The 288,358-nt window shown below is 37.4% G+C and overlaps 11 protein-coding genes across 18 annotated transcripts in view; 7 read left to right on the top strand and 4 right to left on the bottom strand.

The window, feature by feature from the left end:
* Nucleotides 1-1,582: 1,582 nt before the first annotated feature.
* Nucleotides 1,583-133,680, bottom strand: LOC143344622 (uncharacterized). 6 transcript variants are annotated; one of them, XM_076770837.1, is made up of 13 exons: nt 131,667-133,680; nt 41,247-41,549; nt 25,306-26,132; nt 20,670-21,289; nt 18,913-19,093; nt 17,443-17,734; nt 16,182-16,922; nt 6,598-15,880; nt 6,369-6,485; nt 6,010-6,126; nt 4,985-5,743; nt 4,697-4,855; nt 1,583-4,413 (listed from the first exon to the last, which is right to left on the bottom strand). In XM_076770837.1, the coding sequence occupies exons 1-13, from the start codon at nt 131,747-131,749 to the stop codon at nt 4,285-4,287; spliced, it is 13,611 nt and encodes a 4,536-aa protein (XP_076626952.1). In that variant the 5' UTR covers nt 131,750-133,680; the 3' UTR covers nt 1,583-4,284. The 6 variants fall into 6 exon arrangements, with proteins under 6 accessions (XP_076626952.1, XP_076626951.1, XP_076626950.1 ...); XM_076770836.1 differs by having other exon boundaries at nt 16,182-16,910; nt 20,670-21,316; XM_076770835.1 differs by having other exon boundaries at nt 20,670-21,316.
* A 2,201-nt stretch (nt 133,681-135,881) lies between these two features.
* On the top strand, nt 135,882-141,587 carry LOC143344439 (dynein regulatory complex protein 1). The gene is made up of 11 exons (XM_076770495.1): nt 135,882-136,015; nt 137,025-137,133; nt 137,336-137,686; nt 137,773-138,170; nt 138,532-138,748; nt 138,806-138,932; nt 138,989-139,203; nt 140,161-140,306; nt 140,402-140,622; nt 141,007-141,392; nt 141,464-141,587. The coding sequence occupies exons 1-11, from the start codon at nt 135,882-135,884 to the stop codon at nt 141,542-141,544; spliced, it is 2,385 nt and encodes a 794-aa protein (XP_076626610.1). The 3' UTR covers nt 141,545-141,587.
* On the bottom strand, nt 141,547-145,448 carry LOC143344441 (zinc finger protein 346). Its single transcript, XM_076770497.1, has 6 exons — nt 145,223-145,448; nt 144,746-144,942; nt 144,449-144,587; nt 144,289-144,318; nt 142,466-142,605; nt 141,547-142,384 (listed from the first exon to the last, which is right to left on the bottom strand). The coding sequence occupies exons 2-6, from the start codon at nt 144,932-144,934 to the stop codon at nt 142,217-142,219; spliced, it is 666 nt and encodes a 221-aa protein (XP_076626612.1). The 5' UTR covers nt 144,935-144,942; nt 145,223-145,448; the 3' UTR covers nt 141,547-142,216.
* A 115-nt stretch (nt 145,449-145,563) lies between these two features.
* LOC143344440 (uncharacterized) lies at nt 145,564-149,862 on the top strand. The gene is made up of 3 exons (XM_076770496.1): nt 145,564-145,656; nt 146,052-146,387; nt 146,798-149,862. The coding sequence occupies exon 3, from the start codon at nt 146,924-146,926 to the stop codon at nt 147,962-147,964; it is 1,041 nt and encodes a 346-aa protein (XP_076626611.1). The 5' UTR covers nt 145,564-145,656; nt 146,052-146,387; nt 146,798-146,923; the 3' UTR covers nt 147,965-149,862.
* A 19,169-nt stretch (nt 149,863-169,031) lies between these two features.
* Arp5 (Actin-related protein 5) lies at nt 169,032-172,614 on the bottom strand. Of its 2 annotated transcripts, none has more exons than XM_076770883.1 (7): nt 172,281-172,614; nt 171,892-172,206; nt 171,541-171,821; nt 171,249-171,467; nt 170,872-171,173; nt 170,600-170,780; nt 169,032-170,363 (listed from the first exon to the last, which is right to left on the bottom strand). In XM_076770883.1, exons 1-7 carry the CDS (start codon nt 172,381-172,383, stop codon nt 169,740-169,742), a joined length of 2,025 nt encoding a protein of 674 aa, XP_076626998.1. In that variant the 5' UTR covers nt 172,384-172,614; the 3' UTR covers nt 169,032-169,739. The 2 variants fall into 2 exon arrangements, with proteins under 2 accessions (XP_076626998.1, XP_076626999.1); XM_076770884.1 differs by having other exon boundaries at nt 171,892-172,190; nt 172,281-172,613.
* A 9,383-nt stretch (nt 172,615-181,997) lies between these two features.
* Nucleotides 181,998-186,252, top strand: LOC143344438 (protein obstructor-E). The gene is made up of 3 exons (XM_076770494.1): nt 181,998-182,443; nt 185,205-185,622; nt 186,138-186,252. Exons 1-3 carry the CDS (start codon nt 182,197-182,199, stop codon nt 186,163-186,165), a joined length of 693 nt encoding a protein of 230 aa, XP_076626609.1. The 5' UTR covers nt 181,998-182,196; the 3' UTR covers nt 186,166-186,252.
* A 6,793-nt stretch (nt 186,253-193,045) lies between these two features.
* On the top strand, nt 193,046-200,438 carry Cpap3-d (cuticular protein analogous to peritrophins 3-D). Its single transcript, XM_076770770.1, has 5 exons — nt 193,046-193,188; nt 196,672-196,890; nt 198,662-198,929; nt 199,891-200,025; nt 200,096-200,438. Exons 1-5 carry the CDS (start codon nt 193,134-193,136, stop codon nt 200,109-200,111), a joined length of 693 nt encoding a protein of 230 aa, XP_076626885.1. The 5' UTR covers nt 193,046-193,133; the 3' UTR covers nt 200,112-200,438.
* Nucleotides 200,439-200,520: 82 nt separating this feature from the next.
* Nucleotides 200,521-220,427, bottom strand: LOC143344590 (protein obstructor-E). Its single transcript, XM_076770768.1, has 3 exons — nt 220,186-220,427; nt 203,969-204,379; nt 200,521-201,722 (listed from the first exon to the last, which is right to left on the bottom strand). The coding sequence occupies exons 1-3, from the start codon at nt 220,235-220,237 to the stop codon at nt 201,412-201,414; spliced, it is 774 nt and encodes a 257-aa protein (XP_076626883.1). The 5' UTR covers nt 220,238-220,427; the 3' UTR covers nt 200,521-201,411.
* A 20,907-nt stretch (nt 220,428-241,334) lies between these two features.
* LOC143344495 (uncharacterized) lies at nt 241,335-245,878 on the top strand. The gene is made up of 5 exons (XM_076770608.1): nt 241,335-241,467; nt 241,946-242,335; nt 244,302-244,444; nt 245,215-245,759; nt 245,875-245,878. The coding sequence occupies exons 1-5, from the start codon at nt 241,335-241,337 to the stop codon at nt 245,876-245,878; spliced, it is 1,215 nt and encodes a 404-aa protein (XP_076626723.1).
* A 29,768-nt stretch (nt 245,879-275,646) lies between these two features.
* Nucleotides 275,647-276,847, top strand: LOC143344496 (uncharacterized). The gene is made up of 2 exons (XM_076770609.1): nt 275,647-276,112; nt 276,386-276,847. The coding sequence occupies exons 1-2, from the start codon at nt 275,660-275,662 to the stop codon at nt 276,845-276,847; spliced, it is 915 nt and encodes a 304-aa protein (XP_076626724.1). The 5' UTR covers nt 275,647-275,659.
* A 9,704-nt stretch (nt 276,848-286,551) lies between these two features.
* The window catches only part of Gasp (Chitin binding Peritrophin-A domain-containing protein Gasp), a 13,068-nt gene continuing 11,261 nt past the window's right edge, over nt 286,552-288,358 (top strand). The window contains exon 1 of one of the 2 annotated variants that reach the window (XM_076770917.1): nt 286,552-286,833. In XM_076770917.1, coding sequence (XP_076627032.1) covers nt 286,794-286,833 — 40 coding nt within the window. In that variant the 5' untranslated portion in view covers nt 286,552-286,793. The remainder of the gene's footprint in view (nt 286,834-288,358) is intronic. The other variant, XM_076770916.1, reaches the window with a different exon arrangement.

The following is a 288,358-nucleotide window of genomic DNA, read 5'->3' on the forward strand; positions in this document are numbered from 1 at the left end:
AGGAAAAAAGGTTATAACTGGATAAAACAGTTTTATGACATTACCTGCTAACTCAAGTTGGCCAGCAGTAGAGGCATGTGGAGACTAGCAGTGGTCAGCAGAGGCCAGGTGAGGCTGACAGAAGTCAGCAGTAATCGTTATACGTCGTCAGAAATATAAGCGGTGGTCAGCAGAGGCCAGCAGAGGCATACAGAGACTAAAAATGCCTGGGTAGTCCAGATTCCAAATCATATGCAGTTGACGTGGGGTCGTATTTCAGTTGTTCAAGAGTGAGAAGGCAAATGTGAGCCTTTTTCTTTCGACTCCCACGAGACGGTCCGAAATTACTTCGGGCAGCTTCGGAGAATCGAAAAAGAGGGCATGTGTCAGTTTGCCTTTGTCGACTCTCCGAAACTCTACGAGCTCACGTACGTATGGTCTGGCATAGTATAAGAAGTCGAATGTGGTGTCCCCGGTGCACCCAGGGCTCCGTCTGGCATCTCTGGTTCAAACCAAAATAGAAAAGCTAAACAAGTTGAGGTATTCTGTTTTCAAAATTCTCTAACACCAAACGATTGTACAAAGTGTAATAGATTTTCTAATGCAATGAAAATAAAGCAGGAAACTTACCTTTTTATAACGGTCTTCGAAAAGTTGCACTATTCTTGGTTCTGAATTAGTTCTTGTACTTTAAATGAAATGTATGGTGATAATAATTCTCTACAGTAATAATTTATGTGTATTTATAATGATGAATATGCATATGTAAAGTTAATGAGAATTCAAAATTCTATACTTTACAATCATGAAATATTCGGGTAATATACCTTATTTGTCATTTACTATTAAAGTTTAGTTTCAATTGTAAAAATAAGTAACCTAAAATAGTAAGGTGTCCCGGAATTTGTAAAATTTGAAACACGAATTATCAAAAGAAATTCTCAGGGCTCCTAATACACGTTTTAAGACAATCGCTGCAGTGATTTCAAATTTATATTTTATTTATGAATATTATTAGAAGCTTTTATAACCAATTACAAAATATCAATATAAGACAGGAATGCATCTTAATACTGTGGACGTTACGAAGAGGGCGTAAATACTATGGTGTATAGTTACTTTCTCGTATAAATATTTTCGAAATAGCGAATAGACTTAATTTTATTGGCCCTCGTAAAATATGCATTAAATGTATCGAGTTTATTAATTTTTATTAAGGAAAAAGACAAATCATATTCATGTTCGTAACAAATATTTGCAAATGTTCATTCGACGAGTTTTCGATGTGTAAAGCCAGTACAAGCAAAGAGTATAATAATAAACATGTCACAAAAGATGCAAATAAATATGTGTTGTATTATTTCACGTGTTATATTATTTTTACCTCTTGAATGATGCGAAGTCCAGCTTCTAAACTTCTAAATGACGAAATTTATAATGTAAACGCCTATAACGTGCATTTCTTATCTTCCCTTTCTAATCGATGGGTCCGCGAGCAGATCGCGTGAATAACTTCGTACAGCGAGTAATAAAATCATTCCCAGAACCACGCATATAAATGAAACATGACGCCATCAACGGGTTTCAAAAATGACGCGTCGAGCCGTGCTGAAGTTTTTTAATCATAGTTATTATTATCGTTAATATCCATATAATTATCAATAACTACAGTAAAACACAAAACAAAAATGGTGATATCTGTACATTTCTTTCCTTAAGTAAGTAGTAACATAAACGTTTTTGTATACCAGTAGCCTATAATAGGAAGAAACTAAATCATAATATTCACAGATATTTTACAAGATAGATAAGACACGAGGCAGACACGCATGCCGCGGGAATTGAATTCTCTCTCTCTCTCTCTATATATATATATATATCTATATATATAAAATGACCACCACGAAAAAGAGAAAGAGCAGAAGAGAAAAAGGGGGTCGAAATGGGGAAAACACGAAGGGCAGAGAGGAAACAGAATTAACAGTCGTTTTCTGAAAAATGAACGAAAAATACCGCGGCGTGAGCGTCTCGTTCGCGTCCTATTATACTTATCCGTAGCTGTAATATATATAATTTTTTTTTTATACTTATCATCTCGCTCGCTCACTTATACTTCTACACTGTACATATGCACAACGCATCTTTTACACTGTACATGCACACGCTCTCCACGAGTATCAGCGCTGCCTTAAATTAATCGTGGTTTCTTAGGGGTCGTCAGAACAGAAGTATGGTTTTGGACAACGCGCGTTACCGCTTCGCATTGTTCGTACGTCGAGGAAACCAAAGTGTCAATTAGAAAATCGAAGAAAATTAAAAGCTTTAGCGTGTCGTCGACTCTATATCGGTGTAATACATCACGAGCAGCCCCCCCCCCCCCGTTTGTAAAACGGAACGTAGTCGTGCATCATACTCGTTTCCAATATCGGTTGAACGGTAAAGAAAAATGAAAAACAAAAGATGACCATTAATCACGACGATAGCCTTAACAACGATAACAACGAAGGAAAAAATCTACAAGTCCTCTTCCGTCGACTTGGAAAGAACGAATTTCTTTTGGAACCGATTGAACGCGGTATTAAGGAATAAAATATGTTTTGACCATCCCTAATACTTTTACATAAGGTTATTCTCTAGAGGCATGCGCCCTACACGCAGCAGCAATAATATCGTAAATAGGTAAGTTTCTTTATATTACTTAATATGTTTTTCTCACGGCTCCGTGTGATATAGTGTAATTTTCTGGTCTATACACGTAAGCGCATTATTATCTTCGACACGATTGCTAAAGAGTCTATGACACATCGCGCGGAAGGCGACAAGGGGTAAGAGAAATGGGGATGGAAGTGTGTAGAACGGGGCGACGTCAATGGTCAATGAGATCGGTCATACTGTTATCTGTTTCCCAGTATGACATACTTTAAGCCCCTTCTTTCAAATGTGCGGGTTGGTACGTTCTAACTAGCCTGATGTAATAACGTTAATAATAATTGATAGCAGCGATAATAGTAGTAGTAGAGTAGTGGTAATAATAATAGTAGTAGTAGTGATGATAATAGTATAGTAGTATAGTAGTAGTAGCAGTAGTGATAGTAATAATAATAATATTATTAATAATAATAATGATAATAATAATAATAGTAGCCGCACTAATGATGATGATGACCGTAGTAATATTAATAAAATTAAAATTAATAATAATAATAATAATCAAAATAAGAATATTAAAAATTTTTATAATGTACATAGTGCTAAGATGATAATAATGATAATAATATGTTACATCCTGCTATGGAAATTATATTACATTAGGGATAAACGCTATTTAGGTAGTCCTTTCGCTCTTTTTTTTTTTTCACTAGAGGTCTAGATCGTAACTTTTACTTTCTAGTTCGATACGAGCGGCAGCAGCAACAGCGGCGGCAGCAACAGCGGCAGCAGCAACTATTGTTACAGTAATATAATACATAGGTATTTATATAGAGCAGTATTATACAAAAAACACATCACATACCGCGCGGACCGTAATCGATCACCATTTATCTGTTTTTACTTTTTGTTTTCTTCGTCTTTACGCAGACATATATCGTTAAATAATTAAAATCACAGTAGTTATGCCCTCGCTGGCTCGCTTATAATTTACACAGTATCATTAATATCTAAGCCTTACTTAAAATAGCTCGCGTATAGTGGTAGGGGTACGTTAGTTTTTTTTTCCTCTATTTCTTACTTACGAAATCGACTGTCCATCTAGAGCAACGGTAGGTAGTGTTTACTTGTTTACCTAGGAGGGACGAGTGTGAGTTTATTTTTTTTTCCTCGAGGACATCGCGTGGTTTTTAATCGAAGGTCTTCCACTAAGGGCTGGGGTTGCGCCTGACCCGCTTGTCAGAAAGACCAAGAGTGACGTCGGTCGATCTTACAAATAGTTGCCAGTGATGAGCGTACTGCGAGCCATTTTCGATTAAATGGGCCCGCCTTCGCGTAACATTGGAAGAAAGGCACGCACGGTGGATGGTCACGCATCGACCGCGCTAGCCTCTCGTCGTCACACAACCCCGTACCTCGTTTTAGGCCCACGATTTTATAAATCGGCACGAATTCGCCAGAATCCATTTGATTGTCACTGATATTTCTTCAGAGGGGAAAACCGTTTCCATTCGAGAGTACTTCTCTTCTTTTGTTGTACGACTCTGCACCCCATCAGAGGGACACTCCAGGCTTCATGCCACATGCGAAGCGTCCTATAGCGCGTGAAGGCGAGAGACACAGGTAGATTGTAATCCAGTAGACCACCGGTTGGCCTCAAACCGTGGCAATGACGATGAGCAAATGGGCGATCTTCGCGACCCGGTGCAAAAGGTCCGGCGCGATTCGCGCCAAACTCTCATTCGCGAAGTCACACGACGGGAAGATGTGAACTACATACGCAGGCTGTAAACGAAATTCATTACAGTTTTATCTATTGCATCGCACTTCTTTCTTCTTTACTTCACACGTTCATTCGAATACTATCCAGCATTTTTTTTTTCTTTTTTTTTTTTTTTTGCTAATGACTAACGATTATCTGCAATACGAGCAACGGGCGACCGCTAATTGTTGCGGTTGCTTTTCAATTTAATAACCGGATCATTAGAATTCGACAAATGACTCGACGTTGAATTATTCGCACTGAAAATATTAAAAGATGATATTTTCTATTTCGTCTATCACACACCTGTTGTGAACCTGGCGCAGCGATGTTAACAATTCCAGCGGCCTGTTTTTGTTGTAAATACATTATGAATCCAGTTTGAAGGTTCTTGCTCTGTTGCAACACGTCTACCTCGTCCCGACCACATGGAAGCGCGAGTAGCATACAGTGTTCATTATCCATCTGTGAAAGAGAAATTAAACAAATGAATGACTCGTATTTTTGAATAATTTTCTTTCTTTCCATGGCTGATATCGTACGCACGTCAAACGTTGCTACGTTCGAATTAGAATACGACTTTCAGATACGTACTTGCATTTTCCTTGCCACACCTTCGACCTGCGTTTGTTCCAGTCTCATTCTTTGAGCGATTCGCAACGGTGGCGTAGAACCGTCGCTGTTGCAAGGTAGACTATCTCTTGCTACGTTTGGATTACCGAACACGAAATGCATTTGTACTGCTGCTTGGTCGTTCTTAAGTGCCAGCAACCCTTGCCACATGACCGGATAACGTTGAAGCAACATCTGAAACGAGTCAGCTTGCGGTGGTACTTGCGAAGCATGAGGCGGAGTGACGACTTGATGTTTCCTAGGCCTGTCGGGCGTGATGGCTCTATCGCTCGGTGCTTCGCTGGCAGCGATTGGATATTGAGAACGTAAATGCGCGGGCGGAGGTTCGTAGAAACCACCCCTGGCGGCTGCTGGCGCTCCGGTTAAGGTTGGATTCGTTCCTGCGTTATATTGAGGCGGTGGCGGCGGTAATCTAGCTGCGCCGTGCAGCATATAAACTTGAGCTACTTGAGGACTGTCGGTGGTACGATCTTGAGGCGTTCTTGTGCTTCGTCTCAGTTCTAACGGCGGACTGTGACTGTCTTCTATACCAGTCTCAAGTTTCGGATCCAACGGTAGGTGAGGAGATCGAGTTCCTGGAATGTGATACGCTATGCGTGGAGCTGTCAATGCTTCTTGCTGGGCACGTAAATACTGATACTGGAGCACTTGCGGATGCATATAATGCGGTGGTAGTTCTCCGCCTCTTGTCAGCCCTCCATAATGGTTCACAACGTCTCCCTGCAACGAATAAATTCGGTTGGAATTATTTTCAGAGAAACTGGGATGCATATTTTGTAAAATAATACGTATTTTCTGTAGCATATTACACACTAATAACACTGGTCAACCAACGGCAAATATGTATTCTTTAGTTTAGCAATCAATATCTCTGTTACGACTCTAAAAATGCACTGGTATCAACGTAAATACAGACGCAAGTGTATTTAAATGCCTCAATCCGAACATTAATGTATCTTTAATTGAAAGTTAGCATAAGTAAGTACCTGAGAAGCATTAGCATGATGATGGGCAGGTGGGGGCAATGGAGGACTCTGGGAACGATGCGGGGGAACAAGTCCGTACTGGCCCCCTGGTGATGGAGCAGCACCCGCACTCCCATGCTAGCCAAAACCAAGCAAAGTTAGTCTGTGCGTTGTATTTTTTTTAGAAAATGTATATTTCACATAGTTACACACAAAATCTAGTATATTAAATTTCTTGCTACTATACGAGGGTAGATTAATTTCATTTGGACGTAAAATAAGCATGGAAGATGAATAAATATTATATATTTAATTGTACTATCTTTGATACGCGATTCAAAATAACAAATGTCTATACGTTATGCATGTACTCTGCTTACCAATGGTCCATCGTAACTCGATATTGGTACTCCGCGTGACTGAGGGCTCGCTGTTGGCACCATAATGCAACCAGACATAGATACTTCTACTTTTGGTGGTTCCATCGTTCCCGTTACCTGAAATCATGTTCAAAATGAAAGTCAATATTTTCTCTTTGATTTTTATGGACTATGAGTCTGAGCTGGTGGAAAATATATCCAAGTCTGAATGCCAGAAGAACATCCTTACCGGTGGTTTTGGTGCTGGAAGTCTGGAACAGTTCACACCGACAGGTTGCGGGTTCATGAGATGTGGTTGCGTAGGTGGACTCGCCACGGCACCAGCGACTATCGGTGGCACTACTGCTTGCAGCAAATGGGCCTTCGGATTCATAGGATGCGGTTGACCATTGATGCCTTTCAAAGCTGTGGGTTGCGAGACAGGTTGATGTATCCTGGGAGTTGGAGCTGGTGTCACGCTGGCTGGATGAACGTTCATCGGTAGCTTTTGAGGTAGATTGACTATCGTGGAAGCTTGTTGTTTGGCGGCTTGCAATAGATGTTGTTTGGGATTTGGTGGAACGCCAGTGTTGTTGAGAACCGGTGACATGGGTTGACCCTGACTCTTTCCATTCGCTGCACTAATCTGAGGCGCCTGCTTCGTGCGTGGACTGAGGCTGGGAGAAACGACTCTGCCGCTAGGTATCTGTAGATGAAGTCCTTGGACCGCTTGCGTCGGTTTAACGATGTTCTGTACCACCGATTGACTAGGCACGCTGGGAACCGTAGGTTTGGTAATAACGATTTGCTGTTGCACGGGTGGTGTTACCAATTTGCTAGCGTTCAGAACGTGTGCTTTCAGACTCGTAGGCTTTGGCTGCGTCGTGCATATAGGCGGTGCTGTTATTGTCGTTGCCACTGTTGTTGCAGGTATACAGGCGACTGTTGTGGATGTCGTGACCGTCTGAACTATACTGGCCGTAGAAGTGACCTGAACGGCTGGGGACTGTGGTTTCGTGATCACGCTGGTCTGAGGTTGGATCTGTGGCGTCTGAACTGGTTCCACAGTCTGTTCCTTCTTCGATTCTTCAGGTTTCGTTAAGTTCTCGATTTGAGGTGGCTTTGGTCGCAAAGCTTCGGTCGTTGCATTAGCAGTGATCATTCCAGCAGCTCTGGTTGCAGCTTGTATTTGACCCGCAGCCGTAGACACTGGAATGTATTGACCTTCTTCCGACTCTCTCATTGGTATCAGCATTCCAGTCACTGGGTCTATCAGCGTCATCGGTTCGTGAGAAAGTGGCTTCTGCGTGGGCGGTGGATTCGGTTGACTCGTCTCCTCCACTTTCGGTGGTTCATCCCTAACTGGAGCAACTTCCTCTTTGCTTGGAGGTTCCGGAGGCGGTGGTGGTACTTCCTTGACCTTCTCCTCGCTGCTATCGTCATTGTTCTCCGATGTTCGCCTTATCGATTTGCGTCCACCTCTGGTCGACTTTCGAGGTTCCGTCAGTTGCACCGTAGATTGCACGTTGCGTGGGGCGTTGTTATGCCTAGTACTACGCCTGGTAGCGTGAACACCCGTAGTTCCACCTGCCAAACCCTTGTTCGCAGCCGATCCACGCACGACATCCTCAATAACGTCGTCAATGGTGTTTCGACTTCCATCTCTTTCGGCCAATCTCTTGGACTTCCTCGTGTTCGCGGCTGGAGAAACGAACTCTTCCGGTGGGACTTCTTTCACCGCGGCTATAGGTGTTGCTGGCTGCGCGTTGGAACCGACGAGACTCGGTACCGGAGACTTGATCGTGAGAATCAGTCGCGGACGTCCAGCGTTGTCCTCCTCGCTGTCGTCGTGGAACTCGTAAACGTCGGCCGGAAGCTTGTTCTTCTCCACGTGATGTTTACTACCCCTAGAAGCTTTGCTACCGCGTTTATGAGGAAAGGTTGTCGTGTTCCTGACGCTTCGTCTCGTGGTAACTCCACCTCGACTGCTCACTCCTCGTCTGTTTTTCGTTCTGCTGCGACGACTCCTCGTCGACTCGCTCTCACAGGTCTCCACGCCCTCGTCTTGTTCGTCGTTTGTCGAGAAGTTCTTCTTGCTCTCGTTCTCCGTTGGTTCTGTGCCGAACCATTCGGGCTCGTTCTTCGGTTGTTCTTGCGTTTCATTGCTCAAGTTCGGACCATGCTGGGTTTCCTCGTCACCGTCGTTGCCCTCGCCATCGCAGAGGGCGTCCACCTTCTTTATAACGCTTTCGATGTTCACCTCCTTCGCTGACCAGTAATCGCTGTCTTCTTTACTGTCGGCTGGATCCTCCTTGGACACGTCGATGGCCAATGGGTCCGTGCTCGGTTCTTTCAACGGATCTTCCGCAGGCTCCTCTTCTATTTCTGGTTCCTCGTTCTCTTTCGTGATCTCCTCTTCCTTGATCTCGCTGACCGGCTCAGACTTAACAGTCTCGATCTCCACCTTCGGGACGATGTTCTCCGTGGCCTCTACTTTCGGTATGCAAGACGGTTTCTCGACTTTGACCGGGTCCGATTGCTCTATCTTCGGTTTCGTTTCGTTCGCGCACGGTTGTTTCAGCGGAAACTCGGACTCGGTGCTCGGGAACTCCTCCTTGATCGGCGTCTCTTCGTGCTTCACCTCGACAGGCTCGTCTTTCACGATGTCCATCGGCTGCGTAGGCTGTATGGGCGGAGTGAGCTGCATGGGTTGAGCGGTTTGTGTCATCTGAGCATTGGGATCCACTTCCAGTTCTTGTTCGGGAGGCTCCAAGCATTCGATCTTAGTTTGCTCGGTCACTGCTGGCGTCGGTATGGCTGAGACGACAGATGGCGCTGCTCTGGTTATGATGGCTTGAGAAACGGTGGATACAAGAGGAATATGCGGCTTGGGAATTTGATTACCCTGCGAGACAGGCGAGTGCCTCTGAGCGGTACTCAAAGGTAACGTTTGCGAGATGATGCATTTCTCTTCAGGTACCGTTACAGGGACAGTGGGAGCAATCTGTTGCGATACTATCGGCACGACAGTCTTGATCAGCGGCTGGTTGGTCGTAGCGACCGTCGATGCTCCGATACTATGCACCACGGATTTATGAACCAGATGAGATTGTCCATGCGCCACTATCACAGGACTCGGGGTCGAAGAGCGCGGTACGTGCGTCGTGAGAAGTTGAAGACTCGACAGTTCTTGTTTCTGTCTAGGTGACAATAAATTATTATCCGTCGTGATGGAACCAGGCATTTGTTTCTGAGATCTGGATGTGAGCGTGCAGGTGTCAGCGATGGTGGTTGGTTTTCCGAACACGGGGCTGGACGTGCTAGCATTGATCTCGATCTTGGCCGTTTCAGGAATATACGTGGGCGGTTGGTTGGGCGATGGTACTTTGGGCGACGTGGACGCTTTGTTCGTGGGTTCGGGGATCACGGCAGGTGACAATTTAGGCTCTTCTAGGCGTTGCGGAGGTTCGTTAGGATTGACTGGTAGCAACGTTTCTATTACGGATTTACCACCCAGGGCCGAGTCCCTTGAGCTCTTCACTGGCATGTAAGGACGGTGTGGAATATTCAACGTTAACGGTGGTAGGCCACCCCTAGGATAACTGGGCGCTAGAGCTCTCATCCCTGGAGCGTGTTGAATCACCGGCTGCTGGGTAGCCGCGGTGGAATAGATCTGTTGTGAAGGTGTTTCCGGTCTGTGAGAGGACACTGTGGCGCTCACGGCGATTCTCGCCGGCGGAGGTGACGGTTTCCCAACGTTGGGCACGTGAGGACTCAACGACGGGTTCCTCGACCACTGTCCGTTGGGCGACAGAGGCTGCGAGACTCTAGGTGACAGCTGAGAGGGTACCAAAGGCGGTATCCTCGATGGAACTAGAGGTGGTAGAGGTGTCAGATTCGAGGCAGCTGAGGAAGACACCGTGGATATGTTCTGCATCCTGGGTGAAGCCTGACGCATCGGGACCATCTGAGATTGTGGCGACACGGGCAGTTTCTGGTACAATGACTGGACGGTGTTGGGTGGTCTGGGGCTGGCAGCTGCGATTCTGGGCGTCTCGCTGGTGATGGGGACGCTGCACGGCCCCAGAGCTGGCTGTTTGTACTGCGGTGGCGGAGACGTCGAGACACGATGCGCCTGTTGAGTAGTTATTCTCTCTGGACTGGTGCGGCTGATGGTCGTATCCGTGGTTTCTAGCTGCTGCACGGCCTTGACGACTTCGCGAGGCTTCTCGTTCAGGTTCCAAGAATGCGCGATCACGGACGCCGGTGGACTCTGAGGCTTCGCTGGTACAGCGATTCGCGTTTCGACCGGTTTCTCTGCTACAGCTATGGATGGAGGAGCTGCAGCAGCGACGGTGCTGATGGTCTTCGTAGGCGACTTGTAGAACGATGGAATGTCTGGCGTTTTCGGCGGCTGCGTCAGGTCGAAGGTCTCGTAGTTGGGGTCCTCCTCCGTGTCCGTGTCTATCTGCAGATCGTGTTCGCTTTGAGGAGTGTCTGGTTTCAAATCTGTCTCGCCTTCCCCTGCGGAGGCGTTCAAACTCTCGACCGCTTGCTGCATCTCTTCGACGTCTTCCTGAGGCGCCTCCGGCTGCTGTCCTACCGTGTCGTCCACCTCAGCATCCTCCTCCTCGCCCTCGTAGGAGAAGTCCTCCGTAGATCCGCCGAAGGTCTCCTCCAGTAACGCGGCGACAGCGTCCTCCGTCTCTTCCTGAGAAATGGCGACTCGTGGTTTGTCTTCCGTCTGCGCTGGAGGCGTCGTGGGCGCTGCGACGTCGGTCTCCTCTCTGCCACTGCGCGGCTGGCAACTTCCCTCGCGTTCCTCCGGCTCAGAGATACTCTTCACTGCGTTCTCGTGGATGGTTTCGTCGATCTCTATGCCAAATCCGGGTATGAACTTGTCCTTCTTCTTATCTGGTTTCGAGGACTGAATGCCACCGCTGGCGACCGGAGGGGACATCGACGGTACCGTCGCCACGCTGGACGTAACTTTCGGGATGGGACTTAACAAGGTGTCTCTAGGCGATGGCAAGGTGGGCGACATCGTTTTCGTGATCAACGGACTACTGGCTCTGGGAGGACTGGGATCCGCACCCAAGTAGGGCAACTCGCCGCTCTTCTCGTGATGGTGATGGTGGTGGTGGTGATGATGATGGTAATCCTTCCGACTGCGCTCCTCTTTCGACTTCTTCCGCTTCTTCTTCTTCTCCTTGACCTTCTCCGGTACCGTGGACGGCGTGGACGGCTCGACGCTGTCGTTGTCATCGGTAAATCGAAACACGTCGTGATCGTTGTTCTCTGTACACACTATACCAGATTTAGGGGAGTTTGGTAGCCCCAGGAGCTTCGCCTCGATCTCTCGTCCCGCCTCAGCTAGGTCGACGCTGTTCTCGTCCTCGGGTTGATGGCGCCGTTTCTTCTCTGTTTTTCGTCTGACTCTTTCCACGTCCAACACGGGACTGTGTCCACCGTCGCTGTCGGTAGCGTACGCGTTGTTCTCGGGTGCCATGTTACCGAGGTGGTTGAAGAAGGTGTTGGATGGACCGTCGTCGACGTCGTCCGAAAGCGGCCCGAAAATGTCCTCCATTCGCTGCGAGTCTCTAACTTCTTGTCTGTTGAGCCTCTTTCTCCTTGCTTTCGTCTTCTCGTCGCCGTTTCGATCTCGCCTTTTATCCTTCTTGTTCCGTTGCTTCTTCTCCGACCGTATTCTCTCCTCGTTGGTGTTCTCCAAAACCGTCGTTCCCGGCGTGGTGGGAGTGGTAATGACGGCCGGCTCTGACGTGTGATTCGGTCGACACTCCGTGTTCCCTGTCACGATGTTGGACTTGTTCTTGTGCTCGATGCTCTCCGACGACTCGTTCTTCAAACTGTCCTCCGTTGACATGGAGTTCTTCTGTCGTTTCTGCTTCTTCTTATGCGACTTCTTGCGCGAGTCCCTCTCGTGGTTGTTCACCACAATGGCGGGATGGTTTCCGCGGAAAGCAACGGAGATTCTCTCGTCGTCGTCGGATGTGCGCGGCTCCTCCTTCACTGTTGCATGACTCACCACCACGGTCGAGGTCTCCAGAGGGTTGTGTTTCTCCTCGGTATCGGCGAAACCGAGGTCCACGTCGCTCTCCAGGAACCTCTCGGTCTTCACTTTGCGAATCTTGTTGTTGAACGACTCGTCCTCCTCGCTGGTGTCGGAATGAATTCGAGATCGCGAGCCCTTCCTGGAAAGGGACTTCGCTCTGGCAGAATCGGACTCGGACGTCGCCTCGTCCTCCGTCAGAGCCTTGCTGGACACCGAGTCCCCATCCCAGGACGTGCTCTGTTTCTTCTCTTCTCGTCTCGCTCGACTCTGCTTCAGCTGCGAGAACTTATCCTTCAGACGCACCTGACGCTTCTCCTCCTCGAGCTTCTGCATGTTCTTCGTCGAGCGCGCCTTCACCTTGTCGTACATGCTGATGTAAGCAGGCTCGTCGTCTACAATGTCAAAGATGGAGTGTTTCTTCGGCTCGTCACTGTCCGTGTCCGTGGCCAACGGATGCCTGGTGACCTCCATATCGTGGGTGGACAAAGGATCGTCGACGTCGCTGTGCAGGTTCATGGAAGACTGTTGCTGATGATGCTGCTGTATCTCTCGAGAGTGATTGGAACCTACCGACGTCTGCTCGCTGGGCGAGTTGGAGTCGTTGCGCTTGGAGAGCTCCAGTCTGGACAAGAACTCTTTATCAGACTCGTGGGAGACCCTGGGGCTTCGTTCCCTGGACTCCTTCTCCGAGCGATTCTTCTTGCTTCGCTGTTTCTCTTTGCCACTGTCCCGATTGTTCTCTCTGCTTTCTCTGTTGGATTCCCTGTTAAGTTCCCCGTGGCTAGTCTCCCTGCTGTCTTGGGCTTGCGTGGATCCGCTGCTGCTCTCCTTGCTGTCTCGACTCTCTCTGCTGTCGCGACTCGAACGATGAGAGTCGTTGCGATGCTTACGATCCTCCGACCTTCTGTTCTGCCTAGGCCTGTCCCTCCAGTGTTCGGAGATCTTCATGCGTTTCGCCTCGTCCTCCGTTGGTCCGTCCTGCGACGAACATCGTCGCTTGATGGACACGGGCGCGGGTGAGATCTGATTCTGAGACTGAGAGACGGATTGATGAAGATGATTCTCGGTGGGCTGTCGTCTGCTCTCGTCACGATCCCTCTTATCTTTGTCCTTGTCATCTCGATCCCTCCTCTTGTCGCGTTCGGATTTTTCTTTCTCGCGCCTCTCCTGGTCCTCGCGATCCCTCCTCTTCTCGCGATCGTGTTTCTCGCGTTCGAATCTTTCTCTCTCCTCTTTCTCGCGCTTTTCTTTCTCCGCCCGTTCTCGTTCCTCTTTTTCTTTCCGTCGTTCCCGTTCCAATCGTTCCTTCTCCTCCCTCTCGCGTTTCCTCTCTCTATCGAGACGTTCCTTTTCCTCTCGCCTCCTGTCGCGTTCCTCCTTTTCCCGCCTCTCTTGTTCCTCCCTCTCCTTCCTGACGCGTTCCTTTTCTTGCTTCTCCCGCTCCAATCGAAGCTCCCGTTCTTTTCTGTCCCGATCTTCGCGCTCCCTCCTTTCCCGCTCTTCCCGTTCCCTGCGCTCCTGACGTTCCTTCTCCTCCCTCTCTCGTTTCTCGCGTTCCAAACGTTCCTTTTCTCGTCTCTCTTTCTCCTTAGCCTCGCTCTCCTCCCGTTCCTTTCGTTCTCGTTCTCTCTCCTCCCTCTCACGTTTGTCCTTCTCGTGTCGCTCCTTGTCCAACCTTTCGCGTTCCCGCCTCTCTTCGTCCTTCTCTCGCCTCTCCTCGCGTTCCTTGCGCTCCTGTCTGTCGCGATCTTCCTTCTCCCTCCTCTCCTGCCTCTCGCGATCGTCCTTCTCCCGTCTCTCTTTCTCTTTCTCCTCCCTTTCCTTCCTCTCGTAACGCACCTCCTTGTTCTCCTTGAACTCCCTCGCGTGACCGTCCGATTCGACGACATCGTTCACCAACGAGTCCTTCTCCTCGCGATCCTTGCGACTCCTCTCGACGTCCGCGTCCTCTTTCCGCGACTTCCTCTGGCAGTCCTTGTTCTTGCTGTACTTGGAGTCCCTGCCGTCCTTGCTGTCGCGGGAGTCTCTGCTCTCCCGACTGCCGCCGATTTCCTTCCTCAAACGAGACCGAGAGCTGTCCACGGACGAAGACGACGACGACGAGCAGGAAGAGTTCGACGAGGACGTCGTGGAAGACGGTGGCACCGTGGACGCGGCGCTGGACATGGAAGGTTGGTACTGACTGCTAGACGAGGACACCGTGCTGGACGCGGTCGTTGTCGCAGGCGTCGTCGACGTTGTCGTCGTCGTCGTCGCCGCCGTCGCGGTGACCGAGGTCGTCGTCATCGGTGTGGGTGTCGGGAACGCGACGATGGACGCGGTCGTCGCGGTGGGCGTCGACGTAGCGGCGGTGGTCAGTCCTCGACTCGTCGATGCTCCCAAAACGTGAATACTACTTACGCTACCGTTGCTGCTAAGAATACTACTAGCTGACGTTAAACCACTACTGTTGCCGCTACTGGCTGCCGTCCCGCTACCGAGACCGATCGGCAGCGAAACCGGTGGCAATTCGGGACTAACGGTTTTGATTGATGTGCCGGGTGTGATAGGTGTCGCCGGTGTTGGGTGTACGCAGTTGTGCTGCACCGTTGTCCGCGGATCCGTTTTCAGCGCGGAGGACATGGTGGTCGTGAACGTTAACGAGGACAGGGACGCACTCATGCCGATCTGCGCGGAACCGCCGCCGGTCAGCTGCACCGGCGGATGACTAGGAAACGGATACTGCAAGCAGACCTTGCTGGTGCAGCCACCGCTGGACGCGAGGCCGCTCGTACTGCCGATCATCGAACCGACGTTCAGAACGCCGGTGAACTCTCTCGGTTCGTACTTTTCACTAAAGTTCTCTAAACGCTTAGAGTCTTCGTCGAACACACTCCGTTTGGCAAGAACCGACTTGACGATGTCGGACGGTTGCACCTCGTGCAGGTCCAGATCGAGCAGCTTGTGACGAAACCTAAAACGTTCGGACGCGGTGGCGTCGAGCTTGGCCAGCGCGTCGCCGCCAGCCGCGCTCAGCGCCCTCGAACCAGACCATTTCTCGTACTTCTCGTCGAGGGACCGTATCCTCTCCTCAAGGCTAGGCGACTGCGGTGCCGTCTCGCTGTCTGAGCTCGTTGGACTCGGGCTGAGATGACGAGGCGGCGGCGAAGCCGGCGGTTGAGGCGCTGTCCGCGGACTGGGCACCGTCGACAGGTTCGCGCATGGCGGACTGGCCACTTTCGCGAGACTGACGTTGCTCGATCGGTTGCTCCCGCTGCTGTTGTTGTTGCTGCTGCTGGTGTTGTTGTTGTTATTGTTGTTGTTGTTCAGCATCTGGGCGGCGAACCTCGGCAACGGCAACGACAGAGGCCCCTCGTGACTCCTTTCGCGAAACCGCCGCGGCTCACTGGGTACCAAGTTCTCGGGCCTCTCGTCGACCAACGGTGTTCCTGGTCGCGATCCATCGTGGTGCTCGTGATGCCTGCAAGAGATATTATTCGTTGGCTTTCTATTCAGACAGGACCCCATTAGTGTGCAAAAGTAGCAGAGCATGATCACGAGTTCCCGTAAAGAAATCCAAAGTGATACAATAAGAATTCGCTATCAAACAGAGACGATTGTGTAGATCTACCGCTCCCAAACGTAAACCTATTTACATCAGGGAGAAATGGACGTTAGAATTTAAATATTAACTCTAACAATTGGGGAAATATTGTCGGTGATCAAGTTGTATAAGAATGACGTGTCTGCAAATATGATGATTGTATGATTACGATGCATACCTGCTAGTAACGTCGCGTCTGCGCTTGCAAGGTCCAGGACCTCTGCCTTCGCAGCTACCCCTCCTCGTCCCATGATGCACCACGACTTTGCTGTCGCTGACGCGCCGTATGTCCATGCCTTTTCTACTGGAGTGCGAGGTGACGAGCAAGGACGCGATTTCGGGCTCGTCGTCCTCGCACAGTATCGTCGTGGATGCTCCGTCGAGTTTCGCTCGTTTCTTCGGGGCGAAACCCACCTCGTCGCCGCTGCTGTGACACTCCTCGAGCTGCTCCAACAGGTGCACCCGTTCCTTTTGAAGGTGTCTGATGTCCGGCGGCGGTAACAATGGCGGTGGCGGCGCTGGCGGCTCGACGCTGGTCACCACGCTCTGCACGGCGTGACGACGCGACGGCGGCGGGCAGTCGTCGTCGTTGAGCTTACCGTCGCCCAGCACGCTGCTCTGGTAGTCGTCGTGACTGGCCCCGCTGCCCTGACTGAACTCGTCGTAGCTGCGGAACCGACGGGGCGCCGGTTCGCTATAGTCGCCGTCGTAATAGGTATCCTGGTAGGACCTCCTACTGCTACGGGACATCGCGGTGGGATGTGCAGGACTGGCACCAGGCGTACTGCCGCCTCCAGACGTGCGGGAGTAACTCGCCGTTCTCGACCTCGGGGGCGTCTCGTAACGGGTGAACCTGCTACTCGAGTTTGATACCGTCATCCCGGTGTCGAAACTACTACGCTCCCGCCTGGAAGGAATCCTTCAAATAACGAGTGTACTATATTTTCATGTTCTCATGTGTATGACCGTAATGTATCGCGGGGAGAAAGAAAGATCAGACTCGGGTGAAATAGAAAATCGACAGTCGAGCGCTTGCGAGAGAGGCAAGAGCGCAGCCCTCTGGTGGCGAGTACAAAAGGCGACGCCACAAAATGTTCTCTTAAGAACTGATCTTTATTATTCCCTGCAATATACATAAGGTGTCTGGACCCAGACATTCGATCAACAGGTCGTTCGAAACAAATTATCAACCTCTGTGATCGAATAGCTTGCAAGACATCCACAATACGTTATAAATGTTAACCTCTTAACTGGGGAAGCTAACTTATCGATAGTGAGTTCTGTAAAAGTTAATGAGCCCAGAGTTAAGAGATTAATCTTTCATGAGCACACGTTTACGATAAATTAAGAAGTTTCAGTCTTCTAGCGTTATCGTACAGAGACATCCAGAATGTAGTGTTACGAGTAAGACTACATAATGCGCTAAAAAGTATACATACGAGACATCGAAGGTCGTCGCTGGGGAAGGCCTCGTGTCCCAAGGTTTTTCACCAGCGATGCCCTGCCGCTCAAGGTGCTCGTAAAACGTTTCCTGACACTCTCTGGAAGCAAAGTCCACTTGAAGCCGGCGTCCGCGAAGCGCTGCTCCCCTCATCTCCTTCACGGCGGCCTGCGCGCAACTGATTTGCTCGAAGAAGACCAGAGCGTGCCCACGCTCACGATCCACTACGACCTGAGATATCGGCCCGAACTGATTGAACTGCATGTTCAGGTACTTTTCCGACATACAATCTAAAAGAACGTTCGAGAAATTGTAAATTTATACGGCTCGACTGCGCTCATTTATCGTGCAACATAATTACTATAACCAGGGCCTCTGAGAGGAATTTTATCAGGGGGTACAAAGTTTCTTATGGGCCCCTTCCATTAGTCGATCCGTTTATTATCCGCTACGGTCCAATGACACGCGCACAGACGCCGAAAACATTTTTCAGAGCTCGCAGGAAATTTTCCGTACCCCCTACACACCCCCTCTCATGGACCCCGAGACTAATATTGACGCTATTGGCAACTCTCTCATCGAACCAGCTTCGCGTTAATTTCTATCGCCGATAAATTATCAGTCTATTTGTACAAGATAGTTGCAAACGCGAATCAGCGTTACGTGGAACAGGACGTTTCGTACAAGAAAATTATGGTAAGCGTAAGCCGCGCCCTTTTGGAACTATGCTCGACGCCAACTTGGTTGGCCGCTCAAGGCCGCGTCTCCACTGTGTGTGACGTCGCCAACTACCTCCCCCCCCTCACACACACGCACACACACAAGGTATTGTTACATACATGTTTCTTGCGTGAACAACACGTTTAGACTTACGAAATAGTATCACTGCGATGCAACCTTCGCCCGTCTTCTTGCTGCCCTCTTCTTGCGCTCTTACATTAACTTACTTCTCCCACGTACGGTCGTCGTCTTAGTCCAGCGTACACGGCTTCGTCCCCCTCTACATTCCGCATTGCACTTATTCGTACGGGCTACTACGCACACGTAACGCGGCATCAGCCAGCGTTTCTGTACCAAACCGACGGAGACAGAGCGGGGGGAAGGACCCTGATTCTTCGGAGCTCACGTCGAACAGAACTCCTGCAACCTGACGTCCCTATTTCTTTCGTTACTGATGTTATGTACTGTCGTGAGACGTGAGATAGAGCGGCAGAGTAGCTAAACGGTACGGTGGGGGTTACCCCTCGATGGCCTTGAGCGGCCAACTAAGTTGGCGTCGAGCATAGTTTCAAGGAAACGAGGACTTATCGATACATTAACGGCTCAAAGTAATCTCGTAATTTGTTCGAACGGAGCAGCTACTATTTCGCTCGGTGTGATAAAAATGAATCGTATGTCGATATAGTTTCTTGAGAAGCCAATTTTGGGCGGGAAAAGGGGTGTTGCAAACACGCTTTATGATAATTACCTCCAATGCCATCGACCCAAACACAGGACGTGGGCATCGACTTTCCAAATCCAAGTTTTATTCGATTTGCACCCAGGTGTTCGCCGTCCATCGATCGCATAGCTTTGACGACGCTACCGATGTCAGAGTATTGGCAGAAAGCATAGCTTGACACCGCGCCCTGTTTCTTAATATCTATTTCCTGTAAGATCAAAGAAACATCGTATTCACTTTCCTGCTTGTACCGCTAACCATTCGATACTCAAATATTGACGCAATTTTTGGTGGTGCAATTTTTGGGTTCGTTGCGCAGGGTGTTCCATAAAAATTTTAATACCTCCGTGAGAACGTTGTTTCAAGAAAAAAAATATATCCAAGTACTCTCATATGAACAAGGTTTCATTAGCCATACTATTTCGAAATTGATACAAGGTGATCTTTGAGAAATGAAACAAACAAATAAAATTTATAATAGTAATGTAGCTAAATAAATTACAATTATTGTTACAGGTAACAGTTATAACTAAGTACTTAGAATGCGAGGTACTTGTTATGGACCACCCTGCGTAGTAAAATTCTACGTTTACTTTCTATTTATGTAGAAGCACGTTGCTCAAAATAATTAAGAGATCGTATTTCTGTTCAATTTTAATTATTCTGACTATCTGGGATTAAGGGCATAGAGTGTTTTCAATATGCCGATATTTCTGTTCAATCTGCGATTTGCACATTATATTTCAGTTTTTTTAATCAGCTAATACACTTTACGCGACAAAGTCGTTGCAGTATATGGATCTTTAATTATTTCGAGCCACGTGTATTACTAAAGTTTTAATTATTGGCAAAATATATATTTCGTGAACGACGTTTAATTTATACCGGTATCGTTCGCAAGCATTATTACTATTACGAAATCATAAATTTAAATCACTAAAACGTATTAATACAGTCATTGAAACTTATATATCGTTTTCGATTGAATTATTTCACATATCTGTCGGTACAGTAACAATCAATTTTATAACGAAACGCGAGATAATCAATTATAACACGATACGCTATCTGGTGGATGAGCCTAAGACAAGGATAGTAAATCGCTAATTGCAAACATAGACAGGATCAACTCTGACAATCTATCGATCCTTTCTCGTTTTCGAATATATTTCCATTATCAAAGCCAATAGTTGGATTTATTTTACGAAATTCAATGTTGGATACAGGCTGCGACCGAAATCGTGATATTATACAGGATTATGTCTTTCCGTTAGTCCCATAATTTTGGGACACATACAACTCGACTTACACAGTATTCAACTTACTCGAAAAACTCTGATACTAATTAACCACCTAATCCAGGACTTGCTGTTTACATAATATTCCATATTATTGATATTATTTGCCTATCGATGCAAAGAATTCTTTTGTCGTTAAAAAAAAAAGAACAAAAAATTTTAATTTCCATTAATAGTAGCTACGCAGATACTCGAGCAGCATCGCTTTAAAGTCCAGCTAGTAAAGGATGGTAGAAAACGGCCATTTTGGTCCCTCCTGGAAATCATTTAGATACGTTCAAATATCACTTTCATATATTTTTAGTTCCTCGGAGTGTCAAGAAACGTTCGTCTCCAAACGGGGCCGAAAGTGGCCATTCTCCACGCGATCAATTTTTCTCAATTGCGTTGCTGAAATTCCGTCTTGAAGCGAGGGATTAGTGTACCGCGCGTTTTCGATCGCATCCCGAGGGAAACGAGGCAGAACCGCGCACACACGCAACTTACTATTATCTCGCCGAAAGGCTCGAAATGCTTCCTAAGCTCGGACGCGGTGACGTCCTTCTCGAGGTTCCCGATGAAGAGCGTGCGCGTAGCTTTCGGATGGTACTCGTCGAGCTCGGCCTCGTAGGGCCGGAACTCGTTGTCCTCGACATCGTAACCCTGATAGGGCGCAACCTCGATCTTACAGCCGAAAAATAATTTGTCGTGCGACACCTCGAGGGCCTTCTCCACGTCCTCGGGCTTCTTGAAGCAGACCAGGGCGTAACGGTCGCCGGCCGCCCCCACGACCTTCACCCACGTCACTTTCCCGTGTTTCTTGTATTCGTGAAAGAGGCCATCCTTGAGGGAGGTGTCGCTGCTGCGCGCCGGTAAATTACGGACGCAGATAGCCAACGGCCTGCGGTCCTCGGTGACGGCGGCATTTCCGGTGCGGTGCGGCGAACTGCCGGGCGACGTGCTGCCCCCGGAAGTGCTGCCGGCGGAACTGCCGCTGCGGCTGCTGCTGCTGCTACAGGAACGGCTACTGCCGCTCGGCGAGCTGCTTCCGCTTCGCGATTTTCTCCGTTGCTTTTTGTGCTGTCGTAGCACGCCGCTGCTACTACTGCCGCCGCCGCCTCCGCCGCCTAGTGGAACAACACGACGAATGTAATCTACGCAGTGATACAATTATCATTATTAATAAACGTGAACATGGTGCTCGTTGGAGTGATTTCGGTAATTATTCGCTTTGAGGTATAGTCCGGGCCATGGTATAGCGAGGTCGTAAACTCGAGTAGGTGTCACAAGTTTACACGTTTCAGCTCCCGGAACAAGTGAATTGACGGAAATACGAGCAGCTGAGGGCCTTGGACCATAGTCGGAAGAAGAAATGTTTTATCCAGCGTCGCCATTTTTAGAGGTATCGTAACAGGTGAAGGTCTTACTCGAGTCTTATATCTGAACACATTACCGACGGGAAACGAGTATTCTCGTTCTTCGACAAATGTGTATTTTTCTAGTAATTCCTCCGACAATACAATAAAACAATTCTATTATCCACGTATAACTTCTGAAAATTTTAATAAACTATATTAATTACTATATTATCACATTTTTAGTATACACATGTTGAAGGAATTCTATGTTATTAAAATCATCCTATAGTAAAGTTTTAATAAAAATGCCCCGTCGGTAATGTGCTAATTTACCTGCTTACGCTATGCTATACTACCTGCAGATAGAAAATGAAAAAAGGTTGTGCAGTTACGGACACAGGAAGACATTCCAAATATTTCAGGCAGTAACTAGAATTTACATGTTTTAATACCATTCATTAATTGAAACACAAAATCATATGTACGCAAAAGGAGTCGGTGTCGACTCTCAAGAGTTTAGTTTACGACCTCGCTATATCTAGCCCGAACTATACATGACATCTTGCTTGAGGGTGCCGTTTTGAATATCTTTCTGTGTCTGTAACTGCACTACCTTTTTCATTTTCTACCTATATTATGACCAGGTAAATTAAGATATCGAAGACTCGAGTGAGTCCTTTTTTTCTTTCTAAGATCTGTAACGGTGCCTCTAAAAATGGCGACACTGGATAAAACATTTCTTTGTAAGGTCCTCATCTGCTCGTATTTCTGTCAATTCGCTTGCCCCGATAGCTGAAACATGTTTATCTTGACGCCTACCCGACTTTACGAGCTCGCTATATCGTGGCCCGAACTATAGACCTCGTCGATTTCGATAACCTTGAACTACGTTGTCAAGGACATTATTTTTAAAAACTGATCGTAAGAGACGAGCCTTATCTATCACTTTTTAATCACTAATCACTATTTTTATGATAAATATAATGCAAATGACTGCAGAAATAATTTATAATGAAAACTGCGTCATTTTTAAAAAATGATTAGACTTCGAAAATATTGTAATTTCAAGTTAAAATTTTGAAAGGTATCACACTTTTAATTTCTCTAATCTCTTACAAATAACTGTAGTATATGTTTACAGAAACAGTATTGAGAAGTTTTTATAATAGATGGCTAATCAGTATTGAATTGAAAATAATAATGACAAATATATTTTGAATGCAATTTATTTAATTATACCTAATCTAACTTAAAGAAACAGTACCCCCCCCCCCCATGAATTGGAATTTTAAATAGATTTTGGCATATACTAACTATATAGAAAAATACATTTCACCCCTCATTTTTAATTATTAGTAGCTGCTTAAACAATAACGAATGACAGCTAAAGCGTCCTGAGGAGAATGTCCTTGGCAACTTATATCAAGGTCAAGGTCATCGAAGCTACCTCCCTTATATTGAATAATTACCAAATTTATATTTACTAACAGAATGTAATCGCATTTCTTAACTTAAATACATTTCTACTATAAATATTTAAAAGATCGAACTCTTTCTCTATCATCAAACGTACACATAATACTTTCGATCGACAGTGTATATAAAAATACTTTCTTACGTTTACTTTCTTAACTCTTAACGCTCAGTGTCTTTGAGAATCAGTCTTATGTTTCTATGAATTTATTAAAAAGTAAAATGTACCAAGCAAGATGAAAAGGCAAAACTTCAGGGGACCATATTCTTTTACAAGCTAACCCAAATTTTGTCAATGTTTTTACTTATGTACAACAAAGTAACAAAAAGCTATATCGTAACCGTGCACAGTGTCTTCCACAAAATGCAATTAAAAGTTTACACAGCATGCTTTGATGCAAGTCTCCAAAAGATACTTTCACATCGAGGCATATTATTGAGGTCGCCGAAGCAATTAAAGAATAAAATGAAGAATGCACAAAAACGATAACGAATTCATTGAAAGCCACCGGAATAACAACGAGTGTGAAATCAGTGGAAATTGGTCAACCGTGCAAAAAAAAATAATACCAACCGCACAGTTGCAGGGAGAACAGGCGTGCATCGAAAAAAAGCCTTACGTGATAGATTTATTTTACAAAAAACATTTAATTGCTTAATAATCACGGAAAATTATTTATTGTTCAATATGTAAATTGTTCCAAGCGTTTTTAACTGTAATAATTTTTGTGCACTATTAGATTCCTCGGTATGTACTATTTTGTAAAAATTTTGAAATTGCATCGAATAGTGCATAAAATTGATCGTATCACTTAATTTTGTTTAAAATTTTTATTTATGATATATTTAATCCCAAATTTAAAAACAAATTAACAACTGGTTATCCAATTAATACCAATCTTCTAGCACATTATCGGTAATAATTAAACGAATAATAAATTTATTGAAATAACGTTTTCAGAATTTGTCAAATTGATCGAAAATATTTTGTACGAAACCCACATCATTCGATGCATTATTGCGAGCGTAATTGCAACAGTCAGCGAAATTCAACGACGAATCAAGCAAGACACCAAGTTTGCGAACTTCATTTGAGGTCGTTATAATTCGTTATCGTTAATTTTCCGTCCCTCTGGTATCGTCATCGCGCGATCGACAATGCTATTGCGACTAATTGACTCATTGTTTCGCGCGTCCGTGCAGCTTCGATGCCTCTGCGCGTTGTTAAATTAATATTCCATATAAAAGCTCGCGGTGTTCAGAAGAAATTAGAATGTTTGTTCGATTCTGACACAAGGAAATTTAAAAAAAAGTAAATTTAATACGAAACTTTTTGTATCGAGTTCGAGAAATCTTCGATCTAACGAAATCGTACGAGCATATTGATTAATTAGTACTTAATGAAGCATCTAAATCAATGTTGAATTAATGTTAAACGCGAGTGGCGTGTTCACCCGTGTTAATAACGCAACGTAACGCGTACGTCAACGAATGTAGTTCATTGCTAGTCAAAATCATGTATCTAGACCGAACGCGTATCTCATTTTTGTCAATAGTTAGCAATGTCCCTCCGTTCACATGATTTCGCGATCTATATCCAATGCGAAGCGTAATGGATCGGGATAACGAATAAACAATTAATGACTGTTTATCCGTTACCCGTTAAACGCGAATAAAAATTCTAAATTAGAATTCTCTGTAAACGATTTAAAATTTTAAATAGATAAAAAAAAATCACACGGTCCAAAGACGGGTTCAAGGTATCGACAATTAAGATGGTGAAGTACAGGTTGTTTTTTCTGTATAATTTAAACAAATATCGAGAATATCCCAGAACTCGTCAAGGATGTTCGACGCGACTAAAATTCCAACGATTACTCGACCCGTTAAAGAGAAGCGCATAAAAAACTACTGTACGATTGCAAAACTATTGAATCTAAACATTAGAGGTTGTTATCTAACGATCGCGAATCGTCAAGTGTTCGAAAAACCTTGATGATCGCGACCACGTGTCAACCGCGACCGGGCGTCGTGCAGCAAACACACGAACCCGCGTATCCCCCGAACGACTCGTTGAACCACACGCGCGCACGTACACACACACACAGACGATACCAAGAGGAGACACGTATGTACGTGGCGAGCAGCCAAAGAAACACGAGAACGTATCCACCTGCGAGATCACACAAGCGGGGTACGTGGACGCAGACGCGGAACGCAGACGCAAAACGGTGGCGTAGAGGAGAGCATGGCTCGCGCGAGCCAAGGATAGCCGAAGCCTGGTGCACCGGATTACGTATAAGGACAATTACCTTGCTCGTCCTGGTAGGCGTCGTTGTTGGCAGGCGAGGGTGGCGGCGGTGCTGTCCCGTATCTCGAGGTCGTCGACTCGTAGGCCGACCAGGAGGACGGTGGCAGGCCACCACGATGACGGTCTAAATGGGGCGGGGGCGGCGGCCCGGAGGCATACGGGCCGGTTCTCGAGTAAAGCCGATCCCTCGCCCTGGTCGATGTCACGTGGTAAGAGCTGGCAGGAGGTGGACGGCCGCGGGGTATGTAGCCGCCAGGATCACCGGGAGAAGGATCAGCCGGATGGCCGCCAACGACGACGCCGCCGCCGCCGCCGACGCCACCGACAACGCCAACACCGCCCCCAGAACCGACCCCTCGACCGCTTCTCTCGCTGCTGTAGAAACTTCCGTGTGAGCCACGTGACTCGAAGCCCTCGCCGGCTCGTTCTCTGTCGCGGTCTCTTTCCCGCTCCCTCTCGCGATCCCTCTCCCTCTCCCGGTCCCTCTCTCTCTCCCTGTCTCTGTCACGGTCCCTGTCCCGATCCCTGTCTCGATCTCTGTCCCTCTCCCTCTCCCTGTCCCTCTCTCTGTCGTTAATGCCGCCGCCGCCACCGCCACCGCCGCCACCGACGCCGACGCCGCCGACGACGACGACGCTGAGTCCACTCCCGACGGCGCTGACTCCGCCGCCTGCGCCTCCGCCGCCGCCAGCGACGCTGCTGCCGCCGCCACCGCTGACTCCGCCACCGACGCTGCCGACGACGATCCCGGAACCGACGACGCCGACTCCTCCGACACCGCTGACTCCTCCCCCGCTAACGACGCCGGATCCGTGATCCTCCGAACTTCTGAAACACCCAAGGATCCGCGTTTAACCCCTTTCCTTGCTTAACGCGATTGCCACCTCTGGGAAAAAATTTCATGTGAGACTCTAGCAGCTAAAATAAGACGAAAATCAAGAATATCAATTTCTTGATCGAGGCTTCGTTAAAAAGTTAGTGACAAAATTAAATTAAAAAATTTCAAATCATTCTGGAAATATTATTTTTAGTTGCGGGGGTCGATTACAAACATTTTTGGTGAATAGTCATACCCCCGAAATCCTACCCACTTTCGAATAGGTGGACAAACTTTTCGACAAAATTAAAAAATTTCATATCGTTCTGGAAAAATTATATTCGGTTGTGGGAGTCAATTATAATCATTTTTGGCAAATACACATACCCCCGAAATCCTACGCACTTCCCAGAAAAAAATCCTTTCCCAAAAATATAATGTGAGGTTAGAAATGTTGCCCCGAAATGTCATGCGTATCTTTAGAACATCATAACTCCTGTACGAATTGGTGGATTTTTATGTTCCAAAAGGCAAACGACGCGTATTTAGGAAAGGAATATTTAGAAATTCCAAGACTATTCGAAATTTATTCCTTAACCACATAAAGTCAGAAAACCCCCCATAAAAAGGGTCCAATTTTCAAACGATCGTAACTCCTATAATAGTAGGTGTATCTCATTGAAATTTAATCCGGAAGTAGAGCTCATGGGTAGCTACACGAAAGTATTAGAAAACTTTTCTGTAGGACGTCAAACAAAATTACTAAAAATGAAAAACGAATTTTTAAGAAAAATCGACAGAAGGTAGGTGTCTAAATCTTTCGACGAAAAAAAAAGTTTCCAATCGTTCTGAAAAAATTATTTTCGGTTGCAAGGGTCCCAAATTCTTACGCTCTTTCGAGAAAAAAATTCTTCAAAAAAAAATCGAAAGATTCGATTATTACACCGAAAGTAACGTTCACGCAGTTTTATACCTCAACCGAAAATTTAATTATTACGCGTAGCTTAAGGGCCATTTACCGCCATCTAAAAATATCTATCCTTATAAATTATGTTCCATATTTTGTGAAAAGATCATTACTTTAGTTTTTATTTCGTCGCTCAACGATCAACAACGAGAAACTTCGTTACATGAGAACCAAAAAAATTTACTTCGCCTTGAGGATAACTTATGTATATTATATGTATATCAATTAAAATTTAAGCATTCATATATAAATATTACAATCATAAAAAGTATGGTACTAAAAATATACTCTGACGGCTGTTCGCGTAATTTTATTATCGATGATTTTACAAGGACTAATAGAAGTCACCGTCAACGTTAAAATTTTTAATATTGTCTAATAAATGCAATACGACAGTCAATTTTCAGTTTTAAATAAATACTATAGCATTTTCGTCCCGCCCAATTAACTTCTTCGAGATAAATATTAGTGTGACACATATGGTTCACGTGATATGGTTATACAACACATACAGGGTGTTCGGACACCCCTGGGAAAAATTTTAATGGGAGATTCTAGAGGCCAAAATAAGACCAAAATCAAGAATACCAATTTGTTGATGAAGGCTTTGTTAAACAGTTATTAACGGTTAAAGTTCCGACAGTACTGAATTTTTTTCTCGAAAATGCGCAAGATTTCGGGGATATGTCTATTCACCAAAAATGATTATAATTGACCACCGCAACCGAAAATAATTTTTCCAGAACGATTTGGAACTTTTTTTTTCCGTCGGAAAATTTAACACCTTCTCGAATTTTTTTCTAGAAAGTGGGTAGGATTTCGGGGGTATGTCTATTCACCAAAAATGATTGTAATTGACCCCAGCAACCGAAAATAATTTTTTCAGAATTAATTAAAAATTTTTTTTTTCGTCGAAAAATTTAGGCACCTACCCCCTGTCGATTTTTCTTAAAAATTCCTTTTTCATTTTTAGTAATTTTGTTTGACGCCCTACAGAAAAGTTATCTAATACTTTTTTATAGGTACCCATGAGCTCTACTTCAGAAAAAAGTTTCATTGAAATATATTCACAATTGTAGGAGTTATGGCTGTTTGAAAATTGGACCATTTTTATGGGGTTTTTCTCATTTTGCGGGGACAGGGACCAACTTTTCGAATATTTTTGCGATTTGTACATATTCTCTATCAAAATACGCGTAGTTTGCTTTTTTAAACATTAAAATCGTCCAATCCGTTCAGAAGTTATGACACTTTAAAGATTCGCATGAAAATTCGGGCAGACATTTCTGGCCAGAAATTACATTTTCGGTAAGGAATTTTTTTCTCGAAACTGAGTAGGATTTCGGGGGTATGTCTATTCACCAAAAATGATTGTAATTGACCCCAGCAACCGAAAATAATTTTTTCAGAATTAATTAAAAATTTTTTTTTTCGTCGAAAAATTTAGGCACCTACCTAAAAATTCCTTTTTCATTTTTAGTAATTTTGTTTGACGCCCTACAGAAAAGTTGTCTAATACTTTTTTGAAGGTACCCATGAGCTCTACTTCAGAAAAAAGTTTCATTGAAATATATTCACAATTGTAGGAGTTATGGCTGCTTGAAAATTGGACCATTTTTATGGGGTTTTTCTCATTTTGCGGGGACAGGGACCAACTTTTCGAATATTTTTGCGATTTGTACATTTTCTCCATCAAAATACGCGTAGTTTGCTTTTTTAAACATTAAAATCGTCCAATCCGTTCAGAAGTTATGACGTTTTAAAGATTCGCATGAAAATTCGGGCAGACATTTCTGGCCAAAAATTATATTTTCGGTAAGGAATTTTTTTCTCGAAAGTATGTAGGATTTCGAGAGTATGTGTAATGACCAAAAATGATTGTAATTGACACCCGCACCCGAAAATAATTTTTTTAGAACGATTCGAAAGTCTTTTTTTTCACCCAAAACTTTCAACACTTACTCGAATTTTTTTCTCGAAAGTGGGTAGGATTTCAGAAATATGTGTATTCACCAAAAATGATTGTAATAGACCCCCGCAACCGAAAATAATTTTTCCAGAACGATTTGAAATTTTTGAATTTAATTGTTAATAACTTTTTAACAAAGCCTCCATCAACAAATTGGTTTTCTTGATTTTCGTCTTATTTTGGCCTCTAGAATCCCCCATTAAAATCTTTCCCAGGGCTGGCCGAACACCCTGTTTATTTTTTTAGCCATCATTAAAGGTATTGAGAATAAAAGAATAAACTGTTTAAAATCAGTGGGTTAAAATTTTCACTCTAATTGAACATGGATGGTTGGCCAAGTTAACACAACCGTTATTCATCTTTTCACGATACTACGCGATTTCCGCATTTGGCATTTGCACATGGCAGTTAGGCTATTTTGCGTGTACCTTATTATTTAATCATAAACTTATTCTGTATTTTATTTTTCAAATTTATGATTTTCATTTTTTAGAAAAGTTTGTTTAATAATATTTGCTCTGTTACAATAAAGACATTGTTTTTATCAACTGATATTGCTCATAAACATTAAGAAGGAAGGAGTAAACATTCCGTTAAAAGAATATTCATTTAATTTTCGAAGTACAATTATAAACATTATTTTGAAAGAAAAACTTGACAGAAAAGGGGTTAATAGTATTATGCACTGCGTGTTATACAAATGTGACCGCAACTTATCGTACAAACACAAATTATTTTATTGTTTTCGTCGTATGTTCGGTCACATAACATGGTTCGATTCTATTGTATTCAGACGCTAATAGAACACGCATTGGATTATACATGTCACGATTTCCTAAAAAGTGCTGCGTATTCAGAAATCACTTTTTGCAAAGTATCATTCACGAAAGTCGACGATAAGATTTTTTCAATATCTGACTTTTTGCCCCACGAACTAATAAATCGTAGGTCATTAGACTGCAGTGTAGTCGATAATGCATCGACAAAACTATGACTTATTTCGTACATACTTAGGTGAAAAGATACAGATTTTCCATTTATTTTATTTAACATCTTTATTACGCAAACACAAGGGTACAGATGATACAAAAACGAATGAAATAAAAAGTACACAACTTGCGTGCAAGACGAGATGCAGCTAAAATGTTATTGAAACATAACCTCAATAACCTCAGATAACTCTTCTTTTTCAACGGACGAAAAAATGAAGTACAAGCAGTCGCGAATATATCACGGCCTCGTAATTCTACGCTACCAGCGGCTGGTAAAATTTGTAATAAAACTTCGTTTAGATTTTTCACGGTAAAGACATCAATCATTCCTCTGACGTCACTAGCGCCAGCTAGGTGAATGTTATTTCAAGTTCTTGCGACCGTTGGTCGACGTGCTTCTCAAATGTTAAATCGACTAATCCTTGGAACCTGAACGTCAACCTTGCATCATTAAATTCAAGAGGAATGTGCAGGCAGGACATTGCGTCGATGTCGTTTATTTTATTTCCAGGTGACTGTCTATGGTTTCTACAGCTTATCCTTGAAAACAGTCAGCGTCACTTAATGCTTGGTGTTCCGCAACGGGCAATTTTAAAATCAATATTCTCAAGAACGAAGTCTCGGGGAAAAGATTATAAGAAAACAAACTATTAATTTTGATTATTTCTATTAGTAGCAGTAATAACATTAAATTTAAATTATACAGCTCCCTTGCTGAATTTCTAGACACGTCACACTGTTACCAACAGTTTTTCAGTGGAGAAAAATATACCTAGATATATGCCGGCTTGTACCTAACAAGCGTATCGCTTAGCATGTATGTACTCGAGTGCGTCTCGAGTAGATCGCTATATTCGTTTCACGATACGTGGAATTATCGTAATAACGACTAATTCGTCAAAAGTATGGATTTAAGCGTTTCTGAACGAGGCTACGACCGGTCTCCACGTCGGTTAATCTCCGTACCAAGATGATACGATTTCCCCTCGTCGTCTAACGCTAACCGCTCTTCCTGCTTACGTCTTTATCGGGACGGTCGTACCCGTCGGGGTCAAAGTTCGAAAACGTGGCTCGTTATCATGATGCTGCGTCGAAGTTCGCCGTGTATCTTACCACTCTTTCCTGAATGTATTTATGCGCGTGAATAGGTTAGGTTTCCCCTCTGTGTGTTCGATGCAACGACATGCACGAGCGTGTAATCGAGTCGAAGAATCAGCGGCCTTTCACCCGACGCCTCCTCGTGTTCATTCCGTTACCATACGGTCACCGTGCTTATCTCTCACCTTCGCGAGAAACTTCGACCTGAATTTCTTTAAAGGCTTGGATTACGCGCGGCCGTTTCTCGTTTCTCGAACGATCTTGTTTGCCTGCGCGAAAAACCGGGACGTTGCCATGCGAGCGCCAACTTTTACACACGTCGCGCGGAGAAATTTTCCGTTAACCAGACGTCACCCTTTTTATTGGAATCGGCTTTGTCTGGCCGGAAACACCTTCCGTTTCCACTACCCGCCATTTGCATAATCGAATTTCGCGTCGATGCGATTTACAAACATTTCCAGAATGTTTTTGCCCACGACGTTAATACCGTTCCTACCGCGGCTTTACGTATACAGTTTTGTCGTGAACATTTTTATTTTTTCCATTATTGAAAATTTTTTGCTTCAATAACTATATAGTTATAATTGTTACTAATGTATAGACTGTTCAGCCACACCTGGGAAAAATTTTAATGGGAGATTCTAGCGACTAAAATAAGACGATAAATCAAGAATATCAATTTCTTGACTGAGGCTTCATTAAATAGTTACTAAAAAATTAAATTAAAAAAATTCAAATCATTCTAAAAAAATTAGTTTTGGTTGCGACGGGCAATTACAATCAATTTTTGTGAATAGACATAACATCTAAATCCTACGCACTTTTGAGAAAAAAATTCGAGTAGGTGGAGAAATTTGTCGAAAAAATTGAAAAATTTCAAATTGTCCTGAAAAAATTATTTTCGGTCTCGGGGTTCAATTACAATCAATTTTGGTGAATAGACATACCCTCGAAATCCTACGCACTTTCCAGAAAAAAATTCGAGTAAGTGAATAAATTTTTCAACAAAATTAAAAACTTTCTTATCGTTCGGGAAAAATTATTTTCGATTCCGGGGTTCAATTACAATCAATTTTGGTGAATAGACATACCCTCGAAATCCTAAATATTGTCGAGAAAAAAATTCATTACCGAAAATATAATTTCGGACCGGAAATGTCACTCGAAAATATCTGGCGTATCTTTAAAATGTCATAACTTCTGAACGGATTGAAGGATTTTAATGTTTCAAACGACAACCAACGCGTATTTTAGTGAAGAATATGTAGACACTGCAAAAATATTCGAAAAGTTGATCCTTGATCCCGCAAAATGAGAAAAACTCCATAAAAATGGTCCATTTTTCAAACAGCCATAACTCCTGCAATAGTGAATATACTTCATTGAAACTTTTTTCTGAAATAGAGCTCATGGGTACCTACAAAAAAGTATTAGACAACTTTTTTGTAGGGCGTCAAACAAAATTACTAAAAATGAAAAAGGAATTTTTAAGAAAAATTGACAGGGGGTAGCTGCCTAAATTTTTCGACGAAAAAAAAATTTTTAATTAATTCTGAAAAAATTATTTTTGGTTGCGGGGGTCAATTACAATCATTTTTGGTGAATACACATACCCTCGAAATCCTAATCATTGTCGAGAAAAAAATTCATTACCGAAAATATAATTTCGGACCGGAAATGTCACTCGAAAATATCTGGCGTATCTTTAAAATGTCATAACTTCTGAACGGATTGAAGGATTTTAATGTTTCAAACGACAATCAACGCGTATTTTAGTGGAGAATATGTAGACACTGCAAAAATATTCGAAAAGTTGATCCTTGATCCCGCAAAATGAGAAAAACTCCATAAAAATGGTTCAATTTTCAAACAGCCATAACTTCTACAATAGTGAACATATTTCATTGAAATTTTGGGGGGAAGTAGAGTTCATGGATACCTATAAAAAAGTATTAGACAACTTTACTGTAGGGCGTCAAACAAATTTAATAAAAATGGAAAACTAATTATTAAGAAAAATTAACGAGGGGTAGGGTATCTAAATTTTTCGGCGATAAAAAAAAATTTCAAATTGTTCTAAAAAAATTATTTTCGATTGTAGAGGACAATTATAATCATTTTTTATCAATAGGCATACCCTCGAAATCCTACCTGCTTTCGAGAAAAAAATTCGAGGTGTGAAATTTTTCGACAAAATTAAAAAATTTCAAATCGTTCTAAAAAAATTATTTTCGATTGTAGAAGACAATTAGAATCATTTTTTATCAATAGACACCCTCAAAATCCTACCTGCTTTCGGGAAAAAAATTCGAGGTGTGAAATTTTTCGACAAAATTAAAAAATTTCAAATCGTTCTGGAAGAATTATTTTCGGTTGCGGGGGTCAATTGCAATAATTTTTGGTGAATAGACCTATCCTCGAAATCCTGCCCACTTTTGAGAATAAAATTCAATACGGGTGGAACTTTAAACGTTAATAACTTTTTAACGAAACCTCCATCAACAAATTAGTATTCTTGATTTTCGTCTTATTTTGGTCTCTAGAATCTCCCATTAAAATTTTTCCCATGAGTGACCGAACACCTTGTATAGTTGTAATTGTTACTAATGTATATATTTTACGTAATTATTTTGGTTACGCAATCACGTAATTTTTACGTGATAATTTACGTAATATTTATTTTCTGTGATTAATAATTTTTTACTTAAATTTTTATAATAGAAAAATATCATAGTCGTTACGATCGTACCGATAAATGGCAATAAAAAAAGAATTGTACACAAATAAACAAGGCATCCAGTTTACCTTGAACAACATAATCCTAAATGAATTTCACAATATTTCTTGCGAAATGTGTCAATACGATAGTGACACGCCGTGATGAAATTTCATAAGATTTGAATCATAACGTGCAACAAAGTTTATAAAGTTAATGTTAAAATAAAACTTAATATATTGTCCCCAAAATGAATATAATATAATTTGCTTTCCTATTTATTATAGGTTTTACAACTGCTAATAATTTATGTTGAAATAAAAATTGTGAAATTTAAAAGGAAATTTATATAATGCATGACATGTATGTTGCGCACAAAATTCATTAATTGGTTAGTAAAAACTTACTAATCTATTAGTATACATTTCAGTCCAACTTTTGTAATATCCTTCCATGGAAACCGAAGGCATTTATTTCTATTTATTTCAGATACGTTAAAACGCGTTAAAAATAAAATAAGTTTTATTTCAATACTTAAGATAAAAGCAGGTAAGTAGTTCTGATAAGATTCCTTATCGACCGATATATACTTCACATAAAATTCCAACAACGCTTCATCAAGGTGTAATACAATAAACATTTCATCGCTATTAATTTTATCGACTAGCATTATGCAAAAGTGATAAAGACTCGAGAAAGAACGGAACATTCTTTTTCATTAATTGCATTATTACGATATAACAGTTTGCGTCAAACCGTCTCGTAAGCATTCTATTGCGTGTGGAAATTGCAAATGAAACGCAGTCGGTAAGAAAGAGGTCGATCTGTACCTTGCAAGAAAATAAATTCGCAATAGTTGTTTTCGGAGCGGGAAGATAAGGTTAAGCCGGTGACAATCGTTTAATTATCGTATGATCTTACGGGTCCAAGATAATAAAACATTTAGAGACACGTAAACAAGCGAGGCCGAACGTAGGAGCGTTTAATGTCAGTTTCGTGCCACGAAGATCGCGGATAAAAAAGTTCAACTTCGAAGGAGCGTATCCTGTCGGTACGGTCTCGCGCGGGAAATACGATAACTTTTTTTGTCCACGAGTACGAACGAAAAAAAACATGCCACCGAGTCGTCCAGTCATGCGTTCGAATATGAAGGACAAAACGATATACGGTATCAGTCACGCGACCGATGGTAATTCGATATCGTCGACGCGAATTCGGGGAAACGCGTCTTCGAAAAATCTACTTCGAGACGATTTGACCGTTGCCCCGGATCGCATTAATTTATCGATTCGACCTGTTATTTAGAAGCCTCTGTACGTACCTACTTGAAAAAATTCCAGATATCAAACGCGACGACTCATTCCGTCATAAATATACCGGCATTAACTTATCGAACGTGATAATTTTATTGGTATCGATCCTAAGTAACACTTATCAGAGACAACGATTCTAAAAGAATTTGCAAGCAGCGGTTTCCATTCGTTTTTATTATACCGTCGCAACTAATACAGAATGAACGGTTAAAAGTATATTTTTATTTTACTCGAAAGGGGGGACCGCGAAGTGTATATAGAAACTGTGTCATAAATCTATGTGTCGTTTACGTTCTGTCTGCTGGTCGCATGTGTTGGAACATTCTGCACGTCGATGTTTACCTTGGAAAAGTGCAATACTGTTCCTTTGTTATGACGGGCGACGTGCACAATTTCCTAGAATCTCGGATTTAAGTTTGCCATAAAACACTAGTTGCCATGGCCGCCGATAAGATATTTTCAGGGTCGTATTAATGCGTGTTGCGTATACGTGCTGATAGCGAACGACGTGAAACTATTAATTTCCTTTTAGACTTTGAGTAGCTACGCGTTACCTGTTACTAAATTTACATTATCGCTATGGCAAAATTATTTCCTTAAATAGAATTACGCACGAGACTGAAATTATTAGTACAAACAGGGATATCGTTGTATAATACACATTTCCGTCTCATGATCGCCTTAACAGAGTAACAGAAGTAAAAAAGAAGTTAAGTCAACTACGTATTTTATGCTGGTGTATAGTCCATCCATATAGATGATTCATATGCAAATCGTAAACCTTGTTATCAATTCGTAAACCGTAAACAATGATGTCACTGTCGGAACGATGCTACGTACACCTTTATTTGTTCAATAATCGTGATGATCAGCTGACTAAATATCTATTCGATAAACTCGAAAGGAAGAGCTATTCTAGATTGATAAATTTCGACATTCGTTTGATCGACGAAAATAAAGGAACGTGGATATTAACATTTATAAAATGCCACGTTTTTCGATTATAACTCGTGGATACTTCCCAACTGTCACAGTGTAGAGATTCTTTGGCTTATTAAAATCACTTCGTATTAAATGTAATTGCGTGGGGCGTACTTCCTACACGACTGTAAGGTAAAGGAAAGGTAATAAATAATTTTAACTCGATACATGAATTTTCGTTCGATGGGTACGGGTTCGAAACGTTTTAAGCACGTTACTGCAGTTGGAACAGCCTCTTTTACCCCTCCGACGCGGTTCACAGCCGCCAACGTCTTACTGCGCACGCGTATAACCGTACAGCATGGCAACATCGCGAATGACCACGTCGTCACGGTCACCTGATTTTTCGTGGAAACGCGACGCTACCGCGCGCGCGGATAAGGTATGCGAGACAAATACTGATAGAATATTGGCTTTAATGCCAGTCGAGTCCCGACGTATCTTTGAATTCGAAAAAAAAAGTTCCCGATGGCGGGGTTGCGCAGACATAACCTCCCTTCTCGTACGACGAACGGAGAAATTACGAGGCATTTTCTAAAATCGTACGCGGCAAGGTGATTCGGACCAACGCGCACGGAGACGGGAATAGCCAGGGCAGTGAACAGTCGACATACGTGTAACGTGTATCACGTGGTCTGGTAAAACGAGTGCGTGGCAGAAACGTTTTCGTCGTTCGAAGAGGTGCCACGACATACGCGGATTCCGTTTGCAACGATACTGTGCTCGAGCAACGACACGATAGCAAGCCTCTACCTGATCGATTATCCGGCCTGTTTATTTCTGCGAATACGATTTCGTGTCTACATGGCTCGTGACCGCGAATGACAGTATAATTCTATTACAATAGCATCGTACGATCGCTGAGAAACGCGGACGTAATCGTTACAGAAAAAGAGGAAACTATGGCTTCGCCGGGTATTATGGCGCGACGTTAATTAGGTTGCGTTTACAGTGGCGATAAATTTCTTTCTTCGTCCGGCAACGAAAATTGTTGAAACGAGCACGTTGCACTATTTCGTAGTTGAACGACAAATTTATCGGGGTAAAGAGGTCGTTCTAGGGATCTCGCTGATTTATGAAACTCATTATTAAGCGGTACCGTTCGAACGAGGGAATAAATTTTATTGCAATATTCCGTTGTGCATTGCGTTTAATGTGTTGTCTGCGACGGATCGCTTCATTCCGTTTAAACGTGTTTGGCGAGCGGAAATATATCTTCCGAGCAGCATTGAAATTGGTGATATACTTTGCTGAATTATTAAAACGTTCGGTTCGTACGAATCGTTCTACGGTGAACGTTAGAAAAATGCACGAGTCGTGTAAGAAATTAAGGCTCTTATCGATCGTAGACGTTTAGTGGCTCTTGCGTTCTCGGCCGTGAACATATTTTGCTAATTTAAAGGTCTTCGTTTTGTTAAACGCTTTTCTTTTATAAAATTGTAACTTTTTGATAAACATATATTCATCTCACCTGCGTATTCTTTAGGTGCTATAACCCTTCGTCTTAATTCCTTATAGTAAATTGTGTTTCTCTTATTTTATATCTGGCAATATTGATAATATATGTAACGTGAAATTTCATCCAACTATAAAATGTCTTCTTTATTTCGTCTCTCTATTCTCCTCTATAAAAATATGTAAGAATAAATCTCCTGGTCGTAAACCTTTGGTGACGCCGCAAGGAAGGTGTAAGAAACGATTTTTACGATGTCGCGAAATGTTTTTGATCGTTTGAAAAATTTTCAGCTTGGAATGAAACAGCGCATTATAAAATACAACGTCGAATCAACCGTAATGCTGAAGCACAGGGTTAACGAACGCGATATGATCTTAGTTTTAAATCGACGCCATTTTTACTTTCGTATCTAGTTCTTAAAATAAAACTGTACGCGTATACGTTGCAGAGCGGTCGAGTGAAATGTGTACGATTTGTACATGAAAAGAAAGTCGACTTTCAATAAACTCCCCGATATTGCTTCGAATCCGTGTTTGATACGATCGATACACTTGCCGACAATAGAGATACTTTTCGATAGCACTTTCTGTAATCCAAAATCACTGCAATCCAATACTGCAACTACCAAGATGATAGAAACGATGAAAGCGCATCTTTCTCACATGTTGGTCGACGCACTCGCAAAGAAATACATTATTCCTATCCATTAGACCAATATTTTGGTACGCCATTTTTAAACTATTTTTCCCAGATACTTCGTTCTCTTCAAGTTCTTTTTTTTATTAATGTAATTTAAATCTCAAGAAAAAGATTGTTTTGCAGTGCTGTACAAACGTTTCAATACATTGTAATACTTCACATAATACAATAAAAATTTAAACATTAAATTCTTTAAACAAATATATTCAGTAGTATTTATACTTGCAGACAAGGTTTTCAATAAAAAGAATATGAATAAAGCCAAACCCGGAAATCAATTGAAGGATGAAAATCTGAATAATGTTGTGTAACTTCCTACAATTTGTATCATTATATACACTTTGAACTGAAAGTGGCCAATAGAAGGTAAGGTATTCTAATAAACTATTAAATATATAGATACGATTTTAAATAAATTTGAGTTTATGTGATATTGAAATATACAGGGTGTTCGGCCATCCGCGGGAAAAATTTTAATGGTAGATTCTAGAGGCCAAAATAAGACGAAAATCAAGAATATCAATTTCTTGATTGAGGCTTCATTAAAAAGTTATTAACAAATTAAATTAAAAAATTTCAAATAGTTCTGGAAAAATTATTTTTGATTGCAGGGGTCAATTATAAGCATTTTTGGTGAATAGACATATCCCTGAAATCCTACCCACTTTCGAGAAAAAAATTCAAGTAGGTATTGAAATTTTTGGACGAAATTAAAAAATTTCAAATCATACTAAAAAAATTATTTTTAGTTATAGGGATCAATTACAAGCACTTTTGGTGAATAAACGTTCCCCGAAATCCTATCCACTTTCGAGAAAAAAATTCGAGTAGGTATTGAAATTTTTGGACGAAATTAAAAAATTTCAAATCATACTAAAAAAATTATTTTTAGTTAAAAGGGTTAATTACAAGCATTTTTGGTGAATACGCATACCCCTGAAATCCTACGTACTTTCAAGAAAAAAAATTCTTAACCGAAAATGGTCGAACACCCTCTATAGTTGTCTTTACATAATATTTGATCTGTAAAAAATAATACTTTATTTTATTTGGCCCACTGAGGAAGAAGGTTATGCGCACCACTGTTATACAGGGTACTTCGCGCAATTAGGATGAATTTCTAAATTTACTTCCCTGTAAACTTTAATTTTTATTTATTTAATGATTTTATGCACTAAATAGAAACAAAATGTGCCTAAATTAGAATCGTGACTGTATATTCTTAAATCTTAGTTTCGTAAGAAGCATAGTATAACAACAAATTCCTATCGCCTGCTTCTTGTGATATAACAGATTATCTCGTAAGTCTTGCATTTTGTCGCGTGACGTAAAACAGTATTGCAATTATATAAAAGACGATCGTTCGTATTGACACATCCGTGACACAACAGTCCATAAATCCAACAATAGATTCGAGCCAGAACGCGTGGAGATATTCCAGACAGTACGTGAATTTTATTTGGAAGATAGACGGGGTTGAGTTTTATTTGGAAACAGATAATTAGCTGTTCATCAATAACAACATTTCAATGTCGGCGTTACCTGCTTCTGTGGCGTGTAATTTAATTAATTCTCCCTACGTGATTCGTCGCAAAACCTGCATTCATATATGTCGTTTCCGTGACCAAAATATCTTACTGCCTTGACTTTGAACCGCGCTACGTTTGTAATAATAATTATAATTTCACAGAGTTGTTAAATCCTTCGTCGTCATTCTCGCATGTGTTACCAAACTGATAAAAAAATTATTTGAATAGTGCTAGTATTATAATACAGTGTTTCTCAAACTTCATTTAACTGTAGACACCCTCAATAAAAGAAAAATAATCAGAACCTCCCTGGAGACACATTTCGTATTCCGTTATATAATTTTTTTTTTCATCAACACGTTTGTGAACTACAGATTGAAAAACACTGGTATTAATTCTTTACATAAAATTTTAACAAAAACAAAATTATTTAACGGGATATGAAAATATAAAATATATGTGTTTTGATATTGCAAGTATGCTTGGATCAAAGGCTCCCTACTCTCATGTCAGTTGATCTCTCTAAACGACAGAGAACATGTGCCTGTATGTTTGCATTAACACTTTGACTGCCACGTCATCCACATATGAGTGACAGGATTTTTAACTAAAGCAATTAATTCTCAGGTTGAAATGTTAAGGAAAATAAATATGAATAGGATTCATGAATTTTAGTTACGAAAATGAGTATTAACACAAATTAAAATTTGTGTGGTTTAGGATTGTATAAAGCCAAAGTTTTGGTCACCCAAAAAATTGCACGGCGTTGGCGTGGCAGTCAACGTGTTGAGAGACGAGAGATGGAACATTGGGGTAACCAACTGGTATGAAGGGAATCAGTCACCTTGAGCGGTCAATTGATTTTGACCTCATAACCTTTTGATTGTCGAGACAATCATTTACCCTTCCATCAAATGTGGTGATAAGTATTGACTAATAATGAGGATGTAAGCTGTCTATAAGACTCAGTTCATTTCTACGTTCTTCCTATACTTGAAACAAAATCACCTGTGCATGTGCTTGGAGACCAGATTTGGGTCAATTTTGTCTACGAATAACAAATACAACAATGTGTTTAAAGAGAAGGATCGTGACGATATAAAAAAGAAATTCGACAATACTAGGAGATATAATGTAAAAATATGGAACACAGAATTATGTGCTAAGTCTCTGAAAGTGTAGAGTATGTACTGATATCAGTAAAGCAAAAATTGGGGCATTTATCCCAGTTTTACCCATTATGATTTTTTTTTATTGGCTGCAAAATATTCCATCGACACTATCTAAACAGCTTCGAGTTAGTTTCCTATAGCGAGAAAGGTTATGGAGTGCAAAGGGCTAGATAAGAAATTTGCCCGTCTCTGCCACTAAGGCTTCGGGAGTATCTGATGCAAAAAAAACTTACCCGTGCGAGGGAAACCTGTGCTGAAGATGCTGTGGCTCGTAGTACTGTGTGGTAAGGGCTCGTTCGTCCAAGGTATGCTCAGTCGCGTGGGCCTTCGCTGCGGACTTGATATCCATGAACGCCACCGTCGCGGAAGCACCCCCGGTGCTGTTCGAGGAACCGCTACCCCCGCCACTGCTACCGTTCCCAGAACTGGAACCGGAACCACCCTCGTTGCCTTCTCCGAGGGAACCACCGGAACCTCCATCCACGGGGCATTCTTCGCCCCGCGGCAGCAGCTTGACGCTCTGCACGCGTCCATACCTGAAACATTCAAAATTTTAGGTTAATTGCTAGGTGAACGTACACTGCTCGAGAAAAAAAAGAAATTATATCCACACGGTCGAGGTAACGTTTTTAAAACGAGAAGGCTGTGCGTTACATTCGGCAAGCTAAGTATTCGGTTAAAAATTCTGCAATATGAAATACAATCTTGAACATATAACACAACAAATATAATATTTATGCGCATTTTTACCTAGATAACAGATAACTTTTATCGGTACCTCGCGTATACAGTTTTATCTGGATAAAAGTTTGTACGTCTGCTCATTTTTGTTCTTGAATTACCAGAAAAAAATTTGAATAAAATTGACAAAATAGCTGAGGTCAACAGTGATTCGAAACTATAAAAAAATATCGAAAAAGAATGCGAGGATTCAAAGAAACATGAATGATTGAAATTTTCTGTACTTTATCAGAATTCAGTGCATATTTGAGAGTAATAGAAGCAATGGTAACTGAACAGAACAATTCTTTGGATCCAGTTACTTTTTACTGTTTGATCAATTAAAAAGAGAAATATCTGCGAACGATTTTTTTCATATGAATTACTTTCTATTTACGCGTCGAAAATCGCACGAACTTTTTGGCTAACCTAATATTTTGCTCGACTGCAACTTGAAATCAGTGTGTTTAAAGAAAGCGCGTCTTGTTTTCACCCTATAGAAAACTGAGATATTGAATTTCGGACGAAATTAAAGAAAACAAAGAGCCAAAGTTGTTTCTGGCACACCCTGTGTACAGAAAGCTCGACAGTAGTAGAAACGGGGCTTACTAGGTGAGGTAGGGTAACGGGCAGGGAGTGGGGAGTCAAGCATCACGATAGGTCGATCGAGAGAAGAATATTACGCGCAAGCGCAAAGACTCCAACGGTTTCGGAGTATCTCGGAGAGTTGTTCTTCTAATCTCGCGTGAGTCGCACGTATTTCCTTGTGCGTTCTTCCGAAGAAATCCTTTGTTTTTTTTTTCTCCCGGATCACATACGCAGCTTCTAATATATCAACGAAAAATGCATTACAATCATCCGTTGTTTGTTCTTCACGCTCACAGGCGTCAGTATAACGCGTTAGAGAATGCACGAGAATTGGGCGGCACCTTGGACTATAGTTCGCTTGGATTTACTGCACAAAGTACTTACTAGGCCGTTACAAAATCAAGGAACGGTGGATTTATTTCGTTAAAACGAAAAACACGGGAGGACGCCAACTTATCACGATACTCGAGCACTTTTTGTATCGTGAAATGTCGGATCGTTTCGAATGGGGCGTGGTCCCTCTTCCATATGCCGTGTGATTCGATGGCGAGAAAGGGGCGCGCGAAGCTTTGTATAACGGGTTTTCATCTTTCTCGTTGCACTTCGTTTCGCTCGAACATTTTGAACATTTATTCGGCGTGTCGGAACAGGTTGGATCATCTGTAACGAGAGATGCCAACCGGTATAACTCAAGAATTATTCTAGAATGGTCTTCGAGTCGACGAGAATTAATTATCGGAGTTATCTCGATTTCGCTGCAAACGGAAAGGTGGAAGAGAAACGAATAAGTTTATAATATTGCAACATACACATCCTCTGGAAGATTGTTCTCACGAAATGGCTGCCGCAGCTGCGATGTGCCGTTTATACGCGACTTCCGTAATCTTTCCCATTCCACATTTCGCGCGTTTATTGTTCGCAAATATGATAGCGACCGATAGTACAAATTTTTCCACGGTTATTAACGTGTGATGTGTGGAGTGCTATTTCGAAATTTCGTTTTCTTCGTTGCAATACCAGACGATGAAATCGTTGTTTATGCGTGACGATGATATTTAAATAAAGTGAAGAAAAAAGAAAAAACACGCAGTGAATACGAGAGGATTGATATTAATTCATAATAGTTATCGTATCGGGCATTTATTCTACGTGACATTTTACGAAAGAGAACCGATCGCGCTCTGTTGCGTTGTGGCCGCAAAAGTTCCCATCCCACCCAGTTCGTTCAGTCTCCCTCTTGTTTTCTTCTCCTACACACATTCTTCCATGGAACATGCGCGCGCGTGTACACACAGACACATCCGAAGCCCTGAAAAGTCTCGCACACCACGGTAAACGTCCTTTTCTGTGGCACACATGAGTGAAAGCGGGTGAGAGGGGAGTGACGAGAGGAGAAGAAATAAGATAGAAGGCCATAGGAGGGGGGTGAGCCAAGTGCCACGGTGGCTGGCTGGCTGGCTGGCTAGCGAGCCACAAACCGTACCCATTCCCCTCCACGGTCCCTGCTTGCCGCTTGTCGAGGAATTTTACTTCGGCAGACTCGCTCCCAGGCTCAATTCCTTCGTTTCTCTCTACGAAGTACAGCGAGTTTTGCTTTATGTGAAAATATTAGCATGACTTTCCATAAATTTCAAGTCTCTAGGTCAGAGTTACGTTTTATCGACAAGAAACGCTGGTATATCAAATCCCGTAACGCGGTCTTTAGACACGGAGGCGTAATCGTCATGTCGAGTATACAATGCTGCAAAACGACACATAATCCACCCGTATCCGACTCGCTTGAAAATGCTCGAGCAAGTTTACGAACTGGATACGTACTTGTTGTGTGGAGAGAATAAACAGTGGTACTTCGATAGAGTACTCGAGAGTGTGTGATGTTCTTCGTTTTTATGTTTCGATCTTTAAGTGCTCAGCTTTTAGGATGGTCGTTTACGTTAATCATTATTTCTAATAGGAGTAACGTTTTACGTTTCCTGTAAAGTAATAGTGAATGCCTCGACATCGATCCCTCTTCTGTCACCAAGTGGAACGAAAATTCTAGGCTTTAACAGTGCTTTTAACGCCGTGCCTGTGGCACGTAACCAGTACGAAGTTCCTTTGAGAGACCGAGTCTCATGACCCACCGTAGTGGCATCCACTTGGACGATCGTTTGTCTTTGCACGTTTGAAATGGGAGACGTACAGGAAATCAATACATCGTCCCACGGTTAAGAGTTCCTAGGCTGTGTGTATGTGTGAGAATGAAAGCGAGAAAGAGAGACGGAGATATCCTCTATTCCTTCAAATCAATTAGCGTGCCACGCGTAATGTACATCAATTTTTATTCTTCAATTATTCACGATATTCTGCATTAAGGGAAACGGGGACGAAGACGTACGATGCTCGTAATTTGCGAAAACATATTGTCAAATCCATTGAATAAGACTTTTGTCGTAGAAATTTAGTGCTAGTGTTCCGCGTTACGTAATATCGAAATTTTTGTGATACTATGGAGTAATTCTACATCCTTTGAGACACATCGAGTAGTGCGTGTCGTATTTATCTACGAGTAACGAACGAGTAACGAACGAGTACTTCGATAAATATACCAACCAATCTAGCGTAGGAAGTTTAAATGCTGTGATAGAAAACCAGGTTTACCGGGTAGGATTCTTTATGTTTCTCCAGATCTCGGAATTCCAAGCCCCCGTGAGTGTGTCGATTTAACCTTAACAATACATGGAGGTTCTACGATTCCGCGAAGAACGGCACGAATAAAAAGGAATACAATGCAGAACGAGCACTACGGGATAACAACAAAGAAAGAAGGCTTTTGTTCCTCGACTTTTTCCCGTTCCCCTCGTGCCCCCTCGTGATTCCGTCATGGCTCTCACGAAATCGAATAAAAAAGCTGTATCGTGCTATGAGGACGTTAGCAATTCAGGAAATCTCCCTGGACGGTTAATAGACATTCGTCTAACGAACGACAAATACGAATTTCTTCCGAATCTTTAATCGTTTTTTTGTTTAGCATTTCTCAAATTTCATCTTCCTGCAGATCCCTCAATAAAGAAAAATGTTTAAAGAATCCTCTAGACTAGATTAAAATTATTCTACCTTTGATTTAGCTACAAAATATATCGATATTTTAACAATTTTTAATTAATTTAAATAGTTTCATTTTTTTGAAACTAATTTCTTCAATTTTATTCATTCTTCCGTAAGTATTTGCTTCAATTGAATTTTTTCTTGATCTTTCTACCAATTCTGACTAAATAAGTAAGGTTGGTAGTATGTATGCGCCATTATTTAACGATCTAGACCATGTAGTTCTGTTAGTTGTTATTATCTTTTAAAATGTTGAGATAAACATATTTTTTCCATCCTAGTCTCCATAAATACCAGTTTTCCATCGCCAATTCCTACTAAAATATTATTTGATGCGAAAAAACAATTGCTTTTATTTTCATGTTTTTCATTTTCCAAATATTGTGTAAACTAGTATAAAATAATTTTTCTTTCCAACGATGTCATTTTACTGCGTTCGTGTCTCACTTCCAAAATTATCGAAATTTTTTTTCATTTGTTTAATGCATGACAAAGATAATCAGCAATCGTCATATCGGGGATTTCCCATTCCGTTATTTCATAATTATGCCGTAAGAGAATATAATATTTCAACATAGTGCTTGAGATTTACCAATACTTGATATGTCCGGCTGGATAATTATAAGTCATATTTATAAGTACTCATGGCTTTATTTATTCTAAATAATTAAACGATTTTTATAACTGGTTTGTACCCCGTCGTCCTACAAAGTCAAATTGTACAGTTAATCATAGGATTTGAATTTTTTTCTGTACTTATACAAAATTTTTATCTTTTGTACCGCGTTGTAATGGAAATGTAATACGTTATATACATTCACCATCAGGGTAGACGTTCAGGAATGGGCCTACCTTCTTTTTCATCGCGTGTTTCTTCATGAAGGTGTCTTTCAGAGCACAATAGCATTATAAAGCTTTTGTTCCTTTATGATATTTAATCCTACAACTATTGCATAAACTTTCCTACATTCTTTCTCCCGGAAGAAAGACTTTATTCATATTCTTTGTCTTCGCTTCGTTAATCATTTATGAAAATTATGTTCGTTCGAAAATAAACAATAATAAGTATCTAAAAAACATCATTATTTTAATTTCAATCATTTTTATACATTAAATAGTGTTTAATGTAACAAATATGGCAAAATCAGTAGGCAGATATCGTTCATTCTAGTATAAATTCTTCGAAATCGAGGAGTGTCATGTCTGTCGCGGATATACAGCTAGTTGCAAAATTGAGCGTGCATGCACATTAGAAATATATTTACTTGAACATAACTTTTTTTCCAACGTACATTCGTATCTAAATCTATTTATTATTTTATGTACCGTACAGTGGATTCTACCAACTATGCTACTGATTTCTCGTAAACTTTCCTTTACAACGTATATTTACTACACGTTGAAGAGAAATATCTGTTTCCTTTCTTCGCGAAGTCATTGTTAAAACTGATGCACAATAACAAATGAAAACCAAAACAACTAGACGCTACGAATCTCATAATTTGATGCGATATAGGTCCGCTGTAATAAATAGTATACATTCTTAGATTTCCACATTGTACGTTGAATTCTGCGACTAGCTGTATGTAAAAGGTACGAAAAATCTCTTTGGAACAGTACCATTCTAGGCAGACGACACTGACACAAGCCGCAAACGTCGCAAGCAGCAACGTTGGGGACGCCTCAACGAGGCCGGCGAGGACGTGGCAACAGCGCTATGACTCAGCTCTCCTCGTTCCAACCGCTTCCCTCGCCCCCTAACCCCGCCACAGGCTACCTCTACGCAGCTGACGCCCTTCTCCTCCTGCCGGGAACTCCACCGCGGCACGACTCGATTCTATCCTTCCTCGTGTCGTGTCCGAGACTCCCCCCCTACCCTGGCCTCGTCTACCCGCTCCGTTCCGCTCCCCCTACCCGGCTTACCACTCCACGCTTTTTCCCTCCACCGCGACCCCAACTCTCTCGGGGTACTGACAACTCGTTTGTCCCCCTCTCTCGAAGCGTGCGCGGGCCGATTCCTACACGGCGTCGTCGTGCCACTGCCAAGACGAGCGTGCAAAGTCCCCTTTGGAAGAAAAACACCTACCTCTCTAGTTCCCCCCACGGTGCTCTTTCTGCTTTTTCTCTCTTTCCTGTCTGTCTTTGTCCTTACTCTCCCCCTACCTCCCTCTTTACGCGGCTACCCTACCCCCACTCTTCCTTTTTCTTCGTCCAACGGCTTCCTCCTTCTTGTTCCTTTTCTTCTGGATCTTCTCTCTTTCGGGGTTCTCTCCTCCCGCCATTTCGCTTCTGTATATCCGCTGCCCGAGCGAACAATGCAACGTGATCCAGGTGCAGGAAAAAAAAAAAAAAGAAGAAGCAGCAGAAGAAGAAGGACGGAGAAGCCCGCGAGCAGACGAAACAGAAGAGGGGACAGAACCGAAAGGCCAGCGGATGCGAGAAGACTGGAACGAAATTGCGCGACCGTTGTTTGCTAGCTATCTTTCGATTGTTTTTACTCGAGCCGATACGGCGTGACGTTTGACGGTAGTAACGGAATTATTTTAACGTACGATTAGATAAATAGCGGTAGCTGCGTTATCTAACCGTGATGATCTGTGGACGGTATTTTATGGTAGTCTTTAATTGTGCGTTGACGAAAACATTATTGGATATACGGTACAGACGGATCAGTTTTGAAAAAGAGAAAAGCTTATTCCAATCGTGCCTTCGATGTACAGGGAAATAATTATATACGTACATACGACTGTAGCATTTCGGTGCAAAATTATTTTCTCGCTCGTGTGAAACGTACCAATTAACTGACAGACGTTTTATTTAACGGGATATTTTACTGTAAACCTATCAAAAAATCGATTCGCTTTTACATTTCCTTGAAGAACGGAATTAAAAGTGTTGAAGAATAATATGTACTGAAGTAGTTAGTAATAATACATCAGGTATTGCAAATTACTTATTAGAAAAGGTAATAGAATAATAATCCTAATAATGGATTCTAACTTTGAATGTAAAATATTAAACTACAAACACCCGGTAAATATGAAACCTTTTTATAATTTAACGAATGAATGTAAATATTTATTCGATATAAAAAGAATGTATTAAGAAGTTTAATAATGGATTTTGTATTTACAAATATAAAAAGAATTAAAACATTTAAACACCTATTAATCACAAAACGCTTTCATAAGCTAACCTCAATAAATAAAACGAATATAATAAATATACCTATTCGGTATAAAACATGTGACTATCTTGAAAATATGTTATCGTGAAGTAATTTTCCCAACAATAAAATGCAGTCGCACCACCATTACTCAATGGACACGTCTAGTTAAGATAAGAAACAGCGCAACTTGCAGTTTACAAGTAAAATCAACATCGGCCTTAGAACATATAACATGCACATGACTTTGTTCCTGAAATGTGCTTCCCCGGCGATAATAAATTAAACCTTCTTGCTACGACGCTACGAATGCTTACTTCCTGCATTAATGTAACGAAAACACGGTTGAATAATTGCTCCCGAGCTGCGCGGAGCATGATATATTATTGTAGACGGCAGCCATTTTCCAATATTAGGTTTGGATGGTTCGACTGGTTACACCAATCGTTCAGCGAACGAATTATTTAACTTCGAACACCAATTTTTGTTTTTTCAGGTTTTGACAACTGATATTTTAATGTGTTTTAGTTTCTTTTTTTTTATGCATAGTCGAACGGAATCGCGTTTGTCTAGCTAGCTGATCCATAGGCAGCAGCCATGTTGGAATATTAGATTCAGGGAGAGACTTCGTCTATGGCAGCATTTCTCAAATCTTTTAGTCGAGTAAATAATCACAATCAAAATATACGTGTACGAAACATATACTCTGTTTTATTTATTTAATTACCAATTACTCCATTTAATATTATTTGTTATGTCTGAGTAACATACAGGGTGTTCGGCCATCCCTGGGAAAAATTTTAACGAGGGATTCTAGATGCCAAAATAAGACGAAAATCAAGAATACCAATTTGTCGATGGAGGCTTCGTTAAAAAGTTATTAACAATTAAACTCAAAAATTCCAAATCGTTCTGGAAAAATTATTTTCGGTTAAAGGGGCCAATTACAATCATTTTTGGTGAATAGACATACCTCCGAAATCCTACCCACTTTCTAGAAAAAAATTCGAGAAGGTGTGAAATTTTTCGACGGAAAAAGAAATTTTCAAATCATTCTGAAAAAATTATATTTAATTACAAGGGTCAATTACAAGCATTTTTGGTCATTACACATACCCCCGACATCCTACGCATTTTCGAGAAAAAAATTCGAGAAGGTGTGAAATTTTTCGACAGAAAAAAAAAATTTCAAATCGTTTTGGAAAAATTATATTTAATTACAGGGGTCATTTACAAGCATTTTTGGTCATTACACATACCCCCGAAATCCTACGCATTTCCGAGAAAAAAATTCCTTACCGAAAATCTAATTAGTTGTCTAGATTCTTCGACGAAAAAAAAAAAATTTCATATCGTTCTGGAAAAATTATTTTCGATTGCGGGGGTCAATTCCAATCACTTTCGGTGAATACATATTCCTTCGAAATCCTTCACACTTCCGAGAAAAAAATTCAGAAAGGTGGACAAATTTTTCGACAAAATTCAAAAATTTCAAATCGTTCTGGAAAAATTATTTCCGATTGCGGGGGTCAGTTGCAATCATTTTTGGTGAATAGACATACCCCCGAAATCTTGCGCATTTTCGAGAAAAAAATTCAGTACGGGCGGAACTTTAAACGTTACTAACTTTTTAACGGAGCCTCAATCAAGAAGTTGTTATTCTTGATTTTCGTTTTATTTTGACCTCTACAGTCTCCCATTAAAATTTTTCCCATGGTTGGCCGAACATTCTGTATACATACGTGGTCTAATAAATGAGGAATCTTTCGAAATAGTTCTAGCAATGCGTTTCCACGAAACTCGAAAACTTTCTTACAAAAGGTGAAGATATTTGAGTGTCACCCGGTACAGACGTAGTCTCAGGTTCAAAACCTCGCCTGGCAATGTCAGCAACGGCGATAGCACGCCTCTGTTATTCACGCTCCGTTCCATAGCGAAGGTTATCAACATCGGTTATTACAATGCACACGGTGGGCTATTATTATCGTTCGCAGAACGTCTCCGGCGCCCGTAGAAAGTTCCTTGGCACACTAAGCACGCGAGGAGAGCAAAGGGACGCGAGGAAACGGACGCACACGGAATCTTTTTCACCATCGGCTTTCGGTCATCGGAAGTTCAACAGAGGAGCACGGTGGACGGGGTATGGGAAGGGGAAGGTAAAGAGGACGAGACGAACGAGGATCGATACGAATGCAATCGCTGCAATAATTCATGCGTTATCCGCTCTCCTATTCTAATACTAGCGGGAGAGAAGGCAGACCGTCGACTGCGAGGCCGCGTGGGTTCGAGGTCGAAGCCGTAGAGTCACGTTAGGCGACTGCCGTCTGTGTCGTAGCCGAGGTGCCGTTATTTTAATGCAGATACGCAGCCCGGACGAGAATGAAAGGTTGAAGGAGACATTTGCACGTACAGCGCGCGGCGGCGATGCGTCCAGGCGGCTGACGCTGTGCCAACTTCTGTTCCGTCCAATACCGATCTTCGATTCTTACGACGTTACTGAATCAGCCAAACGACCGCCTCTGCGTTCGCGGGAGACTCGTGCCACGTCGGATTAAGATATTTCAAACAGAGACACGAGGGATTATGCGCGCGCCAATGACAAGTGGCAGGGAGCTTATTTCTTGCAGTAGTTATCAAAACTAAACGAAGATCCAAAGAACTACAATGGCGGACATTGACGAACAATTTATTTTCGATATCGTAACATTAGTTTTAAGATCAAATTGAACCGAATAAAAATTCAAAGAAACAATAAAATCAATGTGCCACGTATACGATAAAGTAATTTTAATTTTAATAAACAATTTACGTATAGTATACTTACTAAAAATTTTGATCACAGTAATAACTGAATACTGTACACATAATAAAGATAAGATAAGTTCTATTTTGAAAAATATTTGTACACCATATTTTTTGTACAGTTTTACTTCCCATTTTATCAGTATGTGTCTTTATATCATCAAATATAATATTGTAACGTCTGCTTACCTCTATAAACGGTTCAAATGACATTAGTGCAGATAACAACATTATATGTTAAATTTATAAGCAGTGTTACAACGTAACCCCATATTGTTGAACACCGTACTGCATAAGGTATTAATGTGTAATTCACGCACGCGCATGTTCGTCGAAACTAATGCATCGGTGTTTCGTTGATATTTTTGCTAGTCGGAATACGAGGCCTGCTTGGATTTTCGTCAGCAATCGGGAGTTTCGAAGAGCATACCTGGCGGTGGGCAAAAAAAGGACGACTGGGAATTCCTAGCGCGTCCTATTCTCTCCAACGTATGGATCGAAGACAAGGGAGACGGTCGAACGTTGCAGAAACGTTCGACGCCAAAGGCGTCGAGCAGGTCATAAAGGAGATCGTTAGGCAGAGGGCAGAGTAGAGGAGAGAAAGGAGCGAGAAGAATAAGAAATAACGGTAGTCGGTATTACAACTCCACCGCGCCTATATTCCTCCTGCGACGTTTGTTGTTCGTGCTTCCTTACGACGCGGAGAAAGCCAAGTCGTGTCGTCGAATCGTGCCCGATACGCGTTAACCACGCGAGAAAAAGAGACGAACAAGAACAGAGAGAAAGACTGTGTTTATTGCAATTTGGAAGCTAAATGGCTTCGAGGCTGAGACATTTCTTATTTTCGCGTACGTCGCGACGGGCATTTTGCACAGACACGACCGTGCATATATATTATTTCCTGGGAAGTTGTCACGATTTTTACGTAAGAACTTATTGCAAAGTTATCCCCACCAATACGTAGAACTGTTGCATTCTGTCGACAACACGTCTCGCTTGCTTTTATTGTTAGATAACTATCAAATTTTATATAACTGTCTCATGAGAATTGTATATACATAAAATGTACATAGAAGTTTGATTTTGTAATAATATTCTGTTATTTAATTTGTTTGTCGATATTATATAATAATAATGTGTAATACACGATGTACGATTATTTATTCTATTTTTGTATACATGGTCTCACTATTTCACTCGTCATATAACCTATACGCATCGACAGGCTACACCAGTCACCTACTGGCAACAGAAGAAAGCAGAATTACTACATTCTTCCTAACAATAAGCTAACCTCAACGATGCGAACGTAAATGTCTCTAGCCATGACACCGTCACAGCAAACCAATCAGAATCCCCATCGCGTAACGAACCCTTTGTTTACATCCACTGTATCTTTATTTCGTACGAAGAATTGTTACATTCTTAGTAATTCCCTAGCACACGAAACTTTTTAATTTCGTATTGGCTGATTAACAAATCTTACGAATGAAATTAACAAAATTAATACGAATTAGAGACAACCTCAACGATGCAAACGTAAATGTCTCTAGCCATCGCGTAACGAACTGTTTGTTTACATCCACTATATCTTTACTTGGCACGAAGAATCGTTACATTCTTAGTAATTCCCTAGCATACGAAACTTTTTAATTTCGTATTGGCTGATTAACAAACATTCTTCCTAACAATAAGCTAACCTTAACGATGCGAACGTAAATGTCTCTAGCCATGACACCGTCACAGCAAACCAATCAGAATCCCCATCGCGTAACGAATCCTTTGTTTACATCCACTATATCTTTACTTGGCACGAAGAATCGTTACATTCTTAGTAATTCCCTAGCATACGAAACTTTTTAATTTCGTATTGGCTGATTAACAAACATTCTTCCTAACAATAAGTTAACCTTAACGATGCGAACGTAAATGTCTCTAGCCATGACACCGTCACAGCAAACCAATCAGAATCCCCATCGCGTAACGAATCCTTTGTTTACATCCACTATATCTTTACTTCGCACGAAGAATCGTTACATTCTTAGTAATTCCCTAGCACGAAACTTTTTACTTTCCTATTGGCTGATTAACAAATCTTACGAATGAAATTAACAAAGTTAATACGAATTAGAGACAACCTCAACGATGTGAACGTAAATGTCTCTAGCCATCACGCGATGAAACGTTTGTTTAAATCCACTATATCTTTACTTCGTACGAAGAATCGTTACATTCTTAGTAATTCCCTAGCACGAAACTTTTTAATTTCGTATTGGCTGATTAATAAACCTTAAAAATGAAATTAGCAAAGTTAATATGAATTAGAGACAACCTTAACAATGTGAACATAAATGTCTCTAGCCATCACGCGACGAAACGTTTGTTTAAATCCACTATATCTTTACTTCGTACAAAGAATCGTTATATTCTTAGTAATTCCCTAGCACGAAACTTTTTACTTTCCTATTGGCTGATTAACAAATCTTACGAATGAAATTAACAAAGTTAATACGAGTTAGAGACAACCTCAACGATGCAAACGTAAATGTCTCTAGCCATCGCGTAACGAACCGTTTGTTTACATCCACTATATCTTTACTTCGCACGAAAAATCGTTACAGCCTTAGTAATTCCCTAGCACACGAAACTTTTTACTTTCGTATCGGGTGATTAACAAATCTTACGAATGAAATTAGCAAAGTTAATACGAATTAAAGACAACCTCAACGATGTAAACGTAAATGTCTCTAGCCATCACGCGATGAAACGTTTGTTTAAATCCACTATATCTTTACTTCGTACAAAAAATCGTTACATTCTTAGTAATTCCCTAGCACACGAAACTTTTTAATTTCGTACTGGCTGATTAATAAATCTTACGAATGAAATTAACAAAGTTAACACGAATTAGAGACAGCGAAGAGACAAAAGCGTGTAATAAAATTGAAAATTGTACGCTCGCTCGTGCAAACCTAGAAGGGACGCCGCAGACGTGTGGGAGAAGAAGAGTGTCGAGAGAAAACCCTATGCGCAAAAATATATTGCACACACCACGGGCATGAGCCTTTGAGCTTCGAGAGTTCTTACTGGCGCTGAAGAAGGGTTCCTTCTTGAACGTAGACGGACCAAGAGGTAGAAGAGGAAGAAGAAGAGGGGGCTAGAAGGAAAGAGAAGCGAGAAATGACAACGTTCTCTCTCTCTCGAAGAGATGGGGAGAAAAATGCGAGGGAAGAAAGAAGACTCGTGCACAGAGAGGTGTGTGCATGGAGGGGAGAGGAGCGGGAACCCACTGGCGTAACCTCCACACGGAACAATCGCAGGTGTAGCTATTTCAAAAGACGCGAGAAGAAACTCCCCCTTTACACATTGTATGAAACATTAACTCTTTGCACCAGAAACTATTGTTCGGTTTATGCATTCCTCTCTTCCTTCTTTTCTGCACCAGTTGTGTGCACGAGTGTTGTTAAAAAACAGTGATATTTGAAAGATACCGAGAAATAATTAATAGTAACAATGTAAACGAAATTTCAACAAAATGTATAATAATGTAATAATAAAAAGCAATATGTTCGAAGCAACTACAACGTGTATTCTTGTACCAACAATTTCTGAAACCTACGATATGTAATTTCAAATCTTTTAACGTCTAACATACGACTTCGATTTTGTTAATCTGCGTGGGTATATTACTCATTGATCTTTACTTCCTTTCTCAGGAAACGAAAAACGAAGAAAATGCAAACGAGTGAAAGGACAAGAAAATATGTCAATGTCTTCCCTGTTGTTTTTGCAGTGTGCATGCACCATACATATAGAAAGTAGCCATAGTTAACGACGCGATTAAAGGCAATATGTAAAATGATTTATGTCGTTTTCAATATTATTATTTTCTGTTATTAATTTACTTTGGGCTTCGTCGTTACGTCCTGCGTGGAAAATTATTATATTAATACTTGTAACATGAACAAGAATAAATAAACAGAAATAAATATAAATTACAATTGATATCCACAAATCGGAAAAACGATCGTTGTTTAAAAATTATTATATAGTTATCTCGTTGAAGTTTCTGATAATTGTGTAGCGGAGATGGAAAAAAAAAATCTACCACTCGAGACGATAGTATCGTAGCGTAATTACAACGACTGGCGTAACAACACAACACTTCAAACGCAGAATTTAATTACACCGTCGGGGGAAATTTTTTCGCGCCGTTACAAGGCGCAAACTTTATTTCGAAACGCCGCGAAACTATCCGCTGCTTGAAACACGGGAAACTAGGAGAGCCGCAATTAAAACGTAAATGTGTAACAGCTGGAATCTCTCCGGTGAATGTAACTAAAGTTAAGACTCGACACCTGTATGGATAGGCCAACAACGTGAAACATGATTTCCAGTCATTCAGCCAACCGGCGGGATTCACCGCCGCTGCGTGACGTCAATACAGAAGAGGAGTGTTTCGTTTGAGCTTTCGTAACTGCAAACCAATATACAGGGTGCTCAACCAACCCAGGGAAAAATTCTAATGGGGGATTCTAGAGGCCAGAATAAGACGAAAATCAAGAATACCAATTTGTTGATGGAGGCTTCGTTAAAAAGTTATTAACGTTTAAAGTTCCGCTTGTACTGAATTTTTTTCTCGAAAATGCGCAAGATTTTGGGGGTATGTCTATTCACAAAAAATGATTGTAATTGACCCCCGCAATCGAAAATAATTTTTTCGAACCAAAACGATTTTAAATTTTTTTCCCCCGTCGAAAAATGTCACACCTCGAATTTTTTTCTCGAAAATGCGTAGGATTTCGGGGGTATGTGTGATAACCAAAAATGAGTGTAATTGACCCCTACAACCGAAAATAATTTTTCCAGAACGATTTGAAATTTTTTTTTTCTGTCAGTCACCTAATTTGATTTTCGGTAAGGAATTTTTTTCTCGAAAATGCGTAGGATTTCAGGGGTATGTGTCATGACCAAAAATGATTGTAATTACCTCCACAACCGAAAATAATTTTTCCAAAACAATTTGAAATTTTTTTTTTCCGTCGAAAAATTTCACACCTCGATTTTTTTTCTCGAAAGTGAGTAGGATTTCGGAGGTATGTGTGATAACCAAAAATGATTGTGATTGACCCCTGCAACCGAAAATAATTTTTCCAGAACGATTTGAAATTTTTTCTTTTTGTCAGTCACCTAATTTGATTTTCGGTAAGGAATTTTTTTCTCGAAAATGCGTAGGATTTCGGGGGTATGTGTCATGACCAAAAATGATTGTAATTACCTCCACAACCGAAAATAATTTTTCCAAAACAATTTGAAATTTTTTTTCCCCGTCGAAAAATTTCACACCTTCTCGATTTTTTTTCTCGAAAGTGGGTAGGATTTCGGAGGTATGTGTATTCACCAAAAATGATTGAATTGACCCCCCCGCAATCGAAAATAATTTTTCCAGAACGATTTGAAATTTTTTAATTTAATTGTTAATAACATTTTAACAAAGCCTCAGTCAAGAAATTGATATTCTTGATTTTCGTCTTATTTTGGCCTCCAGAATCCTCCATTAAAATTTTTCCCAAGGGTGGCTGAACACCTTGTATTTCACCGAGCGATTTTATCAGACTATTTCAGACGTTTATTTTTTAAAGTAAATTTCTTTTAAGAGTCGAGGAAGGTGTGAATGTCTCTTAAAAGGATAGATATCACACAACCCCAGGAGGATACAAAAGAAAATTTGTATTAAATAGCCAATGTTATTGCTAAATAATAAAATTGATATATGTACTAATTTTGCCTATAAAAATGTACGATCACTAAATTAATAATACATTTTTGTTGCGCCAGAACTGCGCAGAGTATTAGTTAAAGGGATTAACGAACTAAACAAATAAGATTAAAAATCAAAGACATACTTGCACAGCAAACATGAGTTACACCCAACGCACCGTTATAAATTTAACCTAGACGTACTTGTAAATATATACACATAATAAAATGTGTACATTAGAAACTAAACTGTTTACTGCCAGATAATAGTCAGACAGTTTGACTGAATCATTGACGGTATGGTATCTGACATCCTCAAAGATAAGTCTGATTTACATTTTACGTATATTTGAACAAATTTAAACAAAAGCTTTATTTTATAAAATTGCATGAAACTTGTAAACTTCTACGAAATTGCATATTGTTTCAATTCCATTATTTTATTATTTAAATACTTATACTGAAGTATACTGCTCATAATGAAAACTATATATTTTAGTATACAGGGTGTTCGGCCATCCCTGGGAAAAAATTTAATGGGATATTCTAGAGGTTAAAATAAGATAAAAATCAAGAATACCAATTTGTTGATTGAGCCTTCGTTAAAAAGTTATTAACGTTTACAGTTTCACCCGTAGAACGGCAATTTCGGGGAAACATTTCTGGCCAAACATATTTTCGTTAAAGAATTTTTTTCTCGAAAGTACGTAGGATTTTGGGGGCATGTGTATTCACCGAAAATTATTGTAATTGACTCTCGCAACCGAAAATAATTTTTCCAGAACGAATTTAAAATTTTTTAATTTTGTCGAAAAATTTCACACCTTCTCGAATTTTTTTCTTGAAAGTGAATAAGATTTTGGGGATATGTCTATTGACCAAAAATGATTGTAATTAACCCCTGCAACTGAAAATAATTTTTTTAGAACGATTTGAAATATTTTAATTTCGCCGAAAAATTTCAGCAGTTACCCCCTGTCGATTTTTCTTAAAAATTCGTTTTTGATTTTTAGTACTTTTGTTTGGCGACCTATAGAAAAGTTGTCTAATACTTTTTTGTAGGCACTCATGAGCTCTACTTCAGAAAAAAGTTTCATTGAAATATATTCACTATTGCGAGAGTTATGGTTGTTTGAAAATTGAACCATTTTTATGGGGTTTTTCTCATTTTGCGGGGTCAAGGATCAACTTTTTGAATATTTTTGGAATTTCTACATATTCTACACTAAAATACGCGTCGTTTGCCTTTTTAAACATTAAAATCGTCCAATCCATTCAGAAGTTATGACGTTTTAAAGATTCGAATTAAATATCAGGGGTACATTTTTTTTTTGGCCATACATTATATTTTCGTTTAGGAATTTTTTTCTCGAAAGTGCGTAGGATTTCGAGGGTATGTCTATTCACCAAAAATGACTGTAATTGACTTCTGCAACCAAAAATAATTTTTCCAGAACGATTTAAAATTTTTTAATTTTGTCGACAAATTTATCCACCTACTCGATTTTTTTTCTCGAAAGTGCGTAGGATTTCGAGGTTATGTCTATTCACCAAAAATGATTATAATTGACCTCTGCAACCAAAAATAATTTTTCCAGAACAATCTAAAATTTTTTAATTTAATTTTCTTAATAACTTTTTAACGGAGGCTCAATCAAGAAATTGATATTCTTGATTTTCGTCTTATTTTGGCTTTCAAAATCTTCCATTAAAATTTTTCCCACGGTTGACCGTACACCCTCTTTATCACATAAAATATACGAAGACTACTTCTTTTTAGAAATCAATAAAAATCACCACGAAGCCTCTCATTGAAAAAATTTTCGCGACTATTTGTTGATATTCCACGAGACGATGTTACGCCATTGGCTGCGTGTGCATCGTGTGCAGCCTCTCGGCGCGGTTCACACCGAGACAGCGCCTTTTTCTAGGGCTCCCTTCTCCGTCCTTTCGACGATTTCACCACGATTATCCAAGCTATGGTTCTCCGCGAACACGGGGCGCTCTCTCGCAGGTGCACAATGCGAGGGTGGGTGTAACTTTCCAAAACCAGACTCACTCGGTTTTCATAGCTTCGCGGAGAGCGCGAAAAATTGGCGGAAAGTAACGATCCGAGGAAGGCGGAACGAAAGCGCCGACGAGAATTCGCACAGTTCATGCGTAACGACGTATAGGTCGTTGCAAAAATCGCATGGAAATACGAGTTTCAGCATGAAAAATTTTAACAAAGAAATTCAAGGCAAAAGGACCAAATTACTGTCATCTGAACTATCCACTATAACTTGTATTTCTTTTATTTATAACTATTCAAAATCTCATACATTTCAAATCTATATTTCAAAATGATTGACCGAATAGATTCTTGTAGTTAAAAGTCCTTGAGAAAATAGAGATAGATAAATTGTATAATCGTTATGTCCTAGAAAATACGTTTAAGGAATGTGTGGGTGGAGATGATTAATGGTAGAAGAAGATTTATAATTATGCCAAATACATGAGTTGTTGCCTGAGGTCTAATACATATGTTGTATGAATTAAACGAATTTGAAAATTTATATAAAATTATAAAATTATATTAAAAATATAGCTAATTATAAAGTATACAGGGTGTTCGGCCAACCCTGGGAAAAATTTTAATGGGAGATTCTAGAGCCAAAATAAGACGAAAATCAAGAATACCAATTTGTTGATGGAGGCTTCGTTGAAAAGTTATTAACGTTAAAAGTTCCGCCTGTACTGAATTTTTATCTCGAAAATGCGTAAGATTTCGGGGGTATGTCTATTCACCAAAAATGATTGTAATTGACCCCCGCAATCGAAAATAATTTTTCCAAAACGATTTGAAATTTTTTTTTTCTGTCGAAAAATTTCACACATTCTCGAATTTTTTTCTAGAAAGTGGGCAGGATTTTGGGGGTATGTGTGATGACAAAAAATGATTATAATTGACTTCTGCAACCGAAAATAATTTTTCCAGAACGATTTGAAATTTTTTTTTTCTTGACAGTCGCCTAATTAGATTTTCGGTAAGGAATTTTTTTCTCGAAAATGCGTAGGATTTCTGGGGTATGTGTAATGACAAAAAATGATTGTAATTGATCCCCGCAACCGAAAATAATTTTTCCAAAACGATTTGAAACTTTTGAATTTAATTATTAATAACTATTTAACGAAGCCTCCATCAACAAATTGGTATTCTTGATTTTCGTTTTATTTTAGCCTCTAGAATCTCCCATTAAAATTTTTCTCAGGGGTGGTCGAACACCCTGTATAAGATTGAGCTCCAACGTAGAAACGCAAAAAAAAAAAAAAAAAAAAAAAAACTCTAATGTAAAATTCCAAAAGACAGAGGGGATCGTCGGGAGACTCCATTTTTAATTTCACGGTGAATAAGTTCTAATCGATATTGCAATGTCATAATATCATGCAAATTACAATGTAAATGTAATTAAATCCCAAATGGAGTGAGTAAAATGAGTATGAGAAATATGTTAAATAAAAACAAATTCGATCAACTTTTTATGTTCCATGATGAAGGTATGTGCATAATGAACAAACATACAGGGTGTCTCGTACTTCACAATTTCAATAGATGCGATTCGTCGCGAAGAAACAAAAGTGAAACTGGAATAAATTTTCCTTTGCGCGAGTCCTCATTTTTCAGAAAATAGCTTCTGAAAATATCCAGAATACGCGAGTGATCTACTAAAATTAGGTTCAATAGATCTTATTACAGTTTATAAACAAATACTCGATACAAGTACAAATGACGAGCAATGGAAAATTTTCGAAACCAATTTCTTCGAAAATAAAGTAATACGACGAAATTTTATCTCACACTTTCATTTCACTTTTTCAGGATGATTGTATTGCTACTTGCACCACCCGATACATAGCAGATGGTCACCCATTCTTAACCTGGGCGAATCAAATGAACGAAATAAAAAACAAAAGTTCCTCGTAACCTAAGCAATTTATAATGCAATCAGTAAGATACTTGAATACGAAGTTATACAGGGCGTGTGGCTACCCCAAGGAAAAATTTTAATGAGAGATTCTAGAGGCCAAAATAAGACGAAAATCAAGAATATAAATTTGTTGATTGAGGCTTCGTTAAAAAGTTATTAACGTTTAAAGTTCCGCCTGTGGAACGGCGATCTGCGAACAGCTGCGTGCTTCGAACTTTAAACGTTAATAACTTTTTAACGAAGCCTCAATCAACAAATTGGTATTCTTCATTTTCGTCTTATTTTGGCCTCTAGAATCTCCCATTAAAATTTTTCCCAGAGGTGGTCGAACACCCTCTATACTGTCCTTTTGTCGAAGAACAAAAAGAAACAAGAGAAGAAGTGAAGTCGATTATATTTGAATGATCGTTAATGGAAGTTGTTAAGTTGAATCGTATCAACAAAAAGCTGCATATTTGTAGGATAACCTAACCGTACCGTTTTTGTTAGCGAGTGATGATAAATACCTGCGATGAGAAATTTTTCTTTCGAAATTAGCTGTGGATTCGTCAATGTTAAGTGTTCGTGACTTACCTGAAACAAAAAAAGAGAAAAGGAGTTATAATACTTTCGTGAATGTGTAACGGGAGAATGTAAAAACTTAATTTTGTATCGGTGGGCACGTATAATTTCTAATTTTTCTAAGTTGGATTTATTTTTATCCGCGTGAGACTTTTACGCGTATAAATTATTCGGGTATCTAAATATTCGAATAATGACTAACGCTGCTTTCACCGCGGGGTCGAACTCGTTCCCGACCAGACAACATCTTGACACGAATTCTGGCAATGGCTGCTTGGGCGAAGGGGACCGAATCGAACGTTTTCGTCGCGCTAGAATTGTCCATGCTCGTTAAATAAACGCGTACAAACACACAACGGCGAGAGACAAGCCCACGCAGGTCGGTTTCCTTTGATCGAGGTCGTCGAACCGCGAACGTGCCGGGCCCACGTTGAACTTTCACGTCAACCGAAGTCGAATTCCGCGTATTAAAAATTGCCACAGGAGGAGGGCACACGTCCCGTGAATTCGTCGTGTGCAGCGAAATTCAATTACCAGAATCGTTGCCACGCGCGTATGTGGAACGCGGAGACAAGTGGGGTTTTTCGCTTTCTATACCCAGAAATCGTGCGTTCCCTATCGAACGTTTATCGATCTATCGAACACCTGCGAAATTCCTGTTATCTTTCGTTTCTTAACGTTTCCATTCCACGACTACAGTGTACATTAGTCTCACTAACAAGCTTCGTTCCAACCATATTAGATTGGTTTTCAAAATTAATTTAGCCCCTGACACTAAATGCCAGTGTGATTAGTCAGAACAAGATCTCAGTTTATATCACTTGTAAATACTAATTAGTTTCTAATCGGTGATATTTAATTCAATATTATGCTACCAAATATTGACCGACTTATATCGTGTTTAGTCTCATTTTAATCAGAAAAATCTCCCCCACATGATAGTTGAATTTTTATTAACAAAAAATAGAAAATAAGAAACTTTCATCTGTGGTCATACTGACAGGCAATAAAGATTTTTAAAGAAAGCCACTACGTCTAAGGTTACACTTCGTCTCACTGGTTCGAGGGGGATCCCCTTAGTGGCGGGGATAAAAATGTATCATTTACGGAACAGCTCTTGAGGACACTTATCGAGTTTTCACTGTAGTTCCGTATAAACGGCGATTTTAACATTATGTAAAGTAAAATGTATCAACACGAATCGATTAGATATCGTTACAGTACGCTAATTGAGTATTACTATAAATATTGCATAAGTTTGGAAAATGACAAGATCCTCGAAATATTTTTTGTGCATTTACGGTCCAAAGGCGAGGAAAAGTGTTTTCAGCGTACATAAAAGTCCTAACAAAAATTATACGTACAAAATCTTTAAGCGTTTTCAAAATGTGCAATTATTTTCCTAAATTGATTATTTGCCGTATAATATGCACGAAAATAATACACAGGGTGTTCGGCCACCTGGGAAAAATTTTAATGGGAGATTCTAGAGGCCAAAATAAGACGAAAATCAAGAATACTATTTTGTTGATGGAGGCTTCGTTAAAAAGTTATTAACGTTTAAAGTTTCGCCCGTTACGAATTTTTTTCTCGAAAATGCGCAGAATTTCGGGGGTATGTTTATTCACCAAAAATGATTGTAATTGACCCCTGTAATTAAATATAATTTTTTTAGAATGATTTGAAAATTTTTTTTTCCGTCGAAAAATTTCACACATTCTCGAATTTTTTTCTAGAAAGTGGGTAGAATTTCGAGGTTATGTCTAATGACGAAAAATGATTGTAATTGACCCCCGTAAACGAAAATAATTTTTCCAGAACGATTTGAAATTCTTTTTTCGTCGAAGTTTTAGACACCAAATTATATTTTCGGTAAGGAATTTTTTTCTCGAAAGTGCGTAGGATTTCGGGGGTGTGTGTAATGACCAAAAATGCTTGTATTTGACCCCTGTAATTAAATATAATTTTTTTAGAATGATTTGAAAATTTTTTTTTCCGTCGAAAAATTTCACACATTCTCGAATTTTTTTTTAGAAAGTGGGTAGAATTTCGAGGTTATGTCTAATGACGAAAAATGATTGTAATTGACCCACGCAACCGAAAATAATTTTTCCAAAACGACTTGAAACTTTTGAATTTAATTGTTAATAACTATTTAACGAAGCTTCCATCAAGAAATTGGTATTCTTGATTTTCGTCTTATTTTGGCCTCTAGACTCCCCCATTAAAATTTTTCCCAGGGGTGGCCGAACACCCTGTATACAATTGTTAATCGTTCATTAGATTTTCTGAATAAAATATGTAATATATAACTCTTTTATTTATGTTACGTTGTTCCAAATTATTCAATAAATTAAATTAGCTGTTGGGTGTCGTATTAAATATTTATTATTGTATGGTACATGGACGAAATGACCGAAGCATTGGATAAAGGAATTCGCAACGGTCACGAAGAAATACATAACCTGAAAATATTTTATCGTTAATAGGTCACGAAAACATTCGATCAAACGAAATGCATTTTGCATAATACTAGAAAGCGTCACCGTCAACACAAAGCAATTAATATTCGTTTTGAAACAGCAGAATGTTAAACAAAATAAACGTTTCAAAGCGTTTTAATTTACACTCGACGCGCTCCTCTTACTATGTATGTTTACTGGTAATATGTAAAACGATTCTGAAACAAACATTTCTGGCATATCCAACGACACAGGCAAAATAAATTATTGTTTTTGCAAAGCTAGACAATTATTCAAATTGTTTTTCTACAATAAACTATGAATTATTAGAATATGTTTGTTTTTTCAAACTATGTAATGGAGGTTATAGGATTACGCAATAAAACGACGCATATATTTTTTAGGTTTTATTTTAACATTGCACGAATCATTGCACACATGGTACTACTCTTCAACTGTTATACTCAAAGAAAAAATGGTGTGCACGTTTGCCAACGAGGAAAAGAGAAATATTTCCAACACGTGCATGTTTGCCAACATGGGAATGAGAAACATCTCCAACAAACTGATTGCTACTTTAATGCAAGTATTAGATTATAAAGTTTTTTGAAATCTTGATAATAATTTTGTTTTCGTTTCAATAAACGCAACAAAGATAATTAAACAAATCTTTTAATTCAAAATATAAATACTAGTAATCTAAATTTAGAAAAATATTGCCGCGACTGAATTCGTCTTTTATGGCGTTAGATCGTACAGAACCTTTTTAATAAAACTTTATTCAATTGTTGCGTATCTACGATCAAATTTACGTTTGACAATTAAACAGTGTGACCAGTCTTATCAACCGCACAATAGATTCAATCATTACACTGATTTATTGCGTTCTCCACTGCGGTGCAGTGATTTTATTGTTGCATATAAAGCGTTGATATTTTACATAGCTGACCTGTTAACCAATCGATCGTCTTCAAGGTTGAGAAATGATTCTAAGTTTTACGTGGCGACTTTAAGGTCAAGGAGGGATTTATTAAACGATTAGAAAATCGTAGAATATCGTCGACTCGTTTTACGCGTTTAACATCGACACAGTAACTCTTCATAGACAAAATCGAACTCCATTTATGATCGAGATCTATTAGAAATTTTCTTTTAAATACTTATTCAACTGAACGTATTAACATGTTGACTGCTATGGTGGTCACTGGTTACACGTAAAACTTCCTACGTATTTTAAATTCGTTACAACGATTTGAGGTTACCGTCAACATAGACAAAATAACGACTATAATGACTCCTTAAGACTTATTTAATTTCCGGGCACAGATCTGGCGTGCAGACTCGCTTTACGTACGTACCGTTCTCTTGGCGTTCGTTCGGTAACTGAGACCGAATTAATTGACGCACGCGGTCACTTCACAAATTTGTGGCGCTAGTAGTGCGCTGGTAGATGTCGCGCGCGATTTGAATGTAATAATTGCTAAAATTGAAATTGCTATGAGAAATAACAGGTATTAACGCGATTCTGTTTTCAGAAAAACAGCTACGATGGTGGGTATCTGAGGTAAAGATGGTGAAACGATAGCAACGAAACACGTAAGCATGTTTAAATGCAATAAATCAGTGGGTCTCAAACTGTGCTCCAGAAACATGTTGGTATGGTTCAGGAAGGTGTCAGAAGAGAAAAGTAGTATATCATATCGTCCCCCTTACGCCAGAACCATGAATGCGAAAACTTTCACTTTCCGAAGTAAAGATCTATTTTGAACTGTCCATCGTCTTTTTGTATTTCTAACTTTATGCCGGAGCCATAAATGGGCACAGAGTAATAATGGCGATTACATTCTAAGCTTGATTCACGAGTGTGAGTTATTGTCCAGTTTAACAATTCCAGAATTTATCGAATTACACATTCGTGGTCTGGCATAAGGGGGGCAATTACTTCTAGCCCATCACCCCGTATATTTATACAATTTTGTTCATTGGTTGTTCGATCAGATATCTAATAAATAATTTGACGACATAGCTGCACAAGAAGCACCGTTCAACTTTGTTCAAATTAACGTAACAGGGTTGAAAATAATTATGTTTTCGAAACAATAAAATAGATGGTAAACTTAATCACGAGTGTTTTTTAATTTATAATTAATTGAGAACTATAGAACACAAATAAAGCAATACTTTCAACAATTTTTTATGAAAATCAATACATATCTTTTCTTTTTTCGAATTCACAATCAATTAACTACTACGATGAATTAGATCGTAAAGCATTTTGGAATTTTAAATTTTTGCATTGCAAAACAAATAATTTTATTCTTAGTTTATTCAGCGGGGTTAGGTTTCCGTCACGAGGCGTGTGACAGGATTTACTAATTAGCTCTTAATTAATTAATGCAGTAGATATATTGTTTGCCTGAGAAACAATTGTATTGAAGTTACTTTGACTGCATATTTACAGGGGAAAAACTAAGATCGTCCACGAAGGGGTTAAATTTGGTAGATATAATTTAAAAATTTTTCACACCGTAAGTTTTCACGTTGACTCCTTAACACTTTGACTGCCATGTCACCCGTATGTGGGTGACAGGATTTAGCATTATGATACTAGAAAAATTAATTCTCAAGTTAAGACGTTGAGGGAAATAAATGTGAATAAAATTTGTAAATTTTAACAAGGTCACGAAAATAAGTACTGAAACAAATTTTAGCTTACAATAGTTTAAGATAAAAATTTTACTTTTGCAGAATATTATACGGTTTTGATCTGCCAGTGAACGTGTTAATGGTGGAGTCGTTGCCTCTCCAGCGAGTAATCGAGGAAACGCGGAATTCGTTGTTCAACTTTCCACGCACGAGTGCCTTATTTTTAATCGAAGTCGGCTGCCATGCCACTGGAAGAGGAAACGTGTTCCGTAGAAAATTAAATTCTATTGCTTCCTGTTGACTGACGAAGCACGGGGCGAGAGTTCGAATGCCATCGACCAAAATAGATCATCATTAAACAGAAGACTGTACAGGTTCCTATCCAGGCAACCGCCACCCACGGCGACTTAAAACGAAACCCGAGTCGGTTTACGGTGCGTTTCGAACGGGCGTTTCCCTCCGCTCCGTTTCATTCTTTTTCCTGCTCCTTTCCCGTGTCCCGTTTTCTTTCAACGACCGGTGGTATCAACAAACTACAACACACGCACGACTACGCGGAAATTAGACCGCGCGTTTACGACGAATCGTAAAATCTGAGCCGCAGACAGACCGGCGTTCGACGAACGGTTCGTTTCCACGAATAATACACGCCCGGCGAACGTGTCTGTCTTTCTACGACAAACGCAACGATACACCGGAAATTCAAAAAATTTGGAAGCTTTCACAGCTTTCGCTGAATTGCAAAATTCATTTAGGATATGTTGTTCAAGGTAAACTGGATGCCTTGTTTATTTGTGTACAATTCTTTTTTTATTGCCATTTATCGGTACGATCGAACGACTATGATATTCCTCTACGCTATTCCAATAATAATCGGATCAAAAATTTAAGTAAAAAATTATTAATCACAGAAAATAAAGATTACGTAAATTATCACGTAAAAATTACGTGATTGCGTAACAAAAATAATTACGTAAAATATATACATTAGTAACAATTATAACTATACAGGGTGTTTGAAAATTAAGAATACCAATTTGTTGATGGAGGCTTCGTTAAAATGTTATTAACAATTAAATTCAAACATTTCAAATCGTTCTGGAAAAATTATTTTCGGTTGCGGGGGTCAATTACAATCATTTTTGGTGAATACACATATCCCTGAAATCCTACCCATTTTCGAGAAAAAAATTCGAGTAGATACTGAAATTTTTAGACGAAATTAAAACATTTCAAATCATACTAAAAAAATTATATTTAGTTACAGGGGTTAATTACAATCATTTTTGGTCATTACCCATACCCCCGAAATCCTACACACTTTCGAGAAAAAAATTCCTTACCGAAAATCCAATCAGGTGCCTAAATTTTTCGATGGAAAAAAAAAATTTCAAATCGTTCTAGAAAAATTATTTTCGGTTGCGGGGATCAATTACAATCATTTTTCGTCATTAGACATAACCTCGAAATTCTATCCACTTTCTAGAAAAAAATTCGAGAATGTGTGAAATTTTTCAACGGAAAAAAAAATTTTCAAATCATTCTAAAAAAATTATATTTAATTACAGGGGTCAATTACAATCATTTTTGGTGAATAGACATACCCCCGAAATCTTGCGCATTTTCGAGAAAAAAATTCAGAACGGTCGGAACTTTAAACGTTAATAACTTTTTAACGAAGCCTTCATCAACAAATTGGTATTCTTGATTTTCGTCTTATTTTGACCTTTAGAATCCCCCATTAAAACTTTTCCCAGGGTATACAGGCTGTACCACGCTATCGAGAAGAGCTATATTCGTAAAACGGTTAAAGATATAAAACAATGTAAGATAAAATGAAACGGAAATAATTTTGTTTTCGTGTGTCTAAAAAATATGATTGCATCCTTTTTTAATACTTTAATGGCCGCACGTATCGCGCGAAGATCGTTGTCCGTCACCATTGATATTGCAGACTAAAGTGAGATACACGAAGATGCTAGGAATATTATTATAAGGAATTATAAATCTAACCTCAACAAACGTAATAAGTTTAACACTAGGTTTACGGACACTCGTTGCGCATATTTTTATTATAATTCGCTACGTTGACAGTTGCATTAAAATGCAGTTTTTTTTTTTAATTAGAGTATACATCCATATCATTACATCAATTCAATTCAACATAAATTGCTAACAAATAATATTTATGAGTCCTATAACGTTAAGTTTAGAATCTGAATGAGTCAAATTGACGCGTACCGTAAACCTAGTGTTAATGTATAATGAAATGGTGACTGATACAGTAGATCACGCAAACGTGACAGTGGCCAACGTCTGTTAGTCGTAAAGTCACGTATACGTGACAGCGGCCGTCAAAGTGTTAAAATGAAACTGTATAAGTTTGATTACACGATTCGATGCAATTCTCTATAACAACTAAGTATTTATACCCTAAACCTAATAGTGCAAGAAGTATACCACGAGGGTCGTTCGATAAGTCCTTAGAAAATCCAAGACCTGGCGCTCGTAGCATCGAAAATGATTTGTTTTTAGTAAGCATCGTGACTCACTAGACAGTTGTCCAAGTCTCAGTTATATCCACCACATGGTTTCATCTTTATTGTCGATTGAAGCAAGAAACTTCCTCTTGTATCAAGACAAAGCACTGATGCACACTTGTGCAGTTTCGATGGCCAAAATCATGGAATTAAAGGTCGAATTATTACAACATCCACCGTATTTGGCCCTCAGTGACTCTTTTTTATTTCCAAACTTAAAAAAATGGCAAACAGATGCCTATTTTGAGGACCGAAATCTTACTTTTTAGATGGCTTAAAAATGTTGGAGATACACTTGGAAAAGTGTATAGAGCTAAAAGGAGATTATGTTGAAAAATAAAAAAAAATCTACCTAAAATAGTTTGTTTTTCTATCTTTTTCTAAGGACTTGTTAAACGACCCTCGTACTTAAAAATTTACTAAACTATCTTGTCTTTTCGATGTCTTGGACGCTAATAATAGTAAGTGATTTCTTTTCTTCAGATTCACGGAATCTATTTAAGCGAGGTGACCTGTATACAATACGAAGCACTTAGCTTGGGAAACATGTTCATAAAAACAATGCCTGTTATTAACAATTTTTCTAATTATGACCATTTTTATATGCTATGAATCATTGTTAAAAGCGCTTAGCTGTACACTTTAAAACGTAAATTATGTAAACTGCTGGGTATTATATTTTCTAATAACCCATAAATGTATATTCTTTTTAATTTTGCAACCTTCGGTAACTTTTTAAAAATGATTTGTTATTTAGAGTGTACGACTTATATAGATGTTTTACTCGTTGCAATTAAACCTTATTCGAAACTGGTCGGTCCAGTATCACAATAAGCGTATGTAACTTATAACCCAGACATGAAATCCAAGATGAAACTCAACTCTTCAAGTCTTACTCTGAAACCAGGTATTCCATTACTCTGATCTTCGTACGCAAGAAGCGAGCAAAGTGCATCTGATTGGTCTGCGTATTGTACATTATTGTCTAATCTGAAATACAGTCTATTAATATATACCACGATTAATTATGAATAATAAACTATCATTCATGTTTTGCGTACTTCAGTACTTAAGTTAATATGAATATTTCATGGTAAATATGTTGTTATGCTAAAATACTAATCTATATATAAATTACCGATAAAAATGACAAAATTAGTGTAATTAAAAATCAGATTATGGAGAATAAAGATTACCTATTGTGATCGCGATAAAAAGGCAACCAAAACATTAATAACAATGCAATTATTTCGTTAAAATAGACCGATTAAAGTGTATACCCGTTTGATTCAAAAGTAATTACAGGATAAATGTGTACTTTGGCGCATCCTGGCTTTGCTTATACGCTGTACTAACTGAATAGTTTGTTTCTCTGCTTTATCCACGAATTGGACTAAACTACAAAAGGGTTAAACGCGCAGTCTACGGAAGTGAACATCCACTTTGCTTTCCTTCACGAGTCTAACCCTTCAGCTACGGAAGGTGTGAACATACATCCTGAGAAAGTAGACACTCATTTGCAAAATATACGAATTCCACTAGGCGAGGACTAGCAATGTTTCCTTTTCGAATATTTTTTTTGTAACATCTTAACAAAATGTTCCCTATCTCCAAATAAAAGATTGTTATTTGGTACTCGGTCTTTTTGATATTTCTACCCTTTAACTGCTAGCACAAATATTACCAAACTTTTATTCTAATATTCTCTTTTGAAGCGCCGGTCACCCGTGACCACCATGTCGGTCGACGCGTTAACGCGAGAAAGTAAAGGATATCTGGATAAAATTATTTATTTTGAACCCTTGCAAGTCCACACATTGCTTCGTTATAATTCAATAAACAAATGCAAGAATTTTCTACGAAATCTAATATTTCTTAAATATTCGTATTTTTCTGTTGAGCCGTTCATAATTTCGCGGCCAAAGTGGCGCCACCTATAATAAGGTTGAAGATCGTGCGGGGATTCCCGTGGCTTTTTGTTCGAGCCACATGATTGGCATCGTAATTATTGCAATCATTTATATTAAACTATGTACACTTAACACTTTGACTGCCACGTCACCTATACATATATGCTTGACAGGATTTACTACTATGATACTAGAAGAATTCATTCTCGAGCTAAGACGTTGAAGGAAATAAATTTGGATAGAATTTGTGAATTCTAACAAGGTTACAAAAATAAGTAGTGAAATAGGGTATGTAGCTTAGAATGGTCTAAAATCAAAATTTTACTTTTGCAGAATATTATACGGTTTTGATCCAGCAGTGAACGTGTTAAAGAATAATTAAATTCGTTGTGTTTAACATTCAAATATTGTCTATACATACATATTTATTTAATCAGTTCCTATGAAGCAACATTTTTGTCATTGTCTATCGAGCGGTAACGAAACGAGATACGTAAATCGCATTCGAAATGATTTTGATCGATGAAAGTCGAAGATCACGTACCTCGCATTATTCTCGCTAAATTAGGCCCTGAATGCCGATTTAATACCACGTCGCGTCGTGTAACAGGTTAGACCTTTATGGACATCGATGACGAACGGTACGGCGACTTATCAAAGATAATCTGAACACACGGAAGGAACGGACGGTAGACGCCATGAAAGAGGAAAAATTACGATGTCGCAATAAAGAGATAATCTTTTATCAAAGAACGATTCTGCTTCGTCGGGCTGCTCCTACTATTTCTATCTTTCAGGGACGATTCCCTGCGATACGCAAACGCATGGTCAAGAATTATCTTCGATTGAAGCACTCGTACGTACTGGGTGTCCCGGGATTAATTCTACGACCAGTAAAAAAAAAAACTATCGTCAAAACGTTCGTTGGAAACGATACGAAATTTTCGAACGACCCCACTCGATTGCGTTTACGCGTAAAAACTTACACGATCGTAGCGAAAGGTTTAGAAAGCAATCTTTTCGTTCGAGGATCGTTCTATCACCTCTCGGATGCCAACGACCATTCGAGCCGAGCAGGAAGCCCGTGTTCCTCTTCCTTCTGGTTTGCTTGGCATCTTCGATGTTACGTAATCGGCGGACCCCTGTCATCTCCGCGTCCTCGGTCACCACCTACGAGTTTCGCCTCTGGAAAGGTACAAATGACGTGCACATGCGCACGCGCCCATACGAAACGACACGAGGCATCGACTTCGCTATTCGTCTCGGCGCTAGTTCGAACTTAGGGGAGAAGAAATCTTCGACTGGGGACTAGATAGACCAAAGGCCGTACCGATCAAAGTTTAACAGAATTTTATTCGATTAATAAATAACCGATAATTCCACGAGTTCCGTACTTTTGATACTTATTCGATGGAATTTGCATCCGTCCCTTTGGTAAAGTTTATTTCTATAACTGGAATTTTTATTTTCATCCGTTACTCGCCATCAGACATTTACGAATTATTTATTCACCGTTTCATTCATTTCTGGACGGTTCTTTAATTTCTTAATATACAGAGTGTTCGGCCACACCCGGGAAAAATTTTTATGGGGGATTTTAGAGGCCAAAATAAGACGAAAATCAAGAATACCAATTTGTTGATGGAGGCTTCGTTGAAAGGTTATCAACGTTTGAAGTTTCACTAGTACTGAATTTTTTTCTCGAAAATGCGCAAGATTTCGAGGGTATGTGTGATGACCAACAATGATTATAATTGACCCCCGGAACTGAAAATAATTTTTTTAGAACGATTTGAAAAATTTTTTTTTCGTCGAATAATTTCAATATCTACTCGATTTTTTTTCTCGGAAGTGAGTAGGATTTCGGAGGTATGTGTATTCACCAAAAATGATTATAATTGACCCCCGCAACCGAAAATAATTTTTCTAAAACGATTTGAAATTTTATTTTTCGTTGAAAAAGGCATCTAACTAGATTTTCGGTAAAGAATTTTTTTCTCGAAAGTGCGTAGGATTTCGAAGGTATGTATAATGACCAAAAATGATTATAATTGACCCCCGCAACCGAAAATAATTTTTCCAGAACGATTTGAAATTTTTGAATTTAATTGTTAATAACTTTTTAACGAGGGCTCAGTCAAGAAATTGATATTCTTGATTTTTGTCTTATTTTGGCCTCTAGAATCTCCCATTAAAATTTTTCCCAGGGGTGGTCGAACATTCTGTATATTAATTCTGCAATTACAAATATTTATCGACAAGACATTATTATATTTTCATTTAGTTCTTTTTGGCCTTGTATATAAAGTTGTTCTTAATTGAACATTTTTTTGATTTGAAATGCTTATTACCTTCGTAACAAAGATGGCCGTAAATGAATGACTGAACGACTGAAACGTTTATGTTCATAATTGACTACGCGAATGTTACAATTAAGTAGCATGTACAATATTAATATCGGTAAGAAATTTATGAAAATCGTTGATTGTAAATTGCGCGATGATTCCTTGTCAGTTTTACCGTTTCAACCTACATTTTCAAATAGATTGAAGAGCGTCAGGTGGGGGGTAGAAGATGATGGATTGAAATATTTTAAATATGTCTACCAGCAGCCTACTCTCAGCTACGAGTGAAACTTATTTCCGTTTCTTCTACTTTTAGGCTGAGATGAGGCCGATTTCGATCCGTGTTCAACCTACTCTGGCCAGGTCCGATAACAAATATAGAGGGCGTCCCACTAATCATAGCACAACCGAGAATGGGACACCAAGTATTAGGTTATGTAATCAGTACTTAACTCTAAATTAGAATTTTGCACATTTCTATCGTGCACCATTTGCCTTACGACATATTCCACTCGATTTTCATTCGTTTTTGCGTCGAACTCGCCTTGTATCCCTTGCGATTCCATGACATACTAATTCCAACGAGTTCTATTTTCCATAAACATCGATGATTACCATTGTACACTTTATTACATATCATTTTACACAGGATCTAGAGCGTTCAGATACAGTAACGTGTGATTCATTCGAGGCCACGCTGATCGACGTGTCACAGTTTATATTATGAATAGTGGCTTTAGATTCGTTACCAACTGTAGCATAAATTACGAGGTTAACGTTTACGCAAATAAATGGCGCGCTACTGCTAGGAGCCATAGAAAATTCTCCTATACTCATGAATTACGTTTTTAATAAAGAAAAAAAATAATTAAATAAATCGCATACCTATAGCAAATTTTTTTAAATATTTTTGTATGTCTAAATATAGCAAAGATATTTCGCAAAGTTTCTTATTCTTAGCGATTGAAACAAAACTTAATTTACATGTAACGAATGAATAGATTGCATGCAGTTGAATATACTGAATACATCCCCCACCCCCTTCCTTCGACACGAAACATGCCAATAGATATCACGCGATGCGTGAATCCTTCCGTGTCGATATATATTTTTTCTTTTTTTTTCGTCAAAGGGCTATTTGTCCGTTCGACACAATTCGATCCTATAACGCGCCATAGAAATCGCGGAATGCCGGATACGTCGACGTTCTGCACCGTGTAACGCTTTCTGCGAATGGGGAACTAAGGGCACGTTCGCAACGTCGCGACATTTTGCTTGAAAACGTATTCGACATCTTCAAAAACTGTCTATTTGAATGATGGCCGTATATAGAGAAACTCTTTACAAAATTGGTCGAAAATGTTCGTCTGTAAAGGGTTAAATTAACCCTTCGGATACGGCAAAAATTATTTATGAAAATAATAGTCGAATCGACGCCAAAAATATTAACAGGGGTTAAGCAGAAAAGCTATTATATGCAGCGCTAAATTTTAATTTACGAAGAGTTATTGATTGTTGTTTTTGTTTTTCTTTACTTAAAATGGTTACTATTAGTAGTCAAACACCTTCTACATATGCCATATATACAGGATGTTCGGCCACCCCTGGGAAAAATTTGAAAGGGAGATTCTAGAGGCCAAAATAAGACGAAAAATCAATTTGTTGATTGAGGTACAGAATATTTTTTCTCGAAAGTTTGTAGGAATTCGGGTGTATGTCTATTCACCAAAAATTATTGTAATGGACTCCTGCAACCAAAAATAATTTCTCCAGAACGACATGAAATTTTTTAATTTTTTCGAAAAATTTGTTCACATACTCAAATTTTTTTCTCGAAAGTGCGTAAGATTTCGGGTGCATGTCTATTCACCAAAAATTATTGTATTTGACCCCCGTAACTGAAAATAATTTTTTTAGAACGATTTGAAATTTTTTAATTTCGCCGAACAATTTCAGCAGCTACCCCCTGTTGATTTTTCTTAAAAATTCGTTTTTGATCTTTAGTAATTTTGTTTAACGCCCTACAGAAAAGTTATCTAATACTTTTTTGTAGGTACCCATGAGCACTATTTCAGAAAAAAGTTTCATTGAAATCTATTCACTATTGTAGAAATTATGGCTATTTGAAAATAGGACCATTTTTATGGGGTTTTTCTAACTTTACGGTGTCAAGGAACAATCTTTCCAATATTTTTACAATTGTTACACATTCTACACTAAAATACGCGGCGTTTGGCTTTTTGAACATTAAAATCGTCCAATCCGATCAGAAGTTATGGCATTTTAAAGATTCGCATGAAATTTTAGGGAAGCATTTCTGGTCTCAGATTAGATTTTCGGTAAAGAATTTTTTTTTTCGAAAATGGTTAGGATTTCGAGGGTATGTCTATTCACCAAAATGGATTGTAATTGAACCCCAGAACCGAAAATAATTTTTCCAGAACGATTTGAAATTTTTTAATTTTTTCGAAAAATTTGTCCACCTACTCGAATTTTTTTCTCGAAAGTGCGTAGGATTTAGATATTATGTCTATTCACAAAAATTGATCGTAATTGACCGCCGCAACGAAAAATAATTTTTCCAGAACGATTTGAGTTTTTCATTTTTTCGAAAAAATTGTCCACCTACTCGAATTTTTTTCTCGAAAGTGCGTAGGATTTAGATGTTATGTCTATTCACCAAAAATATCTGTAATTCACCTGCGCAACCAAAAATAATTTTTTCAGAATGATTTGAAATTTTGTAATTTAATTTTGTTAATATCTTTTTAACGAAGGCTCAATCAACAAATTGATATTCTTGATTTTCGTCTTTTTTTGACCGCTAGAATCTCCCATTAAAATTTTTCCTACGGGGGGCCGAACACCTTGAATATCGACTCAAATAATTAGACCAGTTAGCTATGTGTATAATAAAAAGATTAGAAAGCCAATTGGAATTTGACTCCAGCAATGTCATGCTTACGGTGCAAGAATAGAAAACAATAGTAGTCTCGTGTTTCGATGATTGTAGCAGGAATTAGATCAGCAACAGGCGAATATTAATTGTTAAATTCACTTCCAGTTTCGATGACTCACCTTCGTCGTTCTGAAATAGCGACCAAAAGAATTATTTCACTGAATCATCATTGTTACATCAAGATTCTGATCGCAGCGATTTTCAATTAACTCGTTTCGTGCCATTCGAAATCGCAAGTTGTTTTGTGGAACCTTGAAACCTCGTCCAAAAATTATATTCGAGAATAATAATTACGGTACATTTTTTATGAGATATTTCATCTTCCTTTTCTGTATTTTTACTTCGTTACAGAATAGAAGAGTTGACAGTAGGATCAATTTTGCTTCTGACGAATCTCGTCGTTGGCCGCCATTTTGGCCACGTGGCACGGAACGTGTTAATAAGAACTTGTTACGCGACTTACACTAAATTAGATAATATAATACAGGTTTCACACTCCAAATTAATTAAAAGGGTTAATTTAGAGAGCAAAATCTGTAAATCACGAATGTGATACTAATAGTGAATTGAAATTTGAAAATGTATTACACAATGTGAATTTGAATTTTTTCTCTACTGATTGTCAGTAATTCGTATTTCTATATAAGATATCTATTATTATTATTATTCAATAAAAACATTAGGATTCTAAAATATACAGTTTCTATGGACCAAAGTAGACCAAGAATCAGCGGATGAAAGTACTGAAAGGGTTATATATTTTTAAATATAATAACAAGAATAAATATTTAAAAATTCCCTATACAAGTTCGAGAACACCTACAAAATCTACAGTTTAAACTTTATCACTGCCCTACATTATGCCTAGCACAAATATCAAGTACAATGTACCTACTGCACCCCTATTCATAGACTCTGTTGCTAGACACTTCAAATTCCGTAACACAGTGTGTCTTACTGTCAATTACAGATAGCTTTCTTATATTTTATTCATCATAAACTGTGCCACTTTTCCCTTGACAATAAACAAATTTTCCAACCGAATGTATCGCTAACAGTGGTATCCTCTTCTTTGCCCTATTATTTCCATACGAGCAGACGGTATTGAAAGACGTATGCATGCCTATGGCGGCGTGGCTGGATATAGACGACCGATCGCAGAGCAGACGCCGTGTATCGTTGTATTACGACAGTTAGTGGGATCGAACTATAATAGAATCGAACGACGCCGCTTCTATAGTTTCTGCGCGGGCATACATACTCGTAATATGTACGGCCATAATGCGCCCACGCGGTACAGTCCTTGCGGCAAAACGCAGGTTGTGTCTGTTGGAAAATGTTTTCCACATAGTTTCCTCGGTAGAAACTGGGTCGTGAATACGAACGTGTACGTACTGTTCACAGTATACATACACACCTAACCGACCGCGTTTGCGATATTTCCCAGGTATCTATTTATCGCGGCCGTATCTGCCCTTGCGAACTTCACGGGCAAACGCGGAGGCACCTGCAAGCTACCGCCCGATAAATAAAAATGCACGCCACAGTCCATTTTCTACGCTGACGCGCTCATTCGCACTTGTACAAACTTGTATCGTTGATACGCGAGTCTGACTTCGGGTAAACTGCTACGCATACAGTAGAAGGATTTACCCTAAATTCTAGCAATTTTTCAATAAACGAAATCTGTGGTAGATTACAACTGATCGATCACAAGAGCCACTCTTTGTTATTATTGTAATTATTATCGGGAAGGATGCAAAAAGTAAAGCTGCGTCTCCACTGTACCACTGCTATGCACGTCTACGTGACAAAACTATTTCTTTATCATTCGATTAAGGGAGTATTGCTGTCTAGGCTGTCATTTCTTCGGCCTTTTTTTGTGATTTTTTTTTTAACGACAGGTAGATTGTTTTGTAGTGACATTTTGCAGATATATTTATTCGTCTTATAGGTATGTACAGTATTTTTTTCATCAAAAAATATTAAAAATTGCGAGAGTTATAGCTTCTTGTTTAAAAAAACGCATTTAAACTGGCTTACATGATATTTCAAGATCTAGCAAACCGATTGACTTCAAATTTGGAGAGAATATTCAGCAGACGCGCCTTTATAGCTGGAACTAGAGATTTAAAAAAATATTGAGTTTTACTATTTTTTTTAATACGCTAAAGACAAAAGAACGATTAACAAATAGAAATTCGAAACTTGAAGCGTTGCCATTTCTTTATTTATCAGGATTTTGACTTCCCCCTAGTTCCTGCTATAACTACAACCTTCCTTATGAAGATACTTTAACCCCCTCTGTTTCAAATTATCTGGAATCCTGAAAGCCATTGGAGCACCTTTTCCAAAAGAGCCATTAAATAAGAAGTTATAATTCCCACGATTTTTAATATTTTTCCATGAAAAAAATATTGTACATGCTTATAAGATAAATAAATATATCTACAAAGTCTCAGTACAAAACAGCCTATCTATCATTAAAAAAAAAAATCACAAAAAGGGCCGTGAAATTGACAGTCTAGACAGAGCAATACCTCCTTGATAGTGAAACGCAAAGTCTCTTTCGTAAACGATGTTAATTTTTGTCATTATAACAATTTTTTTATTCAATAAAAAATTAAGATCACCTTGATTTTTTTAGTAAAATTGTATTGTTCGTTTTTTTTCATAAATCGATGCATCTTTGTATCCTTTTGAAAAAAGTATTAGAGGCTTTAGGTCGAAAATTGAATAATTTAAGAGTTATTAGTTTAATCTCGAACTCCCATGTACACGATGTTCGGCCATCCTTGAATGAAATTTTAATGGGAGATTCTAGAGGTCAAAATAAGACGAAAATCGAGAATACCAATTTGTTGATGGAGGCTTCGTTAAAAAGTTATTAACGTTTAAAATTTCGACCGTACTGAATTTTTTTCTCGAAAATGCGCAAGATTTCGAGGGTATGTCTATTCACAAAAAATGATTGTAATTAACCCCTGCAACCGAACATAATTTTTTCAGCACGATTTGAAACTTTTCAATTTCGCCGAAAAATTTAGGCACGTGCCCTTGTTGATTTTTCTTAAAAATTCGTTTTGATTTTTAATAATTTTGTTTGACTCCCTACAGAAAAGTTGTCTAATACTTTTTTGTAGATACCCATGGGCTCTACTTCAGAAAAAAATTTCAATGAAGTATATTCACTATTGTAGGAGTTATGAACATTTGAAAATTGGACCATTTTTATGGGGTTTTTCTCATTTTGCGGAGTTAAAGAACAACTTCTTCAGTATTGTCAGAATTCCTACATATTCTTCACTAAAATACGTGTTGTTTGCTTTTTGAAAAATTAAAATCGTCCAATCTGTTCAGGAGTTATGACGTTCTAAAGACACGCATGAAATTACAGGGAAGCATTTCTGGCTTCACGTTAGATTTTCGGTAAGGAATTTTTTTTCTTGAATATGCGTAGGATTTCGGGGGTATGTGTAATGACCAAAAATGCTTGTAATTGACCCCTGTCATTAAATATAATTTTTTTAGAGTGATTTGAAAATTTTTTTCCCGTCGAAAAATTTCACACCTTCTCGAATTTTTTTCTAGAAAGTGGGTAGGATTTCAGGGGTATGCCTATTCACCAAAAATGATTCTAATTGACCCTCGCAACCGAAAATAATTTTTCCAGAACGATTTGAAATTTTTGAATTTAATTGTTAATAACTGTTTAACGAAGCCTTCATCAACAAATTGGTATTCTTGATTTTCGTCTTATTTTGGCCTATAAAATCCCCCATTAAAATTTTTCCCAGGGGTAGCCGAACACCCTGTACATATAATCCGGGCTACGATATAGCGAGGTCGAAAACTCGAGTAGGTGTCAATGTTTACATGTTTCAGCTTCCGGAACAAGGGAATTGACAGAAATACGAGTAGCTAAGGTCCTTAGACTATGAGCAAGGCTTAATTTGGTCAGGTCAGAAATGAATTTGTTTTTGAATTTAAGCAACTGCTGTGGAGACGCAGCTCAAGAGGTCGAAATGTTCAAAATATAGGTTATTTAAAAATATACTCGTGCCAGATTACGCTATACTTAATTTGGATTCAGATCCTAGAAGTATTTATTATTGAACCGTTAGGTCGCGGAAAGAACGACCGTACACGGGTCATGTATTTATACTTCTCCAATCGCAAATAAACTTTCATTAAAATCGATGCGTGACAGTTGCACGCCAGCCCCCTGTGAGCGATGCCCGAAGTTACTCGACCATCGAACGGCCATTTTTAATCGATCGAATAGAAAAGATCGAGACGCTCGGCGACGAGTATTAGAATCGAGACGACGCGAATATGGTGGCTGCTCGGTCGCGTCACGATTACCGTATAAGCCGAGAGCCCCGTCGCTGGAAAAATCAAACGCGCGTCGTCTATTTTTGTTTCATCAAACCTGGGCGGCGGAAAATTCACGCAATCTCGAGTACCGGTACTCGACTTCGAGCACTCCTCCAACAGCATACATACAAAACCGGAATCCCCGGCTTGTCGGGGGGGCAGAGCGAGCAGAGGAAGCTGCCCGCGATATATTTCGATACGTAAATAAATACAAGGTCGACCGGCAAACGTTTCTGGGATATAAAGGGCTTGGAAACTGCTGTGCATAATTGGCGCTGGACAAGTATTGGCCGCGTCGCTGCGTGACCGGTCGCCAACCAGCGCGCCGAGTCCTGGACAAAAGTTCTACCGTTTGCCAGCGACGCGCGTGCAAGTGCTCCAGGGTTCACGCTCGGCAACGTCGCCATATATCGATCCAGCTGTCGCTGTAGGGAACAAGACTGGGGCACGGGCTCGATATCCACGAAATTTAACTCTTTCGTTACCGTTTCCAGCCCGATGATACTCCCCATTTTCTCATGGAGGGGGGTGCAATTTGCCGTTTAAGGGGCCAAAAATCGTATTCCTGTTAAAAACATGGAAACCGTACACCATCCACGGTTAAGGGGTTAGGTAACTAGCGGTATGGAAAACAAGGCAATTTTTTAAGCTACAACGAAGAAAAAGCAAGCAGTCAATTATCCTGAGACTTTGCACTGTATTTGGGTATAACAAATATTGAAAAAAACCCTTGGCAATGTTTAAAAAATATTTATAATTAAGCCTATACAGCGCCATGTTCCCGAGCCACTTCATTTTTTGATGTCTAACTGGTGTGCAGGATTATGGTAAAATGGTTGTGGTCTACAACGAAAACCGAAATATTCCATTAACACTAGGTTTATGGACACTCGTTGCGCATATTTTTATTGTAATTCGCTTTGTTAACAGTTGCATTAAAATGCAATTTTTCTTTTAATTAGAGTGTATATTCATATCATTACATCAATTAAATATTTATGAGTTCTGTAACGTTAGGTTTAGAATCTTAATGCGTCAAATTGACGTATTTCGTAAACCTAGTGTTAACTATGATAAAAATCCTTTGCATTGACGATGAGACATTTCAATTTGTATAGAAATGAACAATATGGCAGATATTTGAAACCTAAAATCAAATTTTATAAAAAATCGAGTTTTTATTACTAATATTTTGCAGAATTATTAGACAATTTTTAAGAAAACGGATCGTCAATGCTTAATAAATATAATAGTAAAGATAACTGTAAATTTTCAAAGCAATTGATTAATTAGAATTGGAGTAATTCTGCACACCGTTTTGTAGAACATAGTTCCGAGGAAAATGCATTTAAAGTTTGATATAAGCAGATATACGTCATTGTTTGAGGTTCTAAATTTTCAGCAAAAACATTGTTCCGACACTGGGACCTTTCGCATAATGATTTCAAGGCTTCAAACTATTATTTAAGCCAAAAAACAAAATATCGATTTTTTCAAAATTTTAGAGTTACCTAACCCCTTAAGAATACCTCGTAGAGCTACGTTCAGAGTTAGGCAAAATGTAACCTGATTACACTTACTATGACACGATTACATGTAATCACCGTTTAATTGCACAGTAATCCATAGTAATTACACGCTAATTAAACAATCATTACACGCTTTAAAGATTTACGATTATGACTAGACTGCAATTACGTGGATAATTATCGTGGCACGTAATCGGGTTACATCTCGCCCAACTTTCGCTTACAATTCGTTCAAAGGATTCTAACTATAACATCCGTAGATGCCCCGGAAGGCGCAAGCATTCCTATTGGTAGGCTACGCGTTAATCTGGTTCCGCCAATAGGAGGAATTTATTTGTTTTACGTTCATACTTTTCGTAACTGCTGTTCATTAAAATCAGCAAGGACCACATTTGGGGCTTTCCTTGTCAGTCTTCCTAGGGTTAATTTTATCGGGGAATTTCGACGAACGACTCGCGGAACGAGAGAACTTTTCTAATTCCGGACCGTCGTTCGTGTCCATTCGCGACAAATTGTTTCCTCGTTCGAAGCCGAAGGTTTCTTTCTCAGAACGCGATCGATAAGATCGCTGTGCACGATCGCGCGCGCAGTACGTAAACGAAGCGTCCGCGCGCCCGTTTACCTCGCGCACTAACCAGGAATTCGTTCGCCGAAATAAATCACGGGAGAAAAAGGATTTCTGTATTTTTAACGTCGTACGAACGAACCGCCCGCCCGGTCGCGATGATATCGCGTCCGCGTACGTACGAGGAATAATAACCCTCGGCCGTCCTATCGAGCGAAGGAAACGTCGCAAAAGCACAGTTAAAACGCAAACCCAACAGTCGTTTGGAAATTCCAGCCTTCGCATGCATGAAATATTCAATGACTCGGACACCGAGCGTTGTTCTGCGTAGCAAACCGCGGTCCCATGTTGGTAAATAGGCTCACCTGCCATTTTTAAATTTATAACAGAAGCGTGTAACAGTAAAGGGTGTCATATACCGCGCATACGCGTTGTTTACGCAGAGAAATAAGCCGGCTAAATCGACTCTTCTCGAATACAAGTACAAATGTAAGGACGTTTTCTCTTGGGGCTTTCTGAATAGTCTATTTTTTATTTAGCAACTCGCTCAGGGACGAGACACGGTCGATGACACGGACAAACTATGCCACATTATTCGCTTCTTCGAGTCACGTGATGCCCATATTCAATAATGGTTTACAATTCCTCACGGAAGATTTTTGTAAACAGAACTTATAGTGTTTCGCTTTAATAATAATAAGCTATACACAAAAACTAAAGCCAACTGTAAATGTTACCACGGAAAAAGATTGCTCAAAATATCGTTTTCTACAGCATACTTTCAGGGGGCAAATAGTCGAAAACTTGATTAAATTTTGTTCACCTCTGGTCTTTGGTAAAAACAATTTTGCAATTTTGGCCTCGTAGGACATTTCACGGGTTCGGTCTGGCAGTCAACGTGTTAAACGACAAATCGAGAACGATTCTCCGTGTTCTATTTCGACGGATGCCGAGGTGGAACGGTCGAGAAGAGATTCGCGACCCCAACACCTACCACTACCACTACGGGGACTCGACCAACCCTCGACGACGGTTCAACCCAACCCCATCCGAGGCTTCGAACAGTGACGAGCCAGCCTGGGTGCTTGGCGCACGCGGGATTCCCCTTTCCTTCCACCTCTTTCCTCTTCCTTCCGTCATTCCTCATCCCTCATCCCTCATCCCTATCAGCATCCCCACCTCGTGCTTCGCCATTATCTCGCTTTCCAGGCCCTTCCACCGTTCCTATTCCCCTACCGCGCTTTAATCCCCCTCTTCTACCCTCCCCTAACCCCTGTGATTTCCCTCCCGGACCGTCACTAACTCCCCTATCCCTCTACGCCCCTCTTTGCGAACCCTCCTCCCCACTCGACGTGCCAGCAGCAGCGGCACCAGTGCTACTCTTCCTTTCTGGAACCTCCAACGGGGGGTTAGAGAAATTAGTATGCCGACGCATTGTAACGAGAAAATATTTTTTATAGGGACGAGACGCTCGAAATCTAGGAACGCAGAAATTTTGTATAAAATTCCGATATTAGTGCATCGAGGATTAATGATAACGCTTTAGAAAAATAAATCACCCTTCGAAGTAATTAGTTCTCGAGGCTTGACGAGTCTATATCCGCTACCGATGCCCAAGGATAACGAAAGTAAATCGCCACGCGTTTAAATATAAATATTTGATGTTACGGTACACGTCGAAAGAATCGTACGCCGTAAAGCTGCCCATTTTGTATACACAACGCCGTTTCATAAATACGAAATATCGAGAATATTTAATAAATTTTCGAAGGAAAACAAGTCGGTATTCCGACGTTTCATAATATACAATCTTGCGAGAGAACGAAGGCATTCGTTCTTCGAGTGTACGTGCGAAATACAGAGTTTTCCAATGGCACATTTAAGACTTTTTTAAATTAATTTTTGATCAAACCTGAAATTTTACAAATCGAAGTACATTTAACTCACAGAAAAAAAGTATTCTAATAATACTTATTGGATGATCCTGTATTTTTTCTCCCTCCTCCTGCGTCGTTATGATTTCCTTAGTTTTTATGTAACTGTTTCGACAACCGACCACTATCTGTCCAGGAAATGTAACTTGTCAACAAGTGAATTTGCTTATTCATGCAGTCGACAAACAGCGCAAGAAGATCACTATTGTCGACTGGCAGTGATGCACAGTCAAGGCACGGGTCATTCGTGCTGATTTGTAACGGGGGATTACGTAATCAGTTTTAATTTCGCCACAATCTGCTGTCTTCTAGTATTTCGTGTTAACGTAAAACCTTCTTGCTAAACCAACAGGGTCGACTTACACGATATTAGCGTATAACGGCTAGGAGAAGGTGGATAAATGAGCAATTGCCCCCTCCACCCTTTATGTTACAAATTAAAAATTATTTGAATTGCTTCTGACAAGGGACCATCCCGAGGTGTAAATCTCCAATTTTGATGAAACTTCGCGATTATGTAGTTCTCATAAATCTATTAGACACATATTTTTTTGTAGCTGCTAATATTCACTTTAAAAGGTTGAAATCAGCCTTCAAAGTTGGAGGTTTAAAACATACTTTGTTGAATATCTCGGAAACTATTAGAGATAGGAGTGTGCTTCAAATGGATGAAATTTATGTTTATAAACGGCGAATTTGATGGTGTAAAGAGATTTGCAAAACTTTTATTTGTTTAAACAATATGTTAAAAAATAGCACATTTTTTTATTTTTCTCGTTGGATATTAATGATTTTTTTTTCTCCATTTGTACAGAGAAACTACACATCCATGTACAAAATACGGATAAATTGGAATTTTGATTTTTTCACAATAAAGAAAGATTTTATATTTGTAATTTTGTTCGTATTTCGTGTTGTACGAAGTACCAGATCGCATACAGGGTGTTCGGCCACTCCTGAGAAAAATTTTAATGGGAAATTCTAGAGGCCAAAATAAGACGAAAATCAAGAATACCAATTTGTTGATGGAGGCTTCGTTAAAAAGTTATTAACAATTAAATTAAGAAATTTCAAATCGTTTTGGAAAAATTATTTTCGGTTGCGGGGGTCAATTACAATCATTTTTTATGAATACACATATCCTCGAAATCCTACCCAGTTTGGAGAAAAAAATTCGAGAAGGTGTAAAATTTTTCAACAAAATTAAAAAATTTTAAATCGTTCTAAAAAAATTATTTTTGATTGCAGGGACCAATTATAATAATTTTTGGTCAACAGACATACCCCCGAAATCCTACTCAGATTCGAGAAAAAAATTCCTTACCGAAAATGTAATTTCTGGCCAGAAATGTTTGCCCGAATTTTCATGCGAATCTTTAAAACACCATAACTTCTGAACGGATTGGACGATTTTAATGTTCAAAAAGCCAAACGCCGCGTATTTTCGTGTAGAATATGTAGAAATTCTAAAAATATTCGAAAAGTTAGTCCTTGATCTCGCAAAATGAGAAAAACCCCATAAAAACGGTCCAATTTTCAAACAGCCACAACTCCTACAATTGTGAATATATTTCAATGAAACTTTTTTCTGAAGTAGAGCTCATGGGTACCTATAAAAAAGTATTAGACAACTTTTCTGTAGGGCGTCAAACAAAATTACTAAAAATGAAAAAGGAATTTTTAAGAAAAATCGACAGGGGGTAGGTGCCTAAATTTTTCGGCGAAATTGAAAAGTTTCAAATCGTTCTGGAAAAATTATTTTACGTTGCGGGGGTCAATTATAATCATTTTCGGTGAATAGACATACCCCCGAAATCCTACGCACTTTCGAGAAAAAAATTCGAGTAAGTACTGAAAGTTTTGAGTGAAAAAAAGGCTTTCGAATCGTCTTGGAAAAATTATTTTTAGTTGCAGGGGTCAATTGCAAGCATTTTTGGTCAACAGACATACCCCCGAAATCCTAACCATTTTCGAGAAAAAAATTCCTTACCGAAAATATAATTTCTGGCCAGAAATGTCAGCCCGAATTTTCATGCGAATCTTTAAAACACCATAACTTCTGAACGGATTGGACGATTTTAATGTTCAAAAAGCCAAACGCCGCGTATTTTCGTGTAGAATATGTAGAAATTCTAAAAATATTCGAAAAGTTGGTCCTTGTCCTCACAAAATGAGAAAAACCCCATAAAAACGGTCCAATTTTCAAACAGCCACAACTCCTACAATTGTGAATATATTTCAATGAAACTTTTTTCTGAAGTAGAGCTCATGGGTACCTACAAAAAAGTATTAGACAACTTTTCTGTAGGGCGTCAAACAAAATTACTAAAAATGAAAAAAGGAGTTTTAAGAAACATTGTTAGGGGGTAGGTGCCTAAATTTTTCGACGAAAAAAAAATTTTTCAATTCGTTCTAAAAAAATTATTTTCAGTTGCGGGGGTCAATTACAATAATTTTTGGTGAATAGACATACCCCCGAAATCCTATGCACTTTCGAGAAAAAAATTCAGTATTGGCGGAACTTTAAACGTTAATAACTTCTTAACGAAGCCACCATCAACAAATTGGTATTCTTGATTTTCGTCTTATTTTGGCCTCTAGAATCTCCCATTCAAATTTTTCCAGGGATGACCGAACACCCTGTATGCGATCTGGTACTTCGTACAACACGAAATACGAAAAAGATTACAAATATAAAATCTTTCTTTATCGTGAAAAACTCAAAATTCCAATTTGTCCGTATTTTGTACATGGATGTGTAGTTTCTCTGTACGAATGGAGAAAAAAAAATCATTAATATCCAACGAGAAAAATAAAAGAATGTGCAATTTTTGACATATTGTTTAAACTAATAAAAGTTTTGCAAATCTCTTTAAACCATCAAATTCCCCGTTTATAAACATAAATTTCATCCATTTGAAGCACACCCATATCTCTAATAGTTTCCGAGATATTCAAAAAAGTATGTTTTGAACCCCCAACTTTGAGGGCTGATTTCAACCCCTTAAAGTGAATATTAGCAGCTACAAAAAAATACGTGTCTAATAGATTTATGAGAACTACATAATTGCGAAGTTTCATCAAAATTGGAGATTTACACCTCGGGATTCTTCTCTCTTGTGAGAAGAAAAAACACTAGGTAAGTAGTGGTAAATGACGAACACGAGAAAGGGTCTGTAGGCGCTTGTTTTTGACGAATTTGTTACACAACAGCTAAAAAGGGAATTTCTTATTATTTAAAAAAATTTTTTTAAATACGATTGTCCCATCCCTCGAATCGATTTGCATCGTCTGGAGTTCATTTACCAAAATTCGAAATAACATGCAAACGATATGGTTCGAGTGTCGACTACGCGGGAGAGGCAAACGATGTGTGACCAAAGGCGTAATGAGTCACACTCCAACGCGACCGATCGAGCGGGTACCAGGTACCTCGCGGCACGTTCGCCACTTTTATCGCGGAGGCATCGAAGCAATTTTCTTGGTGCGCCATTGCCATTCCCCGCCGCGCCGCGAAACGAGCAAAAATTAGCCGTAATGCGGACGTACCGTGTCCGATCGCAGAAGAAACATGGCTATCTTGGACGAAAACGAAGACAATTCGAGTAATAAAAACTACTCTAGCGCAACGAACGAGAAACTCGTCTGGCTAGATCCCCGCTAGATCAACCCTTTACACTCGATCTTCCTTTTTTACTTTCCCGCCCATGACGGAAGAGGAGTGTTTTGGTAATCTCAGCGGTTCAACGACTCTTCTCGATATTGAATTGTTTATATTATGCTCTGGAAGTAGCGATATTCTAATTATAAATTATTAAAATAAACGCTGTTCGAGAATTTGTAATTCGTAAACATGGAAGATACGTAAATAGGTTTCCGGAATCTGGTCTGAACGAATCGAACGAAAAGAAATAAAGATAGAAGCGATTGGTAACGTAAGCAGTACGAATTTATAATGCAAACAATTAAAGAACTTATGGACACTAGTAGAAGCTGCGGAAAACTGAAGATTATGTTTCTGACTGGTACGTTCATTGTCCATGATCCATATACGGGTCATAGCGCCGTGTTATTGGATAGGCCTTTAAGAGGCCGGACAGTGAACGCGTTGACTTTTAACAAAAATGGTTTATTCCTACCTAAAATACGCAATCGAAATTAATTAAATAATTCTTTGTTAACGATGAGTAATTATGATAAATACCTGTGATGAAAAATTTCTTTGGAAATTAGCTGTGGATTCGTCTATGTTAAGATTTCGTGACTTACCTGAAACAAAAAGGAGAAATCGAGTCAGTGATGGAGAATAACAGATAGACATTGAGAGATTAAAACTATTTCTTCAAATTTTAGATCCCTCTCGTATTTGAAGCGGATGCATTTGTACTATTTATGACGAACAGACGTATGGAAATAATAGAAAACGCACGACTGACCACACAATGAAAGTAATCGTCCATTTCACCTGTCTAATGTCACGTAAAGAGAATGGAAAGTCTTTCTGAGAAACGGACCAAGAATCATAAAATTAATGTGAAATTTATTTTTGCGTCACAGGCATTTTGAAATAGTATTTACCGCAATTGTCCAAACGAGTGTAACCAGCCGGCCAACATCGTTTCGATACAGTTCGTTAGTTCGCTATCGATCAATCAATTTAAAACGCACCATAATAAATTCGAGAACGGAATACGGTAAATGTACCAATTATCGACCGAATTTTTGAAGATCGGTCGACTGACTTCAACTTAAAACACGTTGCAAAATCATTTACGTTGGAGAAATCGTGATACTTTAAAAAAAATGTAAATAATGCTGTTTTCATTTATTAAAATAACAGATACGTCGTCGAGTTATCGAATAGTTCTATTTCCAACAAATGGAGCGACGACGCATGGAACGCGTAACAAGGTTTAAGAATTATGGCGCGAATGGGAAGGTCGTTCAAAATTTGTTTAAATAGCTGATGCAACCTGCCGAGCAAAACGCCGTGTATTTAACGGTGACTCACGGTTGAACGTCTGCATCGCAAATGAGAATTAACTAAGGTGACGTTGCAAAGAGTCATTAAACGATCCTCTCTCATACTCTTCGCGGCGTAAACGTCAAATGATCCATATAAGAAAAAACATTCAGCGTGAATCATCGGTGATCCACTAAACGCCTCGAGCCTACACTCGAATGTCATGGAATACAGAGTGTTCTGTTAAAACTAGAATACCGACTACGTTTAAGCGGAGATTCGAATCATCGAATACTTCTATTTTTAATAATAAAAATTCAATATTATCGAGTACTTCGATCTCTTATTTTTTTGAAATGAGTAAAAATACAAAGTGACACTTCGATCTCTTATAATTGTTCCAGAACGATTTAGAATTTTTTAATTTAGTCTAAAAATTTCAGCAGTTACCCCCTGTCGATTTTTCTTAAAAACTAGTTTTTGATTATTAGTAATTTTATTTGACGCCTTATAGAAAAGTTGTCTAATACTTTTTTGTAGGTACCCACGAGCTCTACTTCAAAGAAAAGTTTCATTGTAAGATATTCACTATTGCAGTAATTATGACTGTTTGAAAATTAGACCATTTTTATGGGGGTTTTCTAACTTTATGGGGTCAAGGAATAACTTTTTCAATATTGTTAGAATTTCTACATATTCTCCACTAAAATACGCGTTGTTTGCCGTTTGAAACATTAAAATCCTTCAATCCGTTCAGAAGTTATGACGTTTTAAAGATTCGAATGAATTATCTGGGTTACGTTTTTGGCCATACATTATATTTTCGTTTAGGAATTTTTTTCTAGAAAGTGGGTAGGATTTCGAGGATAGGTCTATTCATCAAAAATTATTGTAATTGACTTCTGCAACCGAAAATAATTTTTCCAGAACCATTTAGAATTTTTAAATTTTATCTAAAAATTTCAGGACCTACTCGAATTCTTTTCTCGAAGATGGGTAAGATTTCAGGGGTATGTGTATTCACCAAAAATGATTGTAATTGCCCCCCACAATTGAAAATAATTTTTCTAGAACGATTTGAAATTTTTTAAAATTTCAATTGAAAGAAAAATTTCAAATCGTTCTAAAAAAATTATTTTCAGTTACGAGGGTAAAATCAATAATTTTTGAAATGAGTAAATGATTTGTGAATTTTTTTGAAATGAGTAAAAATACAGATGATCCACTAAACGCCTCGAGCCTACACTCGAATGTCATGGAATACAGAGTGACCATTTTCAAATGACCATAACTCCTACAATAGTGAATATATTTCAATGAAACTTTTTTCTGAAGTAGAGCTCATGGGTACTTACAACAAAGTATTAGACAACTTATCCGTAGAGCGTCAATCAAAATGATTAAAAATGAAAAACGAATTTTTGAGAAACATCGATCTCTTATTTTTGAATTGAATTTTTTTGAAATGAGTAAAAATACAAGGTGATAGGTATGAAATTAGTTCTAAATATTTATTCTTGCATACTGTATACGGTCTGTAGCATCGTTCGTGAAATGTGCACCACGGAGAAACATTTCTTCCTTGGACTTAATAATTTGGGTACGAAAGGGTTAAGTGAGAATTTCCTTTTCTGACATCCGTTCCCATCGGACGATGACGCAACGAATAGGCCCGCGGAACGTTATCAATGCAAGATTATTATCCTGGTCGAGCAGTTTGAGGGTTGTGCAACGCGTACCTGGACGCAATTACAGGTATCCGCGTAAAACGTATCCGCGCGTTGCAGGGAAAGGTAAATAAATGTCAACCTCCCATTACGTAACCCATAGAAAATGCCGTTTCATGCGTTCCTAGCGACGTACCGGCCGCACAATTGAGGACAATCGTCGAATGCAAAGAAAACGTGCGAGCAAAGTCGACTAGGTAACTTAGCGTCGGTCGTTCGTTTATGTAACTTTGGCCGGGCGTTATTTCATAAGTGGCAATTGATTCAATTTGGAACGGCCGCGAGAATGAAGCAGCCCGTCGAACACCCATTCAGAGTCCTCTTTCAAAATGTAAACGAGATATCATGCGTCTCTTCGCGGCGACGGGTAAAAAGAGCCACGTCGAGGAGCTCGCCAAGAAACACCTGCACACAGGCATCGAACTTTCCATCGTTACGACCGTTTTCCCCGACCATCTTTCCCTTTTCGATATTCTTTTTACTATGATAATCACAAGAAAGCCAGAATTCGATGGTGATTTCTTTTTATTCGAGGACGATACGTAATATCAGAGATCTGGTCACGTTTGGACCTCTGGTAACTAAATGGGTCTAGGGAGATAAATGTTTCGAGAAGTTATATCGTAGAGTTCTGTGTAATTGGACAAGAGTAAGGATTATGGGAGGTTATTCCCGAACAGGAACTGATAAAGACCTACGCGAAGATATGCTTAGTCAATAGAGGTCGAAACATTCGCCAAGAAACTACTGCACGGAGATCAAACTTTCCATCGTTACGACCGTGCAATTTTCTCCCGACTTTCTTCCCTTTTCGATATTCTTTTCGCTGGAGCGAAATTTCGATGGCGGCTACTTTTCGTTCGGGGACGATATACGATACGAGTACGAGATCTGGTCACGTTTGGGACCCCTACTGACTAAATTTCTAGGTCCCCATAAAAGTGGTTAAAGAAACAAGAAATATATTATAGTAGATGAAACAAGAGATTGTGAGAGAATCTCTGACCATTGTCTGATGGGGATCGAGACATTCGATCGATAGAGGTCGAAAACGTTCGCCAAGAAACTTCTGCACAAAGATCAAACTTTCCATCGTTACAACTAGCAATTTTCTCCAACTCTCTTCTTAGGTCTCCCTGCCAGAAGTCGACATTTTTTAAACATAATAATAATAAAGCTACTACTGGTGGACCTTTCACCATAATAATAGAGGCCAAAATAAGACGAAAATCAAGGATACCAATTTGTTGATGGAGGCTTCGTTAAAAAGTTATTAATGTTCAAAGTTCCGCCCGTACTGAATTTTTTTCTCGAAAATGCGCAAGATTTCGGGGGTATGTCTATTCTCCAAAAATGATTGAAATTGACCCCCACAGCTAACAGTATTTTTTTCAGAACGATTTGAAATATTTTAATTTCGTCGAAAAATTTCACACATTTTCGAATTTTTTTCTAGAAAGTGGGTAGGATTTCGGCGGTATGTCTATTCACCAATAATGATTGTAATAGACCCTTGCAACCAAAAATAATTTTTCCAGAATGATTTGACATTTTTTTAATTTTGTCGAAGAATTTCACACATTCTCGAATTTTTTTCTAGAAAGTGGGTAGGATTTCGGGGGTATGTGTAATGACGAAAAATGCTTGTAATTGATCCCTGTAATTAAATATAATTTTTTTAGAATGATTTGAAAATTTCTTTTGCCGTCGAAAAATTTCACACCTTCTCGAATTTTTTTCTAGAAAGTGGGTAGGATTTCGGGGGTATGTCTATCCACCAATAATGATTGTAATTGACCCTTGCAACCGAAAATAATTTTTCCAGAACGATTTGAAATTTTTTTAATTTAATTTTGTTAATAACCATTTAATGAAGCCTCAGTCAAGAAATTGATATTCTTTATTTTCGTCTTATTTTGGCCTCTAGAATCTCCCATTAAAATTTTTCCCAGAGGTGGTAGAATACCCTGTATAGTTCCAAAACTTAATAGTGACTTGATCTCTATAGAATGTCTAGGTCTCCATTAGGTTGTGATTAAGTAAAGCGTGCTACAAGAAGAAATTATGTATGTTAAAGGATAAAGAATAGGATACCTAGTCACGATCTGATGAGGATCTGGATATTTAATCAATAGAGGTCGAAACGTTCGCCAAGAAACTTCCACGCGGAGATCAATTTCTCCGTAGTTATGGCTGTATAATTTTCTCCAACTCTCTTCCTCCCATTTCGACTTTCTTTTGATCATAGTAATAACGTTAAACTCGAAATTCCGATAGTGGCTTTTCCTTTTCTCTTTTGTTTCAATATTTTAGAGATGACTGAATATTGTTTTGCATTCATGCAGCATTTTAACCGCCATTAATTCCGTTTCGAAAGACAAAGAGGCTGTGTATGCCATTAATCGCCAGCTGCTGCAATTCGCGATAGGAGAACGATATATTCTATCTCGAGTGTTGGGAACACTGACATTTGCCTCGCGGATACGACTCCTAGCATTCCTTTTTATTAGAATTGTGCCAGAGATTTCGAAAGAATTCTGGAAACCAGTAACCTCAAACAATAACTAATAAATAAATAAATAACAAGCAGCTTCAGATAAAAATTTCAAATAAAGAATAAAAAAACAAACTATTTATATATGTTACAAAATATGGTACGAGAACTGATAATAAAAATAAAATATTTAATACATTTTACAGTTAGGAAAATCATCTGCTTTGGATGTATTAGTTGTTTTGTGACATACTAATTTGCTATAATACACTTACGTACATAGTTCTCTTTTACTCATTCCCTTGTATCTTACTTACATCGTTAATCATTTTAACACATATGATTCATGACATCAAACTAATGACTCTGCAAGTATGGTTCGGAGAAAACAGGAATTTTATCGTAATTTATCAATTCAGACGGTCTCTTTACTATCGCATTAATACTGTTTTATTAATTATATACTAATTGCCTGTAAACTGGTAATATTTGCAAAGTTTTGAACGCCTTGATAACACGAAATGAAGCTACTCGACAACTTTTTGCCGCGAAACCATGGTCCCCGATTTTAAGTTGTAATTTGTTTCCAATTACCATGGATGATTCGAACATAATCCATAATGATGATCATAGTCGTCATAAACCAGTTATTGTTTTTCATTTAACGTTCCCGACCGACAGCTTATGGTCATTTTCAAAACTATAAAAAATGAATAATCTACATTGCTAAAGAGAAAAACATCAATTAATCAGAAGCGATAAACGTCAAGTTACTACGCAAATATAGTTATTAATCATTTTTCTCTCGTAACTCTGTTCGTTCTAATAAAGCATTTTATATACACTTTTGTAGCTAACTGAATAATTTGCAACCGAACAAAGCTATAAAGATTACCCTTGGAAGATATTCGCTACGTGAGAGGAATTCGCCTTTCCGTTCATAAAGTGTGTTTTTTATGGTAACCTTAATTAAGCAACTATTAACGTTTCGATTCTGTAGACTTTTCTTCCGCTTTATTCATGTGTAGCAGTCCAATGGAAAAAAAATATAATAACGTAACGTGAAGTGAGCATCAATATTTACAATCTATTATATTTACAATTAATTATGAAAGGTCTTGAATTAAATGTAATAAAAAATGATTTATTTTATTTCAACGTATGTCCAAGTCAATCTTATGGTAAATATAATAAAATCGAAGAAATTACGAGAAAGATCGTGACTCGGTTTCGTATTCGCGGTATTTGAGACGCAAACAAAGAATCCTGAGACGAATTCGCCTTTCCGCCCATAAAGTGTGTTTTTTATGATACTCTTAATTACTCTATTAACGTTTCGATTCTGTAGATTTTTCTTCCTCTTTATTCATGTGTAGCAGTCCAATGGGGGAAAATATAATAACGTAACGTGAAGTGAGCATCAATATTTGCAATTACATTTACAATTAATTATGAAAGGCCTCGAATTAACTCGAATAGAAAATTATTTATTTTATTTCAACCTATAGTAAATACGATAAAATCGAAGAAATTATGATTAAAATCATGACTCCGTATTCATGTATAGCAGTCTAATGGAAAAAAATATAATAACGTAACGTGAAGTGACCATCAATATTTACAATCTATTACACTTACAATTATTTATGAAAAGCCTCCAATTAACTCGAATAAAATATGATTTATTTTATTTCAACGTATGTCCAAGTCAATTCTATAGTAAATACAGGGTGTTCAGCCATCCCGGGGAAAAATTTTAATGAGAGATTCTAGAAGCCAAAATAAGTCGAAAATTAATAATACTAATTTGTTGATGGAGGCTTCGTTAAAAAGTTATTAACGTTTGAAGTTCCGCCCGTACTGAATTTTTTTCTAGAAAGTGGGTAAGATTTCGGGGGTAGGTCTATTCATCAAAAATTATTGTAATTGACTTCTGCAACTGAAAATAATTTTTCCAGAACAATTTGAAATTTTTTAATTTCGCCGAACAATTTCAGCAGCTATGCCCTGTCGATTTTTCTTAAAAATTAGTTTTTGATTTTTAGTAATTTTGTTTGACGCCTTATGGAAAAGTTGTCTAATACTTTTTTGTAGGTACCCATGAGGTCTACCTCAGAAAAAAGTTTCATTGTAATATATTCACTACTGCAGGAATTATGACTGTTTGAAAATTTGACCATTTTTATGAGGTTTTTTTAACTTTATGGGGTCAAGGAATAACTTTTTCAATATTGTTAGAATTCCTACATATTCTTCACTAAAATACGCGTCGTTTACCGTTTGAAACATTAAAATTCTTGAATCCGTTCAGAAGTTATGACGTTTTAAAGATTCGAATGAAATATCTGGGGTACATTTCTGTGGCCATACATTATATTTTCGTTTAGGAATTTTTTTTCTCGAAAGTGCGTAGGATTTCGAGGGTATATCTAATGACCAAAAATGATTGTAATTGGCTCCTACAATGAAAAATAATTTTTCTAGAACGATTTGAAATTTTATTTTTGTCGTCGAAAAATTTCACAACATGAATTTTTTTCTCGAAAGTGGATAGGATTTCGAGGGTATGTCTAATGACCAAAAATGATTGTAATTGGCCGGCACAATTGAAAATAATTTTTCTACAACGATTTGAAATTTTTTTTTTGTCGTCGAAAAATTTAGGCACCTACCCCCTGTCGATTTTTCTTAAAAATTCCTTTTTCATTTTTAGTAATTTTGTTTGACGCCCTACAGAAAAGTTGTCTAATACTTTTTTGTAGGTACCCATGAACTCTACTTCAGAAAAAAGTTTCATTCAAATATATTCACAATTGTAGGGGTTGTGGCTGTTTGAAAATTGGACCATTTTTATGGGGTTTTTCTCATTTTGCGGGGTCAAGGACCAACTTTTCGAATATTTTTAGAATTTCTACATATTCTACACAAAAATACGCGGCGTTTGGCTTTTTGAACATTAAAATCGTCCAATCCGTTCAGAAGTTATGGTGTTTTAAAGATTCGCATGAAAATTCGGGCAGACATTTCTGTGGCCATACATTATATTTTCGTTTAGGAATTTTTTTTCTCGAAAGTGCGTAGGATTTCGGGGTATGTCTATCCACCAAAAATGTTTGTAATTGTCCTCTGTAACTAAATATAATTTTTTCAGAATGATTTGAAATTTTTTAATTTAATTTTGTTAATAACCATTTAATGAAGCCTCAGTCAAGAAATTGATATTCTTGATTTTCGTCTTATTTTGGCCTCTAGAATCTCCTATTAAAATTTTTCCCATGAGTAGCCAAACACCCTGTATAATAAAATCGAAGAAATTATGAGAAAAATCGTGACTGTATTCATGTGTAGCAGTCTAATAGAAAAAAATATAATAACGTAACGTGAAATAAGCATCAATATTTACAATCTATTACATTTGCAATTAATTATGAAAGGTCTTGAATTGAATAGGATAAAAAATGATTTATTTTATTTCAACGTGTGTCCGAGTCAATCGTATAGTAAATATAATAAAATCGTGACTCTGTATTCATGTGTAGCAGTCCAATGAAAAAAAATATAATAACGTAACGTGAAATAAACATCAATATTTACAATCTATTACATTCACAATTAAATCGGATAATAAATGATTTATTTTATTTCAACGTGTGTCCAAGTCAATCCTATAGTAAATATAATAAAATCGTGACTCTGTATTCATGTGTAGCAGTCCAATGAAAAATAATATAATAACGTAACGTGAAATAAACATCAATATTTACAATCTATTACATTTATAATTAAATCGGATAATAAATGATTTATTTTATTTCAACGTGTGTCCAAGTCAATCCTATAGTAAATATAATAAAATCGAAGAAATTACGAGAAAGATCGTGACTCGGTTTCGTATTCGTGGCACTCGAGACGCGTCGCAAACAAGCTCTTCAATTTCGCTTCTGAAGTCGGCGAGGAGCGAGCCGCGACCGGGAAACGATCGGCCTTTTTTCCAGCGCTCGTTTCCTCGAAGCAGGTGATACGCTCCGCGACATCGAGCTTCGCGAAAACGAGGCTGCTTTGCATTCCGTGGCGAGTGAATTATGGGCAACGGGGGTGCCGTGGCGCGTCGAGCGGAAAGAAAACACGATCTCTCGTTACGCGTCGCTAAAGAACAAGAATAAAGAGAGGATCGGAGAAACGGGGGAAAAGACGGAGAAGGAAACGGGGGAGACTGTGGAAAGGACCCGTGGAGCGCGACGAAACAACAAAGAACGGGGCAACGTCGACCACCGCGGCGAAGTAGGATGAGGGGGAGGGAGGGGGCCAAGGAGGAGGGAGAGGAGGAATGATCGAGCGACTTCTGCGCGAAAGAAAAGTGGAATCGCCTAGACTCGATCCTTCCGCGAGCCACGGCTAGGCAACCGACCGGTAGTCGACCCTGTAATAACCACCAATAACCGACCAGTTCTGTAATCATCGTTCTGCTCGATCCATCAATACGTTTTGCTGCTAGCGGCGAAGACGCCTCGCGATCTCCGTGAAAATAGACGAGCATTTTAACTGCTACGGCACTGGGCACGTTTATTACCGATGCACGGGTTGGAACAAATCCCTATGAACCTTTTGGATTCTCAAGACAACTCTAAAATATTTGTCTCCTCTATTTATTGGGAAGAAGTAACAGAGGAACGAAAAAAGCGAACACCACGCCATGGTTGTAACATATTCTCGTGATTTGTCCATAGCTTCCGCGCGAAAAAACAGTACGTGTGCAATTTTCTGGAACGTTCCAGGGAAAAAGAGAAAGTTTTCCTTCAAACGTTCGAAATGACCACGTACTTCAAACAAACTCGAACATTCCGAACAAAACCATCAGCTTAGATCCACTACATATAACAGGATGTATATAGTCTCCAATTAAAATTTTTCCCAAAGATGGCCGAACACCCTTTATTCTACTATTTTTATAACTTTTTTTTTTAAATGGACCGATACATCATTTTATTCACCTAAGAGGCATGAAAGACGAATACAATGACCTACAATTTAAAGTCATTCAGGGTTGTTACAAGGCAGTATGAGGAAAAATATTGTAAGAGATAGGTGTAACCACGTATTTAAAAACGTTCAATTGTATTTGATTATCTGTCGTTGTACTGAAATAAATTCAAGAATGTACGCGCAGGTGCACAGAAGTATCAGACCATCCTGTAATTTCACGATAAAGCATAACGAACTATTTGACGAAGTACTGCGAAACGTAAATTTCGCAGAAAAACGCAAACGTCGTGCCAGTTTCACGGATAACACGTTGAGGAGAAAAGAGACCGTGCTTAGCATGCGAGTAGCGTTGTAATTGGCACGTCTTGCCGAGACACCAAATGCTCTTTCGAGGTTAGAAGTGCAATGCACTGTTGCGTTCACTGTGCACCAGCAGAATGTTTATACCCATATAACGGTCACCAAGGAAATGTCTATGAATAGATATACCGTATTTTTAAATTGCGTTAAATCATCTGTGATCGAAATATCCCGACGTTTCGTGCGTACGCATTTTAAGGTTTAGAAACTACTAATATAGGGGGAAAATATTAAAATGGACTGCCTTGGGCCACTTTCGTAACCGCTGATAAAATTAATGTCTCGCGTCTTGTGAACTATGTTCATCGTTAAATCCGTAGACCAGTATTGTGTATTAAAAACAATTTAAATGAGCTTAGAGTTTTCTGTGGGAAGGAAATGTATCTCACACTATAAACAGTACAATAAAAGACAGCGTCTAAAACCTTTTGAGTCGGTTAAGGTGTCGAATTGTTAATTCAAAATATGATTTTAGCTGTGAACTCGTCGGACCCATAAAAGTAAGCGCACGTTCGACGAAGGAAAATCCGACTTTCTCTTTTGCACACTAATTTCAAATACGTTGCACATTCTGATCGTCAAAAAATTCATCGTGGTCGGATAGTTTACACTTTTCTGAATTACTATGTATGCACGGTTGCAAAGGTAAACTTTATAGAACGGTGTTCTACAAACCAAGGGGTGTAATTCTGAAGAAACGTTGGGGGTGGTAGTAGAACATTTTTAATGTAGAAAAATATGGGCAATTTTAAACGTCTCTTTTTGAATCTAATTTTTAATAAATGCTTCAATTTCTAAATTTTACTTTAAAAAATTATACGAACATGTCACCTAAATATTCATGACTTCTCGATTTGTATCGCATTATTTGTAATGTGGAGTGTGGTAAATATCGTTTATTTATTTATTAATACCAGAATTTTGCACCTATTTAATTTCCCAGGAGGCTTTATTTAAATAATTGTTTATATTCGATTAAATATTTGATCAATCAGAATCAACTTAGAGTAACATCAATAAATCGCAATAAATATGACACATAATATTGAATTTCACGTAAATAATTATTTCTTGAATCTATTATAGTATGTTTCGGTCTTTTAATTTTTTAATTCAAATAATTACTGTAATTTACCACAGATCTTTTAATTGAGGAATATTACGTTCAGTAATCATTCGAAGCAGATATTAACATTTCGTGCGTTAAAACTTCGATTCATAATCTCTTTATATGAATGGAACAAATGCAACCGGTGATCAAATTTACATTTTTGCACAATAATTACGAGAAAAACGTAAATATTTCCCTTTCAAAATTTCCTTCGTTGTTATACAATGTATCTAATGAACGCAGATTTGCATCTTTCACGATTTGCACGGGAAATCTATGTACGTGTCTGTACACTCGGTGGCCCATCAAAAACAGAACAGCTAATTAGTGCCTCTGTCGTTAAAGATGGGAAAAAACTGTTCGAGACAAAAGTTAATTAGCTCCGCAAGGAGAATAAGATGAAAAGATAAAAATCCTTTCCAAAGACTTTTTTTTCCAAAGTAATCGAGAATGCCGAATATCTTCCCACGTGGGCACCTGTTTCTACATAGGTTTAAGACACTATTTGTGCAAGCTTTAATCCCACTTGGTGCACCATGTCTATACTCATTGAAAGACATTTATTTATTAGGTCATCCCATAAATCGTTATTTGATTAATTAATGTTTCTTGAGTAGAATATACAGGGTGTTCGCTGGGAAAAATTTTAATGGGAGATTCTAAAGGCCAAAATAAGACGAAATTCAAGAATACTAATTTGTTGATGAGGGCTTCGTTAAAAAGATATTGACGTTTAAAGTTCCGTTCGTACTGACTTTTTTCCCAGAAAGTGGATGGGATTTCGGGGGTAGGTCTATTCACCAAAAATTATTGTAATTGACTCCTGCAACCGAATATAATTTTTCTAGAACGATTTAAAATTTTTTAATTTTGTCGAAAAATTTAGGCACCTAATTAGATTTTCGGTAAGGAATTTTTTTCTCGAAAATGCGTGGGATTTCGGGGGTATGTATAATGACCAAAAATGATTGTAATCGACTCATGCAATTGAAAATATTTTTTTTAGAATGATTTGAAATTTTTTAATTTCGACGAAAAATTTGTCCACTTCCTGAATTTTTTTCTCGAAAGTGGATAGGATTTCGGAGGTATGTGTATTCACCAAAAATGATTGTAATTGACCTCCGCAACCGAAAATAATTTTTCCAGATCGATTTGAAATTTTTGAATTTAATTGTTAATAACTTTTTAACGAAGCCTCCATCAACAAATTGGTATTCTTGATTTTCGTTTTATTTTGGCATTTAGAATCCCCCATTAAAATTTTTCCCAAGGGTGGCCGAACACCCTGTATTGGATACAATTATTTTAAATAATCAAATTTTATGATAAAAAAAATGAATTTTTATTACAGATAATGGAACATGTTTCTAGTTTTGGCCACGAAATAGTGCTCTCCAGACGACCGTGCTTTGGTCTGTTCTTACCCTATTATTATATTACACTTTTTACCCGACCACTGGACGGATTCAAGCAAAACCACGTACGCACCACATCCGCGCGTATCGTACGGCGAATGCATTCGCACGAAGGGGTCATTCGATACTCGCTTATCTGGATAACCCTCGTCTTGCACAACTGTGTCCTTAATCTTGAGCTCGGTGCAAAGAGAGACTCGGCAAAGCTCGATTTGCATGTACGCGGCGCCCACAAAAAGGCGGGGTGGCCGAGGCGGAACGTTACGCAACCAGACGACGAACGGTTGCGCCAAGTGAATGAAACTGGCTCCTATCCACGAAACGAACCCTAACAAGTGAGCCGCGACAAGCGTCACACACGCACCGATCTTGATAAAATGTTGTAACCGAGGGAATCGGAAAATATTTTACGCTAAAATTAACCCTTTCGACGCCGCAGTCCGGAAAACGGCTTTGCGTGGCCAAATTCCAATTTTTCAACACTCAGAAATAATTTTTCCTCGATACCGAGCCAATAAAACAGTATAAAATGTTTCTCTGTGTAAACAAATCATTTTCACAAAATTATTAACCCCCTGACGTACCGATTTCGAATAATTTTTCAAACGTATACTATTTAATTTTGTTTAAATTTGTTCGTACAATGGCCACGAAAAAGAATAGATTTACTAATTCCTCGTAAATGTAAAAATGTGTTAATTTTAATATGTAAAACCCGATGACAAATGAGTAACCTCATAATTTCAGTAATGTAACTGTCGGGCCAATAAAACAGTATAAAATGTTTCTCTGTGTAAACAAATAATTTTCACAAAATTATTAACCCCCTGACGTACCGATTTAATTTCGAATTATTTTTCAAACGTATTTAATTTTGTTTAAATATGTTCGTACAATGGTCACGAAAAAGAATAGATTTATTAATACCTCGTGAATGTAAAAATGTGTTAATTTTAATATGCAAGACTCGATGACCAATGAGTAGCCTCATGATTGAGAAAGAATTGTAACGAGTCAGACATGTTATTGTACGGCAAGATGTTAAAACAATGTTTTCTAAGGAAGGTTAATTAAGAAATTATGTTCATTCGATACCGTTTAATTGTGCTTTATGGCATGATTTTGTATCTTTATACAGGATGTTCGGCTATCTCCAGGAAAAATTTTAATGGAAGATTCTAGAGACCAAAATAAGACGAAAATCAAGAATATCAATTTGTTGAATGAGGCTTCGTTAAAAAGTTATTAACGTTTAAAGTTCCCTTTGTAAAACGGTAATCTGCGACAATCTACGTGCTACAGCCGGAACTTTATACGTTAATAACTTTTTAACGAAGTCTCAATCAACAAATTCGTATTCTTGATTTTCGTCTTATTTTGGCCTCTAGAATCTCCCATTAAAGTTTTTCCCAGGAGTGGCTGTACACCCTATATAGCTTTTCCCAATTGCGTTAGACATCCTGTACACCGTCCAAGTCTCAGAATTTTTTAATTTCCGGATGGGGTATCGTTCCTTGTTAGTCGCGGACAGGTAATAATGGATTGCACGGGACGTTGGAGGCGTCTTCGGAGAATCGGGACTACGGTTTTCGCAACGAAAGGATATTTCATGGATGCTCGTGTTTCAACGGACACGCTCTCTCCGTGAGAAAATAAGGATACCTGCGAAATCAGCCGCGAGAGAAGGCTTCCTTTTATTCTGAGGCGTAACGGACTGACGGATAGGATTATAGTGCTATTGAATTACCTCGCCCGTTCGGTCGTTGATAGTCGGGTCTCAGATTCGAAACTGTACCTTCCACCAAAAACAAAGGGAATGCGTCGTTATCCAATTAACAACGCGGAGGCGCTGTTAAACCGAATTTTCTCCCTGCAGATTATACGTAATGAGAAACGAGATTTAGGTGTAACCCACGATGCTATAGATTTTAACACTTGGTCGAGTTTAATGACGTTCATTTCACATTTTTATACAAATTCAACACACTTATTCCAAAGAGATAACACTTTGTTATTTGTACCAGTCATTATAAGTCTAAGTAAAAAATTAAAAAAAAAAAAATGAATTTGCCACTTATTCTGTACTGCACAAAAAATCATTAAAAACAATATGCACTGACGATTTTTTCAATGAGAAAACCTATACACATATACATAGGATTGGCAAATGAGTATACAAGGTGTTCAGCTACCCCTGGGAAAAATTTTAATGAGTGATTCTAGAGACCAAAATAAGACGAAAATCAAGAGTACTAATTTGTTGATGGAGGCTTCGTTAAAAAGTTATTAATGTTTAAAGTTCCACTCGAACTGAATTTTTTTCTCAAAAGTGGGTAGGATTTCGTGGGTATGTCTGACCACCAAAAATTATTGTAATTAACCTCCGGAACCGAAAATAATTTTTCCAGACCGATTTAAAATTTTTTAATTTTGTGGAAAATTTCACACATTCTCGAATTTTTTTCTCGAAAGTGGGTAGGATTTCGTGGGTATGTCTATCCACCAAAAATTATTGCAATTAACCCTCGGAACCGAAAATAATTTTTCCAGAACGATTTGAAATTTTTTAATTTTGTCGAAAAATTTCACACATTCTCGAATTTTTTTCTAGAAAGTGGGTAGGATTTCGGGGGTATGTCTATCCACCAAAAATGATTGTAATTGAGTCCTACAACCAAAAATAATTTTTTCAGAATGATTTGAAATTTTTTAATTTAATTTTTTAATAACTTTTTAATGAAGCCTCAGTGAAGAAATTGATATTCTTGATTTTCGTCTTATTTTTACTTGTAGAATCTACCGTTAAAATTTTTCCCAGGGGCGACCGAACATCCTGTATTTGTATTTCTTAAAACAATAAAGGAAGCGACGTAACTATCGTTTCCTCAATTCGTTCGTCAAGGATTGATGACGCTATTGCAGTCAAGTGAGTAGGAAATGACTAATTAGCATTTATTTAAAACCGAAGGTTTCAGAAATTGTTTTATTATCAAATAATTATTCGTTCGAACGAATAGTGTAATATAAACATAAACATGCTTGCATCGACTCCATACAGAGCTACAAAGGGTCACTAAGAATATTTACTTGTTATATGTTATTTTTTTGTTGGAATTCCAACATTTCCCATCCACCCAGGTTACTGCTAATCGGTGAACCAATCGTGGTACACGGACAGGGTACGAGTTAATTGCCCAAAATTATAGCACGAAAACGTCTATAAAACGTCTTGTTTGCTACAACGGTTGCGTGTATTTAGATTTCGCTTACTGTAGCCAGAGGATTGCCTTACGTATCACAGAACTGTAGTCGATACACGGATGTGTAAGCGATAACGAGTACGGCCTTGTATGTGCTCACGCTGGACGATTAAGTCCGAGAACTTGTTACACGAATACGTGCACGATAACGACGTTAGTTTTGTTGTTTATACTTGGTCGCGGACGAGTAACAAAATAATCGACTTTGGTCTACGCAACAAACCCTTTAACACTTTGACTGCCACCTCACCAATTTATGGGTGACAGGATTTACCCATTATGATGCTAGAAAAATGAATTCTCAAGACGTTGAGAGTAATAAATTTGGATAGAATTTCTGAATTTTAACAAGGTTACGAAAATAAGTAAAAACAAATTTTGAGGTTATGTAGCTTACTGCAGAATATTATACGATTTTGATTTGCAAATTATGCAAACCTTCATTTTGAATTTATATTTTTGTAAGTTACTGCTTAATTTATATTAGACTATTGCACGTATCAAGGAACGAAAGATACCCGCGAGGTACACATCGTTTCGCAGGAATCGTACGCACAGTGACCGAAAAGCGCGCGAACGAAAGCAAATGTGCACGCGGCGGCGTTACGTAAGCAGCGAACAGTACGCGTCGCGGCAAATAAAAGAATCATTACGGGGCAGACGTAATTCCCAGAAGCAACAATAATTCGACGTGGCAGCATTCCGTTTCGCGAAATCGGAATCAACTGGACGCGCTACTGGAACACGCCCGCGCGAACGCGATCCGCTAATTTCGAATGTACCGTAACGCGTTGATGGCGAACTTTGAAACGAAAATAAAAATCGCCGATGCAATCGCCTCTGCGCCGCGGCGTTATCGCGAGTCCGTAGCTGCACGATGATGTTTGCCTAAACTATTCGTAGCCCGTGCATTCGCGCGAGAGAAAGAGAGAGAGAGAAGAGGAGTGGGGGGAAAAAGAGACTGGGGAGGGAGGGAGACGCTGTCTCTCGTTCGCTCCTCGTCTCCCATAGCTCGCGGTCGATGATCAAGACGGGAACGTGTATGCGTGTGTAAGTGTGCACGTGCGTGTAATAATGCGCAGCAGGCACAGATGCTGTTGACCTTGCGTTAAAAGCGCTGTCGAATCCGTGTACAGGGATCTTGCAGCTGTCGCGTTTCGCGTTAATGCTAGAATCTCTGCGTTAGCGATACAAGCAAACGGCTATTGCAAGGGCGCACAGCGGGCCAAGAGACCCTCAAAAACTGGTCAAAATTGAGTTTGCGTGTTTTCGCGAACGTTTGTCAAAACATTTTATGTCGAGCTGGACTGGACGCGAGACCAGCTGGAATGAAATACGATGTCCAGCTCGACATAGAATCGTAACGAGGTAGTTACAAAAACATCGAAACAGTTGTTCAATCGGTTGCTATACTACGTGTAACAAGAATGCTGTACCAGTTTTATAAAACAGTAAATATCCTGCAGCGAAAAACATTTATTACGTCCTCCACAGTCAAAGAGTTACAATTAAAACAAACTGCTTGGAATTACATTTCTGTACATTATTTTGTTATATCGAACGAAATCCTTCATTTACCACATTTCGATTATAAAATAGTATGATCCTCTGCAGGAGTGATATTGAAAAAGATTAAAAACGTAGTGTGACTAGAGAAAAAATGGAGAATTACAAAATGGCTTCCCTAGACATGAAGTTTATATTATAGATGTCTCTGCGTTCGGTCTCACCGTCCCCATGCATCAACGTTCTAGACACAAAACCATTATCGTCCTCATCCGTATAATTTGGAAGATTATGATTAATGCGACACTATTATTTCTTGGTTTCCTATATCTTTTATGTTTTACTTAACACGTTATCATAATACAAGTAACCGCGTTTTAGTTTCTTCGATTCTTTTATTATTTTGTATTTATTAGATCTTGTTGGTATACTTTCTACTATTTTTTTAAAGGGTGAATTTAATTTTACTATTCTTCTACAGTTTGTAATATTCTATTATTTTCATCAATTATGCATTAAATAATTTGTCATGACAGTTCATTATAAAGAGTTTTTGTATATACTTTAAACGGTGTGTAAAGATTACAGTGTCTGTGATATGTGGAAAAATATTAGGAATTTGCCAAGGCAGCTTATCGTGTGCTGCATGTTATTTGCGTAAAATACAATGCTATTATTAGGAACGTACTAACGCGCAGTTTTGCTAGCTTCTACGGTCGGTTGATCGATTCTTGGAGAGTATAGCTTCAAAGCGTGTCTCTGCAGTAAGCCTTTAAAGTAAAGGGGAGATACCCTTGAAAACATCCGTCGAAGAATCATCAAAATACGGTCATTTTTTAAATGTATCCTTTGGTAACTAAAATCTAACATGTATGTATTAAAAAATTCTTATTTACATAATTCATCGTTAAAATTAGCATTTCATTCTCAAATTTTGAAAATAATCACATTAGTCACTTTATATCAGAAATAGGAAGAATTCTCTCGCAAATATAATGCTTGAATTTACGTGTTTCAATTTATTTATAGGACAGAATTAGTCAAACACCCAAGGAATGGTGAACTACTGCAAAAATTTTATATTGTTCGCTTTTTAAAGAAAAATTTTACATTGGGTTCCATTAAGGGTACCATTAACAAAATATGGCGCTTCCAAATACTCGTTAACGATGGCACAAAAGAAATTTAATGAACACCGATATTGGTATGATAACAGGCGATTTGTCAAAAAAATAGAAGGAATTGCGATACATTAACAGTGACAAAATGAGAGTCTAACAGTACAATCTCTGTTGCTTAAAGTCTGATGTAATGCCATGTGATATGGGTGAAATGGAGACCTTCTCAATATCCTTGATATTATTGTTCGAACAGTATTGTAATATCCTTCTATAACGCGGATACTAAGTACTCTATTACAGTGTAATGTTCTTAGAATGCGTGCACATTGTTTGTAAACATCGGTCTACGACGTTCAATTCGAGGTTGAGCAAATTTAAATGAAATATAATAATAAATGTATTACCTAATATGGCTAATATGATTTAAAAAACACCACGAAATATAATTATACTAATTTCATGGTTATGAATTTCTTCTGATATCATTCAGTTTATGGCTTGAATATTAATACAGAGTGTTAAGCCACCCCTGGGAAAAATTTTAATGGGGGATTCTAGAGGCCAAAATAAGACGAAAATCAAGAATACTAATTTGTTGATGGAGGCTTTGTTACAAAGTTATTAACGTTTAAAGTTCCGCCTGTACTGAATTTTTTTCTAGAAAGTAGGTAGGTATTTCGGGGGTAGGTCTATTCATAAAAAATTATTGTAATTGACTTCTGCAACTGAAAATAATTTTTCCAGAACAATTTGAAATTTTTTAATTTCGCCGAACAATTTCAGCAGCTACGCCCTGTCGATTTTTCTTAAAAATTAGTTTTTGATTTTTAGTAATTTTGTTTGATGCCTTATGGAAAAGTTGTCTAATACTTTTCTGTAGGTACCCACGAGCTCTACTTCAGAAAAAAGTTTCATTGTAATATATTCAATATTGCATTTGAAATATTTTAATTTCGTCGAAAAATTTCACACCTCGAATTTTGTTTTCGAAAGTGGGTAGGATTTCGGGGGTATGTCTATTCACCAAAAATGATTGTAATTGATCCCTGCAACCGAAAATAATTTTTCTAGGACGATTTGAAATTGTTGAATTTAATTGTTAATAACTTTTTAACGAAGCCCCCATCAACAAATTGGTATTCGTGATTTTCGTCTTATTTTGGCCTGTAGAATCCCCTATTAAAATTTTTCCCAAGTGTGGCCGAACACCCTGTATATTCTTAGTTTAAGGCTATTATTAAATTGAGGGTGTTTATGACTAAGTGGTTAATGAAAATTTAAAGTATAATTATGTCAAATTGCAGACTGCTTCGTAGCCAAGATGAAGAATTAAATTCCCCTTCAACTCGACAAGTTACTAACTATATAATGCTTCAGGGAAAAGAATAAGAACAATAATACGAGTCTTCTGTGTTTCCTTAACGTTTCCCTCGCAAAGGATTAAAAATCAAATAGAAAAAAAGCAAATGTTACTGTAACGTAAACGTATGTACCACGAGCTAAAAATTGTTTATCGATTAAAAATGTTTAGGTCTGGTCTAGTGAACCGAACACACGAGACGTCTCACTGTTATTCGAAAAGATGTCCAGTTGAATTTGAACGTTCCGTCACGTGAATCCCGATTTCGAAAATATTCCACGGGCCTCGGAACAACGACGGTGAACCTGGCCGATTGAAAAACCGTGAGATTTTCACGATGGCTGCCACTTTGCCCTCTTGCCGATGGAATAAGTGTGTCACGGCCAGCCGGTAGTAGGAACGACGCTCGTTCAGTCGAGCCAGGAAAGCTTCTGTGCCGATATACACGACCGAAAGGTGAGTGTACAGCAAAATGCTGCCTTTGTACGTGTACGTAGACATACACGGGGGAACGCGGAGGGAGAAAAAAAAGTACTATTCTATATAGAAGCGATACACAGGCGAACGTCGTTGCAGGTGGAGGAGAGGTTATTACGAGCATCGCCTCTCTCTGTCTCCTTTCCCTTCTCTTGCCAGCGACGTCACCCGCCTTCTCGCTCGCGCTGGTTTTCTAACTCGTTCCCTCGATGTGCCAGACTCGTTTAACCTTTACGAGCCGGGAGTACGACACAACAGAGAAAGAAGAGAGGACTGCACCCGGGGAGCCTAGCGCGAAAGGATCGGTCGTCGCGATGAGCTGACCCTACCCAATAGCGTTAAGCATTTTTAATTTAGCGAATTCGAAATTCCTGTACACCCGTTCATCGAGTCCGTGAAACGTACGTATAGCTCGCGGAACGGGTAAACAAGATGTGTTTGCTCTTGAGAACGGTTCGCGTAGAAAACTGTGTACCTATGTTAGAAGAGTATTTTTTTAAATTATTATTAATATCATTATTATGTATGCACAGAGCTGAATAATAAATGATTGCTGGAAATGTTTCTATTTCCATTTTTTGTTCGAGTATAACAGTTGAGGAGTAGTATCATGTATGCAACGATTCGTGTTGAAATATAACCTAAAAAGTATACGCTTCGTTTTATTGTCTAATCCTATTCCGCTACAATATTCAATAAAAGCAATGTGTAGTAATAAAATTTCTGATCTTTTTCGTCTTTGTTAATTATTCTCTTGTTTCTAATTCAAAAACTATTCCGCCGCTACCGAAGAGGGCGTAACTGTTCTTGTCGTCGACAGTATTGTTTACTATTGCTCCTTCGAATACGAGCAAGGAATTCATATTGCGTTTCTCTCGTTCTGAACGTATTCTGGCGAGCGTAGACCCACGCTGGAGGTTCTTATGAATATTTATTGTTGAAACGCCGTCTTCTTCTACACTTTCTTCCGCATCGCGCAATAGTTTTTAACGGTCGGTCGATCATATACGCGCGCGTCTCGTTCTGTCGTTTGGTTCCTATGCGCGCAAACAGGCCTCCGAACAAGGAGGAGGTGAACGAGGCAACGTGCGGAGGTGGCAGTGCGGAGGCACCGGCGAAAGAGTCGTTGAACTACAAAACAACAGACGTGGACTGGCGGCCTAAAAACCTCGGAGGAAGAAGGCGGCCTCTCGATTTGTCTCGCTCCGTGCCTAGTAATTGCAGCTCGCTTCTTCAACGTTAAATGTCCTTCTTCCTGGCGGTCGATGAAAGGACGGGGACGACAGGAGTATCAGAGTCAATGAGACGTAAACGCGCGGAAATTAATACGAGTATAATGAGGGATGGAATGGAGGGCCCTTCCTCGTCTGCTGCACGCATCAAACGTAACGTTCTTGCATTAAGCTAAGTGCACCTAATTTCGACGCTAACCCAGTCACCGACACTTTCAATCTATCTCATCGATAAACTGAGAAAGTATAATTATTACACTGTGAGAAAGTGTGCTATTATAAAATATATTTCTTATTCTTTTGGTTGCTCTTAAACGGGTATTTTGGTATAGATATTTGAAAAGATCAATTTTTCTCTTTTTTACAATGCTTATTAACCATATGGATTGAAATTTAAAAATAAAGGAAATATAAATATTGTGACACTATGAGAAAGTGTGTTTTTATTATGAAGTATATTTGTTATTTTTTTGGTAGCTCTTAAAGGGGTATTTTGGTCTAGAAATTTGTAAATATCCATTTTTCTTTTTTCTACAATGCTCATCAACCATATGGATTGATATTTAAAAATCAAGGAAGTATAATTATTATAAAATATATTTGTTAAATTTTTGGTTGCTCTTAAAGGGATATTTTGGTCTAGAAATTTGAAAAGATCAATTTTTCTTTTTTTTACAATGCTTATCAACCATATGGATTGAAATTCAAAAATCAAGGAAGTATAATTATTATAAAATATATTTGTAATATTTTTGGTTGCTCTTACAGGGGTATTTTGGTCTAGAAATTTAAAAAAATCAATTTTTCTTTTTTTTACAATGCTTATTAACCATATGGATTGAAATTCAAAAATCAAGAAAGTATAATTATTACACTGTGAGAAAGTGTGTTTCTATTATAAAATATATTTGTTATTTTTTTGTTGCTTTTAAAGGAGTATTTTGGTCTAGAAATTTGAAAAGATCAATTTTTCTTTTTTTTACAATGCTTATCAACCATATGGATTGAAATTCAAAAATCAAGAAAGTATAATTATTACACTGTGAGAAAGTGTGTTTCTATTATAAAATATATTTGTTATATTTTTGTTGGCTTTTAAAGGAGTATTTTGGTCTAGAAATGTGAAAAGATCAATTTTTCTTTTTTTTACAATGCTCATCAACCATATGGATTGAAATTTAAAAATCAAGGAAGTATAATTATTATAAAATATATTTGTTATATTTTTGTTGGCTTTTAAAGGGGTATTTTGGTCTAGAAATTTGTAAATATCCATTTTTCTTTTTTTTACAATGCTCATCAACCATATGGATTGAAATTTAAAAATCAAGGAAGTATAATTATTATAAAATATATTTGTTAAATTTTTGGTTGCTCTTAAAGGGGTATTTTGGTCTAGAAATGTGAAAAGATCAATTTTTCTTTTTTTTACAATACTTATCAACCATATAAATTGAAATTCAAAAATGGGTGACTGGAAATTGCTTCTTAAGTCCGTAATATTTTTATACATTCATTTTTTAAAAAGTAGACATCTTAGAAATGTATATTGGGGCATTTACCTTAGACTTAAGGGGGTATTCTTGTCTAGAATTTAAAAAAATTGATTTTTATTACACTTTTTTAAAATATATGTCGTTGAAAATATGTTTGCAACAGGATTTGTTTTAATTCGTAATATTTATGAAGTTACAGCCGTTTGAAGAGCACAACTCGTTATTGTAAAACGTGTTTTTCTCGAAACCACATTTTTTGGACTGATGTGTACGATATTTTAAGTTCTAAACAAATTTTTTTATTCTTGCATACTTTTTAAATATGTTATAGATTCATAAAATCCAAAAGAAAAGGGAGTATTTTAACTTCAAAGTGCCGTCATTTTTTTAATTATCGAGATTTTTAATTTTTGGCGCTTAACGTTATAGTCATATTCTGATTAATGTTTCAGATTAAAGAAACAGTCGTAATCATGCACACCAGCAAGACACTTTTTCTTTACAATTCTTTTTTTAACTAGACACAGTTTACGTAAATTGTTATTTTTAGTTTACAAAAATAATTTGTATACTTTATAGTATATAAAAAATTTTAGTTTCATTTTTTAAAAATCTCGAAAGAAGCTGAAAATATAATATCACATTCTAGACAAGAATACCCCCTTAAAATGCAGGATATTATAAGATAACTTCTACGTTATTTTTATTATCGTATTTAAAATATCAGTGTGACCCTTCCTATATACGGTGTTCCACATAAACGTCGAACTCGTTTCGGTATATTTGTCTTGAGAATATATTTGGAGGTTGTATAACTCAAGCAAAGGGTCGGGGAGAGAATATTAAAAATAGAACGAAACGAGAATTAGGGTGCCAGTAACATTTGCAAACTGAATACCAAAATATTTGTTTTGATTTAAATGTGTAGAAAATATATTTATTTAGGTTTTCAAATTTCAAATTATAAACTGTGATTTTAACAAAAGATAAATATAAGAGTACAAATTTAAATTACTGTCTGATATAACAAATTTATTACAGTGAATTTATTCAAAAATTTTTAACTTGACAAATATTTTATTTTGCTTCTTTTAGAAAATGATAAAAAAATTAAAAGAACAATGTGACGTAACGAAAGAAAAATTCAGAATTAGTATTTATGTGTGAAACGGCAGTAGTAGAAATTATTATGGAAGTACTAAATCTCTCCTTTCTATAGAAATTATTTTATAAACATGAGATTGAAGATAGATAAAACGGGACTGAAATAAATTCGATGGAACATTGGCACGAGCAGCTGTAGGTCAAGACAGCTGAATTTTACCGTTCCGTTTCGTGAAACCCTCGATCATTATAATGCACTTTTGCGTCAAGTATTCTTATTTATGAATGGCAACTACGAATCACCAGGATGACGCGGTAGCAGCCAACAAAAACACAAATTTCAAATAACGAATAGAGGATAAACTTTGATCCGTAATTTGTTTACTAAAAATCACAATTTGAATTGTAAAATAACGAAATGCTCTAACGAGTGCTTTTAATTATAATAAAAAAATTCATAAACCACAGTTTGAGAAACACTGCATTATTTTAATAAAATTTCGCCGATCTCTGGCAGCCATCTATACGCGCCAAGGTATACGTTGTCTTATTTTGATTTTTCTGAACGCACGAAACACGCTCGTACGTAATTGCAAAACTCCTCAATGAATCTAGATTCCTTGGCGAAATTGTGTAACTCGTAGCACGAAGCCGAGAAAGCAAATCGATCCTCGGACAAAAAGAACGGGAGGTCGTTGAAACGGGATAGCACCAAGCCTTTGAAATGAAATATTATCTCTCGGTATTACATAGATGCTAAATACTAATCGCATATCACGCTTTACGCTAGTTTCGATCATGCTGCAAGGCCAACGTCTATCAACCTGAGATTGTATTTTCTCAAGATTCGTCATTTTTCACGGCGGTTCGACACGAAACTCGAGAATTCTCGAGCACGGTCGTTACTGTCATCTACAATTCATCTTCCGTTCACGTAAACAATAAAAATGTATGAACGATCACGCTTCTAGACAAAGAATATGGACAATGGCACTAGACGTCGTTCATTAATACAGAGAAGAAAAGCGTGACGTAATTCCATATATTCGACGGAAAATCGATGCTTTGAAATCTAACTTTAACCGCGATAATTCCGTCGGTAATTTCGAATGCACCTGCAAACAGCGCTGTTTCCGTTGCATATTTTTAACCTTTAACCGGATGGTGACGTACTTACGATCGCCTGGGCTTTTTGCGTTTCAAATAGAAATGAGAACGCGTTTTCTGGAACCCTTCTTTCTAGGAGTCATCGTCGTTTATTATACAGGATGTTCGGCCAGCCTTGGGAAAAATTTTGATGGGAGATTCTAGAGGCCAAAATAAAACGAAAATCAAGAATACTAATTTGTTGATTCAGACTTTATTAAAAAGTTATTAACCCAGTCCATTTTTCTGGGGCATTAGAGATCCATTAATACTTATTGTTTGAATTTTGAATCATTAAAATCTTTCAATCTGTCCAGAAATTATGATTTTTTGAACATACGCATGAGATGTTGGGGAAACATTTCTGGCCACACAGTACATTTTTGATAAAGAATTTTTTTCTCGAAAGTACGCAGAAATTCGGGGGTGTGTCTATTCACCAAAAATGATTATAATTGACCCCCGCAATCGAAAATAATTTTTCCAGGACGATTTGAAATTTTTTAATTTCACCAAAAAATTTCAGCACTTTCTCGAATTTCTTTCTGGAAACTGAGTAAGATTTTGGGGGTGTGTCTATTCACCAAAAATTATTGTAATTGACCCCAACAGCCGAAAATAATTTTCCCAGAACGATTTGAAAATTTTTTTTTCGTTGAAAAATTTAGGCACCTGTCGATTTTTCTTAAAAATTCCGTTTTCATTTTTAGTAATTTTGTTTGACGTCCTACAGAAAAGTTGTCTAATACTTTTTTGTAGGTACTCATGAGCTCTACTTCAGAAAAAAGTTTCATTGAAATATATTCACTATTGTAGGAGTTATGGCTGTTTGAAAATTGGACCATTTTTGTGGGGTTTTTCTCATTTTGCGGGAACAGGGACCAACTTTTCGAATATTTTTGCGATTTGTACATATTCTCCATTAAAATACGCGTTGTTTGCCTTTTTAAACATTAAAATCCTTCAATCCGTTCAAGAGTTATGACATTTTAAAGATTCGCATGAATTCCCAGGGAAGTATTTCTGGCCTCGCATTAGATATTTTTTTTTTCTTAAAAATGCATAGGATTTCGGGGTATGTTTATTCACCAAAAATGCTTGTAACTGACCCGTGTAACTTAATATAATTTTTTTAGTATGATGTGAATTTTTTTAATTTCGTCTAAAAATTTCAGTATATACTTGAATTTTTTTCTCGAAAATGCGCCGGATTTCGGAGGCATGTCTATTCACCAAAAATTATTGTAATTAAGCCCCGCAACCAAAAATAATTTTTTCAGAATGATTTGAAATTTTTTAATTTAATTTTTTAATAACTTTTTAACGAAGCCTCAGTCAAGAAATTGATATTCTTGATTTTCGTCTTATTTTAAAATTTTTCCCAGAGGTGGCCGAACACCCTGTATAATTATTGAATTGGTATTATATTCTTTTACCTCCCTCCCTCCACAATGTATACGTCTAACTGTTTAACGAACTTCGAAGGATTTATTAGTGACCTTATCTCCACGTATTTATGCGCTTTCTCCGACAGCAGTTTCTTCCACTTCGACGTAAAATCTTTTATTTACACCGGCGGCTTATGCAAAGAACTTTCCAAAGTGCAAAATGCACGCCATTGAAAAAAAAAACCGCAAAATCAACATCCATACTGTTCTTGTCCTATCCCAATAAATCTTCGATTCTACTTGCGTGTGTTGGACGTTATAATAAGCATAGAATCGTAATCTTTCGAAACGAGTCGCGGCAACGCGCGATTTTCTCTGTCCCAGAAATGATTCTGATTAGAATAGTGACGTAACTAACGCGTATGCATAGTAAATGACCCATTAGATTATCTCTATTCTATTCCTCCATCGTCCGTGTCCGTTTTCTCGCGCAACGTAACTACGATTTTCACCGAGGATTTCACCTGTGGACGAATAATTTTTAACCAGAGATGGGCAAAATTTTATTAGTATAAAAACGAAAACTCTGATACTTGTACAATTCTAAATAATACTAATTTAATTAAGACTGCTATAAAATAACAATTACACCATCGAATTATCGAATATTTTTGTGTTTCATATTTTGTTTGTAACTACTATTGCCTGGGGAAATCCTTTTACAAAAGCTACCTAATGAATTGTAAAATAAATCGATGGCAGAACGTTGGATTTCAACAAAATTAATTTAAAGTGAGAAACTGGTTGGAACAAAAAGTGCTACGCAAATGTAAATGTAACAGTAGCGATACAATTAAAGAACAAAACGTTTATTCGAGCAATTCATTGATTTTGCGAAACATGTACATCAATTACAGAAATTCAAACAATTCGACACTTGGACCTTATTTTTAGATTCTTGTTAGACATTCTGACTTAAAAATGTGATCCAAATGTAAAATCCTTTCAATTTTCATGATTAATGTGCTCTGTAATGTCTAATAGAATTATTTAAATACGTAAATATAATATTTACTATATTAATATAATATTATATATTATATTATGTATTATATAATATATAATATTATGTATTTAATAATATATTGCTGACTCATAACAGATCAGTTAATATTTCATTATTATTACTAATTTATCGATAACATTTGAATAGTGTAATAATGAAATTGTTTCAATCTAATATAATATCTTCATAGAGAAATTAGTATATAGTTACAAATGCAAGTTATGCAACCAGCAAACTACGTTTAAAAAATTAATACATCTTTTTCTATTCGCATTACTTCATTCCTAACGTACGAAACTATCAATGTTTATAAAATATTTATGTTTCCAAAGACCATTTTACGAAAGATAATAATAAAATACTAAGAAAGAGATGAAGGTGTTCTTCGCGAAATTGAAAGCTTCAAAAAAAGTCAAGAAAAAATCATCTACAAGGAGACCTGCCAGAAGAAAGGCTCGATTGCATCAGCCATTTTCTTTCCACAGTTCAGAAAAACTACTCCCACTGATGCAAGTATACAAATTGTGTCGGCAAAAACCAAGTTTCTTATATCAAATGTAAACTGTATTTATGCTTATTCAAAAAAGAATTCTAAAAACCATAAACCACGGAAATTGTTCTTTCTACTATTTTTTATCAATTTCTTTCATCTTCATTGAGCTTTGAGATTGATATAACACTTCCGCATTTCTTGGCGAATACTTTATTCTGTATTATTGTACAACACTAAATTATATTACATTAAATAAATTATTATTACACAGCACTAAACTAACAATGTTTCTATATGTATAGTAGTATTTCAATCTTTTGTTCATAAAGTACGTATAACACGCATACACATCTCACATTCACACTCATGTAGAATTTTTTATTGATCATATACAGCGTGTTCGGCCACCCCTGGGAAAAATTTTAATGGGGAATTGTAGAGGCCAAAATAAGAAAATCAAAAATACCAATTTGTTAATTGAGGCTTCGTTAAAAAATTATTAACAATTAAATTCAAATCGTTCTAGAAAAATTATTTTTGACTAAGGGGATCAATTACAATCACTTTTGGTCATTACACATACCTCTGAAATCCTATCCACTTTCGAGAAAAAAAATCAGGTAGGTGTTGAAATTTTTCGGCGAAAAATAAATTTTTCAAATCGTTCTAAAAAAATTATTTTCGATTGTGGGGGTCAATTACAATCATTTTTGATCATTACACATACCCCCGAAATCCGACGCACTTTCGAGAAAATAATTCTTTACCGAAAATCTAATTAGGTGCCTAAATTTTTCGACGAAAAGAAAAAATTTCAAATCGTCCTGGAAAAATTATTTTCGATTGCGGGGGTCAATTACAACCATTTTTGGTCAATAGACATACCCCCGAAATCCTACTCAGTTTCGAGAAAAAAATTCCTTACCGAAAATCTAATTTCTGGCCAGAAAGGTCTGCCCGAATTTTTATGTGAATCTTTAAAACGTCATAACTTCTGAACGGATTGGTCGATTTTAATGTTTAAAAAAGCAAACTACGCGTATTTTGATGGAGAATATGTACAAATCACAAAAATATTCAAAAAGTTGTTCCTTGGACCCGTAAAATGAGAAAAACCCCATAAAAATGGTCCAATTTTCAAACAGCCATAACTCCGACAATTGTACATATATTTCAATGAAACTTTTTTCTGAAGTAGAGCTCATGGGTACCTACAAAAAAGTATTAGACAACTTTTCTGTAGGACGGCAAGCGAAATTATTAAAAATCAAAAACGAATTTTTAAGGAAAATCGACAGGGGGTAGGTGCCTAAATTTTTCGTCGAAAAAAAAAAATTTTAAATCGTTCTGAAAAAATTATTTTCGGTTGCGGGGGTTAATTACAATCATTTTTGGTGAATAGACATACCTTCGAAATCCTACCCACTTTCGAGAAAAAAATTTCAGAAGGTGTGAAATTTTCCGACAAAATTAAAAAATTTTAAATCGTTCTAAAAAAATTATTTTTGATTGCAGGGACCAATTATAATAATTTTTGGTCATTAAACATACCCTTGAAATCCTAACCATTTTCGAGAAAAAAATTCCTTACCGAAAATATAATTTCAGGCCAAAAATGCTTCCCGTAAATTTCATGCGAATCTTTAAAACACCATAACTTCTGAACGAATTGGACGATTTTTATGTTCAAAAAGCCAAACGCCGCATATTTTAGTGTAGAATACGTAACAATTATAAAAATATTGGAAAGGTTGTTCCTTGGACCCGTAAAATGAGAAAAACCCCATAAAACTGGTCCAATTTTCAAACGGCCATAACTCTTACAATAGTGAATAGATTTCAATGAAACTTTTTTCTGAAGTAGAGCCCATAGGTACCTACAAAAAAGTATTAAACAACTTTTCTGTAGGACATCAAGCAAAATTATTAAAAATCAAAAACGAATTTTTAAGGAAAATCGACAGGGGGTAGGTGCCTAAAATTTTCGACGAAAAAAAAAAATTTTAAATCGTTCTGGAAAAATTATTTTCGGTTGCAGGGGTCAATTACAATCATTTTCGGTGAATAGACATACTCCCAAAATCCTAACCATTTTCGAGAAAAAAATTCAGTATTGGCGGAACTTTAAACGTTAATAACTTCTTAACGAAGCCACTATCAACAAATTGGTATTCTTGATTTTCGTCTTATTTTGGCCTCTAGAATCTCCCATTAAAATTTTTCTCAGAGTTGGCCGAATACTCTGTACATATGATCAATAAAAATGTCCATGCTAGACACAAAATACCATTATAGATATAAACAAAGAACCTAACCCATACAAAATATTTAACACACAATTCATATTGTCCTTTACATTCAAGCTGTTTGATATTTTAACAACGTTTAAACACTTTCTAACAATACCCTAATGAACCTGATCCGTGTACATATACTTTTAACAAATTTCTCACGCCGTTTTAATTATAAACTGTTAATATTAAAGTGTTTGATTTGTTATATATTGTTCTATACGTTCTACAGCATTCTGTGTGTGTCTCTTTAATGATAAATTATTCAATGAACCGTAATTTTGTTTTCTACGATGCATTTAGTATATTATATCGTTATGTTGATAACAATACATTTTCCAATCACAAATTTATTACGAAACACGACTTTCAAACTCGTTTACTAAATGCACCAGCGTGTGCAATCGACGATACACACGATTTGAGTGTCTAGTTGCGCGAAAACGGGCGGTACTCGAAGCGTTAAGGGCGACGATTCTTTCTAAAACCAAAACATTCATTTATCCACGCTCGACGCCCCGGATCAATCGAATCTCTTTTTTTCTTTAGTTTACACGGCTCTGCCATTGGCCGTTACGACGAAATCGTTACAATTTACCAAAGGTAACCTTAAACGGGTCCGAAGTCCAATACGACGAAAAAGAAAATTTCGTTATCATTCGCGTCCAACGTACGATATATTTTCGCAAGCAGTCGTTCTTCGAAGCCCCATTTTCGAGGCTTCCCTCGCTATAAGGTGGTTTTCTCGAACGTTATGTATACATAATAAGTATACATGTATGGTATGTATATACATCTAACGTATATACATAGGCATATACGTACGTGTATCCATGCTATATAGACAAGGGGTTACAATGCCTCGTGTGACGCAGCAGCAACCCGAAGGGTGGGGACCCTGCCGCGTATGTGCTCCTTCTCCCTACCGTATATAATGCTCCCTCCCCCTCTACTTCTTGCCCTTCCCTTCGCCCACTCCCCCGACCGCCCACCATTCGACTCTACCCATCGCCCCTATTCTCCCCACCGATGCTCGCTCCCAACGCCCCTCTGTGTATCCCAGCGACGTTGCCGGGTGTTACATAATAGCTGGACGGCGTTGCCAGGTTTCTACGAACGGACACGCGACGTTGCCAACTCTCGAACCGGTGTACCATGTCGCGTTGCCTGTTCGCCTGGCTTGCCTGCCTGCCTACCTTCCTACCCACCAGTCTGGTTAAGCTCAGCCCAGACCCGTATTCAGGATCTTTGGACAGTCTTCGTTGCAATTAGACGGACCTTCGTAAAATTGGCTGGAATAAAATCACGCCGGAATAATTCCCCTCTGTGATATACTTTTTGCCTTAACCCAATTTACACACGTATCTATTTTACCGATTAGTACTGTGTACACTTCGCGCATTAACCCTTTTCACTTGGAATGCCAAGCGTGCTGACAACGAAGAAAATTATGTAGAATCGTATAAATAATATTTTTGAATTTATCTTTAGTTTCTTATATTATACATTTTGTATTATAGTTTCTTATTTCGTTAAGTTCAAGATGGCTTATACTTCGATCGAAACGTTCAAATTGAATTTTAATTTTAAATTAAATTTTCTTAATCCACTTGTGATATTACGTTCAAGAAAACCGACACCATTTATGGTTAGTTTGGTATTTTCCTTTAATCCTCGACTTATGTTATCATCTGTACTAACGATCAAATTGAGAGGGTTTATCCGTAATGGCATCAATTGTAAATTGCTTAACAAGAAGTTATACGATTGTTGAACACCTTCTAAGATCTGAGCAGGTTTTAATGTACGTTCTATTTCGAAATTCTTATGAATTCTAGAGTAATTAATGAAAATATTCAAAAACATGAACAATTTTATGAATTTTTTTGCTCGATTCTACATAGTTATTCAATCAAGTCCCGTTATCTGGAAAACAATGGCACCCAAGAGAAATCAATTTTGCACTAATCTACAACAAATAAGAAAATTAAATAAACAAGATTTGATATTTTAATTGATTAGGAAGTATTTGTCTTCAAATTCGCAAGAGATGTAATTTTAATATAAATTTTTAAGTTAATGAATATATATGTAATATAGTATTTTTCTTCAGCGTACAGTATTTCTTTAATCAATTTTTATATGTGATTGTAAGTACACATGTTAAAAATATAAATTGTAAAATTAATTAAACCTAGAGGCTTCTGCTACCACTGATTAATTCAGCAATGAAGGGATTAATACAGACACAAGATGGTATTAATACTAACCGTACGTTAAAGATATTTCCTATAGAACACAGCATAGAAGTTTAGAAGCTCAGAGAAATTTAGAAATTGAAGAGAGCTCTGTGATTATAGTTAGATTATAGGAATTTTCGCTAAGCAGAGATGCACATCCTACACAATATTGTATATTACATGAAAAAATCTTCGCGTTGTTTCAAAATTGACACTATTGCACTTTAGAATATTATTTGCTACAATACACGTTCAATTGCATTTATTTTAAATTTCTGTTAAGTTATTTCAGCAGAAATATGAGAAAAATAATCTGTAAAATGTACCATAATCTAACTCTCACTCTGTTAATTTTCAACTTTCTTCATTATTTATCTACATACCATACCTATATAATATATTTAGAGGGCTTCAATTTATAACATTTTCATTTCTTTTGAAGAGGGTCCATCTTCTTTTGGTCAAAGTGTGAAGTTATTGCTATTATTATCAGTAACTCTTTGCTTATATAATCGAATAAACTTGGACATAATTTTACCTTCGACTGTAATACACTGAACAAAAGAAATTCGACATCCAATTATTTTAAATTTCGGGTATTTACGCATTGCGAAAAAGTCGACGTTGAGATACGCAATTTTACCACCGATAAAGGGGACGTCTTTATTTGGCCCATCTATTATGGCAATTCCCTTTGTCCCTGAGAACTTGGGCCCTTCCCTAGTCCGGATGTCTCGCGCTGGTTCCGGATCTCAGATTACTGGGCCCCTCGAGGCGTTTCAAACGGAGCCTCGCTCTACTTATTCCATGCTTGAAAAATATCAACTCAATATGGTGAGAATGATTCTTTTGTTCTTTCTCCATATAGTAACCTCGTGGCTCCGTTACGCATTAATTTTTCATTCGATATATCATTAAAAGAAATATAACTTTATAATTTGTAATTCGATAAGATATCGTTATCGATCAAATACAAAATATACAGAGTATTATTAAGTAATATGCTATACAGAGCATTTGTATACCCAGGAAGATAGATTAACTTCAATTACGTTACTATTCTACGATATTATGTAAATTATTCTTCGAAATATATTTCACACATCAAATATACTGATTCATTATCTCTCAAAGAGGACTTACGAAGACATTTGTTCTATTTGGAACAATGAACGTTTCAATAAGAAAAAAAGCAACTGTTGTCGATGATAGATGTATTATTTTTCAATATTACAATCTTATCAGATGTTTTGCTGATGCATGACTAAACACATTTACTAGAGGCCAAAATAAGACGAAAATAAAGAATATCAATTTCTTGACTGAGGCTTCGTTAGTAAGTTAGTAAGTTATTAAAAAATTAAATTCAAAAATTTCAAATAATTCTAAAAAAATTATTTTCGGTTGCAGGAGTCGATTACAATCATTTTTGGTCATCACATATACCCCCGAAATCCTACGCATTTTCAAGAAAAAAATTCGAGTAAATACTGATATTTTTAGACGAAATTAAAAAATTTTAAATCGTTCTGAAAAAATTATTTTCGGTTGCGGGGGTCAATTACAATCATTTTTGGTGAATAGACCTACCCCCGAAATCCTACCCAGTTTCTAAAAAAAAATTCAGTACAGTTGGAACTTTAAACGTTAATAACTTTTTAACGAAGCCTCCATCAACAAATTGGTATTCTTGATTTTCGTCTTATTTTGGCCTCTACAATCTCTCATTAAAATTTTTCCCATGGGTGGCCAAACACTGTATACAGAAATATATATTTTATTGTATCGAATTCAAATTATTTTACCAGATGTTATTTAAAATAATTGTGTGCTAGTTTAAATAGTCAAATGATTTTTCCCTATATTGTTCCGTTATTTGGCAAAAATTATTTGTAAATAATTTATTATGTCTCATACGACTAATTAACTGTTTCAGAATGTTGCATAGAATGACACAATGTAAAAAATAAAGTAAATAGGAGTTAAAAGTTCATTGCCCAAAGAAAGAAAAACCAAGATTCCATGGGAAAATTATAATAAATCGTAGATCCCGAATACATAATGCGGTACAATTAAGTTGGGATGGGGATCCACGAAGTGGGATTATTTTTTAATCCGAAAGGTTAGACCTTGAAATCTACAAAAACGCACGGTTCTGACAGGGCCCAAGACGAGTCGCGACGTTGCCAATTTCATTGCAGTACGCGCCACCGGCAACGTCGCTGCGAACTCTATCGATTCCAGATCTACAATTTCTCGTGAGCCCTCTGGGTCACTCGAGCACGTTTCCGTGGCATGGTACGTGACTGCAAAAACTATTGCATCCATTATCAAAAGTTACAAAGAACAATGGAGAGAAAGAAAGAAAAAAAAACAAAAGAAAGTACCACGTTGCACGAATATAAATCTCAAGGGTATGCAACTTATTTTGTTTCAAATTTACACATTTAAGTTCATGAAGCATTCTATTAATATCAAACGTAACTAAACGTTATATGCTCTGAAAAACAGGAAAGATCAGCAAATGGTGTGGTTTCGAATACACGGTTATGTATTCTATTTAACATTTCATTTTTCTGTCTGTATTATTTTGTAAAAAAAACTTTTTCTTTATATTCACAATGGTATTTATTTTATTCTTTATCGACGTTTCCATTATAATGTATAATTACAAGGGAAATATAAAGCAATATTTAAAAAACATTTTGTACCGTTATTTGTGCATACTGCATACTTTAAAGAAAAACGAGGACGCCCACGTTTAACAACTATTAAACAAGGTCACTGAACGGTATACTCGCTCCATTCGATTTTATACTACTGAACGATGCTGGAACAAGGATGAATGATATGAGAAATATTCTGAAAACTAAATTTTACTATGTTGTGTAAGAAATTGTGCAATTTAATGCTCTTTATTTATCATGTCTTACGTAGACACCGTACCATAAAAATGTACAAAGATATTATTCTAAATAGTTCCAGGACGTTAGTAATCATAAATACTTTAATTTCTTCGAACATCGTTATTCTTTAAATATGAATGGAATCACTAACTATAAACTTCAAATGAGTCGCGACAAAATTTGTTTCTGCATAAAGTAATGAAAACTGTTAAATCTTGTGTAAATAGGAAATGTGTAATAGCGCGTAACTGGGTGTAGCAATCTTTAATTAAAATGATTTTCAATAAAAAAAATTCCGTCATATTTCATAAGCTTTGCGTGTACATATTTTTCTATTTTCACAAAATTAATATGTTATGCATGGAATGATTCGTTGACGGAATAAAGGCCATTTGGACAAGTCGTAAAAATATGACTGAGGAACAGGAAAATGTTGAGGTCAAGTTATGGGCTTCGGTCAGTCGATGTTTTTGGGACGTCTCGTATGACATCCACCACCTTCGTGAACTCAGCGCCTTAGCCGGTGAAAGTCAGTCGTGTATTCTATGTGGCGAAGAGCCCTTGGATAACATACAACTACGTGTGTACATATGCATACATATATTCACGTACACTCGTACATGTACATCCTGGCATTATGCAGAGGCATGCATAGACTGCATTGTTGTATAAGTATTATACACACTTGACGCATTATAAACTATTCGAACCGATAGTGAGTGCCGGATGGTTCTATCCCGTGTCATACTGGTATCTACAAACTTGAAAACTTTACGAACACATAACGAGTGTACAAAAGCAGAGAACAAAATTGTCATCTAAATAAAATTTCGAATAACGAATAATAAATACGCAGCTTTCTGTGCATTATATTTTATGTGAAACCAAAAGTGATATGTATAACTTTTCACTCAAATGGATCGAAATACTGGACAAACAGAAAAATGTTTTTTAAAGCTTCTACTGATAAAGATTTACGATTGTTTATAGATAAATATCAAAGGAGGTATTAAACGTATCTTGGCTTCGTCTTTTTTGTGTAATGAACGTTTTCAACTAACATGACACTATATTTTTCGTAATTCACTCACGAGCCTACCTATCCTATAATAAAGTCATCGAATACGAAACACCGAACTGTTACTGGCCGTACGATCGTCACGAACGATTAGAATTTCTCGAGAACGAGTACATTTTGTCGACACTTTGAAAGAAAAACCTCTGTATCGGGATCCTCTGAATGGTGAACGAACGACCAACTAATGTGCGAGTTCGCAGAACGATGATCGAGGCAAGTATACGGAGTGCTCCGTTTACCAAGCTGCCAACTCAGTCGATTCGCCGTGCGAGAGGGCAAAAGATGCGACGTTGCCGTGCCAACAATACGTAAACGACCGGCGCAGATACGGCAACGTCGCGAAACGAGAGACACGCTACGAGACACGAAGGAGAAGGCAACGTAGTCGTTTCGGTCTGAAACGCAATGCCGGCCACTTGCCAGATACCGTACCACGCACCAGGGTCGATGGATGAAGAAATTTGGCGGTTTCAGCTCCTTCGTGCAGGTGCTCTTGGGGAAGACCTCGACGTCTTAAATCCCAAAACCCCTTTGCAAGGAAACGGCACGGAACTCGAGGGAATTACTGTTAGGATCGAGACCATGGATGGATAAAATTTTTACCGGATCAGAATTCTTTAACTAGATACCTGTTTCGGATAACGAATGAAAAATTAATAACTTTCTATACATGTCTCGTTGAATGAAACTCGGAATTTCAATTACATAATGAAATATCTCACAGTGAGCAAGTAAAAATGTAACTATTGCGTTGGATAATCGTCATAAATAAATTGCTACACGATCTTTCCCATTTTTGGTCAGTCAAATTTTTTAGTTATTTGAATATTTAAACGTTTCAGTGATTAGTCCAGTTTTAACTAAGTTATTATAAAATTCCAACCCTTGAATTTGAGGTTATTTGTTAGAAATTATGTAATAGCGTCTTAAAAACAAAATACTGAAATTATACATTAAGATGAATGGAAACACAATGTGAATAGAATAATCATTCGTAGGTTATCTAAAACAATATCAAATATATGTAGTCAAAAAAATACTTTCAAGCTATATCTTGCAATTTCACCTTGCTTTCTCTATTATAATGTTTCATGTTTCCTCCTTATAACGAATAATATCGTTTAATAAATAAATAAAAATATATATTGTGCACGAAATGAGAACGTTTGAGGCGATTACATTTTCATTCGATACTAGACGCATTCTCGGTTGCGTGCAAAGTTCAAGAGATACAAAAGAAATGCGGCAGAGATACAATACAACAGGGATAATACACTGTGCGGTGAAGATGAAAAGAACATTTTCTTAACGTTTCTGGTTTGCCTAGTCTATAAGATTCGCGATGTAATTAGCCACGATGACGTAACGCGCCAAGGGAGTTGCTTTCCGAATAACTGCGCAATTTTCGACCCTCTGCATCCGTTCCTATTAAAGCTGATATTGCTCGAGAAGCCCTTATTGCTATTTTTCTATGAATAACTGTTAAAACATCACAGGTATTTTAAATGGGAAAAACCATATAGCAAAATCTATTCCATTCACGTTGCAACGATTATACAATCCCACAAAACAAAATGCGATCGGACGAAATTCAAAGCATGTCACCAAGTATACGAATTGCAAGGGGATAAAATCTTTAGTGCGACGAAATTACGTCTGAGGCTTTTTATTTGTCAAATATACGAACAGTAAGTTATTCGAATGGTCTCAGCCCAAATTCCGCGAAGAATAATTCTCTTCTCGGACGCCACATAAAATGCATGATTCATTTGAAACACATTTCGACGAAGAAACGTGGAATTCGATTGCCGCTATAAGGAAGAAAAAAAAACACACAAGGCATCGAGCCCTCCGTGCACATAGAAAGCATGTAACTTGGATACATATTTGTGACAGCTCGTATATCATCGTAGCGGCACCAACACACCAAAATACGTGTGACTGGAGGTTGTCGAAGAGTCGAAGGTTTTCGGATGGGTGACGTCGAGTGGAAGACGAGGACGAGGCGCAGAGGGAAGGGTGGGGTGAACATGGGGTGCAGGGGCGCGGTAGGGTGTGGGGTGGGGAGAGATGGGGCAGAGTGAGGCTGGAGAAGGGGAGGTGGTCGACCACGCGCGATCAATATAACAAAATACGCCGGCAACCCGCTCTCACACATATATGTACGCGTGCGCGCTCACACGTACACATTCTCAAGCATTCTGTCAATACATCGACCTACACATACGCGTAAATTGTAAATATAATCTAAACGTGCACGACTCGGGTCGCGTATGCGTGTATGAAAGCGGCGTATACTCTTATCTCCGTGTGAACATAAATTGCAAACGCGGTACGTGTGCATATTACTTGTGCACAGGAATATATATATATGCATGTAGGCACACTCGATGGATACGGTTATATCTCGTATACAATGTGCGCAGAGAAATTCGGAGGTACATTATGTGCTATGCGTGTACGTGTAGGAGAAATGTACGTTTTCAAGTAAGGGAGTGTAACGCGGTGCACGAATACCATTGCACATACTGTACGCGTAAGAATGTAGCGACCGTGCGTTTCAAAACACATCGAATCGAGTTCCAAGTTCGGACTCGGTACGTGCACGGGTGAGAAAAAATCGTCAGCGCTTGCTAGTTTTGGCAGAATTCTTGTTTCAACAATTTCTTAGAAATTGTATTATATTTCCGTAAAAATATGAACGAATAAACAAAAAAATGAACAAATGCGTAGTAAAACATTTAGTTTACTTACTTAATTTAATGAAATGATAGATTATAATTATTTCGCATAACGAAATTTTCAAGTTATTTCCGGATAGCAGTTTTCTTTCCAATATTTTTTAGTAAAAATAGAAAAAATAAATAAAACAATGTTTGAATTTTATTACCTTCATAACTAGAGGTATCAGAAGACAAATTTAAGGTACAAAATAATAAAACTAAACGTGAACACAACTACTACGAAATGATTAAACGATTGAAACACGTGCCTTAAAATTCCCATACTCGCGATACAAAAATTATATAATTATATGTTACGTTCGTTGGAATTATACGATAGATTAAGAATACTGATTAAAAATAAATTGATAACTTTAAAAATGCATTCCAAGAAATATCGCACCATGCGTAACGCTCGTTTGGAGAAACGAGAGGTCAACGGCGTAACGACGCCACCCGCCATTTTAAGGACGAACCTTTAAGGCTATAATGCACGGTAGACGACCGTAAGAACGAAGCCAGTATACATACAAACGAAGTATCGCCAGCTGGCACGTAAAATGTAGCGCCGTTGACAATGCGAATATTCACCAACGCGTGTTTCAAGAAGAAAAATTAATAGCACAATGAAAACTAAAGTCGTTCCTAAAAACATCCGACATCTAACCCCTCTATACTACGTATTTTAATCGTTTGTGCATTCTGTATTTGGAAACATGTTTTGTATAAAATATTTCAATTTATAGAAATATTCTTGATATCTTTCCGTATCTTATGGGGATTATGTGTTCTAAAATAGATAAAAATTCTCTAAATTTAGACAGAATTGCAATCATGAGTAAAGACAATTTTAAAAAATTTTGTAACTATATTTATGAATAGTAAGGAAGATACTTGAATTAAATGGTATAAATTATATTTGTCAGCAGTTTCACATTGCTTAGTACGGTGAAGCTGGTATATAAAGTTAATTTCATAAATTTCTAAATAATTCTTGTTACACCTTTTATAGTTAATATAAATCTAAAGTTTTTGATCTCAAAGCATTATTTGCATTACAATATTACACATAATACTTCTCTCGTTCTTTCATGTAAGTATCCGCAAACTGAGCGCCACTGCGCCACGTCACCGTTAGTTTTCACTTCTGTTTTCCTACTTCGATCTCTGCTCTTTAACAATTTACGTGCATTGTAGATATATTCGTATTTTATATACTATATATTTCTACTTTGTGCATGCAAATGCGACAGAGTATTAAGAAAATAAATATTCTTTACATAAACCATAATGCAGCTATGTTCTTTCAAAACTATAGCTACTATGACTTATACGTGAAGTATTACTTGCATGTTTCAGTTTGCTAACATACAATTCGATCAGAAATTATATGAATTAAAACACTATTCAAACGAAAACGTTGAACAAACGTAATGTATACGTTTTCGGTGATTACTTTACGATTTCCTTCAAAATTACAATCGTGTTAGAAAAAGTATTTTCAAATCTATGTAATTATAAATTGATTCAAAATTTATAAAGAATAGGAAAATATAGAATTTTCTTTTATAACATTCAATAAACAAGTTACAATTATTATATACAAAACAGTAAAATATTTAAATACTAATAAAATGCTATATATTCGATTCAACTGTTTAAAACCTTCTAATGTACTTTTTTTCATAAATATTTACAGAAAGTATAAGCTTTAAATAAAATACGTTTAAGGATGATTGTACATTTACTATAATAGTGAAGCAATTACTATGAAATAAATCCTCCTGTTGTAAATATTCATTTTCATCGTATTTGGTGCTTTCTTTTCTAAACTAAATGCGTGCACTATACGGATCCACGATTTGAGCGCCACTGTCGAACAATAACTTCGTGCCGCTGCGAGCTCTCAAAATGGCTGTCCTCAGCTATTATTACTTCGGGGAAAAAACAAATGACGGCGCGCTCACGCTACGAGGAGAGGAGAGACAGCCAAGGCTCTCTGTATATCACACGTTTGTACGCGCGCGCGCGCACGTGCGTGTACGACATGTATGCAGTGTGGGTGTGTATAGACGCGTTCAGAATCCTCGATCTACGTACGGAGTCAAAAACATCGAGTGCACCTTACGTGTTCCTAAATTCCGGTTCTATCAAACTGATAATGTTTCTTCGCTACGCGAAACATAAACAAACTTGTAAATAACGAACAATTCGCGCGATTTTCCACGCTTTACAGGTCACGAAACATTGTACACGGTATTTTGTACCTCGAATCGACTATATAGCACGGTTTGTATAAAGCCTGGCAGACGCTACGCAGGCATGACCCATAGAGTCATAAAATTCTAGACGAAATTATTGTCGACCGTGTCCAGACTGCGACACAACAATGAAAGTATTCCTACCTCCGCTCTTAAATGTATGCACGAGGACCCGTATTTCCTTTTCGAAAAGTTTACCGTGAAATTACGACTCACGGTAAATTAGGAATATTTCAGGAAATCGAAAGGCCCGTAAATCTCTTTCGGCGTCTCAAAACTTGTGCCTGCATTGGACACTGCCACGGCTACGAGGTACGTCGTAAATGGGAAACTAAACGTGCACTTTGGTGCATTATTAATACCAATGGGGAATGTTCGCAAAAAATTTGTTGTATTCTTTGTGTGTACGTGTACGTGTACGTGTCCATGCGTGTTCCTGATTATACATACATAAGTATGCACACGCATTTACAGTTACGTAAGACGCCTTTTGTTAAAGGCATGTGAAATAAAGCAGAAAAGAAACTCACCGTTTGAAATGCTCTCGTATGCGATCCTCTCGGATGTTTTCCGGCAGATTTCCAACCCACAGGTGACGTGTCTCTCTAACCATTTTGCTCCGAACTCTTCATTTGGGATCGGATGTTGTGGTATCGTTTGGCGGCACTGTACAACGACACACAACTTCGCCCGACGCTAATCACGGCACTCTCACCACACCACCCGATATTCAATACCGCCAGCGGGTCGGCTGAGAAAAAAAAACCCTCTTTTTCTCTCCTTTCCCTATTTACTCTAAATTTTTCTCGTATTCGCGAGAAATCAATGATCCGTGTGGTACTCCGAACGATGCAATTGATTTCCAATTCGATTTACGAGAAACTCGTGTAGCTCGCGACGCACACGCGACAAGACGAAGGAACCGTTACGTGTATTCCACGACGAAGGAAGGAGCTTCCTCCCACTTCGACACTCTCAATTTAATCACTGGCAACAAACAGATTATCACTAGTCACTAGCCGGAAGGTAGTGACCCCAAGCAGGACGAGTGCTGTCGTCAGGGCAGCGCCGTGGAACGATCGGCCGATAGAAGAGGGTGGCTACGGAGCTCTCGCGATAAAATTTTTGCGTCGCGACGCACGCCGACGACGACGACGACGAAGAGGAGGAGACGGAGCCTCGATAGTGGACACCACTGGTGACAACGGCTACAAAGATCAGGACCGTTGCCGAACACCACATCGTATACCACTGAATCGCGTATGAAGAAAGGCGATTAATCACACGTCACACCAAGCACACCGAGCACAACGCGCGGGCGATACATCCCACGCATATTTGTTGAGCAGAATCACACTCGCGTCGATCTACGTAATTTTATGCCTCGTTCTCGTCGTACACCAACAAAGAGGCTATGTACGCTGAAACTCTCGCGGTAACCCCACTAAAAACAATCGATCTACCGACGATAGAACCGTTGCCTTTTCTTCCTGTTAAAATTTCAACGCGTAACCTTTCCGCGCACGACACTACTTTTTCTTTCTTTTTCCTTTTTCCTTCTTTCCTTATTCACTTAGCGTAGTTGCTTCCTATCACATCACTGAATTTTCACCGCTCATACCTCGTTAATGGAATTATACGTCGAATATACATACATGTGTACATATATATATATATATATATTTTTTTTTTTTTTTTTTTATTTTTTGTGAAAGCGAGTCGCGGCTTCTCTACCTTTCTCGCGATCGAATTAACTTGTGTCACGTAACGTGCATTAATCGAAGAAATTAAATCGTATTGGCAAACTCGATCGCTACGATGCACGTTTGTATATGTACGCCTTAAACGCACTCACTTCGTTCACTCGGGCCATGTAACGCGGATGGAGCTGACTTCGCTCCTCCTCACTGCACTACACTACTCGGAGTGACGTCACCGTGGCGGGAGCGTAGTATGGCTCGCTGGCTAGTATCTCTGTTTGGCCCGGTAGTGGGGAACACCGCGTAGGGGAACGAAACGAGTCTACCTCGAAAAGCGGCGGCGGCTTGCAATCGCGATCGTCGCCCGCCAGCCGGTGAAGTGCGCCCCTGGGTGGGGGAAACTTTTCGTGCGTCCCCGGAGGGGAGAGAGTGGGGAGGACTCGTTCGAATCGAAGCAAGGACAGGTAGGGAGAACTCGGGACTCCGGGAGAGAAGGGATAACGGGTCGAACGAGCTAACCCGAACCCCCCCGAGCCGCGCTCGTCCCTTTCGAGCCGGTTCTATCTCTCTCGCGGCTACCTCTCCTCCCTGCTCTTCCCGTCTCTCCGATCGTCGCTCCTTCCCCCCTCTGCCCCTCTTAACGAATCACCCAGCACCCCGTCGTCCCGTCCTCTTTTCGCCTCTTCTCTTTCTACTCTGTCGCTTCTTCGTCCTCTTCCTCCTACCTCGTACCACCACCGCCGTCGCCTCTCAACCGCCATCTTTGTTGTACGCTCTCTCTTTCCATCCTGCTCTCTCCAGGGCCGGTTTAGGGGCAGCCAATTACCCGGGGCATCGGTACTTTCTACCAAGAATAAAGACGGAAAATCGGATTATTACGAAAATAAAAGTACTTAACTTTGTGACGTGCTCTCTAATCAAGGAAGTAACGATCAAACAAACGCGTCGGCTCGATGGCGCGTACGAGCCAATGAAAGATGCACATACTTGACCGATCGCTTTGTCTGTAAATACCATAGATCGAAATTATTCTGGAATAAGTCATCTAGATCAATGATATTTTCACGTTGCATTACTATCTTTTTCTACGACAGAAACGGAATCTGTACAAAAATGATTAATACGTACGTTTGAAGATATTTTCGTCGTATTCGAATAAACTAATTTAAAGAATTCATTCATTGTACTAAACAATCGGTAATGAATTCACTAGTATAAATATTAAAAACATATCAAATACTAAACAATCTAACAGATAAAAGTAGATTGCAAACTATTTTCTTAATTAATAGTGAAATTCTATTAAGGGTTTGATTTTGTATATTTTAACCGTTATGCGATTCTGTCGTGTTCGCTTGTATTTATTTCTGAAACACGGTAAAAATATTCAAATATAAATTAAGATATGAGAATAATAACTGTTTGTGTTAGGTAGGGTGCCAGGGTGCATTTAGCCGAACCTGCCCTTGCTCCATCTTGTTTCCGCTAAAATCGCGTCAAAGTCGTAGATTCATGACGTCGATGTAGTGCCTTCAACTTCACAAGACTTACTGTTCGTTTATCCTTTCGTGACGTATCTTCGTCTCATGGTTCACGACGGACTGCTCATACGGAATTAACTCTATTGGCGACAATACTAAACGTCCGTTTGTCGGTAGAGTACGTCATCGAGGTTAGAGAAAGCGATTTCTGTCGGACTCGAAACGCTTCGTCCGAAAACGGAGGCAATTTCATGACTGTTTCGTACTGACAACGTTGTGAGAACGTTTCGAATGAGAAACGCCTATTGCGTGTTTTGTGCTGGTGATATATAAGACACCTCCAACATAAACCGTGCACATTTAAAGATTGCCCATTTCATTGAAATTAGATATCACATTTTGTTAAATAAACTTACAATTATTTGTGATATTGTTATAAAACTCAGGTTGATTTGTTAAATGTAATATTTGTATCATGTACAGATGTAAAATGTGTAAACAATTATTTACGTTTTTGCAAAAAATCCCAAACAACCTCAAATATCTCACATACGAGAAACGTTACCTCATTTTATATGAACACGAAATTGTAAAATAAATTTAAAGTGTCTCGAATAAATTTGTGTTGATAATAAGAAATAACCTGGTCTGTTATTCACATCTTCAGCTTTGTATCAAACACATAATAGAATAATTCTAAATTATAGTTTTAATATCCATAGTAGTGTCGATTGCATGTAAATACAAAGGATAGTATTAGATCTACTGTAGAATTTCCCAAACTTCTATAGACCGAAATCCATATACATATATTTTATATTTGATGGTTCCGTTAAATATATCGTAAGAATTATCTAGAACGATAATTTACTACTTATTGCACAACCTTCTTCTTTCATTCGTCATTGGATCATTTACCATATATAATTTATTTCTGTAATGGTTGTATGTAAGTAGCATGGATGTACCTCGATCCATAGTTCAGGAAAATGTACGAATACAAATATTTAATTTTTACGTCTGGTGATAACGATGCTATAACGTATTGAAACCCGTTGTACTTATGTGTACTACGTATGTATACATCTACATATGTATGTTGTAATGAAAAATTTTTTTCAAAGGAATTAATTTCTACTATTTTTATTAATTATTAAAATACACGCAATTATGACATTCAAGTACATTAACCTGGAATTATGTACATATTTTCAACGTATTAGAAGATATATTCAATTCGTTTGTACAACATCTGAATCGTTCAATTTTGCAGGCCTACTGATCTAATTAAAGGAGTCGTGCAAAGACTGACATTCAGCGCCATCTTTAGGAGAAAAACTAATGACTTCGGTTACCAACAGTAAATAGAAACAACAATCATGTATCGAACAAACAAAGTTGTTTATTAGATACACTTGATTTCATGTAATTGTTACCTTTCATTATCAGTCTTCACGTAGCATTGGTATCTAACCTTGTTTACAATATTTTCATTTGAAACTGACGTATATATTCAATAAAAACAAGCGTTATTGAATTTTTAATTATAACTTAACTGTAAATCATGTCTGTCATGTACAAAAAATACCCTGAGATCACAGAGGATCTGGATGAACCATCAGTTTTATCATCGGATGCAAACGAGCGAAAATTGGCTCGTAAACTCCGTATTCAACGACGCTTAGATGCCCTGCACAAGTAAGAATTAAATATAATTTTGATTGTAATATTTAGGCCATAGAAATTCTATGAATATATTCAATGTACAAAAATATTATATATAAAAAGTTTATTTTTGCACCTGGAATCACTTCCTCCTAAATTGTACCACTAATTGTGACACATCTTGTGAATTAGCTATCTATACAGGGTGTTCGACCACCCCTGGAAAAAATTTTAATGGAGGATTCTAGAGGCCGAAATAAAACGAAAATCAAGAATATCAATTTGTTGATTGAGGCTTTATTAAAAAGTTATTAACGTTTAAAGTTTTACCCGTACTGAATTTTTTTCTCGAAAATGCGCAAGATTTCGGGGGTATATCTATTCATCAAAAATGATTGTAATTGACCCCCGCAACCGAAAATAATTTTTCCAGAACAATTTGAAATTTTTTAATTTTGTCGAGAAATTTCACACCTTCTCGAATTTTTTTCTCGAGAGTGCGTAGGATTTCGGAGGTATGTCTAATGATACAAAATTATTGTAATTGACCCCTGCAAACGAAAATAATTTTTCCAGAGCGATTTCAAATTTTTTTTTTTTCGTCGAATTTAGGCATCTAATTAGATTTTCGGTAAGGAATTTTTTTCTCGAAAGTGCGTTAGATTTTGGGGGTATGTGTAATGACCAAAAATGCTTGTAATTGACCTCTGTAATTAAATATAATTTTTTTAGAATGATTTGAAAATTTTTTTTTCCGTCGAAAAATTTCACACCATCTCAAATTTTTGTCTCGTAAGTGGATAGAATTTCGAAGATATGTGTATTCACCAAAAATGATTGTAATTGACCCCCGCAACTGAAAATAATTTTTCCAGAACGTTTTGAAATTTTTTAATTTATTTGTTAATAACTTTTTAACAAAGCCTCCATCAACAAATTGGTATTCTTGATTTTCGTCTTATTTTGGCCTCTAGAATCTCCCATTAAAATTTTTCCCAACACCCTGTATAAATGACTAAACGAATCGAATATTTAATTTCAGACAATCAACAGCCGAGGACACGGAAATTGTGGAAATAACGCCTATCGAGAAACAAGTACTCGAAAGTATAAACGCTTTGGAAAAATTGGCCGTTGAAGGAGACGAAGTGGTACGCGTGATTTGATAATTTTTAATAAATTATAACAACATCGAACTCTTTTTTTAATCCAAACAAGCATGTCTTTATTTTCAAAACTTCGATCACAATATTTTTTTTTTTTTCGGTGATAAATAAAAATTATTAATATTAGTTTATTACAAAGTATGCTCAGTTTATTTTAAATAATAATGGAGCGTCATTATGTTCGTAGGTTTCCGGCGTGAAAGTAGCGAACGATGCAAGGGAACTGCAAAGGCGCAAGGAAATGCAAGAGACGAGGGAGAGATTATTGGCGGCACTCGAAGAGGAGGACAAAAAGTGTACGGAGAAGTACTTCGTGATTAGCCAGAAGTGGCCCGAAATTCTTGCCTGCAAAGACCCGCTAGATATTCACGACGAATTAGAGTCTCAGAATGCCAAGTGCCTCGAAGTTCTGGATAAAAAGGACGCCCTAATCGCGGAATTGAAGCAAGAACTGGAGAAAGCCGATCTAATGTACGCCGAGGAAGTGAACAACCAAAACGAAGATATCGATTTGCTCATCGAAAGGATGGAAAATCAAGTGAGTTTCTCAATTAAATTTTTTACATAATAATTTTGGATAATCGTAAATTTTGTACAATTTTTAACGAGGAATGTTTCCTGCAGGTCCGCACGATGACCAAAGCCTACCGTCACGAGCTGCAGATGGTCGAGAATGTCATCGAATCGGAGCGCAAAACGCTTCTGACAACCTCTCAGGAAAAATGGGAGGCACTGTTGCAAAAGTACAAAGAAGACACCGTGGAAGCAAGAGAGAAGAAGAAGGAAATAATGCGCGACTACGAGGAAGAAATGAGGAAAGCGATTACAGAACACCAGGAAGAGTTCAGGCGACTGAAGATCAATTTCGAATTAGAGATACAACAGCTCCAGCAGGAGGTGCAGAACATGAAAGCTTTGTGCCTGATGAATGTCGAGAAATTGGATTACAATTACGCCGTGCTGAAGCGCCGGGAAGAAGAAAACATTATCGTGAAGAACCAACAGAAGAGAAGAATAAACAAGTTGGCAACAATATTGGGAAAAATTTCTTCGCTTCTGGGAAAAATTTTAATGGGTGATTCTAGAGGCCAAAATAAGACGAAAATCAAGAATACCAATTTGTTGATTGAAGCTTCGTTAAGAAGTTATTAACGTTTGAAGTCCCGCCTGTAGAACAGCTGCGTGCACGCGATGGTGGTTCTCACACAGCTGTTCGCAGATTGTCGTTCTACAGGCGGAACTTTAAACGTTAATAACTTTTTAACGAAGCCTCAATCAACAAATTCGTATTCTTGATTTTCGTCTTATTTTGGCCTTTAGAATATCCCATTAAAATTTTTCCCAGCAAACTCCATCTTATAAAATTTAATACTTGGGTCTCAGGCTTCAAGATGCTATGAATGGTTTTAAAAAAACGTACACGGATTTGGAGGAATCAACGAGATTGGAAATTCAAAGGCTGACGAACGAAATTTTGAAATCGCAAAAAGCTATAATAGATCTGGAGGAAAAGTCTAATCATTTGGCAACCGTAAATGATAGAAAATATATGCAGATTTGGGATATGAATATCGAGACTGCCAACGAATTAGTTGATAAGGTACTTTGAAAATGGGGCTGCGAATGATAAAGGTTCCTTTAAACGAGCGTGTTTCAGATTTTAGCGGCGGACAGAATTATACATGAACAGTTGCTGGGAATAGAATGGGAACCACCGACGGAACAGTTACTGAGAAAAGAAGATTTACCATCGTATTGCGGCGCGATGTGTGCTTTGAAAGAGGGTAAAATTTTTGTCGCGTAATTGTATTTGTAGATAAATCTTTGTTTACGATTTTAGAAAAAGAGGAGGCGAGGAAAAGGAAAATAATTTCCAAGTCGTACGAACCGGCAACGACTTTGGAAGATATCAATTTGGAACGACGTCTACTGAACCACATTTCAAAACTAATATCCGATCATTGCGATTATCTTATAGAGGATACTTTGAAGAACCTACTGTCTGACTTCGCAGAGAATGACAAGTTACTAATTAGATTGGACAAAGTATTCGAGGTACTCTTCTCATTAATCATGAGTATACAGGGTGTTCGGCCATCCCTGGAAAAAATTTTAATGGGAGATTCTAGAGGCCAAAATAAGACGAAAATCAAGAATACCAATTTGTTGATGGAGGCTTCGTTAAAAAGTTATTAACAATTAAATTCAAAAATTTCATATCGTACTGGAAAAATTATTTTCGGTAGCGGGGGTCCATTACAATAATTTTTGGTGAATAGACATACCCCCGAAATCCTATCCACTTTCTAGAAAAAAATTCGAAAAGGTGTGAAATTTTTCGACGGGAAAAAAAAATTTCAAATCGTTTTGGAAAAATTATTTTCGGTTGCAGGGGTCAATTACAACAATTTTTGGTGAATAGACCTACCCTCGAAATGCTACTCACTTCCTAGAAAAAAATTCAGTACGAGCGGAACTTTAAACGTTATTAACTTTTTAACGAAGCCTCCATCAACAAATTAGTATTCTTGAATTTCGTCTTATTTTGACCTCTAGAATCCCCCATTAAAATTTTTCCCAGGGGTAACCAAACACCCTGTATTTATGCCTGAAACATGTATTTCTGTGACACAACAAACGTATAAATTTTTTTATTTTCATATTATTCATATTTTACACATTATTAGTGAAACATATCTAAATAGCATCGCCGATGAGCAAGGCCAATTATATACATATATTACTGAAAACTTAAAACTTTTATCCTTCTTAAAATTTCGAACATAAAAGTTTTTAAGTTTCAAGTACTTTACAAGAGAATATATTGGATTAGTGGGTGGAGCAGCTGCTTCGTAAGCGGAAAATCTGGAGTTTAAGTTCTCGTAACCGCAGATTTAAATGCAGATTTTCTGATTCGACTTTCATTTTAAATAGTTTAATTTCGTACGATTTTACTTGATAAATATTATTCTCACGATCGAAAAGTCTACGTTACTTTCACTAAATTTTCAGGCATTAAAAATTACATCCGAACAAGACCTTCAATTCTTATTGAACTTCTTCTTACCATACGCGTATTGTCCCACGTGTACAGTCAAAACTGTGACTACACCGAGTATTTGTGGGCGATCTGGCGAAACTACAGAAACTTCGTCTGTGTACGTGAAAAGCCTAATTTTATAAATTTATTATCCGGTTATTAGAATTGATTATTCGTATAATTAAATTGTGAATATTGAACGCCAAACCGCAGTACCACTTTACCCTCCGTTTGCGGCAACGGTGAACCTAATCCGGAAGAAGATAAATTAGTTGCAGCCGTGCAAGATGCACTTTGTTGCACAAAATTCCGCGACAAAACGGAAACAATAATTGAGAGTAGCACAACGGAAACTTCTTCGACTGAAACGTCATCCGAGGATGTACAGATTCCATCTGTCTGTGTTGCAGAAGGCATTGTTGAAGTCGACAGTGGTATAAAATAAAAATTTAATCTTGTTCTCTAAACAAGGTGTTCGGCCACTTCTAGGAAAAATTTTATTGGGAAATTCTAGAGACTAAAATAAGACGAAAATCAAGAATACCAATTTGTTGATTGAGGCTTCGTTAAAAAGTTATTAACGTTTAAAGTTCCGCCTGTAAAACAGCTGCGTGCACGCGATAGTGGTTCTCACTCAGCTGTTCTACAGGCGAAACTTTAAACGTTAATAACTTTTTAATGAAGCCTCAATCAACAAATTTGTATTCTTGATTTTCGTCTTATTTTGGCCTCTAGAATCTCTCATTAAAATTTTTCCTAGATGTGGCCGAACACTCTGTATGTCTTTTACCAATCTTGACATAAATTGTCTTGAACAGGTGGTAAACCAAAGCGACAGTTGGTGTGCGACAAAGGTCACTTATTGGCAATTAATACGGAATTTGTGACCAATGCTTTGAAAGAATTCGTAGAGAGGTACGAATTTGTTAAGAAAGAAGAAAGTGTTGTACCTATCGCTAAAAGAATATTAAAAGTAAAAGTCACAGTGTCACGAAACATAACGGATAAAGATATTACTGAATTTTGGCAACGGTATAAAAGTATCTTTTCAGCGGACAAAGAGAGACTCTGGGATAACTTGTTGGTTGGTCTAAAAAAATATTACGAGATGCTAAAAAAGAGGCATGAATTAAATGCTGAAACTGAATTTCTGAGAAAGCAAAATGCAGAACTGAGTCATTTATTGAAAACTTATTCGGCAGAGGTAACTGCAAATAATAAGAGACAAATAACTTATCGAGTACTTTCAATTATACGTATGTAACTGATTTTCAGCCCCGAACCGTGGAGTTAACAGAAAGAGATACAAAGCTTCTTCAACATATACTGCAAGATCAAAGAAGTTACACAGCGTGAAATATCATTTTCAACATTATATATTTTTCAAATGCTGTTTAAATGGACATGTGTATATACATTCATACAATACATCAGTACCGTTTTGTGCTATATCATTCAATAATAAAAACTAGAGAGAAATCAAATATTTTATACATAGGTTAAAATTTTGATGAGACAGATTCAAACTTCTTGCTTTGGAGTTTCTATAAGTATCAAGTTGAAAATTTTACGATCTCTCGAATTATATCGTTTGCATAAAACAACGATCATTTAACTACAATTGACATATTCCATCCTTTAACATATAATACACGCTTTATTTGGTCTGATTTTGTATTTTTTATAATTATTAAATATTTTTAATAAAAATGATATTAATATCAACTTTAATTCAGTTTATCTCAAATATGTATTTACATTATATAATAAAGAAAATAGTTCAAAAAGAGAGGTATAAAATCGAATACATTACAAAACATAAATGCTTATAAAATGAAATTACAAACAACATTGTCTATATGTTGCTTTTATACATATAGTCGAGTGTTTTGTTTTTAAACTCAAAATCGATTTCATCTGGTAATACAATTTTCAAAATAAACTCTGCTATTTAAAAAATAAAACATGTACATCCGAATGATTAGTGTATGTATTAAAATAGACATATTAATTTTCTCACATTTTTTCCTATGTCTGATTTGTGAAACCTCCAGGTACAAAGTTGTTCGATAGCGATTGAACAAGGTTTTTTGAATTTACACCAGTTTTAGGCTTTTTCCAATACGGAAAGAATCTTTTCTTTTTTTGAATCTTTGCTTGTTTTAACTTACTAGTATGTTTCTTTGATGTTATATGCTGTAATGTAATATAAACTGTTATCGTTAAGCAATCACCATATATTTACTTGACCTTTTTTAAGCAACAAACGTAACATACCACATTATATTGTGCTGGGGAATTAAAGATCTTGTTGCACATGTTGCATGACAGTGATACACCTTTAGAAGTAGAGTTCTCCTGGATATCCATGGGGGCCGATGCTACTGGACTGCCAACTTCTTTGCCACCCCACCCACCTAAGCATCAATGTGCGATCAACACTATCTATGTATCACAACCGCTGAAGCGGTCAAATGTGATAATAAATCAGCTTGAACACTACATTCATGCTATGGAGAAAGCAACCATTAATGTAAATAGTTTTAACAAAAGGCGTAATTAAAAAATTTCACATGTATATGCGTATACATACATCTACAAATGAGTCCTTATAAGTTTAAAAAAATGTGTCTTCGGTATATCTAAAGTATATGAACTTGCTTAAGGAAACGTCTACATGAACATCTTTTAAAAAATTATATCTATTGCATTTTTTTTAAACAAGGCAATGTACAGGTTTCGTATTTATGATTTGGTACAAACGAGTTAAAACCAAAGTTTTATCATTAATGTGAATTTCCCAAAAGTTGTATTACTTTTTATAAAATATCACTGAACTGTAGGCATAATTTCTAATCTGAAATTATTACTTGATTTTTAACTTCGCAAAACTCGAAACTCTCGAAAATCTCGAAACTCGAAACCCTCGAAACGTGGAATGCTTATTTCTTTCTTTTTCCTCAAAGTATCTATTTTATCAAAAACTAAAATTTTAACAAATTTGTTTGACAAAATTAAATGTAAGCTATAATGTAAATAAATAAATAAGCAAAGAAAACTTCAAGCAATAATTATTTCCAATCATTCATTGGAAGAAGTTATGGAAATGGATGCAAGGTATGAATCTGAATAAACGATTTTTGTACTGAATTAATGAAATCACAGTAATTAAAATGGATCTAACGTTTAAACACAAACTCAATTGGATTATTATTAGTTCAATAAAAATAAATTCATATTGTCATAATATTCTCGTACGTTATTTATACAAATTATTATTTACCTGAATTTCGAGAGTTTCGAGTCACAAAAATAGCATAAAGTTTCGAATGTTTTCTCTAGAAGACACATATATTTACATACATATAAGGGCCCTTAAGAAAATTACTTCGTCTTGTTTTATATTAAATAATAAAAAAATGATATAAATAATTTATAATAGACTTATGTTTCACAATAAAACTATAATTGAGAAAATTGTTACATACCATGAAAATTATGAAATGTTGTTAATTTTATAAAACATAAATAATTAGCATCGTTCAAGCTTATTTATTCGATAAAAGGAAAAAATGCACGTGTAATTCATACATTTTTAAAAGGAATCCAACGAGGGGGAAGAGTCAAAATATTTTGTGAACAATATGAACTTTATTAATTATATTAAGCAACCAAATATCTCTCAATTGAGCTGTTTTTAATGGCACTATGTTCACATGCAAATAAATAATAAATATACACTTCCAGTCTGACAAAAATAAATAATAAATAATATGCAATAAATAATAATAAATAATAATAAATAATAATAAATAATGAACAGTAAATAATGACACATAATTTATAACAAGCATGAAAAATATCACTAAGCATCACTGTTGAATTAAAGCTATCTAAACATTGATCTGTGAATTTTATATTAATTTATAGAAACAGGTGGAAAGAGAAGGTTAGCAATAGCAATAAGCATGCGAATATAAATAAAATTAGGCAGTAGATTAGCACAACAATATTTTTTTCTATTATTTTTTCCATGCACATAGCACGACTATATCTGAACCCATATGATAAAGATTTTCGTACCATATAGGGTTTATTACCTCTCATTGTTTTCTTTTTATGCCGGATTCCTATAAAAAAGAATGTTTCTGAATCTGATATAAATATAGAAACATAAAAAAAAAGAGTTGGTAATTATTTACAATAATGCAAATTTATGCTATTATAAATCATTACCAAAGATTTCAATTTATAAAATACCATTCAAATGTGTTTGAAGTTGTTGTATAGAATTTAGACACACATTACACACATTGCATTTCAGTCCATTTGTTTCCTCGTCCTTTGTAAATGCTACTTTTGTTTCTTCGAGCGATGCCATTATATTTTTGGATCTAATCTATAAAATAAGCATGTATATCTATATTTCTAACCTACTGTATTTTTTGTTTTCTGCTTCAAAGTTTATTTCTCTTATTGTATGTACATTATCTCATATTACTATTTTCTATAAATTGAATAGGGTTTGTCTCCATATATGATTCCATTTTTACAAACCTGTTTAGCATGGCGAGCACCTTGTAAATGCGTGTCTAATACTGTTTGACTCGTAAATGAAAGGTCACAATCATTGCAGCGAACAAAAGGTTTTTTTGTAGGTAAATTACCCATTATATTATCTACTACTGCTTTAGTTACAGGATCATTGAGACTGCGACTCATCATGTCTTCGGAAGATACAGCCATTATTAAAACTAAAAGTTTAACATAAAAATTGATTAATGCAATGAGCATATAAATATACTAACGATCAAATATATAAACCTCAATTAAACGTTATTTTATAACAATATAATAGTTAAGAGATAAATTAACATACTACATTGTTACATGTACCATGTTATTAACGTGATACATTAATAATTACAAGATTGTGATCTTTATTAAACTAATTTCAATTAAAAATTATTGTTCAATTTTGTCAAACTATATACTTTTGAAAATTATTTATTTGAAATGTAATTTTGAATGTACCTATTTGTAATCTCGAATGTGACTGTGACCAAATTCAATAATGTTCAGCTCGTATAGTAAACTCTTCCGATTTTCAATGAAACACCAAAGTTATTTAGCGGACAGTTGTGTTTATAAATGAAATAACTTCCCTTCAGTACATTGAAGTATCGAACACGCAAGTTTTCGAGTTGGTCGCCTGATTTTTTAGGAACATTATTCCAAGGCGTTACAGTTTGAAATTACATTTGATAGGCTGATAGGCCCTCAGAGTTCCTAGTATGTCGTCACTCAAGGTGCGTTTAATAATTGCAACACGGATGGAAATACATACTGCGCACAATTTGGAAGAGATTTAAAATTGTTATCAATAACATGTGTTCTTACGAGAGACACTTAACGAGTCTTTCCTAAATGAAGCATCGGTGAAATTAGAAGAAAGATACGTAAATATGGTATAGTAAATTTATTGTTTTATAATTCTAAAATATTTATTAAACGATTGCTTCTTTCTTATCAAATTTCAGTTATAAATATTTGCTTCGTCGGGTATTTAGCTTCCTACTTTTGTATACATCGTCTACATATATATTATTTTTTCATATCGATATTAACGAAATTATCGAGTTCTTTAATCGTATATCCGAAATTTGTACGAGATGTATATGAAAATTTATAATCTCAGAAAGAAAATACGAAAAGTGCGTGCTACTCATAGTTTCTTTTCGTTTATGGAATACTTTAATAAATGTCCAACGAGACGGTTGAAAAAATCGTATTATATCACGATGGAATCGACGTTACTCGTATCGAGAAAGTTTGTCTCTTAAATATGCATAAAATCAAACAGGTGAATGAAGCTTTGCGAGAGATCGATCCAATCAGCGGTTTTCGAAGCGCGATGTTGGACGTAGCCGAGTATAATATTCGCGGCTTAAGAAGGGCAGCCAATTAGAAAAGTTGGGGAATATCGTCGGTCGGTACTTAGGCGCGTGTGTTTGTCGAGTGCATATAGGTGACGGTCGCGAAATATAGTCGCAGCCATCTTATATTTTGTGTCGGAGAAAAACAATTTGGCCGTACAAATGTTTCGCGATTGTCCGTGAAGCCGCTCGTGAACGGGAGGCGTGCGCTCGATGAGGCGTGACGTTTTTCGACCCTAGCCCAGACTACTACATTAGCAAAGGTTCGTAAAACGATGCTTTCTTTCTCGACCGCAGCGAAAGCGACCCCCACTCGCGAAGTGCTCGCGAAGAATCCGGTTTCGCAGTCAAAATATTCCGCCGTTTCTCCCGTCGCTTTTTTTAAAAATAGAGTCGACCGTGTTGCTCGCTTCTGGGCTACGTTCTGTTGACGACGGCATCGTGCCGTCTCGAAGCGCTTCGCGTAAAAGTTATGCAATCAGCTGATCGTCCAGCTACCTTCTGTCACTTGTCAAAGATAAATGTCAAAACGATTGGTCTAACCTGACACGCGTATGTTCGTAGTCGGGCACGCCATGAACCGAAATTGCAAGACTGTCCACGTTGTGCGCAACTTTTTTGCGTTTTAACGAACGTCTTAAATGGCGATTTATAGAGGTTCCCTGTCACACAGGTGGATTGGTACGCAGGATATGAGCAGCTTGTCAAGCGCAACCTGACTCTGCTCCCCCATCAAGAAGCAGTGCAGCAGCAGGAGCCGCAATCGCAACAGCTGGCTCAGCAGCAGCAAACCGACATAATGACATCCATGTTCGAACAACAAATCAAGAGCGAGCCCATGGGCTTTTATTCTGTTGCTTCGAGCCGTTCAGATGGTTCGAACTCTATGGTGAATCTGTCCGACGACCGTGAGGATCTTTCTCAGCAAGAGGGTCATCCTCAGCAACAGACAACGCTACAATTAAGTCAACAACAGGGTCAACAACAAACACAGCAGAGTCAGCAAGCGCAACAGGGACAGCAGCAGAGTCAGAGCGTGCAACAGGAGGCTCCGAGCCGTCAATCGACGGGACAGCAAACTGTTAAAGAGGGTTCAAGGTCAAGACCACAGCCTTGTAAAGTATGCGGCAAGGTGCTATCTTCTGCTTCGTCGTATTATGTACATATGAAACTTCACTCGGGCAACAAACCATATCATTGTACAGTATGCGAAGCCAGTTTTTGCCGTAAACCATATTTGGAAGTGCACATGAGGACGCACACAGGAGAACGACCCTTCCAATGCGAGCTGTGTTTGAAAAGGTTTACGCAAAAGAGTAGTCTTAATACTCATAAACGTGTGCACACGGGAGAGAGACCGTATGCCTGCGATATATGTCAAAAACGTTTCGCAGTGAAGAGCTACGTGACCGCGCATCGTTGGAGTCACGTCGCCGAGAAACCGTTGGTGTGCGACAGATGCTCTCTCACGTTCACGTCGAAGAGTCAGTTCGCAATTCACATCCGTACCCATACCGCAAGTACTACGTACGAGTGCAACATCTGTGGACGTACTTTTGTACGTGACAGTTATCTCATACGGCATCAGAATCGAGTACACCGTGATATAAATCAAAGCAATACGAATCACAATCCACCGACGCCTCAAAGCACCGGCGGCGGAACGCCGGGTACAGGTTTTGAAAGCCCGGTCTGTGATTTACGTTACAGCGAGGGACCTTCTTCGTTGGACGGTTTGGCAGGATCCAAAGGAGGCATCGCGGCAGAGATTGCAAGTTTAGCGAAGCAAAACAATCTTCAACTTCCTCTACCACTGCTACATCCGCAGACTACCAACTAGTGTTTAGACGGCAGTATGTCCGAGTCCCTACCGCAACACCAGTCACCGCAGCAAGTAGTATGTCCCACCTCGGCGTCTTCGCCATTCACACTTAATTCACCCGTGTCTCACGAGCACACACCATCGCAGAGTGTCTACCAAACGACGGGCTCTTCCAGTTCCTTGGATAGCCTCAACTCCCAACTCTACCCGCAAATGTCATCCCCTATAGATTCATCAGAGTCGCATCATCATTCGCATCAACTGCATCGCGGCATTCCTCCACCAGGGCTTCACCCTGCACTCTATTTGTACGCTCAGTACTCGAACACGAGTCCTCCGATCTCGTACACCGAATATATTCAACGCAACAATTGAATGCCAGTTTATGCCAGCAATGACGATTTTTACCACGAACGTAGCGACGATTCGCGCGACGTCAGCGCTCTAACGCGGGCTCTTCGATCGCGTGTCATTTAACGGTGCTGGTTAAACAAAGTGCCTAAAGAGCATCCGCTTTCTGGATCGCGATGGATGCTTGAACCCAGTCGTGAATTAATAATACTAAAGAATTTTTACGCACCAATCTTGTTTCGATTTAAAAAAAAAAAGAAGACGGAAGAGAGTTGAAAATCAATTGTAAATTGATTACCGTTTTGCACGTATTCGGTCACCCCCTCGGTCCATTTAATGGATTACTACGTTGACGAGCGTAATTTTAACGAGAATTAAATAGCACCGTTCGAAGGGACGTACTCGAGCAGCGATCGATAATTAAACCTCGACCGCTGAATTTTCCTCGTTTTATCGATCTCGTCGTGGTACATCGATGTTAGCATAAACTATCGCGTAACGTTTCTACACGAGTTTTCCAAGTTTCCGCACTTCTTGATTTACCTATTTTTCAATCACACTGCGAGTACATATACATATATATATATCTATGTGTGTATATATATTATGCGCGAACCATTATACGCATAACATATTTATATTATATTTTTAAAGGAGTTTAGTCACTTGGATCTGTGATATAGATAGTAATTATTATCTACAACGTTTAAACTATTGGTTTACTATTTTGATGATATCAAAACGAGGAAAAAAAAAAGTAAGCAATGTCACGGAGCGATGTAGCTGTCAGAATTTAACGGACATTGGTCTCTACCGAAGGTGTTTGGTAGACACCCTACTATTACTTTTACAAACAAACAAAAAAAAAAAACAAGAATATTACTATTACTAATGCTGCTACTATTATTATTACTACAACTACTAGTACTACTCTTACTAATATTCTCACTAACATTACCACCACCACCACCGACATTTCCCCAACTATATATTATTCTCACTATTCTGATTATTATCATTACTGTTACTACTACTGTTATTATTATTAGAAACACGCAAACGTTACTTTATTCAGTAACATGCATAGTGCGTGCATTGGTAGGACCCGTGACACAGTCACCATGGTTTTCTTTTTTAGCTTTAAATCTTAAGTTTGTTTTCTTCTTCTCATTTTCCCCTCTCTTACGTTTACTTCTACTTCTTTCTTCCCTCTCCCCCCTATCCTTGCTTCGGTTCCTTCCCTATCCCCCCCATTGTACTAATTTCTGTATACCTCACCGCGTACGTATCTGAACGATAGAAAACGTTTCGGTGTTGGTATTCTTTTATCGCGTAGGACAATTACACAGCTTTGAAATCAGTTCCATGGGTGTACTTACTTTTCACATATCGAAGTGTATTGTACACACAGATACATATTGTATATACGTATACATATACATACGGATGTATTATAAAAAAAACGATGAGCGGATGTGCAGATCGTGTTAGTTCTAAGTACTAGGAGTGTAATAGCAGGGCTGTTGATATTTTCATTTTTTTTTTCTTTTTTTTTTGTCTTTTTTTTAACTACTTTTAGAGATTAGTTTTAGCGATTATTATTATTAATTAACGTTCTGATTAATACGATTATCACGATTATTGTTAATCTGTTATCACTAACGCCACAAAAGCTTAGACACAAGCGGGGGAAAAAACCATGACAAGCCGCGAAAAAGTTTTCGTCTCCTTCGGAATTTTGCGTACGATCCAGCGCGACGGTCCGTTCGTTTCGACGATAAAACGAAAATAGACGATCGATCGCACGCGCGCGTCAAATGACGGAACCAAGAGCGCGCGAGGCGTCGTAGCGTGCGCGCGCGCGCGCGTGTCGAGTGTTTACGAATCGACAACGGGTAAAAGAGGGTACGCGGGTTCGCGATCGGCGATTCGAATAGGAGCATAACAAAAAACGGGGGGGAAAAACAACAAAACCAAGAAAAAAGAGAAAATAACATTCGCGCTAGCGTGCCTCGAACTTCCTTATATCGTAGATGGTCCTGTTTCGACGGTCTTTTAGTCTTCGCATTGAACAAAACAAAAAAAAAGAAAAAAAAAAGAAAAGAAAAAAGAAAAAAATGAAGAACAATTCTCTGCGCGCGTATGCCTGAGGCTTTCAATTTAAACGAGACGCGAAGTCACCGGGTCAAGACTGATTTACTCGCAAGGGATTGCGAGCACAGAAAGGGGAGAGGAAAAATAAAAAAAAAGATATTTGTTCTTTGTTGTTGTTTTTGTTCGTATTCGGTTACGCGTGGCACGTGTATTACGCTTGCGTCCGCGTGGGGGAGAGGAACGGACGGTTCCTCTATCGTTTCTTCCTCGCGAGAAGCGAAAACATAACTTTCGTGCGTTTCGTTCGGAAAGCTAAGGTGCAATGAAAACGAGAAAAGCGTCGTCCTTCGTGCTGGCTAGTCATTGTGCAGCTCTATGAAATATTAATTGTACTACAATGCTGTGATTTAAAGCCTCCGTGCATATGTTCGCGCAGCTCCTAATTATATAGCGATACATATTTTGTAGCTTGTTACGACTGTAAATAACAGTAGCTAGGTTGTAGGAATACCTAAGAAATGAAAACGATTGCAGTTTCGAATCGATCGGTCGATCCTTCGTTACGATCTCTTTACTTCTTTCTCTCTCTCTTTCTCTCTATGTTCGATCTTTTCTTCTTTTTATTCTTCATATTTTAGTTCTCTCGCCCCCATCTTTCCCTTTCATTTTCTCCCTTCTTTCGTATCTCTTTCTGCCTTTCTTCGATACATGTGGCTTTCACGGTGCTGGGCAAGCAGATTCTTTCCAACCGTGAAAATAATAAAAGGAACCACTTTCGACTACGTAACAAAGTTACGTAACAATCGTTTTAAACGCTTCTTTGTCGCGTATATTGTTATTCTATTGTTTGAAGTAGAAATGTTCGAGTTGTTTTTGCTCTCTTTAGAATCACTTTTACCTCGGAACTTTTATTGGGTTGTCCGGGAAATTCGTATCGTCTGTTACGGTGCAGAAATGATATTTTTATAGATATATACTTTATATTTCTCGTATGTGTCAGTGAAAAATTGTTCAAGGCAAAGATAAGTAAATGTAAACGATAGATTATCACGTGATTGGAACCTCATTTGTTGTCGTGTTGTTCTCGTAAGGGGTGCGTTATTTAAAACTTTTAAACAATTTTTTAAAGAACTTTCGAATAATATTCGAAGGGGTTAAATATGCTTTTAAACTACTACTAGATACGATGTTCTTCCCATTAATTAATTGTTGTACATGTTTCCTATATTGTTACTTTCTATTGCGTGAGAACTTCGTTCGTTGTACTGTGTTGACAAATGAAAGGGATAGTTATTTAGAAACGAGAGAAATTGGAAGTAGAAAATGTTTCTTTTTAATTATTGGAGTGGTCACCTCTATCTTTGCTTTAATTTTCAGCTTCACTTTCTTAAAATTATAGAGATTCTACTGTAGTTGTTTAGAAGATCATGATAAAGGATTCTATTACAGTTTTATCAAATATAGAAAATTAATTTTTTTCTGGCGAAAAATAAACAATATTAACAACATCGTAACACAATATTTAAAATCTAAACCAATTTATCAGGCTCAGTTTATTCCAGAACTTGTAATTGGAAATGCAATCCATCTGATTTTCTATTCTCAACGAAACATAAATTTAAATTTTCGAGGACGATATTTTTGGCATTATAAGTGACTGCCAATTTCCGTATCGTGCAGTGTGCGGATTAGTCTCGATTAGCGACTTACTTTGGTCATCGTTGGTAGCTTACCCTGGGAAAAATTTTAATGGGAGATTCTAGAGGCCAAAATAAGTAAAAAATCAAGAATATCAATTTCTTGACTGAGGCTTCGTTAAAAAGTTATTAAAAAACTAAATTAAAAAATCATTCTGAAAAAATTATTTTTGGTTGCAGGGGTCGATTACAATCATTTTTGGTAAATACACATACCCCCGAATTCCTACCCACTTTCGAGAAAAAAATTCGAGTATATACTGATATTTTCAGACGAAATTGAAATATTTCAAATCGTTCTAAAAAAATTATTTTCGGTTGCAGGAGTTAGTTATAATCATTTTTGGTGAATAGACATACCCCCGAAATCCTACGTACTTTCGAGAAAAAAATTCTTTACCGAAAATCTAATGTGAGGCCCAGAAATGACACTCTAAAATATCGTGCGTATCTTTAAAACGTCATAACTTCTAAACGGATGGAAGGATTTTAATGTTTAAAAAAGCAAATAACGCGTATTTTAGTGAAGAATATATATAAATTCTAACAATAATGAAAAAGATGTTCCTTGACACAGTAAAGTAAGAAAAACCACTAAAAAGTGGTTCAATTTTCAAACAGCCATAACTCCTACAATAGTGAATATGTTTCAATGAAACTTTTTTCTGAAGTAGAGTTCATGGGTACCTACAAAAAAGTATTAGACAACTTTTCCGTACAGCGCCAACCAAATTTATTAAAAATGAAAAACGAATTTTTAAGAAAAATCGACAGGGGGTAGGTGCCTAAATTTTTCGGCGAAATTGAAAAGTTTCAAATCGTTCTAGAAAAATTATTTTCCGTTGCGGGGGTCAATTATAATCATTTTCGGTGAATAGATATACCCCCGAAATCTTACGCATTTTCGAGAAAAAAGTGGGATAGGTGTGGAATTTTCAACAAAATTAAAAAATTTCAAATCGTCTGAAAAAATTATTTTTAGTTGCAGGGGACAGTTAAAATCATTTTTGGTCAATAGACATACACCGGAATTCCTACGCACTTTTGAAAAAAAAATTCCTCACCGAAAATATAATTTCTTGGCCAATGTTTGCCTGAAATTTCATGCAAATCTTTAAAACATCATAACTACTGAACGGATTGGACGATTTTAATGTTTAAAAAGGCAAACGACGCGAATTTTAGTGTAGAATATGTAGGAATTCCAAAAATATTCGAAAAGTTGATCCTTGACCCCACAAAATGAGAAAAACCCCATAAAAATGGTCCAATTTTCAAACAACCATAACTCTCGCAATAGTGAATATATTTTATTGAAACTTTTTTCTGAAGTAGAGTTCATGGGCATCTACAAAAAAGTATTAGACAACTTTTCCGTACAGCGCCAACCAAATTTATTAAAAATGAAAAATGAATTTTTAAGAAAAATCGACAAGCCTAAATTTTTGGGCGAAAAAAAAAATTTCAAATCGTTCTAAAAAATTATTTTCGGTTGCAGGGGTCAGTTATAATCATTTTTGGTCAATAGATATACCCCCGAAATCCTACCCACTTTCTAGAAAAAAATTCAGTACAGGCGGAACTTTAAACGTTAATAACTTCTTAACGAAGCCTCCATCAACAAATTAGTATTCTTGAATTTCGTCTTATTTTGGCCTCTAGAATCTCCCATTAAAATTTTTCCCATGGGTGGCCGAATACCCTGTATACTCGGATAAGTGCAACTATCAGATTTCCGCACACAGTGATTGCCAAGTGTTCAAACCTTACTATCGAAAGGGTTAACGTGCTTTGTCTTCTTCCATATTTGAAAGGGTGTAAATCAGAAACAAATTAATGAATAACATACATTTTTTAGATTGTACACGCAAGTCGAATGTTAATAACAATTTTCACAGTATACACACGTTCCAATGTTACTTGTTGAAAATCGATATACGTTTTCTGGACAACCCAATATGTTCTATGGTTTTACGTTGTTTCTGTTTGTCTACCTTAGAACGTAAAAATTACACGCGAGACATTTGTTCTCATTTTATACGATATTTTGTTTTATGGGCAAATATAGTCTGGAACGTGTTCTTGATAATTTGTAATATTTAACAAATTGAATATTTTTTATTGATATATGGAACAACGGATTGGAAAGAAACTTTTATCGTTTACATTGACATCTATGTTTTGTGAAATTAATTATCGACGATTTGTTAAAATGCGGAAAATTATACGCGAAACAGTAATGTCGCGCGCAAAAGTATTCGCTCGTTGATGAATTGTATAAAAAAAAACTGATTTTTATGCTAGCTTATCTCGACTTACATTTTTCTGTGATAATATCATGATCTTTTCGTAGCTTTTAATTTTACGGCTGAACCAAAACAAAGAATTTCGCAGCAAATGCTTTCCTTTTTATAGTATTTCTTTGTTAGAAAAATCGAGATTCACCATCGATGTTTCAAGTTTTGTTCGATACTTTTAATTTACTCGAACGATCGGATCGTGACCTATAATTAATTCGTAAAATTAATTCCTAATTAATTCTTAAAAACTCACCGATATTCGAGCAGCATGCTTTGAATTATCGCTTGCTTAGAAAACTAAATTGTTTTATGTTGCATCTAACTTAAAAAAAAATTTCCCTTTAAACGATATAAAAGTGGATATCTAAGCGAATGAAAATATCGATGGGACTCTCCACACGTGGAATGGCGACTTACCTTCTCAGCTTCTAATGTAACGCCGCCATTTTATTATAAAAAATATTTTATCTTGTTTCTGTACTGGATTTTTCTACGCGTTTAATTCTTTTACTATTAACGTACACGTGTATACATACGAGCTTAATATTAATAGAAATATGCACGAGTATTACCTTTTCGGGTCTCGATTTTCTTGTTGTAACTGTACTAACATGAATTCGATTTGTTACTCGTAAAAAAATATGAGTGAATACTTTTATCGGTAATTAGAACACGACACGGGGGGGAGGGGGAAGGGGGGTGTGGATTTTTCAATGAACGAATCGATTTCGATAAGAAAAAGATTTTTGATCAACGAACATGCTATTTATTGACGGTAGAGACCATATATCGCGCGAATACATTGAGATTATAATGTCCGTGTTGATTTTCGTACGAAGATCAAGGGAATCTATTTCAAACAGTATTTTTTGTTCGAAACACGGCACGTCGAAGCATTGTCCAGCACTGGTACCTCGTAGCTCCCGGATGAATTTTAACGATCTCAATAATTCTGACCGCAACGCTGCGGACGTATCTGATTGTGAGAGTTCACTTTTTATTGGTGGCCTCCATATTAAATATCCGTATTTTTCATACGAAGAAGGGAAGAGGATAGGTCCTTTCTTCGAAAGAGCAAATGTCGGACCAATATTAAAAAAATTTAAAAAGAAAAAAAAAAAGAAACGGAAAGAAGATCGATAGCGAAAATTAAAAGTAAAGAAGGCGGGGAAGCAAGCAGGCGAATCAGAGAAACTTGCGAAGTCTACGAAACGAACGAACGAATTCGAAAATCGTATCCGTGGTCGATGGAATATTTATTGCACGGCATAGGAACACGTGATCGAACGCAAGAGTTGTTTATTCGTCGAAGGAAATCGTTGTCTTCTTTTTCCTTTTCTTTTTTTTTCCACTGCGCTTTATCCCTGATTTCTTGTTTTTACAGCGTGTCTCGTTAGGACGCGAGAAACATGTGTACAGGGTGTTCGGCCAGCCCTGGGAAAAATTTTAATGGGGGATTCTAGAAGACAAAATAAGACGAAAATCTAGAATACCAATTTGTTGATGGAGGCTTCGTTAAAAAGTTATTGACAATTGAATTCAAAAATTTCAAATCGTTCTGGAAAAATTATTTTCAGTTGCGGGGGTCAATTACAATCATTTTTGGTCATTAGACATACCCCCGAAATCCTACGCACTTTCGAGAAAAAAATTCGAGAAGGTGTGAAATTTTTCGACGGAAAAAAAAAATTTCTAATCGTTCTGAAAAAATTATTTTCGCTTGCAGGGGTCAATTGCAATCAATTTTGGTGAATAGACATACCCCCGAAATCTTGCGCATTTTCGAGAAAAAAATTCAGTACGGGCGGAACTTTAAACGTTAATAACTTTTTAATAAAGCCTCCATCAACAAATTGATATTCTTGATTTTCGTCTTATTTTGGCCTCTAGAATCCCCTATTAAAATTTTTCCCAGAGGCGGCCGAACACCCTGTATATTACTCGGTTAGAGGTGTTCAATTACTCGAGAGCTATGAATTTGATTGATAGTGACACTTAACCGGGTAGTACCCGAGTCATATAATTACAATTATATTATGGCTCCAGATAGCAATAGTTACTTTACAATTTTGCTACGAAATACTCAAAGTCTTAAAGAATATTTTGCAGTTTTTATTTTATGCAGTGAAATACTTTGCACATACCGAATAGAAGATAATTGTATTGTTTATTATTAGACTGTAAATTGTATTGCATTCACAGCATCTCTGAATATGAAAAACATCCACCAAACGTATGCAGAATCCATGCATTTATGCAAAATAAAATATTAATATATGAAATATATTCTGCGCGTTATTTGCACATGTTTTCCATATTAGCGTAGGCCATATATGCATAAAATCCACAGTCCATCTCATATGATAAAGTTAAAATTATAATATTACGTAAATGGTACAAATTCGTGTAAACGGTATTATACTTTAGTATTACTACTACCCGGATAATTGTCACGCAGTAATGGGAATAATTTTTATGTAGATAAAGATTTCGAAAAAAATCAATTAAAGATCAACAACTTTCAACGCTTTCCTTGTTTACAAAAAAATCCAATCTGAATTATACAGGGTGTTCGGCCACCCCTGGGAAAAATTTTAACGGGAGATTCTAGAGGTCAAAATAAAACGAAAATCAAGAATATCAATTTCTTGACTGAGGCTTTGTTAAAAAGTTATTAACAATTAAATTCAAAAATTTCAAATTATTCTGAAAAAATTATTTTCGGTTACAAGAGTCGATTACAATCATTTTTTGTCATTACACATACCCTTAAAATTCTATGCATTTTCGAGAAAAAAATTCCTTACTGAAAATCTAATGTGAGGCCAGAAATGCTTCCCTGCAAAATATCATAACTTCTGAACGGATTGGAGGAATTTAATGTTTCGAAAGGCAAACAACACGTACTTTACTCAAGAATATGTAGAAATTCTAACAATATTAAAAAAGTTATTCCTTGACGCTGCAAGGTTAGAAAAACCTCATAAAAATGGTTCAATTTTCAAAGTGCCATAACTCCTGCAATAGTGAATATATTTCATTGAAATTTTTTTCTGAAGCAGAGCCCACGGGCATCTACAAAAAAGTATTAGACAACTTTTCTGTAGAGCGTCAAACAAATTTATTAAAAATGAAAAACTAATTTTTAAGAAAAATCGACAAGGGGGTAGGCTGCTGAAATTTTTCGGCAACAAAACAAATTTCAAACCATTCATTTTTGGTCAATAGACATACCTCTGAAATCCTATCCACTTTCGAGAAAAAATTCTTTACCGAAAATATACTGTGTGATTTTCATCTTATTTTGGCCTCTAAAATCTCCCATTCAAATTTTTCCCAAGGGTACACCTTGTATAATCAAATTATGTTTCATCTTGAACGAATAAAATTCGAGGTTTATTGTGTTCGATTACAAACAAATATTCTCGAGTATTTACACATCTCTATGCATCGCGTTTAACCGTTTGACCGCAGACAAGCGTAATCACGCGCCTCGCTTATTTTCCTAGATTATTTCTACTCATTGTTCTAAATGCTTACACCGTTATTCAGTCGATTCGAACGTTATTTTTAGAAGCGGCATTCAGTTCTGAATACATATAAAAATTTCGAATAAAATCGAATGAAAAATACTGATGATATTTACAAACATAGAGAGATGTTTCATATTTCATTCTGCTACCTTTAGGCACCGCTTAATGAAACGGCATCTGCGGTCGAACGATTAAACCAGTGGTTCTTAATCGCCGTGGAACCCAGCAGAATGTGCCATGAATATTTGGCCAGAAATTTAATGAATTTTTATTTTTTTATTTTTCAAAATTCTCACTATAATTATTCACGGTTGAAAAATATATCAGATTCATTTACGGTAAAATATGCCATTCATTTACTGTCATTGTTCCAAACTGTACCATGAGTTTAACATGATTAAGAATCACTAGGTATGAAAATAAGCAAGAATACGTGTCCTATCGAAATTCGCTGGCTAAGCCCTGTACATACGATAGTTAACGAGTAAGGGAACAAGGTGTATATATCGCGTAGAGTGCCCAACCAAGATAGAAGCACCGTCGCGAGGTAACGCGATACGCGCGTAAGCGACAGCCATTTTTTCACGAGTCAGTTGGTTAGAGAATGTTCTTCGCGCGAAAACTTACTCCCCGAGCTCTCGCTAAAAAGCTTGTCTTTCACTGAAAGTTTCTTCCCTTAGCGACGTCGATCTCTAATCTCCCTCTCGCGCTCTCGCAACTGGAAGGAATCGTAATCTCAACGCAAAGTATTATTCTTTTTTTTTCGTACTACATTATAGTTCTACGGTCCTCGTTTCTCGTTCTCGTCGTTCTTCGTTTCCGTTCTGTCCGCGCGACTGAACACGAGTCGGGCTGTTTCGCGATCGTTCGGAATAGATCGTGACTTCTCCTTCGTAGAGAAACCCGAGACGGGCGAAATACTTATCCGTTAGTTGGTAGCGAAATATTTCGCACTGAACGGAGAAAAATTAATCGATCGATCGCCGTCGCGAATAAATTTGCTACACGTTTGGTTTCATTGGTTATTTATTAATTCGAATGAAATTTTGCCCGTCTCTGAACGAAACGAGCCAAAGTATCGGAACTAGAATGTTCTTGCGCGTATTCTCTCTATCTCCCTTTGTTTTTAGTACTCATTGGTGTTCGCGTCCATTGAAAAGCAAACGGATATCGTAAGCTCTGTTTTCCTTTTTCTTTAGGGGCACGAGGGTGTAATTTTTATAAACATGCGACGACGCGTTCGTAAAAGCGTAGCTTTGTATACGAAAATTACGAATAATTGTTACTCGAACGAGAAATGAAAATTGCGTGGTTTAATCGAGATGAGAATGGTCTCCGAGAATAGCGATATTCCGTGCAATGTGATTGTTGTGTTTAAATCGACCCACAATATTTTTTACACGACCGTTTCGAAAGTGATTATAATTTATAAATATATATATATATATCTCTATTATATATGCATATATGTATTTGTTGAATATATTTTTCTTTGTATGCGATTAAATTTACGTTTTCGTTTGACGATTCATATGTATATATGTTATTACGATAATTATTATTATTTCGTGCTCGTCCATCTCAGTATTATGTTTCTCCGAATGGGTGTCTCGCGGTGAGTGTGCGGAAATTAACGACCTTTGTACCGTAGGGCAGTGCTGCTAAACTTATTTCCCGCCGTCGCTGTCCAGATTGGTATTACAGGCGCTTGGTGGTAGAAACTTCAGAGCGATGTTGCACGACATCGATCATTAATGCAAAATAAATATTTTTCATTATATTTATATCAAAGTGTTACCGATGGATCGACGAGATTTTCCCGGTGCAAATGAATTTAAATACGACTGCATTCAGCCTAACTCGCATCCTTCGAATGACAATATAACATGATACGTGTGCCAAACACGTGTCATTAAAAGTAATTCGAATGAGGTCGTGTTTGAATTCATTTTCATCGGAAATACCTCTTCAATCCAATGACACTGTCGATAAGATGTAACGAAAAATTTTATTTTTTATTTCGCTTGTGATTCTTGGTTCAAGACTTTCCTCTATAACAGGGTGTTCAGCCACACCTGGGAAAAATTTTAATGCAAGATTCTAGAAGCCAAAATAAGACGAAAATCAAGAATATCAATTTGTTGATTAAAGCTTCGTTAATAAGTTATTAAACAATTAAATTAAACAATTTCAAATCATTCACGGAAAAATTATTTTCAGTTCCGGGAGTCAATTACAATGATTTTTGGTGAATAGACATACCCCCGAAATCCTATCCACTTTCGAGAAAAAAATTCAGTAAGTGGACAAATTTTTCGTCGAAATTCAAAAATTTCAAATCGTTCTAAAAAAAATATTTTCAGTTGCAGAAGTCGATTACAATCATTTTTGGTCAATAGACATACCCCAGAAATCCTACGTACTTTCGAGAAAAAATTCTTTACCGAAAATATACTGTGTGGCCAGAAATGTTTCTATAACTTTTTAACGAAGCCTCCATCAACAAATTAGTATCCTTGATTTTCGTCTTATTTTGGCCTCTAGAATCTCCCATTAAAATTTTTCCCGTGGTTGGCCGAACATCCTATATAATGTTTAATTTTTTCTAGCGTTTTCAAACATTGAAATATACTCTCGAAGTTTCATAATTTTCCGAACATTTTCGCTTTTTGTTGGTCATTCCACGAAACTCAAGTTTTGGTTGCTCTGCGTATCTCCAAACTTCATGAAAAATCAGCGTCGGATATTTCCCGAATGTTTCTTCGAGTAAATTTCCCTCGAAAAATACTCGTGTGCTGCGTTGAGATTCCATCGATCGTTCTGTTGCACGACGATCGTATATTTTCATCGTGTTCCGATGAACGTAGCGATTCGTAATGTCCATAGAAAGTTTCTTCATCGATTTCGCGGTATGTACTCGAGTGTGTCGCTGATGGCAGGGTCATTCGGATCTGCAGTAGTCCCCGCTTACATGTCACTGAACGGGTCAGCTCTTTCACGTACATTTGACAAATGTATCACACGTTTTTATAGTCATCGATCTTTTATACCTTGGGCTGATGCCGGGGAATACATGTACCGTCCGACGAGTACGGGTATCGAGATTCTCATAGCGCGTGGAACGTCATACGTTAAACAAAATTTTTATTTTTACACTTTTTTATTATATCTGTTTGGAAATATTACCAATAGATCGACGAGGGTTTCCCGATTAAAATGAGTCCAAACACGACCTAGTTTGGACTATTTTTAATTACAAGTCATTCGAATCATTTTTTTTTACTTATAATTAAAAGTAGTCCGAATATGGTCGTGTTTGGACTCATTTTTATCGGGAAATCCTCGACGATCTATTGGTAATATTTTAACGAAGATACAATAACAAATATAAAAATTTTAAATTTCATCTACGAATGACATCCCACGTTTCTTATTGTTCTCGTCTGGAAGCGTCGATTGCTCGATTCGAGGGGTTACTTGCGCTGAATAAAATCAAAAACAATGGTGGTGGAGACGATTCTGTCACTTCTAAGCGGGGAAACCATAAGAATTAGTTGGCTTAGGCTCAAGATCTCATTCGTTTAAGTTAGGTCTAAACCAAATGGAACGTTTCTCATTTTCCAACGTTTCACCTGCGATTAGAGTTGTTCGAGTACCCGAAACGTTCGAGATAAATTCGAGTCACATAAAATTCGTTTTATCGAGTCGAGGCGAATATTCGGTCGCTGGAATACTACTTCGAATAGGCGACAAATTTTGAACATATTATTCGAATACTGGACGATACATTTCGAACTTTAGACGTTTAAAGCTTGATTCCCTCTAACGTTCAAGGGACGCGACGTTCACGCTTATGGGACATACGCATACATTGCTATTCAACATTATTAATAACTAATTAACACTACATTGGCACGCAGACCATTTTTCAATAAACAACAGAATTGTTCGGTTTTGGCACTTGTTGTTTTCTACAAAGAATCTTAAATTGCTTCAACGAGGAAAAAAACGAAGAAAGTAAAAATAACAGATAGATATAGGTGCATCCGCTTTAACTCGAAAAAAAAACAATAGTAATACATTTTTATTGCGCCAGAATTGTATACAAAATAAAAAAGAAGTACTGAGTGAAAAAGAAAACATAATATATAGATGTAAAAATAAGTAACGTAACAGTACAAAGGCGAGATATAGTTGTAAGCTGTTATCAACCTAACTTATTAAAATTCACGACGAAAGAGATTCTATCGGTACTTTCGGATGACTGGAGAAAAACATAGTTTTTCTTTTTCATAGTTATCGTTATAACTAGAACATTGCATATCAATACAGTTCGCGTTTGTCGCGGACGAGTTCTATTAATTTTTCATCCGTAATGTAATAAAAAGCCTAGAAAATACTCGATTAGAAATAAAAATGGACAACGCGTCGCTCGTGCTCAATGAAGCTTCAGATAACGCGAAAGATAACGCACGGGCAACCGAGCGTCTTCTCTGATAAGAATTTAGGGTTGACCCTACTCGTCGAATTTTTCCGTATTCAAATATTCGAATAGAATTCGAATACTGTTCTAATAACTTCTGTATTCAAGTATTTGACAAGTAGCGCCATCTCCAGTGCAAGTATATAAATGCTATATTATTTGAATAACGATATTCGAATACTCGAATATTCAAGTAATGATGTCCTGACACTTTGGCTGTCCGTACTTGAAATTGTGAATACAAACGTCCAGAGAGACGACGAGATTTTCATAGCAATACAAATACTTCAATATCTTCTCCAAACACCATGCATCGCTGTCCTTGTGATCACAATTTTTCAGTTCTGTGTTCAGGAAACTTCTAAATCAAAACCGTCCTGATCCACGTGTGGATCAGCGGACAGTCAACGTCTTAATATTCAAATACTCGAATATTTAAATAATAACATTTGAACATTTATATATTCGAAGTTTATTTGTAGTATTCGAGTAACGAAAAAATATTTGAGTTCAAATACACGAATATTTAAATGTTCAAATGTTATTATTTAAATATTCGAAGTTTATTTGTAGTTTTCGATTAACGAAAAAATATTTGAGTTCAAATACTCGAATATTTAAATAATAATATTTGAATATTTAAATATTCGAAGTTTATTTGTAGTATTCGAGTAACTAAAAAATATTTGAGTTCAAATACTCGACTATTTAAATAATAATATTTGAATATTTAAATATTCGAAGTTTATTTGTAGTATTCCAGTAACGAAAAAATATTTGAATGGCTCCAGTATGAATTTTCACGTCGAAAACAATGTTACGATATTTTCTGTTGGCCCAAAGCGTCGCTTGAACGTCGCGACCCCTTGAGCGTTAGTGGGAATCAACCATAATACTCTGGCTCGACTCCTGGTACGAGCAGCGCGCGATGCAATTAAATCGACTTTCGCGAGGGCGAGGGTTGATCAGCGCCGGGCGAAGGAAAGGGGTGTAGGGAGGGGGGGGGGGGGGGGGAGCGGGAGTCGAGGGTGATGTACGAAATTCAATAAGAGCAAAATCAATCTCGATTTATTATCAGAGACAGCCTACCTTGCAGAAGGGGTGGGGTGTCGGCGGTGCAGTGAAGAGAACGAAAAAAAAACGGGGTGGGGGGAAAGAGGGTTGGAAAAGCGCGAAAGAAAAGAGGACGAGTCGAAGATTATAAACGATGCTCGCGTCGTTCGACATTGCGCCTGTACCATTTTGCTTCTTTAGCAGAGTACAACGCCATTTATTTTTGTAATACGTTTACGTAGGATAGCTCTTATTTTTATAGAGGTTTATCGTGCTACCGTAAGTCTTGTAGAGGCCTGCGTATAAAAATAGTGGTAAGATTTCACGGGAGTCGCGGATTCCGATGCAACGGGATACAACACGCGAGAAGACACGCACTTCTAGCACTAGCTTTTACTTTCGACCACGCGTTAACATCGTTTCAACGCACGAAGCAACGATTTCGCGAGAGTGTAACGCACGTGCCTCCCCGGATAATTGATCGCGAATCATTTTCTTCCAGGAATCGACCTTTTCTTCGACCTCGAACTGAGACGAGGAAAGATAACCTAACTTACAGTACTAAACGGTACAAGTTAATCTTCGATGAAAATTTATATTTATATTTTTACCATCGTATCTTCGCCAGACCATTACGAGATCTTCCCAAGTCCAAACACGATCATATTTAGACTATTTTTAATTATACGTTCTTTGAATCGTTTGAGAAATTCGAAATTCGAGTAATTAAAAATTGTCCAAACGAGGTCGTGTTTGGACTCATATTCAACAAGCCATTGATAGTACTCTCGCGAAGATATAATGAAAAGTATAAAAAATTTTATTTTCAATGTTTATTTTCAAATTCGGTCAGTTATCCGGGAGGTATTGTAATCCGTAATTCATTACGGACGGCGTGATACGCTGTGAAATCTGGTCGGTCCGAGCCCGGTCGTTGCACTTTAGAAGGGGGAGAAAAACAGCAATAACAGAAACGCGAAAAATAATAAAACGTTTCTCCGCGGGAACAGCGTCGATCGCCTGCCGCTTCGACGACAATTTCGACCCTCCGAGTTTCCCTTCTCATCTCTCGATTATCGTCGCGGCGATGCGCGAGACGCGTAGAACGATAGTATTACATGTGACTTTTTCTTCCGTTGATCGTTGCTTTTCGTTGAATGAATCGGACGAATTTCTGGGCGAACCTTTTGACTCGGGACAGTTTTCGTACGTTGTACGTTGTAAAACGAGGACAAAAGTGTGTATTGTTCGTTCAGATTAAAACGAGGTTAGAACGACAGATCGTATAATTGGTCCAGTGTAACGACACATTGTCCCGGCCATGGCTGTATCGAGACAAATTTTATCGTATTTTTACTCATTTGAGATCCCGGGTAATACGACCTCGTGACAGTCATGTGATTTTGTTTATTGTGTTCCTTTGTTACGTGAACGGATAATAGACACCGTGTCCCGTGGTTAAGGGGGCCGTCGTAGAACAGTAGCGCCATTTTTGCGTCAAACAGCCACGCTGAGAATAAAGTAATTATAGTATACGCACCTTGATGCCATTAATAATGAATAATTAATGTAAAGCTGTTGAGTAATGATGGGACTGAAACGTTTCTAAGTGCTATCGACTAATCGACGTAAAAAATTATTTCTCTTGTATCTAACAATCGAATGGAACAATTACGAACGGTTCAAGACTGTCGTATCGATAAGTATCAATTGCATCGAGTTTGATACTTTGTTACAAGTTACGGCGTTTTTTATACGCATCTACCATTGTTACACCGTGATTTATACGTATCGGTCTTAACGAGTATGTCATTGGATTGGTCCCATCGCTACTGTCGAGTCAAAAGGAAATAAAGTGCAGTTATGTGATAAGCGAAGGACGTTGAATATCTCTACGTCGCATACGTTTCGTGCAAAAGCGTTTCGACCGATGGTTCCAAATAATTATGCAATTATAAATGTTAATTAGAATTCTGACAATTCTAATTAACATTTATAATTACTTGCAGCCGTCGATCAAAACTCCTTTAATGTTCGAAAACTTCAAATATTTTTATAAACGAAACTGTAAGGTTGCATGCCTCTCGCACGTTTCGTCTCATGAGATCTCCGTTTCGAACGTCTTCCCCGGTCCGTGTTTTCATGTTTTGGTCGATAGAGGGCAGGTTATTGTTAAATTTATTGCACACACACGTACACACACACACACAAGTGCACACGTTTGGTCTATAAACGGGGTGCTAGAAAACGGAAATTAGGGAAATGGAAAAAGATCGATTGGCTTCGTTAGGCCGTAAGTACAAGCGTAAGATTTTTTATTGCTAATATTTTTCCTCAGGTCGAGTTTTGAACGGTGCCTAAAAGTTTTTATTTAAGGAGCAAATGAGAAAAGAAAAAAGCAAGTTCTGAATTGCGTGTCGTCGACCTTTTCTTAGAGAGACGGGTTTCGTTATCGGTCTCTCGCGGTGTGGTTAATTCGCGTTGTTCTCGAGAAAGAGCAAGATCACGATTCTCTAAAGAGAAGGAAATTAAAACAAGTAAATGGGGGGGAGGGGGGTGGGATAAAAGTGGAATAATCATTGGAGGAACAAAAGATTCTGATACGATACGACGATAATGATAAGATATACCTATATACATACCGTCGATGCGTAGAAAGTACTGTGTCATATTCGTATATGATATATACATATATATACACGCATACATACACAACACGCGAAACGTGTGTATGTATGTATGTATGTTTTTGAACGAGTTTGCGTGAGTGTGCGAAAACGATGCGTGGTTGCTTGTTGCACACGCATGTGCGTGTGAGTGCGACATTAAACAAGAGGATTATTGTAGAGCTCCGTTTAAGAAAAGTGTACAGGATGCAGAGAAAATTACGGTGCAGTCGAGTCCCACAACATTTTCATAAATGAGAAATAAGATCGAAGTTGTGGAATAAAAATTTATTCGTTTAAAGCTAGGATTCGATTTGCAATAAAAATAGGATAAAATAACTGTCAATATGCAATCAAAGTACGCTATGTTCTTGGCTAAAAATACCAAAGATTTGTCTCGATTAACACGTTGACCATCGTCGGATGCATCGTATTTCATACATCGGACGCGAGTCACTTTGAGCCTTGAGTGTCGCCAGCGATACGCTGTGAAATTGTATTGCTACGTTTGTATTACACCATTTTCAAGCAAATCGTATGCCAGGACACAGTCTGAACCGACTGCATGGCCTATGTTGCTTCTGGCCTACGTAGCCTTGAAAATGGTTCGTTAGACACTAAAAAAGAATCATTGCTAATAAATAAAAAATATAGTATTCGTCGTTTGGGGGTTATGTTACGTCGGTCGAGTATTCAAACCGAATGGTCGGAACACGTTTAAGGCTAGATTTACGGGCATTGATAGCACGTATATTTATTGATACCTTTCATATTGACGATTACCTTAAAATACGATTTTTCTTTTAATTAGAATATGTATTCATGTCATTGCATCAATCAAATTCAACATAAGTTGTTAAAAAGTAATATTTACGTGTTCTGCAATTTTAAATATGGAATCTGACATCCGTCAAATTGACGACTTCCGTAAATCTAGTGTTAAACGTGGTTCGTATAGGTCTTCTATTGGATATCTTTGTAGAAACAGTATTTTTATCTATTTACGAACGTAGAACGTAAAAAGATGGTCGAGGATCAAATGACATTTTCTCAAACTCCAGTGATCTGCGACCTTGTATGCATCTCGTTTGCAAACACGGCAGAAACTTAAAACCCGATTGTATTCGAGTGCACGTATATACGAACCGAACGATTCTCTCGTGAAATTCGTTTGCAGGGAAACATTTATTGGATCCTCGGTTGCGTCGTTGTTTTCCCTGCATCCTGTAAACGAATAATTAAAGCTACAGATCTAATATAAACGACAATGAACAAGTAGGTAGGTCACGCCGATACATGTATGTACCTATAAACATAAGACGAGAGTACGCACTTTTGTAATAGTAGTTCTGAGAAGAAAAGAAAAAAAGCGATATATGATAGTGAATGATATATTATATATATTATATATATATGTATACACATATGAGAAAAAAAAAGAAGTTGACGCTTGATACACCATAGTTTTCACCGACATATCCTGGTTGAACACATCCTCTTTACGTACATACTGCATACCTATGTAGTTATTATTACGATACACGCGAATATAGAGTATTTTATGATTAAACGATAATAATATTATTACGATTATTATGGATTAATTATGATTCTGATTCTGATTATTGTCGTCATCATATTATGATTATTAAGAGTAATAGGTACATGTAAACGTAACGATGGTACAACTAAGGCAAGTATGTACTGTACATAGCTGTCACTTACCCTCTGCCCCACCATACGACTATATAAATATATATATATATATAAATTTACATTAAAAAATATATATATATTTATATATGTATATATATACATAAAGCCATTATATTGCAGAACATTAATCATTGTTGTATTAATGGTTTACTTTAAATTACTATCGTCATTACTACTACTATTATTTTACCGAAAAAAACATTGTAATTATTGTTATTATTATCATTATTATTATTAATATTATGGTAATCATCGCGACAAGAACATATTGAAACCGTGTCTAATTTTAATTAGCGTATGATATATTATCATTGCTGAAAGTAGATCCTCACTCTTAGCACGGGCAGATAGAAAACCGTACTCTTATTTTTCACAGATTGGATTCTACCTCAATTTTATTATTATTATTGTTATTATTATTCTTATAACGAACAAAAGAAAAACAACAAACGAGGTGTCCCGCGCACTTTTCTATCCTTCCATTATCTGCTAAAGTAAAGCACTTCGATCGGTTAAAAATGCTACTATTATTACTATTAAACTAGTGAGAATCGTTAAAAAAAAAAAAAACTGCAGCGACCTCAGCCTGTGATAGTTACAAAGGATATTATTTCGATTAAGAATCCGCTGTATTATGTGAAATGTTGGATCATCGATCGGCGACAGTTTGAAAAAAAAAGAAAAAAAAAAAGCGCGAAAAATGTTTCTGTACACGTTTGCGATTGGATTTTATTAGCGAGATATTTTCGCCCGAATGTTTTTAAGCTCATCGCGACCGAGTTGTTCGATCGAGGGAGAGAAACGAACGCACGGTTCGAGGATAGTGTTGTATAGCTTGGTACTGTTGTCGAGATTAGTAAGACTTTTTAAATTTAATTTTTTTGTAACGAGCTTTGTTGCTATCGTCGCGAACGCTACGTAGCGCAGTATGTGTATATATGTACGTTATAATATTAAAACAAAAGAAAAAAAAAAAATCTTTGCTTTTACGATATTCGCGTATAACGACGATGTACATTTACGGATTACACGTTTCCTTGGAGAGAATCGTGAAGACGAAGGACATGAGTTAATACATTTTCTTTGAATCGTACATATTATGCAATTACGCTAATACTTGTAATTTTATCTGTAACCGCATGTGATAAGAGACAAGAGAGTACTCAGAGTACGAAAAGGCAAATGTAACGAGTGTCATCGAGTGCTTTAACAAATATATATATAGTGTATATATATATATGTAACAAACGCTGTGCGCTTGTGATCTTAAGAATTTACGTTTCTTTTTTTTTTTTTTTAACTAATCCTCTCTTCTTTTTTCTTACATGCTGTGTCATGTGAACGGCTCGAAGTTTCCGTACGGTATGTTCCTTTATTAGACGAAACACGCAAAGATCATTTATATTAGCTGTAATGATTGCCTGTAGGGCTTCTTCGTAATATCTTTCAGTATATTACTGTATTGTGATGTTAACTTAAGCCATGGACCGAAGTGGGAGAATTATCTCGAGGTCGCTGTAGTGAATTCTACCGCTGAGGTGAGGGATCACTTTCTCAGTTTTTTAGATTGCTCGAGGAGCTAACAACATGCGGACGTCGGCTGTTTACGACGAGCAAGGAAAAAGTAAAACAGATGTATCCGCATAATTATCTTTGAATGGCGAAATGCGACGATCGGGGACTGTGTATTGTGATCAGCAAACAGACTACAATGTAGTTTGTTCGTAAATCGAATGAACAAACGGAAACACTTGTGTAATAAAGTAGATATCCATGAAAAATCTTTGTGTTTTTCTACTCATGTGCGTGGACGGAGAAAATAAAATTAATAGCAAATATTAACCCTGCTTTCAGTAAAGTTTATTTCGCAACGAGATTTTATAAGTTTCTTTGTATTTTTTTATTCCATTTCAACGTCCACAACAGCATCCTCGACGATGATCTGTTCCGACGTCACAGGAACTTGTATTATTGGCAAGGGATCGGGAGATCGAGTATAAGTGTTACTCGTCGAATGTTCCTTAAAATATTCGCCACCTTTCTCTTCGTACTCCTTTTTACTTACTAGATATTCAGGAAGATTTCCGTTAAGGCCAAAATCTCTTGCGCCGTACCATGCGTCTATGCTGCTATTTTTTGCAATATTTATTTGAAAATTAGAGCCAAACGGTCTCATTTCACGTAGCTCGCGATTCAGTCTTTCTAATAAACCGGGGAAAGTTGTTGGACCGCCGGTCAGAAATATATTCCCCACCAGTCGTAATTGTTGCTCAGGTGGGTACAGTTTTAAAACGAATTCGATTGTTTCAGCGATGCCTGCTTCCAAGGAGCCTATCAAAGACGGTTGGAACAATATTTCTGGAGCTCTCAAGCGCTCCACTCCCACATGTAACTGGTGAGTTTCCCCGGGTACCATGGGAACATTTGACCCAGCTCCATCGAATTCTGGATCGTGATGTCGTAATACATCTTCAAGTTCTAAAAGCTTCTCTTGTTCTAACTCTGAATCCGAATCTCCACCTTCCTGCGTAAAGATACTTAATTCACGAACGTGACTCAATAACCTGTTGTTTGTCCACGATAGGAAGGCGATTCAGGCATGAACATGCCTCGGAGCGATGTTCATCTTAAGAATCATTACTATAACGATCAAAGCGTGTAAGAGAGCTAATGAACTGTAACTGGAGAGGTGATGTAAATACGTGCCTTCTTGTCGTGGACGGAGAAGTAATTATAGACTTGAAAATATTGTTTACGAACCCTGTTTATAACTTTGTAAACGTCCCAGTCTTCATCTCTCATACCAAAATCATCATCGCGTTTTTCCTTTCTCGCTAACTGACTTATTATACGCATTCTTTCTTGTGCGGCTACCGTTCTACGTTTTGCCATGTCCTGTCTTCGTTGCCTTTTGGCCATTCGTTTTTCTAATATTTCTTGCCTATTAAGTTCGGGAAATTTTGTAAAGCGAAAAAATATTTAGGAAATTTTGTTTTCACGTATCGTAAAAACAATTGCAGAAAGCGCGTTACCTTTTCTTTCTTACACCAGCTATCCATTCATCAAAATCTTGCTGATCTTTAGGTTGCAGGCTCGATTTTATTTTTGGTTTCTGTTCTTCCATTACAATATTTTCTTCTTGCGAATTAGCAGCCACTATTTTTTGTCTAGTTCTTTCCACTTTTGCTTGCAGATTGTTAATCATTTTTATTAAATCAGCTTCGTTTGCAAGGGAATAGCTCTTTAAGGCTTGGTCAAATTCATCTGTTTCACCTTCTTCTAGTAAATCCTGAACTGCTAATAATTGATTTAATTGCTCTTCGTCTTCTGCTAACTATAAATGGCGATTATTTTAACCAGGTATCTTTATATAAATAAAATTTCTCTTACGCGTATCAAGATTACTAACCCTCTCCTCCCGTTTTCGTGCATTAATTTCCATTAATCTCCTAGCTAATTCACGTTTTCTTTCTTTTTGTTGTTCGACTGTTAAACCAGGAGCATTTGTAGGTGCAACATAGGGCAATTGTACCCTTAATACATTTGCATCGTAATAATCTGGATCTGCCCATTTAGAAATCTCCTCTTGATAATTTAAAGCTATCACAGAATGCTCGTGTATTAATTCCTGTAAAACAGGAGAATAAGGTCTTTGGAACTGTAAGCGATAACAAAGACCAAAAATATGTGATTCCATAGACCTCTGCTCTGCTTGGTGTTATAGCATTTACGTGTACAGGATATTTAAGTTGAAGAAGCCTGTGCATGTAAGACGTAATGTGATATCCACCAACATTGATCCTTCTTGAATTTATAGGATCTGCTTTACCATCTAATATTGGTATTATGTGAGTAGTATGATATCCAATATTAATTATCAAGCCATCGGATGGACAATTGTTATGTTGATAAGAAAATAAACAATCTACTCCATATGCTATCGAAGGTACGTTATAACATTCGAATAAAAGCTCTGCCATTACTGGAAAGAAAAACAATTGACGACCTAACCTCACTTTACGACTAAATACAACGTACGTTTAATGCCTTACAGTTTCGAGAGTAATTAGGATTCAAAAAAGTTTCGGTTAAAATAATTGGATGATTTACAACCCCGTCCGTGTCTATTCCCATATGTGTAAAAGTATAATCGAATATTTGTTCTTGAGCTTCAAAGTGCGTTACCACATTACGATCAAACTGCGTTTTTAACTGAAATCTCACAGCTTCGATGTTTGCTATATCATTTCCAACTTGCGGTTCCCCATCCTTTTTCCCACGCTCTTTTCGTGGTTTTGCAATAAGATTTTTAAATATCAGTTGCGGTTCTTTCTCCGTGGCCCAACCTACCCTGCAGTTGTACGATCCTAATATAAATTATTCGTTAATTTTCATTATATAAAGATTTCGTTACATAAACTGGTTATATGGTACACTTTACCATTGTCAATAACGAGCGGAGTTCCTTCAGACTTTACTCTGTCCGGATAAACGTGAATTATATCAGGTATAGCTTTCACGTCTTTTAATTCGAGAATTTCCATATTACTACGATGAATCGATTCTTCTAGAACTGCTAATTACACATAATCACAAACCAGATGTAGAAATTCTACAGTAGAATACATATTACAGGCAATGTTACAGCCAAATTATAGAGCAGACGTTACATCTCTGAACGCAATATCAACAATGAAAATATTTTTCGATCGCACATGTTGAGGCACCATCTAGCCAGAGATGCAGAAAGGCACCGAAGGTGCACTCTCATACTATGTTAGATCACGCGTACGTGAGCTCGTGGAGTTTCGTAAACGCGACAAAGGCAAAATGACGCATGCCCTCTTTCTCGATTCTCCGATGCTGCCCGAAGTAATTTCGGACCGCCTCGTGGGAGTCGAGAGAGAAAGGCTCACATTTGCCTTTTTGCTCTTGAACAACTAATATCCGACCTCCCGTCAACAGGTCTCCACTGGCCACTGCTGACCGCTGCTGACCACTGAACTTTCTGACAACGTATAACGATTACGACTGGCTACTGTTAGTCTCTCCCAGCCTCTGCTGACCGCTGCTGACCACTCCTGGAATTTCTGACAACGTATAACGATTACTACAGACTTCTGCCAGCCTCCGCTGGCCTCTGCTGACCGCTGCTGACCACTCCTGTTACTTCTGACAACGTATAACGATTACGACTGGCTACTGTTAGCCTCTCCCAGACTCTGCTGGCCTCTACTGACCACCGCTTATATTTCTGACAACGTATAACGATTACTACTGACTTCTGCCTGTCTCCGCTGGACTCTGCTGACCGCTACTGATCACTCCTGATACTTCTGACAACGTATAACGATTACAACTTGCTACTGCCTGCCCCAGCTGGACTCTGATTGCCACAGCTTGCCACTGCTAACCTCTGCTGACCACAGCTGACCACCCCTGATGCTTCCGACAACGTATAACGATTACTACTTGTTACTGCTTGCCCCTGCTGGACTCTATTTGCCTCTGCATGCCTCTGCTGGCCTCCGTTGACCTCTGCTGCCCGCTGCTAACCACTGCTGACCACCGCTTATATTTCTGGCAACGTACAACGATTACTATTAGCTACTGCCAGCCTCTGCTGACCTCTGCCAGCATCTCCCGACCTAAGCTGGCCTCTGCCAACATCTCCCGACGTCAGCTGACCATCGCTGACCACTGCTGACCGTTGCTGACAACTTGTGACACGATGTAATATAATATAATATGTTTATATGTATTAAAGTTTTGTGTAATGTAAATCTATGACAATAAATGATATAATTTCAAAGAATTCTATGTATTCTCATCATTTTTTACCCCTCTTTCCCTCTCCAAATTTCCCGCCGCCAGGAATTTCTGCGAATTCCTGGAAATGACGTCATTTCTAAGAATTCCTGAAAATTCTCGGATCCCTGAAACTTACCGGCGTCCCTGAAACTTCTCGGAATCCCTGAAATTTCCAAGAAGATTCAGGCAGCGGCTAAAATTCCGGCCTGAATTTTTCGGCACAAAATTTAAAGAGCTATTACGTAATATTACGTAATATTACGTAACATTACGTAATAGCTCTTTAAAATTTTTCGCGGCCGGAATTTTTCGACAAAAATTACATAATATTACGTAACATTATGTAATATTACGTAACATTACGTAATGGCTCTATAAAATTTTTCGCGGCCGGAATTTCTCGGCAAATATTACGTAATATTACGTAACATTATGTAATATTACGTTATAGCTCTTTAAAATTTCTCCGGCCGGAATTTTTCGGCAAAAATTATGTAATGTTACGTAATATTACGTAATATTACATAATGACATCATTTCCAGGAATTCACAAAAATTCCTGGCGGCGGGAAATTTTAAATCTTTCTGGGGAACTTAGAAAATTTTAAAAGATTCGGAGTGTCTTATTATTAAGGGAATGATTTCGATAGGAAAAGGAGGGTAAAAATGATGAGAACACATAGAATTCTTTGAAATTATATCATTTATTGCCATAGATTTACATTATACAACACTTTAATACATATAAACATATTATATTATATTACATCGTGTCACAATTTGTCAGCAACGGTCAGCAGTGGTCAGCGATGGTCAGCTGACGTCGGGAGATGTTGTCAGAGGTCAGCAGAGGGTGGCAGTAGCTAGTAGTAATCGTTGTACGTTGCCAGAAATATAAACGGTGGTCAGCAGTAGTCAGCTGCGGTCAGCAGAGGCCAGCTTAGGCCAGGGGACGCTGGCAGAGGTTAACAGAGGAAGGCAGGAGTTGTAGTAATCGTTGTACGTTGCCAGAAATATAAGCGGTGGTCAGCAGAGACCAGCAGTGGCAAGCAGAGATCACGAGGGCGAATAGTAGCAAGTAGTAAGCGTTATGTGTTGTCAGAAACATAAGAGGTGGTCAGCAGCGGTCAGCAGAGATGAGCAGAGGCATGCAGTGGCATGCAGAGATCAGCAGGGGCGAACAGTAGCATGTAGTAATTGTTATACGATGTCAGAAGCATCAGGGGTGGTCAGCAGTGTTCAGAAGAGGCCAGCAAAGGCATGCACAGGCAAGCAGAAACCTGCAAAGGCAAGCAGAGACTTGTAAGGGCATGCAGTAGTAAGTATTAATCGTTATACATTATCAGAAATACCTGCAGTGGTCAGTAGCGTTCGGCAGAGGCCAGGAAAGTTCAGCAGAGACAAGCACACGCTGACAGAGATCAGCAAAGACCAACAGAGGTTAGCAGAAGTCAGTAGTAATCGTTATAGATTGTCAGAAATATAAGCGATGGTCAGCAGAGTCCAGCAGAGGCAAGCAGTAATCAGGAGCAGTCAGTAACAGGCTGGGAGAGGCTAACAGTAGCCAGTCGTAATCGTTATACGTTGTCAGAAGTAACAGGAGTGGTCAGCAGCGGTCAGCAGAGGCCAGCGAAGGCTGGCAGACGTCAGTAGTAATCGTTATACGTTGTCAGAAATTCCCGGAGTGGTCAGCAACGGTCAGCAGAGGCCAGTGGAGACCTGTTGACGGGAGGTCGGATATTAGTTGTTCAAGAGCGTGGAGGCAAATGTGAGTCTTTCTCTCTCGACTCCCACGAGGCGGTCCGAAATTACTTCGGGCAGCTTCGGAATAATCGAGAAAGAGGGCATGTGTCAGTTTGCCTTTGTCGACTTTCCGAGACTCTACGAGCTCACGTACACGTGATCTGGTATGTGTGAGTAGGGCACCGGGTGCTGAATCTGATATCTCTGCATCTAGCTTCGAATGCAACGATGGTTTTCGACAAACTTGGACGTTCTGCCGCAGATGGCGGTGCAAACTTATGTGCAGCGGTGCATTCTTTTTTATTATAAAAATTTTGGTATTGTGCAAGTAGTATGGTATCCAGAATAAAATATTACTGTTATTAAGCATATGAATATAAACCAAGAATAAAATAACGAGAATTAATCATTTTGGTGGCAATCAAAATCATTGTATCAGTGTTACATTAATCTTATCATTAATGCAGATAAATAGACTAATACAATATTGATAACAATGGAGTGCAGTTCTTAACATTAAAAATACCATGAATCTAAAATTGTCATTTTTCAAGAATCGTTGGTGAATTTAATTGCACAGCGTAGAGGTTAACCCATCGTGCATTGTCTCGATTCTTTTTGGCAAATATTCTCGTGTTCGTTCTTGATTACAGAATGCGATACACTTGATTTTGCATCACGAGCCGAATGCGAATCGAAATTGTTCAGCTTTCACGGGCATTAGTCACGGAATCGCCGTTTAAAAAGCGCTCGTTTGACGAAAAAAGAAAGCGAGATTGTTTTTTTATTCAAATCATCGAAAGTTCGCCACCTTTCTTTTTTGTTTCACGATGTGCAAGTGCATAAGTTTCACGCGTTCTGACAAAATGGTGTTCGGGGGTCCCGCCTAAAAGAATAACGAGTAAAGAACAATAGATAAATAGATATTTGGGTAACCTTAAAAATCTTAATTTTTTCTTCAATTATGTAAAAGTTCCGAAGCCCCAGAAATCTCGTTAACGGGACTCCCAAGTTAAGAATCATTGGTCTTGCTTTTCATGCTTCGTCTGTCAATAGCGACAAACATTGTTGGAAATTAAATTTAATATTTTTTTGTTTGTATACAGGCTGTTCGGCCACCCCTGGGAAAAATTTTAATAGGGGATTCTAGAAGCCAAAATAAGACGAAAATCAAGAATGCCAATTTGTTGATGGAGGCTTCGTTAAAAAGTTATTAACAATTAAATTCAAAAATTTCAAATCGTTCTGGAAAAATTATTTTCGGTTGCAGGGGTCAATTACAATAATTTTTGGTGAATAGACCTACCCTCGAAATGCTACTCACTTTCTAGAAAAAATTCAGTACGAGCGGAACTTTAAACGTTATTAACTTTTTAATGAAACCTCCATTAACAAATTAGTATTCTTGATTTTCGTCTTATTTTGGCCTCTAGATTCTCCCATTAAAATTTTTCCCAGGGGAGGCCGAACACCCTGTATAAATAATAACTAGTCACGATTAGTAGTTAAAAATAGTATTGATGGCGATCGACAATATTATTGAGAAACTGGATCGATTCGATACTACCGATCGTGTGTTGGACCCTTACGAGAATTTATTGATGAAGAGCAGACACGGTGGACAGCCGAGGTACGTATTCAAAGCACCCGGAAGAGAACGTGTGCTTGTCGAAGTAACCGTATTAACATTCACGGACACTTTCGAAGCGTTGCGCAAATGTAATTTCACAAACGCGCGTGAAACCGTAACTGTCACTTTTGATTGGTAAAATAATTGTTGGTCGAAACAAAAATAAAGCGATTCGGATCGATTTTTACTATTTACTATGGTCTGTGCCAACCGTATCAAAAAGAAACGGAAAGTTACTTGTTATCCTCAATCTGCGAATGAGGGATGTTCGTCTCTAAGTTTGAGGTTATAAGACTTATTAATTTTGAGGTTATGAGACTTGGAAGCGAAGAGGAAAGAAGACAACGATGGAACACGTTAATTTGTTGTGAAATTAGCGAGATTAGTAGTACAATTTAAAGCAATATTTAATATTCTTTGATTATTCATGAAAATTCACTTAGTTTCCATTCGATGATTCCGGATGTTTACACTTTTCTATTTTAGTAGTTTTTCCAAATACAGTATATACCGACGGTATATTTAATTTTTTTTACATAAAATTGAATTCTTCCCAAGATTTATATGAAACATTTAAAAGATCTTTTGTAAATTACGCCTATGTATCGGAACAACTATAAAACAAGAGGTATATTCATTATTATCCATGGGCTGATTATAGTCAAAGACTAATCGGACTTTGAAATGAGAACATAAAACTTAAATGTAAACTTCCATTTAAATTCATTCAGCCATTTATACTCAAACGTATTAATAATATACATATGTACGCTCATACATAGGAATAATAAAAAGAAAAATTTCTTTTTTTCAATAATTAAAATATGATCAGGGGGTCTTAAAACGTGTATTTCCGTAAAATAAATTTTGCAAAATTTTTTTTCCATTATGGGTACTTTGCTTATGTGCGCCTACATAGGTCGGAAAGTAAAAATGCCTGGGCAGTCGAGAATCTCGGCTCGAGATTCCAAATCGTATGCCGTAGACGGGAGGTCGGATTTCAGTTGTTAAGAGCGAGAAGGCAAATGTGAGCCTTACTCTCTCGACTCTCACGAGGCGGTCCGAAATTACTTCGGGCAACTTCGGAGAATCGAGAAAGAGGGCATACGTCAGTTTACCTTTGTCGACTTTCCGAAACACTACAAGCTCACGTACATACGCGTGATCTGTCATCTCTGGTATAAACTAGAGATGCCAGACGAAGACACATTTGCTTTCTCGCTCTTGAAGAACTGAAATCCGACCTCACGTCAACGGCATACGATTCAGAATCTCGACTGCCCAGGTATTTTTACTTGCCTTTCCTTTATTTTATTACTCCTGGTTTCTATTTGCCTCTGATGACCTCTGATGAACAGTGCTGACAAAAGTACAGAACTCCCGACAACTTTTGACACCATACAGCGACTGTTAAAGACTGCTCCTGATTACTGCTTGCCTCTGCTGGACTCTGCTGACCATCGCTTATATTTCTGACAACCTATAACGATTACTACTGACTTCTGCTAACCTCTGTTGGTCTTTGCTGATCTCTATCAGCGTGTGCTTGTCTCTGCTGAACTTTCCTGGCCTCTGCCGAACGCTACTGACCACTGCAGGTATTTCTGATAATGTATAACGATTAATACTTCCTACTGCAAGCCCCTACAAGTCTCCGCTTGCCTTTGCAGGTTTCCGCTTACCTGTGCATGCCTTTGCTGGCCTCTGCTGAACACTGCTGACCACCCCTGATGCTTCTGACATCGTATAACAATTACTACATGCTACTGTTCGCCCCTGCTGATCTCTGCTTGCCACTGAATGCCTCTGCTCCTCTCTGCTGACCGCTGCTGACCACCTCTGATGCTTCTGACAACATATAACGCTTACTACTTGCTACTATTCGCCCCTGGTGATCTCTGCTTGCCACTGCTAGCCTCTGCTGACCACCGCTTATATTTCTGGCAACGTACAACGATTACTAAGACTCCTGCCTTCCTCTGTTAATCTCTGCCAGCGTCCCCTGGCCTAAGCTGGCCCCTGCTGACCACTGCCAACATCTCCCGACGATCGCTGACCATCGCTGACCATCGCAGACTACTACTGACCGTTGCTGACAAATTGTGACACGATGTAATATAATATAATACGTTTATATGTATTGAAGTGTTGTATAATGTAACTCTATGGCAATAAATGATATAATTTCAAAGAATTCTATGTGTTGTCATCATTTTTAGCCTTCTTTTCCTATCGAAATCATTCCCTTAGTTATAAGACACTCCGAATCTTTTAAAATTTTCTAAGTTCCCCGGAAAGATTTAAAATTTCCCGCCGCCAGGAATTTTTGCGAATTCCTGGAAATGACGTCATTACGTAATATTACGTAATATTACGTAACATTACATAATTTTTGCCGAAAAATTCCGGCCGGAGAAATTTTAAAGAGCTATTACGTAATATTACGTAATTTTTGCCGAGAAATTCCGGCCGCGAAAAATTTTAAAGAGCCATTACGTAATGTTACGTAATATTACGTAATATTACGTAATAGCTCTTTAAATTTTGTGCCGAAAAATTCAGGCCGGAATTTTAGCCGCTGCCTGAATCTTCTTGGAAATTTCAGGGATTCCGAGAAGTTCCAGGGACGGCGGTAAGTTTCAGGGACCCGAGAATTTTCAGGAATTCTTAGAAATGACGTCATTTCCAGGAATTCGCAGAAATTCCTGGCGGCGGGAAATTTGGAGAGGGAAAGAGGGGTAAAAAATGATGAGAATACATAGAATTCTTTGAAATTATATCATTTATTGTCATAGATTTACATTACACAAAACTTTAATACATATAAACATATTATATTATATTACATCGTGTCACAAGTTGTCAGCAACGGTCAGCAGTGGTCAGCGATGGTCAGCTGACGTCGGGAGATGTTGGCAGAGGCCAGCTTAGGTCGGGAGATGCTGGCAGAGGTCAGCAGAGGCTGGCAGTAGCTAATAGTAATCGTTGTACGTTGCCAGAAATATAAGCGGTGGTCAGCAGTGGTCAGCAGCGGGCAGCAGAGGTCAACGGAGGCCAGCAGAGGCATGCAGAGGCAAGCAGAGTCCAGCAGGGGCAAGCAGTAGCAAGTAGTAATCGTTATACGTTGTCGGAAGCATCAGGGGTGGTCAGCTGTGGTCAGCAGAGGCCAGCAAAGGCATGCACAGGCAAGCAGAAACCTGCAAAGGCAAGCAGAGACTTGTAGGGGCATGCAGTAGTAAGTATTAATCATTATACGTTGTCAGAAATATAAGCGGTGGTCAGCAGGGGCCAGCAGAGGCTGGGAGGGGCTAAGAGTAGCCAGTCGTAATCGTTATACGTTGTCAGAAGTAACAGAAGTGGTCAGCAGCGGTCAGCAGAGGCCAGCGGAGGCTGGCAGACGTCAGTCGTAATCGTTATACGTTGTCAGAAATTCCGGGTGTGGTCAGCAGTGGTCAGCAGAAGCCAGTGGAGACCTGTTGACGGAAGGTCGGATATTAGTTGTTCAAGAGCGAGAAGGGAAGTGTAAGCCTTTCTCTCCCCACTCCCACGAGACGGTCCGAACTTACTTTGGGCAGTTTCGGTGAATTGAGAAAGAGGGCATATGTTATTTTGTCTTTGTCGACCCTCCGAGGTCTTTACCGTGACTGTCACTTAAAATCGTACACCTAGCGGTTCAGTCGATATTTTTCCAATAAAATATGAAAATTGTACTAAATTATTGAAACTCGTACAGAGGCTTATAGTGTAATGTTTCTTTATTTGTACATAACAACAATACAAAAAACCTTTAATAGTACTCGGTAAGTTAAATAAAAAAAATCAAATCACTATGAAAAAATTATTTTCGGTTGTGGGGATCACTCCCTGCTTGTATTGTTATGTATCAAATAAAGAAACATTACACTATATACCTCTAGGGAATTCACCGGATTTCCAATGTTACCAACAGTCTACAATTTTTACTGACAGCTTAGTCTCATACGCAACATAAAATTTTATTCAATTTACTGAGTACTATTAAAGGTTTTTTTTATTGTTGTTATGTATCAAATAAAGAAACATTACACTATACAGGGTGTTCGGCCACCCCTAGGAGAAATTTTAATGGGGGATTCTAGAGGCTAAAATAAGAAGAAAATCAAGAATACCAATTTGTTGATGGAGACTTCGTTAAAAAGTTATTAACAATTAAATTCAAAAATTTCAAATCGTTCTGGAAAAATTGTTTTCGGTTACGGGGGTCAATTACAGTCATTTTTGGTGAATACACATACCTTCGATTTCCTGCGCATTTTCGAGAAAAAAATTCAGTACGGTCGGAACTTTAAACGTTAATAACTGTTTAACGAAGCCTCCATCAACAAATTGGTATTCTTGATTTTCGTTTTATTTCGGCCTCTAGAATCGCCCATTAAAATTTTCCCCAGGGTTGGCCGAACACTCTGTATACCTCTATACGAGTTTCAATAATTCACTACAATTTTCATGCTCTATCGAAAAAATATCGGCCGAACCGCTAGGTGTACGATTTTAAGCGACAGTCACTGTATTTTTGTTTCTCTATTGGAAAACTCAATATGTACTTCGATAAAGCGATGGCGGATCGTCGATAAGAGCCAACAGGTAGTCGACGTAGGTCGGGGTGGGGGGTGTTGGTGCGTTTACGCGCAACCCGGAAGAAACCGCCAGACAGGAATATCGGTATCAATAATACGCGAACAGGTAGAAATGAACGAAAAAAGAAAAAGAAAAAAAGATCAAACAAAAATAAAAAAAAGACAGCACGGTCGTAACGCGGGACGGAAAGTCAGGGCGAAACGAGTCTCGACTCGCGAACGTATCGACACTCCCGTTGAAGAAAACCGGCGATAGGAGAGCAAGCGAGAAAGGAGTTTCGGCGAAAGGGAGGGGGGGTGGGGGTTGTGAAATGCAAGGAAGGATGCAGTGGTGGTGTGCCGACAGAAACGAATCAGGACCAGTTTCAGGCCTGCACTCACGTTATATCCACCGTTTCTACGTGCCGTCGAGGCTCCAGAAGAGGAACAAGAAGAGAAACGAGAAGAGGAAGAGGAGAAGAGAAGAAGAAAAGCGTGTTCGCGGCCTGTGGGTTCCCCGTCAAGGGTTTCGACGAAAAAAAAACAAAAAAAATAGAAAAAAGAGAAAGAAAAGGACCATGTACTATCGCGTGTTCTCCCTTTTGTTGGTCAGTGCGGTGACCTTGACTAGGGCACAGTTTCGGTGCCCGGAACCAAAGGGCTTCTTCCCCGACCCAGAACAATGCGATCTGTACTACGTATGCCTGGACGGCAAAGCTGAGGAGAAATTGTGCAAGGACGGGCTCGTCTTCAGGGACGACAACCCGAAGAAGGAGCTCTGTGACCTACCAGCCAACGTGCCATGCGGGGACAGAACTCTTCTTCGTAAGTTCCTTTACACATTGGATCAACTCGATAATTCATGAACGCTCTGTATATATTCACTAAATTAGTATTTCTGTATTACATTAAAATCTGAGAGACCAATTTAACATAGCTAAAATTAAATTAGCAAGAAATTAAATTTTTTTAAATATCCAGATGGCTATTTTAATGTGAAATTGACTGAGATTTTTATAAACATTTTTGGTCTGGAATTAAGTTGAATATTTTGTATCTGTATATTGTTTCTTATTTTTTTTTAGATTGTTTAAGAATTTCAGACGTTACGGGAGGTTTATTTCAGCTATAAATAACTATAAAGAAATCGCTTCCGTTCGTTAGGAGCCCATCGAGGCGCGGCTCGTATCGTTGACACTTTGATGACGTGTTCTTGCACCTTTGTGTTTTTTACTGTTACTATAGTTTACGAGATTTTGTATTATGCACCGTTTGCCAATCGAAAGGATCACATTCTATGAACAAGGAAGGTAACATTTACAGGCATAGTTTTTTTTTCTTTAGTTAAGAACGTTTCGATTTTATAGAATGTTCTGGAAAGTCCAAGAAATGCTTTATAAAATTGTAAAAGTACTCTCGCGGAATTAGTAGTCGCAGGCGTTAGTTAATTCTTACGTAAACATTGTGAATTGAAATCCTCGTTTTGTTTTTAGCTATCTGCATTTAATTAACTGTACTGGTTATAATATTAACGGCATTCGCTTTCTTAATGTTCAACGTATATATACGTGACCAGAAATGCATTATATAAACAAACATCTAGATAAATACCAAAGCCTGCAATATATTAATACTGTCGATTATTATCATTCATTGTTACAGTATTAAAAGATATATGTACATATTTAAAAACTTTTCGAAATTGGTTATTCATTTAAATTACCATTTCAATGATACAACAAAAAATAAAATTAGACTGTTCATAGTTTAAAGTGTCCTTCATCGTTAAGCTACTGTTTCGAAGCAAGCTTGAACTGGTTGTATAAAAGGTGTTATAACGTAAAGATTTCGCAAAAAATTTTCCAGCAGAGAATTTGAATCGAATTATGAGACACAATCGCGAAAATATCCCGCGATACCGGGACCATTCCATGGCGTACTTATGAGAAACCAAAGGTGAAAGTGACGTGTACCGATCGCGCACGTAGGAATATTCTGGTCACACTATCTTCTATTTTCGAGAAATTCCGAACGCCGACGTGAACCGCATTCCCAGCGAGCAATACTTGACTACTGTTCGCAGTTAGAAAGATTACCCCCCGAACGATGTTTTCTGCGCGGGAGAAATTTGTCTGGTCGCCCACGCAATACGTTTTTACAATAACAATTCTATTAGAGGAATAGCTTCACGCGGAAATAGGAAACGGTGTTATTTGCGAATTTTTTCTCAAAAATGTATACACGCGATTAATGTTATATTTTAATACAAGATTATGGAGTATATGTACTACACTTTCACATTTTTTAATTTGGAAAATATGGGCACAGTCGATTTGCAAAATATTATTGAGGTTAGGTATCGCGATGCTTCTACGATTATTAGTTTGAGTGCTAAGAAATTTTAATAAATGGGGAAATAACGTTTTAAAAAAATTCTGATTTTTTGGGACTCGCTGGCCGTTCGGAAAAAAGAAGTTTCTGATCTAAAAATGGAACCAGGGTTCCATTTGATGGCGGGAGCTTCGTCTCGGTCTCTGGTATACGACAACGATTAGATCGCGTTTGCAATGTCGCGAAAGATGCGATAAATTAAGGTGAAACCGGTTTATGTCCATGCATTCTTGGTTAAAATCGTTTCCAGACTCGCTTCGATTTTTGTTCGCCGTTTTACTTTCGTCTTCCCGGCTATTTTTTGCCGTATGAATAAATCTGCATGCTAATTCTTATTTCCGAGGACCCACGTATTCGAACGAAAGTTCGACGTTTTTGCCATTGGACAAATCATAACCTCGCAAAGTGTGTGTCGTTAGTTGATGTTTGATGGGTTGCGTTAAACCCTCTAAAATGATATTCTTTTTTAACTCTGGATTCAGAAAAATTTTAGAAACTCTGATAGTAATAATAATATTCTATTAACGGGATAATAAGTATTTAAAGAGATTATAAAATAATCTAAATAACATGGATATTATGTATGTACTATTGGAAAGTGAGATGTTGGGGCCACTGTCCACAAGCTAAACAACGCGAAGGACAAAGGGAATCGTCCGCTTCAATAATAACCAAGAACTTAAAAAGTGGAGGAGATTGGAAGATTCCCCTTACTCCTTGCGTCGTTTAGTTTGTATCTCATCTCTCATCCCATCATACTCACGTGACTTTTACATTTTACACTATAAACATAATGAAACCCACATCACAGTAAGCAATTTATTAACATAGCAATAAAAATGTTGGGTCTGATTTGCAATCATGACCCAACCACGTCCACCTATGTTAGTCAAAGCCCCGTTGCCCAGCGTCCACCACGAGGAGGAGGGGTTGGCACTTGCTGTGGGCTCGATTTGGATGCGATATCTCATCCCACAGCTTTGAACGCCACACAGGGTCAGCAGACTGGCGACACATTTTTGGTTATGTCGTTGAAACCCTGTCTCTGAATTTACCGCCAATTTGCCGCCATGTTTGCCTAACCTCAAAGTCACTGTTAAAATAATTAACCACAATGTTGAATTTCAAAACGCTATACTTTTCGAGTAATGTACGCCGCGTATAAAACTGTTTTCTCTGTAATTCGATTGTTCAGAGGAACCACAGCCGTCCAAAGGATGTCCACGAGCCAACGGATACTTCAAACACGAGGATCCGACCGCTTGCGATCGTTTCGTCAATTGCATCGACGGCGTGGCTCAAGTGATGCCCTGTCCACCTAGCCTAATCTACGAGGACAAAATGTCCAGCTGTGTCTGGCCAGCGGATGCCAGCAGACTGTGCGAACACGTCAAGAGGGACGTTCTCGACGATGGATTCGTTTGCCCCGACGGCGACGTACCTGGACCGCTTGGCAGGATTCTGCCTCATCCCACGTATCCCCATCAGGACGACTGCGCCAAATTCTACATTTGCAAGAATGGCGTGGTGCCGCAGAAAGGACAGTGCGAGCCTGGCACCGTCTACAGCGAGGACAGCTTCAAGTGTATGGAGCCAGAGAATGTTCCTGGATGGTAAGTTCTGTCGTATGTAGTCACGGAAAACGTTGATTAGTTTGTGCAATAGGAGAGCAGACGAACGATACGGGCACGTTACTGGTACGTCACTCTGCCACGATGGCCTAGATGGCGTAATCAACCCTCGGATGGGCGGCCATCTTAGTCGAATTTGAATTTTATTATTTCACATTCCACTACAAGATTTCTTATTGAATCTTTTCGGTTATTGTATTTGTTTATTCTTTATTTATTAATACAGTTAATTTTACAAGCTCATTCGGTATCATTATTATTTATTAGAAATTTCGTGACTTCGAAGGAAATAAATCAAACGATTAAACATAAATATTTTAGTAATTTTATGCGAAGTTAACTACGTCACGGAGTCGTGTGGTAGAGTGACGTCGTACAGTGGCAATAGTAAAGAAAAGAAAGCAAGGCTAATCATTGTTTATTTTTCGTTATTTGCATACTTTGGATACGCAAATATTCATATTCTTATCTTTCCGTCTTTTTTCTTCCTGTTTCAGCGAGGACTACTACAAGAACAAGAACTGAATAAAGACAAGGTGCCAGTTACTCAGCGATACGTCTGTAACGCTTAATTATTTTTTTTTTTTACACTTAGGAACAATAAACCCGTGATACACTTACGTAAATGATTAGCCTTTGCATACACCTCCTACGACAATTATACCTTTCTCCTTATGCAATCGGATTACGCTCCGGAAATTTACGGCGTCGATAACTTTGTTGCGGCTTGGCTGCGAGCGTTGAAAAAATGCGAATCGGCAACCGCAGTTTAACATACCGGGAACAAACTTGCTGCAATTGCAAAAAGAAAATGTCGAAAACAAAGTCCGGTATGTTTCTTTCCCCGTTTACAGGTTGTGAAACAATGATTATTGTGGGATATCTAAATAACGAAGCACATTCCATTAAACTTATGACGTATGTACAAACTTTAAAGTTTGTATAATATTATAATACCCCTTCTTCGGTAATGAAAATTAGGAGATTAAAGTATACAGGGTGTTCGACCACCCCTGGGAAAAATTTTAATGGAGGATTCTAGAGGCCAAAATAAGATGAAAATCAAGAAAACTAATTTGTTAATAGAGGCTTCGTTAAAAGGTTATTAACAATTAAATTCAAAAATTTCAAATCGTTCTGGAAAAATTGTTTTCGGTTGTGGGGATTACTTACAACCATTTTTGATCATTACACATACCCCCGAAATCCTACCCACTTTCTAGAAAAAAAATCGAGAAGGTGTGAAATTTTTTCGATGGAAAAGAAAAATTTCAAATCGTTTTGGAAAAATTATCTTCGGTTGTGGGGGTCAATTACAACCATTTTTGGTGAATAGTCATACCCCCGAAATCTTGCGCATTTTCGAGAAAAAAATTCAATACGGATGGAACTTCAAACGTTAATAACTTTTTAACAAAGTCTCCATCAACAAATTTTTGTTTTATTTTGGCCTCTAGAATCCCCTATTAAAATTTTTCCCAGGGGTGGCCGAACACCTTGTATATTGTGTTGGGGAGAAACAATTTTGTGAAACATATTAATAAGCAAATAGAAAGAGAACTTTTAGGTTTATTATTCTTCCCTAGAAATTAAATGTAATTTTGGTTTGACTGTTATAATTAAAAATCTAAATTAATGGGTATGTATAAGTAATGGCGGATGTAAGGGGAGGATTGAAGCCCTCCGCCATTGACCAAAAGAATCCATTATATGAATCGTCAAGTCTTGGAGCGATTTTTTTAAAAGTCTTCGAAACTCCAGTATTTATATTTTCATTACAAAATTGTCTGGGTGGAGCAACTTTCTACAATTAGATATACAAAGAAAGAATCGGACGAATAACGGGCAATTATAATTTTTTTATGTAAATCTCTGAAAATTGATCTTGTTTGAATACAATAAGCAAGCGTGTAATGGTTCCCTGGGTTGACGGACAATTTCACTTAATTCGCCTGATTGCAACCTTTCTCTTTACGTAATTTACGATGTGCACGATGAAATGCACTCTCGCGACCCTGTCGGACGATTTACATAGCGACCGAGCCTGTGTCGTTCATTGAAAACTCGTGAAAGCTTCTATCGAATTATTAATATTTATGGAAATGACCTTTAAATACCCATAAACGTGTTGATATATGCTGGTATTAAATAAAGTCTTATGGAATATACCGAGTCTAGTTACCGGGTTACAGTTTTATTCCAAACTATTCTAAATTGATATTTGATACAATCTTTACCCTTAAAACTACCATTACGATGTCGAAGATATTGGTACCTTGCCACTCTATGCAAATAAAAATGGTCGTCCCTATCTTTTTATGCGGAGGCTCGTAATTTCTGAAGAGGAATCGCTCGTCGAGGCTGTTTTCTAATTTAAGTTTTAAGGAGAAGACGAAGATTCGAGAGCTCAATTAGCCACAGGCCACATACATGACCGTGACGTATTTATTTCGTTCATCTGACCGGTTCGTCGACAATGCTGATCGTGAGTGCCGAGATCGCGGCTTGGTATTCGTTGACTTTCACTGTCCATGCTGGGAGATCTGGTTCTCCGTTCGGGATCGAAGTAGCAATAGTCGTTGCGTAAGGCCAGTTATGGTCCCGGAGGGGTAACCGTACTTCATGCATGCACTGTATCGATATGTGTTTGGACAGTTGTAAGATATTTTCAATAAATTCTGACAAACTTTCCAGAGTACACTGTTTAATCAATTCCACGTTTCGATCTTAATTTTTACATCGAGGTGGCAGAATATCTTAAAAATATTGAGTTCGAGCACATTGGAGTAGGATTTTTCAGTAGTTTTCGCATCTTTACATAATAAATATTATCTATACGTGTGAATCTCGTAATTAAATATTCACTGTAATTATAATTAGTGTGTCAATCATCTACAGCAGTGGTTCTCCACTTGGGACTCACGATCTCAAGAAGGTCACAAACAGATTCTTAGGTTTGCTATTTCCTATAGGGAATTATTAAATATTTATTTTCGTTGTACACGTTTACAAATATTAATTTCACTCTCACACAAATATTAATTTCAAGCTACTGGAAGATGTACTTAAGATTGAAAATTTGCTACAAAACTCTCGTTTAGTAAAGTGGACCAGATTTGAAAAATATTCAACTGTTTCAAAGACGTCAAGCATTTGTAGAAATAAAAAAAATGATTGAGAGCTATCATCGACCTACAGAATTATGTAAATGAAAATCATCGAAATAAATGCAGCCTAAGGAACCGACGATCGCGTCTGCTAGTTTGTAAATACGAAAGGTGCTTGAGAATGTTAACGAGAAGGAAATCACCGGTTCTGCACACATAATCGACGAGCATCATCGCGAATCTCTTTCCCGAGGCTATTAACAAGTTGCGTCTATTAAGCGATTACCGCGATTCGTGACGGGGAAACATATATTTTTCGTCATATTATATAATTTTACTCTCGCGATTTTACGAGCATAGCGTACATCATTTTTCGCGTTTCAAAATGTCAGGCAAGTAACAGGAAGACGAGCTCCTCTCGCGTTATGCACACCGCCGCTCGAAAGCCTCGGGACAATTATTAAATTTCACGTAAACACGTCGGAAATTACGCGGAGCTCGTCTCGAACATTATTCGTGTTATTACATATAGATTTATCAAAAATGGAGTCATTTAAATTATATTGTATTTCACGTACAGTATGATTGAATGTATGTGTATGTGTTTTTTTTTTATTTAATTTTTACTGCTGCATCAACCCATTAGGGTAATCAGCAACCACAATGCCTTACAACCGTTAGATATAGAATTAGGTTAAATTAAATGACAAACTTTATACGTACAACATAGAAATGTAAGGTACGCTAGACACAGAGATTAAGTTAAATTGAACGAAATATGTTTATATGTTTATGAAATTTTAGTACTCTTGAGCGAGTTTCCATCAATTTGGTAGAATGTTCTCTCCCATTGGTATTTCAGGCAAGAGGTAGTGATATACAATATCGAAAGCACTAGGTTCTTTTATACGTACTTATTGATTGCGTCTTTCGTTTAAATACGAGTCAATTATTTATACTGGGTGATCCACGCAACTTGTGCGCCTCTGTAACTTCCAGAATAGGCGTTGCAAAAATTTTGTATACAAAAGTTGTATGATTTAAAGGGATACATTATGTAGTACATCTACTTTTTTTTATAGGTGGAGTCGTTTCGGTTTTAAATAGAATACTATATTTTTTATATCAAAGTGTGAAAGAATATCGAATTCTGAGTAAAAAGGTATTGACCTTTATTAGCTCCAAATCTAACAGCTAACGAGTAATTCCACTTTATTTCTTGTTTACTGTTCTTCAGAAATCTCTGATAAGATTGAGTCTCCAATTTGATATTACGTGAAGAGAAATGAAGTGAAATTATTCATTAGTTATTAGGTTTGGCGCCAATACAAATCAACACTCTTTTACTCAGAATTCGATATTCTTCCATATTTTGGTATAAAAAACATAGTATTCTATTTCAAAAAAAAAACAAAGTTGACCTTCAAATCTCCGAAACGCCTCCACCTATAAAAAAAGTAAATGCCCCACATAATGTACTCCGTTAAACCATGCAACTTTTGTATACAAAATTTTTTCGCGCCACGACCATTTTGGAAGTTATAAAAGTGCACAAGTTGCGTGGACCACCCTGTATAGTTTGCATTCGTGTCGAAGTACATTCCTCTGCTGGGAAGGGTGCAACGTGAGTTCCTTGGGGTAGCAACTAATCAAATTCCCGTGAAATAAAATGTTACAGCAAAAAAAAATTGTATAAAAAATGTTTTTCATCTCAATAAATTGCAAACTGAAATCCAGCATTTCGATGGTATTCTTCAGAGTATGTCATAATAACGGTCGACCTTCTTCGAATGTTCTGCACCATTGCATAACTTTGCCTTTGTTCATGGTAGACCATAAACTTCGTACAATTTACGATGGATTTCAGCTGTTTGCACGGAGAAATCGCATAACCGAATGAACTTTACAACCGGCTGGATTGTTCATCGACACGTTCATTTTAAATCGCTCCCACTCGTCGTAGTACACAATCGAATAGTAGCGTGATTAATCATTGTATTAGAAACGTGATTGATGTCTGAATGAATGTATCGAAGCCACCTGTGCAGGCGTAACTTCGCCCATGCGAACACGTTGGTTATAATGACCGATCGGCCTTTGCTCTCAAGCATGCCTCCTGTCTTCGAGTTCTGAGGAATTCAGGAACCATAAGTAACAATAATTAATTACTAGAATACGAATCTTTATGCAAATTCGTATTCTTGTTAACAGAATTAATAAAATGGGAGCTTTGTAGAGGGTAGTCTCAACCCCTAAATACAGGGAGTTCGGCCACATCTGGGAAAAATTTTAATAGGGGATTCTAGAGGCCAAAATAAGACGAAAATCAAGAATACCAATTTGTTGATAGGGGCTTCGTTTAAAAGTTATTAACGTTTAAAGTTCCGCCCGTACTGAATTTTTTTCTCGAAAATACGCAAGATTTCGGGGGTATGTCTATTCACCAAAACTGATTGTAATTGACCCCCGCAACCGAAAATAATTTTTCCAGAACGATTTGAATTTTTCTTTATCCGTCAAAAAATTTCACACCTTCTCGAATTTTTTTCTAGAAAGTGAGTAGGATTTTGGGGGTATGTCTATTCACCAAAACTGATTGTAATTGACCCCCACAACCGAACATAATTTTTTCAGAATTAATTAAAAATTTTTTTTTTCGCCGAAAAATGTAGGCACCTACCCCTGTCGATTTTTCTTAAAAATTCCTTTTTCATTTTTAGTAACTTTGTTTGACGCCCTACAGAAAAGTTGTCTAATACTTTTCTGTAGGTACCTATGAGCTCTACTTCAGAAAAAAGTTTCATTGAAATATATTCACAATTGTAGTAATTATGGGTGTTTGAAAATTGGATCATTTTTTTGGGGTTTTTCTCATTTTGCGGGGTCAAGGACCAACTTTTCAAATATTTTTATAATTGTTACATATTCTCCATTAAAATACGCGTAGTTTGCTTTTTTAAACATTAAAATCGTCCAATCCGTTCAGAAGTTATGACGTTTTAAAGATTCGCATGAAAATTCAGGCAGACATTTCTGGCCAGAAATTAGATTTTCGGTAAGGAATTTTTTTCTCGAAACTGAGTAGGATTTCGGGGGTATGTCTGTTGACTAAAAATGATTATAATTGACCCCTGCAACCAAAAATAATTTTTCCAGAATGATTTGAAACTTTTCATTTTCGCCGAAAAATTTAGGCACCTACCCCCTGTCGATTTTTCTACAAAATTCGTTTTTCATTTTTAGTAATTTTGTTTGACGCCCTACAGAAAAGTTGTCTAATACTTTTTTGTAGGTACCCATGAGCTCTACTTCAGAAAAAAGTTTCATTGAAATATATTCACAATTGTAGGAGTTATGGCTGTTTGAAAATTGGACCATTTTTATGGGGTTTTTCTCATTTTGCGGGGTCAAGGATCAACTTTTCGAATATTTTTAGAATTTCTACATATTCTACACTAAAATACGCGTCGTTTGTTTTTTTAAACATTAAAATCGTCCAATCCGTTCCGAAGTTATGACGTTTTAAAGATTCGTATGAAAATTCGGGCAGACATTTCTGGCCAGAAATTATATTTTCGTTAAACAATTTTTTTTCTCGAAAATGCATAGGATTTCGGGGGTATGTATAATGACCAAAAATGATTGTAATTGCTCACTGTAACTACATATAATTTTTTTAGTATGATTTGAAATTTTTTAATTTCGTCTAAAAATTTCTGTACCTACTCGAATTTTTTTCCAAAAAAAAATAATTTTTCCAGAACGATTTGAAATTTTTGAATTTAATTGTTAATAACTTTTTAACGAAGCCTCCATCAACAAATTGGTATTCTTGATTTTCGTCTTCTTTTGCCCTCTTGAATCCCCAATTAAAATTTTTCCCAGGTGTGGCCGAACACCCCGTATATGGTTTCAGGTGCCAGCTATTGTACCTCACTCGCACTTATCCTCTTTCCTTATCTCCGTTGAATTCTGAAAACTAACCATGCCCACATAAGTGGCCGAGGCCGGTCTCGAGCTTGGTCATTTATGTGGGCATTACTGTCGAATCTCTCGTCTTCTCGATTTAGATTACTAGAATCGATTTCAAGGTCTACCGTTCGAGTATCACAGTCGATCTTTCCCCGAAAATCGAAGATGCCCGCCCCCTCCCAGGTGGGCCAACGCGCGAAAACAAAATACGGTCAACGACAAATCCGTTCGGGTCTATTCGTGAAACCGAGGACGCACGATCGCGTGCAAGAAATCGCACGTAAAACGATCGGGTGGGGTAACGGGAGATCGAGCGATCGAGCAAGTGAAGGGAGAAGCTCTCTGTCCCGAGGTCGATAACTGAGTGTCAGTAGTCAGAGTCGACCCGTGGCGGATCAGACCGAGCCGTGTACTATGAGACATCCGAGGAGCGTGACCCTATTGGCCCTGGCGGCTTTTCTGGCCTCCGGTAAGTTTTTTGCCGCCAATCAGCACCAACGACACCCTCCACTTTCGCCGATCGCGTTTCCCGCGTGACAAACTTAACGCGTGATGCGCTCCGTTTCGCGAACGATGCAAAAACCCCCACGTCGATGCATCTCGTGGGCGCATCGCCGTTCTCCGGGCTGCATCCCGTCAGGCGTACTCTCTGGCATCCCAGCGGGTCCCTGTTCCCTCTGTTGCGACACCCACGTAGCAGAATTTCAATAGCTTTCACTGGTCCCGCCGAGGGACGCCTCTCGCCATATGGTTACGTCGCCGCGACCTATGATATAATGGCGGAGAGTTTGTCTAGCGTTTTACGCCTTCCTCGACTATTATTCAGTAATGCATCGGGCATATCGACGCTCGCCATCTACCCGCGGTGCATTATTCATGCACTCGCGCCTCGAGGATAGCTCCATTCGTCTCCGTTTCCCTCCATCGGTACGATACGTGTCGTCTTTCCTTATTACGTTGTTTCGTTCTTTCCTTTTTTTATTTCTCCCGTCCAAGGTTCCTGGGATTAAATTAGGCCCGAGCGGGCGGGCAATTTATGGTCGCAGGTGCGTTACTCTTCTCGTCTGCTATCCATCGGATAACGTGGATACTTTGTTTTCTTGGGACTCGTTGACCTCTCGACTATGTTGCTTGGGAAATTCCAGGCAAGATATTTTAACGTGATTCTCTCTTCGTTCGATGAGAATAAAATGTAGCGAAGCTATTTTTCTACGCTTCTCCGAATAAATTCTGTGCCTCGTGAATGAAAATAAATCTGAATAACATTAAACGAAGTTCGACGAGGTCGTGCTATGCAGTTTCCGATTGTTTCAAAACAAAATTTTGGCCTCGCATGAAATGTCAACGCGTTGGAGTCGGTGACGGAACGTGCAAGTTTCTCCTTCTACCGGTTTGCTAGGATCCTTTCATCCTCGCTCTGAGTCCTTTCTATTGTGACTGTTGCACCGACATCAAAGGTCTTCTTATAATCGTACTTTCCCGAATATTTCACTTTGCAAAGAAGCAGCGACTTTCGAATCGACCATGCACGAATATCTTACGGTACGTGAATTATTTTGTTATTGTCTATCGCGCCTGTGGTCGATCGTGCGGATCTAAATCACGGCGCCGCTTCCGCTCGATCGTCTGTTTACTCCAACTACGGCGTCAATAGCCTTGACTCGTTTCCGCGACCATTTTGCTTCCGTTTTCCTTGCGTTCAACAAACTTTTACTTTGGATTTTACGCCAAGTAATGTTTTTCAACAATTATTTTGCCATGAAACGTATTAATGTTCGAAAAATTGTAGAAAATATTCTTGGCAAGTAAACAAAGTATAGCCGATGCAGACGATCAGTGTATGAATCGTATATTGCTGTGTGTATGAATTTAATTTAAATATTTAAATATAAATGAGATAAATATATTTATGTCATTCTACCCATGAAATTAAATTCATACAAATAACGTTGTACGATTCGTACACTGATAAATATGTAAATATATTCATATTTGAAAAGAATTTACGCATTAATTTCTTGACATTCAAATTTCCACATTCAAAAATCAGGTGTAGAATCTATAATTAAATTATAAGTCTCAATATCAATTCCATTTTGTTCTATGCTTATTTCTACATATACAGGGTGTTCGGTCAACCCTGGGAAAAGTTTTAATGGGAGATTCTAGAAGCCAAAATAAGACGAAAATCAAGAATAGCAATTTGTTGATAGGGGCTTTGTTTAAAAGTTATTAACGTTTAAAGTTCCGACCGTACTGAATTTTTTTCTCGAAAATGCGCAGGAATTCGGGGGTATGTCTATTGACCAAAAATGATTGTAATTGACCCCCGCAACCGAAAATAATTTTTCCAAAACGATTTGAAATTTTTTTTTTCCGTCGATAAATTTCACACATACTCGAATTTTTTTCTAGAAAGTGGGTAGGATTTTGGGGGTATGTCTATTCACCAAAAATGATTGTAATTGACCCCTGCAACCAAAAATAATTTTTTCAGAATTAATTAAAAATTTTTTTTTTCTTCGAAAAATTTAGGCACCTACCCCCTGTCGATTTTTCTACAAAATTCGTTTTTCATTTTTAGTAATTTTGTTTGACGCCCTACAGAAAAGTTGTCTAATACTTTTTTGTAGGTACCCATGAGCTCTACTTCAGAAAAAAGTTTCATTGAAATATATTCACAATTGTAGTAATTATGGCTGTTTGAAAATTGGATCATTTTTTTGGGTTTTTTCTCATTTTGCGGGGTCAAGGACCAACTTTTCGAATATTTTTGCGATTTGTACATATTCTCCATTAAAATACGCGTAGTTTGCTTTTTTAAACATTAAAATCGTCCAATCCGTTCAGAAGTTATGACGTTTTAAAGATTCGCATGAAAATTCAGGCAGACATTTCTGGCTAGAAATTAGATTTTCGGTAAGGAATTTTTTTCTCGAAACTGAGTAGGATTTCGGGGGTATGTCTAATGACCAAAAATGATTGTAATTGACCCCCGCAACCGAAAATAATTTTTCCAGAACGATTTGAAATTTTTGAATTTAATTGTTAATAACTTTTTAACGAAGCCTCCATCAACAAATTGATATTCTTGATTTTCGTCTTATTTTGGTCTTTAGAATCCTCTATTAAATTTTTTCCCAGGTGTGACCGAACACCCTGTATATCGTTTATCTACAAGCACTGTTCTCTATCTCAACTGTAAAAATATTATATTTTCTCTTGTACACTAACAGATTACCCATATAGTGAATAACTAAATAACAATTAGATGGAAAAATAGTGGTCAAAAATTGTATTTGCGTAAATTCCGTAAATTACGTAAATTGTACCCTTTAAATATAAATGTATACCATTAAAAAATCACAATGGAGATTTATTTGTACCCTTTTGATATGGTCGAGAGAGTCTAATGTTTTTGTAAGTGTAGTGAATAAATAAATAACAATTAGTGGTCAAAAATTGTGTTTACGTAAATTCCGTAAATTACGTAAATTGTACCCTTGAAATGTATACCATTAAAAAATCACAATGGAGATTTATTTGTACCCTTTTGATACCATCGAGAGAGTTTAATATTTTTGTAAGTATAGTGAATAAATCTATGCTTATTTCTACATATATATACTATATATCGTTTATCTATAAGCACAGTTCTCTATCTCAACTCTAAAAATATTATATTTTCTCTTGTACACCAACAGATTACCCAAATAGTGAATAACTAAAAAAAAATTGAATGAAAAAACAGTGGTAAAAAATTGTGTTTACGTAAATTACGTAAATTGTACTCTTTAAATGTATACCATTAAAAAATCACAATTGAATTTTATTTGTACCCTTTTGATACCATCGAAAGAGTCTGTTTGTGTAAATGTGGGTCCTCTACTGTGAATGTATCATCGATAGAGATTAAAAGTAGTCGTTTATGTGTTGATTTCTGTTTTTGCAGCGGAGGCAGCTGCTCTTTTGGGTGCACCACCGTGCCCTGACCCATATGGCGTCCACGCGTACCCCCATCCCGAGTCCTGCAACGCCTTCTTTCTTTGCACGAACGGCACCCTGACCCTCGAAACTTGCGAGAACGGACTACTTTTCGACGGCCATGGATCTGTGCACAATCATTGCAACTATCACTGGGCAGTGCACTGCGGAGATCGCAAGGCTGACCGTAAGTATCGCGTTACGGTCTCGATAATTACGGCAATGTCATAACAAACCTAAGCGTACGAGGCACGCGCGAACGCTTGCCTTTCCACGCTGCATGAATTCATTAGCGCTGTAGAATTAAACGACACGCAATTAAAAAATGCACGTGTATGATTATAAATGATTAGCAAACTCGAGGGATCGGATACTTGTTGATATCTTGATTCCACTAGAAAGTACAGACTGTAGAATTTTCTTAAAACACTGCACGTCTTATGAAAATTGTGCATTTAATGTTTATTTAAAATTTATGCTTAATTATGAGCAATTTATTTGTAATGATAGTGTCTATCAATTTGGCGTTTAGAAAATTTATTACAAATGTATTCCCCTGCAAGAAATCTGAATTAAGTACAGTTACTTTTTCAAGATAAATATTATTGAGAATTAGAATTCCAAAAGTATATACTAATGTCATTATCGAATCGACGTGTTGAGAAAATGAGAATTAAATGTTTTTCGACCGGTTACTTCGTACTTCGAGCAAAAATGATATTCTACGGTTGCATCATACGAATGTTCTTTGCATAAGAAACATCCATCGCACGATTTCGATGGAAAGAAACTGACGGCTGTGCGTAGCATCTGTCCTAGAAAGTAAAAGTTGCATGACTGAAGGATTTTGGTAACCGGGCTCGAACGCGTCACGTTCAGGCCATTCATCACAAAGACTTGGCACCGAACAAATTATATTCGATTCCCATTGCAACATTCTCTTTCGCAATTTTACCTTTGACATCAATCTCAATCTAATTACCACATCGTTCAATTTTTCATTTTTCTGATAACTTTATCATTCTATTTTAATATGATCCATACGATTAACTGTGAAACGAAATGCACGAAACGAAGAGACTTTTTAATACAATCTTTGCAATCCCCTTTTAAAAAATCTCGAATAAATTCTTTTTCCCAGTTTAAAAATACAATCTTGCCTTTTTGTGTTCGATATTATTATTATTGTTTTTTTTATTTATTATGTGATATTGTTTGTCTTCCTTTGTGTTAAAAATACTATCTTGCTTTTTTGTGGACGATATTTCTATTATTTTCTTTTTTATTTATTATGTGATAGTGTTTGTCTTCCTCCCTTTGTATTAAAAATACTATCTTGGCTTTCTGTGTACGATATTACTATTATTTTCTTTTTTATTTATTTTATGATACTCTTTGTTTTCCTTCCTTTGTATTAAAAATACGATCTTGCCCTTCTGTGTACGATATTAATATTATTTTCTTTTTTATTTATTATATGATACTCTTTGTTTTCCTTCCTTTGTATTAAAAATACGAGCTTGCCCTTCTGTGTACGATATTAATATTATTTTCTTTTTTATTTATTATGTGATAGTGTTTGTCTTCCTTTCTTTGTATTAAAAATACTATCTTGGCTTTCTGTGTACGATATTACTATTATTTTCTTTTTTATTTATTATATGATACTGTTTGTCTTCCTTTGTGTTAAAAATACTATCTTGCCTCTTTGTGTATGATATTACTATTATTTTCTTTTTTATTTATTATGTGATACTGTTTGTCTTCCTTTGTATTAAAAATACTATCTTGGCTTTCTGTATACGATATTACTATTATTTTCTTTTTTATTTATTATGTGATACTCTTTGTTTACCTTCCTTTGTATTAAAAATACTATCTTGCTTTTTTGTGTACGATATTACTATTATTTTCTTTTTTATTTATTATGTGATACTGTTATGGAACGTTATTTTCAGTCACTCCAATTAGTAGTCCCGGATGCGACTTCCAATTTGGCTTATATCCTGCAAGCGACGCGTGCAGTACTACGTACATCAGGTGTGTTCTTGGACACCCCGAGGAAGCTCATTGCGACCCCGGATTAGTGTACGAAGAGAAGAGCCACACGTGCGTCTGGCCAGATCAACTATTGCCCTACTGCAACCCGGAGCAAATTGTTGGCTTCAAATGCCCTCACAAAGTACCTGCTCACAGCGCGGCTGCTAAATTCTGGCCCTTCCCTAGGTACGTATTTCGAATAAATTTATTTAACGTTTCCAGAGAAAATTGCTTGCAAATTTTCGACGAATTTATTCATATACGTTAAACGTCCCTAAATAATGAGTATATTTAAAATATTTTTCCTTTTCGAATAAAGTAAATAAATTCGTCAATAAATACGCAAATGGTTACAAAAATTTCCATTACTTCGTTTCTGTTTAAACTTTAAATCTTAAATGGTATCGTGCGGTGTTTTATAACTATACATGTAAATAATTCCAATAAAATTTTTGCGTAATATAATTACTACTGTAGGCGTATTATTTTGTGTAACTAACTGCATAAAATAAAGACAATTACGCAAAAATTGCAAACAAATTGAAACTTTCGTTATCGGTAAATGTACGAAGTACAACTCCTTGAGCATTTTATAGACTATAGTAAACCGGAATTCTTGGACTATAAATAAGATACGACGATATGAATGTATTTGCGAACGCTAGGTTAGTAAAAACAAGTTTCTTTTTATGGTATCTATGTTCATAAACGTCAGCATCAAGAAAATTTATTTTTACTTGAAAATGTTGCAAGCTAATAATACAGAACGAAAAACACTTTGCTTAGCGATAACCAGAAATTGATTCTTTCTCGAAAAATATGTACTCTGTGCAAAAAGGAAGCGTGAAAGGAAGCTTTCTCGACAAACTACATTGCTGCCTTCCTTTTTTCGTTTATATTATTTCTGCGAAATTTTATATATAGATTATTTAAGAATCAGACGAGATATTATTTTTATAGTTAACGATGAACTACTATGATTTTGCCTGTAAGACATTTAGAGAATCAATAATCAATTCTTCCCCATTAGCTCTGAATTTCTTCTGATCGACTCTAAGTGAATTTTAATTAAATTCTTCGACAATGAAAATTCCCTGTGTATTTTTTAAGAAATATTTTAATCATCGAGGAACCTTATTGTCCCCAGATTCCCTGTACCAGGCGATTGTGGTAGATTGATCACCTGCGTTGAGGGAAATCCACGTCTAATTACCTGCGGAGACGGAAAACTCTTCGATTCCGTGAGCTTGGCCTGTTTGGATCCTGACGAACTCCCTCACTGGTATGTTAAAAAATTTCATTAATCTACTTCTTTCTGTACAGCAAATACATAAAAATAATTTCTTTTTCAGCGCCAATAATCTATAAATAATGTAGGGAAATCAGTGACTCTGAATTATAGTCGCAAAATCCTGTAATCGAATCCTGAAATCTGAAAGTCTTTGGTAACGTAAATACCCCTTTGAAAACCTGTAAAATAGGATTGCACAAATCGTTGCAAACGTACACGTTTTGTCAGTACAAAAAAAATATCGAAATTAAAACAGAACCATAAATTTTCACGTCGAAGCAGGAAATGTTCAAGTTACTTTATCCAACCGACTTAATTCTTGGTTCGATAAACTTTCGTGATCGTTACAAATTACTTTATTCTTGCTTCTATGTGAATCGTACAATCTAGCGGTATCCTATATTTTAAACAAAACACCGAAAATAAATATTTAACACCAGAAACTATGTACAACGAACATTCGAATAAAATGTGGACATGAGTAGAAAAAAAAAATATACAACGTACACTTTATTTCAACGAATCTACATCGTACAAGTGTAAACGTTCCGAGTAAAGGCGAAGGTAACGTGAGAATGGAAAAGAATATTTACACTTCGACTATAATTATGATACAGAACGGATGGTGAGAGTTTCTGGAGAGTCGATCCTCGCGATAGTGGGATTAAATCAAACGCGCGGTTCCCTACGATTTATATCCTCTTAACTGAAAATACGTGCAACGAGGGACGGTCGACCGGAAAATGTCGACCACTCCAAAATAAAGTAGAACAAAAACGAAGAAAAATATTTCTTCTTATCCGGGAAGCAACTGACTACTTGTATCCTATAACGAAGCTGTGAATATACACTCTCGTCCATAAGTCACCGGACATTACGCATAATAAAAAAAGAAAAAATTCTGAAGAAATGTGAATTATAAAATGAAACGTTTATTCGTTACAATATAAAGGAAACGTAACTCGTATATTATAGATTTAATTCCAATCTTTTTGTAATACTTTCCACGACTCCATATTGATTTTAGACGCGTTCGTCTTTGAATATTTATTTCGATTTTACGCGTTATGAAATTTATGAGACGACAAAGTAGCTTCGGAATATCGTGATTGTACCTTGATTCGCGTTCTCCAAGATGGCGGAGCAAGATGGCCGACGACTCATGGACGGCGGCGCGAAACTTAAATTTAACAACTACGCGCACGCTCGCGCGTGACTCGTTCGAGGAGTGCGTTCGTTCGACTGTCGTCGACGGATTCGTTTTGTTCCTGGCCGCGGTCGCGACCCAGGTCGTTTCCGTTCCCGTGTATCCCGAAACGTGGAAAGAATTTTTCATTCACGCTCGTCGCTGATCATTTCGCGTCTGACGAACGCGATTTAGTTTCTGGGACGCGCACGGATCGGTATAGGCAACGCGCCGGACGGCAATGGCGGAACCCCTGGCGGCAGGTTCTCCTCCTCAGGGTCTTGTTCGTTTCGACCTTCGTGAAGGTCACCCTCTAGATTAGGTGGCGTCGTGGGCACGTCGCAATCCTCCGTGGGCGGGACCACGCACCTCAGCGACCTTCGGTCGAAGACCAACATCGCTGGACACCTTTGTAGCCGCGGATAGCCGCCTTGACATTGCCAATAGCGGTTGCAGGACTTCCCCAGCGGGACGTTTCCGTTCGCGTCGTCGTTGCAGAGAGCTGTCGGGGTTTCAATCACGCCGTAATAACATAGTTTTCGTTGTAAAACACCCGTGCTATGCGATCAGGATTAGCAAGCTGTGTGGAGTTAGACCAGCCACGTACAATGGACGAAATTTCTATGAAAACACTAGCTAGAGCCAAAAGTAAATGGCCGTCGACTCAAATACCAATACGACTGTATATTCAATATTAAACTAAGGTTAAAGAATATTCAACCTTAGAACAAGCCTCTTTCTTGTGCAATTTAATTTAAATTATTAAGTAACAGTTATTTTTAAGCGGAGTAGAGTATTACAAAAATATCCTTCAAAGAATTTACTAAAATATCAAGCCTTTAGTCTCTGTTATAATAAAAAAAAGCATCTCAATAAAACAGTCTGCTGTAATATAAAAAGATTATTCAATATAACAAACTAGAAAAAGCCTTAGCCGTAGCTCTTTTTTGTGGAATTTTATTTAAATTACTAAACAACAATTATTTTTAAGTGGAGTAGAGTATTACAAAAATATCCTCCAAAGAATTTACTAAAATATCAAATCTTTAGTTGTTTGTTGTAACATAAAAAAATTATTTAATCTGAAAACTAGAAAAAGCCTCTTCCTTGTGCAATTTTATTTAAATTATTAAACAATAATTATTTTTAAATGGAATAGAGTATTAAAAAAGTATCCTCCAAAGAATTGACTAAAATAACAAGCATCTAGTCTCTATTGTAATAAAAAAAAGCATCTGCCATTAAAAAGAAGTCATTGAAGATTTTCTCAGAGATTTGACCGCGACGAATTTTATTACTCTTTTGTTCGTAATCGAAACGCGTACACGCTCGCGTCTTTTGTTTTACGCGTAGTCGATCGTTTCGCAGGCTGTCGCGATCAATGAAAGTTTTTATTCGTCAAGTTGTCAAGCGCCTCGGTTACTGTCGGCGACGCGTGGGGCAGACACAAAGGCGTGACGGAGGCCTCACTTTGAATGTTAATTAACGGCTCGCCTCTTTTTCTTCGAGGAGGGCACTGACTTCGAAGCTGAGCCTCGAAGGAGGAGAGAAAAAAAAGAGAAACATCGCCGACGGAGTGTGTTCTCGTACAACGATCGCTTTCGAAAGTGAGAATGATCTCGAAATTCAGCTTCGGGGCAATCGTGCTTTCCTTTGCGAAACGAAAGGCGGTGATACATGAAAAAACATGAAGCGAAAATATTACAAGATCTATCACATGTAAAAATATCGTACCACGAAATATTAATAAAGAGTTCGATTTTTGAATCTACGTGGCCTGAAATAAAATTTAAACTTCTAGTGACAATGTCCTATTAAACGTAGACATTTTGAAATGGAGTCATTATTGTACAATTACTTTCTTGTATAATTTTTTTATCAAATTAAGAAACTAAACCAGATACATTGTATATACAATGACTGTCACTTAAAATCGTACACCTAGCGTTTCATTCGATTTTCATTTATAAACCGTTAAATTTACAGTAAATGATTAAAATATATATACAGGTATATAGTTCCAATGCTTCTTTGTTTAACATGTTACAAAAGTAGAACAAAACTTTCAGTAATTGTTAGCATAACAAATACAAATTGTGAGACTAGCCTGTCAGTAAAAATCGTAGAGTACTTATTTTCGTTTATATTCAATATGTACAGCTCATGTTAATATTTTGTAGGGTATCTACCTGCTAAGGTAGAGAGGCATGAATTTCACTTTTTTCTTTATTTGTAATATTATGTAATTTTATTATGTGATCGCAGATGTTCTACTACATTAATGTCGGGTAATTGGGGGGGGGGGGGGAGGGGGGTATTTCAAGAACATTAGGGCAGTTATTCGATAACCAATAACACGTAAAAATGATACTGCGAGTCGTTTTCGGCATAAAATGTAAAATTATTCAAAAGTCCCATTTTTTCTGCAATTTGCTTCGAATTATTTTTTAATATATTCAGATAGATCCATTTGTCCATTACTATCCTGTCCTATCTATAAATATTGAATTTCCAACACCATTTGCCTCACATTTCAAGATTTATTAATGAAAATCGGCTGAATTGCTAGATGTACGATTTTAAATGACTGATGATTAAGTATTATCAGAGCTAGAGTTTCAAAGAAAGGGTTAAAGGTGGTTTACATGAAAAAATGGTTAGTAGCGACTATTGTGTGCACCAAGGAGTCTTGTTAAATGGAGCAAGCATTAGCTCAGTAGGGAACAAATTCTGTCAGCGTTTACTCACGATGCTTCTGGCAGCCTTCGACGTTCTCTGGCCAATCGCAGGACCTGGCCCTCTCGTTGTACAAAAGGCCACCTATGCAAAGTTGCTCGGTGGCCGTGCCGTTCCAGCAGGTCCAGTACCTGGTGCAAGACGTCTCGTGGCCAAAAATACCGTACAGCCAGTCGCAATGGTCGGCTGGTATCGGTGGATTAGCTTGGCGTTTGCCATCGCAATAGTTCGCCCTCCACGGATAATCGCAACCCTCGGTCACACCGCGATGTTTGCCAGCGAAAACGAGACCGTTTGGACAATCGAACAGCTCTGGACGTCCATTCACGCATTCCCAATAGCGATCGCAATACTCGATGTCGCCCACCACCCTCGATTTCGTTTGGCAGGGATCCTCTTGTTGTTGTTTCTGGGCGTACGATCCTACGACGACAAAGAGTAACTTCAAGTGGCGTGCTTACGAAAGTAAACGCGTCTTTATTGGTCGTGAAAGCAGAACAGGATGTGGATCTATTGTTACGTAGTCCACGCTTACAATTATATTCGAATATTTAAATGGAGAGGAATGTAAGGAGTAGTTCCAGATGAAAAAGATTATTTTTAAACAAAGTTATAGGCTTTCGTATACGTTCTTAACCCCTTAACGTTCATGCCCCAGGCCGACTGCTTTGAAAAACGATATTTGTTTAATCTAATGGTTTAAGGGATGATAATATTTGTTTTCTTTCAAATTATACGTTGGATACAACATTGTAAGTAACAAAAACCGCATTTTTAGAAACAAATCTAATAAAGAAAACTGATGATTCTTGGTTAACCCAAAAAATATGAGTGTTAAGGGGTTAAATAATTTTTAAGATTGTTAAGTTACTATTTTTTGACTTTCAATAACAGAGTGTGTGATCAGAATATTGATCGATAAGTTATAACGATCGTAATAAAATGTAAGTTTGTGCTCGAACTGAGCGCCATTTTTCATCGAAACAGAAAATCCGCGCAAATTGGTTATTATAACTCGAGTCGTTAAAATTAGTTTCGCGCCGGATAATGATCGTTAACTACTAACGAACGTCAATTACGAAACGTTTGGCTGCGAATCGAACATCCCCTTTTCGCGTCCTATTGTTGGCGCCGTCGAGTACTCAAATGGCGGCCATTCCTCGCGCGAGCAGGAAATTATACGTAACTCCATTGAGAAGGCCAAACGACTCTACGGTCGCAACTTAATATCAAGTTGCGCGACGGCACGCTTAGATTCTCTTCTTTCGATTCAGGAACGCGTTCCCGCCGACCGTGAGGCATAGTAACACGATTTCTTGCTCGATCCGATCGAACGTTCGTGACTCATCGTTTGTTGGCACATCGATCGTCGACGATCGCGCTTTTCTTCGAGGTCTTATTAATAAAACGATCGATGATCTATTCCTTTGAAGAAAGTTGGAAATATGAAATGTCGAAGTCAAATATCTTTCGTTGTGAAACAGCCTTATTCGTTGAATTTTACAATAACGAAAATATATAGGGTGTTCGGCCACCCCTGGGAAAAATTTGAATGAGAGATTCTAGAGGCCAAAATAATACGAAAATCAAGAATATTAATTTGTTGATTGAGGCTTCGTTAAAAGGTTATTAAAAAGTGAATTAGAAAATTTCAAATCCTTCTGAAAAAATTATTTTTTGTTGTGGGGGTTAATTACAATCATTTTTGGTGAATAGATATACTCCTGAAATTCTATCCACTTTCGAGAAAAAAAATTCAGTAACTGGGCAAATTTTTTACAAAATTAAGATACTTCAAATCGTTCTGAAAAAATTACTTTTAGTTGCGGGTGTCAATTATAATCATTTTTCGAGAATAGACATAACCCCGAATTCCTATCTACTTTCGAGAAAAAAATTCGAATAGGTGCTGAAATTTTTCGGTGAAATTAAAAAATTTCAAATCGTTCTAAAAAAATTATTTTTAGTTACAGGGGTCAATTATAATCATTTTTGGTGAATACACACACCTCCGAAATCCTACGCGTTTTCAAGAAAAAAATTTCTGACTGAAAATCTAACATGAGGTAAGAAATGGATCCCCAAAATCTCATGTGAATCTTTAAAATCTCATAACTCCAGAACAGATTGGTGGATTTTAATGTTTAAAAATGCAAACAACGCATATTTTGGTGTAGAATATGTACAAATCGCAAAAATATTCGAAAAGTTGGTCCTTGATCTCGCAAAATGAGAAAAACCCCATAAAAATGGTCCAATTTTCAATCAGCCATAACTCCTACAATTGTGAATATATTTCAATGAAACTTTTTTCTGAAGTAGAGCTTATGGGTACCTACGAAAAAGTATTACACAAAATTTCTGTAGGGCGTCAAACAAAGTTACTAAAAATGAAAAAGGCATTTTTAAGAAAAATCGACAGGGGGTAGGTGCCTAAATTTTTCGGCAAAAAAAAAATTTCAAATCGTTCTGAAAAAATTATTTTTAGTTGTGGGGGTTAATTACAATAATTTTTGGTGAATACACATACCCCCCAAATCTTACACAGTTTCGAGAAAAAAATTCTTTACTGAAAATATACTCTGTGGCCAGAAATGTTTCCCTCTAGAATCTCCCATTAAAATTTTTCCCAGGGCTGGCCGATTAAAATTTTTCCCTGTATATTAAACTACTTTCTCGAAAAGATAAAATCACAGATTGTGAAACAGCCTTATTTGTTGAATTTTATAAAATTGAAGATGCACGTTATAAATGGTTGTTCCAAATGTAAATATTCTATTTAGGCTCTTCACAACAGATTCATGATTTTAATTACTAATTGTCAATATTATATTATTTTATTTCTCACTGTGGTATGTGATATTCCTGTTATGCCTTCAATTATTCAGAATTTCCAGTTTGGTACGAAGAAATAATCAACTTTCTTCTAGCTGTGCTCGTTCACCTCGTCTTCGTACTGTCGCAACCTTTACAAGATTTATGACGCAAATGAAAAATCTAGTATTAAATCTGCGAATAATCACATTGTTCGGTATGATGATTTTACGTTTTCACTGCTTTTCAATTGTTTGCACTACACCGTGCCGTGTATCATCTGTATCTTTTAATCAAATACAAGGCGCACTAATGCGTATTACATGTCGTAGAATGCAATTCTTCGTGCGATACTATCTCAGATGCTAATTGCGATTGGAAAGGTGTTAATGTTCGTTAGGATCGCATCATGTATAGCCGTGAGAGTATCCTGATAGGATCAGTATAATAAGACAACATAGTTAGAAAATGAAAGTTTTATTATAGTAATATAAATCCTATTAAAAAATAAAATTAGAAATGTTAGAAGACTATATTAGAGCCAATTAAATAAATCAAAAAGCACTCGTCGCTGTGAAAATATAACGTCGTTAAATCTACTGTGTTGTTCATAAATATTTCTGACGACCGTAAGAAGCTACTTTAATTATCTTTATGAAAAAAGATATGGTACGTTATGTGCGTCGTAAACGTGTTTTGCGTTAGAACGCCTACTTCCAAGTGGAAGAACGTTCCGTAACTCAACGTGGTAACTGTCTCTTTCAGCTTCAAGCACGTTGCTTTTAGCTTCAAGCACGTCGTGGCCAAAGGGTTCAACGAAACGCAGTTGCACCGGTGCTAGCCTAGTGTCGCGAAATTAATTTACGTCTTCAAAGTGCTCGTCTCTGCATCCGGAGTCTCGCGGAGGAGCCGTGCAATCGTTTGACCACAGCGGCGGTGCACTCAGAAGTTTAGAAAGGCCGTCCAATTAAAAATTAACGCAAAAATTTACGTAATATTAGCAGGTGAAGTATTACACCGATGGAATGCGTGGAATTTAACGTAGACAATATATTTTCAATTTTTTGTTCCTTAATTAATTTCCTTTTTAATTCCAGTATTAAATGTAGTGACTAACAAAATTATTCGAACGTTGTAGTGTGCTTGGACGTGATAAAAATTTATTTATAATTATTTAAAAATTGATATTTTTATTAGTTTCCCAGAAAATAGCTTGCAACACTTTGTATGGGTCAACTTGTTTTTTGTTGAGGTGAACCACATGTGAGTCACTTTGTTAGAAAGGGGTATCTGGCAGTGACCCAACGATGGGTCACGTAGGCTGATTGCAGCATCATACAATGACCCAGACATGGGTCACGTCGCCGTAAATAATTAAATTTCTAAAAAACGTGAATTAGTTATTACGTTAATTATCTGATAGGTAGAATTGTTTGTAAGTGTCGTAGGAGTTTAGGCTGTGACACTTCCAGACGATTTACTGCAGTATGTGACCATCAAACAAGCGATTAGCCAACAAATATGGCGACTATGACAATTTAAAGTCTCGTAGAATTTTATATTATTAATTCAGTTCGTAAGTTTTTGTGTACATTATGTACTACGTTGAATTGTTTATAAATATCGAGCTGTCTATACTATGACACTTACATATTCATTGTAGTATATGAGCGTCAAACAAATGAATATGTGAAAACAATATGGCGACTATGACAATTGAAAGTCTCGTAAAATTCGATATTAATTCAATTGGTAAGTTTTTGTGAATAGTATACAATACAATAAATTGTTCGTAAGTGTTGTGCAGTTTACATCAGGCTGCGACAATTACAGAAGAACAAATATGGCGACTATGACAATTGAAAGTCTCGTAAAATTTGATATTATTTTAGTTCATTAGTTTTTGTGTATATTATACAATATAATAAATTGTTAGTAAGTGTTGTGCAGTCTATATTAGGCTGCGACACTTACAGGCGATTCACTGTGGTATGTGAGTGTCAAACAAGGGAACAAATATGGCGGCTGTGACAATTTAAAGTCTCGTATTTGATATTACTTTGGTTCATAAGTTTTTGTGTATATTATGAATTATTGAATATATTGAATTGTTTATAAGTGTTGTGCAGTCTACAACATGGCGTTTACAGATTCACTGTAGTATGCAAGCGTCAAACAAACAAAAAACAAATATGGCGACTATGACAATCGAAAGTCTCGTAAAATTTCATATTATTAATTCAGTTCGCAAGTTTTTCTGTACATTATGCACTATGTTGAATTGTTTATAAATATCGAGTTATCTACACTACGACACTTACATATTCACTGTAGTATATGAACGCCAAACAAATGAATATGTGAAAACAATATGACGATTATGACAATTGAAAGTCTCGTAAAATTTGATATTATTTTAGTCCATGAGTTTTTGTGTATATTATGAATTATTGAATATATTTAATTGTTTGTACGTGTTGTGCAGTTTACACTGCGACACTGTGGTATGCAAACGTGAAACAAGCGAAAAACAAATATGGCGACTATGACAATTGAAAGTCTCGTAAAATTTGATATTATTTTAGTCCATGAGTTTTTGTGTATATTATGAATTATTGAATATATTTAATTGTTTGTACGTGTCGTGCAGTTTACACTGCGACACTGTGGTATGCAAACGTGAAACAAGCGAAAAACAAATATGGCGACTATGACAATCGAAAGTTCTACGGCTCTCGTTGGAAAACCGTATCTCTGCGTTCCAGAAACGCGTGTAATTCTGTCTCCGTTTGATGTTGGTCAGATAGAAAAGTAAATAGTAAAGTAAGGTGGGAAGCCAGCTCGCAGCGCGCTCCCAAGAGAGCACCGCCTCGGTTGTAAGTGAAAGTGTCTAGCCTTGACTTGCAACCTTCAGGGCACTTCGTTCCTCCGTGCCGTGCTCCATGAGACGTAAGTTTCGATTCATGACGTTCGATCTGATGTCGTTCTCATCTTCCCCGGTGGATCGTTATAGCCGACAGATAAAAGAGGCCCTCGTACGATGGGCACAGCTAAAAGAATGCCGCAGGGAACCGACCAGACAACATCCGCCTTTGTTTCATTTCGGTGCATCGTTTAATTGAGAATCCCTCTTACCTCTCCTTCGGAATGCAAAGCGAACAGAAGAAAGATCGGTCTCTGTCACGGATTTATTCACTTCTACCAGACCCCGGATACTTGGGAAACAATGTTACTTGAAATACTATTTTAAACGACACGGTCTCCTCGTCCCACGGTTGGATCAATTATGAAACACGATTATGTTATTTCAAGTAATCAATTTTTTCTTTTAATTTCTTCGAACAAAAATTAATTTTAGAAATATGTATATTGTATCTTTTTAAAACTTGTGTGTTTAAAATTGTATGTATTTACATTTTTCTGGAAATAACTTTTGCTCGAGGACATCAAAATGAAAGGAACAGTTTCGAGCGGTGTAATTTTATAATAACGAGCAACTGATTGCATTAATTCGATTTTAATTGGATTTGAAAATAATAATTCCGTAATTGAAACAGCGAAATCCTCTTGGAAATAACAGTGTTTCGAAATCTTTTAATAGCTGAGATTGCGAATGATGAAATGATACTGATTTCGAGAGAGAAAGAAAACACGCGTGTATTTTATAGATACTTATACGTATTTGCAACGTTAAATATACTGTGGTACTTTAAGATGAAATTACTTCATTATTTTATATACTCGTTATTCCAATTAAATTGATATTACTTCCAAATAACATCAGACTGAAATGTTCTATTTTTATTTCAAATAAATTTACCCCTGTCAGTTTCGCACCTTGCGAGAATAAATTGAAAGATACTCGTCGCGATATCGCAGCAGTCGTTTTACGATTTTTCTAAATGAGTCTTGGAACGTAACTCATTAGTCCCGGGGCGAGGGAATTTATAGTTTCTCATTATAGGTGAAACGTGTTTTCGAAGAGACGATGGGCCAACGAGAGCCTGAATGCCAAGGACACTTGTTTCCGCTGCCAACATATCTCCCAAACGTTCACAACTATAATTTCCATTCCGTATTTACAGACTCATACGATGAATCGAAACGTCGATAAAGAATAGTTTACCGGAAGTCGTGTAGCGGAATAATGTAAGTTGCTATCGTTACGACGATTTCAATGGCAGCGATTTCTTGCGCGCGGACATTCATTGTTCGCAAAAAAAAAAAGATTAATTCGAACGGGTTGTGTCGTCGTAACCCGTTGTCGGCGCGGAACAACATTCTATCGAGCATTCTAGACTTCTGAAAGGCAGCAAAGCGATCCATTTTGAAAGGTACAGGATAGTTAGAGGCGTGCTGCTGTCGCCTTTCTTCAGGCATGCAATCCCCCGTTACTCGTCGAAAAATCTCGGTATGTTACACTAACGCAACAAATGCCGACCAACACAGTCGTTCGACTGGATCCGATAGATAAGGGAAGGAAAGCTGGACGTCAAACAGAAACAGTGGCGAACGATCGCTTATCCGAGATCTGAAAACTTTTCCACCTCACGGATAATGAAGTACATAAAATCTTCAAATTTACGATACAGTTTTTCAGATATAAATCGCGGTAACGATTTTATTATTATTCGAGATCTGGAAATTTTTATTTTTTTTTAATTACGAAGTACGATTCTTCGACTCGCGCTAATTGGGTACTAAAATGGAGGATGCAGCCCCCTTTGGATGTTTTACGATTCAAAGGAGAACAATTTAAAAATTCTATCAATATTTAAGAAGGTATTTTCATTTGGGGACGTTGATTTTTTAAGTGAAGAATTATTATGTAATTATAGAGCAAGGATTTTTACAGGTAGTACATTAGTTTGAAAAGTAACTAAACGTATCAAAATGGAGGATGCAGCCCCCTTTGGATGTTTTACGATTCAAAGGAGAATAATTTAAAAATTCTATCAATATTTAAGAAGGTATTTTCATTTGGGGACGTTGATTTTTTAAGTGAAGAATTATTATGTAATTATAGAGCAAGGATTTTTACAGGTAGTACATTAGTTTGAAAAGTAACTAAACGTATCAAAATGGAGGATGCAGCCCCCTTTGGATGTTTTACGATTCAAAGGAGAACAATTTAAAGATTCTATTAATATTTAAGAAGGTATTTTCATGTGGAGACGTTGATTTTTTGAGTGAAGAATTATTATGTAATTATAGAGCAAGGATTTTTACAGGTAGTACATTAGTTTGAAAAGTAACTAAACGTATCAAAATGGAGGATGCAGCCCCCTTTGAATGTTTTACGATTCAAAGGAGAACAATTTAAAAATTCTATTAATATTTAAGAAGGTATTTTCATGTGGAAACGTTGATTTTTTAAGTGAATTATTCTGTAATTATAGAGTAAGGATTTTTACAGGTAGTACATTAGTTTGAAAAGTAACTAAACGCATGAGAAAAGTTTAAAAATTCTTACTCCATAATTACAATAATTCTTCGCTTCAAAAATCAACATCTCCAAATGAAAATACCCTCTTAAATATTAATAGAATTTTTAATATGCAATTATTTAAATAATAATAAATGTAGTAGTATACGAATTTAATTTCGTTATCTGGAAACGTGAATACGTATGCAGAGTTTCAGTAATATTGATCCATAATTATAAAAAATACTTTATACCAAATATTGTATAGTATGTTTAAATATGCTTAATGAATTTATAACGTATCGTTGTTATTGAATACGTGTGAATGTTTGAAAATAAACCATTTTTTGTTTCATTGCCACAGCCATAACTTGAATGTGTCAGCGAAATTCGTGGCTACTGCACCGTAAGTAGAATTGTCTATTCTTGTTCAGACGTCTTGGAAGGTTTGGCGTATCTTTAAACTTCTTTTCAGTTTATTCGATGCTACTAGTATGTTAATCCTAATACTTAAAAAGCCTAACACGAAGTAATTCTCCTCTCATCCAAGAGTTTTTATTATTATTCTTTTTTCAAACGTATTTTCCACATATTATTTTTCATTTTCACAATGTCGAGCAGATACTATTTTAGATAGTGTTGCTATTTTCAGCCTGTCTGCATTCCTTCGCACGAGACATATTATTATCGTTGCATCATGTTCGATCGATCGTCGAGCGAATTTTACATGGGAAAATGGACCAAACCGTTTAAAAATTGTGAAGTGCATCGATTAAAATTGCGCAATACGTAATTTAAAGACACAGAGAAACGGTCAAAAAAAGGAAGCTTGATCCGAGGTGAACGTGTGAAATAAAACTTCAATATATATCGTTCTTTTCAGTCAATCATTCGTTTAAAAAAAATACTATTCGAACTTTGTGGGATATTTTCTTCAAGGGGGTATTGCTGTCTATGTCATTTTTTTGGCTTCTTTTGTGATTTTTGTTTTAACGATAGGTAGGCTGTTTTGTACTGAGATTTTGCAGATATATTTATTCATCTTATAAATATGTACAGTATTTTTTTCATAAAAAAATATTAAAAACAATGGGAGTTATAACTTCTTGTTTTAATTCGTTTTTTTAAACTGACTTTCATGATATTTCAAGATCTAGCAGACCGATTGACTTTAAATTTGGAGAAAACATTCTGGAACTAAAGATTTTTAAAAATATTGAGTTTTATTATTGTTTTTAATTCGCTAAAGACAAAAAAAGGTTAAGAAATAAAAATTCGAAACTTGAAATGCCACCATTCTTTTACTTATCGAGATTATTACTTCTCCTTAATTCCTGCTATAATTACACCCTTTTTAATGAAGATACTTTAGCCCCCTCTGTTTCAGATTAACTGGAATTGTGAAAGTCAGTCACCTTTTTGAGAAGAGCTATCAAACAAGAAATAAACCCACAATTATTATATTTTTTCATGAAAAAATACTGTACATGCTTGTAAGACAAATAAATACAAAATAGCCTACCTACCATTAAAAAAAAAACACAAAAGATAAATAACAGTCTAGACAGCAACACCCCTTTAGGCTACTCAAACGGTACCTATTAAAGAAAGTCCATAACCCGGTCGAAACCTGCTTAGAGCTTAAAAAATCGTTAAAACTCGGTTCTTTGGCCACTTTGTAGGTGGACACATCCCCGGTTAAGCAGCTTAGGTTATGTAAGAGACTCTTATTAGCAGTGTCGTGGCATCGGGTTACTTTCCCTTCCTTTACGACTCCTTGTAAAGAAGTAAGTGCTCGCAGTAGGTCAACAGTTTGCCTCCAACAATAAGAAGCAAAGGCGAGAGTGCCTCCACCGTGAAACCTCTAATTGTTTACGTTCCGTAGATAACACGTGCGCACTGCCGTGAATTATTATATCGCTTCCAACTCGTATCTCTGTCGCACGATGTTTCTCCATCGTTATCCTTAAAATTTCCACCGAAACGTTTCATTTAATTTTCATCCCATTACGCCTCGAGATTTCCTCTTATCCGGGCTTCCATCGACGCCTCTCGCTCCAATTTCCGTACCATTAGAGATCCCCTCGTAAAAAGCGTATCGCTTTAATTGTTTGGCGCGTTAAAAACGCAAACGAGCGCGAACTTTCTTAAACTCCTTGTGAAACCGCCGATTACGTGGATCTTGCTTTCCAAAGACCGCAATTTATTTTTCTCGCGAAGCACAGGAGAGGCCGCGAGTTGGAAAGTCGTCGCGGACACGGGGAATGTCGAAGAACAAGGTGTCGTCCCACAATTCGCGTGGAAGCTGCGCGGGGACCAGTCGTGCGTGACTTTTCTAACGTACCAACGGCCATGTGCAACATTTCAGTCGGATCGAGAGAAAGGTCGATCTTCGTACGTTTCTGCACGAATTAGCCGAATCGATGCACGAACTTCACTTTCCCGGTAAATGCCCTATTATCCTGCGTTCGCTTTCCCGCCATTGGAGGACGCTTTAAAAACAATTGGAAAAATTTTACGAAATTGGATTGGAACAGACGACTTGATCAAAACAGAGTCGAACAGAAAGTAATCCGATTACTTTCATGCTTTTTTTCTCAAATCATGTTCAATTTCGAATACGTTGAAGCCCTTAGGGATGATTAAACGTGTCTCAAAGGATTCTTCAAAATGTAAATCGTTCAAGTTACAGACGTGTTAAGAGTGCTACCTTTTCTTTAAAAAAATTATGCTATGTTTCAATTTAACTGGAACATAATTTTTTTCCGGTGATATCTCCTATCTCGGTACACATAAATAATTGCAAACAGAGAGTTTAATCGCGAAGACCAGAAATTGCTGTTTAAAATTTGTGGATCTACTGGTGGAATAAAATTATTTCGTACGGTTTTGGATTAGGTGATATCTCCTATTTGAGTACATATAAATAGAGCTTAATCGCGAAGAACAGAAATTGCTGTTTAAAATTTGTGGATTAAATCGCTCGAATAAAATTTCTTCGTAGGCTTCTAAATTTCGAGGAACTCTGTCTTCCATCGTCTACGTATTTTTAGAACAGGTTAGACTCGTTCGTAGTCTCGTTTCGAGCGAAAAACGTAACAGGTTCGAATCGCGGAAAATTCTGACGCCAGGTGAACCGGCGGAACGACAAAATTCAGTGGAAAAGTAAGCGTATAGCTCCGTGTCGGGCCGCGTTCCTTCCTGAACGTGGGAATAAATGAATATCGACGTCCTTCCTAGGACCGGTAGAGAGCTACGAGTTTGCTCGATGGCGGCGAGCCCCACCTTTGCGGCGTTCCTTCCGTAAAGTGCAACGTTCCACGTCAAAAGTCAGCTCATGTAATAAACGTGCCACGAAACGACGTTTACGAGACACGCTCGCCACTTCCTTCTCTTTTCCATCGTACAATATTCCTTCCTTCTTCTATTTCTCTCGGAGTATCTAATTTTCTTCGTTCCTTTTCCCATCGTGTTGCACGCTGGCATCCATTTTTTATCGAGCAGAGTCGAATAAACTTTACTCAAAATTAATCACAATTCTAATCTCCGGGATGTGACTTTGGTATCGTGTTAAATTCAAGTACTCACAGAGAGTCTGTAAGTGTACATTTCCATCTATTGCTGGAGTTATAAAATACTTAAAATGTCGTTACTACCACCCGTGGTCATCGAATTAAGACTTCTCGAAACTCTCGATATTTTTTATCGTTACGATTTTTTTTTATATTTTCTATGGAATGTTTGGTTAACTTAAGTTATTTTGCAATAGTAATATACAAAATTATTCTCTTCTTAACCTCTTCGAGGATACTGACTCATACGTGTACGTCTAGTATTTAAGTTATTTTGAATATTATATCATAACAGTAACCACTAGACTTATGAATGAATTTTCATAGTTAAATTTTGCAATGATGTGGGTGAATGTCAATTTGCATTCCTGTTTATTAGGAACAAAATAATTTAATTCTAAAGAAGTTAAGATAGTTTAAAGGACTCTAAAGTCGAAACGTTAGACTTTTGTTAATAAATTACGAGTCAAAATGTAGCTCAACTCTAATTAGTACCTAACGAAACTAGTCTGACTAGGAACAAATCGTGTTCAGAGTTGTCTGCTTTTGTTTCTTTTCCACGTATAATTTGCCTCTTTTTCCGCGCGAAGTTGTGTCGTTGGAACGTTTCACCTTCGCGTTTTCTTCTTTTCTCTCCCGCTATTCAACGCGTTAATAGTAGTTTTCCATCGGATTGGATCGCAGCTTCCGGATCCAGAGATATCCGAGCACGCCTCTCGTCCAACGGTAGACAGATTAGTTTGTTGCACAGGATCCTAGACGCGGAATTCCGGTGGGGAAGAAGGAAAGCCCATTACGGAAACGAGCGCGAATAAATAAATAATTACGAGATTACGTGGGACACCGGTTATCTGTCGGCTCTGAAAATAATCTCTATAATAAAACTGTGCGCCACGGTAGAAAGTAGAATCTCTTACGTAAACCCTGTAGCTGCAGATCGAGGTTGAATCGATGCAAGAGGACTAACTCTTTCGAGATGTGTGGCGCGGAGTGCCGTTATGTCGGTTCGAAACTTCCGAGAATGCTCGGCAGGATAACGTTAAAAGTAAAAGTTACGACTATCAATCCTAAGAATCGTTCAAAGAAAATCTAGAGGAACTGTAATATCGATTAAAAAGTGACGAAATGCATCTTCAAATTTAGTTCTTGGCGCCACGGAAAAGTTTTAAGCGAATACTAATTATTAAACTTAAGACACGAATACGTTAGATATCAATTTTAAGTCTGAAGAGCAGAAATTTATAATGAAGAAATTAAATAGAAGATAATAAGAAGAATAGAGCCAGAGTTCAATATGACTATAAATTTAATTTACTTACAATTTTCTTTCGCGATTAAAATTGTATAAAACGTATTAAGACACGAATACGTTAGATATCAACTTTAAGTCTGAAAAGCAGAATTTTATAATAAAGAAATTAAATAGAAGATAATAAGAACAATCTAGCCACAGTTCAATTGACTAAAAATTTAATTTACTTAAAATTTTCTTTCGCGATTGAAATTGTATAAAACGTATTTATTTTAAGATCGTGGCTGTATTGAGTATTTGACGACTTTGTATTGTTGACTCGGCGCAAAAACTTTCTTTCGAAAAATTTAAGGCGAATTAAAATTATTAAACTTAATTAGACACAAATATATTACCTATCGATTTTAAGTGAAAGAGATTAAAACTCAAGAGTAACATTTTATAACAAGGAAGTTAAATAGAAGATAATAAGAAGAATCGAACCAGAGTTGAATTAACTATAAATTAAATATTGCAGGAAAAAATTTTCTTTCGCGATTAAAATTGTATAGAGTATATTTATTTTAAAATCGTGTTTGCATTAAATATTTGACGACTTTGACTTGTTCGAATCGACAAAACTCGGTGCAAAAACTTTCTTTCGAAAAATTTAAGGCGAATTAAAATTATTAAAGTTAATGAGACACAAATACATTACTTATCGATTTTAAGTGAAAGTGATTAAGTCTCAAGAGTAACATTTTATAATAAGGAACTTAAATAGAAGATAATAAGAAGAATCGAGCCAGAATTCAATAGACTATAAATTTAATTTACTTAAAATTTTCTTTCGCGATTAAAATTGTATAGAATGTATTTATTTTAAGATCGTGTTTGTATTAAATATTTGACGACTTTGTTTTGTTCGAATCGACAAGACTCGATGCAAAAACTTTCTTTCGCCAAGATGGGGACGCTCGAAAAATTGATCAGCGGCGATCCGCGGATGCAAAATAAGGGAAGGAGAGAAAGAGAGGGAGAGAGTAATCTGTCTGTTGAGCTACTTTCATATTTTCACTCCCGAGACACGGGAGAAAGTTCTTAGGATGTGTGAAACCCGGTGAATGCCCGACATTGTCTTACGAAGACGTGTGTAATAATCGAGGAGTTAGGGGCATTCCTCCAAGTTACACCTTGTTAACATCATGATAACGAAGACATTGTGTAACGAAAAAAATTCCATCGACGTAGCGTGAAAATTAAATAACTATCGAGAAACAACGATCCGCAAAGTTTATTCGCAAGTACGTCGATGGATCAATTTTCTGTAACCTTTGTGAATCTGACTACAACACGATATATTAAAATCAATAATTTCCTGATGCATAATTTATATTTAAATATTTATATTTAAAATCTTGTAATGTTTCATTTATAATTTCTCCAGAATTATTTTTAAAAAATTTCATTTCACCTGATTGAAAAATGCCTTTCTAAGATCAAGTTGTAGGTGTAAACTAATCTGTTTTTAAGTCGGTATTGCGTGAATTTTCTTTCGTATTTCAAATTAATTATATTCTCCAGTAAACAATAAGTGACTTGTACTATTGTCTATTGAATAATTTCCCAATTGCTAAAAACCATTGTACGATAATTATAAATAGTAAAAAGATTTCCTTCCATACTTTTCTCTGCTAATGATACGTAACTGGAATGTTTGAAGAACATTTAACGACGAGTGAATGTAACGAACGTCGCCTAGCTCCCGCGAGAAAGTTTAATTAATTCCTGCTCTGGGATCAGAGTCGTGCAAATTTCTTTCCACGAATAACGACCGAAACTTTTCGACCAGTTCGTAAACAAACTTTTCAAACGCGTTGTTTTTTTCGCCGAGGACCTACAAAAATTAGTTCTCAAGGTAAAATATTAAAAAAAAACTAAAAATACTAAAAAGCAATTTCTAAAAAATTACTAAATAACAGAAAAAGATTTATTTTTAATTAAATATCGCGGAAGAAATAAATATGGATTTTAAACTAGTTGAAAACGAATCCTGTCAACAGATTCTAATCAACGAACGTAAAATTTTTGTTCGTTCGGCTGTGATCGAGTGAAAACGAATCACAAGCGTATGGATAAGGTGTCCAAGTGCGAGGCAATTACGAAATGATTAATTGGATCGGTTTAATGTAAATCACCCTCGATTTCACGGAGCACGCGGCTCGGGCTCGAAGGCGTCGTTGAGCACGAGAGCGTCAGGACGCTCGTTTCGCGAAAGTAGGCCGACGCGCACTTTTCAGATCCAGCGGCTGCTAGAAACGCGCTCGTCTGATCACAGAAAGTCCGTTTTCACTTGCACTTGCCGTGATACCGATGACCGTTCGAACCACCACTGCTACTCGATCGAGTACTGGAAAATCGTAAAACACGTCCTAATATATTCACAAGTCGCTGTCGTTTCGATATTTAACCAAAACAAGTCGAAATCGGACTTGCAATAAATATTGTTTGGCCCTCTGAATCGTACGTCGCCCGCATTTTGTACAATTAACGACGCCAAACAGCGACAAACACGTGTTCGGTTCCAGTTTGCGTCGACTATCGACGATCGTGCGTCGCGCAACGACGAGCATTAACGTCACTTACGCGTTTATCGCTCGAGAGTATCGTTTACGATCGCCCAGTTATTATCGATCATGACAACGCGATACAATCGTCCAACGTGCACGAAGTGCAAAGGGTGACTTTTAATTGCCCGATAAAACAAAGTCTTAGTTTACGACGATGCTTGGAAGAGAGATCCTAAGTCAAAATTATATCCAAATACGGATCGTTAAAATATTATTTTACGATTTTAGACATCGAGATTGGTTAATACTAAATAATAATTAGCTTGTTTAAATAAGAATATCTTTTAAGAAAATTCAAGCTTTTCGCCTTGGATATTTAAATAAACCATTTAAATAATTTACAAAATAGATAGGAGCCCTGTGTGTCAAAGGAATTAAAAATTCTGTCCGATTGAAATCGTAAAATATTTTTCCGCGAAACGTCGACGAGTGAAATGGACGCCATTGGGCGAAGGAGACGAGCAAAGGATGGACGGAGAAGGAGGCAAACGGAACTGGACTCGCTGGACCAGGATGAGAGAATAGAAAGAAAAAGAAAGCAGTGCAAAAGGACTCACCGTGAGCAGCCAGGAACAGCAGAAGGAACGAGAGAACCTTCGACGATGCCATTCTGAGTTATACGGTGCACGGCCCTCCTGGTAAGACCAATTCGATTAACTCGAATCTACTAAAATTTCGGTCCGGCCGTTTGGAACCATCCAAGGATGGGACGTAGAAGCGTGAAGTGAGAGCTTATAAGAACCGAAGAAGCTCGGCTGATGAGTTTTCGTGTCGAGACTGGTCACTGGGAGAGGCGTTTGGCTTCGTGTCTTATATGAGCTCCCCACTCTTCCGGCAGGTCCGATCTCTGCCGCATAGGAAGGCCTCCCTGGAGAACACACCTGGTTTCTTCTATCGAGGAGCACTGCTCCGGTATCCCCGACGATGATACGGTGGACGAAATTTTTATCAGGCCACCGCGGTTCATCGATTAAAATCTACCCTGTAAAATTAATCATTGAAAACCTTAACGACGAACACTGTTTTTATTTTGGAACGATGCACGTAAAGATTTCAGTTTATAAACAGAAACATTCCCTAGTAGCACAAAATATTGTATACACGTTCGTATGATATTAAAAAGAGATACAATCTTTTTTTAATATTCAAATATACATACAATGTTTATTTTATATTAAATAACAAATATTTTTTTTTAAATGTGCAGGAAATATCTATTTCAGGTTACGAGAAAAATATGTTTTTCAGAATATTAAATGAATCTTTATTTCATATTAGAAGTAGAATATCTTTTCCTAATATACAGATAATATTTACTTCATATTATGAAAAAAATATTTTCTTTCTTATTATAAAATGAATCTTTATGCAATATTGGAAATAGAATAATTTTTTTAAATGTACAGATAATATTTATTTCATATTATGAAAAAAATATTTTTTCTCATTATAAAACGAATCTTTATTTAATATTAGAAATAGAATATTTCCCTAGGAAAAATTTTAATGGAGGATTCTAGAGGCCAGAATAAGACGACAATTAAGAATACTAATTTGTTGATGGAGGTTTCGTTAAAAAGTTATTAACAATTAAATTCAAGAATTTCAAATCGTTCTGGAAAAATTATTTTTGGTTGCGGTGGTCAATTACAATCATTTTTGGTGAATACACATACTTCCAAAATCCTATCCACTTTCGAGAAAAAAATTCGAATAAGTGCTGAAAGTTTTGGGTGAAAAAAAAGACTTTCGAATCGACTTGGAAAAATTATTTTTAGTTGCAGGGGTTAATTGCAAGCATTTTTGGTGAATAGACGTACCCCAGAAATCCTACTCAGTTTCGAGGAAAAAATTCCTTTCCGAAAATCTAATTTCTGGCCAGAAATGTCTGCCCGAATTTTCATGCGAATCTTTAAAACGTCATAACTTCTGAATGGATTGGGCGATTTTAATGTTTAAAAAAGCAAACTACGCGTATTTTGATGGAGAATATGTACAAATCGCAAAAATATTCGAAAAGTTGGTCCTTGACCCCGCAAAATGAGAAAAACCCCATAAAAATGGTCCAAATTTCAAACAGCCATAACTCCTACAATAGCGAATATATTTCAATGAAACTTTTTTCTGAAGTAGAGCTTATGGGTACCTACAAAAAGGTATTAGACAACTTTTCTGTAGGACGTCAAACAAAAATACTAAAAATGAAAAAGGTATTTTTAAGAAAAATCGACAGGGGGTAGGGTGCCTAAATTTTTCGACGAAAAAAAATGATTTCAAATCGTTCTGAAAAAATTATTTTCAGTTGCGGGGATCAATTACAATCATTTTTGGTGAATAGACATACCCCCGAAATCTTGCACATTTTCGAGAAAAAAATTCAGTACGTGCGGAATTTTAAACGTTAATAACTTTTTAACAAAGCCTCCATCGACAAATTGGTATTCTTGATTTTCGTCTTATTTTGGCCCCCAGAATCCCCTATTATAATTTTTCCCAGGGTTAGCTGAACATCCTGTATAGAGAGATTAATTTTTTGTATAACTTTTTCTTAAATTTGAAGATTTTATTGAATATTATTTAAATATTGAGTTAATATTTTTCAAATATTGGATTCACATTTTTTAAATATCTAGTTTATATCCCCTGAATATTTACTTTACATTTTTTAAATATCTCGTTTATATTCCCTAAATATTTAGCTTATATTTTTTGAACATTCAATTCATATCTTTTGCACATGTATACAATAGTCAGATCCAATATTTTTCTCATATGAAAAAACGTGGCTTAAAAAACATTTACCCAATATTTCAAAAGAATATTTATCTAATATTTTTGTGCTACTAGGGACTGGAATACTGTTAGAGTTAAAAATGAAATTTTCAATTTTTTTTTCAACGATTTTTTAATCGTTTACGTTTGAAATATTGTCAACGACTTGAAGAAGGTGTTCACAGTGAAGTATATAATTTATAGGTGTTTCTTTTATGTCCCTAATTTTTTAAATTTATTGTTGGACTAAACTAAGACACGAACTCAACGCCACGACATCTTTAATACAATGAGCTGGATCAAAGAGATGCAGATACATTTAGTTAGCTGTTAATGGTGGGGTGAGATTCCCAGAAAAATCCAACGAAATGAATATTTTCGACTAAATTTGAACGTTAAACTACATATTTTTAAAACGTTAAATAATCTTAAAATACATAGAATCAAGTTTTTGATTTCTGATTGAATTTTAAGTACATCGATGCACGATATATAATATCTGTTAACAAAAAGACTGACTACAAATTCGATTTGGAAAAACATATTTAAATATTTTTTAACTAAGATTTCTTTTACTATTTTTTCCCAATAAATATAGTTCGTTTCACATCCGCTCTGTACTATATTATATTTCATTAAAAATAAAACTGACTACAAATTTGATTTGAGAAAATATATTTGGATATTCTTCACCCAAGATTTTTTTTTACTATTTTTCCCAATAAATATAGTTCGTTTCACATCCACTATGTACAGTATATTACATCCCATTAAAAATAAAATTTCTATTACCGTTTCTCCCAATAAATATAGCACTTTAACCATTTAAAAATTAAAAATCATACCGCGAATGATTAATTTAAAGCACACCGATGTACGATACACCCATTTCTAAAGAGACTATTATAAATCGAATTTGAAAAAACGTATCGAAATGTATTCGCACGCAGGAATTTAAATTAACAGATTGATTCTATTTTCGAGATGAATGAATACGTGTACGCAATGTTATGCGACGAATGTTAAAAATTTATTACCCCCTCCGATACCAGTCTAATTGCATTCGTATCGCGGTCGAAGACAAACGATCCAGAAGCGTTTATTGTCCCTTACGGTTCAATTTCCGATAATTAATTCGAGCTTATCGGTTCCAGTCAAAACGGAACGCAGCCACGTCATTTTGATTCTATTGTGCATGATTTAACGACGAAGTAATTGAATTTATCGCGCGATACTTCACGCTCGGATACTTCGTAACGATGCCGGGCAAATTGCGTTGACTCTATCATCGCGGAGCGATCGTATTTCACTCCCGTTTTCTTTCCCTTTTACGGGACAAATATGCAGAGATCCTTCCTGCTTTCTATGTCATCTCCCCTAGAACACTTTTCCGCCACGACGCTGTTTATCGCGCGAAAGTTATTTAATAAAATGATTCCGTACGCCTGTAAACCAGTCTTGCGAAACAATATAGCATCCTTCGTCCTTCGGAGGAGTTTCATCCTTTAATTTCCTCCTGTTCTCATGCAATTCTTCTGCGATTGTTTCAAAACGCGTTTGTTGCAACGTTTGTTCCTTGGGTGCATTGTATTTCAGGCGCGGATGCTGCGAAAATTTGTCATTTGTTCAGAATAATTGGATTTCGTTAAAATGTCTGCTTGGACTTTATGGAAATTCTATTTTGTTTCATTTGTACTCTTCTCGATCAGTTTAGTATTTTTTGAAATACATTGCACAGGGCGATAGTGCTTGGAACACCATAGCAATATATTTCCATTTTTAATATATTCTATTTTTCTGGTACAACTATCAGTTTCATCATAGGGTGACTGATCATTGTTATATTGATCTATATTTTCCAAAACTAAACTTTTGATACTTATAAATTACGAATAGTTAAAAAAAAATATTCATAAAATTCAGTTACTTTTAGAGCTATTATATGAGAATCCCCCTTTAACATATTGATTTTCAAGAGTCCTGAATTTTAACGACATTATGAAAATAAATTATATGACAAATTGTGTGTATGCTAGTTTCAAACTGTTTAAAAGCATCGTTTCGTTTTCGTGGATATTTTGAATCGCAGTCAACGCGTTAAGCGCGACCGTCCAGACGCATCGGTTTGCGACTCATCGGTCCGTGGGCCATCAGCGAACCGCAGACCTTACCCCGAGTAAGCCTAATCCAACAGAAGAACCCAAACCGCTTCGTTACTCGCTTGTAAGTAAAACGTCCACATAAGGGGTCGTTCACCCATCGAATATCAGAATAATCGTTGATTTAATATCTTCCAGATACGACGTTATGCAAGATTAACGGCATCTGCAGCGCGCGACTAACGATGCGGATCGTTTTTCATTATTTCGAAACCGTTGCAGGGGCGTTTGCTCGATATAAAGCTGAGATTACTTTAAGGGGAATCGGCAGAGCCGCTCCGCCGGTGAAATCCTTCGGACGATCTTTAGCCAGCGATCGCGAGATCGCGTGGTGGAAACCTTCTCTCCTCGTTTAACGTTCGAGACAAAAGACGGCGATCTCAATAACCGCGAACGTTGTCTTTCTTGACTAATGCCACGGCTAGAAACGTGCGCTGTTCCTTCGCACTTCAGCGTTCTCGAAAGAAGGCCTTCACGGTTTCTTTCACCGGTTCGAGCCGCTTCACGCGATAAGTTGGTGAAAATAATGGTGAAACACTCTTGTTCGTCGGATGAAATTCACAAACCGTGTTGTTTCTTCTGCTCGAGCTGATTATTCCAGAAAACTGGACGTAACACGAAGGGGATCGAGAACGATTCGATAAGACGCACCGTTATGACAATGATTTATGACACCAATTTCTCACACCTGCATTTAGTTTTATTTACGCTCCCAGAATAAATTGTTACGCCACTTTCATCGTTATAAGAAATAAACAGGAAAAAATTATTAAAATGAAATTAATCTACGATAACTTTATAATTAGGATAGACACAATGGATATTTTGAAATTGTCATATGAACATGTTACGACTCAAAGACTAGAACGACAAAAGACTCAACTAGATTTAATAAACTATATAAATTTAATTTATTTTTCGAAATAAATTTTCAAGTCGTTCAAATTGCGTATTATTGTCAATGACGAACGAATAAACACGTGGCTAAAGTTAACCGCCAATTGTTTAGGTACATATGTAATACACTGTGTACAATATGTGGACGAACGGGTAATGGAATGTGGATGGAAAATCGTGGTTACGTGACTAGGCGTTACGAATCCCATTTAACTGGGAGTCATTCTAAGACAAATTATGCAATTAAACTGGGCGCACTTAGAAAATTACGTGTGTAGTCATGCATGAAAATAATCAAGTTGAAATGGTAAAAATGTGAAAGTCGAATTTGTGTATATATGAGATGTAAAGCCATGAATCATAATAGCGAGCAAGACTTTCTTTGAAAGAAGATGATGACAGATTAGACATAATTTATGTCTGTGAAAAACTTAATAAATACTATACTATCGTAAATAGATACCAACTGTTGGTATATGACATTTAGTATTCCAAAAAGTTAATTATGTTCTACTGAAAAGTAATCTTAAAGTCCACGTTTATTAAAATTTACAGGTGCACAGATAATGTAAAGAATGTTGGTGAATTTAATAAATTGTGTAAAATAGCGTTGATAAAAAATGCGAAAGAAAAGCGTTTTCTATAGTATGATAGCGGATTTTCTTTAAACGGTCGCTCGAGATGTATTCCGTTGCATGACTTAGAGTTTTCCATTTACAGAAGCACGTTGTGCAACTAACTGTAAGTGGATCGTAAAGACACAACGTTTAGCATTATTATTAATTCCACGCGACTGAATAATGGAGCAGTTTCTCCTACTCCAGAATTCTGTCCCTACTCTTCCGTTCCTTTCACTCATTTCCTAGCGATGCTGCGAGAATTTTGCAAAACTTGCGGATAATTTTTCGCGACAATCACCGAAAATATCAATTTCTCACAAAAAATAAACAAATTAAAAAAAAAACATAGAAGAAAAGTAGCTCGATCAAAATTCATTAAGCGATGAATGGAGTCGACTAACGAATCGATTCGAAATTGTAGATGTTTCATCAACGTCGCGTAGAAAGTTGCCGCGTAAATAAAACAACTCAAAGTTACACTCGATGCTTTTAACACTTTCGCTGTGTTCAAATAGACGAAATGTTTGCAAGCGAAGCTCTAAATAATTACGTAATGTTTTGTGATCTATAGAATAATGTTATCGAATGCATACTTGAACATCTGTTACGAATTAAAATGGTGAACTGAACGGAATATTAAATACAGATCAGTAACTTTTCGTATTCATTACTCGTATCTGTACGAATGAAAATTTCTATTAAGATATCAATAAACTTGTTTTCGAAGCAGTAAACCTTTTAGAAAATTATGTAAACGAGAGTATATTCTTTATTTATGCAATAAAAATTGTTTTTATTTCTTTTCAATATTTATAGCAAAAGGAAAGCGTTACTTTTTTTTTTATGAGAAATGTTTCTAATGTTTTGTTTATACCGAAAACTTTTTAACCGAGAGATTAGCAGGGAGTAATAATAGTATGTAGAAATCACTATGTTAGTAATCTTTACTCTAGAATTAATGAGCACCAGTCTCTAATTGACTCATGCTCATAAATATTCAAATATATAAACAGATTAGCAATCTCGTTAATCTTAATAATTTAGTAGGAAAATTACATCTTAATGTTCAAAGTGATAATTATTTTCAATTACACGACGATACTAATCTTCGAGTAAATCTCCAAGTTGTTCTACAAAATAAATAAATCTGCTTCAAAAAGATACACTTATTTATAGACTTTGTACGAATGAAAATACATACGATATGGTGACAAAAAAATTTTTCAATTTAAATGCAGTGAAAGGAACATAATTGTATTCCCATATGTTTTAAGTTTCGTAATCGATATTTGTTTTTTTTATTTTACTAGTGAAAATGTACATCAGTCCAACACCGAAGTAGGTACGTTAAAAAAAATGTGTAGTACGTTATTAAAAGTGTCAATGACGAGCCTCGAAGTCTCAAAGCGAACGATAAGATCATCGAGGATGCATGGTACATTCTCACAAAATCGAATCGGCGAATTTGCATGGAAAAAAACGGAAAAGATTTCGTAAAGAGCCAAACATACTTCCCGGAAGAAGGAAAGCTTCGAGCATAGAATCCAACAAAGATTTTCACCTTGGTTCCTTGTATAGAAAAGTGGATGTAACCGAGGACGGCTCGTTACCAGACAAAGATTATCACGATGCTCGGTGAGAATGGTCACAAGAGGAAACGAGACACATAAGAATGAAACAATGGACATCGAGTTTCGAAAGTCTCTCGCGGTTAACGTTTGTAACCCTTCGCTCCCCTCGATCTCACCCTCGATTTCGAATCCAACAGATAATCGTTAAATTCTTTAATTAACTATTGATTCTGTTACCGTAATTCTGTTTAGATTTCGAATCCAACAGATAATCGTTAAATTCTTTAATTAACTATTGATTCTGTTACCGTAATTCTGTTTATATTTCACGGAGAAAGTTAAACGAAATCCTAATAATTCATGAACTTTAGCTAATCGAATGATAATAACTTTGAGATCATTTCCATTACATTTTAGGGTTTGTATTGTAATCCTGTTTATATTTCACGGAGAAAGTTAAATCTAATAATTGTTGAACTTTAGCTAATCGAATAATAATATCTTTGAGATCATTTCAATTACATTTTAGGGTTTGTATTATCAGGAATCGAAACATTTAACTTTTATAAGCACAGTTTTTTAAAATTTAATTATAACATCATCGAAATATTTTTTTCTTATTGAGGACCATAGAAATTTTGTTATACTTCTAAAAAGTTTTACATATTATAAGAAATTTATTTAAAATGACTCTAAGCAAATCAAATTTTAGGCAACAGTGCTTTGCAAAACCTTCGAAATATTAATTTTCCATTCGTGACAAATATGTTTTATGCTCTTAAAAGTTTTACCATCATTGTAAACGTGCGCCTGGAAGATAGGCAACAGCCAAGCACTGGAGCAAAACTGGTCTCAGCTCTCTAGAAATTATCTCCGTCAAAGTTTCAGTATAATTCTCGTCCATTCGAATGAGTTTGAATTTACATATGTAGCAACGTGTCATTTTCTAATATATCTTTTCATTAATTATTCGCAGCCTCGATAAACGAGCCGTTTAACACTAATTGAGACGAGGCACGAAAACTCAGTTTATGAAACTGTGCAACAGCATGTATGTACCACTTTACGTTTATCATTAGGTCTCACGCGTACGCACGAAGGAAAAGCAATTAACAAGGAAACATCTTGTTGTGCTTTCTAGTGCGCGAATACCAAGCGTGCTGACACGTTCTACGAAACTTTCGACATCGTATTACAGTTACGTAAATTAAACATTGACGCATTGAAAATGTTTGCAGAGTTTTCGAGAATTTTACGAGCAGGAAAAGGTTCAGCTATAGTCTTTGTATCGTCGATTTCATTGCAAACTGGTTAATGAACTACCACGTGGCCATCTTGGCCCACTAACTATAAGGAATGCTAGAGCTAAGAAGTTTATGGGAATTAAAAATGAATTGCACTTGATGATATCCAAAAAAGTGAGTTTACTTTTCTACATCTGTGCAAAAAGTAGTACCTGTCCAATTATGTATAAAATAGTACACAAATGTATGAAACGCATGATTTGTGGTGAAAATAACAGCCCACCCTATAAGCACGTGCTCCGTTCGAATAATAAAACGTTCGAACAGTGAAACAATCAAATGATCCAACTTTCAGATAACGAAGGTTCGCGTCATGAAGGTTCTGCTCCATTCGTATAAAATTCTGCCCCATCTCTGATCTCTATAATCTATTATGTGTCAGCTTAGAGACGCTATAAAGGCCAGTTAGTGTGCGTTCCTTGCGCCCGCGCGTGTTTCTCGCAGCAAAAGAGTCGAAGGTCACTCCTTTTCTAGCCAGGAAATATCTCGGGGGATCTTCCTTCGGCATGATTCGCAAGATAGAAGTGCTCGTCGAGAACTCGTGGCGTTCGAGATTCTTTCCCGTCGCTGGCGTTCGATTCTCCCAATCAGTTACATCGATTCTTGTTGCGGGACTTGGCTGAACGCAGCCCTCCGAAATAGGATAAATTTGAGAGCCTCTGTGAAAGACCGAAGTGCAGAAAGTGTTGTGAGTCTGCGGGTTGCTATGACCCGGAGAGCAAGGACCTCTGGTCCTTGACGAGTTCGAGTCCACCACTTCTTCTCTCCTCTTATTTTCTGCTCTTATCTTTTATTTTTCTCCGTTGGTCGGACCCTCCCTGCGGTACGTCTCATCCCGCTGGTCGTTTAGCTCACTTTTTAATTGTTTTATCGCTGTCCTCAGTCTTTCTCTCCGCCAAAATGCATTTCGCTTCGTTAGTATCGTCTAAATCGAACTCATGGGAAAATCCCACGTCGTATCGACGATCGTCGCTGATTCTCAAACGAACGTTTACGGTTTGTTCGTCGATGAGCCACTTTTGTTGATTGCAGCCTCGACACCCCGTGCTCGGAACATCTCGTCCAAAGTGTTATTAAATGAGTTCCAAGAAGGAGTCCTCGTGGCGATCTATCGGCGATCGTTCGTCCTTTAATTAGCTATGGTCGCTCTTGCTTTCATTGCTGTTATTAAGCTGTCGACTGCCACACCCGTGAAATTTCTGAGACCCAATAACCCAACATTGGTCACAGTGTTTATTTTTTGTAACCCCTTCATTTTTATTTTTCTTAATATTTCAGATTGAAAATTAATTTTTTTGGCTACTTAGTGGAGAGTTCTGTCAATTAATATACTAATAGAGAAACTATCCCTAGGACTTTGCATTTTTATTTTTTAAGCATGCATAGAACGAATCTTTTAATGTTTAATAGAAAAGTCTTTTTGTGACGTTTGAACTTAAGGAAAAAATATTTGAGTATTATTTTAACTATCATTTCTTTGTTATTGATACATTAAATTAACTACCCTGTAATTTAATGTGTAAAGAGTCGAAATTATGTTACATCCTTAGATAACTTGTAATAATAATAATAGTAATACGTTTTTATTATATTGAACATTGCACATATTATGAAATTATAATCGAATGAAACGGATAAATGATAATTATAGGTATACGTGCAAAGACAGGGTACATACTGCTATTATCATAACTTTTAGAACCCAACATTCAATTCACAGTGAGTGGCAATAAAACCAAAGAATGAAATGGCATAATGATGCATGATATGTACCTTACATGTGGCTAAACGTAAAATAAATTCGAAACGAATAATGCTTACTCTGATGATACATCAAATTAAAGTATTGTAGGTACTTCGGAGTTGGGTAAAGCTCTGAGTATAATTTTATTTTTCTCTTGCAAATTTATCAACATGACGATGCAAGAACAAGTTAAACAACTCAGAAAACTGCAACTCGGCCCTAACGATCGATCACATTTTAACAGAGTGTCAAAAATACGAAGAAATAAGAAAAAAGCTCATCCTACCAAAAACTATCAAACAATTAAATGATTCAATATAAATCTTAGGACACTACTATATGTATAGATAATTTCTATATGCTACACATTCTATACAATACAAACCACACCAATGTGTACACGTGACATAAAATAAAATAAATAAATAAATAAAAAAGAAAGAACAAGTTACTATTTGTTGATTTTCTGAGTTTTCCTCATCTATTTTTTCTTTTGATTGAAGATTATGAAATTTTTATTAGAAACCCAACGAGTATTATATTGTTTTTTTTTTTTATTCCTGTCGCGGGTAAAGATGGTGACAAGAAAAATGTACGATTGAATTTTCTTTCGGTAAACGCATTGCGTAACGCGTAGGTACGCAGTAACGGTACGGTCGCACGTGACGATCGTCACAAATCCGTGGAAGAGGACGCAGACGCGATTTAAACAAGGAATCGGTGTAAGGAATAACTCGGTGTGTGCAGTCATCTGCAAGATGAATCTTTGACCTTCTCTGCAGTTCTCTACGAGCATATCTCGGGTGAAACCACAACGAACTACCTTCGCGGTGCAACAAAGGAATGTAACCCTGTGTAGGGGGAGTTTGTTTTCTCGGAATTGATGTGCTTCTCGGTAATGTTGCACGCGCCGAACTCCCAGCCAATCCTCTCGCGAATAATCTGCCAAGAATTTGTTTTCAACATTGAAGAAAATCTACTGCTTAGACAATTTAATGGTACGATTGTTCGAAAATTGCGTCACTAAATCAAATAGTTCGTATCATCGATATTTTACCCGTTTACTTTACTCGTAGCAGTTGTCGAGAAGAATGAAAGAAGCTCAATTAACGAAGATTATAAAATCAATCCTTTCGATACGAAATCTACTTTTATACTCGAAGTATCCACGAAAAAGAGTCAATTTTAACGAATCTTAAGTTTAACACTTTTTGTCACTGGGTATGCCCTGATTTTTCCAAGAAAGAAAAACAGTAAAATTTAGGAAGATACTGAACGCACAAAAAATACAATACGGTATAGTTTTTAAGCTGATGGAGTCATTGGCCTTATTATCTTCAAAATAAAGGTGTGACTGTTACTGTAACTATTCATCTTTCCTTGGAATGTACATAAAAATAAAACCAGTTACTACGTATTATGAAACGCCTTCTATCCCAGGCTCGTCTCGTCGCATTCCAAGCTCGACTAATTTAAATATACTCTGAAAGCTTCCGAAAATGCAATCAACCATCCGGAAGAGCCCACCGAAATTGCGTTTAACAATTATTGATAACTCACAAAGTCATCGACAACTCACGGCTAAGTGCCTGTATCTTGTACTTTTTCTCACAAAATAAAAGAGGGAAAGGAGCCATTCGAAGAGGGTGGTCCGTGTATTCGAGCCTCTCTTCGACCTGGCTCTTCAACGAGAGCCGTCGCGATGAATTTGAACGAGCATTACGGTATCCTGGCGCTGGTTATGCATTTTCATCGTTCCTTCGTTGCCTTCCTTCTCGAGAGAGCGGGTCGTCGAGATTTTAGGCAGTCGCGAGCAGGTCCCTGCGAAGGGCCAAAAAGAAGGAAAAGCAAACAGCTAGGCTTCCCAAAGGACATCGACGTTAATTCTTTTTATAGCCGTCCCGTCACGGCGTGCAACGACTGGACACAATGGCGTCAAATCCGTAGGACGACGAAGGGAGGAATTTGCAGCGAAAATACGCGGCGCTCTATACAAAAACGCATCATCGATAAACGCACGGCGAATACGGTGGACCTGTCCGTGCGATAAATTCCACGTGAATTTAATTTATCTTTCTGTCAGGGACCGTGGAGAATTTCGCAACGTTCGAAACAGGGGGACTCGTTTCTCTTTCGACTGCTCGACAATCGGGCTACCTTGCGGTTGTCTAAAGCGGTTGCACGACGAGACGAAACCTTCGCCTTCCTCGAACCATCGTAAACGTTCTCTGTATTTTTTCCCGCCTCTCCGTAGGAAAGTTACTTCGGAGGAGTTGGGAGGGTTCTTTCGTATTTTCTTCTTCGACGATTTGCGCGATGGCTCAGTCAACATCGTATGAACAGAAGCCACGAAGATTGACAGCGCAGTATTTAACTCGAGAACGTTAGTTTATTTGGCATATAAATATACAGGGTCTACGGCCACCCCAGGGAAAAATTTTAATAGAGGATTCTAGAAGCCAAAATAAGACGAAAATCAAGAATACCCATTTGTTCATGGAGGCTTCGTTAAAAAGTTATTAACAATTAAATTCAAAAATTTCAAATCGTTCTGGAAAAATTATTTTCGGTTGCGAGGGTCAATTACAATCATTTTTGGTGAATACACATACTTCCGAAATCCTATCCAGTTTCGAGAAAAAAATTCGAGTAAGTGCTGAAAGTTTTGGGTGAAAAAAAAGACTTTCGAATCGTCTTGGAAAAATTATTTTTAGTTGCAGGAGTCAATTGCAAGCATTTTTGGTTAACAGACATACCCTCGAAATCCTATTCAGTTTCGAGAAAAAAATTCCTTACCGAAAATATAATTTCTGGCCAGAAATGTCTGCCCGAATTTTCATGCGAATCTTTAAAACGTCATAATTTCTGAACGGATTGGACGATTTTAATATTCAAAAAAGCAAACTATGCGTATTTTGGTGGAGAATATGTACAAATCGCAAAAATATTCGAAAAGTTGGTCCTTGACCCTGCTAAATTAGAAAAACCCCATAAAAATGGTCTAATTTTCAAACGACCATGACTCCTACAATTGTGAATATATTTCAATGAAACTTTTTTCTGAAGTAGAGCTCATAGGTACCTACAAAAAAGTATTAGACAACTTTTCTGTAGAGCGTCAAACAAAATTACTAAAAATGAAGAAGGAATTTTTAAGAAAAATCGACAGGGGGTAGGTGCCTAAATTTTTCGACAAAATTAAAACATTTCAAATCGTTCTGAAAAAATTATTTTTGGTTTCGGGGGTCAATTACAATCATTCTTGGTCAAGAGACATACCTTCGAAATCCTACGCGTTTTCAACAAAAAAATTCGGGAAGATGGACAAATTTTTCAAAAATTTCAAATCGTTTTAAAAAAATTTATTTTCAGTTGCAGAGATCAACTACAATCATTCTTGGTGAAAAGACATACCGCCGAAATCCTACGCATTTTTGAGAAAAAAATTCCTAACCGAAAATGCAATGTCTGATCATGGATGATGATTCCTCTGAAATTCGGCGGAATTGAAAAATTTCAAATTTCTCTAGAAAAATTACTTTTGATTATAACATCTACCTGTTATAGCTAATAAACCGATAGAAAGTTGAACAATTAACGGATGATCATCATAAGCGCCTCTATAAATCAATGCTTGCACTTTAATTATAAGTTAGTTAAGTCTGAACGACAATACCTATTATTCAATATCTTGACTTTGTATATAGTTATATGTCAAACGAACCAATGTTCTCAAGTTAAATATTACGTACAAAGATAAAAGAAATTCCGCAAACCGCGTTACTTTTCTGTTAAAACGTACAGTACATCTACCTGTTATAGCTAATAAACCGATAGAAAGCTGAACAATTAACAGATGATCGTCATAAGAGCCTCTATGAATCAATGCTTGCACTTTAATTATAAGTTAGTTAAGTCTCAACGACAATACCTATTATTCAATATCTTGACTTTGTATATAGTTATATGCCAAACGAACCAATGTTCTCAAGTTAAATACTACGTATAAAGATAAAAGAAATTCCGTAAACCGTGTTACTTTTCTGTTAAAACGTACAGTACATCTACCTGTTATAGCTAATACACCGATAGAAAGTTGAACAATTAACGGATGATCGTCGTAAGTACCTCTATGAATCAATGCTTGCACTTTAATTATAAGTTAGTTAAGTCTCAACGACAATACCTATTATTCAATATCTTGAGTTTGAATATAGTTATATGCCAAACGAACCAATGTTCTCAAGTTAAATACTACGTACAAAGATAAAAGAAATTCCGCAAACCGTGTTACTTTTCTGTTAAAACGTACAGTACATCTACCTGTTATAGCTAATACACCGATAGAAAGTTGAACAATTAACGGATGATCGTCGTAAGTACCTCTATGAATCAATGCTTGCGCTTTAATTATAAGTTAGTTAAGTCTGAACGACAATACCTATTATTCAATATCTTGACTTTGTATATAGTTATATGCCAAACGAACCAATATTCTCAAGTTAAATACTACGTACAAAGATAAAAGAAATTCCGCAAACCGTGTTACTTTTCTGTTAAAACGTACAGTACATCTACCTGTTATAGCTAATACACCGATAGAAAGTTGAACAATTAACGGATGATCGTCGTAAGTACCTCTATGAATCAATGCTTGCACTTTAATTATAAGTTAGTTAAGTCTGAACGACAATACCTATTATTCAATATCGTGATTTTGTATATAGTTATATGCCAAACGAACCAATATTCTCAAGTTAAATACTACATACAAAGATAAAAGAAATTCCGCAAACCGTGTTACTTTTTTGTTAAAACGTACAGTACATCTACCTGTTATAGCTAATAAACCGATAGAAAGTAGTCCTACTATACCTGTTTCGCCCCTCTCGTCGAACAGAAGCATTTTCCAACGCGAGATAAATGCCCGTCAATAAGAAACAAATTATCCGTGTACCATTTAACGCATCGTGGATGCACGATTATTTCCTTTTCTCTTTAATCAACGTGACATTTCGGATACAGAGTTGCGTATTATTCGAGTAACTTCGAACCGGTCTTTATTTAGAAAATTCTTTCATTTACTTTCAACGAGGATACGCACGATTACCCTGTCGCGGCGATCAACGAACGATAAAGACGTGTAAGAAGATAGAGAGAACGATCTAGACACGATAATAACATCGTGGAAGCAATTCGAAGGAGTAACTATGTCCATCATGATTTGCCACGGAAATTGAAATGTTTCGCGACGATGGTTCAGGACTCGTGCGAGGATCGCCAACGCTGGGGACCTTTTAAGTATGCGTGCTCGAGAGATATCGCCATCGTATTTGGGCCTAAGTGGTGGATCGTGTAAGCCGCGTCAAATTTATAGTCCGATTCAGCATCGTGCACGAGTAATCCCTTATCTGGTTTCGCGGTTGAGGCGATCAGTCGGCGAAATTAATTGTACCAAAGGTCGTGCCTACTCATTTCTACCATCGCATTTCTCTCGCCACGATTAAATTCTTTCTTCCTCCCCTTCGATTTATTTGTGTTCATGCGCTATATTACGTTGTATAAAAACGCGAGAAAAAGATCACGCTAATAATATCAAAATACGGTAAAAAAGTTTAAAAATTGTCACCCCGTCACGATTTTATTAAATGTACTTATTTTTCAATGTCTTACAATTAATCGTCGATTTGGTTTTCGTTTAACACTAGGTTTACGGAATACGTCAATTTGACGCATTAAGATTCTAAACCTAACGTTACAGAACTCGTAAATATTATTTGTTAGCAATTTATATTGGATTTAATTGATGTAATGATATGAATATACACTCTAATTAAAAGAAAAATTGCATTTTAATGCAACTGTTAACAGAGCGAATTACAATAAAAATATGCGCAACGAGTGTCCGTAAACGTAGCGTTAATTCCTCGAACACTCTTATTTTATTCTTCGCGTGTCTCATATTTCTCACACTCTTTGGCTTTAGTTTTCTATTTCTTTCAATCTGGAGAACGAACTACAGGTTCTTTCCGATTATCCAGTCACATATACAGGGTGTTAGGCCACTCCTGGGAAAAGTTTTAATAGAGGATTCTAGAGTCTAAAATAAGACGAAAATCAAGAATACCAATTCGTTGATGGAGGCTTCGTTAAAAAGTTATTAACAATTAAATTCAAGAATTTCAAATCGTTCTGGAAAAATTATTTTCGGTTGCGGTGGTCAATTACAATCATTTTTGGTGAATAGACATACTTCCGAAATCCTATGCACTTTCGAGAAAAAAATGCGAATAAGTGCTGAAAGTTTTGGGTGAAAAAAAAGACTTTCGAATCATCTTGGAAAAATTATTTTTAGTTGCAGGGGTCAATTGCAAGCATTTTTGGTCAACAGACATACCCCCGAAATCCTACTAAGTTTCGAGAAAAAAATTCCTTACCGAAAATATAATTTCTGGCCAGAAATGTCTGCCCGAATTTTCATGCGAATCTTTAAAACGTCATAACTTCTGAGCGGATTGGACGATTTTAATGTTTAAAAAAGCAAACTACGCGTATTTTGATGGAGAATATGTACAAATCGCAAAAATATTCGAAAAGTTGGTCCTTGACTCCGCAAAATGAGAAAAACCCCATAAAAATGGTCCAATTTTCAAACAGCCATAACTAATACAATTGTGAATATATTTCAATGAAACTTTTTTCTGAACTAGAGCTCATGGGTACCTACAAAAAAGTATTAGACAACTTTTCTCTAGGGCTTCAAACAAAATTACTAAAAATGAAAAAGGAATTTTTAAGAAAAATTGACAGGGGGTAGGTGCTCAAATTTTTCGACGAAAAAAAAAATTTTTAATTAATTCTGAAAAAATTATTTTCGGTTGCGGGGGTCAATTACAATCATTTTTGGTCAACAGACATGCCCCCGAAATCCTACCCACTTTCCAGAAAAAAATTCGAGGAGGTGTGAAATTTTTCGACGGAAAAAAAAAATTTCAAATCGTTTTGAAAAAATTATTGTGGATTGCGAGAGTCAATTACAATCATTTTTGGTGAATAGACATACCCCCGAAATCCTACCCACTTTCGAGAAAAATTATCAGTATTGGCGGAACTTTAAACGTTAATAACTTCTTAACGAAGCCACTATCAACAAATTGGTATTCTTGATTTCCGTCTTATTTTGGCCTCTAGAATCCCCCATTAAAATTTTTCCCAGGGGTGGCTGAACACCCTGTGTAGGTAGCCATTGCAGACTGCCCGTTTGAAGCGAAAAGTTTGCCAAACAAGAGCAGCAGAAGGGAAGGGTTAACGCCGTAGGAGAGGATCCTTAGATGGTAAAATGAAAACGATCGGAGGTATTAATCGCGCCCTGGGATAGATGATTTAATATTATAAGCGTCCGGGATTTATGTCAGATTAGGCTTCGGAGTCAGTTTTAATATTCTTTGCCTTGATCTTGGCGGTGGATTGGCATTGGGGAGTAACTTTTAAAATTAGAAACTCATCGGTATGCAAAGTACTACGATCTTTATGGAGTTAGTAGATCTGCTGACAGGTAAGTGTAAATTGTATGTTTTTATAAATACATAAGAATACCTTCGATAAAAAAAATCACAAGAAATACACTCGTCATAGGAATCTTAAAAACCATACCTAATACCTACAAATTCTTTTCTTAAACTTTACAAATACAATTATATAAATTATAAAAATGCACGAAAGAAAAGAGGAAAATATACACAAGAATTGTAAAGAATTCGTAATTAGTTGAATAATCTTAATTAAACGAAAACCTAATAGATATTGTTTGTAGACAGAATATTTCATACAAAAATCCTTTTTACGAAAGAATTATTTTCGCAATGGCACCTTAACAAATCGCGCGAAAAATTCCAGAAGAATTCGACGGAATTGGAAATTCGAATCACGAACGCCTACGGTGTCCCGTAATCTTTTTTTCAGAGATATCCTCCGTATAAGGCGAGCTTATAATTATACGAATGTGAGAGGCCAATAAACGAAACTGACACGAGGTGTACGCTTAAATCTTCTTAAAAATGTTATTTATAAGCACGTTACGCGCGTAAATATGTCCATTATCTCTATCTGTGTATTTAATTACCGTTCGTAAGATGATTTCCAACAGGTGTGCGATTATAGAATCAAAGATGTGCTGTATGTACTCGCGTGGAAATATTTATCCCATTATTTACAAATCCAATTGATGACCCGTTTCTTCTTATTACTACGTGATAATTATATTTCATATTCGACAAGATTTTCTTACGGGTCGAAATTAAATATTTTTCCAGTGCTGACCTTCGAGTAATGCAATGAATATTTTTAGCAATGGATCTCTTGAACTGTTTAGTAATCATGGTTCCAAGCATAAAATTTTCACGACTGTGCAAAGCTACCTGAAACGAGTCTAACAACTAAAGGATTCTTGTCACGAGTACGCACAGTGTTTCACATTTTATCTCGGCGTGACAGTGCTCGCAGATCTTCTCGGTCATTGTACTGACCGCACAACGTTACTTCTAAGCGGATACGATGATATTTGAATAGTCAGTTCAAAAATTCTCCGAAATTGCTTTCACCTTCAGGACATCATTAAAATAAAAGGATTGTTAAATACTCCTTAAATTACTAAATTTCACCCCTGTTACGTATCATCGTATTACAAAAATATCCAGAAATATCCAGAAAATTATAAAAAAAATTTCAATACAATACGAATTCAGTCTAAAAATGTTAATTGTAAAGTTCGATATTTCTGTTTCACTAAGAAACGCAGGAACTCTCGAGACACCCCGTATGCCACGTTACGAAAACATCACGTCACCGTTTCAAGATAAAAGGCAAACACTCTGGTGATTTTTGTTTCTCTGTTAAAAAAGAAATCGTGGCAAAGTTGCACTGTGTCACACGGATAACAAAATCGATTCTTCCGAGTTTCCGGTCACAGACGATCGAAAATGCACAAACATGGTAGGCAAGAGATGCTTCCGTGTCACGAAATCATCGAAAAACCGTGCCATTTAACCGTTCCGAGATCCAGTAAAATGTAAATCGTCGCACGCATGGAAAACCAAGTGCTGAGGTCACGCGTGACTCACGACTGTACCGGGGCATTCTTGCCAAAAATCGTCGAGGGCCCGATCGCCTCGCGGATATCTGGATTTCAGGATTACGAGAATTCGGTTCTCGTCGTTCCTTTTTCGTTCCCCCTTTTTAGAGGATTCTTCCTCGTTGCAGGATAATAAAAAAGCCGATGATCCCCGCCACCGGTCCCTGGTAACGTAACCCGTACCATAAAATTCACGCAATGCCTCGAATGGAGGGGAGGGGATTGAAGTTTGCGAACCGAAATATTCGAGGAACCGCTTGTTCGAATATCAAAATGCGTTTCGGTAACGAGCGTCCTCCTAAAGAGTAATCTCGGGAGTGCATTTACCTCTGCATTCCAGCTTTGAGTCGCACAGGTTCAACGATCAGACTTTTTCTTCGTTGCTCGAGGTGCGCGAAGATTCTGCAGAAATCGCGAAAACCGGAAGTCGGCTCGAGCGACTATGACCGGGTCGACGACTCGATCCAACGGACGAGTTCTCGTACTGAAATAAGTTCATTTTAGGCAAGGCAATCGTTCTAATTCATCCTAACAAACGTGTCTTTCGTTGTTATTGAATTTCGATAAGAAGAGATCAGTGACCAGAAAACGGTCAAAACTCGTTGAAATGAAGAATGAAAAGAATTATTTAAAGAGTTATTTTTTACACTATACTGAAAAATTAGTAAACTGCCGCATTATAGAGACCACTGCACATTCGTTTGCATTAAGTAACATTGCAATAGATAGGAAAAATACCCACTTTTCTATGATGTTAATAAACTTTCCACGACAAGGGTGCATGTATCAGCTCTTCTCTCTATATTCGTCTAGGGTAATGTCTTTCACGGTCGCGTAACGCGAGATCTGGATTGCGTAATGGCTTGATACGAGGAAAGGTATCAAAATAACCGCCAAGTTGAACGAACAGCGAACCGACTCGCGACAATACCGTTACAAAATATTGTCGAAAAGGCTCCGGTGTCCAAGTACGTACATCTCTGCGGGGACCTTGACATCCTACGCGGTCGTCGTCGCCACCACCGCGTCCAGATCTTTGTCTTTTTTTCACGTTAACCTCGCGAGCAACGAATGATCACCGGGGAAGTACACCGTCCTGACCGGTCATTCTAAATCTCCTCCAATAAGAATCCGCCCAATCGGCGCACCGAATCGCGTCCTTGTGGCTTCTTCGACCCCGCTGACGAGCAAGTGGAGGGGAATTTAAGCGGCAACAAGAGTGGTGCAGAAGCGTGCACTTCCTGAGCAAGAGTCTCGCCGCAGGATCCTGCGCCCGTGTAATTGGGGTCCTGCAAAGCTACTCCCTACGAAGCAGGAATGGTGGGGGATGCCCTATGTAAGCCCTCGAACCGACCAGGTCCAGACCATCCAGCATCAGGACATCGTACAAGGACTCGGATACTGGTGCTCTCGACCGATTCCACCAACGATTAGCGCGGGTTCAACGTCAGGCCTCTTCGAGGGTACTTGTCCCTCGGAATATCATCGATCACACGGTCAAAGGTCACGATGAGGTTCATCTTGATATTCGTGACCCTTGTGCTCGGCCTCTGCGACGCTGCGAGACGTACGACGACCGCGGCGTCGACCGCCGCTGCCTTCGGGGGCAGGCAACTCGCACAAAATCGTGGCCAATCTCAAGGTTAGTGCTTTTCGTCGATAGTGGACTCGAAATTTCGATGTTTCGAAAGGACCGTGTTTCAGAAATTAGTAGAATTTAATTGAAATATAGTGTAAACTCGGAAGTCTGAAGACAAGGGGGGCTGAAGTCCAGAGTCGGGGGAAATGTAATCTGGTTACATTTTAGTAATTTAAAAGTGTGGTTTACTAGAGAAAGATTTTTTATTATTTCTAAATTTCTTACTTTTAAAAGAGACACTTCGTTTGTTATATTTAATTAAATGAATTAAATTAAGTAAAATGTCCGTTTGCTCCTGAAAAATAGTGTCGACTGAATTAGTCAAAAGAAACTTGCTCATCAAAGGCAAATGGAAGATTTTATTTAACTAGAATCCCAAAGTCAATTAGATTTTCTTACCGTCCACTTGAACGATACAATAGTGAATCTATCAGCAATTTTCTGATTTCTTTACGATTGTCTTTTGCTTTTACTGTGATAGGAAACGTATGGGACCTCGTGGAGCTACAGAAGCTGGACAAGCAACAGGACTTTTGGAGTCAGGAACCGTCAGTGAATACCACCGAATCGGAAGATGCAAGCGCGTTGAGCGGAAGACAAAATTATCCGCTGCTTCCAAGCCCTGGAGACACGAACGAGCTACCGGGACCCATAGCGACTCCTACACCCGCACCGATCCAACCACCGCCTGGATGTTACGGTTTACGTGGACAGTTCCCGAGCCCTAAGAGCTGTGTTAATTACTTAAATTGTTGGGATGGTGTGGTTATCGAACAGTCTTGCCCCGATGGTCTGCTCTTCAACGCGGTTAATTTGGTTTGCGATTACGATTACAACGTGAACTGCGGTGGTCGACCCTTGCCTACGCCAAGTAAGTAAATAACGTTGAAAACTCTAACAAAAATTTTTCTACTCTGCAAGCTATCGACATTTAGAGCATAAGCACACTTTATGGGAATTAATTCTACTCCAGATGATCCACGAAAATAATTTTCCTACATTTTATAATTTTATCATAAAAATTGTAAATACTTCTATCTATACATAATTACATTGAAATGCTCTAACAAAAATATTTCTACTCTGCAAGCTATCGACATTTAGAGCATAAGCACACTTTATGGGAATTAATTCTACTCCAGATGATCCATAAAAAAAATTTTCCTACATTTTATAATTTTATCATAAAAATTGTAAATACTTCTATCTATATATAATTACATTGAAATGCTCTAACAAAAATTTTTTTACTCTGCAAGCTATCGACATTTAGAGCATAAGCACACTTTATGGGAATTAATTCTACTCCAGATGATCCATAAAAAAAATTTTCCTACATTTTATAATTTTATCATAAAAATTGTAAATACTTCTATCTATACATAATTACAGTGAAATGCACTAACAAAAATTGTCCTACTTTGCAAGCTATTGACAATCGGGGCATAAACACATTTTATGGGATTTAATTCTACTCCAGATGATCCACGAAAAAAATTTTCCTACATTTTATAATTTTATCATAAAAGTTGTAAATACTTCTATCTATATACAAGGTGTTCGGCCACACCTGGACAAAATTTTAATAGAAGATTCTAGAGGCCAAAATAAGACGAAAATTAAGAATATCAATTTCTTGATTAAGGCTTTGTTAGAAAGTTATTAAAAAATTAAATTAAAAAATTTCAAATCATTCACGGAAAAATTATTTTTGGTTGCGGGGGTCAATTACAATCATTTTTGGTGAATACACATACCCTCAAATTTCTACCCACTTTCGAGAAAAAAATTCGGGCAAATACTAAATTTTTTTGGCGAAAAAAAATTTTTCAAATCCTTCTGAAAAAATTATTTTCGGTTGCAGAGGTCGATTACAATCATTTTTGGTCATTACACATATCCACGAAATTCTACGCATTTTCGAGAAAAAAATTCCTGACCGAAAATCTAATGTGAGGCCAGAAATGTTACTCCGAAATTTCATGCGAATCTTTAAAACATCATAACTTCTGAACGGATTGGACGATTTTAATGTTTAAAAAAGCAAACTACGCGTATTTTGGTGGAGAATATGTACAAATCACAAAAATATTCAAAAAGTTGGTCCTTGACCCCGCAAAATGAGAAAAACCCCATAAAAATGGTCCAATTTTCAAACAGCCATAACTCCTACAATTGTGAATATATTTCAATAAAACTTTTCTCTGAAGTAGAGTTCATAGGTACCTACAAAAAAGTATTAGACAACTTTTCTGTAGGGCGTCAAACAAAATTACTAAAAATGAAAAAGGAATTTTTAAGGAAAATCGACAGGGGGTAGGTGCCTACATTTTTCGGCGAAAAAAAATTTTTTCAAATCGTTTAAAAAAAATTATTTTCGGTTTCAGGAGTCGATTACAATAATTTTTGGTCATTACACATACCCCCGAAATCCTACCCATTTTCTGGAAAAAAATTCAGAACGAGCGAAACTTTAAACGTTAATAACTTTTTAACGAAGCCTCCATCACTAAATTGCTATTTTTGATTTTCGTTCTATTTTGACCTCTAGAATCTCCTATTACAATTTTTCCCAGGGGTAGCCGAACACCCTGTATAATTTCATTGAAACGCTGTAACAAAAATTGTCCTACACTAAAAGCTATCGACAATCAGAAAATAAATACACTTTATGGGAATTAATTCTACTTCAAACGATCTGCAAAAAAATTTTCTTCGAGTCCACGATCAAAAAATATAATTACTGGTTACAAAATAAAGAATTACGAGTGTTTTGCTGTAGCGAACAAAACCGTACGAGGTACGAAATTTCTGTTAATGATATTTTTGTGTCGTAGAACCGTCTCTGCCCACGGGATCTAAATTGTGTCCGGAGTCGAATGGCCGCTACAGAAGTGCGACGAACTGCTCGGAATTCTACGTGTGCGTTTTCGGAAGGCCTGTCAAGTTCGGCTGCCCCCGCGGCCTGGTCTACAATGACGTAAGATACACTCGTTCATAACTCGTTCCTAGAGCACTTCTGGAATTTTAAATCGCGAAACGACAGAGTGTGTCGTACACGTGTGAGAATCTCTTTCGTTCAAACTCGCGCTATCCTTCATGGTCAAAACGGTCGAAACTTCCGCATCGTTGCACGGAAATTAAATTCATTATTAATGCACTCGACTTATGAATAACTGGTTTAACTGGTAAAAGGTTAGCGAATAGTTAACTTAAAATTTCACTTTGCAATGTTACCAGAGGCACTCAATTTAGCAGCCCCTTTCTAAGTTAGAAACCTTTTCAAATTTAAAATAATCTGTATTAAAGATATGGTTCCTTACACGACAATATTGCATAAATTATTGTCGAGAGCTACATATAATCTCAAAAAATTAATTTCCTTGCTTTGAAACTGGGAAGTTAATAGTTTTATTAGCCTGGAAAAGCTACTACAACCTTAGTCAGAAGGTAATATTCAGTCTTAAAAATGACCCATTCGTAATTTCTAATAAAACTAGTAAAAAATTTTCTCGACTGAATTTTTGACGTAATTTTCTATAAGAAAATGAATAAACACTTTCTTCGCGTACCTATCATTTTAATTTCCTTGGTACAAATAAATACACTAAAATTGTCGGTAGTTCTAGTGTTAATTTCACGATACACGAGTATAAAGGTAACAAGGGACCTAACCCAGACCATTTTCTATAATATTTTGACTAACAAAAATAATAACCAAAATCTTTTCTTTGACCAAAAATTCCACAGTTATTGGGTGTCTGCGACTACCAATACAACGTGGACTGTAAAGGTGCAGCAACCCCTGCACCCCCAACTCCATCGGGAAGCAACAGTCCATTGACACAACCACCACCTCTACCACAGTCGCAGACGTATGGACCTGTACCTTCCTACGAACCCTCTCCGCCCCAACAGCCACCCTCTTATGGACAACTAGGACCGCCCTCTCAACCTCCACAACCATCCTCTTATCCTGTCAACCCTTGGCTGAACACTAGGACCAATCGTGACCCTTGGTACCAGGAATTGAAAATGAACAGGGACGACGAGTCGCTCATCAACGGGCAACAACAACCGCCCGAGGCAGTCCAGAATCCATGGAATACGGTGCAAAATATTCCTGCGAGCCTAGTCTCGGTACCGTGTGAAAATGGTATCGTGCATAGGCTCAACGATGCCTGTACGAACGTGGTGGTTTGTAGAAACGGTCACCCGCAACTGGTGCAATGTTCCTCGGGGCTTATGTACGACATACCATCGGAATCCTGCCAACCACCCTCTGTTGCCAAATGGTAGGCATTTAAAGTAATCTTATACCATTAAACAAATTAAAAATGTTCTCTTTTAATAATTTTAAAAGATAAATCTATATTCTATTTAATGGATCATATTTTTTTTCTGTTTCAGCTAATCGACGAGTCACTTACTAATAGAACTAACGCTTTGTACTATCTACGCTGATCACTTAAACGTAAATAAAGCATCGATTTTTCGTAAATCTCGAGTTCGATATTTTTCCCTATGTTCGACTGAGTTTTTCAGCAAATGAAATTGAACCAACGATTATAATTTTACACTCGAGTGTAAAATATATTTTATACTTGTAATGTAAACTGCTTTGAGAACTGTTTTCAAACGAATCATATTCTTTTATTTTTAGAAATATTAACTCGATTTTATATTAATAAAGCTAATTGAGACAATTGTATGCAAGAATATAATATGCTACTAAAGATCTTCCGTACACAAAGCAGAAAAAATATGATGTATATAAGAAAGTATAATGTCACCGATTAAAAGGTTCGTGAATTTGTTATAAAAGAGATTTACATACAACAGAGAGGGGGTACATATTTCGAATACTAAAATAGCACTTTGTTTTTATAAAAGAGAATATAGTACAGTGACAGAAATTGAAGTAACATCGATATATGAAAATAAATTAAAAATTTTCCCAGATTGTTATTAACTAAAAAGATTCGTGTATCCTCTGGATGGTAACGGAGGATTTGTAGTAGCATATGATCTTTCGTTCTTTACTGTAAGAGAGCGGCACTGTACCTCAACGTTCTCCAGAAGCAGAAATCAAAAGATACAAAGCCTTAAATCTAAAAAGAGACACGTAAAGAGACACCAGAAACACTAACGCTATTTTACATTTATTGAAATATTTTAGGATAGTGTTTCTCAAATTTCACTCCGTTAACTAATCCTCTACAACCCCATTTGACGCAGAAATCACGTATCCATTATCTACACGATTTAATTCTGACTTAATTGTATCATCAGTCTAGTAGAATTTTACAAATAACACAGATCGATTATAAAATTCGACATCATTCTCACAAACAATGGCAATTCAACAAAATAACAAAAACATGCACGAATATGTTACCTGTTTGTCACAATTAGAAGATGGTGTCAGCAACATATCCGTTTTGTTCAAATTTTAATAATTGGAAAATAATTAAGAAAAACACACGTATATACGTAACTTACAATTGTCGAATTCTACTATACTAGTCACCTCGACGTTCACGGAACAAATAACGACCCTAACAGGCTCGAACCAATTTGTTGAATGTCGAATTGGGCGAGGAAGGGAGATACCTGAACTTGACCCAAACGTCTTTCTGAATTTTGTATTTCTAGTATTTATACCGAAGTTGCCTCAGGTAAGACAAAAAAAAACACTACGTCAGCCTTTAATTCCTCAATGATTTACTGTTGTGAACCTTTTCTAGGCTACGTATTCCACGAGTCTGTTCACCTATATTTTCGTGAAAATAAAATTTCGATGTATCTATACGATTCATAACTAAATTTATTTGTATATACTTTACTTCTTAAACAATCTGAACAGTCGTGTAATATTGTATGTACTCTCGATTTAAACGTTTGTTTCGTATTATAAATGTTCAATTTGTAAATTGTTGTAATTAATTTTATCTACACTTTGTGCACCGCTTAACTGTAATAATTTCGTGTCGGTAAAAATGAAATGCAATTTCTGCATTGCCCGAGTCGTTGGTAAAGAAGTTACCATAAAATTATCATTAACATAATTACTATGTTCGATAAATTCAGACTATGACCAATAATATCCACAATTCTTAAAAGTCATTCTTTTCTTATAAGAAAATTATTATGTATAATATGTACAATCAAAAAAGAGGATAGTTCATACATAGATAATAAAATAATGGAATAATTTACACACAATAATTCCAATTAGATTTATATTTATTCTAAAAAGTATTCAAGCATTACGAGCACCTATCTTTCGTAATTCTAGAATATTTTTGGAATTTTAAACCAATGTTTCATTAAAATATTTCGTACCACAGAATTGTGAATATTATTATAAAATTTTATGGACATTAAGAAGTATCTTTGTTTTGTTCAATTTTTTTGTGTACTCTTTCACCGAACCTTTCTTTATCCTTGAACAATATTCTCGTAAGAAACGTTAGCATATACTTCCGACAACAGGCGGAACTTTAACACTCCTCCTATTTCGAATTTCACGATTGTTTAATCGTTGGATTAAAAACGAGATACGAGAACCTAAAAATGTGCCCGTTGAAAGCAATCTTAAAAGCGTTTAGAAATGAAAGTAAAGAAACTTGAAGAAAGTCGAATGTACGTTTCACTCGACTACATCGTGAAATTTCAAAGTTACGTAATAAATGCTTCTTTGGCATTACGATGTTACAACGCGTAATATTTCCGAAAAAATGTGTTCTCGAATAAATGCAAAAAATATACGTACACAAGCTCGATAGAAATTGTTTAATTCGAAAACTTTTAAAATTAAATAGTTTCCAATGTTTTTCTGTTATGTTTAAAAAATGGTCTTTTAAAATATTCACCCCCAACCAAATTTTGTTTTATCCAATAGTACATCAGATACATATCAATAAAAAAATAAATGGTTTATGATTGTCAAGCCAAAAATGGACAAAGGGGTGGAAATCCCCAAAAAACCTTGTATTTGCAGTTCAACAATGGTATACATTGCTTTTTTAACATTTTATTTTAGTAACACCTTCACACCTTTGCAGCGTTTCTTTCTGTCAGAGACAATCGGTTAATGAGCCATCCTTCTTTAGATCTGCTGGCTTTGCCATAGTCAGACTTTTGTATCCTCTCCAAAAAAGTACTAACTATTCCTTTTATTATTTCATATACATATGAAGACCTGTGCAGGCATATTGAATTTCAGAACTTTCGATTATTTTCATCTTCTTCGTTGAGATATAAAAAAAAGTACGATCAAAGATAGTGGAAAAGCAAATGTTTGGCTTCGTGAAATTCGGAGTTTCAATTACGCTTGCGATTTCTACAGCATCCTCTGGCCAGTATTCTGTTAAGATTGGACGATTTGAAATGTGGAACTTGGGCAACGTTCGTGATGTTCCCTCATTTGCATTCCCGTTTTCTCCTTAATGGACGTCGTCGGAGCTGATTAAAGTCGGTTCCGCTGGTCGTTCGTGATTTCGTGGGTATTTAGAACTAGTCTCTTTTTTTACCTGTTTATTAGTATGCATCGGAGACCACGCGTTTCGTTCAAGTTCGTACAAAAGCACGGTAGTCGGGCGTGGCAGCAAGAAAGCCGGGAAAGTGATATCTCTTTGCTGTCAGTGTGTTCTGTTCCATTCAGGTGCGCATTAAGAAACTAGCTGACCCTGTTACTCGAATAAACGTTAAGTTTATTAGATAAATCCCTGCTCGAAGATCCATTATATTTCAACGCTCCTGCATTACACAAATTTGCTCCATAATTTCACACGACTCTGAGATCTATTCATTTTTCAATAATTGTTACGTTTAATTTCATTATTCTGACACTGTTCAATTCCAAATTCAGTGTTTAGATTTATTTATATCACGATAAGTCACAATTATGTACTTAAGAGTTTTACTAAAAATAGTGGGTGTCCTAACACTTTCGAGTGACAGTGTTTGTTGTGCTACGGTTGGTTAACTAATCGTGGAACATTCTAATAGAGAGTTAATAGACATTCCAGCGTTGTATCCGTCGTTGCAATCACAAAACATCAGAAGTTTCTTGGGCTTTTGCGCCTAGCGAGATTTGTTCGCCGTAATTCGAAAGCTTTTCCGGAAAGGTCGAGGCCGACTGATTCTTCTTCCACGCTACCGGAATTTTTCATAACGAAGGAATCACGCGGTAATATTGCAAATCACCGTATCCCCGCAAACTCGCGAACAATTTCCACAAATCTTTTCTTTCCCCGACGTGTCTCTCGTCGATTCTGCAACGCGTTTCTTTCGAAACGTTTCTGATTTTCTCTTTCTTCTTTCACTGCAGAGATCTCACAAGATCGTTGAAACTGTCTGAACTTTCCTAAATAGTTACTGACACATGTTATTACATTCATAACTATGGTTTATTTACGACTTTGTAAAACTGGTGTTTTGAATAGACTTAATCCCCTTGAATTAAGAATTAAGAAATTGATTAAAAGCTTTTAAGGACCCAACCTTGTTTGCTTCTTGAATTTTATTGCGTTTTGTACGACGTGATAATAAATTTATATTTTTTCAGGATACAAATTTATTTTACTCTCTACCAACGATGAACGAGCTTCTCAATTCTAGATTTACTCTAATTTATTGGCTTTTAATTATGGTAGAACTTTATTCCACGCTTTGATACAACGTTTCATTATTAAATTTTGCAATAACCTACATAAAGTTTATTTCATTTTTTTCTTCTTTTATTCAACGTCTTTGTTGCAAGTTGATAATACAATTTCGAACAGGGATAGTAAAAGCTACAGTAGTTTTTCATTGAATCATTACAGGATACAAATCTAATTTATAGTTTCTAATTAATTTCCATGCTGATTAATTAACTAATGAACATAGGAATGTATCTACAAGGTAATCACTTGTTACTCAACTCTGAAGTCGACGATGGCTCTAGCACAAGGAAGAAACATTGTTAGATGATTTACCACATTTTCAATGCGTGATTTACAGTAATTTAAACGTTTTTTTATATAATATTTCCTATTTAGAATTACGTAAGATACTACTCTTTGTAAATAACATTGGATATTATGCGTCGTCTCTGACACAGAGAATTACCAGGGTTCTACCTAGTTAAAATAGTTGCTCTAACGAGGTAAAAGTTAAATTTTTTTATTACGTATTCGAATTAATTCTGTTTCCCAAACTTATGGAATTTTTTATCAAATTCGAACCATCGGACAATCCACGTTGTGCTATCTTAGGTTTTCAAATTTCATTAATTACATAATTGTTTTAACATACGAAACAAAGGAAGCTAGTCCTTGAAGAATAGCGGTAAAAATATGATTCGTAATTAAAACTTAAACTCGTAAATCTTGATCGATCGATCACGCGATCGTCGAAAAATAGAAAGAGGAAGTCGATCGTTCGATTACGTTACGTGCACACGTTGTGCATGCTATTAATTCTCGCTAATATTCCCGGTTCGAAATCAATAAAGCTTGAAAACGGGCGCAGATTACGCGTTGGTCCGCGATACGTGTAAGATTCATGAATTCTGAGGTACGAGAGACACGTGTTCTGCTCGCATACCTTTGAGGAAACACGATTGACGTGTCACGGCGAGTTTCTAGTGTCGCGTGGCAAACATTTCCTTGGAATGAGTCAAATTTTATCACGAATATTCAACTATGCGGAATGAAATTTTTCAGCAAAATTCCCCACTCGTCTGACAAAGAATAATTGACGCTAGCAACAACAGGATATTTGAAGTCTCAATTAACACTACACATTTGTATAATATTTATATTACTTGTGTAATATTCGTAGCTTATTTTGTTTTATTCAATTTTTAATTTTTGCTTCATTTTATTGGACGAAGTAAGAATGCATTACCTAACAAATCAGCGTTTACAGGTACCAATCGTTTACCAATTTATAAATAACTTTATTTCTCTCGTAATAATGTTGCAAATTCATGTAACTCGAATCTGACCAAAAATTAAACTCGAAGTGACCTCAGAAGTCAAGCTCATTAAAAGCTATTTTATGGTTGAAGAGAACATTCCGTCAGGTTAACACAGGCGTGATCTAATCAATTAAAACCATCGAACGAACAGGATATCTTACATTGCTCGAGATACCTGTGCGTTACACCTACGGATCGCTACATGGTCGCTGACTATAATTTTTATCGCTGAATATTATATAAATCCAGGCGCAGAATGAAGGTAACCTGAAATCTATGAAAGTTTACAGTAAAAGTAGCTTATCTCTCGATTGGTCTTTCCACGGTAGTCTTTCTAAGTATCGTAAACATGTTACTCACTGTGCGATATCATATATAATTAGACTCTCATGAATGTTTAAAATATAGAACGTAAAAAATCGAAGTGAAATTTTAAGCAAACTTCTAAAATTTTAACGAAGAATTTGGAATTAAAAAATTATGCGAAGCATCTGGTAAAATACTGTTTTTAATAAATAACGTGTAATTAAATTCGTTCGTACAGACGAGGTGAAATTGACTAAAACAAGCGTTCAAAGAGTAAAAAAAAGATTCGATTTAATAGAGCATCGCAACGTCCATCGTGCGTTCCGTACACGAATCATTAATTATTCATTATTAATCGAAATCAGAATCCAATTACCGGATAACGCGCCAATTTCCAAAGCTAGAAAAATGAATAAAGCAAAAATTTCCTGCGGACCACGTGTACGAGGAAAATTTAATTTCACGCCATCAATGAAACGAACGAAGTAGTAATAATTGCGTTCGTTACTACTCGAAGTAAGAGTCTAATTACCGGTAGCGTATTAATTTCTTCATCGTGGAGATTAGAAAAGAAATTAGTTCGATATTCAAGGATTTCGATAGTCCAAGATGAAGTTTCACTTTTAAACACGTACAAAAATTATTCCGTATGTAATTGGAGTAGAAACGCGATAAATTTCTATGTGCCAAATATTTAGTGGATCATTTTATTCTGACAATATTTTTACTCGCTGATTCTACGGTTATTCAAACTGGCCACGCAGAGTCACATTCTCGCGTGATCGTGGTTAATGTGGAACTTACGGCACGCGTAATGCCCAGACGCGAAACTGCTACGCGTCGAGGTATCGTTTTGTCGCGTTTCGGTCGTGCACCCTTCGAGGAACACATTGTTTCAGGGCCGAGTTCCCGCGAAACCACGTGGGCGGGTTAACTGCATTTCTCGCGGGTGACACATCGGACACAATGTCCGTAGAATTTTGCACGCAGACGTCCGTATTTCCAAGAGAATTCTACGCGCGGTATAGAAAGCCTGCGAACCAAAGGAACGAAGAAGAATAAAAAACGAGAGAAAAAAGAATAAACGAAGGAAGACGCTGTGGGATTCCTCGCCCACCTCTCGCCATTGCGCTCAGCGATTTTTTCGCTTCGAAAGGTACATATCTCCTGGAAGTCATTGCTTCTAGGTGTGACTCGAATTCCTCGGATTCTCTCTTTCTTTACCCATTCCATTCTTCCTACCTTTCTGTCATGCTATTTGTGTTACTCGTGCAACGGTAGAACCTATTCAGAACTATTTACATCGACACGCTTAAATAGAAAATACTGCTCGCAGACGGAGCCCGAGCATCCATGAATTCACCTCTGATCTTCTGTTCGAATCTACGTTGTAAATACGAGATTAAGTAATAAAGTAACCGAGAAAACATTCTCACGTATACAGGGTGTTCGGCCACCCCTGGAAAAAATTTTAATGGGGGATTCTAGATTAAAAAATTAAATTAAAAAATTTTAAATCGTTCTGGAAAAATTATTTTCGGTTGCGGGGGCCAATTACAATCATTTTTGATGAATAGACATACCCCCGAAATCCTACGCATTTTCCAGAAAAAAATTCGAATAGGTGCTGAAAGTTTCGGCCAAAAAAACAATTTTTCAAATCGACCTAAAAAAATTATTTTTAGTTACAGGGGTCAATTACAATCATTTTTTGTGAATACACATACCCCCGAAATTCTACACGTTTTCGAGAAAAAAATTCCTGACCGAAAATCTAACGTGAGGCCAGAAATGAATCCCTGAAATTAAATGCGTATCTTTAAAATGTTATAACTCCTGAACGGATTGGACGATTTTAATGTTTAAAAAGGCAAACAACGCGTATTTTGATGTAGAATATGTAGAAATATTAACAATAATGAAAAAGTTGTTCTTTGACCTCGTAAAATAAGAAAAACCACATAAAAATGGTCCAATTTTCAAACAGCCATTACTCCCACAATTGTGAATATATTTCAATAAAACTTTTCTCTGAAGTAGAGCTCATAGGTACCTACAAAAAAGTATTAGACAAAATTTTCGTAATTGCGTCAAACAAAATTACTAAAAATGAATAACGAATTTTTAAGAAAAATCGACAGGGGTAGGTGCCTAAAATTTTCGGTGAAAACAAAAATTGCAAATCGTTCTGAAAAAATTATTTTCACTTGCGGGGATCAAATACAATCATTTTTGGTCAACAGACATACCTCCGAAATCCTACTCAGTTTCGAGAAAAAAATTCGAGAAGGTGAGAAATTTTTCGACAAAATTAAAAAATTTCAAATTGTTCTAAAAAAATGATTTCCGGTTGCGGGGGTCAAGTACGATCATTTTTGGTCATTACACATACCCTCGAAATCCTACTCAGTTTCGAGAAAAAAATTCCTTACCGAAAATCTAATTTCTGGCCAGAAATGTCTGACCGAATTTTCATGCGAATCTTTAAAACGTCATAACTTCTGAACGGATTGGACGATTTTAATGTTTAAAAAAGCAAATTATGCGTATTTTGGTGGAGAATGTGTACAAATCGCAAAAATATTCGAAAAGTTAGTCCTTGACCCCGCAAACTGAGAAAAACCCTCAAAAAATGGTCCAATTTTCAAACAGCCATAACTCCTACAATAGTGAATATATTTCAATGAAACTTTTTTCTGAAGTAGAGCTCATAGGTACCTATAAAAAAGTATTACACAATTTTTCTGTAGGGCGTCAAATAAAATTACTAAAAATCAAAAATGAATTTTTAAGGAAAATCGACAGGGGGTAGCTGTCTAAATTTTTTGACGAAAAAAAAAAATTTCAAATCGTTCTAAAAAAAATACTGTTGGCTACAAGGGTCAATTACAATCATTTTTGGCCATTACACATACCCCCGAAATCCTACGTGTTTTCAAGAAAAAAATTCGAGTAGGTATTGAAATTTTTAGGCGAAATTAAAAAATTTCAAATCGTTCTGGAAAAATTATTTTCAGTTGCGGGGGTCAATTGCAATAATTTTTGATGAATAGACCTACCTCCGAAATCCTACCCATTTTCTAGAAAAAAATTCAGTACGGGCGGAACTTTAAACGTTAATAACTTTTTAACGAAATCTCCATCAACAAATTAGTATTCTTGGTTTTCGTGTTATTTTGGCGTCTAGAATCTCCCATTAAAATTTTTCCCAGGGGTGGCCGAACACCCTGTATATTTGTTTTGTTACTTCTTATTTGATCAATGTTATGATAAATATTCTTCGAAATTATTCCCCTGAAGAGGGATAGAAATTCGATTAGTACTCGTTTAACTCTGGAGGAAAATAATTTTTCTAATCTTATTTATTATTGGCGTTAAAGGTAATTTTTTTAATGTCACTATAGGAAGTTAGGTTTCAAGCTCAGCGTTTTATTCGATTGTCAACATTCTGATTATTCTTATTAGGGACAGGTTAAAACAATGCATAGGAACGACGAGGAAACAAAGAGCACAAAGGAGTGTAACTGAATCTGGAGGTTCTCCAACCTACTTCGATCGAAGGCACAACTAGGTCACCTTGCCGGAGGTTTTGCAACTCCGATAGGTAGCTGTCTAAGAGGTCTGTATAGGCGGGCAGGGACGGATCAGCGTGGTCTGTACACCGAGGAATGAAAATCCGGTTTTGGGATAATAACGAGAGGAATTGGAGGAGTCGCAGAGGACAGTTTCTTTCTATTCTGCGAGAGCCACGCGAGGGCAAACTTTCCTTAAATTCTTGGAACGCATTAACACACAGTCCACCGGACTTATTCGGTCTCCGTCCCATCGAGCGACTTTGCAATTTGTGCAAGAACATAAATGTCGATTGATTTTCCGTGCTGAAAAATTTCAATTCCATTACGGTTCAACGAAAAAAAAACAATCACTTCCACTGAAAAACGTCCACCATTTTGTCTCGAGTGGTATCTAAAAATATTCTATACTGTTGTTTTCTGATAAATAATGGTGTAAAATATTGGACAATATTAGAATTAATATAAAAATATATATTGTTGGATGTGTGAGTAATTGATGTTGCATTATTTTATATAATCAAGTGACATATACATTGATTGCAAAAGTATCATGTTTAGAATCTAATAAACGTTAATATATTTATATTAATTCTTCTCAGATTAATATCAAGTTGCAATAGTGCAATTGATTAAACCTCGATTTCTCACAATATATTATATTATTTTGAACTTGTGTGTTGTTAAACCAAATTATATACAGGGTGTTCGGCCACACCTGGGAAAAATTGTAATGGGAGATTCTAGAGGCCAAAATAAGAGGAAAATCAAGAATACCAATTTGTTGATTCAGGCTTCTCTAGAAAGTTATTAACGTTTAAAGTTTCACCAGTACTGAATTTTTTTCTCAAAAATGCGCAGGAGATTCGGGGGTATGTCTAATCACCAAAAATGATTATAATTGACCCCCACAACCGAAAATAATTTTTCCAGAACGATTTGAAATTTTTTTTTTCGTCGAAACTGGGCGCCTAATCAGATTTTCGGTAAGGAATTTTTTTCTCGAAAGTGCGTAGGATTTCGGGGGTATGTGTAATGATCAAAAATGATTGTAATTGACCCCCGCAACCAAAAATAATTTTTTTTAAACGATTTGAAAAAATTTTTTTTCGCCGAAAAATTTAGGCACCTACCCCCTGTCGATTTTCCTTAAAAATTCCTTTTTCATTTTTAGTAATTTTGTTTGACGCCCTACAGAAATGTTGTCTAATACTTTTTTGTAGGTACCCATGAGCTCTACTTCAGAAAAAAGTTTCATTGAAATATATTCATTATTGAAGGAGTTATGGCTGTTTGAAAATTGGACCATTTTTATGGGGTTTTTCTCATTTTGCGGGGTCAAGGACCAACTTTTCGAATATTTTTGCGATTTGTACATATTCTCCATCAAAATTCGCGTAGTTTGCTTTTTTTAACATTAAAATCGTCCAATCCGTTCAGAAGTTATGACGTTTTAAAGATTCGCATGAAAATTCAGGCAGACATTTCTGGCCAGAAATTATATTTTCGGTAAGGAATTTTTTTCTCGAAACTGAGTAGGATTTCGAGGGTATGTCTGTTAACCAAAAATGCTTGCAATTGACCCCTGCAACTAAAAATAATTTTTCCAAGACGATTCGAAAGTCTTTTTTTTCACCCAAAACTTTCAGCACTTACTCGAATTTTTTTCTCGAAAGTGGATAGGATTTCGGAAGTATATGTATTCACCAAAAATGATTGTATTTGACTCCCGCAACCAAAAATAATTTTTCCAGAACGATTTGAAATTTTTGAATTTAATTGTTAATAACTTTTTATCGAGGGCTCAGTCAAGAAATTGATATTCTTGATTTTCGTCTTATTTTGGCTTCTGGAATCTCCCATTAAAATTTTTCCCAGGTGTGGCCGAACACACTGTATAAAGATATTTATGAAAAATTTCTCCAACCACGTATTATCCATCCACGATATCCGAGAATTCAACAAGTAACAAATTGATTTTCCGCGTATCATTTTGCTGAATTGCAAGTTTGAAATGTATTCGATCAAGTGGAAAGTAAAAAGGAGCAAAATAGAACGAGTTCTAGTAATTTTTTACTATAATCGAGAGAAATCTCATCGTAAAGCAGCGAAGATAAATAAAACTCCTTCTACTGTGCACTCTATGTTGTATGTCTCAGTTTCTAAAACAAACACAGCCGAACAATTTGTGAGATACTTTTCACGTATGTACATATTTACAGTGTTTTAATTACAAACACTAATAAATACATTCTATATTTATATTCAACATAAATATATTTCATTTACACGTAACGTAATATATGGATTTATATCACTTACATAATATTATTTTTACTCAAGTAATAATTTCGAGAAAGTGACCATAAACAAGCTTCGTCAATGGAAAAAAACTCATTAAATAAACATCCTTTTTCCCACGTATCTCAAAGGAAACGGAAAACTACGTCGCATAAGTTTTCTGATACCGTAATGATTAATCGCTGCATTTAGTTATTTTTAGATCGTAAACGAAGCATGAAAAATAACATTCTTTCGTTGTTGTCGTTCCGAATAAAATTTTCCCTCCGACGGATCCGTCGATCGTTTTTCCGAGACATCGGAGAAAAAGAGAAAGCACGGAGATAAATTCTGACATCGATGACGCTGCGTTTGTTAATGTCGATGATCTGTCTGTCTTTTTGTGGAAAATAACGATCGGCATGTGGCAAGGTCGATGGCGTGAGCGACTGTACGGAGACGCTTGAGAAATGGAAGGCCACTTTCCCTTTCTCTTCACTTTTCAACAATGCGTTCAAGTGTTCGTAAACGCATTCCGGTAAAATATTACAGAACGAAACAACGCGAGATAAAAAATTGCAAATTGTAACACGGAAGTACCAGAGCCTGTCACCGATTACATTAGTATCTTTAACGCGCTTACAACCTTTTAGAAATATTTATATTTCGTGCTTAATACCGTGCGCTCACTTTCCAACGAGAGACCTCCCGATATTTATGTAACTAATAATTCGCAGACGTAAGCGTGCATTTTAATCTGGTATTAATCAAATAGGTCTGCTAATGCGAGGAAACTTTCCTACGCTGCATTTGATAAAAAGTTCCTAATAAAAAACGTTTATTAATATTACGACTCGTGTATTAGGTCGTTAAAATCTACACATGAATTATTCAAAATATAAATTACGAAAGAAAAATAAAAGAATACTGTAAATTGCAACAAATATAAAGAATCGATTATATTAGAAAGTTACTGTAAATTTGAGAGATTCGTCTATAATCCTTCGACCTTTTTATCAAATCACCCGGTACATGTACATTAGAATTCCAATGCGTCTGATGACCAATAGTAGGTATCTACTTCCTAGCACTGGGAACACATTGACAGAAGGAATTCTTTCCAGGTAATTTTTAGTATTATACAACGCTTCTGTATAAATATTAAATAGAAACATAGAAATGCATATTGCATTACTATTACTTTGATGAATTCATTTACATCGTAAATTTTAATTCGTGCCATTATGTGTTTTATTAATTCCTGAAAATTTTACAAACGATCATGGAAAATGGGGGAAATTATTTACGTAAAAAAAATATCGAATTTATATTTGGATGGAAAGACACGTGACTTTCCGATAAAAAATTTTGCAAACATTTTTAGGAAAAGCGTTTCTAAAGATAATTTTCGATCAAATAATTCGAGGGTTCGTTGTATTTATCGAAACAGAAACCTTTGGGACACCCCAAATATAATTCCTTCTAGGGCATAGTCAATGGAGATGCTGCAATTGGAAATAACGTTTCTTTTTTTTACAGTATCGTGCACGTGGCTAAGTTCGAAGTAACGATAAAAGTTAATGGCGGTGGAAGTCTCTGGTTTCGAAGCACGGTCGAAATTTATAAGCGTCCGACCTTACGGGGAGACCATGTGTTCTCGCTGTTTCATCCCGATGCGTTTATGCCAGGAGGTGAATTACGCAACGGCATATTATACGTGTACCTCTCGCCTCGCCTACCTCCTCGTCTCGCAGGCGGCGAACACCTCAGCTGTGCGTACATATTCGCGGTAAGGTTAAACTCCAGTGACATTTTGGACGACTTTCACCGTACGGGCAGACGTGGAGGAAGGCTGCTTTCTTCGTCTTTTCGTCTCGACGCAATGGCGACGAGGATCGGGACCTGGTCTCCAATTAAACGAACCGAGCACGGAGCACCGAGACGCACAACGCCTAATTTGTGACTTAATTGGACGCGCAGAGGATGGCTCGACGCGTGGCCGTGGCACCATTTTGTTTTTTACGATTGAAAAACGAAAAGGAAACTATTCACTCTTTTTTACGGTCGACTATTTATTTATCCTTCCCCTTGAATTTTTCTTGTTCTATAACTTCCTGTCCTATAATTCTCCCCTTTACGATCCTCGTCGACATTCCCATTAATTGCTGCATGAATGTATTTATATTGTTTGTTTCTCGAAATGTATTGGACCACCCCTTAAGTTTGATACAAAATTAGGAATTTAATTTTCATTAGCATTTAAAACAATTTTTGATGAATTATGCAGGCTGTTCGGCCAGCCCTGGGGAAAATTTTAACGGGGGATTCTAGAGGCCAAAATAAGACGAAAATCAAGAATACCAATTTGCTGATAGAGGCTTTGTTAAAAAGTTATTAACATTTAAAGTTCTGCTCGTACTGAATTTTTTTCTCGAAACTGGATGGGATTTCGGAGGTACGTCTATTGACCAAAAATAATTGTAATTGACTCCCACAACCGAAAATAATTTTTCCAGAACGATTTGAAATTTTCGAATTTAATTGTTAATAACTTTTTAACGAAGCCTCCATCAACAAATTGGTATTCTCGATTTTCGTCTTATTTTGGCCTCTAGAATCCACCATTAAAATTTTTCCCAGGGGTGGCCGAACACCCTGTATAAACAAAATATCAAATTAGAATTATACACATACATTTGTCACGTTAAAGCTAATCCCAAAGGCAAATGAAAATTTTTCACTTATTATTATTACGAATGATTACGTACTGTACGTACATACGTAAAAAGGGAAAGAAATAGATATTTTTTAATAATTCGCATTATTATTGAGGATAGATCGAGCACCGAGATAATAGATTCTGTGTATCGACTGAATAGCTCCTCTGAATGAAACTGCAATGCCTCGGTACACGATACAAGGCAATTTACAGTTAAGTAAGAGCATCGTAAGTTTATGTAATGCACCAAGTGCATAAAGTTCTGATTAATCGAAGGTGAATTACCGCGGTTGCGAATTATTGCGATAATCCAGCGGTTTCATGCCGGGATATAAACCTCGTGTAAAATGGATTCTTAGAAACGAGTACGCATTGACGTAGAACAATTTTATTTCACCGTTTCCTGTTGCTACACTCACCTTTTTTTAAGAATGTTTGCAACTACGCAAATGCGTTTTTATTATTTCTATACAATGTACATAGTCAACGTGTAGATTCATCGGATGTACGAGCATATTTTTTCGTATTAGATTATCAGTTATTATAAGCATGGTAGCCTGCCGAAGGAAAGTTTTAATGGAAACAAATGGCTCCCAGTAGCGAAGGCGTTTCGACCTAATCTGCTGATGGACGACTCATCAGTATTGCTGATCTAGCAAACCTACTGCCTTAGACACGATTATGCGTGGCAGAAAATGACTCCTACGCAGGTGTCAACTAGTTAATGAATCAGTGGATTCAAATATTAACCCACTGATTGCCACGTCATACAAGTAACATGATTTCTCGCTATGGAAAACGTATGATTGACACGATTTCTCGCTACTCAGCTGAATAAATTAATCTCCACAGTCAGAGGTTAGAGAAAATTAATCTGGATAGGATTTGAGTATGTTCATACGATTAAATTATTATGTAGAACGTTGGTTAGACCAAATACGCTTCTATTATTTGGTTTCCAACATATTCTAAGCACGAAGGAGCGTTGGAAAGAATCCAATACAAATTTCTAATATTTGCATCGTATAAAATACATAATATTATGTCCCATTTAGATCGTGACTCCAATATTAAGCACATTTAACGCGCCAACGTATTATCGGATCCCAGCCAATCTTTTATTCTTTCTTTTTAAGATGATTAGTGGGCTGACCAGATGTTCACCCTTGTTAAATCTCGTTAACTTTCACATGCTATCTACTCAATTTAGGAGAAATCACATTTTCCACCGTGTAATCGAGAAAAGTAAGTAGACAAATAATTTAAACAATATAAATAATAAGTCGTGTGCCTTCGTACGCACAATGAAGTTTCCATTTCGCGGTGTCGGCCGTCAAGAGGTTAGACGCAACAATTTCAACATTCGAAGAAAATATAAGAGCCGTGTTCTCCACTTTCATACGTCAAGTAGTCGTTGCACGGAAATTACACCAAAGAATAATCAACAACCTTCGTGCATCTCGGCATCGCGAAACGCTACAATTCGCTCGTCATCATTATTAGCTCGTTAACAGTCTGACCAACAATGCTTCTAACTCGCACTAAATTTGCTTACTCACACATCGAGAAGTGAACTTTAGCTGATCTTTATACTTATCTCGACATTATTTCGATCAAAATGTGTCTTTCGACGCCTTAATAATAACTGTAATAATAAATTGTCGATATGTTTTGATGTTTTTCTTCATAAAAAAAATATTCCAAAAATCAAGGATAAAATTTTTTCATTTGAGGCTTCGTTTTTGAGATAATTAAATTCGACAAGTTGGATACGCGAGAGATAAAATACGAGTTGCTCTGGTATGTCTGTCCACTACTCACTGTTTCTACTTACGCTGAAGTCCAACTCGTACTCCATTGTACGCGTATACAATGAATTCTTTAAATCAAGCTTTTGAACAATTGTGACTATAAAAACATATAAAAATGGCTACCAACAACCTGCAGTCGTCGATACCATAAAGTTTCTCAATCTTTAAAAGACGCCTGGTATCTGTCGGATTCGTTGGCAGCCTCATTGTACGCGCTGACCGAATATTTCAACACTGACAATGGGTGTTGAATAAACAATTGTTTTCGAGTCTGGGCAGCAAGTTGGCCAGCTAATAAGCCCTGCATAATCTATCTGTTTGTTGAGAAATCGTTCGAAATGGTGATGCACATGCGCGACGTAAAACATGGAATTTCTTCTAATGTTTCATTAAATTAACTGAGAAATTAGACTGATTTGTGGAATAGTCAACGAGAACGAGGAATATTTCTAAATTATTTTATAGCACATAAATCCAACAGGGTCAAAACTGAAATTGAAAGTGACTGTTCGTTATTTTTTCTAACGCGTAACAAAGTAATTTGATCTGGACTTACAGGATGGAATAGTCAACGAGAACGAGGAATATTTCTAAATCGTTTTATGACACATAAATCCAACAGAGGTCAAAACTGAAATTGAAAGTGACTGTTCGTTATTTTTTCTAACGCGTAACAAAGTAATTTGAACTGGACTTGGATGGAATAGTCAGTCGAGGAATATTTCTAAATCGTTTTATGACACTTAAATTGAACAGGGGTCAAAACTGAAATTGAAAGTGACTGTTCGTTATTTTTTCTAACGCGTAACAAAGTAATTTGAACTGGACTTGGATGGAATAGTCAGTCGAGGAATATTTCTAAATCGTTTTATGACACATAAATCGAACAGGGTCAAAACTGAAACGTGTCAACCGCCGCGAAATCTCGGGAGAAAGCGTGAATGCGTGCAAGAACAAGAGCAAACGAACCACGTGCACACCTTTCCATAGTATGTAAATCGAACGTATTTCCCTCCCTCCACAGTCCAGCCACGGTTTTACATTTTCACCCTGCGTTTCCCGGTGCTCTTTCATACGCGCGCTGGCGCGCATTTCTTTCATCTTGCCAAGCGTGTCGGCGGCCGATTTGCCGGCCGCGAACCGGTCGCCGCGTTATTTTCGATACGATCGCGGAAGAAACAGTCTCGTCTCGTCTAAATATATTCAGTACCGGTATTCGAGTCGCTCCAGCATTAGGCTGACCGCGCATTGGGCGATGTTCGTGCATTTTTCGAGGGACACTGACGCGTGTACGCGAGCGAACAATACGAACTTGCAGATATTGAATTGTTTCATGCAACATTAGCTGGGGATTACGCGTGTCGAACACGCGACTTTCGGACCGCGTGCGGTAGGTCGCCATGGTGGGACTGAAACGTCCTAACCGCGATGAAAATTCTGTAATTTCTACTTTGTATACTTTAATTAATTTTGGGAAATTAATTGGTATTTGATTTTTTTCTTGCGAGGCCATGTTGAGTCTCTTCTTTACTCCACAAACTGTACTTAACACTATAACTGCCACGTCACCCATATATGGGTGACAGGATTTACCATTATGATATTAGAAAAATTAATTCTCAAGTTAAGACGTTGAGGGAAATAAATTTGGATAGAATTTGTGAATTTTAACAAGATTACAAAAATAAGTGTCGAGACATATTTTAGGTTATGTAGCTTAGAATGATCTAAAATCAAAATTTTACTTTTGCAGAATATTATACGGTTTTGATCTGGCAGTGAACATGTTAAAGCATTATTAGTAAGATAGAAACCCGACCAAACGCCTCAACTTGTCCATGAAAACGAAACTTTGCTTTTAGACACTTGGAAACTAGCATGCCCACGATTTTAGTCCTATCTAGATTCATTTTCTTTAACAACTAACCTTAAGAATTAATTTTTATCTTTAGAGAAAGATCACGTCATCTACATAAAAATTAGTAGCAGATAATCTTTTGTTTCATTACATTTCGATTCAAAGTTCTATTATTAGAAAACTCGTTATAAGTAATCCCATGAATTGCCTGATGACAAATAGGGAATACGGGTCATAATCGACCCACCTTCGAACCGTTAAAGGTTGAAGCGCCAGATAAACGACGAACGATGGAATGAGGCGGTTTTCGAGGGACACCGTGGAAAATAGAGACAGAGAACGGGGAAAACGAATGAGAAAGGAGAAAAGCTCGGAAAAGACAGAGAGAAAGAGGGGAAAAAAGGAACTGGCGGGAGATGCATGGATCGGAATGCGGCATCGGCGGCCCAAGGAGAACCACTTCACGCTGCGCCCTAGATATTCCACAGGTAACCGTCGGTCTATGGAGGCTGTACGTGTGCTGCACCGATGCATGCCGTGCCGTCGACTCCTTGCATACGATTATTAAACGGATAATTATCGTACGCACACAAGCGCAGCTGACACATCGGATGCAACGACTACGGTTTCCCGGGGGAATATTTTCCCAGCGACTAAAAGTAACAGTTACGCCAAATACATTTACGGCAAAAATCTCTGATAAAAAGTTATTCATCACACGAACCATTGTCTTATAACGACAATGATGAGCCTAAAGAGTTAACCCTTAAAATATATAACTCACAGCCGCATGCATCCAGCAATGACGTCGATATTAAACAGTTGATGAATAAACCATGGGAACTTTATATATTTCACTTTTTATTAATAAATTGTATTATTACATTACCCATGGTTGTATATATTAAAAATCGAAAACAAACTCTTAAGGAAAATCGACACAGGGTGCCCAAATTTTTCGGCGAAATTGAAAAATTTCAACGCACTCTGGAAAAATTATTTTCGGTTGCAAGGATCAATTACAATCATTTTTGGTCAATAAACATACCCTCGAAATCCTACTCAATTTCGAGAAAAAAATTCCAGACCGAAAATCTAATGTGAGGCCAGAAATGTTACTCCGAAATTAAATGCGAATCTTTAAAACACCATAACTTCTCAACGGATTGGACGATTTTAATGTTCAAAAAGCCAAACGCCGCGTATTTTAGTGTAGAATATGTAACAATTATAAAAATATTGGAATGGTTGTTCCTTGGCCCCGTAATATTAGAAAAACCCCATAAAAATGGTCCAATTTTCAAACAGCCATAACTCCTATAATAGTGAATATATTTCAATGAAACTTTTTTCTGAAGTAGAGCCCATAGGTACCTACAAAAAAGTATTAGACAACTTTTCTGTAGGACGTCAAGCGAAATTATTAAAAATTAAAAACGAATTTTTAAGGAAAATCGAAGGGGGGTAGGTGCCTACATTTTTCGGCGAAATTGAAAAGTTTCAAATCGTTCTGGAAAAATTATTTTCGGTTGCGGGGGTCAATTACAATAATTTTTGGTAAATAAACATACCCTCGAAATCCTACTCAATTTCGAGAAAAAAATTCCAGACCGAAAATCTAATGTGAGGCCAGAAATGTTACTCCGAAATTTCATGCGAATCTTTAAAACACCATAACTTCTGAACGGATTGGACGATTTTAATGTTCAAAAAGCCAAACGCCGCGTATTTTAGTGTAGAATATCTAACAATTATAAAAATATTGGAATGGTTGTTCCTTGGCCCCGTAATATTAGAAAAACCCCATAAAAATGGTCCAATTTTCAAACAGCCATAACTCCTACAATTGTGAATATATTTCAATAAAACTTTTTACTGAAGTAGAGCTCATGGGTATCTACAAAAAAGTATTAAACAACTTTTCTGTAGGACGTGAAACGAAATTACTAAAAATGAAAAACGAATTTTTAAGGAAAATCGACGGGGGGTAGGTGCCTAAATTTTTCTGCGAAATTGAAAAGTTTCAAATCGTTCTAAAAAAATTATTTTCGGTTGCAGGATTCAATTGCAATCATTTTTGGTCAATAAACATACCCTCGAAATCCTAACCACTTTCGAAAAAAAAATTCGAGTAGGTGTGAAATTTTTCGACAAAATTAAAAAATTTCAAATTGTTCTAAAAAAATTATTTTTAGTTGCAGGGGTCAATTACAATCATTTTGTATGAATAGACATACCCCCGGAATCCTATGCACTTTCGAGACAAAAATTCATTAACGAAAATATAATGTCTGACCAGGATTATTCTACTGAAATCTCGTGCTTGTCTTTAAAGCACCATAAATCCTGAACGGATTGGAGGTTTTTAATCTGTCAAAATGCAAACAATGCGTATTTTGGTAGTATCATTCTCGTCAACTCCAAACTGTACTTTGTTCCTCTCTATCGTCTCGTTCTTCACTCGATCTTCCTAATCCTTTCTCGACTTCGAATCTCGCTTGCATTATCATTTTCAATTTGTTTACTACTGCTAGTTACCTCCCTCCACCGATCACTTATCTTCTACTCTCTCTTTGTATTCTACTTTCTCCCCGATCGATTCTCCATGATCTTATTTCCGTTTCCACCCGTCTACAAACGCCTCTTCTCTCTTCGAACGGAAACCGCAGCCGCTCGGAAACGGAGTTACGGATTTGCTGGATCGTTTACCGCCGAAGAGCGTGATGGCTTCGAAGCAACTACTGGCTCGTCAGAGCTTCTGACAAATGTCTTTTTCCAACTCCTTGTTGAATTATGTCAGCTTTATTCGTCAACTACTTTCGCATTAACTTCGCGTAAACGTTTTCAAACGCCGATTTTGCCGACGGGATCGCTGTAAGGGACGCCTACGCTCGGAGCCACGTGCAAATGCAGTAGCTGGCGGCATTGTGTCGCAACGCGATGCATTATGCCGGTTCGTTGGAGACTAATGTCGTTCGCAGTTTTGCCCACGGACGTTGTCGTTCGTCCAGAAAAATTTCTACCGGTATGCTCGAACGCGGTTAATCTCCGTGCCCTTGAAACTCAATGATGCTCTCGAATCGAAAGCAGTTTTCTCGGTTGTTCGATAAATATAGTGAAACGAGTTGTCCATGAATTTACGGAACGCGCATAATTTCACAGCGAGTTAATTCTTTTTAATATCCTTACGTCGTCCGTGAAATCGACAGAGGCACGTTAACCGCGAAGCGAAATTATTTCCCCGATTTGAATGCAGTAGAAACTTCGTTATACAGGCTAATAAAATCTAGTGCATAATTCTAATTTAGTATGAGAACTGACGATTACTGGTGCAATTGCGTCGGTTGTTTGAGAAAATTGCTCAGGTTTTACGAACGATTGTAAAAATTGTGGAAGTTGCTCGAATGGTATGGTTTAAAAGAAGAGTTTAAAAAGTACCATTTTAATGAGCATTTTAGTCACGCGTATGAGATCGTATTAGCATGGATTCTGTTTTCTTCTTTTATTCTCGTTGTAGTTTGCACGTTCGAGAAGTTACAAATTCTTTTTCGATCGACGATAAGCAACATTACGAATTTGTTACGATGACGATAACTGTTAAAAGGTGACATGTCTGAATACGGAAGCAGACACGTAAGTACGCGATACGTGGAATCAGTGAGCTATAGCAACTAGTCAGAATTACCAACTATGTAACTACTTCCTTTAAAGCTGTATGAATAATTATCAGAATTTATGTATATTAAATCTGTTTATATAAACACTAGATCTCAAAAATATTTAAACAAATTATCATGACTCTATTTATATAGAGTTATCAACCCTGGAGCGTAATACTTTGATATGCATACGTGAAATTCTTATATAATTCATAATTTTCTTCTTGTTTCGCAAAACGTACCTACGAAATTATTTTTGCAAAATAAGGTACTATAAGTATCGTTCGAAAAGAAATTGAAGCTATAAAAGTCGAGCAAGAATTTATAATAGAAAGTCGAGAAACTGTTGTAACCCCTGGCGATAAAATTCGTTACGATCTATCATACCCTAAACTTACACGATCACTTAGATCGGCAACTATCGTAAATCTCGTACCGTTACGCAGCTAACACTCCGGGCGAATTTCGTTATTGGCAAGTATCCTTGAATTTTAACCAACTTCGTGAGGTAATCGACCTGATAATTATTACATAGCTGCAAACGTTGTTAAACAGCGACATTCTTGGAATTCTTACCACAGCAGTGAGAAGCATTCTTAATTTCTTTATAGTTTTCATCTTGTGTCGTGTTATTCATAATAGCTGATTGATTTCTTCAATTACAACGAACGGGAAACATTGATTGATGAATTTAAGTAAACACGGATAATATTTTCCAGTATAATTCATTTAATTTCCTTTTATTTTCTTCTATACAGGGTGTTCGACCACCTCTGGGAAAAATTGTAATGGGGGACTCTAGAGACCAAAATAAGACGAAAATCAAGAATACCAATTTGTTAATGGAGGCTTTGTTATAAAGTTATTAACGTTTAAAGTTTCGCCCGTACTGAATTTTTTTCTCGAAAATGCGCAGGATTTCGGAGGTATGTCTATTCACCAAAATAATTGTAATTGACCTCCGCAACCGAAAATAATTTTTCCAGAACGATTTGAAATTTTTTTTTCCCGTCGAAAAATTTCACACCTTCTCGAATTTTTTTCTCGAAAGTGCGTAGGATTTCGGGGGTATGTGTAATGGCCAAAACTGATTATAATTGACCCCTGCAACCGAAAATAATTTTTTTAGAACAATTTGAACCGCAAACAAAAATGATTTTTCCAGAATGATTTGAAACTTTTTAATTTAATTGTTAATAACTTTTTAACGAAGTCTCCATCAACAAATTGGTATTCTTGATTTTCATCTTATTTTAGCCTCTAGAGTCCTCCATTAAAAGTTTTCCATTAAAAGGGGTGTCCGAACACCCTGTATAATAACAAAGCTTAGAGCTCATAGCATCTAGTGCGAAAAACTGGAGGATATTATACGAAAAAAAATTTTTAATTACATGACTAATTGAAGGCTGTGCTTGCAATATATTCTTTCGTGGTGCTTAAAGTATTATGTTCACGTATGCATTACATTACACGTGACAAAACCACGTAACGAGCATATGTAATTTCTAGCATCAAGAAAAGATGTTACATCATATTTGTCATCATGGATCATCACATTTCACCTTATACTGTTTCAAATTGTAAAATATTTAAAGAACGTATGTATCAAAACACGTTTATCGAAACACGTGTATCTGATTAGTGGATATCTAAATATATCTGAATACATTTGTCTAAACAAACGTATGTATCCAAACACATTTATATAAAGGAGAAACAAGTTGGAGAAAACGAGTCTTGTGAGCATTAGAGCGTATTATTATCCAGAAACCTCAAGTTTTATTAAATACTGCTCTACTTATATTTTATGAAAACAATGATCGAACTGAACTAGAAATATTTATGAAGCATATTCTGGACAATTAACGTTCTGTTAATTCTATACAAAAGAAAACAGATGTATGAAAATCTTTGTCCTGCCACAGTTTTAGTACGAAGAACTTGACCGTTAATTTGATAAATATTTTCTATCGAATTTTCTCTAAACGCTCTGGAAAGTTGAAAAGAATTTAGAACAATTGTTGAATACACGCTTGAAAGTATCGCTGCAGTGAAATTAAAGAAAACGAATCCCTGGCAGTGCGTAATTTTAAAAACAAAGATCCGAATCGATACCGTGCTTGTCGATTCCTCTTAGAAAATACGCATTAACCGTGATAAAAGAAATCTAACGAGGAAAGAGTTATGAAAATACATCGAGATGCGGTAGACTTGAAAAAAAATCTCGAACAATCTCTGTTCCGTTCTGAATGCAACTATCGCCGACTTCGCCGAGAAATGGTTTGTTGCACCAACGGAGTGCAACCACTGGTTGCATCGACTTCGCTCGCAAGGATTCCCTCTTTCCATTTGGCTAATCGGGCACGAGATCTAACGGTTTCTCATTATAATACGTGTTCGTACGTGCACGTGCACCGTCTGCATCGGACACAACGGGCAAGTGCACGACGTCGAGACATAAGAGTATCGCGGAACAGCAAGCACGGAATATAAATTTGGACGTTCGTTAACCTTTTCAACCCGCTCGGGTGAATCATTTTCCTTGCAATCTTATAAAAGTACAAGTGTATACATATTACAGCAAGATACACGTATCGAAACGATCGAATTACCAGGATAAAATATAAATAAATTCTTACAAGGGACCATCCCGAGGTGTAAATCTCCAATTTTGATGAAACTTCACAATTATGTAGTTCTCATAAATCTATTAGAAACGTATTTTTTTGTAGCTAATAATATTCACTTTAAGGGGGTGAAATCAGCCCTCAAAGTTGGGGGTTCAAAACACACTTTGTTGAATATCTCGGAAACTATTAGAGATAGGGGTGTGCTTCAAATGGATGAAATTTATGTTTTTAAACGGCGAATTTGATGGTGTAAAGAGATTTGCAAAACTTTTATTTGTTTAAACAATATGTTAAAAAATAGCACATTTTTTTATTTTTCTCGTTGGATATTAATGATTTTTTTTTCTCCATTTGTATAGAGAAACTACACATCCATGTACAAAATACGGATAAATTGGAATTTTGATTTTTTCACAATAAAGAAAGATTTTATATTTGTAATTTTTTCCGTATTTCGTGCTGTACGAGGTACCAGATCGCATACAGGGTTGTCGGCCACCCCTGGGAAAAATTTTAATGGAAGATTCTAGAGGCCAAAATAAGACGAAAATCAAGAATACCAATTTGTTGATGGAGGCTTCGTTAAAAAGTTATTAACAATTAAATTAAAAAATTGCAAATCGTTTTGGAAAAATTATTTTCGGTTGTAGGGGTCAATTATAATCATTTTTGATGAATAGATATACCCCGGAAATCCTACCCAGTTTGGAGAAAAAAATTCGACTAGGTGGTGAAATTTTTCAACAAAATTAAAAAATTTTAAATCGTTCTAAAAAAATTATTTTTGATTGCAGGGACCAACTATAATAATTTTTGGTCAATAGACATACCCTCAAAATCCTAACCATTTTCGAGAAAAAAATTCCTTACCAAAAATATAATTTCAGGCCAAAAATGCTTCCCGTAAATTTCATGCGAATCTTTAAAATACCGTAACTTCTGAACGGATTGGACGATTTTAATGTTCAAAAAGCCAAACGCCGCGTATTTTAGTGTAGAATATGTAACAATTATAAAAATATTGGAATGGTTGTTCCTTGGCCCCGTAATATTAGAAAAACCCCATAAAAATGGTCCAATTGTCAAACAGCCATAACTCCTATAATAGTGAATGTATTTCAATGAAACTTTTTTCTGAAGTAGAGCCCATAGGTACCTACAAAAAAGTATTAGACAACTTTTCTGTAGGACGTCAAGCGAAATTATTAAAAATTAAAAACGAATTTTGAAGGAAAATCGACAGGGGGTAAGTGCCTACATTTTTCGGCGAAATTGAAAAGTTTCAAATCGTTCTGGAAAAATTATTTTCGGTTGCGGGGGTCAATTACAATAATTTTTGGCGAATAAACATATCCCCGAAATCTTGCGCATTTTCGAGAAAAAAATTCAGTACGGTCGGAACTTTAAACGTTAATAACTTCTTAGCGAAGCCACCATCAAGAAATTGGTATTCTTGATTTTCGTCTTATTTTGGCCTCTAGAATCTCCCATTCAAATTTTTCCTAGGGGTGGCCGAACACCCTGTATGCGATCTGGTATTTCGTACAACACGAGATACGAAAAAAATTACAAATATAAAATCTTTCTTTATTATGAAAAACTCAAAATTCCAATTTATCCGTATTTTGTACGTGGATGTGTAGTTTCTCTGTACAAATGGAGAAAAAAATATCATTAATATCCAACGAGAAAAATAAAAAAATGTGCTATTTTTTAACATATTGTTTAAACAAATAAAGGTTTTACAAATCTCTTTACACCATCAAATTCACCGTTTAAAAACATAAATTTCATCCATTTGAAGCACACCCCTATCTCTAATAGTTTTCGAGATATTCAACAAAGTATGTTTTGAACCCCCAACTTTGAGGGCTGATTTCACCCCCTTAAAGTGAATATTATTAGCTACAAAAAAATACGTGTCTAATAGATTTATAAGAACTACATAATTGCGAAGTTTCATCAAAATTGGAGATTTACACCTCGGGATGGTCCCTTGTTAGTTGAATTTAATAGACGACTTTATGAAAGAGTCTACAATTTACGTTCGTCGTTCGCGAAGAAACTGTGGACTCTGGTAATCGATGATGTTGTCAGAGAAACAGATTGAGACAAACCAGTGCCAAACACGCGTCGACGGGAACAAATGGTCGTTCGTACGGTCGTAGCCCTAATCGCGACGGGCCACGCTGAAAGGCGTTCGCGGTATCGCGATTTGCCAATCATTTGACACAACTGGGGCCCCCTTTTGCACGGAGAAACGCCGACGGACACTGGAATCGAAAACTGGGGGACACTTAAGAGTCCCGGCGCGCAAAGTCAAGTCGGTGAAAACCGTTTGAATGCCTCGCGGAATAAAGCACCCGGATTCTCGCGAAAGGGAAAAGACGTGCCAGGCAGACAGACTGACAGACAAACTGACGGACTCGCGCGGACGGAACATGAATATCTGGGGTGATTTCGAAATCGTTGCAGGAACTTTCTTTCAACGATTCGTCAGAGATTCTCAACGGGAGTCCCTTTTCGTTCGCCACCCGGTATAGTCCTCGATTCACGCGGTTAACCCTTTACGATCCGACGTGACAGTCATCTATATTTCTGAAGTCTAATTTGATCCTATCGTCGGTGTGTATCGATTGTCTACAATCTGTTTACAGTGCTGTGGAACACCATTTATCAGAACTAATGTCGTCACGGTATCTGGTTTACCGAACATGTTACTGACCACCCAAGCTAGTCCCGGTGCTGCAAAGAGTTAAGATCGAGCAAATGAACGAGTCGTCTTGGGAAACCAACAGGTGTCCCATTGAAGACATCTATTACTCTGTATCGGGATTGTACAAATAAAAAATTGAATTTGTAAAATAGAGTGGAACTGTAAACTCATACTGTGGGTGATTATTTCACGTTGGGTGGTGGATTCGTTTGGAGATGCAATTGTCATCGCGTTTGCAATATGTCGCAGACCACCCTGATAGCACATTTTCGATACGATGGCGGTGTCCTCGCGTTCGAGCAATTCATATCGGGCGATATCATCGCGGAGGAAACGCAAAATAGAAATGCAAACCGCGTTCAGGGAGGAGCTTCCCTGATCGGCATTCTCGTGGCACCATCGACGCCCCGACGTACACGTTGACAACGAAAACGTCGAAACACCTAGATGGAACGTACAGCAAAGTGTCAACAACCTCGTTACCCTCTTTCGCCCGCGCTAACTTAGCCACGACGCTGACTTTTACGCTACGTCCTCCCCCGCCGATGTATCGGCTACTTTTCACCGGCAATAGCAACCGATCGCGGCATCGTAATGTTCCGCGAAGCGCCATAAGACGTTGCGTTCTCGCACGGGAAAGCTGACGTAAAGGCATCGATACGTTGTGCAATTTTGTACCAACAATACGTTCTAGTATTTCCAATACGTTGCATTTGCAACGATGCAGATGCTTTCTATTTATCAGTCCATAAATTCGTGATCAGCTTTCAAAACCTATGCGGCGAGAAAACTTCAGAACTTCTTCTAGTCTTCGTTCGTGCTTTTATCGTGTTTCTTTTCCCAGAATAGATATTATTCTATCTGATTAATAGTTTGGTCAACAAAATTCGCGTTAAATGCCCGTTTTTAGAACCGATGCACTGGAATCATCCCTTAAGTGCGTGAGGGTGCAGTAGACTTCTTGGGATAAATTATGTACTGTCTGATTTTATGTATCCATTATGTACCTATCTGCAATTGTCTCACCTACCCTCTAGTTTTTACCAATTTTTGGGTCCACTATAGACCCAATTTTGATAGCTAAGTTTCACTACTTTTACGCTCTTGTACTCTTTTTTTTGTCTTTAACTTTCTTTCAACGAGCTAAATCTTAACTTTCGCTTTTCTAAACTTTCTTACTCTGTTACGATTTCCACACTATTCATTCTTCAACCTGTCTCTCAGGGGGTTCGTTCGCGCTTGGTTTTTTTTCACTACTCTCCTAGTAAAGGAGCTCAAGATACATTATTTACTGAAAGAACAAAGACATGCAAACTAAGTCTTACACTAAAACTATTTGTGGAAATTATTCAAACGAAATAGAACGTCAATGAAGCTACACAGTAAAAATAACAAACGACCTCGTTGATCGACTCAATATTTGTTCCTGGATTTTCGATACCAGCGTACGCTCACAGACAGACTGTGACCTAGTGATAAACGTCCCACCAATATACATATACACCATACTCTCGTGCCACCCGTCGCTAAGCACCCAAAACTCTACGTGCACTCTCAGGATCATGACACACATGCGTTGACCTAAGGGTCATTTCACGCCAAATTAAATGATAAACTCTGATAAAATTTACTTCGATAATTAACGAGTCGTAACTTGATTTCGTACACAACTAAATGATAACACAGGAATTTTAATCGAACAAACAATATATACAATATTGTGTACATAATCAAGTAGCCCTAATATCGGAATGTAACATCCTCTATAAAGAATTCCAAATTATGAAATGGAAATATGTTACACTTCATGTAAAATTATAGTGGAAGGAGTTTGAGTGACCAGATTGCTGGTTTCGAATTTGTTTAAAACAAGACAGCACGTCATAATCTTTTGTGAAAACAGGCTAAAATTTCAGAGATTTATGCCATCGTGTGACACTCGTGCTCTAAACGAACCTGTATCTGGGAGGCGTTCGTGTAATCTCTGGTATGTCTCCCATTTGGCAGACGTTTCTCCTATTTGGCAAACGTCCCTTAGGATAACGATCCACATACAACCATCTTGCTTCGACTAAAATTGCATTCGCCAAGCCCATACATCAAACGCGTATCTGTCATTTTTGGATTTTAATACTTATCCATTATCGCTTCTAATGCTAGCTATCAAAAATAGCAAATGCTTTTCTTGAAAAGCCAATCTAGCCAGTCTAGTTTCTGATCGTTAGTATTTATATGAATCTATCTATAGTAAAACTTTACATTTTTATAAAGTTACGATTAATTCTCTTCAGAACAGTCTCTTTGATTTTTAAAAATAAGGAAGTCTCCCCACCTAGCATGTTTTATATTTATGGACAGATCAGCGTTAGCCGTGGCCATCCGCGCTACACGGAGTCAAGACCACGACCAAACTACTGATAATCGATGAGTTCGTGAATACCGTATAAAGGCGCGTTTAGATTCACCGAACGACGGCGAACGAACGAGACCTGGCAGCGAATTTCGTGCAATACAGCAAACTGAAGGCGGACGAACGCTAGTCGTTCGCATTCGGGTGTGTTTACATTTACCGAACGATGACGCACGAATGTGCCCGAACGTTGAATTGGGGCAATGTGTGTGTTGGACGCGAAGGCGACCGAGACCGACCGAACGCGTTCGTTCGTGCTCGGCGATGCTTCGAGTCGATTCGGTACGTCCAACGGAGAATTCGTTGCTTATTCCGCACAGCAGTCTCTGCGTTCGTTCCGAACACCGAATGCTTACCATGCGTGAACACACGAATTTCAACGCGAAAGTGGTGATGGAGTGGTCCACAGACACGACACTGTTGTTTATACAATTGTATAAAAATAACACATGTTTGTGGGACCCGAACGACCCAAATTACAAACTTAGATGCGTGAAAGACAATGCGTGGAAGGAGATTTGCAGTGTCATTAAGTGTAGCATTCCCGATGCGAAGAGGAAAGTAGAATCCCTGTTAGCGTCATTCAGAAGGGAACGCAACAAGGAAGTGAGGACCGGTACTTACCGCTCTTCGTGGTTCGCGTTCAAAAGCATGCAATTTTTACTTAATAAATTCCCAAACAAATCAAAAACCACAGAGAATACCGTCACCAACGAGGTGAGGAAACGACAATGGAGTGTTTGTACAGGGGTTGGGGAAGGCGCGAGTAACGATGGAACTTGAAACACCTCGAATCGGTTCGAATTTATGTGTATGGCGAAATATTCGAATCAATTCGAACATGATTCGAAGCTTCGAACTTTTGAAAGTCTTGAATGCCTTGAATATCCAGAATATCCGATAGCAATTTACGAATTCATTTCAACGCATTTTAAGTACGTTCAGGAAGACGAAAGAACTTGAAACTAGATTTGATTTCTTTTTGCCCAGGATTCTCACGCGGAGGACGAAAGCAACGTCGCGGAATGTACCCTGAAAATAGAAAGAAGGACCAAGGAAGACGATGAAATTGAAGAAATAGCACCACCTTTGTCCACTGCAAAAATGGTGAAGCGAAAGCAATTTTTATCTCCTACCAGAATGCTGCCGAAGAGACAAAAGTTCGCGCATGATCCCCAAGTGGAAAGAGCCTATAGGATAATAGAGGATACGGTTTCGAAGCGGACGGTTCGAGATGCGAGCGCCATATTTGGAGAACACGTCGCGATCAAGCATAGAAGTTATAATCGCCATACGCAAAATATGGTTGAACATTTAATATCGGACATACTATTCGAAGCTGACATGGGAAAATATAACGAGAATCCTAAATCCAACGAGGTTAATTCGGCAACAGCAATTACCCTCAGTGCGACGCCATCGTCATCGTCTACATTGGAAACTACATCGTAGCAGTTAACGTGATCTTTGCTCGATTCATCGCGAAACTATCATCGATACCATTAAGAGACTTTTACGAAACGAACACGCTCACATCATACATAAGTAACTTTATAAATTTGTAACTATAAATATTGTATATTATTTTATTGTATACACTTTGTTTTATCGAATAAATCATATTATAAGTAAACTTGTGATTTGTTTACCTTTATGCATACATTTTTATTAAAATTGTTTAGATTAGTTACTTCCTGTTATCGAATGACCATTTCTACACTGGATTCGAGTGACGGAATCGTCCACCATTAGTCGAGTTAATGTAAATTAAAATTTTTATATTTGTTGTGTTTTCGCGATCGAAAATGAGTCTAAACATCATCCTTTCGAGATAAAATTTTCGAAACTACGTAATTTTTTAATTATCAGTCGTGTTATACCACATTGGCCAATGTGTTTAAATTATTCAGACTAAGGTCCTGTTTGGACTTGTTATCGTCAAGAAGATCTCGTGATTCTATTAGCGTACCTTTAATTCTAATTGAGATATAATAAAAAATATAAAGATTTTCACGTTGTACGAGTGGTCGATAGATCGATATGCGCTTGGCATCGCTTTGAGGATTCGACCATGGAGCATATTTGCTTGGACGAATCATGTGAACTGCTGAAGGCATATGTGTTCACCTCGAGTACTATACTGGGTGATTCTAGTAGCTGAGCCAGCAACTTACAAAGTGCATAAATTTTATCGAACTATTTCAAGCTTTTACGTAAATCTCAATACATTAAAAAATATTACATTATTTTAGAATATCATAACAAATACTCAAGCGTATCTCTTTTATATTCTAAACATTCTCTTAGACGTTTCCTAATATTAATCCTTGCTTTTTAATCATTAATTGAAACAAAACGACGTAAGTACACTTTGTTTTTTTCTTACATCTGAAAGGAAAAGCATGAAATCTTCTATTGACTTTTCAATGCTTCAAAAAATTAAAAGCTCCATTTTCTTTTTTTAAATTGATCCATACAGAATTGACGTTTATGCTTATGTTCGCTTAGAACACAGCTACAGCTTGCCCCGGTTACTAGAATCACCCTGTGGAAAGCCAACTCCACACTGAAGTGGTATGTACACCCGTTTCCAAACTATTTATCAAGCTGTTCGCGGAATGCTGAGCGCCTGTGTACACATGCGATTGAGTGCTTTCCATCTCTCCACCTACGATTTTAACCTACTTTTGTACGATGGTAGATTATAGATTTCTATTAGTGTGTGTAAAAAAGAAATTTAAGTAATTAAAGCAATACATCTTGCGATATACACGATTGTAAAATATTGGGGACCTAAAAGTCGATCCAAAAAAGGCGAAAGAAAGTACGTGTTTTATTTCGACATGTTTCAGAATTACAGCTATTTTTGTAATTGATACTTCTTAACGACAAACTGTAAAAGCTAGTATAGATTTTTTACACAGATACTGATTTTACCAAATTATTCTACTAAGCTATTTTCCGTTATTTTTTGCCTCTCTACGAACCTACAGAGTTTCATCAAAATCGTAGGAGGACACTATGTGGATGTTCCGTGTTAGTCACTATTGATCGGCCGAACATTCGACGCGATCCCGTGGAAGCCAGTCGTTCGTCGACGTTCGGTAAATGTAAACGCACCTTTGGCAATAGCTCGACTAAAACTCCCACAATATAGAGATTAATAAGACGAAAATTTGAAATAATACTCATCTCTCTAGAACCATTTAAAAAATATCATCAAACTTCGTATTATATTTAGCTCCAAATATCCATAAAAAGATTAAGTGAAATTTCGTTGATCACGATTATATGGAATTGTAATTCTACAAACACTAAAAATTATCTTTTCCTGGTGAAATAAGTTCAGATACTAGAAGAGAGTCAACACAGTGTCTGCATAATTGATCTCAAACATGTACGCTTGCTATGGAAAGTATGTTGATACGTTAGAGAACTTAATCCACTCCAATGTAGGCCCAGAATTATTAACCCTCTCATATTTTCTATATTATCGAAGAAGTATGCTTGATTCCATTGCATGTAAGGACATTTTCCAGTCACTTAACCGGGGACTAAACCTGGACGTTAATAAGAACACACGTGAATGCGCATCTTTTGGACGCAGAACGTTCATCGCAGCCAGCATTCGACTTTCACTCCTGTGGCCAGGGCGAACGATGCGCCGTGCCAGATAAAAGCATCGCCGGGTCGTCGGCAAAAGCCGTCTCTGCCACCCCGTTCTATCATCCTGCCGCTCGCGGCAACAAACGTCTCGGCGAGCACACGCTCGACACCGCTCGTAGCCGCTTCTCTCGGCGTTATGCAATTCGACAGACGTTACCTCGGCTCGCCACGTTCGAAAAGAAGCTACCGGCGCGCAATGACGCGAGCTACCGAACCGCAACGTCGCGTGCCGATCGCAAATGGATGCACGTGTTACACCATACGTTCCGCGATAGAAATAATTCATAAACACAATAATTACGATGTTGTATCAATTTTATATAAACACAAACAGAACGTCGATATTAAAATTATTTGCTATGCTTTCGTATGCCTCGTACGCGACCTCCTAATGTCTCTTTCAGTAGATCAAACATGTGATGATCAAAAGGGAACCAGCCATGACAAACTGTGTAAATTTAAAATTGTCATTAACCCTTATTAAGGGTAAAATTGTGATAACCAAGTTCCAGTATGTGTACCATAGAGTTTCATTTATGGTAACGCAAATTGAATTTAGAAAATATATGAATAAAATTTAAATTATAGTTATTTGAAACAATTTTTGTGGAAAAGAAATATTTTTTTATTTTTAGATGTCATATCACGACATTGCAATTGGTATTGCTGGTTGTTCATATTAACAAAGACTCTCAGAATGCAAAGGGTTAACTTGTGTGAATTTAAATAAATGAACGATTGTTTCTGTAGACGTGCCTATCAACTTGAAACGAACGGTTTAAGTTCCCGAACTGATCGAAGTTCGTAGATCAAAGTGTGGCGTATCAGGACGCGAAGAATATTATTTTAAAGAATTGTAAAAGAAGAGAAACTGTTAAATATGGCCAAGTAGCTTACAAGAGGGGACTAGAAGTAACCCACGAACCACTGGTTCCTCAGACCTGGTCTAGACGAACGCAATCGTCGAATGTTCGCCACTTGTTCGGCCGAATTCATTCGTTCGGTCGATCTAAATGCACTTCCTTTAGAAGCTTAACGTTATACACTATATTTGACTTATGCCTATTTTATGACCATGTTATTACATCGAACGATTAAAAGTTACTATTATGTAAAAATTAACCAGTTAACTGTGTCGCTCCGTGTTGAAAGTGCGAATTTCTGTGTGTCGCGAAAATCGATCGATGACGAGTATAGTCGTCAAGCACAGTTAACTGGTTAAAATAACCGTTAACAATAATACAAACAAAATTTAACGTAACAAAATTTGATGCGTGATATAACTTACAAGTTCGCTTCGTGTTTGACGATTTATTTACATTATTTCAAACCACAGCCCTACCGCAAACAAGCATCTAATTTTTCCACATTTTACATTGGTACTCAAGTAAAACCTTGACTCGCTTACCTCGAAAGTTGTTGAGCTATTTCAGCCTGGTGGAAACGAGATAACCTGGAGGTGTAAACGCGTACTTAAGTAAAAGTTATAGCACTAGCGTCATTATGTCGTAGTTAGAGTACTTGTATTCAAATTTACATCCAGCAAGCTGAAATAACTCAACGACACTCAGGGTGAAGTGACTCGAGGATTTAGTACCGATATTAAATGACGAAAAATTGAATAGATACCCCTCTGAAGAGTACAAGAAATGGAAGACTCGTTAAGGATGCTGGGAATAATAGCGTGCATTGAACTCATCAAACTCGCATCCGTAACGAGATTCGTGGTTACGGTAGAAGACAGAATAAAGACTCTAAATCATATGCAATCTTTCGTAAGTTTCTAAAGCATTTAGATGGACGATTTATCGACACTGAACTGCCCTGTCACTGGTCATAAATCAAGCACTGCGTAGAGACCCGCGCGGTTACGTCAATTACGAATACAATTATACTGAACGGAACACATAATTCTCTGAACCAAGTTTGATATACCTTCGTTGGTTCTGGTGAGGCGAACCGATATCGCTAGCATACAAAAGACCTGTGCATAACGGTAACTTAAAAAAACAATGAACTTCTACATCCTTTGTCTGCCAAAAATGTCGTGAAGTATTTGCATTGCCTTTGATGCAATCTTATAGATCAATAATTATGTGATAACATTGTAGTAGTAGTGGAGTACATGTTTGTGGTAAAAATGGAGTACATGTAAAATTAAATAAAAATATCCCTACATAAAAAAAAATGTACCACGAAAAGTGTTGATTCTATTATGCAAATTAAAGAAGAAATATATGGAATATACATATCTAAATGTAATATGCAAAATGAGATTTCTAAAATGAAATCATCGATCGCGTGTTCGTAACATCCTACGGCCAAAAAACCATTACATTATGCATAAAAAGTGACAAAAGTATCATCTGGCCGAGCAGAAAATATTTCCGAATCGACATCAAAGAATTTGACCATGTTCCACCATATATATTAACGACGATCGAAGGAAGACCTGCGTTTCTTCCCTAAAAAGTGGATAAATAGAAAACGAAGCGACTCTAACGAGTAACGAATAAATATTTTAAACTCGAAGCAAAAATTCTGTTGTGTAATGTGAAATAAAAACAACAAAGGTGAACTTAATCCTTATCCCAGAAACGCAGAAGATGTCGCAGACATGAAATTTAATCTTGCAAAGAGTTTAAAGTTTCCAAAAGAGGATTACCGTAAGTATCAAAGCATCGACAAAAAAAACTGTATTATGTTTGACAAGATGTTACGTAAGACGATTACATTTACCCAGCGGAAGAACATTGTAAAATGATTAATAATGACATAACTGCATGTATATTCATTCTTCTCAAATCATTCGAAATAGTATAAATTTGATACCACATTTCAATTGTTATATCACGATATTAATATTTTAATACTCGCGTTAAAAGTCGCGAGAAATTACTTAAAAATGCACCAAGTCCAAGAATGCAAACGCTTCGATTAATCATAGAGACTATAATGCCGGTTATTTTCACCCCGTTCATCGCCTGATCTGGCATTCATATCTCCAGCTATCCTTGGTCGGAGACTCGCGCGAACTTCGAGAGCAGCGTGTTTGCGAGCGTATCTAAGCAAGCCTTCGACGAATTTTTACCGCGAGAAAGGTTGTTCCAATTGGCGACGAACAAAGAGAAATTACCATCGCAAGAACTGGCTTTTGCCTGAAAATATAGCCTATAAATACGCGCACGACAAAGATTCAGGGCAAGGTGACAGAAGAGGTTCCAGGAGGAGGACGACCGGTTGTCCTGCTCGAATCGGTCGTATTAAGGAGACCTACGAGCCGAATATTAATCATCGAGAGGCGCGGCACCTGCATCCTTGGGTCGTTATGGCACGTAACACTGACTACCACGTCAGTGCACTCTTACCGTTATCCGGAAGGAGATTGTGCATTAGCCATCCGGTACAATACTTCCTTTTTCATCGTCGGGCCTTGTATTCGGCTGTCCTCGACGCGTTCAAAAAACAGAATTCGTCAATGTCCATCGGTTCTCATCTTACAATCTCCTCAACTTTGTATTTACATACTTTATATTCGAAAAAATTTAGACAAAACGATACAACGCGTGACATATTTTCCATTATTGCGTGTTCTGCCTTTGAGCTTAGGAGCAGACTTGAGAAATTATTAAATAGGCGCCATTTTTAGGGACGCCTATAAAGAAGTAGTTCCGAGAAATTAAAATCGAAAAACGAGACGTTAAAATTGAAAACCTCGACACGCGACGGTTTCATCCGCGCAGGAAATTATGTACACTGCAACCAGAATTCGCTATTAAAATTCAATCAATAGTTTAATCACATCACGTTCTTCTTTAAATGCGAATAAGGAGATCAAAAAATTAAGTGACTCATCTTTGCGTTGAACCTTTTAAGCAAACGCTTTGTGTGCGCAAATCGCTTTGATCTTTTCCTTACAATTTCCGAATGGCGTAGAAATATCGCCTAAAATTTCAAGAAAATGCAAAGTGAAAGAAAATAGATTTCGTGATCATCTAGAGCAGAAGACCACTATATCTTTTAATTCAATATTTTTATCTTAATGACTCGAAACGCACGATTCGAGAAAGTCATTAAATGGTCGAAGCTAAATATACCATAACAAGAACGGCAAAATACGATCTACTGATTAAACGGTTTAAAAATAAATCAAAACAGAAGCTTTTACCGGGAAGCAGAACCATAACAATTAACACAGCAGGCAATCGTTTTCACGATCGCATCGTGAGTTATCGATATCCAGCTAGGCAATTACCTTAACGACGATGAGCTACAGAAGTATTATTTCTTCCCGTGGTCACTATGCACGAACGTGAAACTACGGGACGCGGACGCGAATTAATTAACGAGTTCATAAGCGTATTATGGGTTTTGATTTTCATCCGCTTTCATGGTCCCAGCCAACTCGCGGCCTTGATTACGATCTTTTATACCAGAGGCTACCCTACACGCGATTATTGCAACGAGCGTACCTGAACGAACACGTGAAAAGTGTCCCCAAACCGAGTAATAATGTCAGTTAATGCTATCGTTTATATTAATTGGCGTTACCAATTTCGTCGCATAAAAGTGGAAATTACTGGATGTCACAAGAGAATTTCTACCCACACTTACGCTGCTTTTAATCTTGCGTAACGTCGGCAATAAGCATCGCGGTATAAAATATTAACTACGAAGAAGGCGCGCTCGACGATCGAGTTCAGACCTGAACGCGATGCTCCTTTCGTCTTCATTTAGTTTGCGTTACGACGCCAAGGTCGATCAACCTGCGATATCTTAGGTTTTTTGCTCCTCGTTAGATCGCTCGAGCGTGGACGTGCACGTAAGCGCAAACACCGGCTCAACCAATGCGATTTATTCGAGAAACTGGATTAAGCGGAGCGAGAAAGTTCCGTTGTCGTTGAAAGCGACCGGCATTAACATGCGCCTGTCCGTCCTGATTGAAATCGTCTGCTCGGAAATACGCTGAATTAGAATACGTCCCTATTTGCCGCGGCATTAAGCTCGCGTTTGGTATTTTTTTTTCAACCGGTTACGAAATTTCAGGCGTTCTTTTCAACGCCCCCGCGATTTCGTTGCGTTCGCGAACGAGCTGGTACGAAAGCACCCGGACTTCCACTTTTACTCGCGTTGTTTTTAAATCGCAACGAAGGAAATGTTTGTCGTCTCAAGTGTATTACAAGAATAGATGCATTTTTATGGGATTCAAGACAGAATGGAATTTGAACGTTGAGATTTGGAACACCCTTTTACTGAAAACAAACTATTAAACCGGAGACATTAAAACTTTTCGCTCGTTAGAAGAATGCAATTTCAGAACTGTGTATCGATACTTGGAAATATAAGGGATGTTTTCTTTTAGAATAATACAGCTACGATCAAATTGAAATTTGTATTTAACGAGTAATGGATAAACATTATTGAAAAGTGATCGATTTCTTTCGAAGCTCTCGACAAAGGCAAGATCTCACCGCAAGATGTAAGCGAAAAGTGACGAAATAATTGCAAAATACCTTGGCACTTTCTTGTATAAGAAACGCGGCAAGTGCCAGAAATGCGAATGGATGATGTAAGGAAATAAATATCAATCGTTGGTCCGATCAACGGCGCATAACATTTCCAGGTACCGAAATCGATGGACCGTCGATCGATGGACATTCGAAAACAGGAAAAGCATCGCTAATTAAGTTATGTTAATTAGAAGTCATCCACAGACGTGTTCCGCCAGTACGTGTTACACAGAAACCAGTCGAAACCTGATATAATCAACTTTCTACCCGTAGAACCCCAAAAGCAAACAGAAACCACCTACTGTTCTCGTTAACTCATTAAGTACCAGTCTCTTCTTTGGAGGACATGTTTTTTTACTGGTATTAATATTTGAATATTCATTTTGTTTTCTACCTACAAGAGATTTAACTACTTTAGATCTCAGACTAAAATTTATTTTTTTTATTTATTTTATTTGAAATCGATATTGTGCTCCAATACTGTGTTTAACGAACTGTATAAAATAATATATATATTTAATTATGACAATTTTGTAAGCGAAGACAAGATAGATAAGACGTACACTTTCTACGATTAATTCTATTGGAGAAAATATTCAGAATACTGTCTACGGTGCCTTAATACTATGCTTGAAACTTGTAATTATTTAATTAAGCACAGCTATATTCGAATATTCGAGATCGTCAAAGTTGTTTTTCTCTACAGCTTCGATTTAATTTTGCACGATCATCGCCTATTCTCGATCGCACCACGGTTACTAGGTCACCCCGTATAACGCTTCTCCAGCATAAAAGGGTAAAAAATGAATTTTCGAAAGTCCCGGACGACGAATTCTTCTGGATTCTTATCTGGATTGGAGCTTTGTTAGCGAATCCTACACGAGAAGTCTATTTTCGGGTGATCGCCATCGAGACTAAAATAACGACCACCGAGAGACTAGCTTTCGTCAGATAACCTCTGTCGGAATGTTGAACAGGGTGGTGTATCAGAGCTGGGTGTCACGGTGAGTCACGTCGATCGTGCTCGACCTTCGTCCCCTTCCAGCCTTCCCCGTTATTTTATATCACGTAGCCGCCAGGGCCTTACAATTATTATTATAATCACGTTGCGATCGGTCAATATTCTGCAAATCGTGCGACCACCGGGGCACGCTACCTGTGTACTAAAACACTACCACCTGCACGAGCTCAAATTTCGATGTCCAGATAAGCTACACATAGAGTGTCCCTAAACAAAGAGGCCAAATTAGACGTCTATACTCTAACCACTCTAATAATACAAAAACGTAATTAGAGAAAATTCCCTATAATTGAAATTCAGATTTGACAATCAAAATTTAAAAAAAAACGTTATTTTACTGCTCCAAAATTTTAAAAACGTAACGTGTAATTGGAGAACTGGAGAAAATTCTCTATAAATGAAATTCAGATTTGACAATCAGAATTTAAAAAAAGGTTATTTTGCTCTTCCTGGATTTCCTAAAGATCTTAAAACGCTACGTTAAAATCCATAAACCAAAGTTTCCTCGCGTTCGACGAATCAAAGTGCCCGAAAACTCGTCGATCGTCAAACAATGGAAGGGAACAAAGCGCGGGTCCCCCTTCGACCGAAAATCGAAAAGCAGATTTTTAGGTGGACCGTGTGAAAAGCAAACCGTCGAAACAGGTCCCGCGGGTATCCGAGCAACGAAACGCGACAATAAAAGCCGTAAAACGTGGGATCGACGCGGCAGAGGATATCGGCAATAAAAAATTATTTTAGCATTTAAGGCAGTGACGGCGCGACAACGGAGAACGTAACGTAGGAAAGAACGAGACGAACGTTATTACCGGGGGCCCCTGTTGGCTCTTTGGATGGCATTTTCAGCGGGGAAGAATAAAGAAAAAGAAAGGTGAGATCGTCGAGACGAAAACGAGAGAGACAGAGGCTAGGAGAGGGAGAGAAGTAACGTAGCCGAGGTACACGGTACCTCTTCTTGAAGTGACGAGGTAGAAGAGAAGGAGGGTTCTACGCGGGAGGTGGAAGAGGAACAACACGTGACCAATGACTTCTATAAAGGTGGAGAACGACAGGGCGCAAACACGGAGTTCTCTCTGCGCAGTGGAGTCTGTGCCCGCAAAAGTGATAGTAATTTTTTTTTTTTTTTAACACTCTACGCCGTACCTCAAGCATTTTTAACTCGTTCACGGCAACCACGCGGGAGATACACGCATTCGTAACCATGAGGACGTACTACGTGATAGCCGCCATTCTGATCGCCGGTACGTACCCGAAATAAACGCGACACGATCACGAGGACGCGATGGGGGTGGATAGAGTACACGGGGGTACGCGTTAATACGGAATAATTATCGAGGGGGAGGGGGGGGGGGGCTAAAAAAAGAAGTGATATTCGAGGACGATCGATTTGTCGGAAGTGGAGGACATCAGTGTGTGACATACGCGTGTGGATCACAAAGAGAGTGCGCTCTTCGTCGCGATTTTCACGATAGCGATATATCTGTAGTTCCATTGATCCGTGCATGGGATTATTTAATATTTTATGTACGAAAAATAATCTCCGATTAGACTTTTGCAACCACCGCTCGAATTGTGACCCTCCGTGTTAAATTCATCAATTTTTATTAGTACAATTTCTCTACTACGAGCATTCGATGTGCAGACGAATTGTTTTAACTTCAATGTTTCCGACAAGTGTTTTATTTAATTTCCAAAATGTAGAGTGCCATATTTTGACACGATTTCTTTGAATACGAGATTACACTATAATTATAATACAATGCTTAGAACGTAATGGTCGCAGTAGAGAAAAAGGAAATTGATTCACCATACGGTGCCACGTGTTGGAGTAACTTTTGTATACGTCTATCGCATATGTTTGTGTATACTGAACAGTAAAAAATTCCATTCTGGAGACCTACAGATGTTTTTAAGACGATCGTTGAAAATCGTGATCACCTTACACGCTTCTCCGTACGATCTACAAACGAAACGAGATCGAAAGGCGGATTCAGTTTCCGTGCAAAGAGAAACCTTCCCGACGCACATTTGCATTCTTTTTCCTCCCCCTCTCTGGACTTTCCTCGGCGCAAGAGGATAACCTTGGCCCAGATCTTGACCCTTCTTTTTATCATCGTCCAGCGCCGCTGAAAGATTGAAAATATTCTGGGACCTGCGAAAATTTATGGACGAGAAACCAAACAAATGTCGACGCAACGTTTGGCGCACTACAAACGTGCTCAAATTAATTCTATCGCGCAAAAACAATCACATTGTTTTGATCGAATCTTCGTATATGTACACTACAATAATTCAATTAATATTTTTTATTTCGGAATTTAACGTTTAGTAAACACTTTACACAATCAGGCCTCTTATTAGGCTTGGACTAGTATTTTTTATTTTTTCATCTTCGTGCTATTTTCAATTAATTCAATAAATTCTTGTTGTAACATATTAAACATTATAAGTATGATACATTCGTGTAATAATGAACAAAATATTAACTCACAAAGATGGGTGTAAAAGTTCTGCAATTTCGCTAGAGATTCTTATTAACCCTTTCTGTCTCGAAACGATACTTTTAACAATATAAGTATTTTGAAAGAAACCCATTGACGAATTTTTGTAAAACTTATCGAAAAGTACAAGTATTATACAACGCCATATGGTATTAAATCGTCGACATCTAGTTTTTATTTATGCTTCGTGACTCCATAAAGTCCCATAGATACCATATGGAATCATAAAGATCAAAAAAATATTCATCTCACGATATAGATCGAA

This window comes from Colletes latitarsis, chromosome 8 (assembly GCF_051014445.1).
Source record: "Colletes latitarsis isolate SP2378_abdomen chromosome 8, iyColLati1, whole genome shotgun sequence".
Classification (NCBI taxonomy): Eukaryota; Metazoa; Arthropoda; class Insecta; order Hymenoptera; family Colletidae; genus Colletes; species Colletes latitarsis.

Coding starts and splice junctions, on each gene's coding strand:
- LOC143344496 (XM_076770609.1), top strand. CDS start 275,660: ATGCTTCGAGTCGATTCGGTACGTCCAACGGAGAATTCGTTGCTTATT. Junction 276,113..276,385: donor AGAATACCGTCACCAACGAG/GTGAGGAAACGA, acceptor CTTTTTGCCCAG/GATTCTCACGCGGAGGACGA.
- LOC143344438 (XM_076770494.1), top strand. CDS start 182,197: ATGTACTATCGCGTGTTCTCCCTTTTGTTGGTCAGTGCGGTGACCTTG. Junction 182,444..185,204: donor CGGGGACAGAACTCTTCTTC/GTAAGTTCCTTT, acceptor TCGATTGTTCAG/AGGAACCACAGCCGTCCAAA. Junction 185,623..186,137: donor CCAGAGAATGTTCCTGGATG/GTAAGTTCTGTC, acceptor TTCCTGTTTCAG/CGAGGACTACTACAAGAACA.
- LOC143344440 (XM_076770496.1), top strand. CDS start 146,924: ATGACATCCATGTTCGAACAACAAATCAAGAGCGAGCCCATGGGCTTT.
- Arp5 (XM_076770883.1), bottom strand. CDS start 172,383: ATGGAAATTCTCGAATTAAAAGACGTGAAAGCTATACCTGATATAATT. Junction 171,822..171,891: donor TCCTAATTACTCTCGAAACT/GTAAGGCATTAA, acceptor TTTTCTTTCCAG/TAATGGCAGAGCTTTTATTC. Junction 170,364..170,599: donor TTTACAAAGTTATAAACAGG/GTTCGTAAACAA, acceptor ATCTTTACGCAG/GAAGGTGGAGATTCGGATTC.
- LOC143344441 (XM_076770497.1), bottom strand. CDS start 144,934: ATGGCTGTATCTTCCGAAGACATGATGAGTCGCAGTCTCAATGATCCT. Junction 144,588..144,745: donor GTGCTCGCCATGCTAAACAG/GTTTGTAAAAAT, acceptor CTTATTTTATAG/ATTAGATCCAAAAATATAAT. Junction 144,319..144,448: donor ACTTCAAACACATTTGAATG/GTATTTTATAAA, acceptor TCTTTTTTATAG/GAATCCGGCATAAAAAGAAA.
- LOC143344590 (XM_076770768.1), bottom strand. CDS start 220,237: ATGGCATCGTCGAAGGTTCTCTCGTTCCTTCTGCTGTTCCTGGCTGCT. Junction 204,380..220,185: donor GCTGTTCCTGGCTGCTCACG/GTGAGTCCTTTT, acceptor TTGTCGTCGTAG/GATCGTACGCCCAGAAACAA. Junction 201,723..203,968: donor CGAAGGCTGCCAGAAGCATC/GTGAGTAAACGC, acceptor AAACCCCGACAG/CTCTCTGCAACGACGACGCG.
- LOC143344495 (XM_076770608.1), top strand. CDS start 241,335: ATGAGGTTCATCTTGATATTCGTGACCCTTGTGCTCGGCCTCTGCGAC. Junction 242,336..244,301: donor TCGACCCTTGCCTACGCCAA/GTAAGTAAATAA, acceptor TTTGTGTCGTAG/AACCGTCTCTGCCCACGGGA. Junction 244,445..245,214: donor GCGGCCTGGTCTACAATGAC/GTAAGATACACT, acceptor AAAATTCCACAG/TTATTGGGTGTCTGCGACTA.
- Cpap3-d (XM_076770770.1), top strand. CDS start 193,134: ATGAGACATCCGAGGAGCGTGACCCTATTGGCCCTGGCGGCTTTTCTG. Junction 193,189..196,671: donor GGCGGCTTTTCTGGCCTCCG/GTAAGTTTTTTG, acceptor CTGTTTTTGCAG/CGGAGGCAGCTGCTCTTTTG. Junction 198,930..199,890: donor AAATTCTGGCCCTTCCCTAG/GTACGTATTTCG, acceptor TATTGTCCCCAG/ATTCCCTGTACCAGGCGATT.
- LOC143344622 (XM_076770835.1), bottom strand. CDS start 131,749: ATGGTTAGAGAGACACGTCACCTGTGGGTTGGAAATCTGCCGGAAAAC. Junction 21,317..25,305: donor CGCCTACCAGGACGAGCAAG/GTAATTGTCCTT, acceptor ATCACTGCGTAG/ATTACATTCGTCGTGTTGTT. Junction 4,414..4,696: donor CTGCGCCAGGTTCACAACAG/GTGTGTGATAGA, acceptor TTTCGTTTACAG/CCTGCGTATGTAGTTCACAT.
- LOC143344439 (XM_076770495.1), top strand. CDS start 135,882: ATGTCTGTCATGTACAAAAAATACCCTGAGATCACAGAGGATCTGGAT. Junction 137,687..137,772: donor TCGAAAGGATGGAAAATCAA/GTGAGTTTCTCA, acceptor TGTTTCCTGCAG/GTCCGCACGATGACCAAAGC. Junction 138,171..138,531: donor CAGAAGAGAAGAATAAACAA/GTTGGCAACAAT, acceptor CTTGGGTCTCAG/GCTTCAAGATGCTATGAATG.